Source organism: Aythya ferina, assembly GCF_964211825.1.
Source record: "Aythya ferina genome assembly, chromosome: 4".
NCBI lineage: Eukaryota > Metazoa > Chordata > Aves > Anseriformes > Anatidae > Aythya > Aythya ferina.
The window spans coordinates 6,478,416-6,766,773 of record NC_140300.1 but is presented as its reverse complement, the minus strand read 5'-3'; the positions used below and the strand labels follow the sequence as shown (position 1 = coordinate 6,766,773).

Here is a 288,358-nt window from a genome sequence, read left to right as displayed (position 1 = left end):
GTCCCAGTGCCTGACCACCTCTGGGTGCAGAACTTTTCCCTACCACCCAGCCTGACCCTCCCCTGTCCCAGCCCCATGCCATTCCCTCGGGTCCTGTCGCTGTCCCCAGAGAGCAGAGCTCAGCACCTGCCCCTCTGCTCCCCTTGTGAGGGAGCTGCAGGCTGCCATGAGGACTCCCCTTGGCCTGCTCTGCTCTGGGTTGAAAACACCAAGAGAGAGAATCATAGAATCATAGAATCATAGAATATCCTGAGTTGGAAGGGACCCTTAAGGATCATCAAGTCCAACTCTTGACACCGCACAGGTCTACCCAAAAGTTCAGACCATGTGCCTAAGTTCACAGTCCAATCTCTTCTTAAATTCAGACAGGCTCGGTGCAGTGACCACTTCCCTGGGGAGCCTGTTCCAGTGTGCAACCACCCTCTCTGTGAAGAACCCCCTCCTGACGTCCAGCCTAAATTTCCCCTGCCTCAGCTTAACCCCGTTCCCGCGGGTCCTGTCACTAGTGTTAATGGAGAAAAGGTCTCCTGCCTCTTGACAACCCCTTACGAGGAAGTTGTAGACTGTGATGAGGTCTCCCCTCAGCCTCCTCTTCTCCAGGCTGAACAGGCCCAGTGACCTCAGCCGTTCCTCGTACGTCTTCCCCTCAAGGCCTTTCACCATCTTCGTAGCCCTCCTCTGGACACTTTCCAACAGTTTCATGTCCTTTTTATACTGTGGTGCCCAGAACTGCACACAGTACTCGAGGTGAGGCCGCACCAGCGCAGAGTAGAGCGGGACAATCACCTCCCTTGACCTACTAGCGATGCCGTGCTTGATGCACCCCAGGATACGATTGGCCCTCCTGGCTGCCAGGGCACACTGCTGGCTCATATTCAACTTGCTGTCTACCACGACCCCCAGATCCCTCTCTTCTAGGCTGCTCTCCAGCGTCTCATCGCCCAGTCTGTACATGCAGCCAGGGTTTCCCCGTCCCAGGTGCAGGACCCGGCACTTGCTCTTATTGAACTTCATGCGGTTGGTGATCGCCCAGCTCTCCAACCTGTCCAGATCCCTCTGCAAGGCCTTTACGCCCTCATTTGAGTCCACAACTCCTCCAAGTTTGGTGTCATCAGCAAACTTGCTCAAAATACCCTCTATTCCTACATCCAGATCGTTTATAAAAATATTGAAAAGTACCGGCCCTAAAATGGAGCCTTGAGGGACCCCACTGGTGACCGCCCGCCAGCCTGACGCAGCTCCATTTACCATAACCCTTTGGGCCCTGCCCGTTAGCCAATTGCTCACCCATCGTATGATGTTTTTATTTAGCTGTATGGTGGACATTTTGTCCAGTAGGATCCTATGGGAAACCGTGTCAAAAGCCTTGCTGAAGTCCAAAAAAATCACATCAGCTGGTTTCCCTTGGTCCACCATACGGGTGATCTTATCATAAAAGGAAATCAGGTTAGTTAGGCAGGACCTACCCTTCACAAACCCATGCTGGCTGGAGAGAATTGTGAACAACCTGGGTTATGAGTAGGTTTTAGTATTTTGATGATCCACTTTGCCTTTGCACTGTGAAATCACCACAGGCCTGTATCGCAGTGAACATTGCTTCATAACTTGCCCGTTCACACTCCAAGTTGAAGTTGTATCTGTACAAATACTGGTAGACTTTTTAGATTTTTTCTTCCTCAACTTCCAGTATCACAAGTGAATTCTTCCACTGAATAGATATCAAAGAAGTTGTGGTTTTCTTCACAAAGAAAGTGATATAAGAATGAGAATTTGTTCGGCTCTTCATCATAATACAATGGAAAGCTGAAGTCAGGTTAGTGAATTACCTCAAAATAGAAAGCTTTCTTTTTGCTCTTTGAAACACTTTACAATTACCTTTTGCTGTAATTTACCTGTAAAATTACCTTTGCCTGTAATTTGAGACTCATGTTCACTCACCTACTCACTTACCATGACAAGGCACAGCTAAATACCTTTCTGAACAGAAACACAAAAATGCATTTCACTAAAAGGGAGAGGGTGAATGAGGCCAAGGTCATCACACAGGGTTGGGAACAGCTGTATCCTGCTCTTCAGGCTTTGACCTTGGACCCACCTTTTAACAAAGAGCTCAGAAAAACTTCCTTGAACGCTACATGTGATCTTAAGCTGATGTGGGAGAAACATAATAGACAGATTTCCTTCAAACAGATATGGAAAACCCCACTAGATCCTCTATAAGAGTTTTGGTCAGTGATACTTCAGAGGTAAATTTCCATCAAGGTATCTTAAGACTATCCAGTGAAAATGGGTCACATTCAGGATGGTTTCTGCAAGGTTGGTGCTCTAAGACTACCATCTGATGGTGCCTTCAGCCTGTTTACACATAAATAAATGAGCAAATATAGCGAGGTTGATGACAGAGGGTGATATGTGGTTCAGTTGTCTCTGTTTTTTGTGCCGGCGGTATTGCTGTCACATGCTCTATAGTCTAAATGGAGTGTAAAAAAATCTATTTACATTTAAAAATCCATCACCTCGACACTTTGGCAGATGGCTTCGGAGGCTGCCTTTTATATCGTGCTTCTTAAAACTTGTCAGATGCTGCTTCTTCTGTTTCAACCCTCTCCCCGTCCCATTCACTATCATTAACATCATAGCTAAATTGCCAGACATATAAATGCTATTTTCCATTAAGGTTGCCATGTTACCAAATAAGTACAAGTTTGAAGGAGGAATATGAATTTAATTCCTGAATACCAGTGAGACAGATGTTTCTGTTGCGAGGAATTATCACTAAGGGCTTCTTTTCTCTTACTCAAAAAAACAGTGGTGTTTCTAGCATTTTTCTGTAATTGTTAGGTATCTGTTTGCTCTGTATATTCTTTGTGTTAAAAGTTTTACACATTAGGAATTATGTCATTTTTCTGCTTTGGCTCATTGTTTAATAGAGGGGAAAAAAAAAAAAAAAAAAAAAAAAAAAAAAAAAAAAGCTTGCTTGCCAATGACTGCCCATAATTTCTTAAATAAATAATTTAATTTCTTAAGTAAACTCTTCTCTGATGAAAAAGGGGCAAAAAGTCTTTTGAATCCAAAATATTAGATGACCTCAGGTCTCTGTAGCTGGAGGAGTCGACAAAGTCTATTCAGCTAGCAGATGTAGGCATCTGCGCCAGGGGAGCTGAATCACTTGCTGTGCCCTTTCGGCTGTGCCAGCGGCAGCTCTGCCTGGCCTGAGATGTTGATTCACACATGGATGCCTACGTTAAACACCTAAGTTAGGTGTCTTAATCCATGAACTGAATCCCAGCCTGGTGAAATTATTTGGTTACTTCAGTAAAGGGGCTTTTGCAGAGCTGAGACGACCGCATAGGACTGGTGAAGGGGACAAGGGACGTCCTGGAGGCCTGCGCCTTTCTGGGGTGGCAGCTGGAGACCAGCTGGGCAGTGCAAGAGCATCTCAAGTGACGCAAATGCCGATGTTTTGGTGGTGGAGCAGAGTGCCAGGTGTCTACTGTCAGTGGGAAAAATTACCCTCTGGAGATGCCTGTCTCCGTTGCGTATCATTGGAGTCTAGATGGCCAGCTTAGATTAGACTTCCAGCTTTTAGCTGGTGAAATGAATCTCACTTTATGAAAAATTGGAGTGCTAATGGCTCATATGTGCAATTTATATTTGCATTGTAGAGACACTTAGCAGCCTAGCCAAGATAACTCCATTTTACTGAGGCCTCCACAAATAAAAAATGAGTGTTTTCTTTGTCTAAACAAAAGCTTTAATACATTTTTATATGCACAGGCACACTCAAGAGAAGCAAGGAATGACTGTAGTCTTCATCCTACAAATTCAGAACTGAAACAGAGAGGAGTGACAAGATTTGCCTAGAGTGGCTTAGAAAAATAAGGACAGGAGCAAGAACTTCGCCTGGCTTCCCTGTCCTTAGTTTCATGTCTTAATCACAAAAACGTTTTTCTTTTCTCCAAGCAACAGAATACTTAAAACAAAATCTGTATATGAATCCTTTCTGAGAAAATGCCTGTTCTCTGCAAACCAGATTCAATTACACAGTAGGCTTCTAAAAATAGATGTGTAATAAAAGAACCTTTTATTTTATTGGGCTTATATGTAACATGGAAAATACAAAATTGTGTATAAGTTACATGTTTCAGAGATTTGTTTTCAACTGAATGGTTTAAGTTTAATAAAGAAGAGTCTGACCACATCACACATGTACAGTGTCATAAGCAAGCAGTAACTAACCTCTCAGGGTATGCCTAGAAGGTTTTTTGTTTGTTTGTTTGTTTGTTTTTGTTTTGTTTTGTTTTGTTTTGTTTTGTTTTTGATGATGATGAAAACAAGTACTTGGCTTTATTTTGACAGGGTGCAGTGCACAGAAAAAACACAACTCTGAAAAATATTTGCACAATGCACGGGCACCTTGAAAAACTGTTGGATTAGTGTCTGTTTATTGCAGCAGATCATCAGGATCTCTTCCTTGAGGTACTTATGAGTTTTTTGGGTGCTTTTTGCCTCAGTGTATTTGAATTGCTTGTGATATTCCCAGACATCACAACACCCATCACCTTAATCCTACAGGCTCCTCTCTGCTAGAGTCTGAGTCTGATTGCATAGCTCTTTATCAAAGGGCACAGAATTTAATGGATTTTATAGGACTTTGCCCAAAATCTGGGAAATGAGTAAAGAAACATACTGTGGGAAGACATGTGATAAAGAAAACAGTACCTGGTTTAGTCTGGATTTTTTTCCAAGTCTGGAATTGACTGTAACAAACCTTAACCCTAAGGTTTTGTGAACTCTGGTTTGAAGTTCACCAAAGTCAATGTCAAAAGACCATTGGCTTTTTTCAGTCCAGTTTCTTGCCCCAGAACTCTCAATTGAATAATTTTCTGGTACTATTTATTGTTCTGTGTATGATCTGATATCTGTGTTGCATGTGCATGTGTGGGCAGCCCAAAGCTACCCTGTCCTTTCTTAGTGACAAAATGCATTGCAAACGTATTCGTGTTGTTTTGCTTTTTATCACCTCATTGTCTCTCTTCCCTTGATTGCTTTTCTTCTTTCTCCTTTCCCCTGCTGTTTTGAAAATTGCAGAGAATTGCTGAATTTCTCTAAAAAGGCAAGAGCGTTGAGGAATCTTTGTTCTAAGAAGATATAATATTCTATAGTGCAAGAGACCCTAACGTGCCCTGTTTTAAAATACTGGCACGGACTGCTAAAGGGATCTTTCAATATATCCTGGCATGCAGTAGATGCTTAGCACTCATTTCCTCTCATGAATCTAAGTATCAAACCCAGATGATGAAAGTTTAATCCTTTGGCACAGGTACTGCACATTGCATCTTTCAACACAATGGAGCCCATTTTCTACAGAGAAGAGGCAGTGAAAAATGCCTTGCACAGGACTTCAGTACAGGTTCTTGGGTGGAAAACAGGAGAGGTTAGAAAAGGTGTAATTTCTGCAAATTACGTTCCATCTCCAAGATACACATCTTGCAGGCCAAAACATTGCTTAGTGAAAGAAGTAGAGTGCCTCAAAGCCATCTGCAGTATTTCTTAAAACTTCACTTCCCTGATGGATAACAGATGGAGAAGGAAATTTATAAGGAAAAGATTAGAGCAACTCTGCTTATAAACAGAAGTACTAATCACTCTGCCTTTGCCCCGGAGACCAGATTTAATCTGAGGTTTTAACTTAATGCAACTGTCTTGTTTCTACTGCCAACTGAAAACGTTCAAATGCTCTCATGAAAAGAGATACCTTGAGAAGATACAAAGCTAAACATTGCTTGGCAATCAATGATCCAGCATTTAATTGATAATTCCACTCAACATAACATGGTGAAATAACCTGACCAGGTGATTTGCGCACTCAACATTTGTCATCTCCTGGTGTTTAAGACTATTTGCCCAGTATCTCTCCATCATAATTGTGTTGTATCAATAGTGCCCTCACTTTGTAGCCTCACCTGATGATTTTACTCAGAAACCTCTGAAACGTTGGAAACAAAAGTGAGACCATGCCTCTGGATATGTCGGAAACAAGGCACGGAACAGTGGATTTATTGCAGGAGGGGTCTTTAGTAAAAAAAAAAAAAAAACAAAAAAAACTCTGCACTGCTGTGCAGGGAGTAGCATGTGGAAATCAAGGGTCTGTGATCTCATGAGGCTCCTCTGGCAATAGTCTTTGCTGAGAACTGTGGTGGAACAAGGGCAGCTCATGTCCCAGCACATGGCAGGATGTGCAATGCTCAGTTAAGCTTTGCATCCTAGCACTAGTCCTCTCAACATAAGCTATTAGGTAGCAGATTTTCCACTGTCTGGTTTCTACTTCTATACCCCAGTTTTTGTGCAGTGTTCTGGAGTGCTGGATAAAAGAACAGAGACAGCACAATTAGACATATGATGAGAATTGATTTTTCAATTTGCTGCCTGAAGTGGAAATTAAAAAGGAAAATTGTCCCAGTTTGACCTGAAATGAAAGCATATTAATTTTGTCATGGAAAAGAAACCAACACTATTTCTGCTGTACCCCTGCTAAAACAAAGTTAGCTCCAGACTAAACAGAAGAATTCCTTTCAGAATGGAAAGCTTTGTTTTGCTCCTTGTTCCTGGTAGCTTTTTAAGTGTACAGTAGCTCTATACCTAAACACAACTTCACAGCCAAAAACTGAAATAGTCCATCTTGAGAAAAAACATAGCTGTGATATTTTCTCCTGGCCCCTCTCTCTCTTGACATGCTTCAGAGAGCTGGCCTGAGTTCACTACTTCATTATAGAAGAGGGTTTATAGAACAAATAGAGAGGCATCTACCTTTTGAAAGATGCTGAAGCCTTGTCCTTCTTTTAGTATTTTTGATGGCTCATTCAGATGTCTTGTTGGCTTCTCAGCTTCTGTGAAGTCTGTTCCTAAGTACCTAATTTTCCCTTTATGTGATATGGGAAATCCATGGCACCTAAGCACATGGTGCCTAAAAATTAGAAACTGTAACACAGGTTGGCAACACCTGAGTTTGTTGATAAGCTCTGAATAATCAAATGCTTGTTAAAACAGCTTATCTAAACTTCAGGCATTTTGTGATGAATAAGCATGAGGTTCACCTTTGCTGATTAGGAGAATGAATAGAGTTGAGGAACGTTATATTATAGATAAGCTGGGGCAATTTGTGAACCATACATTTAAGAAACCTGAACCTTTCTTTTCCCCCTAGAAACGATATTCCTGATCAAAATAAAAGGAATCTGTGCAATCTCTGGTCATTCCGTCAATGAATAATGATATACTCTCCTTTTGTTTTTTTCTTTTTTCTTTTTTTTTTTTTTCCTTATTTTAGTGAAGAAACAAGAGTTTAGGGATCATCAAGGGCTCTCTGAGAGTGTGGTCATTTCAGACTGTTCAATCTTTAGGCTAGACTCAAGCTAGACCAGACTGGAACTAGAAAGAATAGAAACAAAATTCCCCGTGTCATGCAAACCAGTGTCCAGGTACAAGATGCAACAGAGGAACAGAGTGCAACATAAGCCTGAACTATCTCCTTCTAGATAACAAGTTTTACATACATATTATGTGGAAAAACTAATGAATAAGCACCGGTGAGACTGCATCTTATTTCAGCTCTTGAGAAAATAACTCCAAGACTCAAACTTAAGGGAAAGCAGACACCGGTAGTTCTGTTGCTCACGGTTACTTTAAGTAAGATTTGGAACAAATTAATATTTTTTTGCCTATTTGTGCTTTATTGAGTGCACTATCCACTGTTGCCAACAAACCTTAACAGTTTATCTGTTTGCTTGCTTTTTAAATGACAGTTTCAGAATAGACTGGGAAGTCTCTAAAAGCCAAAGGGCAGGGAAAACAGATTAAATCTCCATGTTATAAATCCATGAGATCTAGGTTGGAGGTCTGCATAGATTAATGGAGATGTGTTCCCCCCTTGGAAGCAGGAAACTAATAAGTACACCCTTGAGACCTTTCTCTCTGGAAAAAAAATGATACAATTTTAGTAAGCTAATTTATTAATAGTAAGTGCATATCCCACTGCTAAGGATCTCAAACATCTCTTTATCAAGTATGTATCCACATCCAATGAAGGGAACCTTTGAGGCTTTTCCTTTTTGGAAGAATGGAAACATATGTATAAATATCTGAATAAAATATTGCCTTTCTAGACATGAAAAAAAAAAAAAAAGAAAAAAATCCCAACAAAACCCAAGTATGTCTTTGATAGTCGTGTTTACACAGAGCCTGAACACTAGTAGTTTTGTAAGAGAGATTTTCTTTTTCTGGACTTTTTCTGGCTTGCACATTTTCTCCTTTTATGAAGTGTGTTTCTTTTAGACATCCTGGCCTCGTAAAAGTGGCTTATTTAGAACAGACCTGGCCGTCTGGGACCACTTTTCTATAGGCTAAGCTTAACTTATTAAGTATTGTTGTCCAAAGACAAACAAAGAGGTTCCTAATGTGTTTTTGGCCTATTTGGTGTATTTCCTATTCTGTGAGCAATAGAGAGAGAGAAAGGAGGAAATAAAAATGGAATGAGTTGTCTGGAATTCTCCTGCTTTAAGATGAGCTAAGTTGAGTCTGTGGAGGTGTTCAGCTTCATTTGCCCACTGAGGGGGAAGAAAGGAAAGGGGAAGTAGCATATTTTCACGTGTCTGCCCAAAAACATCTTGCTTGTGTATACAGAAAGGGTGAGATTTCCACAGGTGCTGTGGCACATTTACCTTAAGAGCTATTTCCAGCATCCGGAGCAGTAATAGCTGTTTGAAAGAGAGTGCTGGAACCGGGATGTCACTCATCTTCTCAGCAACAAAACAAATTTTCTTCTTGGCTGCAGTAACACTCGGAGGGCACAGAAAGGTAATTGCCACCGGAGCTTAAATTACGGTTACCTGGTATTTTTTAATTTTTATTTTTTAAAGGGAAAAGTCATTTCTCACTGCTATGTGTTGCTTTTGATCACCTTGTGCTCTCTACAAAATTAACTGCAGAGATTTCAGCCCAAATAGCCAAGGGAGCTCTGACGTGTGTTTTCTGGCAATATCTGGTGGCTGCTGCTAAGGCCACAAGCAGGGCTCAGGACCAATCACATCAGCTCACCTCATTCTCTCCATCTTTGCAAGGCAATATTTTATTGATCTTTCTCAATGAACAGACACTGTTTCAGACATTGTTATCATCTGGAAACACAGATATTGGTATTAGAAAGTATCCTGCATCTGATAAAGGCTCTAAGAGAAGTTACTAGAGGTGACTCGATATACACAGGTAATCTGCTTCTTGTGAAAATTTTCTCCTCTCCTGAATTAGTCAGAAGTCACTTAGCTAGGAACAGTGAGGTTTTACAGCTTTTTTTTTTTTTTTTGGATATTGCTAAAAAAATGGGCCTGGCTGTTTTTTTTCAGGACACCATCCAGATTTTTCATCTCCTAACTTTATACGATGGACTACTGGTCTTAGAGGTGCTGAAGTCAATTACAATACACACTACTGGCATGTGGGACACTGCAGAAGTGTAAAGTCGTATATATTTACGAGGCTACCTGGGTTCAGGCACTGTGTAGTTACTCAAGTGTCAGAATCCTGTTCAGATCTGGTCTGAACTGTATTTCTGCCTGGATCTTATCTAGCTATCAGACATAAAACTCCTTCATTTTTGCTGAGACCTCTGTGCTTCTTGCTGCTCTCCCACATTCCCTGGGAGCATTTCCCAGCTGTTCAGAAACAAGGTACCACTTCCTGCTAAACTGACCTTGGTAAAAAATATCTTCTGAGAAAAATGAGCTGCTCAGCCCCAACGAGCCCCCTTGTCTGAAACTTTATTGCACTTAGGAAGTGGCAAGATTTTGGAAGGAAAGGGTCTTTTGCTGGTGTGTGGTTGCAGCTTAATGTGCTACGTCTGAAATAAAACACCGAGGGAAGATTTCTTTCCATTGTCTCGTTGTGGAGGATGGGCATTTGAAAAAGCTAAAGACAATACTGAGATTAGGCTGCTGTTGTTTCAGCTCAGTGGCAGACGTTGAAGCTTTGGCTGGAAGCCCATCGACAGGACCAGATGTTTTAGTCTTGCGCTTCCTTTGCAATGGGAAATAATGAAAACTGAGCCCTGCAAATGAAATGGGACTTTGCTGATTTAATTTGTTTGTTGTGTCATTGTGATTCATATCATCGGAAAATCTCTCTTCCATGGGTTGAGACCAGCACAGCAGGAGCTCGTAAGGGAGCTGTTAATGGGGTTTCACAAGGTGCTCTCCCATTTTATTTTCACTTCTCATGTGTCATCTTTAGTAGCTCACTACCTTGAGAGACCTGCAGGAATTCATCAATTTTCCACAGGCAGGTGCTTTCTGAGAGTGCATTTCTCATGCTGAGTGAGATATGACCCTTTCCCTTTTTACAAACCTGTCCACAGGAGCTCATGGAGAACTTGAATTCAAACTCAAGCACATTGCTGAGAGAAGCTGATCACCTCCCCAGAGTGCTGCCCCATGTCTGACATGGAGCATCACTGGGCACCTGGATCTTGCTTCACACATTTTAGCTTTCTCCTACCTGGCTTTCCAAAGGCACCTTGCCTTAGGGCATCTTCTCTACACCATGCAGAGACACGTGCCTTCAGGAGTGATTCAAAACATTTGAGGGGGAAATCTTTTGGAAGCTTCAATCTCCATGTTGGCTGTGAAAGAGGGTGGGCAGCTTCCAAGCATCTCCATGAAGACAGTTCTCAACAAAATAGGAGCCAAAATAGGAGCGATCCTTTTTTTTTTTTTTTTTTTTTTTTTTCCCTGTTTTTCCCTGCTTTTCCCCGCATCTGGATGTAAATAGCTTGCTTTATCCTGCAGACTGTGCTCTAGTACACTGGGTATTTCCATAAAGTGACTAACAGACTTCTCAGTAGGATGAGAAGTTACACGCAGTAGGCTTAATGTCTTTCTCTTCAAATGCTGACAAACATAAAGGTGCTAAAGGTAGTTGAAAATAGCGTTGGCTGTACAAAAATGTCAAAGTAAAATCCCCACATTTTCCCTCAGAACAGCATTTATAGGTTGTTGTGACATATTGAGCATTGCTGCAATAAAACTTGGAAGGACCTGTCATGACCACCTTGTTTGATATGTCTAAACTATTTTTTTTCCAGAGGCTTCAGCACTGGAATAGATCCACAGTGAGAGCATCAATGATGACACTTCCATCAGCCTGAGGCTGTCTGTGACCCACAAAAGTCCTCAACAAACTCAGAAATTCATCAGAAAATTCTCATACATCCTAGAGTAACAATGACAAAAGACAGATTTGGTGCCATCATAAATAAATAAAAGGTAAGATAAAAAACAAACAAACAAACAAAAACTGATGACACAGGACAAGAGAAAAAAAATCATATTAAAACTTCATTTTTAGTGTCAGTCAAGGGAATATCTTTTAAAAACCATCATTGGAAACAAGATATAATAATATATATATGGTTTTCTCGCTGAGAAAGACAACTTATTGTTTCTTTCTTTCTTTCTTTTTTTTTTTTTTTGCTTTGTTTATTTTAATGACACATATGTAGTTTTACATTTATTTCACTATGTGTTAAAAAAGTTTTAAATGAAGCATATTTTTTAGAAAGCCAAAACTTTATAGATTGTACTATCAGAACAGAATAAAAAATTGCAGCACTTCACTGTTAAACATAGTTGGAAACATGTATCTACTTAACAGAGTTGAATAATATCCTAAAAATATGCTTCAGAATATCCAAAATACTAAAATCTCAAAATAGAGGCAATAAAACGTAACAGATTTGAAAGAGGGAAAATGCTGAAAATGAAAACCAGAAATGAAAGTCTACAATAACAATATATGACTATCCACAAAGCCAAGCTCTGGCAAATATTAACCAGTTTGCTGTAGCAGGCTGCCACTTCTGATCCTAAGCTTGGTAGCTTAGACAAGTTATTGGAAGGTATGCTCTGATTAGGGTCTGTTTTATGGTAGATGTGAATAACAGGATTTTTAGCTCAGTTCCTGTAAAACTTCTGCTGACTTCAGTAGCCGCAGAGTTCAGAACAGGGGCTTCTGAAAATCCCACACAAAGGGTTTTGTGCCTGTGCCTCCTAGGTTACAACTGATATTTTGAAGCAGAGGATGCTGAAAACAAACAGAATCAGAGAGGGTTTGGAGTTCCCCTGTTCTGCATGTGGCAGGGAAGCGGGTTCCATTAAATTAGAGCAAATAGTCCTTAGGGTTAAAGAACACAGGATGCAAATTCTTCCATTAACTGTGTTTATGGAAGTGTATTATAAGAGTGTAAATGTGCATGATGATTATACTCCCCTTTCTGTTTGCTTGCTTTCCTAAACACTCATGCATGCCTGGATTTTGCTTCTCAGAGATCCTGAATCTCTGTGAAGTCCCATTATGTCCAATGAGAAATACCATGGTTGAAGGGGTTTTTGCTCCAGAGTGTCAACACAAGGGCCCTTAGCTGGAAGCAATTTGTGGCCAACGGCATAATAAAAATAAATTAATAATAGATATCAGCACAGAGGGCGGTAAACAGCATTGTTCATTTCATGGGGCATTTGGGGAAAGCTGTGAAAGGAGGGTAGAGAGGAGAGACTGATTAATCAGCCTTGCTGTCGCATATTTTAAGGCAAGAAGTTATTGTTCCTCCTCTGCACTTTGATATGACTGAGCCACTAACTTCTACACACAGCCATATGCTGTGTGTAGAATTGTTTGTATGAGGCCATCAGCATCTGATGGACACTTCAGAAGATGGGAACCCACCGTTTCCTTTGGCATTTTTTTTTCTCAAACTCTCCCACTCTGCTAGACAGTCGTGCCATATTTCTTGTTAGGATGTCTTTGTCTTTAATTCAGTCTTTTTTCTGCTATTTTAAGAAATCTTTTGATACCTGATATATACTGTCTTTGAAGAAAAAGTATAGTCTTTTTGACACTGAAATCATATCTCCGCTTGATGTTTTTGAGCACTTTAGAAGAGCAAATGCCTGAAATTTCTCTGTAAGGCAAATTTTCGCAGTTCTCCAACCATCAAGAACTGTTTGTGGCTTTGTGCTCTGAATTTCTGTGAATCTAATACTGAAAATGTGCATAAAGCGTGGCGGTATACCTCATATAATATTGGTCTTTTATACATACAGACACATACATGAACTAATTGAAAAATAGCAAACTAAGTCACAGCATGTGGTAAGGACATAAAGAAAAAAGGTACAGCTTTGTACCTATAAAAGCTTACAAATTAATTCTCTAGCCATAGAAGACATTTTTTCTTCCATCTAAATCTAGTAGAACTGGAGAAAAAAGCATGGAACACTGTTCTTTGTTACAGCAATGAAAAAAAAATTAAAAAAAAAAAAAAAAGAAGATTGTCACATTCTTTTCCGTCAACAGTTTAGGTACGTTTATGACTTGCATCTTTCCACTCTTCTTCTCCCCAAGCAATTTATTTAAATGACATTTTGGCAGCTTGTGGTATAATCAAACATTTTATTCAAATGTCTGACAAACAGTTGGGAGAAAATGTGCCATTGTTAAATATTTTGTATGCTAATGTTTTCCTGAAGAGCTGGGCACCTGCCTGCTGGAGTCCTCTGTGATTCCCAGGAGATGTACACAAAAACAGGAGTCAGACTGCTGATCAAGCAACATTTAAATAACAGAAATAAAATCCTCATTCTTTCTCATCACATTTCAAAGAAATAAAGAAGGCCATAAAACTGTCCTCATCACAGTATGCTAACCCCATGTGTGGGAACATTATGCTTCTTCTTACACTCAGTATGGGTTAGAACATTACTGAAAATTGCAAAGCCATTTACATCCTGTCTGGCAAACAAAATGCTGCATTTTTCTTCTTAATGTAATCTGAAACATTCCGAAACACAGACAAATATAATGGAAACACTGACAAGCCTTTACTCACAGTGTCACTGAGACATCACCAGTGATTTAACTACAACTACAAGCTATTAAGAATGCTGCTTCTAATAATTTCTCATGGCATGGTATCTCTATAACACTACACATGGAGACAGACTGTCCTGTGTAAAATTTTATCCCTACTAAGTGCATGTCAAGATGAAAGGCATTTCTTCTGGGCACCACTGTAAGAGGGGTGTAAACTCCAAGGTTCTTCTGGGCAATCAGAGGAGCAGTGCGATTGAATGACTTTACCTCCATAAAAAGCTTTAATAAGGCAGATATTGGAATACTCTGTCTGTTTCTGGCATCTGAACTTTAGTAAAGAAGTTATCAGACGGGACAGAGGTTGGGGAAAAAAAAAAGATTTCATTGCATCAAAATTTACTTCATGGCCAAATAAAATAATGTGTAATGAGAGATTTATGAAGCAAGTTCTTAGTTTATCGGAAGAAGTCTGAATAAAAAGGTCAAGAGATGACTCAGTTTCAGTCCATATGTAATAACAGAGAGAGAACACAGAGAAAGAACTGAGACCAATGGTCCCTCCATTCTTATGGACAGAGGCATAGTCAAATTGCAGCCAGACACATTTTTAGGGAAGAAAAATTAAACTAAGCCTAGATAAGGACAAGCCATGTTGTCACCATGGAGAGATTTCCCAGAATATTGCTACCTTAGAGGGTTTGCTCCATGCTCTAGGCACAGCCTATGTTTGCTCTGATGTATTGCACATGAGGGAGAACACTTAGAGGGGACTAAGACCTCAGCCATCCTAAAAGTCCTCTCGTTGCCATTGGATATATTTATGTGGAATCAGGACCCATGCTTTTAACACTGACAACCAGATATCACGCACCAAATATAGTGCATATCCATCTTTTTCATGCCTATCAATTATGTAATTGAAGTGAACACTTGCAGAAATATATTAGTTTTATAAATCTGATCCATGCTTCAGTCCACAGAAAAAGACGCTGTCTGTTAGAGACTGCTTTATGAAAACGTGGACGTGTGTGTGTAACTTGGCTGCAAGATCACTAAGGCGTTGATACAATAACCACTATAAATATTTGAAAGGTGTCAACATCAAGGTCTAGATTTTAACCACAGATGCCAGCACAATGTTTCCATTGATTAGCTGTTCTGTAATATAAGCCTGTGTATGGAAAACGTATATTAAAAGGAGTCTTATGTAGATCATGCCAGGATTTCACTTCCCCTGCTTTTGTTGTATCAGTCTGAGCTGACTAAACCCACTGGAAGCTTGCAGATGTTTTTATTGCAAGTTAGAATCAGGAGCTTATTGTAAAAAAGAAAAAATATTCTGGACTGAGAGATACTGAGAAAAGCATCATTATTTGGGTCTGTGATTTCCTGGATAATATTCTCTTTTGATTACCAGGTCAGTAAGCAGCTTTAACAAACGTAAAACTCATTCAGGCTGTTAGTGTTCCTCATACGTGAATACTGAATTGGAGGTTATACTCTGTGGTGAGCTGCTTGCATTGCATAGGTGTGCTCAAACCCCTTCTCAGAAGAACACTGATGAATTAATATGTTTGTTATTATTCATGCATTTAAGCTTGGTTTGTTCCGACAGGCTGTGCACATTTGTAACACACATATGTCCAAAAAGTCACCTGTCACATTTATGGCAGGGGTGGGAGCTGAGATCAGATCTTATGTGTCTGCAGTCTTATGTTCCAGCTTGATAAAGTAGTTGGCACGTGCTAGTTTTATGTTGGAAAAGAGTCCTGTTAACTTCTGTACTGTTAGTCCTGTTAACTTCATGAGGCTAATTCAGTGCGTCTAATACCACATCTAATCAAAATGGATATTCATCTATGTTGTTAATTACTCACACAACTCTTTAGCATTAATAAAAAAGCATTTTCCATGGAAAACAATTTACATGTGCATAATTAACTTAGTTTTTATTATAAAAGATTTGGTCAGAGAAATTTGCATGAGATAAAACTTGGCTAAGATAGGTCTCAGAATGAACACATTTCTAAAAGGATGGTCAGTTACTTGCATATCAGAAGAAACTTATTAAAATATTACAAAAGAATTAAAACATTTGATTTGGATATTTGGAAATGGAGCCTACTGACTTTTTATTTTGATATATTTTTGTATTTTTTAACTTTGCATACAAGTAGCCTTTAAAAATTGAAATCAAATGATTTTATTTTAAAATTGAAATATTTTGGTGAACTAGAAAATATTTGTGATAATCTTAAAAAATTTGGGAGTTTGCTCTGATTTGTGCAGAAGCATGCCTAGCATTTCCAAGCTCCTCCAGAAAGCTGAAGTTCAGTGCTTTTGCTTCCATGCAGCTTTATTACAAAATAACTTAGCAAAGCCCAGAGAGAAGAACCAACACATTTTTCAGTTCAGTTTCTGCTTGAAATAAGCCATGGCTGAAGCTTTTCTAGGTCAATTCAACAAATGTTTAGAATAATGACTATGATTAAAAAAAGAAAAAAAGAAAGAAAAAAAAGGCAAACCAGTTTTTGTTTTAAGCCCCCTCCCTAAAGAAAATCATTAAAAACACTGTAATAATTTTACTGCTATCAGCCAACAATGATCTGCACCTAATGTTATGAAACTTTTTAGGCTGAACTAAGCCCATTCAGCTTCTTTAATCTTTTCAGCATTGAAATTACATCTTTAAAATGAAAATATGAAAGGGCTGGTTGCTTTGGTGGTTTTTGTTTGTTTGCTTGTTAGTTTTGTTTTTCCCTTTTGTCTTCTTTTACAGTAGTTACAGTACCCACAGATTATACCCAACAGAAATAGTGTCCTGGTTTTACATACACAGGAAGTATTCCATATAAGCATTTAATTAGGTTGCTAATAGTCAAAAGGTGGTTAATATTTACCCTGTAGATGACAGGCTTCCTTTGTTCCTGAGACCTTGATGTGAAAATCATTTTGATCCCATTGAAAATAACGGTAGTGATATTTTTTAATGGTAATGGCAGAGAGACAGAATAGAGTAGGTGCCCTTTTATTTAGCCGTGTCTCGCTGGTGAGTAACAGGGTTGCACGTATCAGGGGACTGTGTCGGGCTTATCCTGGACAATGTCAAGTGCTGTAGGAACAGCTGAGGAACCCATGGGATGTGAATGGTGCCTGTGGGTGGATGCAGAACAAGAGCTGCACAGCTGCAAACCTAAAACTCGCTCAGATCAGTAGCAGGCTTTAATTTTACAGTCTCTTTTTTGAAATGTTATTTCTCCATTAGCAAGGAAACCCTTCCCTCAGCTAGCCTCCATGTGATACCAGGTGGTACCACATGAAAGAAAACTCCTTGTAGGTCCCCAGTGGTCTCTGTGTTCTCAGATGCAGGACACAAACAGCTTTTGGCATTTTTATGTGTGCTGTGTGTTCTTGTAGGTTGCTACCCATGGTAGTGCTTCAGCTTCCCATAAAGAGCAGAGCTTCCTGGGCATTGTGCACGTGTTGTAGGAGTGAGAGAGCATTACCATTAGGCACTTCTGCAGCACCTGCACCCAGCAGAGATTTCCTTCAAAACCTGTGAGCTCTCACACTAGTGGGGACCATGGTTCTGGTCCTACCATATCACCAGAGACTATCTTACCCATACCTCTGGGATGCCACACTCCTGTAGCTGTTTATTCAGTGTGACTTTAGGTGCTGCAGAAGCTGTAGATCCTCTGAGATGTGTGAAGGGCTGGTTTTATGTTCTATACTCATATTTAGTCCAAAAGATGGTAGAAGACCTTTCCTACTCAGTAGAGCAATGAGAACAGTGCTCTAGTTGGAATAAAATAGATAAAAGGTGAAAACAGTGCAAATGGGGCACAAGATATGCATGACTTGGATCTGTGACAAAAGGTGACTGGACTCAGTGAAGGACAAATTCCCTTGCAAAATTAGGATTACGAGGTGGACATCTCTTTTACAACTGGCTGCAGGGGTAGAAATCTCTGATGGGTGTTGTTATGGGGCAGTAATGCTGAGGTGATGCCACTTCCAACCATGGCTGAATACAAACCTAAGTGTGGAACTGTCATTCACATGTTTTAAGGACTTGAATACATTAATTCCAGATTTCTTTCTAGATTTTCAAACTTTCTTTCTAAATCTCTGCATACCACAGCAGGTAACTGGAAATGATGATGCCACTCACAGCACAGAACATTTAACATTCACTCTCTCTGCCCTGAGCACATCTGGTAGGCAACCAAGGTTTTATAAACAGAAATACTTTCAGAGCAGATTATTCACCTCTGTCCAAAAAGGAAAGATTAAATGTGTACTTAAAATGCTATTTTTCTGATAGCATTTTTTTTTCTCAGCTTAAACTCCACAGCTAAAGGTGGTATATTCTTTTAATAAGCACGGGACTGGGCAAACTTGTTCCAAGGAGTGATAAATCCTGGCAATAGTTATCATTCCAGGGAAGAAACCCAGACCTTGCTCTACTCCAAAGGAACAGAAATAGCAGAGACACTGGAAAATGGTGTAGGAGAAAATACTTATTGCTGCCTTGGGGGAGAGGGGAAGGTGGCCTCTTAAATCCCTTCCTACACTGTATTTCTGTGACTCATCCAGACCTGCCTTCAATGGGCTGTTGCACTACCACATTGTTAGTTTAACTTCTTTGTATCCTGAATAGCCAGTGGGTTGGTAAAAGAAGTTCTTTGTGCCTTTGGTGGGAGAGAATGGCACGAGGGTTGTTCTTGGATGAGGCCCAGGGTAAGTGTGGGGTGAGGAGGGAGTGAAAAAAAAAATCCCCAGAAAAGGGAAAAGAAAAGTGTCTGTTTCACAAAGCCTGACCTTCAGCAGAACTGCCGTTTCCTGAAGCTGCACAAAATGTACCAAGCAGCAGCATTCACAGGCCTGGCAAAGCTGGAAGGAGCCAGACATCGGCAGTGCCACAGAGCTGGCTTCTCCTCAGCAATCGCAGCATCCCTTGGTCCCAGGGGAAAGCTGATGGGCAGCCAAGCCAATGAGTACCTGATCTTGTCTTTACCTGATCCTGTAGAAGAGCAGCACAGGCTGAGCAGCAGTGCTTGGCTTGGCTTGAACTGGAAGGAGGAGCCACGTGCAATAAGCACTGCCTTTCACACGAGAATCTGAAATGGCAGCATTTCCAGCAGCTGTGTTTGCTTTGAAATGTACTGTAAACAGGCTAGCAAGTTGCTGAATAAATCTTACCCTATCTAAATACTACAGCTCCTGATGAGGTGGAAGAATGGCGAGCCCTTGGAGAGTTGTTTGGACTTTCCTTCTCTGGTAAATTTTCTGTTCTTTGGTGCTTCATGGGTAAACGTGCTGCTGAAGAGAAAGAAATGGGTCAAATTGCTTGGAGTATAGAGAAGATCTGGGGTTATTCCAATAAGAACTGCCAAGTCAGATGGGGACCATCTTTCTGTAACGGCGTCCAAGTGGTAAATAGTCAGGGAGAAGCTTTATCAGTTCAGAATAAAATTATTCTCGCTGCCTCAAGGAACGATGCATTTATTTGGGTCAGTGATGACTCTGCTAATAATGGACAATGTTGGGAAGGAAAGGTGGGAGTGAATGGCTACATGCCATGTTCCAGCAGCCTTTCTTCTGTGCCAACAACAGACAATAGGGGATTTTTATCACCAGCAGTTTTCATGGAAAACTTCAAGGAGTGTATTTTATACAAGATAGAAACAAGTCCTGAAATTTCATAGAAATTGAAAGATTCATGGCTGAAAGTGAACTTGGGTTATAATTACAGGAGAAACATTATCCCCAGAAAGACAATGGAGCTGGCAGCTATGGCATCTTGAGGGCTGTTAGGTTTTTCCTCCTACAGACACTGGGCACAGTAACATGCTAAAGCAAGAATCTGAGTGGAATATTATCAAAAAGATCTCTTCTTTCTTCCTCTGAATGCTTCACAAAAAATGTGTTGCGAGAGGGATGCAGGCCTCAACTACCCACGTGGTTGAAGGTGCTGAACAGTGAGGTCCCACCAGAATGTGTCCACATTCCAGCTCTGACTCAGAAAGAAACAAAACAAAACAAAAAATCACCACACACAAATTCCCAATGACTTACAAGACAAAGCAAACAGAGAATAGCTCAGATGTCTTCCACGTTCTGTGTTTTTTCTTTTAGTGTGAATCCTACATTTTTCCATGGCTCAAAATAATGGTGAACATCTGCTTGGCTAAGATATCTGGGACACTGCAGAAAAGAGGGAAACATCTTGAGAGGCGTCATACTCTACATCAATCATGAATGTAGCGTTGCTATGTTGTGCTTATTTAGTTTATGCCAAACTTCTCACCAAAATCCTCCAGAAATTGAATGGATACACCCAAAATGTGGGAACCTTTCCCAGCTGCCAGGTCTTGGGCTGCACTTACTACAGCCTCACTATGCATTAGGAAGAGACATGGGTGCACACTTGTCTGACCATCTGCCCTGGTTTCCAGATGAGGGTAATATGGATAAGTAGGCAACCCAGCATGGCAAAATGCTGCAGAGCTCACCCTGCCTGCAGCTGAGACACAGCCAAACTCAGCACAGACAGAGACTAGTAAATTGTCTCTGGCACAGAAATGCTAATTGTTATGAGCACCAAAAAAAATGGGGGTATTTGTAAATAACATATGGGAATTTGCCTGGCCCTTCCTCTGCTCCTTTCTCCAATAAAAATAAAAGAGAGTTCTCTCTTCAATTAAAGACTTAATGAGCTGTTTCCTGAGCAGGAAGACTGTATAGATGGATCTTTTGCGTCATGACTTCGGGAGATCTAGACAAAAGAAACTAGATGACAGCAAAATTTATTTTGCTGTTTGTTTTCGAAGTACGTTGAATTGTTAGGACTGCGTTAACGCAACAGTATTGAGTCATTCAGTCAGTTTTGTTGTCTTGGCTTTAGTCTGAACTCTTCTGCAGCTAATAAGTCATATGTCAAGTGGATGGTTTGGCCAAAGCTATTAATGGGTTGAAAAATGTACGAGAAGAAGTAGAGAAGGTGGTCAGTAGTGTGCAGACAAGGGCGCTCCAATGGCACAGGGAAGATTTGAGTGCAGACCTTACTTTCTTCTTGACCATATAACTCTTGCTCTATTGCAACACAGGTTCAACAGAACAGAGAATCCATGATCTCTTTTTCTCTGTCAGCCAGGCTAGTCTGTATCTTGACAACTCTGGAGAAGAGTTGAGAATTTTGGTGAAAAAAAAAATTTTCATAAAGTAAAACATAGCCTCTGCCATGGGTGGAACGCTGAGTTTTTTTCTTAGAGATACTCATTTTAGTGCTTACCCAGAGTTGGTTGACTCCTAAGTCAGAAGAGATCACCCAGACTCAACTCATAGGGAGAGGAGTTCAAACACGTGTGTATGTATTTAACACCTCCTAAGGAACTGCTCTAGGCAGTTCCTTACTCTGTATGTCAGTCTTCTGGGTTTCTAAATGATCAGTGATTGTATTCTGAATTGGTCTGTGAAGCCCCAGTGTTCATTAATGGGGTTTCCATTATCCACATTTGAGTTTCAATACCCCTTTAGTCCACCTGATCTGTGCAAAGTGATGTGAGGATATCTGGTCTCCTCGGGTACTCAGGCAGGGACTCTGAGCTGTGCTTTTGTCCCTGCAAAATGCACTACCTTTGCCTGAACACTGCATTTTAGCTGATATAAGATATATATATATATATATATATATATATATATATATATATACACACACATATATATACATGTATATATATATGTGTATATATTTTAGCCAGATAAGCCAGTCTGGAAACAAACAGCTCAGTATCCTTCATCCTGGCTAGGTCCCCCCACTACTCTACAATTTCACACTAAGGAGACCCAGTGCCAGGGGCTGGGCGAAGCAGATCAGTCTTTGCCCTGACTGCAGTTTCAGGCTGCTCCCACCATTTAGCCCTGCTGGCTGAGCAGCCAAATCATAAATCACATTTTGATGTGGCTTTCATCTCCAAAACACATCATAAACATTAATCTTAACATCCCTGTTAAGTACCAGTAGGTTCAATGGTCAAAATTTAATAACTTGCAGACATTGTATTATCCAAGATAGCAGTTTCCCACTGTGCAAATCTGAAAATAACCCAGCACATAGACAATGATATTTACTGCATCAGTTTTACCTTTTGAGGCAGATCTTGACAAATGTCTTGGGACATGCATCAGTTTGGTGGCAGCATTCAGAATTCTGTCCCAGTCCAGAGTATTAAAACCAGGTACCCAGTTACATGAAAGCTGAACTGGTAAGAAAATAACAACAACAACAACAACAACAAAAAAAAGATACTTATTTTTAACTATGTGGGTAGAATAGATTTTGTTCATGATTTAACTAGCAATAATAATAATAATAATAATAATAATAATAATAAATCCACTGATTTCATGCAGTTTAATACACAGAAAAGCAGTGACTTTTTCATGACTAAAGGAAAGCCATAACAGCAGAGGTCACTCTGGTAAGTGTAGCTGAATGCCAGCGTTCAGGCTGGTTATCCTGTATGGTTGAAGTCTGATTTAAGGCAAATCAGGTCCATGTGCAGCAATGCTCTGTAATGGAGGAGAGACCAGACTTTTCTCTGAAAACAAAATACATTTTGATGCAACATGGAGAAGCCCATCCTGAACAAAAGCTCACAAAAAAAAAAAAAAAGAGGGTTCTAGCACTTGCTGGATTACAAACCATTAGCCAGCTGGATATTGTGCACATCAAGCTAGTCTGCTGCTCTGAAAATATGATTCTTTGATCCCAGTCCTAGCAATACTGTTGGGCCTCTGCTGTACAATGAGCTTGAGGTCAATAAAACATTTTTCAGTTGTGGTGGAAGCATTTAAGCTGGAATTTGTTAAATCGGGGCACAATTCCATGGGTAGAAATTGAACTCTACTTGTGACATTTTCTCTCTTATTGCACTTTAAAATATAAAACCGTGCAGGTTTTTACTTCCATTAAAAACAATTGCCAGATTTAGCATTTTGTTACTTTGAAGTCCTTCTTTTATTCTGTCCCAAAGGGCTTTAACTTTCAGACATGGTTATCCTTAAAAATATATTTAAATGTTGGTTTTGAGACCTTACAAAGGATATGGCATTGGTGAAATTCCGGGTGGAATGACTTTCTCAAGGGCAACAGTCAGGGAACAGCAAAATATCTCCACTTTTCTTCCACCCCCACATTTCCCTTCACTTTTCAGTGTATTTAATTGGTCTTTCTACCTCCTGTACTATGTTTAATGTTGAACTTTAATGTAAGCATTTCTTAGTATTAGTTTCTATTAAAACTTTTAACAGAGGATTCACTCATTCCTAGCAGCAACACCTGTGGCTGCTTCTTTGCAAACATAACCATAATTACTTTTAGAGCAATGTTCCTAAAAAATAGACAAGACAGACAAGCCTTTATGGATCAAAGTGTGATTTGCAGTGGATAAGAACAGTGAAATCACTGTGAGCCCCACAGGAATGTGAAAACTACTCTGCTATCTCTGGATGCTGGTTGATAGCTTTAGGGAGAAGGCTGTTGAGGAAGACTCCTCAGAGCAGCCAGCAGACTTGTTATATCTTTACATCAGATGGAGAGCTGCAGCATTCTCCAATGTAGGAAAAGTGCACAGGGAGAAACAGAAGCAGAGAATCCAAGGGGACTCTACAGACCTTCTACCTTCTTGGTCAGTCACGGGAGAGGCCACAGACATGGCTGTCACTGCAGTAGCCCTGGAATCCATGTGAAAAACATTTATTACTCCAAGGAGATCCACACAGCAGTCTGCCATGTTGTGGCTCTTCCTTTCCCCCCTCCTTGAAAATATGAGGTCTCCAAATCATATTCCAGCTCCTTCTATTTCTTTGGAAGACACAGGACCAAAGCTGAAGACGGTGGCTGATCATCACCTTTCTTGTATTATTCTCCATCTTTGGAGAAGGGCATAATCCACTATTCTGTACTTCTTATAGGTTATCCTGGCCTAGCCCTAATGTTCTTGCTTCTCTTTGGAAGTGTGAATATTGACTGTCATGGAAATGGCCAACCGAAATGCAACTGGAATATATGCGCTTGTGAGCCAAGGCATGTCCTTCTGCATGGCCTGGAAAATATCTAGCACCATTGATGACATGACCATAAAGCCAGTGAGAGGAGACAGGAACTGCCATGCACCTCTGGAGTATTTCACAATGATCAGCTCCAAGCAAAGCCCTCCCTTGCAGAGACCTAAGTGCCTGTGCCCATTGGAAGACAACCTGGTAGGAAACTTAAGTGAAAAATTCCTACCACCGCCTTGCTTTCCATTTGAATTTTCCTGACAGCCCTTAAATCTTTGGGGGAAAGCTGTAAACTTTCTTTAGAATGATTTGTTCAGTGATGCTCAAACCTTAGTGTCTCTTTGCAGAGAGTTATCATTTTCTATGCAGTATTTCTAGGAAAAAAAATATATATAATCACTTCAACACAGGAGAAGAAACATTTATATATGGGTGTAATTTCTCTTTCTTTTAAGATGAAATAAAGTCATAGCAGTATAAAATTTAAAATTATTTTAAATTCCCTCAGGTAACATTTTAGAGGGGAATGACTTTGCCTGTTGCCAGTTCTCAGTTGTGAGATGTCTTTACTGACTTACAGTGTATTAACATATTTTTTGTTCTTTCAGAACTAAAATTTTCCATTAACTGAAACTAACCTCCAATTCAGAGAGCACGAGCTCTGCTGCTCAGGCTTGCCAAATCAAATTTATTTTGTAAACTCAAAAGTCATGTGTAATCTCCTCCTTTATCAAATTTTTCTTTCTCTTTTTCTCTCTCTCAATAAAGCCCTAACAGATAAGCCATACAGGCTTTACATTATTTGTCACGTACAAGGTGACACTTTTAGAACTGTCTCTTTTTCCTAAGAGGTCCTTCAAAGTCCAGACTGTTCTGAGACTTCATGTAAAGTTTACAGCAAAAGTAAATATGCCACTAAATATGCCATACCTGATAGGTCAATGATTTTGGGGGGAACAGAAAGGTCTTGCTCATGGTGTTTTTCTCTTGCTTGAATTCTTGTTCTGAGATATCACAGACCCCAGGGGCCCCATGTGAATGTGAAGCTTCAAGTTTTGCAAACCCATTGTGATACTAAATATGGAAGAAGTGCTAAAGCAAGAGTCAGTTTAAAACTGTGCAGAAGTAATTTAGCAAAGAAGGCTAACATTATTCATACTGTACATTGCACAAAGACCCTTTATGGCCTTCATAGAAGGTGCAATGTCATTATTACCAATATTTTTCTCTTACCTGGGCATCTGCAATGCATCTCTTCTGTGTGCTGTAGACAGTACAAAGGTTTGCTGTGCTGCCAGTTTGCTCACGTCTTTCCTCTGCTGACAAACATCCAGTGCCTTTGGTCTTTTCGAATTGATCCACCACAACTGTGTAATGACTGGACTGAGATTTTCATGCTTAAATAAGGGTTTGAGACATTGAGCAATGTAGAAAATGAGAAGAGTAAGAGATCTGAATGCCAAGGAGTGTACGAGAGACTGAACGAAAGACAGAAGGTGGAGTGCAGATATTTGAGAGGTGAGAGTTCAAAAAAGCATCTGGGAAATAGAACAAAACTTCAGAGTTTTCCACTCGAAATGGATGCTCAAGAAACTACATGGGACATAGTAAGCAGGAAAGAATTCTTTGTTATAGAATTGTTTGATGTGGATGGAGTTGCACCTGAAGACTTGGAAATAGTGGTCTCCCTGTTAAGTACCAGAAGCAGATAAACCCCTGGGAAAGCCAAAGGCTGTTGTACCAAAACAAAGGAGATCACCAGGAACAATCGATGCTCATTAAAGGACATACTGTCATATCAGAACTACATTGCATGACGGGATATCTCCTGCATGTCTCTGAGGTCTGCTATGGTGACCAAAATGTTCTCAGTGTGACCAGTTACTGGTTCAAAAGAAGGCAGAGCTATTGCTCTGCTTTTACCAGGTCTATTTTGGGTGTCCTGCTCCAAATAATATCATAAATTATATAAAATAATACCATTGTGTTAGTCTTTCTTTCTGTCCATGCTGCATTCAATAACCATGCTTACTTAAATAGTTTGTTATGTAGATTGAGTAGATTTGTAGATTTGTTTGTTTGTTTTCTGAAAAATGGTCTCTAAACTTGTTATTAACACCCAGGATACATATTCACAGTATTTTTTTTCACTGTCCAGGAAAAAGTTATATTAAACTGCCCTTTAAGAGTGAAAGAACTAGAGTGAGAGCACTTAAGAACAATTTTATTCAAGAAAATTGACTTTTGCATCTTGCCAAGGGTAATATGTGTGTGTTCAAAAAAAAAGTTCAAATGAGTCTTCTTGACAGCAAATGCAAATGCAGTTATTGTTATGAAGAATTGCACCAGGATTCAGCTGCAACAGTTTAGAGAAATGACAGTGAGTCAGTCTCAAGGAAACCAATTTGAATGAAGTTAGGGTTTTATAGAGCTACACGCTGGTCCTTATCATTCAGGGTATTATACTCAGACAAGGAAATGACAAGCCCTTTCATGTTTTTCTTATAAAAACTCTTGTGTAACAGTTGTGTTGGTTGGGTGACTATCCAAGGAACAGCAACAGTCAAGATTACTCCCCCTCTCTAAGTCATAATTGGTGCAGAAAAACTCCTGGCAACTCTATAAGGTACTTGTGAAAAAAAAAAGAAAAAGATGCCAACCCTAGCATAGTTTGTGTCCATTCTAGATAGTCTCAGCATGCTGAGGAATACAATCAAAATAGCTACCTTACAATACCACTGCTTGTCCCAAGCCTTTGACAAAAGCATAACACAAATGTCCTAAGGAGTACTCAGGGAGGCCATAAATCTTCTAGCAACCAAAAGGGCAAAAGCTCACTTGATCTTGATTTTCATACAGAATACAAAAGTGCTCTCTCATGATCCTTCTGACTTTTTGTATTACTGCCAATCTTTTCGGTGAGAGAAATGAAGAAAATGGTAATGCTAATCTTTCATTGCTGAGTCCTCAATTACCATTATTCACCATCCAGAATGAGTAATATTTTAGACTACTGACAACACTCCCCATCAAAAAGCATTAACTGGCTGTCAAGGAACTCCAAAACCTTCTGATTCACAATTGCCATCTCAGAAAGCATGAAGAAAAGGCTCTGATATATTACCAACCTTTAAATACTTTATAAATTAACACCTTATGGTACCTTGACACGGAGCACTTTATAAATATCTGAGTGAAAAGACAATAGGCAAATTCAGATGGTGTTTCGATTTATTTTTTCTATGGTATTTTCACACCTTTTCAGTAGAGAAGCCACGGACTTCCTAACCTTCAGTTTAAAAATGAAAAATACAGATATAGCAAAGTGCTGGATTTAACCTCTAAGTAAGCATGTGTTAATTTCAATTCCTGAGAGTGAGCTGCATTAAACTGTTCTTGACAGAATTTAATAGGAATTTTGGACATTGTACATTAATAAATAAGTACTACCTTTGTTATTTTAAGTTCAGTGGTTTTCCTTAGTTGAGAAAGCCTGGCTCTCTCACTTGATTTATATGATGCTAGTTAAAAAAAGGTAGTAATGATACGTGTGTTATTCATGTACTTGGAAGTCTCAAAGGATTCTAAATATATCTTGACATGTACGCACATAAATTGTGTCTAAGGTAGACATTTTGGCAAACTGGCTGTGGAATTAATGTTCTTGAGACTTCCAAACACCATTGATCAAAAATACTTTCAAAATTCTCCAGAACTCTGAACTGATTTCTTTTGAACCTGCCTGTGTGGTCAGTGCACCATCTATCAAATTGTCTTCAGCTTAGAGACATGGTTCAGGAACTCAGACTGCATTTTGGTGCAAATTTCCCATCATGAAGGCTTGATTTCGTCATTTTTTGAAATGGAACAGTTAAGCATGAGTCTCTAATGAAGCAATATAAAGAGTGAAACATGAGTGAGTACAGAGCTGTGTTCCAAATGCGCTTGTGTTTATGAGTTTCTTGGTGATGATCCCTTTACACTCAATCTAATGTGTGAAATGCTTCTGCAAACAGCATGTTTACCTTAAACAGTGAGCCACACATTTTCATTGGTGTGGATTTGGAAATATGCTCTTGAGAAAGCTTGGAGAGGCAGAATTGAACCAAGCACTGGGCAGAGAGCAGGATTCTGGTTTTGCTGACCTTTCTGTATATGGTCTTAACTCAGTCCTGTGAATCTTTTTCTACAAATCTCTAATTCCTGTTAATCTTATAGACTCTTCTGGGCACCAAGTGTAATTTTCCTTAGTATGTGTAGTCTGTGTGGTGCTGGCAGCTGTTGTAGCCTTCAGGTACAACTAATTCCAATAAATGTCACTGCATTCTGGTCTATATAGCTAGCCCCAGTGGGGTCCAGGAAGCTGATTTTCCTTAGGAGAAGCACATTTCAGTCAAGTATTTCTTTTTCAGAAAGCATTATTCTGGATGCAGCACTAATAAAACTGGAGTCTGCTCCGTTGCTTACAGTTCAGTTCCTTTCCAGACCAGTCCTCTCCCAGAATATCTCCTTGCCTTCTCTCCAGGTGTGTTGCAAAGGCTTTCCGTACCTACGGCCTTCAGTGCTTTCTGTGGCTGGGCATTTCCAGCCCTTGTAGACTGGTACTGCTGCTCCTGGCTGTTCATCTCAATACCACAGCACACTTCCACTGTAATTTACACATTTAATTATCTTTAATGGGGTTTGCTTTTTAATATTTTAATTTTTTCCTATGAGGCCATTGTAGCTCCCACTCTTCTGGCCAAATCTCATTCAAACTTTGTTGTTGTTGTTGGTGGTGGTGTTTTTTGTTTGTTTGTTTGTTTGTTTTTGTTGTTTGTTTGTTTCCCTTGCCTAATTACCTTTTCAACATGTGGGAACAGTCTTTCCATGTGTCTCTGAAAGATCTCTGTTGTTCCTGCAAAATCTGCTGTCTGGGCTAGACTCCGGGTCATTCATGGATGTAATTTTTTTCAAGTTGAAACAATTTTGGTCTCTGAAATGATAATCTCAGGTTCTGGTAGAAGAAGCCTGAAGTAGTCCTGTGACATCTTTTTGGGTGATCCTACTGCATTCAGAGCCACCTTCCACACTTTGTTCGGCCTGTTCTTCCTCATAGCTCTGCCGACACCAGGCAAAATAACTCTTCTAAAAGTTCTCTGTTTGAATGTGAGGGAAACTTCTTATAAAATAAAAATACCTTCTTCAGCAGAAATGAGCTTTTTTTTTTCTTTTTTCTGTTTTGCTATGTAGAAGGTTCATATAAGATCCAGACTTCTGTGTTTCTTTTAAAGAACCACATATGAGAATTTATGAAGGGCATGAGTTTACACTGCACTGTGGAAAGTACCCTGATATATTTTACTCTCTTTTTGGAGTGCTTTTCTATTCAAAGGAATGGAATATGCTGTTCCCAGTCCTTTTTGGGAGGTTTGATGCACGTAACCAGATGAACTGCTATTGAACCTTACTAATACACGATCAGATTGTTGGTATAGAGGCAAGTGTGGGATTTCCAGATTTACAAAATCTAATAAACCAGCAAAGCACTCTCAATTCAAAGTTTAAAAGGCTCAGGGGGCATCTCCACCATTAGTGTACCTGCATTTCTGAATTTCTTTCAGGGAGCACACATGCTACTGCTTACAGCATGAGGACAGTGTTAATATACGAACAGAAAGGGCTTGGAGTAGAATTTGATTTACTGCAGGGTAAATAAATTTCCCGAGGAGAGCTTATTACTTTACCTGAAAGGAGCTCTTGGCAGTGCCAAGGTCTGTATAACGTTTTCTCTACAATTTATATGTAAAGTCAAAGCCCTGTATAAGCCAAAAACTCCACAGAAAACTGCATGTCAGAAAGTGTTTGGAGAGGTGACTCTGCTCGAGAGCCTCCGTTTTCTTTCTGTAAGAGGAGATTTCTCCCTCCCACTGGGTTTCATAACAAGTATCTTTTTTAACTGACTCATGTTTCTTTGTGCTCAGTCTGTTATTGACAGCCCACTTACTTTTTTATCAGAGAACAGCAGTGAAAAGAGCAAGTTCTGCTCAAAGGTTTTTAAGTACTCCATGTTATTATTTGGGTTTAAAGTAGTAGGCTGCCAGTGGCAGGCTAAATCATCCAATACCTCCCAGATGGGACAAGCTCATTCCTGGGGTAAAATGCTGTCACTTCAAATTGCTGCAGGTCTTCTTCTGGTACATTTTCCCCTCGTTTGGAGGCATTTTCCACTTTTAAGACCAACACAATACAACAGATAGGGTGTCTTACATTTCTAAACAAGAACAGGAATCCTGTGAGGTTCCCCAGGATAAGGTTTCTGTGCTCCGTGCTGAACTGGTCACTGCTGCTTGTTCAACTCAGCTTCTTCCTCAGGTTTCGTTTTCCTCTGTCCAGCTTCTTGGGTAAAAGAGAAGACACTGAAGACACATGATGCTTTGTCTGGCCAGCTGGAAATATACAACAGTATTGGCCACGAAACAAAGAAATTTCATAACAATAACTTCTATCTGGTCCGTTTCCCAAATTTTGTGTTTTTGCCAACTTTCCTCCTTTCTCCTTCTCTCTCTCTCAAACAAATTGAGTTTCATTGTTTCCCTGTTAGCTCAGAAATGCCATGAGCCAAGTTAGAGTCCTCTTGCTTCAGACATGCCAGGGACAGAGCAGTCCATCAGGGCTCAGAGACACCAGCTTCCAGCATCCTCACTACTGTGGGCCCTTCTTCAACAGAGAGTCTGTTGACTGGAAAGCTGGAGCACCACAGCATCTTATTCCTTGCCCTGAGGCATCCTGGGCCTTTCTTATCTGATTTAAGAGGTCTATCTGAGTTATGAGCATGTTAGTCTTTTACGCCTCATAAGCCTTTCTGTGATTCCAAACTCATGTAAGCTGAGAGTCAGCTTGGGCTTTTTGCCTGTTACTTAGGGTCATTTTCCCTCTCCCTTTCCATCCAGCTCTAACCTGTTATCTGGCTAGTTCAGACCAGTGGCAGATCTCAAACAGATTTAGATGAACAGTCTAAATAAAAACACTGCCTTTACAGTGCTTGTGTTGTGTATGACATTCAAAGTGAGATGCTCAGGATAATCTATCTGAACTGGCACATAAAACCCCCAACAAATCTTCTGGAATTTCAGATTAACTGAGATGCTTTCACAAAATCTTTACCTGACACATACCTTCTCTTCTATTTGATATTCCCAAATAGAAGCTGAAGGAGAAAGAACCACCAGTACTCTTTCAGTGGAAGTCTTTTGCCTACATCTGCTTTATTTTTCAAGCTTGTTTTTTCTCCCCTCTCACCCCCCCTTTTTTTTTTCAGCTCTTTGAGTTCTTGTTTCAGTTGTATTTGTAAATTCCAGTTGAAAACGACATCCCCTTTTTTATGGGAATATTTGTGATCCATCATATCCTATTGGTCATCATTATATTAATCCATTATAATGTGCAACCTGGAAATCCCTAAAAACCTGAGAACCAGAATCTATGACAGCAGAGAAGAGAAAGGAGTGTCACTTTACAGGGCTTCTTCTTTTTTTTTTTACACCTTTCCCTTAAATTTATAATATTGGATTTTGTTAAAAAAAGAATACTGTGCTAGAGGAATTGTTAGTTTGCCTTCATGCAGTTTTCTGAAGTTCTTTTTCATGTCAGTCCAAACTGTATTTGCTCTAACAGGGTTTTTCAGTCTGCTCAGACACACTTCATGCTGTCCCCAAAGTCCTGGTCATGTTTCTGTCTTTTCTGGGAAGCTACAGAATTTTGACTTGGTTCCTTTTTAGAGGGCTCCAGTAATTGTATAGATCTTGTTTTAATTATTTTTTGGCCTTTGCTGAGTTCTGTGAGTACCTTCATTATTTGTTCCAGTTTGATTGCAGATATCAGCTCGGCCTTTCTCCCCTGGGATACTTGATTCCTCTGCTGATACTAGCATTTGCCTTCCCTGTAGCCAGAATTCTTGGTGTGCAAGATTGTTTTCACTGGAAGGAGAAATTGGCTACAGGTATTTCTTGAATGCAACCATCTTTACTTATGGTCTCTTCACAGAGACCTGAAGCAATGAGTCAGGAGTCAGAGTTCTTGTGCACAATGCCATGTTTCTTCTCAAGTATTTCTGCCCCTTCTTGGTGTTTTTATTTTATAGGTGCTCTTCCTGGTGTTTTCTGCCTGCCACTGTTTCCTTCTGTCACTTGCACAGACATACAGGTCAAGTGAACCATGTTCAGTTCCCAGCAAAACACCAAAAACAACTTAATTCATAGATAAGCCATGCCATATAAATGAGTGATATGAACTTCTGTTGTTAAACAAAAGAGTAATTTTCTGCTCTCCCATTTATCTTGATTAAAGGCTGCTATCAGGTGCATTGACTTCAGATGGGTTTGGAAATGCCCATGTACCAAAGACACTTCTCTTTGTAGCTGAGGATCTTGCAGTAGAAAAATGAGGTATCTGGGCTCTGTCCCAATAATTCATCCAGGCTTATTGGGTGGCTGATAATGCCTAATGCTTAATAAACCTAATTTTCCCATTCTGAGGTACTGAGATAGTGGTAATAAATTATTAGCTAGTCAAAAAGCTATATATATTTGTGTTTATGAAGCATATTCAGGCTTGTCATTATAATCAGTCTAGAATGGCAAAGCTTATTTAATTGATCAGAATGGTGACAGGCACATTTTATAGGTTATAAGCTCATATGCGTCTTGCATCTGTTGTGTGGTTTTGTGTGTGTGTGTTGTTGTAGTTTGTTTGTTTGTTTGTTTTTGTTTTGTTTGGTTTTGTTTTGTTTTTCCAAATTTTCTTTGAACTGGAGGAGACAGGCTGTAGGCTTTGGAGATGATCTCCACTTTCTAAGCCTGGAAGTCTTCCTCCACTGAGCTTCTGGAAATCAGTTCTGCAATGTTGTTTAATATGGAAGAACTATACCACAGAGTCAGATTTGATGGACTGACCTTTGCATGTCTTTCCCCCTCTGTAGTTAAAAGTTTTGCTCTGTTCTGGATATGTAAATTAACTATGTAGTAGAGGAAGGTGTTAAAACAGTTTGTCTAGGCAATGAGTGAACAACAGTGTCATTAAATGCACACTTGGAAGAATTTAGAAATTTGGAGTCATACCTTTGCGTTAGTGAAAATGGCTGTGTTTGTGAGGTGAGGGCAAAACTAAGAACTAATTAATGGATACTTTTCTAATAGCAGGAGGAATTCTACTGAAGTTCCCACCCATGTGATGACCTGAAGGTCTGGACGGCTGAATGTTCGTCCTTTGCACCCAGAGATTTTGCAGAACTGATATAATGTGACTCCCCACTGGGTCAGTGCTTGCTCTAGTCCCCCAGCCAAGTCCTTGCTGCTGACCTGCTTGTCAGCATGCACACTGCCCTCTGTGCTGTGTCTTTGGGCTCAGCCCAACCTGGGCTGTGGCTGCAACAGCAACTCCCGGCTATGCCTGACTACTGGCCCCAAACAGGCCCTTTGTCACTACAGCAGATATTTTTTCTGCTTTGACCTGGCAGGCCTCCTCTTGATGAATCTCTTTTCTCGACTCTTGTTCGCTCGGTCTAAGCAGGTTATATTTGTTCAGCTTGTGAACAATGGAAGACAATGTTTTGACTCCAGCTCAGTGATGCTCTGGTTCCACATTTAATATCCTGCTTGAGACTCTAAACTCCTCTTCTTTCTCCAATGAACATTTTAGATCTCCTTCCATTTATTTTTTCTTCCATATTTTTGGCTTTATGTCTTTTCCCTGTGTCTGGGTTGTTCTGCTCCACCAAACCATAAACCCTTTCTTTGCGCTCACATTTGTCTTTTGCTTCTTCAAGACCGCAAGCACTCACTCACCCATCCGTTCGGGAGATGGCTCTGAAACATCTTTCTTTCTCCTCCAGAATTTTCTTCAGAAGAAAACTGGCTCTGGTTTGACACTGACCTTTTTCCCCAGGGAAACATGTTTGAATTTCAATCCTTTTTTTTTTTTTCCTTTTTTTTTTTTTTCCCTTTTTTTTTTTTTTTTTCATTCAGTGACGTTTCTCGTGGTAATATGTCCCAAAACACAGACAAGTTTTTCTAATCTGTCTTCCCTAATTGTTCTCAGATATAAATTACGCATCTTAAAACTCACAAGTCATTAGTAATTGAAGGAACTTTTGGCATGTAAAAAATGGTGTTTAAATGCTGAGAGAAATCTGGCAGAACATTACTACCCTACCTTTCCAAGTGTTGCAAGATATTCTTGGCTTATTGCATATTATATAACAGAGCCTTTAAACATGGATTATCTTTAGAAAGAAAGTCAGTGATTATTGTCAAGCTTCAGTGATGTATTAACTGAAGCTGATGAGATGCATTTGTGAAAGGAACCGACCAGAAGTGAGAAGTACCTAGCCTGATTTGGGAATAACAGTGTTCTTTAGGATAAGTAAATAGTACATGTGATCTCACATTTATTGTTCTCTTGGAATTATTTTCTGACTTCAGAATAAACAGAAACTTTGTTTATGTTTTGGCTGTCTGCTTTTCACAGGGCTAACTGAGGACTTCTGCCTTTGTCTGTCAGTATAGCAAAGCAATTGGCCAAAACTGGGGCCATGGTAAGATAAAATATCTTCTGTTTTCGGTTGAAAGGCCTGCCATACAAGCAATTTCTGACTCATGGAGTCACTGTAACTCACAACTCACTCTTACTGGCATCAGGAGAAGACCTACATGAGTGGCAAGGCTAAAGGAGCAGACTTTTTATGCTGTGATTTGCTCTTGTATTTAAATAGAGGCTACCTCTGAACTTTAGATTTTAGCCTCCAAAAAGAATAAATGAATGTGACTTGGATGAAAAGTCTCCTGCTCCCTGTGGGGATATTTGTGCACTGAACTCTGACTTGAAAAAAAAATCTTTTAAAACTAGGAATACTTCGCTTAGTTTCTTGTGTGACTTATCATTAGGTGTTTATGATTTTGGGGAGGTGTAAGTGAGCTTTGTGAATATATAATGATTTGATCTTTGGTGAATATTTAAGATACAGGTTAAATGTGAGTCCAGCCAAAAGTCCCATTTCTTTTATTTTTTTTTCTTTTTTTTTTTTTTTTTTTACTTACCTTAGCTTGCCAAGGAATGCAGTGGATTCTCTATTGCTTATAGTCTTTAAATCAGAATGAATGCCTTTCCGAGAAAGATGCCCTGAGTCAACCACAATTTATTGGAACTGATTTAGGAATTGCTGGGCAGCCTCCTCTGGGCTATGGTCTGCAGATGTCAGAGAAGGTGACTGCAAAGTTTCCATAAGATCTTAAAATCTACAAATATATGATCTTTGAAATACCAGGCTCTTAAAAACGTTTTGCTTTTTCATGAGGGAGGTTTTGAGATCTTTGATGTGCTAATGGTCAGAGTCAGCTGGCTAGATGATAAATCTCAGATGAAAGAACTAGATGGTGAGTTAAGACTTCTTTCTCACCTCTGCCTGGGAGCTATGGCACAACTTAGTAACATCCTTAATAAACAGTATATGTTTATGGGATTGGGCATGAATTTAATTACAGCTCACTGGGAAGCTGTTTTCTTATTTTAGAGAAGACCTCTTCATTTTTCAAAATGTCCTCATGCTTCATGAAGCTGAAATCATACTGGCCTTTCATACTTTCAGAGTTTAGAGTTCTGGGATTATAATGCCATGTCCTTGTTCTGGGTCAGACTGAGCAGAAGACTGGTCTTCTGTCTTCCAGATCTTGGTGAATGAGTGGGGCTAGGGAGTATGGACTGCTCTCCAGAAAAAATCTCATTCTGATTTTGAAATGAAACTATATCCCGCACCCTGAATCTTCCCTGGGGCAAAATGGTCAATGCTTTCTGGTGAAAATGTCACTTCTGACCATTTAGTATTTCTTGGCAAACACCTTGCTCCCCAAGTAATAAAATATTTTGTTGGAAACTATGTGAACAAGTCTATAAGCAACGATCATGAAAAAGGCTACACTTGGGTCATGCTGTGATGCGTTCAGAATCTCAAAAGCTTTGTGGGCCAGCAGAGATAATAAATCATAAGAACTGTGAAGGCCAAGAAGAAAACACTACCCAGTGTAATACAAATTGTTTCTTGTCTTGTAAGTGTTTAGAAGTCTTTAATGGACATATTTACATACTTTTAAATCACAATCGTTCTGTCAGTGCTAGTGCATACACAGAAAGAACAGAAAGAATAAAACTTTTTCTTCTCAAAATCAGATTTATCAAGTGTAAACAAATGTCTTTCCCAGTCTGTCTGAAGCCAGCAGTGCTAAATTTTAACTTTGCAGAAAGTATTTAACATAATGTGTGTAAATATTATGTTAAAGGTTTCATGTCCTGTTTTGAACAGTGGCAAAAAATTTCCTTTCAGCCTTTAGGTTTTCCACTAATTTCTTTCATATTAAATCGGAGCAGGCTAAAAAAACCTGCTGATCAGATCTTTACTGAGCTTTATTGTAATGTAGTTTAAGTGGATGCAGACGGTTGGTTTTTCCTTTTTTTTTTTTTTTTTTTTTTTTTTTTTCACTTCTTTTTTTTTTTCTCCATGTCTGAAATATTATACAGGAGACTGAAGTTCTTGTGGCATTAACATAAGAGTCTCAAAATGGGCCAGAAAATAAATATTGTAAAAAACATGTCATCCAAATCAAATATTGTATGAATAAGGGAAAATGGAGAGTTTACAATTGTGGTTCAAGGTTTTACATGCAAGGTACCTCAAAAGTTAGCTAAATACATTTCAGATGGATGTAAAATGTGGAGGAAAAGTGTTAAGTATATTCCATTGGTGAGATCTCAAGCCCGGCTCAGATAACAACCTTGGAGGTCAAGTTCTCAAGTGGTTACCGATGGGGTGATGGAAATAGGCTCAATTCCTGCTCTTGCTTCAACAACAGCATCCACTTGGCAAAAAGACAGAAGATCTGCTGTAGCCTGCCAAAGCAGGAGTCTTCCCCATGAGCACCTTTCTGATAACCTCCAACCAAAATCTTGGGGGTGCCTGAGGACTGTACTGCAGTAGATGGAGCCTTTGGTTTTCCTTACACTGGGCAAAAGCTTTGGCTACTAACTGTTGGTGCATGGTGCTTAACTATAATTGTGTTAATTATGCTAAATTGCACTGTGCAGTCCCTTCACAATTATGAGGGTTAGCAACAGTATTAAGTGACAAAAATGACATTAATGTAATTGTAGCATTGTCTAGAAAAAGCATGAAAGTAAATACCAGAGTCAGGATTTTGACAGCTACGTGAACTTTGCACTGTGCTCTGCATCACCTGCGTAAATGAATATAATGATAGAATTGTAAGAGGATTTTGTGAGGGCATGATGATGTAGAAAAAAAAATGCAATATAAGTAGAACAGAGGGGGATATTCCCCTCCCTCACCCTGCTGCCACGCTGCTTTTGATGCAGCCCAGGACATGGTTGGCTTTCTGGGCTGCAAGTGCATATTGCTGGCTCATGTTGAGCTTCTCGTTGACCAACACCCCCAGGTCCTTCTCCTCAGCACTGCCTTCAATCCATTCTCCACCCAGCCTGTATTTGTGCTTGGGATTCACTAAATAGTGAAGGCAAACAGTTTTAATCCAGTGGTTTACACCAAAGAGCTTTTGTTGGCTATCAACACATAACTGAAGGGTTTTCAGCTGTTTTTAGTATAACTGTGAAATCTTACCATTACTATCACAGAGCTCGCTGAATTCAATAGTCCAGGACAGCTTTCATGAACAGATTATTTTCAGGGTGTAGTTCTGGTCAGCTCTTTGGCTTTATTTGTTTTGCCTGGAAGCCAGGTACACAGCACTTCAGAATGAAAGTCTCAGAAATGAAAACCCAAGGAGAAATTTGCACAGAAATTCTCGGCTAAAATCCCAAAAATTTTTGCAAGTGTCCAATCCTTGTCTCTGCTAAGATCTTCTTGCTGACTCAGGTACTGCAGGCTGTTTTTTTCTTCCCATGTCCAAAGTAACAGAGCTGCCTATGATGGCTTCTCCATATAGGTGGGCTCTTTGTCTCAAGAAAGATGCAATTCCTCCTTCTTTACCAGAAAGATCAAACTGCAACAGTAACACCAATATGGTAAAGATGTAGATTCCTTACTTGATGCAGTATTTAATATTAATTGATAATTATATTATACTATATTTAATATTAATTGATAATTATATCTATTTTATTATATAATATATTGATTTATTCAATGGTTTAGTTTAAATGGACTATTTTAATAGATAATAATAGATACTGCATTTGTGCAGCAAGCTACGGATGTGGCTGCTCTGCCATCTATTACTTTCCACAGCACTTTTCAAAACCTGCATTGTTTCAATGACTGTAACTGACAATAAAAGTGTAAAAACAGACGTAAGTATGAGCATTGAGGAGCCATAGAAAGATACCAAACCAAGTGCCAGCTTTTATGCTCTACTCCATGAAGGCAAATTAAAAAAAAAATAAAAAAATAAAAAAAAATAAAAAAGGCTGTACATAGATTATTTAAATAGTTGACCATCTTCATCATGAAATAACATCATGAACGAACAGAAACTAGCTTCTTCTGATTGAGTTTTCATGTTAGGGTTCTTTATGGGGTTGTACAGGATCCTCTGCAGCTAGTAAGCTTATTATGGGTATTTTTTAAAAGATGGTTAGGGGTTATGGGTATTAAATAGCATGGCCACATCAATGAATCCAATCTTAAATATTAGTGAAGCATTTATGCTTGTTGTTTTAAAGTGCTGCTAAAATCCAGAGCAAGGCCCTTAATCTTAGCTACTTTATTGACAGTCTCTGACAGTGAAACCGGCTTTGTAGAAGCTAGGATTAATCTATATTATCTCAAAGTAATCAGAACTGTGGAAAAGTATTTTTCCCTTAACCATCTATGGATAAATCAATGCATTCCCCTGTTTGTATTCTCGGGTAAACTACAAATTAGTGCTTTAGGTAAGATAGCTCAGTGTGTGGGATTTTCTGTTGAGTCCTCCTGAATTCTAGTTTGGCTTTCCTCTGGTGAAGTGTGAATGTATATCTCCAAGTAGACAAACTGGACAGACCCTGCTCAGTCTAAAGAACTTAACACTCCTGAAAGGCTTAAGCCTAGGAAATTTATTTTCTAGGAATTAAAAAAAATAATTCCTAGAACATTTTGGATTCCCTTCCAAACTCTAATTAGAATTTTTAATAGCGTGAGGGTTTCCAAGATGTACTGTACCCAGAAGAAGAGGTCTTTCATTTATCAGCTAAATGCCTGCTTTTTGAGCAGGAAAGGGAAAACTCTAGAAAAACAAAGCAATTCTGTTTAACAGGTAGAAAGATGTGGATTTTTTTATTATTATTTTTTTTTAATTAAGAAGCCATGCCTTCTTGCATTTGAAGTCATATCTTGTTGAATATATGGCCAAAGTTCAACACAACGAGTTTGAGTTTGGGTTCTTTTGGTAAATAAAAGCCTATATTCAACAGATGGACCTTCCTTTCATTTCAAATTCAGATCTAAATTCCCTGCAGTGTTTCAGGGTTGTGCATCCAGGGTTATGGCCAATGAGCTGAAAAAGGAAGGAGTTGTATGCAAAGCTCTGGGGTCTGAGATTTCGTGTTGAGGATATTTCTGTCATTTAGAAATCCATCTGTTTATCCCCCCATATCAGACAAAAAACCTACAAAGATCTAGGAAATGTACAGAAAAAGGAATTTCTCTGTTCGTATCTGGGTGTTAGTTTTTTTTTTTTTTTTAAAGAAAGTCTCCTGTCCTCCTGAGCTCATATTGAGTAGTGCTTCTGAAAACACTCAAATAAAACTTTGTAGCGAAAGAATTGCTGTATCAGCCAAAATGATCTATAAAAAAGGTGAGGAATTTTCTGGTGAATAAAATATTGTACTGCAAATATTTGCTTTGCTTTAATCTGGCATTATTCCTGCTCTGAATCTATTGACAGTGTGGAGGGAAAGACAAGTTACCTTTTTGAGCTGTGTCATCTCTATTTCTGATCTAGTTTCTTTACAGAATGCAGCACAGCAGCAATGCCCTGAAAAGTGTCATTTGATACTTTGGTACAAGAGGAACAGTCCTTCAGCTCTGTTTCTTTGCAGAATACCTTTGCTGTGACCACAGATCTCAGTAAGTGCCGCTCATTTCAAGCCAGACAACTCTCTTTGGACCCACCTTTTCTAATCTTTGACACAGGCTTTGAGTGTTCATCACACATGTGAAAATTCTTGTCAATAGATAAATAAATAAAGAGAAAGAGAGAGAGAATTTTCTTGATGAAAAAGTGTTTTATAGTAAAGAACAAATTCCCATAGTACAGCATCGGTATAGCTGCAGAGGGCATATGGATTAAAAGCCTTGCCAAGGCCCCAAACAGGTCTACTTTTTGTATCCCCATGCCTCATACTAGCTACTGTTTTACAACTGTGGGTGTCTGCTGCAGACTGCAGATTGCTCTGGGCTTGTGACACCTTGGTAAGGATTGTGGTTAGCCTCAATATCTCAGCTACTGAGGTGCACTTTGCTTTTTCCTCTGGAAGACACCCTCGGCTAAGCTCTCTCTCCTGCCCTACCACTCTCAAAACTTAAACGGCTCATAAATCATGTTATTTGTTTGCACGAGACACATACATCCCCTGAGAGAATTAGCTGGATTCATAACTCACACCCATGTGGATCTACTGTAATGTCTCTCTTCCTGGAAATTACTCCAGTTTACGCTGCTGCCATAAACCAGAGGTTGGCTATTGTGTTCTTCCCAATCGTCATTTTAATTCCAGCACATATTTTTATATGCTCTGCAGTAAAATTAGAGAAAGAAACATCTGGCATGCAAAATGATTACTGAATAGATGTTGCCCATTGGCCCTGATTTCACACTCAGGATATTTAAAACAAATGTTCTGGTGCTATTGAGGTCCTGACATGTTTGTGTTTAGCTGGTCGGGTCAGCTGAAATTGCCTGTGTTCACAGTGATCCCTGATGAGAGATGCTTTGAGTCACAGATTATTTGGACTATTCTCAGTATGGGGTACAACTCAAAGCTCCTTAGCAGCGTGACTCTCATAACAATGATATAACCCAACAGCAGGTCCCCTGACCTGCCAGCACGCCCGTCACTTGCAGGGAATTTGTGTAACTAAACAAAATATTTGTGAACTAGTGGGAAAACAGGAGTCACCCGTAATGAATCTGTCTTTATTTTAAGGACTGAAAGCACTCTGCAGCCTGTTCTGACTTCCTGATGTATCGTACCTGGGTCTTGTGTGGAAATGGACCACACCTCCAGAGATGCTGACAGTTTTCTTTTCTTCTTGTCCCCTCCTCAGCTGGAAATGAGCACATGCACAGTTTGATTTTTCACCTTTTGTTCCAGAACTGAATTTTAAAGTGGCATGGGGCCTCTCTACTCAGATTTTAATTAAAGTGATGAGCTAGGCAGTAGGGTCCACAGAAGAGACTCACAGCCAGTGCAAATTGGCATTTCTGCCACATCAAGTCAGCAACATATAGTACAGGAAAATGGGAGGGAAAGGAAAAGTGATTGAGGATGTCTTTGTTTGAAGGCTGATATTCTACCAAAATACAAATGTAGGTGACTTCACCAGGAATAAGCATTTTCTGTTGTTGAACCCATTTCTCCTCCATCTCTTTTTCTTTTTCTTCCTCTTCCAGCAACAAACCTTCACAGAAAATCCAGCTTCCCCAAGCAGGACTATTCTTTCCCCTATCCCAACACAGTATAGAAAGTCACTCTTCCCTCTTCCCCCCTCTTAGACCCCTTTGCCCTTGTTAATAAAAATAGGAGTGGGCTGCTGGTATGTTCTGTAGAAAACACTTATCTTTTCCATGCATTCTTCACAAGCTGTATGCAGCTTTGTCTCCAGATAATCCAACTTCTTCACCTCTGCCCTTTGGAGACCACCAAACCCACTCCTAGAGTAGGCTGTATATACTAAATTCTGACTCTATAACACACTTTCACCTGACATCTTATTTTGCCTGCTTTTAATGTCCAGATGGGCCTGGATTTCTGGATAAGAGTGAAAATTTAGGGTGGGTATTTTTTGACATTACTGGAATAATTTCCCCACTCATGGAAAACCGGGCCAGTTTTGGTAGGCTCATAGGAACCTCAACCCAGAAGAAATAACACATTTGGCCTCAGGCAGTCAGGATCACTTTAGTGGATCCGTATTTCACCAGAATATCAAAATTTGGTCAAACTGGTCATTGATTTTTAAGAAAATAGAAGGGAAGAACACTTTCAATCCTGTTGAAATGTGCTATTTTTTAAAATACTGATATTTTGGTTTTGTTTTCATTTCAGAGAAACTGTCCACGGGGGTGTTTAAGGAAAGGTTGGATGTGGTGCTTAGGGACATGGTGTAGTGGGTGATAATGGTGGTAGGGGGATGATTGGACCAGATGATCTTGGCGGTCTTTTGCATCCAACCATAATGATTCTATGATTCTATGAAACTTTTCTTTGGCATTTTAACATTGAGTTGTTTTTCTAACAAAATCAACATACAATCAGATAATATCTGCTCTTGTGTGCTGATTTCTGAGGCTTGCAGGTTTAATCTTAAAAGAAAAGATGCATCTAGATCAGTAGCAATCAGAATTTGTTTCAGCAGATAGCTACACTATGCCAAAAAACTTAGGCAATATTCCTACCTTTTCCCATCATCCAGCTCTATCAGGGGAAAATGGGACTGCAGGGGGTTCAAATAACAAATTAGCATGGATTCATTATGAGTAATTTGACTTCTGAAATGAGATATTTCTGCACAAACAATAGATACAGCTTGAACCCCCTTCTTTCCCACAACTGTCAAACATGCTCGTTTTCATGGAGCCTGAGATAAAATTCAGTTTGACTTCTTGACAAAATCTTTTTGGTATCAAACCAACCAAATGTGGTGTAGATTCTACAAACTGATGATGTGCATGCAAATTCAAACCTGACTGTAAGCCATTGGCACAGTAGGTGAGGCTGAGTAAAACAGAACACATATATTCTGTCAAAGATCTCCAACTCTGTTTTCATTTTGTTTAAATATACTCACAGACCATTTGAATTTATCAAAAAGATGTATGCAAATACTTTTTTATGTCAGTCAGTATGTCAGTAAACTGATGGCAGTTTTTTCTTTCTCCCTGAATTTCTCTTCACCTCCCCTTTTATATCAAGATTTCAAAAGACTTCTTCAGTTTAAACATTTTTATTGAAAAATAACCAGTACTGAAGAAAATATGTTTTTTATGACAATTTGTTCATGTTAACAACTCTTGATGACCTCCGAGTAATCATTTCTAAGTGATCAGTTCTAAGTACAGCATCAAATAGTTTTTTCAGACTGCATACGGGGAAAATAGACATAGTCAAATCAGGACGAGTGGAAAGTATGTATCTAATTCTTCTAATGCCATCACAGTAAAACCAGTCCTTAATAATAACATTACAGCAAGATAATTTTCCTATTCTTTACAGCAGGGCATGAGAGTAAGGCACAGGAAAAGTTGATTGATTCTGAGAAATGTCTGGTTTCTTTACCAGACAAAAAGAAGTCATTGTTACAGAAGTCCAAAAAGAAGAAGCTAGTTGTGTGTCATCCCATTAAGTCTGTCTGTATTAATGAGCAATTAAAGTGTAGTCACATGGATGCAAGCGAACACGATTATTAGGAGTGAAAATTTGCCATGCCCCAGAAGTTTTATTTCAATTCATAAAAGGAGCTGGTTGTTTAATTATGAACATATAGAGGATCAGAGTCAAAATCAGATTCACTATGTATTTTAATTCATGAATCAAGCTTTTGTTTTACCAAAGGAAAGAAAAGTTGTGATTTAATTAGTGACATGAGAGTTGGGCAACCCAATCTCATCAAGACTAATTGCTTTCCAGGAAATGCCGAGTGCCCTGCCCTGTCTCACGCAGCATCTTTTGGAAATGATCACTGTTTTGCAGGACTGAGCTCAGTGTTTAATACAACTGTTGCAAGAAGCTGTCACTGGCTGTGTCAGGGAGGACAAAATGGGGACAGGAGGCCACTATTCATGACATGAGAGTGGTGACTGAGCCTCTCGATGATCCCTCTTGCTCACTGAAACCACAGTTTGCCTTCTCTACCTAATACAAAAAAGAACAAGATGGATTTTATTACAAAGGGAAATTACAGAGGATAACTCCAAACAAACAAGGAAGCTGGGCAGGAATAGGTGAGATCTGGAGAAGGTGGATGATTTCAGGAGGTAATATATCCACTTGGGAGCAGCCACAGAAGGAGGCGTGCAGGGCAACAGAGGGTGCCATTGTGCTAATCATGCAAGCACTGGTGAGGGTGGTTTTCCTCTGTAGGCTCCGAGATCTAGTAGATAAAACAGTCAGGTATATTTATTTATAAATCTCCAAGAAGTTGTGTTTGCGAGGCAGCATTGCTAATGCAAGCAGGAGGGCATTGTGCATGTTTTCTTGTATATATATCTATGTATAAATTAATACACATTTTTGAAGGGGGTGCATAAATGCAGAAAAGCACACTTCCTAGGAGAACTATAGTAAGTGACTTAAGCACACTTTCCTTCCTAGCTTCATTTGCAGTCCATCCACCGATCTGTTGATCTGGCAATCTGCATGCTCCCTGTTAAGCCCTGTCTCTTCCCCACTCCCCAGTGCTTTGGCATTGGAATATTTCCCTACACATCTACTCTGGCTTGTGGTCCAGCAGATCAAAGTACTCAGTCACTGGCAGCATTTGTTTATAGTAAAAAATGCCATAGCTTCATATCCAGATTTAGCCCTCGCTTCTTAGTGCTGTAGAAAAGGGACATTTTTAGATACTCGATGCTCATTCCTAGCTCTCAAGTTATCAGAATTTAAAGTTGTAATGTTCTTATGAACCAAGAGGGCTATTTTTGGTCAGAGGGAAGGCCTGTGACTGACCAAACATATTAAAGCCCATTACTTTATTAGAAGGAGGGTAAAAAAAATAGTCCTAATTAAATATTTTTGAGCTCTCCTAAGCATTCCTAAAATAGCCATTTGTGTAAGGGAAGGGGCATAAGCAGAATGCATGACGAGGAGGCACAGTTTTCGAGGCACTCCTTTAGCTGCCTGCATTATTCATACCACTTGCTATGTGCCCAGCCCAAAGCCCGGCTGATAAAATCCTCTTGCCCCTTCTGCCTTACCCAGAGGTCACAGCCAGGCACTTGTGAACGCAGCAGAAGACACTTGGTGAGTAAAATCACTGATGCCCTTTAAATCACCCTAAAGCAGGCCGGGGTCTTAAAAGCTTAAGAGAAGAAGCTGAGCCGTACAAATGTTGGTGTAAAAGCTCTGTTGTACAAACAGGAGCCGCGTTCCTAAGATGCTGCCACCTTGGATTTCACTAAAAACAACACCCCGCTTGCAACTGCCGAATTATTTAGACTGTGAATTCTCAGGACAGGCAACCTTTATTTTGACTCTTGTGCTTTACAAATCACTTACATGTGGTGAAGCGCTCATCCAGCCAGGCTCAGGGAAAGGTTTCTGCAGACTCAGGAGTCCTGCAGGCTCTAAATCCTCTCTCCCACCAGAGCACAGGCTTAGGTACATGTTGTGTTGTTAAAATGCACTGTCTGTGCATTTCTGCCTGTGTCTGAAAGGTAATATGGACTTAGATCCCATCACCTCTCTGTGGAATAGGAACACCAGCAGTGTCCTAAGTGGAGGACAATGTCATGTTAGGCACTCAGAGGTTGCAGCAATGAGAGCAGCTAAGCTTCTAACTAGCACTGGAGTTTTGTCCCTGGAAGATTTTTCTGAGCAGAAATGTGTGCTTAGGAGACAAAGCTATGTGCTATACAAGTTGTCCTTTCTATATGGTGAGTCTCATCATGGTGAAAAATCCCCCAGTGTTTCAGTGAAAAATGACATGAGTGCCAAAAAAAATAGCTTTTTGTTTTGTTTTGTTTTGTACAGACTGATCTGGAAACATTGGATTCCCCTGAGTTTCACTTTGAAGGTGAAGAGGATCAGGCCTGCAACAAAAATCCCATGAACAGAGAAATAGACTTATTAAATGTGAGATGGCCCAACATATATGCAAGAAGGATCCCATAATGGCAGTAGTTTGGAGGTAGGCCTACAGCTGTTGCTAAAGTGGGTCCCAAAGAAGGCCAAAAAGCTTCCAAACTTGAAGACAGCATATACAGTTTGAACACAAACTAGAAAAAATAACTTCCAAGCAAAGAAAACTCTGTGTGACTAAAGAAGACAAAAAAAAAAAAAAGAAATAGCCAGGTTTCCTCCTTCACTGCCCTTCTTCCTTGGGTCTAGTTGGGTTGCAGATAACCTGAGCCTTTTCTTAGCAGGGCCAGGTGCTGGCCAGTACCTCTGCTCACTGGGAAGTTCTTTTCATCCCCTCTGAGCACTGGCTGTTTGCCATGTCTTACATTGTCACATTGTCACAGCCCACAGCTCCCCACTCCTCCCCAGGTTTCATATCCAGAGCACTTTCTGCTCCCACTGACCTGAAGTTTTTGCAGGGAAGCGTTGATTTTGCCCTCCCTCTCCAACATCCCCCTCGTCCAATCTTTCTGAATGAACATAAGACATAGCTGAGAGCAATCAAATGAAAATAAATAAATAAATAAAATAACACCTGCCACAGGATGTTGTATTAGCAGCATAGGATTTTCAGCAGAGCTTAGCGTATGGCCTGAAGGACGTGGTGAAACTCCCTTCATTACATAAGGAGCAGACCAAACCCTGTGCCAAACACCAGTATGTATATATTTAAGATGAATTTTAGGCCCAAACCATATACTCCTCCAGAACAGGCTCTAAGGGTTGGACAAATGAGAAAGGCTGAGAAGCGTAACCTCCAATATGAAGGAATAACCACACTTTTTCTCCCGATCACCTTGTACAAAACTTGCCCTGGGGCAGGGAATCTGTGAATCCACCTACTGAAATTTGCAGGAGCTGTAGTGATCAGCCAGATTTTTCTTGGGAACAAAGGAAACTCCCGTGTTCAGACTTCAAAAGTTTGTGTCTCATGTTGCCAACCTCGCCTTTCCTGTCCCCTCCTCACCTGCCTTTGATACTCAGCCAGGTATTGTTTGGATGACTTATATACCCACTGCTGTTTCTTTACCATCAAAATGCCATCAGCTACAATGGAACAGCTCTTATTTTACCCAAGCACATTGTGTGTGAAGACTGACAATTTCAGTTTTTTCTCCTTCCAAAAATCCTGTGGGATTTCAGTTTTTTCTCCTTCCAAAAATCCTGTGGCCCGTTGATGCTCCCTGCAATGCTGTGATAGCTCAGAGTCACTATGGTCTTTCTGAGCCAGCAGCAGGGTTTGTAAGTGCAAGAATGAAAGGTGGCATCTTCTGGGAGGTGCACACTTGAATGAGACCTGTCATGCTTTCCCCCTGCAGCTAGAAATTGGTAGAGGTCTGAATTTCCTTGATTTTTCCTTTCTAAGTGTTTACATTCTGCTTTCTCACAACTTGCTGTTTTTATTTCTGTCCTAGGACCAGATTAAACCTTTGAGTTTCTATCCTATGGAAAATTCTGACATTTCAGACCCTGTTTCCACTGTCAGGTAGAACTGAAAGAACATGTATAGAAATTCCAGTAAAAAATGCTGTTGCCCATCACCTGAGACATCCCCTTTTGAATATAGCTGAATGGTTTTTTTCTAGACTGTTTCTTTTTCCCCCTCCTCCTGTCACAATAGAGGAAAGATATATTTTAAGTTTCCTGTAATTTTCTTTGAAAAGTTAATCAAAATTGTCATGTCCCCATGGAAGATTTTTTGTTTGGACAAAACAGTGTTATTCTGACCAAAAAAAATAAAGCCTTTAGCCAGAAGTTATAATCTAGCTCTAGTCTTTTCCTGCTATGATTTCTGCCAAGTTCATGAACTCTCAGAAACATGGAGGAGACCCGCACACCTCTTCTAAAGGTCTTTTTGCCACAGTAAAACCTTTTGCCACAAAAATGTTTTGCTCTGAATGAGGCCAGTCATTGATTTGAGCAGCACTCTGACCTGGTAACAGAAGACTCCGTAGAGAGTCATTCTCAGTTAGAGGCTAGGAAACAGCTGGCTGTGGCCAAGATGCTCAGACTTCCTCACCTACAGGATTACACCTTCACTTGAAACTCTAGCACTTAACTTCTATGCCATGTTCATCTTGTGATCTGGAATACCACAAAAACCTAAACAAAATAGTGCATTATATCTGTAAGAAATGCTATGTAATCAGAGCTGTTTCCCACAAAGAGCTGCTATCATCTATGCTTTTGCACTGTCTTTTCTTTTCTTTTTTTTTTTTTTTTTTTTTTTTTTTTTTTTTTTTTTAATCTCCCAGAGGTGCTCTTGCCCTTATAAGAATCTTTGGTGGAGAAGAGTGGTCAGGAAAAATAAAGGCTATGTCATGAGACAATTGCACAGCACTTCCACCCTTACAGTCTATTTATAATAATATTAAAACAGGATAATATTAAATTGCATGATGAACATGCTAAAACGGCAAAACTGCAAACAAGCATTATTTATCTTTTTTACTGGCATACTGTACCCTGGCACATAATCAGAAATACACCCAGATCTTGATGCCACCCCCTACTAGCACAATGATTTGGCCTTATGACTACTAGAATTGAGAGGGGAACCTTGATCCTGACTAAAAGACAGAAGATCCAGATAAACCTTCTAGGTAAACGGTTTGTCCTCATCTTTTCTAAGGAAGGGCTATTTAGGAAATCATCTATAAGCTACAATCACAAACTTTCTCCAGGACGTGCAGGTTAAATAGTAGACAACTGCCAGCCCTATTTCATGAGATAGCAAACAATGGGCTTAACCTTGATGCATCCATTTATGTGCTCCTCTTGCTGAAAAAGCTGGAGGTGGAGGAGTGGTGAAGTGATACCTGATTATCCACATGTTGTTGTCTGTCCATGCACCAATTGTGTCGTTACCTAGATGCAGCTGAGTAGCCCACTGGCTGGGGTCCCATCCCCACAGACTTTGGTGGAAAAGGCCCCAAATGACCTTAACAGGCCAGGATCAGGTCCTGGTATGTAAGGAACTCTCTTGGTTCTTCCTGTTTCAGGTGTGGGTCCTTGCTAGACACACATAGAAGATACATTTTAATAGTAATTCTCTTTAGATATCAAAACCTGCTTTATAAATTTCTCTAAAACACTTTTTAGCCAATGTACACCATCTCTTTATCTCTATCCAGATGTATTTATATGTACATGCACACATATATCTACATGTGGAATAGGCTCATACACTGTCTGAACAAGGGTGACTTTTATTTTTGTTGGTGCTCAGCCCTAACACAGTAAGAGTTAACCACGCCATTCAAAAATCATCTCTTCATCCAACTTTCTGGCCTACACCAATGCTACGTCACCTTCTGAGCTACGCAGGATGGATGATCAGCCATATCATCGCCGTGCCAGGCCGCAAGGTACAAACCAGCTGCCTGAACAAGAGGTTGCCTGGGGCAGGGGGGTTACTGCTTGCTCTGTGGTATCTGTCAGCATCTTGCCACGAGCTTCCGTTCTATATTTATGAATAGGTACTGAGGCACAGCACACAGGCATTATACATGATCTTCAGCATAAAAAAGGATCATGCCCTTATCAGTTTTCTATAGTAATTTTCTAAATGTCATTGCTCTTACCCAGGTCTCATTCTGCAGAGCCCTGGCATGCTGCTGTCTTGCTAAAGGCAGTCTGTCTTTCCCCTTGCACTCATGTGAGTGTTTGCTCTGTCATGAGATCTTCCGAATGTTGGATGGTTGATAGGCCAGTTAGCTGCCTGAGTAAATATTTTCACTTGCTCTTATTGAATGCTAAAGAAAACATTTCAACTGAAAATAGCTTGAGGTAAGTATCGTTGGTTTTAAATGAGTTTTATAATGCATTCTGCTCATGTTCCTACACTGACTTTTAAAGTGCACCATACAATATTGCAGAGATAACTTTTTCACCACTAGAAGTATTACACTTTAGACATGTCTATTTTTGGAAGGTTATACTATTTTATTTTTATTTTGTGTGTGTGTGTGTGTGTGTGTGTGTGTGTGTGTGTGTGTGTAAAACTAAGGGAAAATATTCTAGCTCAAAAACAGTGATACTGGCAGAGCAATTTGGCAGATTGTCTTAAATGATTGATTGCAGTTACTGTCTACTTTGCTGCAGTCTAAAGAGATTTTTTTATGAAAAAAATATTTTAGTAGACTCTACTAGATGCAGATTGAAGGAGAAAATTTTGAAAAACAAACAGGAGTTTTAAAAATTAGTAATAAAAAGGTAAAATCCTAGTTTGGACTGAGATATTTTTGACATTATTTGATATAAGAACTCAACATGGATCTTTTTGAAATATGGTTTTTATTACCATTTGGATGGAGTGCATTTCCTTTCCTTGATTCAATCATGCAAATATTCCACTTGCAGATAGTCCACACATTAGTACAGCTTCTTTCACACATTACTACATCATAATACAGTTGGCTGCACTTGCTTCAAACAAGTCCACTCTACCCATATGACCTGGCTTTATTATTTCTTGCTCCCATCTGTTTTAAGTTATCTTCCTTGGGCTACGTTTTTCTAAGAGATGCTCTTCAGCTATATGCACAAAGGCTGTTTCTGAGAGAAAAATGTGAACACCAGGGGACTTGTATGCTCTTACTCACATCTATGCAAGGTTCACTGATGTCAGTGGAGCTTACTGCTGTAGATTTTGGCTCTACAGAGTGTGCAAAACCCTGTTTTGTCTGCATAGCCTAAGTTTATATTTCAAAGCCCTAGAGGCCTGATTTGGAAATCCTTGATTCACATGAAAACTTCTGCTGGAGAGCAGCATCTTGCAAGAAGGCATCTTTCATTTTCACTTTCCTATTCACCTCTTTCCCTCCCTGTCTCTCCCAACCAGGTCAGTGAGTACCAACCACATCCTCCAGATCATAAAAGTTAAGCAAAAGCCCTTGCCCCAAGGCTCTGACAACAGGTTGAAAAGTCAAAGCCTAGAGAAGATTTCTACTGACTTCTCCAACCCTTTGTTGAGTCTCTCAACCCTTTGGGAAACCAGGAGAAGCAAACCTGTCCCGCAAGACCTTCTTGTACCATCCAGCCTCACTCACTAGGTGGTCAGACCTTCAAAGTCACTCCCTTGTTAGGAAGTCCATAATATTCTCCTTTCTTGTTCTCTCCTGAAACTCGATGTTCCCAACATAGGGATGCCATTTGACATTACTGATCCCTCCTAAACACCTGCTATCAAATGCATCAAATCTTTTCTTGTCAGCTTGCGTAATGCCCCAGGTCTTTGCAGCATCGAGCAAAACTGATACCACACAGCTGTTGTAGAGTCTTATTTTTTGTTTTGCGGACATGTCACTACCCCATACTTTTGCCCTTGAATTTATTTACATTGATCTTCACCTTCTACAAGTCAAGCTTAAAATGATATTGGCCAAAATCCAGGCAGAGTGGTCCAGAACACTGGGAGTGGAAATAATACAAAAACATGAATGCTGCCATGATTGCAACTGATCTCAAAGAAGAAGGACAAAGCCAGTATTTCTTTTCCTCAGTAAGCCCAAAGTCCTTATTTAATCAAAAGCTTTCATGTTTCTTTCTAAAGAAAATTTCAATGGTTAGTTTTCTTTAAGGTGATCACTGGTGTTTGAACTCACCGAAGAGAAGCCAAAGGGTTTAGTAATTCTTGTTAGTAGTTAGATGTACTGTACTTATGAAACCCCTTAGAAAAAAGGGATAGAAGGCAGGCAGTGGATCTTAAATAACGGATTCAGCATGAAGGATGGGATTTCTTTTTCAGAAGGCAAAAACTGTGACATTACTAAATTTGTGGGTGAAATTATGCACCAAAATTTAAAAAGAAAACAACTTGGAGGGGAAAAAAATGAAAGTAAAAGCTCTGTATGTAATTGTTTTCATTTGTCAAGAGATCAGTAACAGCTTTTATCACAATCCTTTAAACATATTTTGACTCTTTCAAAAATCACATTAACAGTATAAAAGAAAGCAAACCTAGCATTATGCTATTGATTTTTAAATTAACCTTTTCTGAATTGTTAATTCTTCTTTTGACACTTCGTCTATATCAGTGTGGGAGAACAGGAAGACGTGTGTGCATATTTCCACTGACTTTAACACAAAATATGGAAATAAATAAAAATAAAAATAAAAAAAATAAAAATAAAAATAAAAATAAAAATAAAAATAAAAATAAAAAAATATATCTTCTGATGAAAAATACTACAGCTGTATAGGAGGTATTTTTCTTATGCAGAAATTCCAGGAAGCACTTCCACGACATACAATTCAGATTATGGCAGCCCATGTAGAGCACTGCATATTCAGTGAAGATGACATTATGTTGTAAAATAAAGAAAACTTCCTTAAACTTCCTTCCTAGAATTCCAGAAAGGATTTTTTTTTAAGGAAAAAAAAAAAAAAAGTAATATGACCTAGACATAAAAACATACATTAAGCACAGACATATAAAAATATCTAACCTATTCTTCAGTATCAAAGAGAACATTAATAATATGAACGAATGTTTCAAAGCATTTTGAAAAATAATGTTATATAATTACAATTATATTATATTATATTATTGCAATCAGAACAGTATTTCAATAACACATTCTTGAAAATAACAATTGAAAAAAATATAAATATAACATTTTAATTGAATTCTTATAATTATCTATTACCATTGCTAATTATAATATTTTACATAGATTTATTATATAACTGCATGCACTATAAATAATATTATATATTATATGTAAGAATAAACTTTTCAGTTTGTAATGCCAGTTTTCTGGCAGTTAAGGTAAGACTATAATAATTCTGGTGTGTTTTAATTTCATTTCCTGCTTACTAAAAGTCATGGGAACATATAAGTATTCAATATCAAATTGATTCTACCTGTAATTTTGTAATTCATCTCTCTAACCTTTAAATTAGAGCAAGCTCACATTTTGTAAGTATCCTGAAATTTAATTTTTAATTTTTAATTTTTTCCTTTCAAGGGAATAAAGTTAGTATACAAGTAAGGCACAAATCAGTTACTGCATTCAACAGCCAACACATAAACCTTTACTGGGCCTTTTTTTTACATTGCCTCTTCCAAATATTGCTTGTATTATTTTATCTATAAATAAAAATAAAAATAAAAATAAAAATAAAAATACACAATTCAACCCTCAGTGTGTCTCTAGGAATCCCACTTGAGAAGCTATGCCTTAATCTCATAGTAAAAAATAAAAACAAATGTAAGTTGAAAAGAGATCTACTTTGATCTGCAAAACTTCTCTGGAGCAAGGGAAGGAATTTTATTCACAGGAGCTAACACTGGAATTTTTAGTGTTTCTTTCAGATTTTGGTCCTGATGAGAAGAGGAATAGATTCCTTATGACTGTTGAAATAAAGTCTATCAAGCAGGTATCAGAACAGTTCTTGTATTTTCTTGGACTGGCGAACAGTCTTTGCCTTCCACAATTCAAAAAAAAATATTCTTCTGAAGTTTATAACAAAAATAATGTGTCATCAGAATTTGCAAAAATGTGTTCAGATATTTGAGTTGTAACTCAAAATGAGAATCATCTGGTAGAAAAACAGTAATTTTAGTGCAACTAATATAATATGAATAACCACTACCACAACTCTGTTATGCAAATAAGTATGCAGCCTTTCTCTATGAAAAATAAAATTTTTAATACATTTTTAACTGTGACAGGTAATGTGGTATTTCTAAACAAAATGGAACAACACGTATATCATTTCAATACTTACATCCCACTTCAGCTGAATTTGCTTTGAACCCAACAGTAGCATAGTAATGAGAAAACATTTTAAAAGCTTTAAAGCATGTGTTGGTCACTGTACAGAGCTTGTCCTTTTACAGCAAGAGTGACATCAGACAGAGGTGACTTTCACCTGTCTTTTTTTGCCAAGACTGTGTCATATGAACCAAAAAGAGGCCAATTGACAATGTGACTATATGTGTCTGAGGTTATTAATTCCAGGCACTGAGGTGACAAAGTCAGAGCAGCATGGTTATCTGTTTAAAGAGCAGTAAAATGGAAGAAACTAGGAGCTTTAATAAAATGAAATGTGATCTTGCCTGTCTTTAAACTATGAGGACATTTTATTTTATTATTTTATTTTATTTTATTTTATTTTATTTTATTTTATTTTATTTTATTTTATTTTATTTTATTTTATTTTATTTTATTTTATTATTTTATTTTATTTTATTTTATTAATTCAGGGCTATTTGAATGTGACCAAAAGGAGCAGCAGGTCCCTATCCTATCCCAGGTGCAATGACCACCTGCAAACCTCTCTTAGTCAAGAAAGAAGTCCTGGCATCTTACACACCTGAGAAGTAGCTTGGTAGAAAAAGCTGCAGATAAAGGAGGTGAATGCCATCCCAAAAGGTGAGAAAAGGCATGGGACAGTGCAGCACACTGAAGGTGACACAGAGGGTCAGTAAAAATACACCACAGTCTCTGCCCCTGGAGGGAGAATGAGCTGAATTAACTGTTCCACCAGTGAGATGGAGAGGTTGGACCTGAGAAGATGAGATTCCATGAGACAAGAATGGGCAGACCTGACTGTCCATCAGAAAAATACATGTATATATATATATAATAGATTTCTTGCAGAAATGAGTTTGGAAATGCACAGGCATATAGACATTGTGCCCAGGCTGAAAATGTTGATTTAAAATAAAAGAATTATCTCAGAACAGGGAACATGAAGTTGTCCAGCTGAATCGTTTCTCAGAGCACAGCAGGATGGGCAGAGGTCTTAATAACATTTACTTCTTGCTGAAAGACCCATCGGTTATTTGGTCCTGCTATTGCTGGATGAGTTTAAGGATCTTGTGGCATAATACAGCCATGTGTTGATTCCAGCTGGAGTAGTCTGGGGACGCTGTGTGTATCAATTATGTTGTCCTCTATATTTTGCACAAGAAGATGTGCACGTCTAGGGAGGCTACAGAATCATAGAATGGTTTGAGTTGGAAGGGACCATAACTATCTAGTTCCAAACCCCTGCCATGGGCAGGAAACCCCATGACAACCATGATGCCCAAATCCCATTTTTTTTTTTAACTTTTTTTTTTTTCTTCATGGAAACAATAGAATCATTTATGTTAGAGAAGACCCATAAAATCATCGTCCAACCATATGAATATGAATAACACCAGGATATCTCCACTATTTGAAGAAAATGGAACAGAAATTGTCAATGCACAAAAAAATGCCATTGAAATGAAGCAGCTTGGCACACCAGCACTCTCAGCTAGACTGTGGATTAAATTGCATAGGTATACAGAGCTCCAGCTCAGTATGTAAACTCTCCCATAACGCTGTACCCACCAGTGTCCTTTCCCTGTGCCAAAGACGCTTGCAAGGACTGAAGTTTGGCAATTCTCCACCCCAAAATCACAGGGGACTGGGGGTGAAAGAAGAGCAGGAGTTGGCTACTGTCCTGGATGGAGAAAAAGGCTCCAGGATCTGAAGGAGCAGATTCGGTGGTGTTGCTCTTAAATGCAAAAGACAACAGCATCAGCAGGGGGGATGGTGAAGGCAACACGGAGCAATTATGTTCTGTGAGTTTTGCCCTGCAGAGCTTACCCAGATGGACAGACTCATTAACAACAATTAACATCCCATATCCAGGCATAGCTTGTAAAAGTACAAGGGCAATCGCTGCCACAAAGCTGAAGTAACATTTAAAGTCAGTCTTAGTGCATGTCCAAGCCAAACAAACCAGATCTGAGTTTCTGCAGATGCTCAGTAGTCTCGTGTGCTGTTTCTGGGCAACAGGGAGACCGCTACACAAACAGCCTTCCACCAGCTCCAGCGGGGCGAAACTGTGCTTTAGTCAAACCCTTGCTGAATGGTGCCTAATTGCATTCTAGCTCCCTGCTTATTTATGATTTTGCATTAGGTGACCCTGTTTTCAGTGCAGCTTTGCATGGTGAACATCAAAGGGAGGGTCAGGAGTTACTGGAGATTTCTTATCTCGTAGCCAACACGATTTCCTAATCAGCACACATCTGCCTTGCATTTTGTGAATCTTAGCATGTTGAAATCATTGCAGCTCCAAAAAGCTTTTCTGGAGCCTGCTTGGTTGGTATACACTCAGTTTCATGCCCTGGTCCTCCAAATGTTCAAGTACTTGAGTTACTTTGCACATCTGAACAGTCCCATTGACCCAGTGTGAATATCTGAGTGGGTAAGTGTCTGCAAGATCCAGACCCTACATCTGAAGTGAGGCTGAAAAGCATAAGTTGAAAGGTCAGAGAGAAGGAAGGACATGATAAAAACAGACTAAGCAGTGAACAACCTCGGGCTGTGAAATCAGGTGTTACTATTTAACTTCTCATAATAAAACAATAAGGAACTTCTTGTAGCACAGGTAAGATAACAAACTGAGAAATGACAGAAGGAAATACTAGTGTTTAAACAAGGCATGTCATTCTCCTGTGCAGCTCTCGATCACAAAAAGTAATTCATGCTGGAAATTAATCAAAAACGCAACAAGGGAACTATTGTACTTCTTCCTAGCTATGGAAGAATCAGACTTGCATAGGGTGATTATGCAAGGAAAAAGGTACAGCAGCAACCATGGGACAATTCCTCAGCGCAGACTGGAAAATGTTCCCAAATTGTCTGACACTGATTTGAGACTCTGGCTAATATCTACCACAGATTAAAAATGAAAGATCGTAAAAATGATGGTTGGATGGGGGAGAACAGTGGCAGCTGGGAAAAAGTTTACACCCTTTGGGCTGAAATGTATTTTTGGGCAGAGAATTATGTTTTGATATATTTGTACAGCACCCCTGCATCCTATGACTGAGAACTATTATTAAGCCAGGAAAGTCTGGTTAAACAAATATCAATTTTTTTGCAAATAATACCATTAGAGATCCCCATGCTTAGGTGTACCACTGCTCATTCAGGGTTTAAACTGAGTTACTGGGATTAGAGACAGCAAAAAAAGCCCTTCCATTAACCTAGGCAGCCCAATGTGAGACGTAAGCCTGACTTTCTCTTGATTGACTGGTCTCAGTTTTGGCATTGTGCCCTTATCTGAGTAAATGTGACTCACTAGTACACTAGTATTCTACAAAAAGACAGCTTTCGGGCTATGGGGTGATCAGCATTAACTAGTTGACCCATGGTAATCCTTTCCACTTGTCCCCCATTACAGCACGGCAGTAGGGATGAGATATAAATGTGCAACACCAGCAGCAAACCCTGCACAAGTCCCCTATAACTCACACATCCCCAAACTGCAGCATGCTGAATTAAAATAAAATAATTAAAACAAAACAAAACAAAACAACACTTTCTCCCTCACCCCCACACCAATCCGAGTGACTGCTATAATAGTGGCACGGAGGAGTTAATGATGAATGTGCCTTTGTATGGAGTTGGAGGCTTTTTTGTGCCATCGCCGTGTGAGTGCTGTCAGGCTGGGGCTGGTGAGTGCAACCAGAGCCACAGCTCCCAGCAGATGCAGTGGAAACAGAGCTAGATGGCAATGTGGAAAGCAACAGCTTTTCAGTGGGAAAATTGCCTGTTAGTCCGAGCTGAAATGCTTTGCAACAGCTCTCAGATTTTAACAAACACCTGGGGAAGGGCTGGGGAATTTGGGGGGGCCCTTGGACAGCCCCACAAGGTTGGTGCTTGCTGATGGCACTTGCAGTGTGAGGCTGCAAAATAGGACACAAAAAGCTACTTCAGAATCCAAAATATCCCCACGAACAGATGTTGTGCCTAAGCAAAAAGTAGCAAACTGAGCAAGAAACCCACCTCTCCTCTGACACCAGAGATTTACTGACACATTTAAGCATCATGGCCAGAATGCAGTGAGCAAAATTATTATTTTTATTTTTTTCCCCAGAGGAGTCCTTGTCCGCATGAATTCATGGCAGCACCAGGTTTAGGCAAGAAACTGCCAGTTTCTGTGCATTACCATAGATCTTCACAGACTTTGTCAACACGCCCAAATATTGGCAACTTACATGCCATCCCTTCATGTATTTTTACTGCGTGTTTTTCTTTTTAAACATCAGTATATTATTTCTGAAGGACATACTGTCACTTAACTATTTAAAAGCATAACGTACCCCCACATACACATTTCTCTCACATATTCCCACATTGTCTGAGATACTTCTTAGACTACTTAATCTTTCACTTAAACTCTCAATTACTTTATCAACACACTATCTCAGACATGTCTGGGTGTCTGAAATGTACCATTTTAAATTAGGACACCTGAGTGTTGTTTTTCTTTTTTTTTTTTTTTTTTTTTTTTTTTTTTTTTTTTTTTTTTCCCCTTTGAGCTCTCCCACTGCTTTCTGTAAGGTGCTGGGCAACTCACTGTAACTTTTTATACCTCTTTTTCATCTGTTTTGTCTCAAATAATTTCCTTCTCAAAATGTTAGTGTGTGACTAAATTCATTAGCTTCCTTTTGGGTGATGAAATGTAAACTATTATCGCTTATTGAGCCTAGTAATCAAAGATAATTTGAATATAATGTGGCCTCAAAATTAATAGCCCTGAAACAAATAAGAATAACAGACTCTAAGGAAAATTACCAAAATAGGAGCACAGCAGGCTTTCTTTAAATGTGTCTTTAAAAATAAATTGCATATTAATAATCCTATTATTCAATGGGAAAAAAGAGTATCTTTCCATGTTTATGACATACTCTGGAAAAGTCACATTCTTTTTTAATATTACTTCTCACAAATCACTTCGCTTTAATGACAAGATACTGTAGACTTCATCTCACATTTAAATAAATATGTTTATTTCATCCTGGAGAGAGATATTATTTTAATGTTAAGATTATAATTTCTTACAAGCTTGTCATAAAACAACACGAGCTCTGGCAAATGGAAATACATACCATCCCCCCTGGTATGTTTAAAAATTAAGTGTTTAAGCATTTTTTTTGTTTTGTTTTATTTTTTTGTTTTCTTCCAGTACTGAAAAATATTTATTTATTCTGACACAGGAGCAAAGGACAGCGATCAGGGACACTAAAGCTAACTACTGCCTGAAGTCATAAACATCTGGTGGCTATTTTAATTGCATTGTGAACTAACCACAAAATCCTCCACTAAAAGAATAGAAATATTTCCCCTGTGCACTATCGTATTTTAGAATTCCTCTCTTCTGAATCAATGTCAGACATGATTACAGCACAATGAAGCCTGTGTTTTCATGCCTGCATCTTCCTGAAAATGCTCTATAGCCTTATTGCAATTACAGTGTTACTCAAAGAACCGTGTATGCTCGGCAGGGAGGGTTCAGGTTGTTGCCGCAAACACTGACTGAGAGATAAACATCGTGCTTACTGCATGGATATTTTTTTGTAAAGAAAGTAAATATGTTAGTATGTATACAAGATATTAGAAAGCACACATACTCACACAAGCGCTCAACTTCAAATATATACGAATGCATATATACACGTATTTATACAGACATACAGCTATTCATACATATATATGCACATATATACATATAGGATGCATTTAGTAAGTAGTAATACAACCTACCTACATGTGAATAGAAATTGTTGTTAATAAAATACTTGCACGAGTTGTACAGGGACCTTCTAAATGTCTGTGCTTCCTGGGGAGACCAAATGACCTCTTTTTTACAGATACTAAGATCAAAGCTCTTGGTTTAGATACTCCAGCTGTCTCTCCCGTTGGCATTTGACATGCAACCCAGTCCATTTAAAATCAGGGGGCATGTAAACATTTTAACCCTTGGCAGCAGTATCTAAGAAAGATGCTAGCAATAAATGGTCATAACTGCCAGGGCCAAATCACATTTGGTGTCCTTCCTTTGAAGTCCATGCAGTCACTGTACCCTATGGTTTTGACAACAAGCCAAGTCCAAAAAAAGTAGGTAGGCTCCCGAAGCCGGCTGGACATGGATTTTGGGATCCGGAGTGGCTCCTTGCAGCTGAATGCCTGGTTGGCTCCCAGCTTGCTGCAGGCTTGTTGCCCAACGTTGGAAGGTCTTTGAATGCCCACAGCTCAGCTTCGATGCCAGTGACTCCATCACCCCGCCTCAACTGGCAATTTTTGGCCTAAGCACAGGGGCACCATCATCCCTTGTGAGACCTTCTTTGGTGGGTGTGCACATGGGTCACGCATGCTGATGGGATTAGACCTTGCATTTAATACAGTGACAGATATTTTCTTTTTTCTTTCTTTATTTTTTAATCGTTGCCACAGGAGGGTGCGATTTTTCTGCTTAAGTCCCAGTTGGCCAGGTGCCTTGCTCAGAACCAAGTCACGGGTTCAAATCCCTCTTGAGATCCCTCATGTCGCTGAAGGGCAGGAGATGATGGATGTGTGCCCACATGGGGCAATGCCCTTGTCTTTCCTACCAAAGTCAAGCCAGGTCCCTAAGGACAGTCAAGCAAGCACTGTCAAAATAAGCCTGTGGGTGAAAGTCCTCCTTCTGGAGAGGACTTCAGGTCCCCACTGGCAGGTTTATTTCTTTCACACTTTTGGAGGAGAGAGAACAATGGAAAACCAGCACCCTTCTCTCCTCCAGAAACTGAGTCTCTCACTCTTCAGTCTTTGAAGAAACCATGGTGAAGCAACAGAGCCCCATCCCATTTGACTCCTAAGCCTGGTGACCACGGTCTGCAGAAGGGATGAGCAGCATACCCAGATAAATATGTCCCATAGGCTTGTGTGTGGCCTAAATACAGAGAGCCCAGGCACTTGACTTGAGCTTCCACTTCCATTTGAGGTCCACGTGCTTAAATACTTTGCCCTTAAAATGCCAAAGTGCCCCAAATGCCCCATGGCACCTATGCACAAGCCATCTCTGGATGTGACACTGGTTATCAGAGGGGCAGAGCAGATGTATGGCACAGCTGCCTCTTATAGTGCAATGTGGAGAGTGCTTGACACCACTCGATGCATATGTAGAAGAGGAGGGGGGCACTGCAAACCTGGGTGCATCCTTCCCAGAGACACCATCATTGTAAGGCTGCAAAGCCATCTCTGGTGGTGGTCACCAGCTATGGAGTAGGAAACCATGGACATGGCTGAGCTGGAGGGAGATGGTTCCTGGGGAGAGATGTGAGGACCCATTTCCAGCTTGGAGAACAGTTGAAAAGGGCAGAAACAGGCCTGGTGGCAGAACCCTAGGAATTTCCCTTCTCCAACTAGGTATGAGCCCACAAAACAGTTTCAGGCTCTGTACTCCCTTTTCCTGCCACACTCAACTGGGTGCTTGGTGTCTGCAAAAGGCTGAGTTTCAGGCACATTCCCCTCCTTGCTCCTCCTGGACAGCCATTTTCCTCCAGGGCAGCCATTTTGTAGAGGATTTGTCTGCCCATGCCCAGACAGGGAACAGCTTCATGCTATGTATGGGCAAATGTAGCTAAACACAGCCCATTTATGGAGTAATTCCTGAGTCCCAGAGCCCTTAGGGCCAGCTCTTTGCAACCATGCTGCTGTCCTTCCTAATCTTGCCTTCAGTGGGTCCTCCACAGTGGGAGTCATGTGTGGCTCCTCATAGCATGCCCAGTGCCATTCAGGCTGTGCTGTTTCCTCCACTGTTAAACTTACAGGTAATCCAAAATGTTGCTCAGAGATAGCTTAGTAATATTTAATATATATCAATTTCAATAAACTTACAACCCTTTGAATGTTTAAGGGCAGTAGCAGGCACTGTCAACTGCAAATAAAGTTTTTATTGGCATTGTAAGCACTGAAAAATGTATTAGCATTCAACATCTATTGTCAATAATTGTGCAAGTATTTTACACCAACAAAGTGTAACATGATCTAGGGAAGTCTAGGGAAGTCATTGAAAGGGAAAATTATAAAATAATGCTAACTTCTGTTCCTCCCCCCCCCATTATTCTTACAGAACTGCACCTATTACTTTGTCTTGCTAAATGTGTCCCTTCTATATAAGTTCCCACTAACTCATAATTTACTGTCTTAATATTCTTTTAAAAGTTATGCTTGTAAAAAAATAATATATATATATATGAAATAATATGACTACACCATTTCAGAGTTCACAAAATATGGTATGATTTGGTTGTTGTTAACTGACTGTAATTGTATCACTGCATTTATTTCCACTTTCAGATGATATTACAGAAAATTAGCATGCAAGGATTTCCTAATAGTATGAACGTAGGTGGAAATATTAAAACAAACCTTATCCTGACTTTCTGTAATTAATGCAGAGTTGTCCACAAATGGCTGTAGTCAATAAATTCAAGAAATCAGCATAACTTCTGTGAAATTGGTGCTGCTCAAGAATTGCTACCTAACCAGAAAGACTGAAACCTGGATTCCAAGCGTACCAATCCTGCACTTTGCTATCAATTGCTGATATGGATCACTGGTCACAGCTCTAATTGACTGATTACACAAAAGCACTTTGCAAAATCAAGACTAAGCCTCTGCAAAGTATGAGCTGCAGTTCCTAGTGACTGGCTCCAACAGAGCTTCAAAGTTTGCATAGAGCCACCAAAATTGAATTTGCTGACTTAAAAGCAAAACTTGGGGGATTTGCTCTGGACATTTACAGAGACTGAAGGAATAATGAATAGAACTGGAACAGCCAGATGAAACAGTGATTGCCAGGGTATAAATTGAGCAGCAGCAGTATTTAAAAATGTGTTTTGTGTCTGGCTTGAAGTGAAAAAAGGATTTAGATCAGAACTGATGTTAAGGTTGGAAGATCAGCTTTTGATTTGCCGATAGCAAAAGTTAGATGAATTTGGGGAAAATATGATAGCACAAACTAGCATGCCTCTGAAATATGATTTCACTGATGGGGCTGTGAGCTTGTTTTCCTTTTACCTATTTCAAAACTAATTAAATTAACTGGTACCGTGTCTACCTATTTACACTGTAATCTCAAATCTAATTCTGCACATGGCCTTGAGACATCTTTTCGTCTGTTGCCTTGAAAACAGGAAGAAAAGCAGAGACAGAGAAAGGAAAGCATAATCAAAATGCCTGGTAGTAACTAAAGATCTGAATATCAAACTGCTTCGTTGTCAGAATTATTTAGAAACAAGCCATCTCACTTGCAGTGAGCATTATGATCTCACGTGGCAAACAGTGGAATATCAGATCAGGAGAGCAGAATTTATGTAACAAATTAGTCAAATCAAACATAATAAGATTTTGTGTTCTCTTTCTGCAGCACCACATTATCAATTTCACGAAATCTAGAGTATGTTTAAAAAGACCTTCACAGTTTTCATGGACATTTCAGCAGCCCAAGAACAGAAGCCATTATAACAGTGCAACCTAATAAATTATACCAAACTAGTGGGGTTTTGTTCTTCATTTGAAATTCAGAGAGGAGATAAATGAGTTAAAATAAGAAGGAGGAAAATTACCTTCCTGTAAATCTTTGCCGATTTCTAGTTTATGGAAAAAGACAAATGTAATTTGGGACAGCAGATTTGTATTAAAAAGTGACCCTTTACAACTGGAATGTCCATAATGGGTGGCAGTTGAAAGATCTGTTTTATAACCCTGTCACTTCTTTAACAGCCTTGCATGCAATAATTTCTGCATTCAATTTCCTGTACATGTGTACGACAGCTTGCCCAAGGGAATTGGGTTCCCCTACAGACCTCCTTCTTTTTCTGAGCATTTGTGATTTCTAGCTGCTGGAGGAGGAGGGAAAAAAAGGCCCATAAAAAACAACACTTACTGTATTTACAAAGCGGTGAAGAAGTTTGCATTCTTTGCTTCTAGTGAAATGGAAAAGGTCATGGCCTGATCCCAACAGGCTGAGCCACAGCTCTGCCCTCTGAAGGGCAGGCTCTTCTCGCCGGGACAGCCAAGCTGCCTCTCCTGGCAGCTGTCGGGTCGGGATGCAAAATGCAGAATTCCCCTTTCCCCTTTCATCCCTTCTATTTGGCAAAGATGCCTGGGAAAGGGAAAGGGTTAATCCCAGCTTGCAGCTAGTGGAGATAGTCCTGAGATGGCTACGACAAGGGGTGGTAAAGATGTCATCCGGTTTTAATATTAATCATCTTTACAGTAGTCCTGGGCTGTCATGGCATACACTGTTTAACTCACAATTTATTATTTGGCATGGGAAATCATAAGGAAATCCTTTACTTAACAATGAAAAGTGCTTTCAGCCCATTTGATAGCTGACACTTCCTTGTCTATTGTTGTTGGGTTTGATGCAGGAATGGCTGGAGGGAATTGGTAGTCCAGGCTATGCCCAGAGGACTGCCCAGACAACTGATTAATCTTCTCTGGCTGTGTAATTCATTTAGAGTAATAAAAATAAACCAGCTATTGAACTACATACGGAAATTTTACACGCTTGGTTATCTCTGCTAACTAATGCTCCAGGCTTTTAGGGCTGGCTTTGGGCAGATAAGGAGCCTCATTGCTTTCAGGAAAACCCATTTATGCCCAGCGCTGGCATAAATGAGCATCAGCCTCACCATTGTCGGGGCTTTGAAGGGACGTGTCATGCAGCCCTTGTGGAGCTTAGGTCATCTGTCTTGTGGTGCATGAGAGTACTCCCACCCCACCTCTGGCAGTCATTCCAGTTTGTGAACGTAGGTCATCTATATTTAAAGTATGCCCATGTATATAGCTCCATATCTATACTCATTACATCTGTAATATTTACCAGCCTTGAGTGTTACACTGGTGTTAAGGCTTTGAACTAAGACCAGATCTGGTTTTGGTTTTGTAGCAGACATCTTCCCTGTTTTTGGCATAGTGATGTGCTTCTTGAGCTGTTTAACACCCCTTTGCCATTTTGGTGGTGAGGAAGTTCTCTGGAAAACCTAAGTATTGCACTGCAAAGGACTCGCAGGTGTATTTGGAGCACAGATGGTGGTAATAGTTCCAGAAAATTAAATCAACTTTTTTATTTGTTAGTTTGTTTGCTTCGCTGTTTCTTTCAACAAACAGTAACCACATTAGAAATCATTTGGCCAGGCAATGCTGCTTGCTGCACCCAAATATAATAAGAAATGCAACAAAGCAGTCAAGATATTAATCATTTTTTCCAATTCCTTTAAAAACACCTAGTGATGTGGCAAAATAAACTCTCATTTGGATAATTTTTGTTGACACAGTAGCGCACATCGCCTAGAGAGGCTGCCACCTTTGATTTGTTTCATCCAGCAATGAGCTAAATGGGCCTTAGCTCTCTGGCGATATCATCAGCAAGAGCATTAGCATGGCTGCCGTGCCATTTATCTACTTTGCTTCATGACATGTCCTTCATCCTGCTGTCACAACTGATATTTCTGCAGCTGGAGACACTGAGCGTAGCAGCCCAAAGCAGGTACACCCACAGCAAGAAGGAACTGGGAAGCAAAGGGTTGGACTGGGAAGCACGGAGGTAGACTTAGTGATCCCTGTGGATCCTTTCCAGCCTGGGATATATTGTGGTTCTGTAAAAGCACATTCTAAAAGGATAAAGAGGCTCCAGGCATTTCTGTGGGACCAGAGCACGAACCCAGCATGTCTGACAGCTGTAAAACCACACGAGACTCCTCTAGCTGGCTAATGCCCATTAGCTGCCTTCATTAGTACTCAAAGTCTTGGAACTCAGGGCATCATCCTCAACACTGCAAATCGTGTGTTTGACAACTGAACCATGCAGATGTTATGGCCGCCTCCTGAGTGCCTGAAATGTCATTTTGCTTTGCCCACTGTGTGATACATGCATGGCACCAGGCACATCATGCACCCAGAGGGACTTGGGACAGGGAGAATGACTTTGTGTCCTTCTTGGTGGCATGGCATCCCACCTTGTGAGTTGCCACCATGGAACAGGGCAAGAACAACCTGGCTCTTGGTGGTGGTGGTGGTGGTGGAAATGTTGCAAGAAGGAAGGGATGAAGGGAGGGAGGGAGGGAAGGAGGAAAAGGAAGAAAGGAAAAGGAAAAAAGGAGAGAGAAAAAGAAATAAAGAAGGGAGGAAGGAAGGGAGGAAGGGAGGAAGGGAGGAAGGGAGGGAGGGAGGGAGGAAGGAAGGAAGGGAGGAAGGAAGGGAGGAAGATAGGAAGGGAGGGAGGGAGGGAGGGAGGAAGGAAAAGAAAAAAGAAAGAAAAAGAAAGAAAGAAAGAAAGAAAGAAAGAAAGAAAGAAAGAAAGAAAGAAAGAAAGAAAGAAAGAAAGAAAGAAAGAAAGAAAGAAAGAAAGAAAGAAAGGAAGGAAGGAAGGAAGGAAGGAAGGAAGGAAGGAAGGAAGGAAGGAAGGAAGGAAGGAAGGAAGGAAGGAAGGAAGGAAGGAAGGAAGGAAGGAAGGAAGGAAGGAAGGAAGGAAGGAAGGAAGGAGAAAGAAAGAAAAGAAAAGAAAGAAAAGAAAGAAAAAGAAAAAAAGAGAAAGAAAAGGAAAAAAATCTTTATATATATATATGTATTACTTTTTTAATCTGGAGCCTGAGATCTACAAATATATAGAGGACTCTATGTCCTGTTTAGGAAATCAGTAGGGATTAAAATGCCTGAGTAAGTGACAGGCACTAAATACCTTTGTGCTCCTAGGTCTAAAAAGTTACTGATACAAGGGATTGCCAGCACACCTATTCTGGGAAATTATTTATTCAGTTATTCTGAATTGTTACATTTTATTTTGGTTCTGGATACACCAGAACAGATGGCCTGCCCTTACCACAATAAATTAAACACTAATGTGCTTTGGAAAGTGATAGGGAGGGATGATGGGGGCTTTAGCAGAGCTGAGTTTTCTTCATATTCATTCCCAAACTCTTTATATGTCTGCAGGCAAATCATCTTATTACCTTGAGTCTTTATTGCCTATGTGAAAAGTACAAAAAAAAAATAAATAATAATTCTTTCTCTGTAGTTCTGTGCTTTTCTACATTTTCTCTGTGCAAATACGATGTGTGGCAATATTAATGTGACTCCAATATTAGATGGCGATTCTAACACCATTACAATAGTAACTGTAGCCAACTCACATTAAACCACCATATATTTGATGTAGCAGCGACAGTTTCGGTTGAATTAGGCTAGAGAGAAATTTATCCAAGAGTCTTTAGCAGTAGTTTAAACATGAATGCCCTTTTCATGTAAAGCGATAGTTGGGAGGATTAAGATTGGGAGGTTAATCTTTCCTAACGGCTAACTCATTGTTTTCTCACAATTCCAAAATTCTTTGGTAAGAGACATGGTCTGGACAGCTCACCATTAACAATTTTGGAATGGAAAGTTAACCGCAAAACAGTCAGAGCTGGATATCTTGCAAAACTCCCTCAAATACTGATTTCCTTCTGAGTCTTTCTTCTAGAGATGCCAGATACATTCCTATCCATGTCCAACAACTCTGTTTTCTGAAAAAGGAACGCTTACGCATACACACATATCCGCGCAGAGACACACACACACACTCAAAAGAGACAAAATCCCTGCCAAAGAACACGTATGCTGGAAAATATATTGATTAAGTAACATGTTTTCTTATCATCGGCTAAGAAAGCTTACCCTTTGTAAGACAGGGCACTGCTCATAGGGGAGGCTAACTTCAAAGTTAATGTTAATTAATTAGTTGGAAATCTTTAATGGTTTTATGTTTGTTTGTTTGTTTGTTTGTTTGTTTGAGATGGGACATTATCCTGGCAGATATTTGGGACAGAAAGGAATCATGCTGGTCTACCACCCCAGGAGGAGCAAGGCTTTCTGTCAGACAGCTGGTGGAAAGGAACAAGGGAAGATGCCATGAATAATTTTTCACTTAAACCCCAATGTCTGGAATTCAAAATGAGATTTCTCGGCGCTATTCTAATACATACCTGGTATAAATCCACTTCGAACTTCCAATTGAAAATGCAGCTACATAACCAGCTAATGAAAGCTTTTGCTTCCGACAGACTTCTTCCTGGTCTGTCTGAAACAAGGCTGCAGTGTGGCGTCTGTTGGGTATGCTGTCGGTCTGCATTCCCTTTGGGGCACTTTTGTTATGGGCTCATCGTTTGGTGGTGGCATGGCCACAGCCTCAGAGTGAACCTTCTTCAGCAGGGATTCAAGCATATTCCCAGGCAAATGTAGACGGGTCTGGGTTTTTTAGGTACATCCTTCAAATAATGAAGGGCCCAATGGCTTCAGGGCATCTTGTGCCCAGGGGCAACCCAGAACAGAGGATGCTGCTCACACGTTCACGCAATCAGTTCAAACCATACGCAGAATGCAGTTATGGAGAGGATTTACAAAACAGCTTTGTATTCGGCCAAACCTGCTCCCATGGTGATATCTGAGTGGTACATGCACATAAACGGAGCAAAGCTAGGCCAGCGAAGAGCGTTTTGGGGAGCTGCCAGAGTACACAGTTGTGGGATGACATTTCTCAGTCACACCCCGAATTCTTATATTCTCCCATCCTGGTAGAAGTGAAAGTCCTGTTACTTGGAAATTATTAGTTGTGCTTCCAGTTCTTAAACAATTACTAAAGAGAGCTGTCTCGGGTTATTTATGGCACAGCTGCAATCAGAAAAATGGCCATAAAAGTGCCATTGGGGATAACTGGTTCGGCCTCTCTTCATTAGCAGCTTTCTTCGCTCTATTTACAAACCAGGGGCGTTGTCAGCCTCACAAGCTCAAGCCAGGGAGATGAGATTTAAATGGGGTCATTTCTGGCTCAATAATCATTAGTAGTACTGAACTTTTTCAAGATAAAGTGTGCTCCATCTGGGTACTGATTTTTGTCAGTCAGACAAGAGCTTCCATCACATAAATTCTTTAAGGCCAACACTGCCAGCATTTATTTTTTTAAAGTATCTTACGGAAAAAGGCCTCAGAGCCATATTATATCAGAATTAAATGTTATTTTTGAATTAATATGTTCCTGAATCAGTTAAGCAATTTTGGCCAACCCCAAGCATTACTGTCGTTAATAAATAAATAAATAAATAACTTCAATTTACTGGCTAATTCATGCAGGACACCTTTAGATGAAGCAGTGACCAGATGTCCTCTGAGACTAGTGGAGAAAGAGAGAAAACACAGGAGAGAAAAATATCTGAATATTCAACTAGGAAATCCAGATTTGGAGGGGAAAGGATTCTGTGCCATACAATTTTGGTTATTGTGAGTTTGGGACTGAATAGTATCATTATTTTTTATAGTGCTATAAAACAAAAAACTCTTTTTAAGGAATCCAGTTCTAGCTGTCCCTTTTGGGTAATCAAGTCCAAGCGTGCTCTGTGCAGGATATAATTAGCTTGATGCACAAGCTAGTGAAGTAAATGGACTTTTAATGATGCTCACAGTGTGCAAAAGAAAAGTAGCCAATACAAAAAAAAAAAAAAAAAAGGCATTAAAACTGGAAGTCAAATAAAATTTCGTCTTGCTAATGACTTTTTGGCTTGATTTCTCATTTCACCTCTGGATGTTTTTTTCTTGCTTTTTTCCTCCCACTCCCTTTGGTTGAATTATTCTTCATAGTTTCCAGGGACACAAACCTGTTGCAGGCACATACTTCCTTGACTATCTGATCTTCCCACCCTATCACAAGCAGCATCTCCTATGTTTCTTCACCAGAAACAGCCTTATGATTCCTTCTCATACCCATTGCCATGCCCCCAAGGGCTGGCTGGTGAGGTTGCTCCTGCGCGGAGCAGTGTTCAGACTGAGTGATGGTCAAGAGATCTCTGATCTCCCTCCACTCACTGTGCAGGAAAGTTTTTTGATTTTCTGTCTTGCTTTTCTTTTGCAAGTTGAAAGACTCCTCTGGATCCCCCTGCCTTCTACTTCTGACTCCTTCTTTTCACTAAAGAGCAAGGTCAGACCTGAACTTCAAGACCCCTTTGCTTAGGAGCTGTCATTTTTGGAGGAGCTTGTCTGGCTTGAAATGACTTTGGTTCTAATTTAGAAAGCACAAGTCTCACACTAACCACGCACATCCAGTGGATGTTTATATTCAAAGGCCACCCTTCCTCCACAATGTACAGAAAAAGGGAAATGAATCACAAAACACAACTTCTATGAGCTGGACAGACTGCAAGAGTCGCCCCATCTTGGATCAAAGGAACTTTTGGCTCTGAGTCCTGGATCCATCTGAACTGGTGGCAACCTTCCCACTGACTCCAGTGGCACTGAATTTGTCCCTTGGACGTTTATGTTGTTAAATGGAGCTAAAAGTTCCTGGGCAAGCCAGAAGAAGTGTCCCCACCAGCCCACAGGGTCATGGGGTCTGACTCTCACTTACTCAAACATGCAAAACAACACCATCAAAAGCTCATAAACAGCGGCTAAGGCTGGAGGTTAAAAGAAATATCTGCATGCCTCACAGAAATCCAAAAGCAGTTGTGCAACTGCAAACCCATTAAGGCATGAGTCAGCCTGGCATTTGGAGGGAAAATGCATCCCATGGTGGACAGATACAGTGGGTAGATGGACCACATGGCCCACTGCCATCCTCAAGTGTTGCTATTTTAGGTCCCTTATAATGCATTATTTGCAAAAGTACCCTTTCTAACTGACTGTTGTGCTGTGAGGTGGGGTGTAACTTCCCTGCAGGTTGGGTTTCTGCCCCGGACCTCATTATTTGTCCTGTTTTGCTCTCAGTTTTCCATTTTCCTTTCCTATGACTCCACTCCCATTTTTCTTAATGCTGACCTTTCTGAGCTGCCTTGTCCTCCCTGATCACACCTCCTAAATCCCAATGTTTGCAGTTACTCCCTTGCTCGTAGTAGTAGAAAAGTACTTTGTTCGGGATCCTTCTGTCCCATTAAACAGAGGATTTATGGAACTCTGTTTAAGTGTGGCTTTCTTCTCACCCACTCCCAGACTCCAGGTCTTCTTCAGCTCTATGTCAATATTGGTGTTTGGTTATTTGTATTATTAGTAGTAACTGGTCTGATATGTGCCTATATTTATGTGTTTGTTTGTTTGTTTGTTTATTTCCAGTTCAATCACTGCTCTCACCTACCCAGTTTGCTGAACATTTCCTTTGCTTACCTAAGTAACATCATTGTTAAATGCTCTTTTCCTTAATACACTGAAGGAATATCAGTGTATTAAATGAGGCCACTGATGCTTTGAATGCAGTTTTTGGCTGGTCACCTTCTACTAACAGGTGAAGGCGGCATCCTATTACTTACCTAGTGCGGCAGCTGTAACCTCCCTGCAGGCTGTGACAACATCTACAGCAGTCAGCATCAGTATGTGGGAAAAGTACAATTTCGGCTCTAAAATTTTACACACTGTTGTTATGAACTGTGAAACTATGGCAGCTTTCCATCCAGAAACAGCTGGGCTTGCGTGTGGGTGAAGTAAGCGCTGTATTTTACATCTATGCTTGTCTTATCTACCATAAGGTAAGGATTTCTGGAAAGTGGATCAGTTGTTGCATGTTGCTGTCCTCACAATAACAGTGTCTTAGAAAACCATGAAATTATCACAAGTATCCCATCATCCATTTGCTTGTAGATTTTCAAACGTAGCTTGGCATTTCTCCTTGGAAAATTTGAGTTCTGCTAGGTGAATGAGCCATTCGGTTGTTAAAATATTCCCTTTTTACAGAGCATGATTGAATGTGCCTTGGATGCCAATCAGCGTGAAGAGAAAGAACAGACAAAACCCTAGGAGTGTAAAGAAGCTCCTTAGCTGCCATCCCCTTCCCTGCTCCCCTTAGGCAGTCAGCCTGGTGGGGAGCTGGTTTTTGTCTCCTAGCAGAAGTACTTGGGCATATGTGGTGCAAGACTAGAGAGAAGCAGTTTCCATCAGAAGCAAGTTGCTTCTCACCTAAGAGCACGACTGAACTCAGCAGAGACAGAAATGAAAAATGAAAGGTTAATATTCTGGCTCCGAGGCCCTTCTGGCAGACTAGAGATTGTCTTTGGATGTGTCACGAAAAGCTTTCAAGACGGACCCCAGAGCCAAACATTTCTGAAGTGACTAGCAGTTTTGGGAAACTCGGCTGTGACGTGCCCAGCTTGAGAAAGAGAAATCTGAATGCTCACCTTGTGAGAAATCAAGCCCCTGTGCAGGGCTGGGAGGAGGTAACTCAAACCCCACATCCAGTAACTCCCCACATACAAAAGCATTGAGTGAATTCTTCTCAAAATTGCCTTGTTTCATCCCAGTGAGACATTCCTGCAAGAAGATTCTCATTTCAACACGAATGCTTTGACCACATCAGTGTTTGAGATTTTTTTTTTTTGCATTTCTGTTACTGAGGTCTAATGCCTTCAGCAAAATTGCTTACCATGGAAAATCAGTAGTTTTGTCACTTATATTATTTACACTGAGTTTTCTCATGGTGAGAGCTTAGATGTCCTCCTGCTGCTTCAGAAAGACCTGGTGGATCACAGCTAGGGGAGGACACAGTCTGCTTGAATTCAAGTTCATTGGGCAGATCTCAAAGTTGGCTCCACATGGAAAAGACAATCCTCTTCTCCCCACAGGGCAAAGGAGTTGTCCATTGCAATCAGTGGGGTAAAAATAGCATAACTAGAGGAAAGCCTGTCCCAAAGAATCAGCCTTTTAAGGCTACATTTTGATTTCATGTACACTAGCTTGGACCTGGAGTATGTTGGAGATAACAGATCTGCAGCTTCAAATTTGTATTTAAATGTAAAAGCGGATCCTAGCAGTAGGGAAGACAAACTGATAAAGGAAATTATCAGCAAATTAAATGCATTGCAGTGAAGTTAAGTACTTAACTCAGCCAAGAATCCTCTGCTACTATAAGGTCTTCAAGGCTTGTCCAACTCATATATAGGGGTGAGAACATGCAGCTAAAATATAGGGGACTGAACCTCAGATTTGAAAACAATATTTCTCCTCCAGCTCATCCCTCCCTGTCTACCCTTACTTGATGGAAGGCTAACTGCCTACAGAAAGTGAAACACTTTGTTAGGGGTGCATCACAGCAATGGCTTAAATGCTCACTGACCTTGCAAACAGCCTGAACTCCTGAACTGATAGCCCAGCTTTCAGATGAGATGGTGGCAAGGTTCTCCACAAGTCCATGAGTCACTCAGCTGACCTCAAGAGGCCATAGCCCTACCTGTCCTTTCCAATGTATCTCAGCTCTGCCAGGACTTGGCAGGTTTGCTTATACTTTCTGGCAGAAATTTAGGCACCTGCTGTGTCAGGTGGCAGCTGACATGAGTGCGGAGCACCTCAGCCGAGCCTGTGTGCTGAACTCAGGCACATAATCATCTGGCCACGTCCCCAAGCCCTTTCTGGAATTTAGTCCCTTCGTTTCCCTGAAATGCTGCTCTGAGTTCAGACTTTCAAAGAGACATAGCTCAGGTTCAGATGATGACAAACCAGGGAGTTCCTGCTGCAGCACCTCTTCTCCAAGCACCTCGGTCCAGAGTTATCTGGCGTGCTGATGTGCAAGATGCACACCTCAGACTCTTCGTGATCTGCACAGCATTGTACAAGTTAATTATATCTGTTTCATGGAAGAGCAGCCCTTCCAGCAGCTCACCCAGACAGGGGTAGCTGCATTTGTCAGTTAAGGGGAAATTTTGATTATTGAGTCCATGTGGATGGACTGGGGCAATAGTGACCCAGCTGCTGCAGTAACCCACAGCTCCAGACTTTGGCTGCATCCCACTTCTACTACAGTCTCAACACTCAGCCTTCTCAGGCCTTTTTTCACCCCCAGACATTGGCAGCAGAGCAATGGAAAACAGAAAATGTTTAACATGTAGGAGTGTTTACTCTTGTCATGACACAATTTGGGATTTTCCATTAAAGCTTGAAAAACAAACCCTAAACATAATTTATTAGGAAAATAGTAGCTATGAGGTAAACTTATGTCAACGAATGCCAAGAGGTCAAACAGACGACACATGATATTTTGGTTGAATATTCTGTGTGTTACTAGAAGCAGTGCGAAAGCTGGCTCACGAAGTATTTGCTGGAGCGTTATGGTGGCTGGGGAATAGGGCAAGTCCAGAAAGTTCCTGAAAGCAAAGCCTTATTCTGCTTTGCTGCGACAGAGCCTTTTTCTTCAAGCACTAAACCCAAGTGCTCCAGATGCCAAGGTTGGCATGTGGCAGGGGATGCCAGCACCCCTGTGGCCACATTGCCCACAGGAGCCAGAGGATGCAGGGCAGGATAGTCGAAATACATATCAACCTCAATGATCACAAATCTATATGATGCATCTCACCCATTTTTAGAAGTCTAACCTCATTTTTAACTCCATGTACTGTGAGTTTAAGAAGAGTTTTGCATGAGATGAGATTAATGATGAATATCACAAAATTATATCATGACTTTATTTAGGCAGTGGCTGGAGACTAGGTAAATCCTACATTGTCAGAGCTCCTGCATTCTTGGGTTACAAACTTGGGTTACCAAAATGCTGACTTTATCCATCTTCAGGATGCCTTGGCACCATCTGAATATAAATATTGAATACAACATCACAGGTAACAAAATTTTTTTCAACATATTCCAGTAACTCTGCAAAATTAGCATTTATTTTGTGTTGCTTTTCTGCATATTGTTTTGGTGAACTCTAATAACGCTATTTCCATGTGTGCACTTGTAGAAATTATTCACCCTGGTTTGCACTGCAGGACACAGTGTTTGCAGATGGTGAGTTATACTGCTCTAAGAAAGGTAAAATTTACTGAAGTTCCAGGAGGGGAGTTAGGGGAAGTCGGCAGCCAAGCCAAGCAGGGCAGATTATAATAATCATTAGGACACCTCGAAGGAGTAATGACTTAAGCATTGCATAGATCTATTTTGCAGAGATGCAATACACTCCAAGATGTTTTTTTCCTCTCAGAAAATAATGCAAACACTCCCATAGACATGCTGTTCATATACTAAGGTTTGAAACCCAGTGATTCAGAGGAATTCACATACCACAACGAGGTGTGTTAGTTTTCATGGCTGGGATAACCACACCGTGGTGGGCATATCCCAGTAGGTCAATGGTACACTGTGGTGTGGCCCCTTGGAAGATGCTGAGATGTAATTCCAAGTTTTGCTGCATATTCCTCATATGAGCACCAAATCCACACAATTTTGGGGACTTAATTTGCAATGATGAAAAAAAAAATGAAAATACATAAGAGCAGAGAATGAGAAAGGTGGAAAAGACAACGTTTCAGATAATGGAAAATGCTTCTAGATGTGTCTTTGTGACCTTGGAGGGAGGGTAAAGCCACAAAGTATGTTCCCATGGGCAAAGCCATAGCCAGAAGACCGGGTGTCCAGACCATGGGCCATGTCATGACAGCTGTCTGTGGGAAACGCTCCAATGTGACAGATAATCCCAACCGCTTTGATGTACCTCACACCCTATTGTGGGTACGAACAAGCATTTGCCTACAATTGTTGAGATGAAATAAAGACATCCCCGAGCTCACTCTGTGGTGACTAGTTTGTGCAGCCATGCCCTAAATCTTAAATCATGAAGCTCAAATCGCTTTGAAAAATAGGAGTTTGGTTAATATACAGCTAATGCAACAATTTGTGATACTTAAAAATGCCCAGTAAGATTTCAAAATTGAATCCTTTTAGGATCACAGAGTCTTTGAGGATCCAAACTCCAAAAGAATCCAAGTGTCTGAGGTGTAAAATTTAGGTCTGCTGAGTCCTTCAGCTATAACCCCAAAGTTTCCCCTAAATATTTTGACTTGTATTGGTCACTAGATTTCCTTTCTTGTCCCTGAAACACATCAGGGACAAACACCACTCTCAGAGTGATCTCCCACTCAGACCAGCTGGGATGTAAAGGTACAGCCAGCTTCCCCTGATACACCAGTGACTGAAGAAAAACCTTTTACAAGAGGAGGAAAGAGGAGAAATCCTGGGCGTTGGTCATGTTTGACACGTATATACGTTATAGAGATTGAGGTGTAAGGACGCTTTGGATGGGAAATTGAGATGCTTTAGCCACTGGGCATCACTGCCCGAAGTTTCAGGAGGTAGCAAGATGGCAAACACAGAAATGTATTTAACCTTTTCTTGGGGTTAATTAAGGTGGCTCCCCATGTTTTGACTGGTTCACATCCTTTCTTAACTCATCTGAGAAGCACATAATCCACAGATCATAGATCCAAAGTCCTCTCTAACAGCTAACCCTCTAAGGCAGGTTCTTCAGTGTATGATCTTTTTCAGTCAGTTTATAAATTATTCATTCTAGCTCTGAGCCTTTAAACTCTCTTAAAATGCAATAATTAAACTCAGGGAAAAATCATAGTTCTTCCTTGTAAAGAGCTGCATCCACAGCTCTGTTACACCAGAGCATCTTTCTTTGAGATATTAAGGGCTTGGATGAAGCATTCATCAGTAGTGGAATCTGAAACACAGACCTTAGGTACTTGCCAGAAAGATTCAATTTTAAGTATAGGGCATTTAGAGCTTTAAAATGTAAATTTTGAACCACTAGATCTGATACGGAACAGTGTGGAGCCATAGGGCTGAGATGAATGGGATGACAGAATCTGATGCAGGGAGTGCAGAGCTTCTAGCAGAGCCCAAACCCTGTCTTGGGCACAGTGGTCAGAGCTGGCCAGTGTGTAGAGGCATTCCTAACACAATCCTAGAGTGGATCCCAACAACAAGACAAGTAGAGGTCAACGCACTTCCCTACCCTGCTGTTCTTTGATGCTGGCCCCCCCTCCATTCACCCACACAACCCCTTGATGTGAATGGGTCAAGACTCACTCTCCATATGGGGCAGTGAGTGCTATTTTTAATTTTTGAAAGTTAAACCAGCTCTGAAGCTGGATTAGTGATGGCAGATCCCCCTAAACTATAGGCACGTAAACTGAGGGTGGACAGCTGCTGCGACGTTCCTGGATGGGAATCTAACCCTTAAACACACTAGATGCACATACATGGCTTCTTGGCTGCCCCATTTATGCCCATCTGTTACGATGGCACAGTGCCTGCTTAGAAGTTGGTCAGATCTTTGCCCTTGGGTAATACACCAGGCAATGATGGATATATAAGGACACCCTGCAGACAGTGGCAAGAGATCTCTTCCCCAGGAAGCGCCTTCTCCTACTCTGCCTGAACAATGCAGTTTGGTGCAGTGATGCCTCCTTGTGCTCCAGGCACACCTGTTTCATTACTGGTCCAGTAATAAGTAGGCAAGCTGAAGAGAAGAAAAGGAGCTTTTGGACTTCATGGAAAGTTCTGGCTGTCAACAATGAGCCAGGTTGTATTACAGAGCATTCCTGAAATACATGCAGTCACCAATGGGGACATCAACATGACAGTTCCACCCACTGCCACCATGCAAAATGGGCAACAGGACCAGGGGACAAATCATATTTCAAAGGACTGCATGCATCTGAGTCCAAGATACCACTTGTACATTTGCCTCAAGAAGAGAGGGACGTAACTCTACCTGGTCTTCAGCAGAGTACATGATGCCCTTTCACAAGGGAGCATGACGATATTAATAACTATGTCAGGTGGAAAGCCAGTGACTTTCTGCTGTTCTTTTAAGAAACGTGCATCTCACTTTGCATCAAGTGGGGAAAATACCCTTAAAGTCAATATTAAGAATTTTATGGGCTTCTTCTTTCCCCTCAACCCAATGATTTTGACTTGCAGAAGGAAAGACCTTGAGTCTATAGGACAAGTAATGTTTGGTTTGATACAGAATAGGGCATGCAATGATCTGCCTTTGTATTTACAATAACACTTAGAGAACTCAGATAAAATTGAAGCCCTAGTCACTCTTCAGGACAGCTTCTTTTCCTGGAATCATAAAATATAAGGTGGATTAAGGCAAAAGGGGAGAATATTATATTATATTATATTATATTATATTATATTATATTATATTATATCATATCATATCATATCATATCATATCATATCATATCATATATATAATATATATATTATATATAATATTATATATATTAACTACTGAGGATTTGATAAAATTACTTATTTGTGTTCACATAGGAAATTTTTCAGAAAGTCCCTCTAAATGCCTTGCTCACAGTTTATAAGCTAAGTCGTCCAAAGATAGAATTGCCTCAAGTGCCCTTGCAGCCGTGCAGGTTGGTGACAGTGCCTCTTTTGCTGCCCTTCTCACTAAATATTTTCCAAGGTTCTACTTTCAAGGTTCTACTTCAGGCTGATTTATTAAAACCAGCAGAAGCCTGAGGAAAACAAAACTGCTTTGATGCCATCTTAGAAGCTGCTGTCAGGGGAAAGATCCCCCAAGATCCGGGATCCCAACTCAAGAGAGCAGAAGTGCACTTGACTCAGTGCATGGTACCAATGAAGATGTGACAGTTCTTTCCCCCTTCTTTATTCTCCCTTTTTTTCTTTATAACTCTGCACCTATTTCTATACTGTCCACAAAGCAGTGTGAGCGCTGGTGCCCAAATAAGCGCTGAAGGTCAGTGTGCCAATGCAAGTGCACTCCCAGTCCACCACCTTGTGGACAGGCGGCTGGCAGCCCTTCAGAGACCATTCTCTCATGATGATATATGTGTCCCCAAGGGTAGGTCTCGGAAGGGTATCTGAACCTCTAGATCCCACTGAAATCCTATAGCCTCCTTGTTCCTTGGGCCTCCATATACACTGGGAATAGCAGGAAATCTCTAGCTTAAGAGAATGCTATAAGAGAGATACTAATGTAATTACAGCCGCTTACTCATTTCAGGTGGACAGATTTCATGTATTACCTGTGATGGCCCTTCTTATTGTCCAAACCAGCCTTCAGTATACATATGTTTTGCTGCAACACGCTGGCTCATATCCCATCCATAACAGAGGGCCTTCCACTGACTGATACTTAGAGTGTGCTTTGTGACTCTCTGGCGAAACCTCTACATTCAGACCCTGGGTTAAGATAATGTTTTAACCAAAGAGAAAGTCCACACTTCTTGCACTACCAGCAGTGAGAAGCACTTGGTGTGAATGTCCATCTCCTTGGGAGTGACCTGGTGCTGAGTGCTGGCCCACTGATCTCGCAGTCTGGCCCAGCCCCAGCAGCCAGGAGTGGACAATGTATGCAGTTTCTGACCGTAAGCCATTCCTCTCACTCTAATTAAGTCTGACAAGCCCAGTTTCTACTTTCACATTGAGCTCACATGCTCCCATATGAGAAAATTTTATTCCAGCTGCCATTGTATAATCAGAAGCATTATAGTTTTTATTCTTTCTTGCCAGACGGTGTTTTTTTCTCTAATTGGATCCATAAGAATGCCCTTACTTCTGAGATGAGACAGACTTTTGCCAAGACTAATATCTGCAGAGAGGAGTTAACCTCATTTATACCTTACCAAGTCATGTTTTTAATCCAGCCAAAGGATTTTATCACTGGATGATTGATATGGAGTAGAAGCCACCCAAATAACCTAATAAGTCTAAGATCCTAGAAGATCTTCCTTCAGCCTTGTGCCTGCTGGCAGCATTTTTCATGATACCCACCCTCAGAGATGACCTACAAACACCAGTAGATGTGCACCTTGCTGAAGAAACAGCTAGAGACATGCATTTTGTACATAGTCTGGCAGGATGAACGTTAAATTTTAGCTGGGGTTAGACTGGATACTTAGGTACCCAGAAAACCACCCCTAACATTGGCAAAACATGTTTTCAGGTGTTGAAATGCTGCCAGGTTGTTCACAATAGACTTATCCCAGCTCTTTGGTCTTCCGGTGTCCTTAGGCACAATAAATATTCATGCTGAGGACCCATCCTTGCCTATGATAGCTCCTCTCCATCTGTCTGGATCACTGTGAAACTCATATTGTGAGGTGAACTGGCTTGTTCACATTGCATGTCCAAACACCTGAAGGTCCAAGTGCCAGTGCGAGTCATGTCCCTGGAGAATTCAGACAGACAGCAGCCAAGCCAGGGCTGGAAGATCTCAGTTTTACACCCAGTTCCAATGGGATTTAGTTATGCATCCTATTCATTTTTTGTGGAGCAAGATCCAGAGCACAGATACTTCTTTTTTTTTTCAAAAGTAAACGCCTCCTGCTCATTAAATTATATTTCTGTTGGCAACTGAGGGCCTTTGACCTCTGTGAGCAGCGTGTTCTTTCCAGCAGTAAGTTTATATATAGACTGGCCAGTTCATTACCACACAGAGGATCACTTCTTTGTTAAGATTAGACAGTGCCTGAGCATGGCTAAAAATGAAAGCAGAAAGGCAACTTGCCCTTTGCAGGCAGGAAGTCATGGAAGTGGGCTTCAGCTCTGTGTGAAGTCACTGAGCTGCTGCTCCTGAAGGTTGCGTGAACCAGAAAAGGCACGATACAAAGCTGCAATGTGATGCTGCCAGGTAAGTGCTGGGGCTGGAATCACTCCTGAACCAAAGCCTCACAGAAACAAAGTCTAAGGACTGCTAAAGTTGTATGAATCATTTTTTATTTTTTTTTAATAAAAAATAAAAAATAAAAATAAATACCAAAAAGCTTGGTGAAGCAAAGCTTGGTGAACTAGCATAGGTTTGAGAAACTCTATCCTATAGAACCCTTGAATGTAACTACCCCAAAACTTCAGGCAGGGTCTAGGAATGATGCAGAAGGAAAGGGGAGTAAGCACAGGGATATGTCCAGGATGTCTGCCTTACACAATACCTTCCAGAAGAAAGGCCAAGATTTCTAACTTCTTGGATGTACTCACCCAAAAACTTGCCAAAGCTTTTCATTCTCTGTGCTGCTAACAGGAATAAGGTAATGGTAACGGGAGGTGAAATTCAATTAGGTGGAACAAAAGGAACCTTTTATGGATTTTCCATCATAAATCCTTTACACTGATTTTTTTTTTTTGGTGGGGGGAGATGGGGAGAAACATGCTGTTTAAAGAAATGAGGCATAACATATAAACCAGTATTGGTGATTAAATAAACATAAATCAGTACTTAGTGAAAAGTTGGTGCAAATGCAATCACAGCACACTATGTCATTGTCCTTTTGCCAGGAAGACTGCTTAAAAATAATGGCTAAAAAACTACTCTTATTTAGGCATCATCTAGGCACGGATGCCAAATGGCATCTGGGATTTTAAACCACAGTCTATATGTAATGCATTAAGTTCAGTGAATCTCAAGCCAGGGACCACTTCCATTCTTTAGACCCTCCACACTTAAAATTTGTGCTGACTTACATCATACCTGCCCCAGTATGGTGAGGCATAAAGGCATAAATCTGGCATAAATCTGTGTGTTTGTCCACTGATACTGAGGGGATTGATTTAGGTTCTACTTACAGCGGGAGGCCCAAGAAAGCTGTGTAGCATAGCCAAAGGCAGTGTGGGCTGTGTAGAGGCTTTGGGGCTTCTGGTATTAGACAGCTTTCTGCTCTCCCCTTCAATAGGCCCTTCATGGGATTAAGAAGATAAAACTATTAACTCCCAAATCCTACGATCCAGTTTTATGTTCCTCCAGAGGCAATTACTCTCCTCAAGAAATCTTTGTTAAAGTCACAGAATCCATGCCATCTTCTAGTGCCCTCATGGCCTTTGGGGCCAAGAGTTTCCAATCCACTAACAGTCAAAAAAATTGTTCACTACTCAGCACCTTTTGCACCACAGGGTCTGCCCAGTCCCCTGGCACTCTGATCAGCTGTATGAACACTGGATCTGTTTCTTCAGATGATGGATCAGCCACAGCCATGGCTCCTAACAACTCTGCAGAAGTGGTGAGGGAGGTGGTAAAGGTAATGGAGGCATCAGCAATGGTGAAGGTGCCAGTGCCAGCTCCATCACCACTATCTGCTCCTCTGCAAGACTTGAAGGGTCAGGTAGAACTAGAGCTTCCAGTAATCTCTCAGTGTCATTGGCACCTATCAAAACATTCAACAGCTTCAGCAGGAAACAATAAGACATTTGGAGCTCAGTGAGGAAAAGCCCTGGTGAGTTTTTAATGATTCAAACTGGATCGTTTGGTGGAGGCAAGTGTTAATGCCAGACACAGATCGCATGCATACATAATTCACCACTACATGCGTGGCACCTAAGGCCAGCAAGGACCATTCTGAGCAAGAGGAAATGGCTGGTGCCCTCAGCCCACCAGCCACACATGGCTGGTGGCTATAACACTATATATATATTACAATATATAACCATGTAACAATATATATTTTTGCTATAACAACTTAAAATAGGGCATCCCAAAGCCAGAAGGACTCACTTCAGTTAACTCTGGTGTCCCATAAAAGCTGCGTCTTGGATGGAAGCACCAAGGTGCATACCAATCCTTGGATGTAATAGCATCAGATTTTCCCTCTTGAAGATCCATTTTGCTGGAGATAGCCCATAGCTCTTATCTGCTAACTTTCAGATCCAAGACCCAAGTCAAGAATCTCTGTGCTTGGAGTGGTACAAAACCTCCATAGAGTCACTGCTACTGGGCCTATGAAGATGTCTAGCATGAAGGCCAGTGCCTTGAAGATGCGAGGAGGAAAAGCTCTCTATACTCTGCATGACAACCCTCATCTCCTTGAAGAGAAAAAAGAATAGGTCCCACACTGATTGTGTAGCTTCAGTTTCTCTTCCCTGATGTAACTAATATCGCAAAGTCTGTCTTGTAGGGTCAAAATCGCTTAGGCAGAGCAGTCTTTTTACATAGAAATAACGCTTGTGTTTTATTACAGAAAATCAAACCCATGGCCACCAAAAGAAGGGAACCACATATTTTGTGTGTCCCCCAGGAGCCCACACCAGCCCAGGCCTTGGATGGAGAGGATGTGGGCACACCAGTCGCCCATCATCAGGCAGCATTTACTGGTCCTGCCCACAGACACAGACATGTTGGTCACACATACGCAAGAACTCAGAGAATAGCCCATGTCAGAAGTGTACAATTTAAAACCCAGACAGTTACATTCTTGGAAACATTCATCCCCAAGTCAAACCGAGAAAAAAATATATATTCAAAATACCAACAATACCAACAACAGGCACATCACTCTCCTACAGCTCCAGGGTTGCAGCATGGCAAAACACAGAAGGAGGCATAGGAAGGGCAGGATCCACAACTGCAGCCCTAATAGTTACTCTGCGGGTGGCTTGAGGGTCCTTGGGTTCAAACAGGAGAAGCTACAGCCCTACAACCGGAATGGTCCTAAGCCACCAACACATCACCCAGAAAGCTGCAAGGCTGATTTTGTACAAGACACTGTCTTGCTCTGAGTGAAATCAGTACCAAGGCTTCTCCTTACTCTGGCTGGATTAAAGGTTCATGCAGACCTGAGTTCAGTCTTGCATCAGTGTGCCTACAGTGTTCAGTTGTCTACGCAGGAGCACACCAGTGTTGGTGCACTGGTAGCACAGTGAGCCCATAACATGGTTTTGTGTCTGTGCATTCATGTATTCACAGATTTTACATGTGTAAATAACATGTTTTTAAACATGATGATGGAAGCAAGTTATGCATCTTTAAGAAGGTAGGGACTTCCTATGGGGAAATGATATTTCTTCATCTTTGGGAAGTGTGAACAAAAGAGTGGTAGTTTTAATTAATGTTCTTTTTTTTTTTTTTTTTTTTTTTTTTTGCAAGGGTCATTATTTGCAATTTCAAGAATAGAGATCTTCAAAAACATCAGATTCAACCTGTTATTTAATCTGGCCTTTCTTTGAATCTCTCCTTTCTTTGTAGACATGTCCACTAGTCCTTAACCTGATTTATGTGATTGGTCAATTGTGAGTTAATGAAGGGGATAAAATGTTTTCTGGAATGCTGGGATAATCGACAAATAGCAATGACCAGTAACTGGACCATGGCCAAGACAGGAACTTAATCCCCTGAAGTCCAAGGGTATTGTGAAGTTGCACTGAAGTGGGAACTGAAAGAAACCAGTTACATCATTCCGTTTGTTTCCTTAGATTGGGACAAATGCACTCACTCCAGTAAGCATATTTGAAGACTAATTATACAAGGAGAAAACAAGATAGGATGGAATTTCTCTACTTTGGGGCATATGTGATTTCAAGTGCAGTTTAAGGGTTTAATCCTCTTCTTTTCTAGCAATTTTTTACTGTTTGATGCAGTCAGTGTGTGTTATTTCTTCCAGAGGTCACACACTCTCGCCCCCTACCTCTGCTTTCCTTAATGATGTGGAGCAGCTCTCTAGCCCTCTGTCAAACATTTTGCCTGAATTCTCAGTGGCAACACAAGAGCTGAATGGTTCAGCTGCAAGGATTAAAGAGGTGGGTTTAAAATGTATGTATGTCCTTCAAGTGTAAAATTTAAATGAGAAAACAGAGACACTCTCTTGCTCTGCTTTGGATTTCTTGTAAAGGTCAGAATTCATCACTGCTGGAGTCCCACTGGAGTTAAGCAGTTTTGTCAAGGAAGAACTTGGGGCTATTCAGTGTAGCCAAGGCTTCTCCGCCTGGATCCCTCTGGTTTCAAACACACACCTCAAGAGATGTGGTAGGAGATGACGGGGACAGAGGATTTTCAGGTTGCTGGTACACAATCATTGAACATAAAAATTAAAACTATTCACAGGAGGTCTTGGTCAATGCTCATGATTTCAGCATCTAGACAGGGACAGAAGTACAGCACCTGTGAGACTGCCAAGAAATGAGCTATCACACCTTTGGTGGAGGGAAAAAGGTGGGCTATGGGCAATACACCAGTGATTAAGGACTAGGGCATTCTTAAATATCCCCTCTGACTGTGGTAGGTACCACCAGCACCAAGATGTTTCCCAGCAGTAGAGGAATGACAACCCAATTTGCCTCATGCCTCCAATTTTGGTGAGCTAGGCTTGATTCCCAACGTGCTACATGATATATGCGAGTACAAAGAGGTTCACCAGCTCAGTCCTTGTCCTAAGGCTTTGCAACGTATCTCTCAGAAAGGCATTTTTGGTGATACTGCAGGATGCCCCGTCTCCTAATCAACACCTAGATTCTTAGTAATGTTTTATTCCTCACATACACATCTTCTTCCCAGATCTTAAACATTGCTGAAATGAAAGCAAAACAAAACAAAAAATCAAACAAACTGAAGTGCCAGAGCTTCTCTTCATGGACTTCCAATATAACACCCTCCCATGTATATTTGTGCTGCTTAGACTCACTCTTCCTTCAATTAGTGGTTAATCTTTTTACCATTTAAAGGATATTTTTCCAACAAGAGGCCCCAGAGAGACAATGTTGCACATGCAGGTGGACTGTGAATTCACCAGGGAGAGGGTTGAGGTTTATTTGCCTCATTTGCACCTCAGACAGTGGGGTCCTGATTTCACTGCTATGCCTAGTTTGTGTAATTGATGGGCAAATAATTGAGCAGCTTAAAATGGCTGAGAAGGCCCAGGAGAAGGTTCAAATGGAGCCTTTGCTTTTCTTACAAGAGCTGTTGGGATCTGTCATGATGTGAGTTTTGAAGGGAGCAAAAGATGGTGTTTGCAGTAATGAGATTTCCAGGCCTAGAGGCCCACGGGGAATAATGAAGAAGAGAATGAAGTGAGACATGAAGAGTGAGGAGAGATTAATTAGTCACAAGAAACATCCTCTTGGTGCTCTGAAATAAGACAAAAAACTCTCTGATTCATGAGAACTGTGTTAATAGCCCATGGAGACTCACTAGACTGGCCAGCGCTGGGATCTCCACTAGAGAGTAGGCCCGGCTCTGGTGGGGTCCTGCTGCTCCTTGGCTGTTCGGACACCAACCCGAATTCACAGACTCCTTCACTACCTGGCCTTGTCTCTGATGGAGTCACATTCCTCTCCCACCTCCGCCTGGCTCCCCCACTTTATACCACTAGGCCTGCTCCATGCGTTGCTTCTGCAACTTCGCCTCTTCATTAACAGTTTAGCAAGCTAATTGCTGTCCTCCTGTGAACTGGCTGGGTTGGCCAGGCAGCTGCATCTCTCTCGTGTAGAGGAATTTGTTGATTAAAACAATTAGCTCATCCAGTTTGACCTTATCAGCTGAAGTTTCCTTTGCTGCTGATGAGCAGCACATGTCAGTAGGCCTGGAGCTCTTCACAGCAACATGGAGCTCATCAGCAAAACGAGGGGCTGGGTGAGCAGATGGGCTCTGGTGGTACAAATTCCTTCCTGCCAAGAGCTCAGGAGAGAGATGTAGAGGAAAAAAAAGTAATCAGCAGCACAGAAAACATTGCTGGGTCCTGTTTATGAAAAAATTCAGCAATAAGTGGCTTTGGATGACGAGGTTGTTCCAGAGAAAGACTGAAAAAACGATGTTGGCAGTGGGAGGTATGGGAACTTAAGGGAGAAGAGCCGATATTTAGCTATAATTTGCTTGTGGTAACCAACTAACCAGCCAAAAAAACTTACGAGGCATTTCCACAGTAATTCTTATGAAGTTGTTTTCATGAGGTTTGTGTCTGATGTAGTAAAGATATCTACCAATACATTGCATACATTCAGGAGAGCAGTGATTGCTCTGTTTCAGAGGTTTCAGATGAAGCTTTTGTTATTACTCACCTTTTCAACCCTGTGAACAAAAACAGATCTGATTAGGTTACAGCCCAAGGTGCTGAACCTCATCTCCACACCTGTCAAGCAAAGAAAAGACTTGGAGGAAAGGTCTAGAATGGCATTATTATTCATTTCCCCTTGTCCTTAATTGCCATATTCAAGTGTGGATGTTAATTTGAACCGGGTTTAAGTCAGGATGACAACTTATTTTAAGGACAATGAAATACAGCAGTCCCTCAACTAGTATCCACAATAGGTCAGCTCAAGGCCTGATTCACCTCTCTCAGGTTTCTTAAAACCCTCCCATTTGAAACACAGTCCGTTGCAGTGCTTACTTACCCAATGAGTTAGAATGCTTTCCTTGGTGTTCAGCAAGTCCAAATCACAGAATCACAGAATTTCTAGGTTGGAAGAGACCTCAAGATCATCGAGTCCAACCTCTGACCTAACGCTAGCAGTCCCCACTAAACCATATCCCTAAGCTCTACATCTCTTTTATTTGACAATGATTTTTCACCTTTCTCTCCTGCAGTTTGAATCTAGCGTGTCTGGAGTACCCAGTGCTTCTGCTGTAGTGCCTGGAGCTGGACAAAGCAGTCCACATGGCTTGGATACGCCTCTCTCAATTAAAACCATAAACTAGAACTGCCAAGTGCTGACTTCAGTAACATGTCTATTAATAGTGTCTGTTATCAGGGAAATGGGAAGAATGGCAGACAGATAGAGGGGGGAAAAACAGTATCGAATTAGACATTTATCTGAAAATATGCTTCAACTTAACCACAAAATATAGTCCGATAACCTACAGAGTTATGGTTATGTAGGTGATAAGCCTCCCCTTAATTTTTGCACAGGAAACTGTGTTTCAGATTAACTTTTCAGAAGGGATAACAGAAGTGATTCACTCCCGCAAGCACAAAACCCCACGCTGGTGTGTTTATGCATTGCCATGGGCAAAGCGCCTTCTAGGCACTGAAGATTGATCCCTTCTCCAAGCATTGTGCAAATCAAAGGCTGTTTTTGTTGCCTGCTGGAGTATAGCAGCTCTGATTATTAAATTTGTAACAAAATCTCAGGTAACATAAATATTTGGATACAACAATCCAGAGGGATTAAACAAATACAGAGCCAAACTCTTGCAGGATTTCCCGTGTTGTTATTCAACCTGCACGTTTTAGAGATAGGAAAACCAAACTGTGCAGGGCTGTGATTGTTCCCAAAGACTAAATACCCACACATATGGGACTAGATTCACAGGAAGGATTTAAGGATCAGTATTAGACTCTGTTCCTAAATCCTAATTAGTCAATTCCTAAAGATGATAGTTCACAGAACCCAGCACTCTGAGCAAGGCTCTGCCTAGTACCAGTTTCTCTATAAAAAAAAAGAAAAGAAAAAAAAAAAAAAAGCTTAGTGGCAGAAATTTCATGTGGGATTAACAACTGGAGATATTTTTCTTAAATCTAAGGACTAAGTCAGGCCAGCCATTCCTCTTCCTTCCCTCAGAAACTCTAGAGATGGGGTATCCTTTGCAGAGTTCTCCTGCCCCAAATATTATCCTACACATCTTTGACAGGAGAGACCCAGCACTTCCTGCACTGGGAACTATCTGGGGACTGTTTTATAAGTTGGGTCATTGGTCTTTTAAGTGTAAAGGGTTTTTATGCAGAAGGGATGGGGCTTTGCTGTGGTGGGGACAGTGCAAGAAGAGGGGACAGGCTTTCTCCAGTAGCCCATGGGGCTCCGGCATGATTTTCCTTTCCATGGTCTGAAGAAAACCTAAAGGTCAGTTCAGAGTGGGAAGAGACAGCTTGATGTGGTGAGCCACTGGGCTTGTAAACAATGAACCCTATTTTGGATGGAAAAGCTTCAGTTCCAGCTCTAGAAACATGCTAGCACCAGGGGACAGCCCAAGTTATAATTGAATCTCTTTGTGCTATTGCTCCTTTGGCCTTCCTAAGCTGAGGCAAGCTACATCTGATTTCTTTGGCATCATCTAGCATGTGTACTGCCAGCATGTTGCCCTCAGTGCCTTATGTAAGCCCAACTGGCCACTTCAGTGACCTCTTGTTCCTTCTATACATGGAACATATTTTGATGATTTTATAACTCCTTAAATAAGGTTTCTTTTATTCTCATCTGAATGCCCCATTAACTTGGTTTTGGGTCCTGTCCCAGTCTCCAGAATACCTGATGCTTTATAGTTTGTATATACCAGACTGCTTGCTGCTCCAGGCTGTGACAGAAGGTGTCTGGTTCATACAGTTCTCCCTTTAGATGTCAGATTGCTTAATCCATTTTCCCATCATCACTTTAAAAAATAAGTAAATGAACGGGGAAAAAAAAGCACAAGCAGCTTTCCGTCTACATTCTCACTGCAAAAGCTGCCCGTTAACTCATTTGTATTTTCTTTTTGGCTAGCAAAAGCAAAAAGTTCCCCTTGCTGTTCAGTTCAGCTTGTCCAGCCCAGGTAAATGGACAGATTTTGCAACAAGAAAGCTCAGCGTGGGTCGTTTCAGCACACATTCAAGGGGCTGATGAGTGAGGCACAGGACTATTGAGATGAGGATCTCTGAAGCAGAGCAGGAAACTGGCACAAGAAATGCCACATTTCCCAGAAACTGATTTGTCAGGAGGCGACCTGCTTGCAGGAACACTGGAGAGGGAATAATCTCCAGATGTAGCATTTTAAAAAATACTCTTCAACTTGCCATAATCTGCTCTCTCTCTCTTGTATTTTTTTATTTTAGTTTTTTTTTTTTTTCAGATGAATAATTTATTTTTATTCTAAAGCACCTTTGGTTTGAAATTTCAGTGCACTAAATGTTGCAAAAGTTTTTTGTTATCATTAGGTATCAGAACTGGAACAAATTGCTCCCATATGCTTCAGATTAAAGATTTCACTTGAATCAATCTGAAATTGCAGGGGGAGAGTATGGTGTGTAGAGTTTTACTTGTTGTATTTATTACAGGAAGGGAAGAAAAGAAAAAGCCCTGAAACGTCTCACAGGATGGGGAATGAGTTTTCTACTCACTTGTGGAAGCCAACTCCTCCAGGCAGAACTGCTCTCACAACAGCCCAGCCCTGGTGAAGGTTTCTTACATCAACAGATGGAGAGAAAATGCTCCTATCTCAAATACACACTGGCCATGGAGGGTATAATGAAAGATGGAGGCAGATTAGGCCAAAGGTGTCGATGCTTTCTCTCATTCTCAACTCAGCTTTCTCCTTTTCCTCAGTATTAACCCGTTTCATTGTACATCTCCCGTTTAGTATTAAGTGAGCAAGTTGTGCATTTGTATTAAATGATGGCAATTGACCCCAAACTTCCCCTGCTTTTTAAACTCTTGTGGTTGCTTTTGACTTCTCTGTCCCTCCCATTTATTCCTTGAACTTCACCTCTCAAAGGTCTCTCAAATCCTGAAACAGCCCCTTGTGTCTCCCTTGCCTGCAGATTTTCCAGCTGAAGCATCCCAGACTACAGCACACTGGCTATTTTTTCGAAAAGCCTTCCAGCAGGAAGCTTCAAGTGTTTCCCCCTGCTCTCCCTCCTCTTCTACTCACCCCATTTTTATTATTATTATTTTTTATTTTTCTTTACAGTTTGAACTCTGGGATGTATCATCTCTGCAGCCAGTATATTATCCAGGATTTCAGTACATATGCATTCAGCAGCATGCGGGTTCCTATCAATTTATTTGCTGTGCTCTACAGCCTTTCTCCTCCACAGCAGTTGGGGAAAAAACAGAGCTTTCAGCAGCAAAATAAATAAATAAATAAATAAATAGAAACAAGATGAGGATCCCCAGCTCCCTCACTGGTTTTCCTCTCTTGCAGTGATGGGAAAGGCTGGTGGGAGCCCTGTGTATGGCAGAGCCATGCTGCAAACAGTACTGGGGATGAGTGAACCATGGAGAGGTTTGGGAGCAGGTCAGAGAAGCCTCTGCAAATCTGTCTGGATTTATGAAGGTTATTACTATTATTTTCTTTATATATATATATCGTGTAGAAAGATCTCGGTGCCCCCCTGCACTGGTGGGAAGAGCTGATGATGGGGTCATGGAAGGGCTGGGGAGGGGAATTGGCATGCTGTGTTTTGTGAAGGCTTCAGATGGGAGCTTCACCCAAGGCATCCCATTGGGGCTGCATTAGGCAGAAATATGTTAGCTAAGCTCAAATCACTAAATGTGGAGGCTAGATGGACCAGAATGTGGGGACACTGCTTCCTCCCTCATGGGGTATGAGAGATGGCTGGTTTGGACCAGAAACAAAGGACAGTGTGGAATGGCGAGGACCACATACCTTAACATAATCTCCCAGGTAAGTGTAACACCAGAGTTTTCACAGGATGTCTCCATTTAGAAAGAAGAAAAGTAGAGAATTGTAATCAATCTATCTCTACATGGGATCTCTACTGATGTTCTGACGTTTAAAATAATAACCTGTAATCCCAAGTGAGGAAAAAATTACAGTAGGTGTGCTACTGCCTGAATGAAGCTATTTTTTTGCCAAAAAAAAATGAGTGGTGAAGTAGATGTAAACTTTTAAAGAAATCCCCAGCAGAAGCCCCATACATTTTTGAGTGTGTTATTTAATTATCTGATGGGATCTGTGTTGCTATGGGAACCCGATGAACTTGGAGAGGCACAGAAAAACGAGGCCCTTCCATTTGGGACTGCGATGTCTTTGGTCCCAAGCACTTTGCAATGTATTGTAATTATTTAAATGCCGATATCATGCCAAGACATGACAAATCATGCTTTTCTCATATTAACAGAGAGGGCTGGAACATGTGAATATATGTACAGGAGTCTGTAATGAAACTGCCATTATGGGGCCCTTGTGTGCTTGCAACCTTATTTCATTGACTTAAGAATACTCACTTTTCTTAATGTTCGTTTAATGTGTTTATTTAAATATATTTAATAGCCTATGGAGTCCATTTCCATTTACTGTAGGAGTTTTTTAAAGTGTTTTATTGGCACTGCTGCAGAAGATAACCATGAAAAACATCAGTAATGATAACATATTGAAAGGGTCTGAAGAATGCGTGTTCAAGCTGCAAGAGGGCAACCTTCAGTTTTGTATAGAAAAGGAGTGAAGGAAGAAAACTGGGGGGACATATTAAAATACAGCAACCAGCCAGGAAAGTTACAAATTACTCTATGTATCAAAAGGGAAAGAGTGAAGAAAACCAGCTGCTTTTTTTTTCTTTTCTTTTTCTTTTTCTTTTTCTTTTTCTTTTTCTTTTTCTTTTTCTTTTTCTTTTTCTTTTTCTTTTTCTTTTTCTTTTTCTTTTTCTTTTTCTTTTTCTTTTTCTTTTTCTTTTTCTTTTTCTTTTTCTTTTTCTTTTTCTTTTTCTTTCTCTTTTTCTTTTTCTTTCTCTTTCTCTTTTTCTTTCTCTTTTTCTCTTTTTCTTCTTTTTCTTTTTCTTTTTCTTTTTCTTTTTCTTTTTCTTTTTCTTTTTCTTTTTCTTTTTCTTTTTCTTTTTCTTTCTCTTTCTCTTTCTCTTTCTCTTTCTCTTTCTCTTTTTCTTTTTCTTTTTCTTTTTCTTTTTCTTTTTCTTTTTCTTTTTCTTTTTCTTTTTCTTTTTCTTTTTCTTTTTCTTCTTCTTCTTTTCTTCTCTTTCTCTTTTTCCTTCTCTTTCTCTTTCTCTTTCTCTTTCTCTTTCTCTTTCTCTTTCTCTTTCTCTTTCTCTTTCTCTTTCTCTTTCTCTTTCTCTTTCTCTTTCTCTTTCTCTTTCTCTTTCTCTTTCTCTTTCTCTTTCTCTTTCTCTTTCTCTTTCTCTTTCTCTTTCTCTTTCTCTTTCTCTTTCTCTTTCTTTTCTCCCAGATATGGGATATATCTAGTATATATATAATAGATATCTAGTTTTTGGGGAAAAAAATAAATAATAGAAGATATTGTTCTCTGCAATGCTTGTTCACCATTTGACCTCAGTACTATTGCATTCATGCCTGTAAAACATCCCAGCCTCATGGAGAAGACTGGAGAGCTCTCAAGAAACCCGATGACCTGGTGGTTAGGACACTTGTTGGTATGAAGAAAAGGAAGGTTTGGTGCCCCGTGGTCTCAGCAAGAGCCTCCTTCTTCCTAGAGGAATACAGTAGCATGCTAGCAGCTGCCACTACCAAAAGTAAAAGAAGGCAGCAGCTGTCCTGGCCACACTCCTGTGAGCCTTGGGTGGCCGTGGTGTGGCTGGCTGGCTGAGGCTGCGACCGAGCTGAGGTGGGAGATCACCCCCTGGGTTTACCATCACGGGCTCCTCTGGTCATTCTGAGGACTGAAGATAAGCACCTAGGGAAATTTCAGGCTAAGATGCTACAAGTCCCACAGTTACTCCACATTTCTTGGTTGGTATACAAGAAAATGCTTGCGTGATGGCCTAGGGGAGGGGAGACATCAGAGGAGGCTAAAAGCCTTGAAGCAGAGGCACCGAGAAATTGAGAATCCACCCATAAATTGCAGGAATGGCAAGGAGATTTTGCACTTACTCCTGCTGTATTTCAGTAGTGCAGGCCCTGTTATTCCCGCTGGAGAGGCTGCACATTAGAAAAGTAGATTCTGGTGGAAAGGGACACAATGATCTCTTCGGAAGGATCCCAGCTGCCTTTCCCTGTTCAGTGTCACTCATACGGCCGGGCCCGGGGAGCCAGTGCTCATGCATGTAAAATCACTCTTTTTAATTTTCTGTTTCTGTAACATGACCTATTACTATACTACATCTTCATGAGGCAGAGCTGTCTGGAGAACATCTGTTGCAGTCCCAGCTGTTCGGGTACTTCCTCTGTCTGGTGTTTCAGCCCCGATCTGTGCAGATCACTGGCAGTATCACATCCCCCAGTTCCTCCTACAAAGCCTGTTTTCTCTGTTCTCACAAGGAGAGTTGTGGGGAAGAGTCTTTGTATGGTTAAATATGGGCTGGATGCTTTATTCTCACCAAATCAGCACCAGTAAGGTCACTGTGGATTGACTCATACCAGACAGACAGTAAAAACCATCCCAGTGTTTATTCCCTTTGGAGCCTGTATAATTAAAGCTGCCCACCTGCTCCTGAATTTTGCTGTCATTTTTTGATGCTATGGGCAATGTGATACTCAGTTATTATCATAAACTATGTTAAGCTCTACCCACTACGGGGTTTATGACAACAGTCCCTGAGAAAACTGTAATCCTCTGTGCTCGAGTATATCTCCTTGTTATAATGCTTATGATTCTTGGCTTGAGATGATGGCAGATGATGGGCCATGAAAGACTTCCAAATATGGGTCCTGGTAAGTTGCTCTTTCCTTCGTTTGGCTACATTTAATTAAGCCATTTTCAGCCAATCTCTCCAAGGCTTTCAGCACAGCCATCATTTCTGTTCTGGGATGCATGGCTGAGATGTGATAGCCTGCCCCAGGGCACTAGTGCTCCTCTTCTCTCCAAAGCCATCCCATCCTGCCCACATCTTCCAAGGGTTTGGTTGAATTAGGGTGGCTGCAAGCTTGGAGGTTTCATCCAAACAGCTCTAATGCTGCTTCACCCCAGACTCTGGAAGCAAACCACTTGACTCCTTGTCCTGCCCTGCCTACAACTCTTGGTTTCATCCCCACACAATCACAAGCATCATCATGCTGAGCTGAGGGTGCCCAGTAAATCAGGACAGTTTGGGACAGCTTCCAGGGCTTTGGCTGGAAACTTTGCAGGGGCAGGGGTGTACAGAGCCCATCTCCCACATATTGAGTGGGAGCATCACACAAAAGGGTGACAATTCATCCATGTGCATTTCAAAAGGTAGCACTGCTTAGATTTTGAGAGAAGGGTTGTAGAGAAGAGTGCTACAGGCTGTGGATCCCATGCAGACACATAGAATTTGGGTATTTCTGCTATCTGATGTTTCCTCCTGGAAAAATGGGCATTTTTGACTATTTCTCCTTACACACTGAACAAGCACTGCCAGGGAAGAAGACCAAAATGTGTCTGCAAAGCTCAACACCGAAGTTGCTACATTAATAAATAAATAAATAAATAAATAAGTCTAGTTTCTGAGCTCCAAATACTGTTTATACTCCAAATACTTACAGTATTACAAATACAGCCATGGGACAGCTAAATGTTTGACAGTCTTGGAAACAATAAAACAGATTTCCATATCATCCAACTCTGGTGACACAAATATGAAAGCAACAATCATAAGAAGCTCACTGAAACTTTGTGACTGAAAACAGCAGAAATATGTTCCGTCCCTGCAAACATTCTTTTCTGAGTGTTTCTCAGAGAAGTGTTTCTTCTTCTGGAAAATTAAAAAGACATAAAGAACAAATCCTTATAATATTTATAATAAATTTTTAAAGATAGTACAAACTGAAGATTTTGGAAATTGAACTTCTTGGTGAACATTTTATTTTATTTTATTTTATTTTATTTTATTTTATTTTATTTTATTTTATTTTATTTTATTTTATTTTATTTTATTTTATTCTGAATAACCAAACATCCAAAATTTCATATCACACGGTTACAAAGCATTCACATCTGATACAGTTTTCACTAAACTTGTGCCTCCTGCTACGATCTCAACGATGAAAAACTATCAAGATTAACAATTCAAACATGTTTCCTAGACAGTCTGGTCATCCATAATTGTTGGAAGCAGCCATTTCTCTTCGTTGCCAAAATATTGTCTATCATTTGTTGCCTGATACTCCTGGAGGGACTTATCAGTGTTTATTAAACAATTTAAATCTGCTTCATAAAGTTTCCATTTAATGCTAGTTGAAATGTGAATTATTTATCATGTTTTTTTTTTTTTTTTTTTTTTTTTTTTTACTTTTTTCCAGCTTTATGAAGGATAACACATGGGCTTTGATAAAAACTTTTGACTGCTGGAAGTGCATGAGCTGGGAACACACGTAACTAACTTTCTGTAGCAGCTGCAGGACAAAGGTTCAACATTGATACTTCTTGCAGGCCTCCTCCAAGATGGTGCAAAACAAAGTTTCCCCTCATATTTCTTTTGCACATGTTTATCCAGGAAAAAAAAAAAAAAAAAAAGTAATTTTTCAGTGCTGATGACAGCAGTTGTCAGAAAGCTGTTAACTTTGTAAGATAAATGAATTATTCTCCCCAAAAGTCCAGCATACAAATTCCTGGTGACTTCTATGAGGCCAAGTTCAACCCAAACCACTCTGATGGCTTCACCTGGTGGCTGGGGGGAACAGTTCCACTTTTCATCCATGGCTTTTAGACCATGTTTTGGGAAAAATAAGGATAAATCAGGGCGCTGCATGGAATAACAAACTAGCTGTACCTTTTGTTGAGTGAGAACTGAGCTCAGCACTGGTGTACAGCCACTCCACTATATTCACTCTGTCACCAGCTCAGATTTCGGAACTAGTTCATCTTTGTCTTGCTTTGCTTGAAGCTCTGAGAGACAGCAGATGCCCTGTGATTTCCCTGTGTCAAAGAAGCACTAATGAGATAATGAGAAATGGCCTTGGACAGACATTAATTTGGAAATTTTGTGTGAATCTAAGTCCAAAGCTCTGCTCTTACTGCTTAAATAAACTCTTTGTTTCTCTGTATTTCAATGTCTCTTCTGCATGGAGAGTGGTTATTACTGTGATTCATGGGGATGTAGTGAAAACAAGTAAGCAGTAGTGGCCAGAGCATAGATACTCTGGAAATGATGAGATGTAAACCACAGTATCTTCTAAAATTACTGATCAAGCAGGATTTCCTTGATTTTAGCTTCCATTCTGACCTCTTTTTGTCTATGCAATCTTCTGCCTTCTTGTTTTGTAGGTGCCTGTTCCAGCCAAGATGGCAAATCAGTTTAAATGCTGCAGGGACTGGCGCTTTAAATGCTAACCGCAGAGCCGTGTTTGCACAGAGGCCCCTGCATCACTGTCAAGGAACCAAAAAGCAAGTGCAAACAGAGTTGTGCTGACTTTATGGCCCCTTACAAATCTTTTCTGGCATATGGGAGTATTACGTCTTAACACACCAAAACGAGAGGGAAACGTTTTATCACTTCTCTCTGCTATCGTCCCGGACCTGTCCTCACACGCAGCCTCTATTGTGCACGCACATTTGGAAGAGGCTTTCAGATAAACATCAAAATGCGTCTCTTCTGATGTCAAGCAGGAGAGCTCTTTGCTCTCATTGAACCATGACAGAGGGCAGCTTATGTTCCTGGCAGCGCGGGGCCGGGGCCGGCACACTGCGGCAGGAGCAGTGCGATGAAAGCTGGGGCTTGTACCAGCAGGCAATCCCACCCGGCAGCCTCTCCCCATGGATTCCCTCCCTTTGTTTCCTATTCATGGGCAAGAAAGGTTTGGGAGAGCACCAACCTCCCAGGCTCTGAGACTGAGTAGCATGAAGAAAGTCACGATTATTTGCTTAGGTCTCTACCAAACTTGGGAAATTTTAATGTGTATGGGCCCTTTACCAATCTGCAGTGTATTTCTGTCATTTTCCAACTCTCTGTTTTGTACCAAAACCCAGATTTATCCTTTTGTTTCATGGTACCTGGATAACAAATCTAGCTTAGCTTGTTGTCTTCAGTGGAACAGTAATCACCTTTGGGGGTCTTAATCTCCACCCAAAAGCCAAACCAACTTTGGGAAGTGCCAGTTTTTCTGCCTTATTTAAGGAAACTCATGATTAATCTGTCTCTAACTTCACTATCCCATTTAAGTAGGATGAACCCAGGCCTGAAAACACATCCTTACTCCACTTTGAGATCCAGGCAAAGCAAGAACATGACCTGGTGCTTAGGGACAGGTTTTAGTGGGTGACATTGGTAGTAGGGTGATGGTTGGACCAGATGATCTTGAAGGTCTTTTCCAACCTTAATTATTCTTTGATTCCATATTTCATATTAAAGGAGTTCACCAGTGTAGTGCTGTAAAGAAATGTCCTGTTATATGGGAACCGAGCTGTGGTTTGTCCTGGGTCTGTGGGCAGGTGAAGGTGACAGCATGCAACAGCAACGCTGCCACTCTTATTTTAACCATAGTCTTTCATTTTATCTGCTTCTTTTATTTTACTTGTCCTTCTTTATCATTCACAACTCCTCTTTTCACATTCACCTCCTGTCTTAAGCAGGATGAGTCAAAACATTAATATTGAAATAACACAGCCTTAAATACTTACTGAGGACTATTTAGGATCCCAGCTCCCACTGGTTTCAGGATCTGGGCCTCCATCCTTATCTCTCTGATTAAATTATTAGCTTTAAAATCCTTCACCATTTTCAACCTGATAATAAAGCACAGGAAAACATGGCTGCAAGATTCATGAATATTTATTTTTTCAACAGCAAAGGAGCAAGTTTACCTAACAGCTTTGCTAACTGATTGTCTGCAGAACAAGGAAGTTATGGCCATGTTAACGCAAGCAGTAGTAGTTTATTGTTTTAGTAGACACTTCTTTTTCCTTCCCTTTGAATAAACACACCGTAGGGTCTGGGAGGACGTGTGCCAAGAGCATTACTGAGAGCAGCAACAGCCGAACAAAGCGCGGCAAAAGCACAATCCTAATCATAACAGAGCAAGCAAGTATTGTTACAAATGTTCCCTTTAGTATGGAAATGAGCCAGGGGTAATAAAAACACCATAAAAATGTCAAAATGACTGATCACCATGAAGCACTGGCCTTTTTATAACCAAAACTTGTAATGAACTTTAAAAAATGCCTGTGTTACGAGAAATGCCATTTTTACTTAACTTTATTGTTCGACTTATCCTCACTTCGCTGCGCAGTTAAATGACTGCAGAAGAGAACGACTTCAGAAGGCCATCAGTAAAGATCTGATTGAGATTAAATGGCATTCAAGCATGATGGTGGACTCTGGATGGAAACAAACTGTTAACCAGGGCATTAACATTAGCACTGCTACTGCCTCTTTATGAGAATATGGGGCATATTTAGGTACTAATTGTTTGAACAGCAGCAATAAAACATAATGTTTAATGACATACAAATGAAGAGCTGTGTAACTCATGTAATTCCATCAGAAAATGCTCAGAAACAGCAGCTTGACTCTTTAATTACTCAGATCAAAGAAAAAAAGGCATTTTGAAGTCAGCTCTAAAGTGTTATTTATTACTCCTCTCACCAAAGCATAGATTGGCTTGGATAGAAATAGAACTGCAGACTGGATTTGGTTAACTAAAATGGAAAAATGAAAGAATATTCATTACTTTGCTGATGTCCATGTATATTGTGGAATACATTAAATCCTAATTATAACAGACTGACAGAAGTGAAAAGAGAAAAGGAAGAAGTGTAAAAGTTAAGTTACAAATTACTTACTTACAAAAGCAAGGAACAAATAGAGGTCATTGTACCATGTATTGCTCTCATTGATCAGAAGCTGGTGAGCACACACAAAGCTGCCTGGGCTAAAAAAAAAAAAACATAAAGTGGACATTCTCTTTCCTCCAGACTCCACACAAATATATGTGTGCCACTTAATAGTCAAAGCACTAGTAGTATTTTAAAAATTAAAAATGGTTTAATTCTCAACTACAATAACCTTTTTTTTTTTTATTATTGTTTTTTTGGCATTTATAATAAACTTTTGTAACCTACAAAACTTAGCCCAAGAAACACTTTTCTGGTAAGACAGGGTAAATAGAAAGCCTGAAATACCTACAGATTCCTAATTAGTGGCATTTTCTCCCAGGTCCCCAGTGCTGAATCAACCTGGCCAACAGCCTGGGCGCATCCCAGCACATTTGGTTGGCAGACCCTAGCTGTTGTCAAGCTGGTACCTTCCTGACTCATTCACGTAGGTGCTCTTTTTGTGGCCTGGCATGCATCGAGACCAGGTGTGCATAGGGGACCTGCAGGGTTCACTATGGCCAAACCCCACAACCCAAGGTGTGAGCCCACACATATCCAAAAGAGCACCAGGACAGCACTGTGTCCACACCAGGGAGAGAGCAGAGCAGGATCCTGCTCCCTCACATGTACAGCATATAAGGGATTGAAGACACTTAAACCACCAACAAGTTTAAGCAAGTCAGCAGGCCATTAACCACATGTGTTTACATTTATATGCACATGTAAATCCTTCATGACACTAACTGCAGCAAATCCAGCAAGATTTTCCAGAACGCTGATAGCATGGAGGAGTGGGATGTGTGTACACACAGGGCTCTGCTGCTGTTTACACAAGGGGTTATTTGCAGACACAGTAAACACAGAATCACAGAATTTTCTAGGTTGGAAGAGACCTCAAGGTCATCGAGTCCAACCTCCAACCTAACGCTAACAGCCCTCCACTAAACCATATCCCTAAGCTCTACATCTAAGCGTCTTTTGAAGACTTCCAGGGATGGTGACTCCACCACTTCCCTGGGCAGCCTGTTCCAATGCCTCACAACCCTTTCTGTAAAGAAGTTCTTCCTAACATCTAACCTAAAACTCCCCTGGCTCAACTTAAACCCATTCCCCCTCGTCCTGTCACCAGGCACGTGGGAGAACAGGCCAACCCCCACCTCTCTACAGCCTCCTTTAAGGTATCTGTAAAGAGCAATAAGGTCACCCCTGAGCCTCCTCTTCTCCAGGCTGAACAAGCCCAGCTCCCTCAGCCGCTCCTCGTAGGACTTGTTCTCCAGGCCCCTCACCAGCTTCGTCGCCCTTCTCTGCACCCGCTCAAGCACCTCCATGTCCTTCTTGTAGCGAGGGGCCCAAAACTGAACACAGTACTCGAGGTGCGGCCTCACCAGAGCTGAGTACAGGGGGACGATCACCTCCCTAGCCCTGCTGGTCACGCTGTTCCTAATACAAGCCAGGATGCCGTTGGCCTTCTTGGCCACCTGAGCACACTGCTGGCTCATATTCAGCCGACTGTCCACCATCACTCCCAGGTCCTTCTCTGCCTGGCAGCTTTCCAACCATTCCTCTCCCAGCCTGTAGCTCTGCTTGGGGTTATTGCGCCCCAGGTGCAGGACCCGGCACTTGGCCTTGTTAAACTTCATGCAGTTGACCTCAGCCCATCGGTCCAGCCTATCCAGATCCTCCTGCAGAGCTTTCCTACCCTCAAGCAGATCGACACACGCACCTAACTTGGTGTCATCTGCGAACTTACTGAGGGTGCACTCGATGCCCTCGTCCAGATCATCGATGAAGATATTAAAGAGGACCGGCCCCAGCACCGAGCCCTGGGGGACGCCACTAGTGACTGGCCTCCAACTGGACTTGGCTCCATTCACAAACGTCGATGCACAACTCCGTTTTATATAAATAACGCCATTACTTCAGTAATAAGCCAGAAAATGCTGAGACAGCACACTCGGAGCCCAGAAGTAAGCAGAGCTGTAAGGAGCAGAGCTGGCTGTGCAGCCCAGGCCCACGTGCCAGGCAGTGCTGTCAGGCCTGCACTGCACACGTGTGGTTACTGCTCTCACCAGCCCCTGCCCGGCCTGGAGCAGGGACCCAAACTTTCATCTCCTTGCTTCAGCCCAGCTACGTGTCTTCAGGGCCAGAAGGGACCACTGGATGAGCCCACGTGGCCCAGATGTATCCCTTCGGCCTAATGATGTTCCCAATGCCTTGCACCTGACATAAGCACCCACAAAGCACCCCACCTTGATTTGTTGCTTGTGAGAGGTGCAGTCTCTATCCCTTCCCTTGATAGCTCCTTCCAAAATGTGTGCATTTCCCATTTAAATGTGCCTGGCTTCTTGCTCTGGCCATTAACTCCTGTCACGTCTTTCTCTGCCAATAGGCCCGCCAAAACAATGATGTAAGTTTTACAATGTCTCCATGCCTCTAATTGATTTCCCAATGGATGCTGTGGTGTTTATTTATTTATTTATTTTCAGCTGGCATCTGCAAGAGCTGGAATGGGTGTTCTGTGTGGAATAATCACTGACCTCAGGGCATTTGGAGGCCTGGGCACGCAATGTACACCAGATTGGCAGAGGTAATGCCTAGACAGCAAAGCCATGAAAAATTCCCCATCAGCCTTTGACCATCTCCCAGTTTATGCCCACTGCTACGTCTCGCAGGGGCTTTATTCCATTATTTCAAACCTCTGAAGAGTTTTAGACAGTCACACAGAAGTGGAGCTGACAGAGAAATATTTCCTCTTTCCCAGCATGTGTGTACCATTTCCTCACCGGGCGGTTTGGGTCCAAGGTCCAGGTCAGGCCAAGATGAAGCTTGGGTGAGGGCCAGCTGAACTTGAAAGTGTTACAGCTTGGACATTTGCTGCCTCTGAGAGAGTAGTGAGGCACCCACACATTCACCCCAAATGGCTGGAAGTGCTGAGCTTCATCCTGAAATCCCTGCTCTGCCCTGGACACTGCATTTCTCCCATCAAGTCCAGCAACCCCAAATTTTCATCTTCATAATTGCAGTTTGGCTCTTGTTGCATCTATGGTGTTTGGCTATGGAGGTGAAGAGATCAAAAATAGTCTTTATTCACTAAAAAACTAGAGAACTTTTCCAAACCACTCTAAAAAGTCTGTTCTGGATTCATAGCACCTACACAAATCATCAGATCAAGTCATGGTGCAAAAATAGTCCTGCAGTACTGTGTGCTTCATCATGCCAGCATATATTCCTCCTGTGCACACATGTGCACGTGCACACACTCACACACAGACATGCCACCACCCCTTCCCTCAAAAAATGTTAAATTTATACAGTGCTATCACCTAGGAACATACTTTTTTCTAGCTTTTATTGCACAGCACAGCCATACGAATGCTGTGCCATCCCATCTGTTTTTGATGTCTTCAGTTACTGTATTTGCCACTGTTTGAAAATCACATCACTTTTTATTTGTAAATGTCTGATAAAGGTTTTCAGTTTAAAAGGGCTAACAGTACAGGGATTGTCCATACAAAGTTTAAAAATGCCACACACAAACCGACATGTAAGGCCATGTTTGATCTGTAATGCAAATAAAGTAAACAGAGATGGAGAGCTTTAAGCCTAAAATTCCTTTGATCTTTGAAGCCCCGTGGCTTTAAAAGTACAACTGCCTTCTGTATCACAGCCTGGCATGTACATCTATATGCCTATACGTATACAAGTACCTATGCATAAAATAAAAAACTGTGTTCAAAATAGGATCAGTAGTTAATAGCAAGACTATGGTTTTCTGTAAATGCCCTGTGTTCATGAGCAAAGATGAATTCAAATCTTGTCCCACTGATGAAAAAAAAATTCAGACATGAGCAGGACCTGGCAGAATTTATTTAGGCTAAGGAAGACTTTGCAATACATGCAAGGCACAATCAAGCCCTAAAAAGAAATGGCATGCAGTAGGCATGGGACAGAGTAACTCGTAAGAGCACTTATGGGTGTTCCTTAGAGGTGAAATAATTCCTTGAAACACAAAACCCACCCAGGCCCAGCAAGCCAGCGCAAGACCCAGACAATATATACAATACATGTGCAAATTGAGACCTCTATAGCATCTCACCCCAGAGCTGCCTTCTGAGTGCAGTGGCTTTGCTGCAGCTGTGTTCAGACCTTGCATTGTCCATGCTGGGGGGCTTACTGATAGGTTCCCTCTCTGTTAACGTTGCTAGAGATTTGTGTTTAAAGGCTGGAGCTTTTACGGGCAGGAGGAAGCCTTTCACTTCTTCCACCTGAGCCATCTGGCAATATGCGAAGTGTTGATTTCATGATACAACACTACTGAGTGCCTGGAGTACAGGGGTAGAAGGCACCAGTGGAGAGCATAATGCTCAGTGTGGAAGACTGTGCCGTGTGGGAAATGCAGGATTGTTTCTTTTAGCCCACTCACTCTCTCTCTGAGGGTCAGTGATATAGCTGCCATTTGAAAAAAAGGTCATAAGACCATCTCTTAGGGTTTGCATAGAGCTGAAGCATATGAAACCAATTATGCACCTCCTCCTTTGAAGCTGGTATCAGTACTGCTATCACAGCATGAACCACGTGTCCTCTGGCTGCAGCACAGACACAGATAGCTGAGAAAGGACCACGGGCTTCCAGGTGAATCCTGTCATCTGCCAGGCTCCTAACACTGCTGAGATGTGTGGTAGTTTGGTGCCTACCACAGTGCAAGAAGTAGCTTCCCATAGGCGTGAGTTATGAGATGTAGCCCTTAATCTCTCATGGGAATAGCCACGTGTTGCCTTCTTAAAATAAGGTGACACAATTAGTGTATAGAGGCTTTTTGGCTTTTTCCATGAAATTACTCAATAAAATATAGCCATTAAGAACACTGCCTACATCATGCCTTATATTCAAGCTGAGCCCTCAGTGCTCATATTTAAGCCTCCCTGAGGCTGCAGGGATGTATGCAGAGATACCAAGGATCTGAACTTAACTGTTAGAGGCTTCTAAAATTTGTGTTAACAAAGTTTAACTGAACCCTCCTGCTTCCACTATATATATACATATGTATATATATAGATATAGGTTGTGTAGTTATAATCTCTACAGAAAAACCATTTTGCTATCAGTGGGCAGGGACAGGGCCACCGACCTGGGTGGCTAAGGCAAAAAGGGGATTTTTTGGAGCAGCGTGTGTTGGTGAAGGAAAACGGGAGCATTTGTGCTTTGCTGAATGAGGGCCCCATCTCACAGTGCTACGGCTGAGCAAACAGGGAGCTGTTTGGTTTGCTGATGATCCAAACAAACCGGCAGAAAAATCACTGCAGGTCAACCCAGAGCAAATAATTTTGGAAGCATTCAGAGAAAAAGAAAAGCCTAAAGCACTGTTTTGTTTCAGGTTAAATGAAGTGTTTCACTTTAAACTGGAGCAGCTGGTTTGCTGAAGATTTCTCTTTTGCAGAACAGGCCTGAGAAGGAAGTAATTTCAAACTTAAAAATTGGCACGTCTCAATTCTTTTTTTCTTCCCCGTGAAACGACAATTGAACAGCAAACATTTGCTGTGATACTGAACCTGCCTTGTCTGAAGAAAATCATGGCCACTACAGGGTTAGCTGCCTCTCTCCACTTGAAGCAGAAAGGTTTGCATCTTCCTTCTTGAGGGAAGCAGCTGCCCGCGCGCTCCCCTTGCTGCACCCAGCTCACCCTCGCTGGTTCCTCTAGCCTATCAGCAGCATTTACAAATGAAGGGTTTCACCCCCGTGGCATGTTTTCCCCTCCCAGGCACCCTGAGGCTGAAGCTCATTTTACAGGCTCACAAATTACAACGTTTGATTTACAAAATTTTCTTTTGAAAAGAAAAACCCCTGCAGGTTTGTGGTTAAAAAAAAAAAAAAACAAAAAACAAAAAACAAATGTAACCTCTCCCCCACTCCCCAACATGCCCTGCCCCAAAAAAGAAAAAAAAAATAAATCATTTTTTTTTTAAAAGCATAGTGAAACAGATTTCCATGTGAGCAGAGATCTTTGCTACTGGAGATGACAAGGGGTCCATGGGAAGTGATATGGGCACTGCACACCCTCACAATCAGAATATAAATGATGGAAAATGCAAATTTCTAATGGAAATGGTGGCACTGGCAGTACCTGAGGTGATGCTAGGAGGGTACATGTAGCTGGTGTGAGCAAGCATACAGATAGATGACCTCCAAGTTAGGAGAAATATGGTTGGTTACATGCTACATTGAGTGTTTTCTGAGCATGGCATCTATAGAACCTGAAAAAAAAAACACTTTATTTTCTTTGATCAAAAATATGTATAGAAATGCCTGTTTTGAGGAAAATATCATACATTTTTTTTTCTTGTTTAACAAAATAAATTAAATATACATGACTTTGTTTAAACTCTATATAGAATTACAAAGGTTTTATATTTGTAATTGGATTCATTTCCAGTCCATATAGGTATTTAATACGGTCCTTATTTACTCTCTTTTCTTTCTGTTTTTACTGTAGTTTGAACTGAAATGTAGTTGTATCATTTCCAGACTGTTATCTGTGGGGAGGGGGCAACCACACACAACCTAGGTGAATATTTCTCAAATGCAATTTTTCCTACAAGATTATTATTTCATTCTCTTTTTTTTTTTCTTTCTCCTTTTTCTAATGTTTATATGTATTTTGCATTGATGTAGATAATCCAGTAGCTTGTCACTGTAAGCCATCAGAGAAGGACAGTGTGTTTTGCTTTCTTCGCCATCAGCAGTTCAATTATTATTATTATTAATTATTATTATTTCTTAAATATAAATATAAAGGTGTTCTGTACAATGTTCCTCTTTCTTTCCTTCCTTCCTTTCTTCCTTCCTTCCTTTTTCCTGGCAGTGGCACTGAGTCCTAGGACCGGGGCAGTGAGGTTTGCTCGGCAGAACCCTCCATGAGAAATGTGATTTGCATAAATCAAACCAAGCAGCTCGGTTAGCATTGCAGACGAAACACTGCACTTGAGAAACATTCGACATTTCACGTTGTGAACAGAAATTAGCTTTTCCAGACTCTCGTGTTATTTTTTTTTCCCCTGGAAGAGGTGAATTGGTCATGTCTCCTCATGCTTTGGCACTAAACCTCAGGTACTTTAGCGCTTGAGTCACTCGGATGGAAAAGGCTTTCCCTTGTGCTCCTGAGTGGGACAGGTCTGGGGGCTTCCCACCAAAACAAGTGATGTGCAGCAGCCAGGGGAACGGGGCTGCCCAGCTGGAAAAGCGCCATGGTAGCCTTTTCTTGCTCCTTTTAGCTACACCAGGAAGGAGGTGGTGGTTCACATCCCTGCATCCTGTCTTACTTGCCGCCACCTTGAGTAAAAAATCCAGGAAGGCTCCACTGCTGGAGATGGCTGCCTAGCTGCTGAGATTTGGAGTTCCTTCATTATTCCTTGGCTACATCCTGATTGCAATAATAAAAAAAAAAATCTCTTTTCTCTCTCTGTCTTTCTCTATTATATATATATTTATATAGATAGATATAGATATATACACATATATATATACACACATACACACACGCATATACAATTATATATATATGTATATATATATTTAAAATTATATATATAATCTTTTCTGTCTGCTTTGCCTATTGCTGGCAGTGTGAGCTGACTCAGAGCAGTCTCTTCTGAGGTACCAGGCGGAAAAGCCCAAACGAGCTACTGTACACGGCCACCCTCTTAGCACTGGTACTGAATGTGCTGGTGCTGATGGACTTTGCCTTCCACGTGCGAGTGAGTGTGGGTGTGGATGTCCGTGTAAATCTTTGGGTACATTTTGGATGCCATGGCTGGGGCGAGTGCAGGCCCTTGGGACAGTAAATGCTGCTGCTGGGCGACGTATTCCTCGTAGTTTATGGACGAGATGCAGTCTTTGTCAGGGACCTGGGAGACGCAGATCCTGTCCCGGGGCTGCGGCCGGTGCACGGGGGCAGCAGCTGGTGGGGAGCAGGGTTTCTTCTTGGTCTGGCAAAGCCACAGGAGGATTGTCCCGAAGATGAAGACAGCTCCGGCGGGGATGCCGATAATCACGGGCCAGGGAAGGCTGCTGGCCGAGGAGGGGGGCACAGGTGCACTTGGAGGCTTGGGATCTGGACATCATGGCAGGGAAGAGACAGAAAGAGTTAATTAAATGCAGGCAAAGTAAATTCGTAACAGATGTCACACTTGGGCTGGCTTTTGTACAGGCTGTCTGGCAACCCTGCCAGACCAAGTAACAAGGGAGAAATCAAGCCAGCACATGAAGTTTGGTAACTGTTTTGCTTTTCAGTGCTCCTGGAAGGACCAGCAACTCATTTTCTCTGGTTTAGGGGTCAGAAAGGAGGCCTTTGGGGGATTTTTCAACTTTCTTATCCAAGTTTTAATGGATGCACTAGAGCCAGCCCAAGAATTTCCTAACACCTTCACTCTGCGATGGAGTGGGCTTCAGTGCCCAGACTGGAGGACACAGCACAGCACATGTCAGCAATTCCTCCATGTCAGCAGCCCAGGAAGCATGACTGGCTTACACAGAGCCACAGCACATTGTCCACTCGTCTTTACCAGGCGTAGCTGTGTCTGCGTGGGCTTTAGACACTCTCTAGTATTCTTGTCTAGTGCTACTGGAGCTACTCAGCACTGCTGTGACAGGGTAGGCAGCACAAATGTGGTGATTTGGAGGGGCTGTATTGAGTTTTTGGTGTGGCTGGGAGAAAGGTTGAAAAACACAGGTGAGCTGGTGTCCTCTCCTTGGTGTCCAAGCAATGGGGAGCTGAAATTTCATATGATATTAAAGCACGTGTCCAACTCTCAATCCCAAATGGGCTCCACCTCCCCCAGCTTCTTTAGAGCTGCCACTGGCTTTCCAAGAACAGAAAATTCAGTTAACAGAGCAGATAAGATGCTTCAGAAAGCATCCTTCACACCTGCCTTCTCCCTGCCCACTGTGCTGTTGGCAGCCTGTACATCCCTCAGTAGCCGCTCCTGTTCCTCAGCCTGATTTATAGGCTCCAAATAGTCCTAGGGTAGGATCCTAGCTATCAAAGTCCCTGTGTAGATATTTACCAGCTGGTGTTTCCAAAAGGCCTGAAAAATACCTAGGTGCAGAGTTCAGCTTGCAGGATAGCACTCAGAAACACTGAGGCTATCCAAACAGCCCAGCACGTTGTTTTCAAACATATATATCATTTAACTTTCAAGCCAAACTTCTTTAAGACCCTAATGTCTTTTTCTCTCTTTGACAAATAATCCTATGGGTAGTTTGAAATATTAAATGTATATGGTGTGGTCTCTCTGAAGTCAGGAGGATGTATACTGCTGACCTCCAGAGACAAACTTTCACCCATCAACACTGGAAATGACAAAACAGTTTAGGCTGGGAAGGGACTCTGGAGGTCATCTGGTTCAGCCCCTTGTTCAAAGGAAGACAGGATCAGGGAACTGCCCCATCAGCTGACCACAAAAACAACAGTCTTCGTGCTGCTTGGCAAAAATCCTCTGCTGGGCTGACACAAAAGTGTTTTGATATTCATGCATGCTGTTTTTCTGAGCTGTCTGTGTCAAATCTGATCGATTTACAAGCAAAATGGTGTTTTTCTAACTCATGGCCTTGCAACCACATCTTTCCTTCAGAGGGCAAGCTGGGTTCTCCTTTTTCGTCACTGCCAATAACAACAGGCCTTCGGGCACTGGTTCTGGTACGAGGCCTCATTGTAGTCGTACTTAAATCAATGGAAAGTCTCCCACTGATTTCATGGGAGCTGGATCGGATTTTCATAGTTTGGAAACTCCCAGAGGCTTTGAGTTATATCCCACCCATGCAGCATTGTCCTTCAGTAAAAAAAAAAAAAAAAAAAAGCAAAAAAAAAAAAATCTGAAGCTTTCTAGCTGGAGTTTAGTCTTAAATCTAAGTGATACAGAAGAAGAGGCTAAGGAGCAGTCAGACTTTCCTTTTACTTGGCAACCTGCTGCTGGTGTCTAAATTCATGTTGTTAACTCTTGACCGCAACCAAGACATGGAGTGTGGCAATCAGAGGGCAGAAGTAGCCATGCTGCCTTAGTTATAAGAGTCAATAGCATTTTCCCCACCACCTACACAGAAAGCCAGTTTCATCAGCTTAGGAGAGTTAATGGTGTCTCTCCAGTATCTTAACCAGAGACACCCCATTAGATCTGACAGCTAAAATGTTCTGATATTGGCTCCAGCTCCTGCACTGTCTTAGCTGTGCTGGCCTTGCATGGGTGACGAAAAGGGAGGAAAAAGCAGAAAGATGGATTTTTGTTATAAAGCTGGTGGTTCTAAAGCTAGAGTCACATGTCCAAATGAGGCAGAAGGAGATGCCCTTTTCAATGAAAAATATTTATCAAGGCAGACTTGCACGCTTAGGAAGCAAAGGAGTAAATGATAAAATGAGAATGGTGTGTCCGAAACACACACAATACAGACTCATTTGGACACAGCCACCAGCTCTGGGGCCTGGGGGGAGCAGGAAGCAGCTGTGAGTTTGGTACAATGGTCCTCAGGAGATCATTGGGTAAGAATTTAACTAATCGATCATTCTCTCTTTCACACTCATTCTTTTCCTTTCCTTGTGACCGGGACAGTTTTTATTCTTCTCTCACTTTATGGTCCCACATTATTGTTTTCTCTTACCAGTAAAGCAGTACAAATAAGAGCCAGAGAAAGGAGAAATGTCAGGGAATGGGGCTGCAAACCGTGCTGCTATTCCATTCCCCTCTCACCTCCTGCACCCTGTCGATGAAGCCTGCAACTGCAGTATGATTTCCTGGCACCTGTTTCATGCAGGAGCACATCCTTCATTTTATTTCACTTTGCTGGAATCATTGTACCCAAGGGAGGGAGAAGAGGAACCATCAGCATGAGAGATTAAGCAGGGGCAGATTTAAATCAGTGCTAATTTAGTCCCTGATTTTAGTCCCTGATTTTAGCTATGTTACTCCCCCAATTTGCTAATTCTTTCTAAACCTGGACTAGCCTCCATCAGCACAGCATCACAAAAGCCCATGGAGCACAATGGGCACCAGCAGTTGGGAATAATGCCATGACGTAGGCTATTGGTTCGGACTAGGGAAATAAAAGTATAACTCACCTGGCAGAACTGTGAGGAAAGCACTGCGAAAACTGTAGCCCATGGTGTTTGCCCCTAAGCAAATGTACATCCCCGCGTCCTCCTCCTTGGCTCGAGTAATCATCAGTTTGTTCAGGTAGGAACCATCGGGGCGGGACCAGACCTCCCCAGTGGGCAGCACAACAAATTTCTGTCCTCCAACATCGATGGTGGAGTTGTACTTGCTCTCTGTGCCGTACTCCACCCTCTTCAGCCACTGGATGACGGGTTTGACATCGCTGCGGACTTTGCACTGGAAGGATGTGGTCCCGCCATAGTCTACCGTGGTGTTGACGGGGTGCGTCCCTGTCAGGATGGGCTTGGACCTCGTCCTCTCTGCACAGAAACACAGGGAGATCCATGGAAAAAGGTGCTTGCCAGTCTGATTAACACAGGTCAGACCATGGAGACACCTGGACCTTCTGCTCCTTGGTAAGAGGTGCAAATCCAACTCCAACTGCTGAATTTCCCCAGCCCCTTGTTGTACTCTGCAGCTATGAGATGACAAAAGGGGCCACCCATCCTTGTACTCCCACTAATCCATGTCTCAGGAACCACATCCCAGAATAATGATGCACCTTGATAGGGCATTAAAAAGGCTGCAGAGGTCTTTCTTGAGTCTTCACCAGAGAAAGATAAATGGCCTGAAACAAGCCAAAAAGGTCAAAACTGATTTCAGGATCAAATCTGAGTGATACTACAAGTCTGAATGTGAGGTCAAGAGGTGCTGGGCACAGCCTGGAGCCCAGGAGGTTCCCTCTGAGCACCAGGCAGCCCTGCTGGGCTGGCCAGGGATGGAGCCTGGCAGGAGCTGCCCAGAGCCTGTGGGGTCTCCTCCAGAATCTCCAGATGCTTCTGGAGATCTCCAGAAGCTGCCTGGACATGGTGCTGGGCACCCTGCTCTGGGCCCTGCTGCAGCAGAGGGGTGGGACAGGATGACCTCCAGAGCTTCCTGCCAACCTCAGCCATTCTGTGGTTCTGTGTCTTTTATCAGTGTATCTGGTAGGGTGTAATTTACAGGTGCATACAACAGAACCTTGTGCATTCCATGTGTAAGGAAGAAATTCTTCATTCAGAGGGTGGTGAGGCACTGGAACAGGCTGCCCAGAGAAGCTGTGGATGCCTGGGAGGTGTCAAAGGCCAGGCTGGATGGGGCTTTGGGCAACCTGGTCTGGTGGGAGGTGTCCCTGCCCATGGCAGAGGGGTGGAATTAGATGGGCTTTACAGTCCTTGCCAACTCAAACAATTCTATGATTTTATGATTTCTCAGACACAACCTCAGTTTTTTAGTTCAGATTATTTGCAAGTATGTGGCTACCCCAGTTTGGGTAAGCCATGTTCCTTCTCCTTTTGGTCTTTCCAAATATCCCCTAAAGATGAAAAAAAATGGATGGGGAAAGGGCCCTTCCTTCACAGACTGTTTAGTGACAGTGAGGGCTGTGGATATTGTCACTTCTGTGCTTTTGGAGTCTCTCAGGAGCTATCTGTCACCTTTCCCGCTGGGCCTGGCAGATGCCCATGGGGATCAAACTGTCCTGGAAGTCATCTGATGCCATGTCATCCTCACCTACCTGCTTTTATTATTCCTTTCTGCAGCCTAATGTCCATGTACTCATTGTGGAGTAACTTATTTGTGGAGCAATAGGCCAGAGTCATTTCTTTTCTAGACAATAATAAAATCTTCCATTTCTCACACAAATTTTGCCTCAGGTCTCAGTTGATGAAGGAAACAAGATGGTAGGGAAGGAAATCAGACGCAAGGGTTCACAAGACCATGCTTTCCAACATGACTGTAAGTCTTAGGTTGTGTCAACTCCACATAAATCCAAAAGAAAAATGTATCCCTCATCCTGAGGAATGTTAGGATCTGTTTTAGTGCTAGCATCAGAGAAATCAGTCAGTTTCCAGACAAGGAGGTACTGCAAACCTCTGTCCTAGGCACAGAGAGGAATTATGGTATCACGGTGGGTGGTAACTGCTGGCAATCATCAACCACTTTTGACGGCAAACGCTGTTGGACTGAGCATGTAACACAACAGCTCCCACCAGCACAGACAAGAGGAAGGAACAATGGGCCCTCTTTCAAAAACTCAGGGTACTCAGGGTACTGTCAACAGTGAGGGCTCTAAAGATGTGCTTGGGGGAAACAAAAAATACCACCATGATCTCTGCGGGCTGTGCCTAGGGACTACAAGCAGGAGTCACAGCTGGGGAGACAGACTCTGATAAGTGGGACAGGCTTAGGAGTGGAGGCTTAAGGAGGAAAAAAAAAAAAAAGGAAGTGGAGTAAAACCTGAAATGCTCCACAGAATGATGTTAAAAATAGAAAGATGTCTGAAAACTGCTTAATGCCCTTATCTGCCTGACTCTGGTTCCAGCTTTGGTTACTGTTTTCACTCCTAGCCAGAAAAAGCTAATGAAAACAAAGGTTACATACATCTTTAAGTTGATAAAAACCAAGATAAACAAGGACACAGAAAGGGGTTTGTTCCTGGTGCTGTCTGGTTTTGATGAAGTGAAAATGCCACAGCTGCCATTAGGATGGGGCTTGATTCATTTCCCTGTCTCTGCTCCTGGTTTTAGTGTAAACACATGTTTTTACTGTCTCCACACAGCTGCATCTTTATCAAATCCAGATGTCCAGCAGGTTTGTGCCTTCAGAGCCCAACAGAGCTCCCCACATGTGCTTTTAATTCCTGTTATTCTAGAGAAGGGACTTATCAGAGAGCAGATCTTTACCTTTAAGAATAGTCTTTCACCCTGGGATAAACTTTCTCATGCTAAAACTCATGCACAGACAGACAAACAACATGCTTTCCATGTGGCTGGAAATAGCCCTCCACGCTCCTGCTGGAGGATTAATGAGGGATATTTAATCTTCCCCCACTCAGCTCATCTTCTCCTTTTTCTTGAGCTGGCTGTTCCATAATCATTTTGATGGTAACTTATGATGATGTCACAGACAAAGCATGATGATTTAAGAGTAAGAGTTCTTCTCTGGAAGACTTAGGTAGGCTTTGAGTATAATTATCTTCAGTAATAATTAGAGAAACAGGAAATTAGGGACCAAAAATCAGAATAGCTAGACAGTAAGAAGAGCAATTTACTCTACCTCACCACAAAGCAGGGTAATCCTCCAGAGCTTATCTTCTAAGGACTGAATCTAAAGATACATACAGGACTCTAGTGGGATTTTAAACTCTTTTTAATATCTCATTTGAAGCCACCTGAACTATCAGATGTCTAAATGCTTTTAAAAACCTGGCCCTAAAGCCTTGTTTGGTTAATCGATCTAGTCATAAGATTTCTGCTAATTCTTTTCAGAGACTTTTCTAATGAAGTGGGCCTCTTATTACAGATATCTAGCCTAATTTTTCAGTTGATCAGTTTCACCCTACTACCCCTCTGAAAAAGTAGTCAGGGCCATCCTAAACGTTTCCACCTTTCTCTGTGGCACTCTATGAAGGGCCTTCTCAGTAAGTACTCATTTCGTCCTTTATTCTAGAGCTTCAAAAAATTTTTCACTGTTGATTTCTGCTGATATTTCTAACGCATCCCCATGTCTGCATCCAGCTGTCAGCACTGCATCCTTGCAACCACACTCTTTATTCAGCCAGCCCCTTTCCACGAGCTCCCTTCCCACCTTTGCACCCCAGGCTGCACTTACGGATTACTTCAACTTTGTATGTTGCGTTGATTTCTCCAACTTTGTTAAACACTCGGCAGGTGTATTTCCCACTGTCCTCTGGCTTCAGGTTCTTCAGGTTCAGAGTCCACTTCTTCTTCTTGTTCTCCCCTATCTCCTGGGGTGTGAGGGGCTTATTGTCCTTCAGCCATGTTATGTCAGGCCGTGGGTTCCCGCTGGCCACGCACTTCAGGCGGATGGAGCTGCCGACAGGACGGGCGATCACTCTCCGTCTCATCTTGGCAGGCTGCGTGAACCTGGGCTGGGCTGCAAAAGGCAAGGACAATTGACTGTGGTGAGCCAAGGACCTATAAAGGAGAATACTTCTATCAGGTGCTATGCCAAATTTGCTTGAGAAGCACTTGGCAGCACCACACATGCCAGTGTGTCACCATACCTCATATTCTAGCTCAAACCAAGTTACGTAGCACCCTTCAGTCAGATGCAGTTGAACATCTAGTGGACTGCAAGGAGCACCACGTTAGCTTTTTGCATAGTACAACCCTGGAATTCCTCCATGTCCATAAAGCAACTGAGTGAGTCACATCTCACAAAATAATACCAAAATCACGCTAGTGCAGCTGAAGGCAAAACGCAGCCCCATAATCACATTGTAATTGTTACCATATTCCATGCCACAAATGCAAGCCCTTAGCCAAGACCAAAGGAGAAAACTCAGATTCCTGTTGGGCTGACCATTGTCTCAATCTTTTGCTTGTCACTTGAAGCTTCATTTTCTGAAGATGTGTTTTGCTCACTGGCTTTAATGGAACTTCTATTCAAAATGTAACAAAGTCTTAGAAGTGAGCCAGACTTTTAAACTTTGATCTAAACTAAAATGTATGAGATTCACTCAACATTAATTTTTAAAGCATTCATGTTGAAAGGCACAAAGAAGTAAGTAAACAAATGGAAAGATCCAATAAAACAAAACTTGAGTTTGTGATTAGAAGACACCCCCATGCCTGTCCATCCCCAAAACTGAGAAGCTGAAGCAATACTTGCTGGTGGAGAAAACCACAGGTTAAGATAAAGTTACCTTCATTTAGCAAGGAAAACACCAATATTTCTAGCAGCAGTGACAAGAACACTAGAAAATTGTGAGGTCCCCATTTGGCAAAATCTAAAAAAAAAGTCAAAAGTTTTACTCCCAACTGCACCTAACTTTAATTCAGATTATGTAAGAATTCCTGGGAGAAAAGAGATGACATCTTTATGCTCTGGTAGTGTTAGTAATATTGGAGAATATCTTCCTATAAAGTTATGAGTTGGTCTAATTAATCAATAGAAAGAAAATATTCTTTACAAAAGGTTTTAAGACAGTTAAAACAACAGTATATGATTAATTGCAAGGCAAAAGTTTCTCTAATAGTATCATGGAAGGAACAATTCAAAAGAATTTACAGATTTCCTAAAGTTACCTTAGTTATGCAATGTCAGTACAGGGGCACTTCTAACCACAGTCTCCTGCTGAGATTAACACCTCTTCTGAGTGCCACCTGGCACTCTCTGTCTGCTTCCAAAATACTCCTGCCTAATTCACCTCTCTTCTTTCTTATTTTAACAAAGCCAGTCTCTCCTGAGTCCATTTGGCAGCTCTATAACACATTTCTCTCACTGTTTTTGTATCCTGCTTTTGCTTACTATAATCTTTCTTTTCAGCCCCAAAGGGTGGTGACCCTGCATTTCCCTACTCCCTGGTAAATCCTCCCAAATCCTTTGCTTGTGAAATTAAAAAAATAGCTGACAACTGGCCTGCTCTGTGCCATATTGGTTTGGATTATGCCCATCAGCCACTGATATTCACCTACAGCACTTGCAGATCCACAGCCTCAGTCGCACGTGACACACCAAAACAAGCTGGGAAAGTTATGCTACAGGTATCATGGAAGTTTGCTACAGGACAGGACAGCAGGACTCCCTATTACAGAGCCAGCCCTGCTGACCAAGGCCAAGCCAGGAGCTTCGGGATGTGCATTATGGTGGAGTTTTGCTTGATTTAAAGAGGCTGTTCTGCAGTTTCCCCCCTCCACACACCCGAGAATTGCAGCCGTTGCCTCTGAGGTCTGTGAACGTAACCCCTGGTGGTCTCACCCCGCTGCAGCCTTGACCCAAGTCCCTCCCTCTTGGAAGAAGACACCCTTTGGCATACCCCTCTCCCCGAGTCCCTTTCCGTAGGAGAAGCCATCTGCCTCCACAGCCTTCTCTTGCCCCCTTTGGCTGTCGTTTTGGGTCCCAGCCATTTCATGTTATTTCAAACTCTTGCTCAGAAATGCTTTGCTCTCCGTGCAGAGGCTTTCATGTGTAATCTAATGAACTGGAGCAACTCCGGCACTGCGAGTCCTTGCCATGACAGCTGAGCAGCAAGTGTGACATACTAACCCACTCCACAGCTCGCCGGGCCTACACGCCTGGGTATTCCCTTGAGGATCTGCTGCAGGAGGAGGCCCCTGCCCAGCAAAAACAATCACCCTCCCAGAGAGACAATTAACCCCATCAGGGCTGCACATTATGAGCATTGATACGCTGATGTTTAAGTCCGAGCCGAGGGAGATGTGTTGATAGGGGCTGTCAGTGGAGAAACAGAGTGAATGTCTGCAAGGCGCAAAGGAGGGGTTAGGAACCAGCCAGGAAATGGATCTAAATGGTTATTCTGTAATATGGCAATAATTTACTCTGAGACCAGGGACTGCAGGCCAGGTAGATCCCTGCAGGATAGGATTCTTGGCCTGGGATTAACATACTAAAGAGCTGGTTGAAATAGGACAGTCCCTTATATTGTTCATGTTGAGCAGAGTCGAGGGAGTGACTCCAAAATGAGGCCTTCCCTTATCTCTTCCCTGCTTCCACAGCAATATTTCAGAAGGACATGGTCTCCCTGCTCAATAGCACTCCAAAACAGAAACTCTATCTTTTCTCCCCAAAAGCAGGCCTGTAACTTTTTTTTTTTTTTCTCACACTGTCACTCCCACGAATCTGAAGCTTTGCATTCACTTCTCATGCAGTGTTGCCCAGATACACACCAAGCTGCAGGTAAAGCTAAACTCCTTGGGCTCTTTTTGTCTTTCTTCTTCTGTTTAGAGAAGGTTAAGCGATTATGTGTTCTCAAAAGCTACTCCAGGCTGCATGCAATACACTGAAACCAGATCCCATTTAAACAGTCCTGAATGTTTCCTTGACAAAAGCCTGAATTGGACAAGTTTAAAAAGGCCTGTTAACAAAAAAGGAGAACGAGACACACGCACATATACAAGAGAAAAAGAGACCCAGCAAGCACAAAGGAGAAAGAGGGAGAAGCAGCACTGTGAGGGAGACAGAAAAAGTCTCCTTTGAGTTGGTGCTAGTAAATGTCTGTCCCCAAATCTGTACCATTTACAGAAGTTTTGCTTGTTGGAGTGCCAGAGAAGGCCATTACAAAGTGCCTCTGTGTTATTTATACTTTGGTTTCTTGTTCTCCTCCACATCACTTGGCGTTTGCTTCATAAACATGAACTGCACATTTGTACAGTATAAATTATGCCACATGCAAGAGCAAGGGAAAACACAAGTAGATGGGGACAAAGACACAGTGTTGTGTATGGGTTTCTTGCTGAAATCTGTTTACCATGAAGGTTCAAGCTAATGAGAACGAAATGAAGCAGAAGGTTGTCAGCACAAAGACCTGTGAAGGAGTTTAGTGGTCTCCTCTCTCCGTAGATCACAGAATCACAGAATCATAGAATCACAGAATTTTCTAGGTTGGAAGAGACCTCAAGGTCATCGAGTCCAACCTCTGACCTAACGCTAACAGTCCCCACTAAACCATTTCCCTAAGCTCTACATCTAAACGTCTTTTAAAGACCTCCAGGGATGGTGACTCCACCACTTCCCTGGGCAGCCTGTTCCAGTGCCTCACAACCCTTTCAGTGAAGAAGTTCTTCCTAACATCTAACCTAAAACTCCCCTGGCTCAACTTAAGCCCATTCCCCCTCGTCCTGTCACCAGGCACGTGGGAGAACAGACCAACCCCCACCTCGCTACAGCCTCCCTTGAGGTACCCATAGAGAGCGATAATGTCGCCCCTGAGCCTCCTCTTCTCCAGGCTGAACAAGCCCAGCTCCCTCAGCCGCTCCTCGTAGGACTTGTTCTCCAGGCCCCTCACCAGCTTCGTCGCCCTTCTCTGCACCCGCTCAAGCACCTCCACGTCCTTCTTGTAGCGAGGGGCCCAAAACTGAACACAGTACTCGAGGTGCGGCCTCACCAGAGCTGAGTACAGGGGGACGATCACCTCCCTAGCCCTGCTGGTCACACCGTTCCTGATACAAGCCATGTATGTAAGATGACACCTTGAGGTGCATGGATTAGTCCCAGAGGCTCCTGTCAGATATTGCTCATACAAAGCAAAAAAACAATTTAAGTGGTTAACTAAAACATGTAGTCTGCTGTGATCTGCCATGATTACCACCACATAGCAATGGTCAATACCACTTCAGGCTTTCCTAATACTTACCAAAAAAAAAAAAAATCCATGGTATTATTAAGTACTGAAACACTTTCTAATCTTTTGAATAAGAGCTCGATGGAATGGGTGTATATAACTTTCCCTGCTCTTGTGGGGAAGGTCCTTTCCCTGATAATTTCATTCCATGATGGTAGCTGGAAAGCAGAGTGGGACTATCATCATGCTTTTCCTCTCCCACTTCTCTAGGGTCCAGGACTCTGCAAACACAAACTTCTCTGTCATCCATTCTCTTCCTGAGATCCCCAGATACACCCTTAAGACAGCACTTTAAAAACCTGGGCAAGGACAGCACAGGGATCAACACAATCTACTATGAGGACATGCTTGCCTATGAATTTTAGTAATACATACATCTTTTATTGCAGCGTTTTTGTGGTATTGATCTGTCATCCACCAGTTCTCCTAGCTGCACATCTATCATGACTTTCAGTATCTATTCCTATCTCCACCACGGTAATGAAGGATAGAGAGATGGCAACTTTTCTTGTGGGCTAATGAATCCCTTCTGATGGCCTCATGATTAGGAGTTTACCTAAGTCATCCTTTCTCTAGCTCTAAAACATTATTATCCTTTTCCAGAATGAGCGGAGGTTACCTTCCTCTCTCAGAGCAAACTCAGGCTCAGATGAATCTGTGATTCAAGGCTATTATGGCACTGCCTCCTTTAGCTTTGGACTGGACTACACTGCAGCACACCACGTCCTTTGTTTGCCAACTCCTGAAGGAAACTGGCCCCGGTTCAAGTGGTGGGGACTCATCTGGTGACAGCTTGACAGGTTCCACCCTTACCATTGCTATGAGGTTACTCACTTGCCACGAACGTGGGAGAAAGCCGTCTCTGTGTTATAAAATTCAAAGGAGGGATGAACTGCGGGAGCAAAATGGAAATGCTGTACTTCATCCCTTGGGGTCATAAACTCACATCACGCTCCTGTCAGTAATGGCCAAAAGCTGTTTGGCATCAGTCTGACAACTTATTGTCCTTCAAGGAGTGCTTGGGCCAAACTTTGGATCTGTGAGTCTTGCAGTGATTCACAACCTGTTCCAAGAGAGATTTTAGCAGTTCCCCAAAGCTCCGCAACAGCATCAAAATCCTATGTTTGAACAGTCTGGGATTTAGAGAAGTTCATGCAGGTGTCTAAAAGAGAGGGTAGTTTTCAAAAATACTCAGCTTTGGCCTAATGCTAATTCTGATGAAGTGAAGTCAGACCTCCCATTTGCCCTCAGTGGGAGCGGTGTTATGCTGGCACTGAAGACTTTTGGAAATATTGCTGTAAAAGTCAATATACCTTTTACAGAGAGTCTATGAAAGCTGTAATAGCTGCACATGCGAAGGAAAGTCACTGCCCAGAAAAACAAATTCAAAGAAGAACCATGCTGGGGTATAAGGCAGGGGGCTCTAGAGCAGATGATGGGCTGTATTTCGCCGAAGGACGCTTGGATGGGATCCATTCACACCAACATTCAGCTGAGACTCTGTTTATTATTTGAGCATCTGTAAGGAGAACTCATTCCAATTGCTCTGCCTTTTCCTTTCCTTCTGTGACTGAGAAATGTGCTGGGTGAACAGCAACCGAAGCAGGAACCAAGGTAAAATATACACTGCTCCTTACCCCATTGCTTTCCAGAGTGATCTTCATATTCTCCATTCGAACCTTCAGGTACCTGGCTGTTCTTTCCTGAGCTGGTGTCATCTGCAAAGGAAATGAAAAAGATGTTAGGAAGGTCTCCAGCAATGCAGCAGTGTGCTAACAGGAGTTTGTATTTCCTCTTGGAGGCACCACGCAGCTGAAAGGCACTCAACATACATTTGGCATTCACGTCCTGGCACTTACAGCATGGCCAGTTTAATGAACAATTTAGTTGCTGCTTTACGAGCTTTTCGGCAGGCTACCAAAGCAATGGGAGATTAATCAATGTTTCCATTAATAGCTGACAAAAGCCTCTTTGTTTATGTTTACAGGTTGCTGTTCCCTAGGAGGAGCTGATCTGTTGTACTTTCTATGCAAATAATGGTATAAATCAAAATTACAGCTAATTAAACCTGGGAGGTGGGGAAGACTTATGCGATCAGTCACACAGAGCACAAGGCAAGGAATTAGGGCCACTAATTTGCCTTTCAGCTTCCCCACAAAATCAGGAGAGCAAGCAGGTCTGCTGGGGGTCAGATAAGCCCTCAAGGGACACTGAATGGCATGGCAAAGCAATACAGAGTAGAAAAGCTTTTTTTTTTTTTTTTTTTCTTTTAATTAAGGCCACCCATCCACCTTTACCAATGACACATCTCTCTGTCCCTAATCACTCCAGTTATCTATACTGCAATCACGGAGCAGCATCAAAGTTTCCACGCTGTGCCCTATATCACTAGCAGAAGTAGACATTACCAAAAGGTAGACATCACCAAAAGATAGACATCAGCCCCTCCTCCAGCAGCCTCCGCCTCCGATTTCTGCTGTGCTTTGACCACCTAAAAGGTCTCCACAAGGGCTGAGGGAATCAGAGACTGCCCTGAACCTCCTTCTGCAACCCATGGGGTGCTAGTGCTGGTGGCCTCACACCTCCACAGAACCAGAACGAGGACGAAAAGCTTTTTCCTCCTCCAAAACAGCCCCACTTTTACAGCACAAGTGCTCAGCTCTCCTAGCAATGCCACACACCCGGAGGGAAGCCCACCTGAGGGACACCCAGAAGCTATGGGTGATATTATAGCAAAATATGGCCCTACCGAGGCTGCTCCTGCACTCCGCAGGCCGCAGTGGGCAGCCCCACATGGAGGTGAAGTTCTTCATCAAGTGCTTCTCAGCTCCTGAAGTGCATCGAAGTGCCTAAAGTGTGTGAGATGAAGCCAGGCCTAAACTCGTATTTCAGCCCTGTGAGAGCAGCTTGATTTTCAGAGAGGGGTCAGGTGAAGGCAGGGAACAGGTCTACCTCAGTAAGGAACTACGAGAAGGTGTAAAACCAACCATGACAAGCAAAGATACCTGAACTAAGTAATGAATCCTTCCAATACTCAGCTTCTAAAACCAATAAGACAAAAGGTCATGAGCAAATGAGAGGAACAAGCTCCATTTTTTGTTTGTTTTGTGTGTGTGTGTGTGTGCAAAATGTGCAAATAGTTGAGCTGCTCTTTTCATTTGCTTTAGATGATGGGTTGTGCTTAAATAGAGTTTAGTGTGTAAAATTCTGCACAGGTTTTGTGAGAGAAGACCATGGATTTAACTCCATCCTCACCCCAGTTTCCACTACTTTGGAAAATCATCTCGTCCCTTCAACGTGGGGCATTTTGTGCCGCCACATGCTCCACTCTCGTTTGCTGCTGTCTCTTAAGCAGAGAGGCTGCAATGCCATCTGGGTTTGTCCCCCCTCACCCCTGGCAGATTTTTTTCTCTTCTCCTTGCAGCGACTTCGGCACAGTTCCCCCAGAGGTATGTGCAGCTGTCATTTCGAGGGGGAAAGCAAGCTTTCAGGGCAGCAGCACGCCGTGCCCTTGCTCTGGCAACTCCTTCCAGCCGACCAGCCCTTCCCACCTCCCTCACCCTGTGTCTGTCACTGGAAGCCCGGAGGATTTCCCAGGCCAGTTCCCAGCCCGAGTATCAGAGCAGCAGGGGGAAACGCAGCCAGGCTCAGCACACAGCACCTCCTGCACAGCGCCGCGAGGGCAAATGCACTGTGCAGGCTGTGCCGGGGCTGGCCTGCAGCCCGACTGACGGAGGAGGCTCGTAACCCATGTGCTGCGTTCTGCAAATATAATTTTACAGCCTTGGCAAACCAAATGGAGGGAATACAAATATACCCATTATATATGATGGCTTGCATATGACATATCGTCTCCTTTAAGTCAAAATACTGAGTTGATTATCTTCTGGTGCTTGTACAACTTTTCACTTAAGTATCGGTAGGGCTACAAACGAAATCCTGGATGCCCTCTGACAGAGAACTTAGCAAATCCCTCAGCACAATTAGAAAAATGCATCGGGTAATGGAGAAGAAAGGAAAACTGTGGTTGGAGACATAGGATTCCTGCCCATTGTTAAGCTGCTGAATATCTTAAAAGCGGCTAAGACATTTAAGTGGCGATGTTCTGTCAATTATATCTTAATCCTACCCAGGGTGATGTACAAAGGGCGGTGTAGCCTCCCTTGCCTCCTGCCTCATGTTAGAGTATGTCAGCCCATGTGCGCTCCTCCTGCCTGTACACAGGGACCGACTGGCATCCCCAACACCTCTTGACACGCTGCCAAGCTTTTGATGTGAGTAAAATTGCTCTGATTCTTTTTGATCCTTTGAAGATGCCTCTTTGGTTGTTATCCTGCCAAATCCCAAACCTGCGGAGTAACCTACCAAACCCAGTGAAAATCATTTTGGAGGAAGAGATCAGGACAGCTAATGCCACCATGCTGAGCCTATGAAATAAATAATTTGGCAGCGGAGCAAGATTTAAATAAGTAACTGCACGCATTTAGGCATGTTGTTTTAGATCCACTGGAACCAGTTTCATGTTTGTTAGGAATGCGGTAACGTTAACAACAAAACACAGCAGAAGTCTCAGGGAGGGGTGGTGGAAATGTTGTAAACATGGAAACTTGTGTTGAGCAAAACTACTGCTTCCCATACCCAGAGGTGTGCACTGGGTGAGGGGATGCTGCAGACATCTCCGTTTCAGCTGCAAGAAGCAGTGAGCTGGGCTCCTACCTTGAGAAAAGAAATCCAGAAACTGGATGCAACTCAGCAAAGCTCATCTGGGGAGGATTCCCTGAAGCACAGGAATCTCAGGCCAAGCTTAAAAGTGTGAGCGAGCCAGGAGAATAGCCAGTAATATAACAATAAAGCATTAACCTGGGATGTGAGCGACCCAGGGTCAAGTCCCTCTTCTGCTGCATTCAGAGGGATTTGAACCTCCTCCCTTGCACCTTGGGTGAGCATTTTAAGTTCTGAAGTGCAGTAACAGAGAGCCAAAAAAAGAGCTTATTATTATATAAAATGGAACAGCACAGCAAGAGATAGGTATCCCAGGAACACCCTCAGGATGAAGAGGCCTGTTTAATTCAGATATCACCAAAATTTGACTTTCACCTGCTACAATCATATTGAAAGTTATACTGTGGCTGCATGGGAAGCATCTGCCAAAATTTTATAGAAGTTCAGAGGTGTCTGGTCTGGCCCGAACCTGAAGCCTGAAGCAAGCTCTGAATTATACCAATGAGGAAGAGCAACAAGGTCTGAAAGATCTGGTTAATACCACCTGATCTGAAGGCCTGCTGCTTGTATTTCACCCCAGCCTTTGCAAATGCAACTGGCCTGGCAATATTCTTCTTAGACAGAGGGTGCACCTGAGAAAATGAGCTACACTCAGATATGTATGACTGGCATATAAAATGATGGGTTTGTAGCAGAAATCACAGGAGTCTTAGCTATATTCAAAAATGACCTAATAAGCCGATTGCTTACTCATTCTCTTGTCACCTCCCACTGAGGCAGCCGGGTCAGGGTGATAAGTACATACAAAAAAAATCAGCCAGCAGCCAAAGGGCAGCAGGGACCAGCTACACAGCACTGCCAGCTTTGCTGCCAGCAAATTACCGCAAGAGGCAGTGCTAAGGAGGATGAGCTGCTGAAGTTTCCTACGAGCTCCCTTTTCTGTGACCTATATTGGAAGGTCATCCTGTACTGGACTTCTTGGACACTATCACAAGCTTAGGAGAGCAGCCAGTTGGAAGACGAAGTGGAAAACCTGCCTTGAAAAATAATCACTGACTAATTTTATGTCACGAGTATCTGGGGGTAGGAAAACACGCTCTGTGTACATGATTTAGGTGTCCTCACCGCACTACTTGGTTCCATGGTGTTACAAAGCACACTGGTTGGTCAAGAAACCTGAAGTGGAAGACTCCCATATGATGTCAGGTGATATATTCGGGGACAAGGGACAAACCTATGTAACCCCTTTCCCCTCCGTATACCTCACTGGCCATATGAGATGGGGTCAGGATGGATCCAGAGGCACCAGCTGTTTGTTCAGGAATGCCACCCTGGTGGTGTGACCTGCAGAGAGGTGGTTGCTGCCCCTCTTTTGCTTCGGGATCTTGTTCCAAGCTGGCTCCTAGGCTGAGATCCCGTACATCAGATATTGATGAAGGCTTGGGAAGTGTAGGGTTGGGTGGTATGGGGAGTCATGGGCTTGTTTTTGCCTGAGACCTGGCACGTCTGAGCATACGAGGCCCTGATTATCAGTGCTGATGTCATGGGCCAAATTGCCCTTTCACACCCCAGAAAACATGACGGTCCACACGTATTGCCTGCTGTGTGTCCTGTTGGTCAGCTCCTTGTCCCAAAGCAGGCTGGGTTTCTCCAGAAAGAGATTTCAGTCTGTAACTCCATCACCTAACAAAGGGGATCTGAAGGGACAAAGAGCGCCATATAAGCAGGGTATAGTTTCTGTTTATTACCATAGCAGAACCATTCCATTCCCTATTAAAAGTTAAAACAAATGGAAAATTCTGCATAACAGTCCGACTCTGAGAGAAACTGATGGGAAATATTCACAGACTGTTACCGAGCCAGGATCAAATTTTATTTACCCACAGACTTTCTGTGGAGGCTTCGTGTTTTAACCAAATGGGCATGACTTGTTTTCAGGCCAACACCAGGTTCTTAGAAGCCATCCCCAAGTCAAAACAACGTCCCCATTTACGAAGCAAAAAATCTAACCATAATGTTTCTCTATGATTCACAAAGTTGCTTTAATTTGTTATAATGCAAGGCCAGTCCCTGCTCTGACTTGATGGGACCAGCTTTGGAGCCTTTGATGTCAGAGGCCTTGAAAGCCCCATTTCACAGATGAGCCAGCTTTGCATAAATAAACAAAGTGACCTCTGAACTGGAGCCTGAGACCTGAGCACACTTCAAAGCACTGGGGGAGGCGATGGGGGGGCAGCGGGGAATGAAGCGATCAGCATGCATCATTAAGGCAGCCCCCCGCTCCACGCTGCCGCCGAACAAGGGGTGTAAATAAAAGGAGGGAGGCAAGCGAGGAGGGAGTGAAATGAGGGGGAAAGTGATGTAATCCAGTCAGGCTTGAACAATTATAATGAGGCCTTCTCCCATGGATGAATGAAAGGGACCTCTCTGAACTCCAGCTTTAAGAGCCAACTCTCGCGCTTGCCCAGATGCATCATGTCTGCACATCATATTTGCACCCCGGTGTCCTTTGCTGCTGCAGAGGTCCAGTGAGCAGCAAATCTGAAATTCCTTGGCAGAGGTGGGTCTTGGGCCTTCCCATGAGCTAAATCAGAATTTGTTCTGCTGACCTTAACCATAAAATGGAGGGGTGGGTATAGGCCAGTAGGTGTTTGGACTTGTTTTCCTGTAGCCCTGATGGTGCAGCAGGCAGAAGACAAACTTACAAGAAAGTACGTACAGTCTGAAAAAGTCAGCCTCTACAGTTTATCTCAGATAAATTCAGGATTTCCTGTAATAATAATGTAATAAAAGGGAAGCACAAGGGAAAAATCATTCTGTACTTGTTTTAGCAGCTCTTCTGCTATCCCAACTTGTTCAGTTGATGCCCAGATGAATGGTCCAGGAGGTATGTATGTAGACAGGCAGTAACAACTTTATCACAGGGTTTGTGGGGATTAAGGCACTTGCTTTCCCCAGATCTCCTTAATGCGGATTAACGCTCCAGGTTTCACTTAGAATTTCAGCGGGTATTAACCCCCAGCGGCCAGGAAAATGCATCCCAACCTACTGGCTAGCGTATGATTTCCATCTGAAAGCTAACTCTGTCAGCTGCCAGGATTTTATTGCTGGTCTTGTTAGCTTTGTGATATCTGGGGGGGGTTCTGAAGGACCTTGATCCAGGCATGTGCTTGAGAATCTCTCTCTCTCTTTGTTTTTGTGTTATTGAATAACAGTTCTTATCATTTGTGACTGTAAAGAAGAACTCTACACAAACATACCCTAAAGACTTGGAAGAATGGGAACAAAACACTGATTTTTGAGATCTTATGATATTTTCAGCCTGTTTCATGGTTTTCTGAGGCCTGGATTATGGCTTTAGGACTCTTGGCACTGGTGATCCATAGATCAATTCAAGGTTGATTTGAAATCATGAAAAAGATGTAAAGTTTGTATCTTGAGTAATTCTGAATTTCCTCCTGTCACTGAGGTATAATTTAGCAAGCCTTCTCTCTGAACCCTCCTTTATGCCAAAGTCAGATGGGAAAAGACTCCACTGAATCCATCCCACTAATACAAACCTGGTATAAATCTTAGATGTCATTCTGAATGTTTTTCATAGTTCCTCCAGCAACCCTTGATCTCTTGCTTGCCACTCCTTAACCTGCCTGCTATATTAACAGTGCTATCCACTGTATTAACAATGCTGATGCCATGGAAAGGCAGAAAATGTGCTTAGAATTTATTTGGAAGGGCACAGTGAAAGCAAATGGATCAGGAATATTTAGAGGGATGAAAAAAAATCTCCTGGAGAAAACCCCTTTCCTTGGGCCTTGCCAAACAAAACCCCTCAAGATGAAAAAGAAGAAATCCACTCAGAGGAACACATAGCCAAGGAACACTCTAGTTGTGTTGGTTTTTATTTTAAACCTAAAAGGTTACTGGCAGAGAATTTGGCTCTGTAGTGGGCACTGAAGACTTTACTCCTATTGCCTTTGGTGCCAGTTGGACCAGAAATAACCAGAACTATTGATACTAGAATTTCCTGAATATTTATACATAGACAGTTTGTGTTAGTGGCTTTTTTGGTATTTTCAGCTCTGGCTATTTTCATGAGAATTTCCATGTAAAAAATGTTACGGATTTTACTCCGGCCCCAGTACTGGGAGTCTTTCTATAAGCATGATGGTTTGCAAAGGGAACCTTGTCAGCCCACTTGCCTCATGAAACACAGGAGGGGCACCACAAGCACTACAGTCATGGTCAGTGAATGAAGAAACCCAACTTCTGTCCCTTCTTTCGTCCCATATTTTTATGTTAAAATAATAAGGGATGGGCCCATCATCCTTCAGTTGTAGATGACAAAGTTCTACATTTTTGTTCATTACTGCATCCCACATCTCAATGCATAGGTGAACAAATACTGGGAGCAAGTACTTTAAGACCAATGAAGACATAACTCCCTTCTGCAGAATAAAAGGGTGGACTTGAGGCAGCATAGACATATCAGAGCCGATTTATTTTATGGGTTGACACCAATATAGCTGCAAGAGAACAGTGGTGTGCTGTTCTGCTTCTCTGGACAGTTTTAGCAGCCCATAGAGAATCCAGCACTGCTGTGCAAAAGCTGCTATCAGCACCTGAGCTAACTCTTTTACCACCAATTCCTTTTTCACACAGCAATCCTCTGCTGGGAGCGCGATGTAGACACACTCCTAGTCTGTAATGTCACAGACCACTAAAGCATGCTGTGGTTTATAGCCTATGCTTGGTTAAAAAACTTTGATTTGGAAAAGGATCACATATTTCCTTAGAGAAGTAAGGTGGAGTGATGGAACTTCAGAAAACTGGGCTATTTAAAGCATATATAAAGGGATTAATATACAAATAACAAGATATAGAATGAGACTGTTTAAATTTCAATGTATGTGAGCTTCTCAAGAGGGGAATCTGTTAGACTATATCACCTAGGAGAAGCAGAAGTTGTATTACCCTCAATCTTTGGAACATTTCAAATCATAATAGTCTACCTATGGCTGAGAGATTTTACAAATCCATTTGCCAAAGTTGGCTCATGTGGGTCCCAAAGCAAATGGTAGCAACTTCTCCACTGTTTCTGTGATTATGGTATAACTGTATGACCAAGAATGAAAATGCTCAACAGAAAAGGATGATCATGAGTAAGAAGTCCTTGAACACGTTCTCCTCTCCTCCACCCCAGAAAAACAAACAAACAAACAAACAAAAAAACAACAAACCAAAAGGGAACCCTCCCTAGTGGCTATATTTATACAGTGGAACTTTGGAGATCTTCCAAGCTCCTGACTCCATGAAGATGAGACCTGGGTGAGATCTGGGCATACCGTGCTCATCTTTCTCCTCTTCTCTGTCCCCACATCTCCTCTGGATCTGGGTCAGGTCTGCACCTCCTTTACAGCTAGTTCTCCCTCTTCTTCCCCAGCCACTTCCCATAAAGCTGTGGAGGAAGAAGCCTTCCCGAAGTTTGGGTTCTTCCCTTGCTCCTTGTGGTCTATCGTTACCCGTGGAGCTCACAAAGTCATCAGAGACACATTCTCAGCCCTGGAACATCTGCACGTAGGGATGCTCCATCTACTGCTGTAACCACAAAAAGAACCACAAGGAGAGATGGCTGGAGCTGTTTGCTGAACCACTGCAATTCCCCGACCTACCATTATCACAATTACATTACAAAGGCAATCACAGGCCTTCCGCCACGCCGACTCCTCCAGACCTCCCGCCTGCATCCAGGTCTCCATTCCACAGGAGGCAAGAAAACAATTCTTCCTTCTCTGTTGTTGTTGTTGAGGTTACTTTTTTTATCAGCAGGCTACATCGCACACAGACAGCAGTCCCCAGAGCTCGGCACCACAGGCACCAGTCTGCGGTTACACTCCCCATCTACTGCTGGTGAGGATGAAAAGGCACAGAAATCAGAGAACAAGACAAGTGGTTAGGCTTCTGCCTTGTCCCCAGCATTTTTGGGGCATGAAATAGTAGCACCAAAGACAGCAATTACCAATCTGCTCTTCCAGCCCTTTAACAAACTGAGAATATCTTCCAGTATTTCTTAATTGTTTAATTGTACCATGTATCAAGGATTTCTTAGAAACAGGTTCCCGTTATATCAGACATCGCTCACACACAGCATGAAAGACAGTTCCTGTTTAGAGAGTTTTCTGTCTTTTAGAGAGTTTTCTGTCTAGATGGTGCAGGAATGGAGTGGATGCCCCATGAGGTTCCTCAAGAAACATCTTTTTCAGCATCTACCCATTTTGGCCTGCAAGGCAAATGATGGAGGTCTCTCATCCCTTTATAGAGTTGAGAAGCAAAGTCTCATTTACAACACCAATCAACCTAATATCTGCATTTATAACAATTTTATTGAAATTATTTATTGTAATGTATCATTTCTTACTTATACAACAGTTTACCTACAGTTTTTAAATAGTCCCTACTTTAGAAACCTAACTCTAGTGCCCAAGTTAGGAGAAAGAATGAGAAGAAGGTCAGGTTGACATCTACCTCTCCTCCCTGACTGCAAAGGGATGACAGAGGGGGCCTCAGCCACGCACAGTGGGTGCCAAAAGCGAGGTGGTATGAACGCTCCACCCAAGAACATAGGCCAAAATTCCATCTTCAACAATCCTAAATTGCTTAGGGTTGGGGGAGGGAGGCATGCCACTGAAAGGACTAATGGAAGGTTAATGATAAGAAGAAGATTACAGCAGAGCCGAGGATAAACTGATAAGACCTGGCGCTCAGCTTTCTATTTTAACCACTATGCAGCTGCTGTTCCTCACATAAAGTTATATCTCTATCACCCCCCTTCCAAGTAGCACTGATCGATGTCCATTATTTCCTTCATTCAGATGTGTAGGAACATCACTGATATGTGTTCAATCTCCCTGAACTTTCATGTAGTCAAAATAGCCAGCTGAAAGAAATTTCCAGAGGGGTCAGAAGGAAAGAGGAGTCAGACATGTCAGTGATTGAGTACCAGAAGTATTTTTGGATGGCATTCATAATCAAACAAAAATAATCAATTGTACAGTCCTGACCCTTCCAAACACTGAGTTAATTCCTCAGTGTGGAATTACCCAATCCATCATGATGAACTGGGAATTGCAATACTGGATGTTACAGATAGGAATGTGGATCCAGCTGTTTCTTCAACACCATTACGAAAATTATTTAAACATTCCTTATGGGCTTGCATATTTCACAGTCTTCTGGTAGAAAGGGAAAAATATGTCTTATGGAAGAAGATTAAACATCCTATGCAGCATGGCAATTATCAAATGAAGCTAAGCCTCAGAGAGAACTGCTGGATAACATCTTTAATGGGAAAAGTGAGTCCCCTGTCAGTCTCCTTGAGGCAGAAACTCACACCTCATTAAGATCCATCAGCAGCGTACTATGTTTTAACATTGATTTCAATAATCATACCTGTATAAGGTAAAAGTGCTATGAAATCAATGGAGGATGACAGTTTTCAATCAGACTTTAAAGAACATATAGACATTGCAGTGTCTAAGGTGTAAGTTTGATTCATTTAAGGCAGAAAATGGTGTTAAGGAATCCTTTGTGTCAGATTTCAGAAGTAAAGAGAACTCCAATTTCAGAAAACAGTCCACACGTGTAATAAGCAGGATTTCAAAAATGATGTCATTGCAACCATCAGCAGCCAGAAACCTATGACAATATACTCAAATATCCTGATAAATGAACTCTATAAAGGACAGGTAAATTACTAAGATAGGAAGCACAGAAAAGACATTTCAAAGGGAAGAGAGGAAAAACAAATTTCCATTAACTTTGTTGTTGTTGTTGTTGTTCAACTTAGATTTATCTTTGATTAGCAAACTGACGTATAGCAGTGGAATAGCAAAATGGCAGTGGTGTAACCTCTGATTTTCACACAAACTCTCTCAACACTGTACTTCACAGCATGATGAGAATCTAAAGATAAAAAAGTGTGATTTTTGGTCTGATCATGAAAGATACAATGTAGACAGATATTTGACATTCTCCCCATACAGTGTCAAATCCATAATTTTATCAGCGGAGTGCCATACACCTTCTACATAACGTTCAACGAGTGCTCCATACATCTCTGGGTCATTGTCAGACTAAGAATAGCAAGTAGCAAAATGTGACCACTTTCACAATTCTGTCCAAGAACAACTCCGGACAAGTGGCAATTTTGCTGGCTCCCAAAACAAACGGAATACTTGGCACCTTACCTAACGTGAGGATTACAGTATATTACACTGGATAATATGGGCCTGTGTCTCGCCAAAATTAAACTTAACCTAATTACAAGGAGTAAATTATAGCTTTCCATGTGGGGTAAAACACAAATTGTAAAAATGGTTGCTCCACAATTAACTATATATTTGCAATGCTGTCATTACAAATTTCTAAAACATACTTCAAAACAATGACTAGTGTAGTAGAGTCATTCCTGTGGGATGGAATTAAATTCCTTTGTGTTTCTGTGTGCTTTTTTGTTGTTAGTTTTTGGTTGTTTTTTTGAATCCCTGTCCGAGCACAGGACCAGCAGTGTATGAGAACGATGACCAGAGCAGGACCAGAAAGAACCAGAGACAGCAGCTATGTAACAAAACAAGTGAAAGGCAGGATTTTTTCAGTTGATTTTTTCAGATTCAAGGCTTTTGGGTGCTCAGCTGCAGAGTTACTGCATATTTTGGAGAGTGAGGGTGCAGCAGTCAGAACTCATACAGAGACACAACGCACCCCTTGTTAGCACACTTCATGCCTTGGACCTATTTAAGGGCCTTACTGAGATAAAGAAAAAGTGCCAGAGAATCTGCATTGGCAAATCTATTTTGCAGGAGGGTGACAAGGACATGAAGACCATACAAACACATTGAGAAGACAGACTAGGTCTGCAATCTGAACCCAGTGGTTATGAATGAACCGAAGCTGGCTAGCACCTAACCAGAGTTAGCTGTCACCTATGACCTTGCCTTGACGATCCACAAACAACTTTTTTCCAAGAAGTATTTTACCACCTTTGATATTTAGAAGCTAAAGCAGGTGCAGTTTATTAGCTTTCTACATGAGTTACCCCATAAGGACTGATCCTGGAGGGCAGTGGAAGCCACAGTATGCACCGAGGGTGCAAATGGGAACGTTTAATTCCTCCATTCAAAATACAAATAATATATCTCAGCATTAGCTGTGGGGAAAATATTTATTTTTTCAGTATTAAACAACGCTTTCTCCAAAACCTCTAAATACTTACTTTTATGAGCACTGCTTTTACACACCTTATTTTTCACTGCAATAATGTATACTGTTATTAACATACTCATATGAATATTACATAGTGAATGTGTCCCACACGCTGCTGGCTATTTTAAACAACAGATGTGAGAGGGATTTAAATGCCAATTTTAAAACTGTGCAGTTGATTAAAATCCTGTGAGCCATTCATAGATTGCCAGATATTCTATTTACATGTATTCCTCCTATGTAAAATACTTCAGGGAATACTCTAGACCCTGGCATATGGTATAGAATGATGATAACCGATGTTGGAGATGCCACACAGACAACAGGCAATATTATCCGGTTACATCTGTGTGTAAAATGCTTTGAGATTTTTTGATGGAAGGAGTTACGAATGTGTAAGGCTGAGATGCTACATTTATGTCCCTCTAAATCATGCTCAGAGATAACAAGCAGCTAAAGCCCCATCAATACAAAAACAAGCACTTTTACAAATGCGTTTCATTGCATCCATGTGCTGTTATTCTCTAGGGCAATTATGACTTGCGGGTGAACCTTGAAAGATTGCAGAGGATCAGCTTAAAAGGAGGACTACAATGCCAAAAAGCATCGAAGCCTTGGAAATGGAAACCTTGTGAGAATAGCCTGCGTGAAGTCAGATCGCAGTGCACTCAGGGCTTACTCTTCACTTCTTCTAGCACCAGGGAAACCCCCATTCATGCCACAAATCTGACTGACTCCAACTTCTGCATCTGCAGCCTCACAAATCCCACGGGCCCGAAACTCCCACGCTCTACAGCACAGGCCCTGCCTGACAGATTACATGCAAATGTTACAAATACATCATAGATTATCGCGGAGGAATGTTTGCAGCGCTGCATTCAGGAGAAAAGGTTCAGCAAGATCCCTCAGTGAAGTCCCCGTGGTTATACACCCCAAACGAGGAGCTCCATCATGTGAAAACATTCCTAATCATTCCTTCTGTTTTCATTAAAAATATTCAATTTCCTACTTCTGGGGTGCCTTTTTGCTTTAACAAGCATAGTTTTTTTTGTGTCTCGTCTTCTGGAAAGACTGTGCCACTGTAGCCCATTATTGCTACTTACACTGAAGTCGTTTAAACGACCCAGGCAGCTACATCCAAAATCAGCAATTGGCAAGCCATAATCTCATACCAACAAGATTAACGTGACACCTGAGATGTGTTTTCTTTCGAGACATAGGAGTCTGAATGGCTGAACGTGTCAGAAACTCATGAAAAAAACAGTCACTCTGCTTCAGAAATGTATATGCAGTTGATTCTGTAGTGCTCGTAAGTGACCTTCGGCAATTTTTTTCTTGACAAACAGCCAACTAAAATTAAGTCAAATTGTAATAGGCCAATCATTTGAAATCACAGAAAGAAAAAAAAAAAAAAAAAAAAAAAAGAGTTGCTTTTTTACTATTTGAAATACCTCATTCTGGCCCAGAAATAATTAGGGGCGGATAAATTATCTGGTCTGCGATTTTCTCTGGCATATTATTTTACTCATGCCTTTCTTCTTCCTCTGCAGGGGGTGCTTGTGGTCATATTGTTCTTTTATTTATGACTCACAGCCTTTTCAGTGGCAGCACGCACACCAAAGCGCAGGCACAGAGAGGGAATGCAAATTCCTGGCGAAGTAACCAAGAAGAGAAAAATGTCCCAGACCATGCCAAATCTTTACAAGAACAGCAGTTAAACAGAAAACTATACCCTTCAAAAACAAAACCTGTGAAACAACAGCGCTTAATTAGAATGTCATGATTTGTATATTTATAAGGTTTAAATATAAGACCTGGTTCCCTATTGAGGTCTAATTGGTTCTTTTGAAATTCCCCTATAAACCAGTGCTCATTTTATCCAGCCAATGCATTCCCCTATTTATTTTGCTTGATGGTGACTTGCTTCCACTTTGAATTGGTCGCTCCCAGGACCGCTCTCTGGCTCAGCTTTCAAGCTGATTTCTCTGACAAGCTGGCAGCAATAAAATAATTCATTCCAGAGGCTGAGAGAATCACCCACAGCATATACTGTGAGTATCGTCTGGCAGCAGTACAGAGGCCGACGCAATGGGAAGCCTGGGGTAAACCCTGCCCTGGGACACATGAATGCTGTGGGGAGGAGGAAAGGCTGCCGTGATTTGACCAAGAATAAAGGCAGCATCATGGCACTGGGATGGGAGAAACGCAGGAGAGGGGATCCTCCAAAGGAGACTCACTGAAAGAAGCAACCAGAGGGAGGAATGTATGGAATAAAACCGTGTTTTCTAAGAGAAGAAGCGAGCCCTTGTGATGAACCCATGATGTGGGAAGCGCTGCAGTGTGGTAGTTCAGCCTCTGGTTTGTAAATCCACGACTGTTTCTGGAGAAGGACAAACCAAGCTGCAGTAGCCATGCTTTCAATATAGGTTTGTCTGTACTTCTGATGGAAATGCCGGGGATCCACAAACTGAGAAGAAGCAGAAAAAAATCCTTGCGATAAACATGATGTAGGAAGTCTTATAACTAAGAAACCCTGAAAAAGATGAGACAGAGCTCCACTCCTGCTCAGAAAGAAAGACAAACTCCTTGCAACCAAATGGGAGTATGGGTTTTTGGGCCGCATCTGTGGCTGGGGTTTCTATAAGAAATAAAAGGCTCAAGTTACTGCATCTCCCTGCTGAAGTCACTGGATCTCGGAGCGCTCAAGGCGATCAGGACTTTCCCGTACCAGCATGACGTGTAACGAACTGGCCCAATATCTCACTGCACAATCACCAGCCTGTTGCAAGGAAACCTGATTACATATCCCCGTGTACTTCCAAACCAACCACATCTGGGTAGAGATTAGTCACTGTTTTTACAGCAAACTCCTGCACTCAGATCTGCTGTCTGATGCATTTCCGAAGGCTACAGACCTCACTATCCATATACCCTGAAACTAGCATTAGTGACAGCCCCGTCAGACTCCCATGCAGGGAGAGGCAAGCCGGGGTGATTTGGCAGGGCCCCGTTGAGATAACACAGCAGGGAAGCAAGGAACACAAGCTCAGCAGGGCTTAGCTGTGCTGGCTTTGCTCTTGGAGCACTCAAAAATTATACAGTTGGAAAATGGTATCAGCTTCCACATGAATCTTCCTTAATTTGACTTCTGGCTGGTGTAACCATAATTTCTCGCCATTTCGAATTGGAAGAACCCTCTTCTGCAAGACTTATGCACAGTGGGAGCCGGCCCTCCTGCATCACCCAGTGTGTTCAGCTCGGCTGGCAGATTTCCACTGACACCACTGAAACCTGCCCATCATCATCCCAGCCTGATGTGCAGGCAGCCTAGTCAAGGCCACCTGCAGTCAGAAGGACTCTCTGGAGACGCTTTCTAGAAGGGGATGCATCAGGTTGTCCTTGAACATGAGCCAGCAGTGTGCCCAGGTGGCCAAGAAGGCCAATGGCATCCTTATATCAGAAACAGCGTGTCCCACAGGACCAGGGAGGTGCTCGTCTCCCTGTACTCTGCTCTGGTGAGGCCGCACCTCAGTGCTGTGCTCAGCTTTGGGCCCCTCAGTACCAGAAAGACATCAAGGCCCTGGAGCATGTCCAGAGCAGGGCTACGGAGATGGTGAAGGGCCTGGGACACAAGTCCTGTGAGGAACAGCTGTGGGAGCTGGGGTTTAGTCTGGAGAAGAGGAGGCTCAAGGCAGACCTTATTGCTCTCTGCAACTGACTGAAAGGAGGTTGTAGGGAGCTGGGGGTCAGCCTCTTCTCACAGGTAACCAGTGATAGGACTAGAGGGAATGGCCTCAAGTTGTGCCAGGGAAGGTTCAGGTTGGAAATGAGGAGACATTTCTGTCAGAAAGAGCAGTCAGGTGTTGGGATGGGTTGCCCAGGGAGGTGGTGGCATCACCGTCCCTGGGGGTGTTCAAGGAAAGGTTGGGCCTGGTGCCTGGGGACATGGTTTGGTGGTGACAGTGGTGGTAGGGGGGTGGTTGGACCAGGTGGTCTTGAAGGTCTCGTCCAACCTTAATGATTCTATGATTCACAAGCGAGAAGCAGTGCAGCCACACTGCCAGGACACCAGAGATGCAAAACAGGCTTCGTAACATGGCATTCATTTGCAAAGCCCCAAACTGAAAACTTTTCATTACATTGCCATGGTGAGGTTGGCAGAATTTTGGGTTAAGTTTTAAATGAAGCAGAAAATTGCTTCTATTTTATTTCTCTGTGTTATTCAAGTGACTAGATATTCCAAATGAAAACTGCATTGGAAACTTCCCAGAAACCGAGGTGTGGCATTAATTTTGTATAAAGCAGAGCAGAAGGCAGAACGCTATCTCCTTTCTATGGCATAAGTGGTTAGTTGGTGCCCAGCAGTCTTAAGAAGATTAAATATCACCTTAATTTCAGAAGCTTTGTGCTCTGGCTATAAAACTGCTACAACTGCAATAATAATACATCTGCTTGTAAAACTCCAATGTTTGGTTTGGATTAACACCACTGCTACTTTATTCCACAGGGAGAGAAGTGCAGTGGGTCTTAAGTGTTATCTTCTCCAGACAAGAGGGGTTAATTATGCATTATTCATTGCAGTTGTGGTTTTGCCTGTTCAGTGGACAAATGAAAAAAACGTTTTCTGCTTTATAAACAATGGGTTAATCTTATCAGGGAAAAAAAAAAAAAAAAGAAAGAAATTCTAAAAGCAGATCATTTCTCTCCATTAGCCTTTAAAAAAAGCATAACAGAGTGAGAAAGGACTTTTTTGCTACTGATTTAAAAAAATAAAAGTTAAAAATCTGATTTGGAGACAATAAAGCACACCCATCTCCAAGGTAAACACACCATATGATCTTTGTGCAGGAGCCATCTCTCAGAGGAAACTTTCAGGGAGCTGTTAGCTCAAAAGCATGGAAACCCCTTCCCATTTTCCTTCCTCACTCTTGAAGAGGAAAAGCGGTGCAGACATCAAGCTCTAGCCATGCTCCAGGCTCTCCTCCACCGCCGGGGTCACCTTCCCTGCCGATGGCCCCGGACCTCATCTGTGAAACCAGGACCAAGGGGTTCCCACCAACTGGGAGTAACATGAGGATAAATGCGGGCAGTTTGTGAGCCTCTCTTGTAGGAGCACAGACGCAGATAGACAGGCATGTTGTTTTAGTCAGTGTGTATAACTCACTTAAATTTACCATGCAGTTTCAACTTGCAATCCCATATTTCCTGTTCTAATCTCATATACAATGTGGGTTTTGTACTGTTAAACGGCTTCTCTGTGGTTGCTGCACAGCAATGGGCAAATTGATTCCTATAGGAAAGGCCAGGCTCTGCTTTCAGATGCAGACGCCATTTCTACTGGTCTGAAATGGGAGTTGCTGGTGTGTTCGAGAGCTGTTATTAATCACAGAAGCATTACCCAACCGTCTACAACCAGTTGCACAATAGGTTCCCACTACAAGGAGCTAGTAATAACTAAGAGCAATGTTGGGATGCTTTCAGAGGAAAGGCTAAATGCAAGCTCTTTTAACAATTTGTACAGCATAACAACAACCTTATACAACCACAGGCCTGATCAAAGTGCACTAAAGCCAATTAAAATGTTTCATTGGTTTCAAAGAATAATGAAGAGAGGACTTTAATGCTTAGGGATAGACGTGAAGAACGCTGAAAGACCCGAGAACCTGAAACTGTTCTCTAATGGCTTCTCCCTGAAGGGCTTAAGTGTTCTCCATCATGTAAGAAAGGATTACATGAACAAGGTCGAAACAATGCCATGGGAGAGGGGGTGGAGGTGGGGGAATACAATAATAATAAAAAAAAAATAGTGGAAAGCACAAACTGTAGAAGGTCTCAGTAAAAGGAACAATACAAATTACTTAGGAAAAAAGGCCTGGATAAAATTACCACCTTCACCCTTCAAAGTTTCTGCCTGAAACCAAATCTAAATCACACCTAAACTGTGCAGGGGTATTGCTGAATGGGAGGATGCAATACCTGGTTAGCAGCAGCAATGCAGAGAGATGCAAAACCATCTGTTCAGTTACAAGTTGCCTTAGGACAACATATGTTATGTAGGTTGTTTATGTGAGTTCTTTGATATCTGATTTGATCTACTTCTTGTTGTTTTTGTTTGTTAGTTTTTGTGTGTGCATGTGTGAGCTTAACAAGTAGTAATCCTTATGATAAAACCTGATCTGTATTCACAGTCAGTGGCCCCAGTTATTACAACTTTTGCTTTAAAAGGGAACTATGTTTTCAAAAAACATTATTCCTTGTCTGCGCACAGCAGATAAGCAGACATCGGTTTGTGCTTCTGCAGGGATAAACTTCCAACATCCCCGACCAAATCAGACAGGACATGAGTGAATTCCCATGTGCCTCTAGGAGAGGAAATACCCCACATGTGGGAAACTCTACCTGGCCCTACATGGTTTTTGCTGTTCTTAGGGTTTCTTAAAACAAGTTACTCATCTTTGCCACTGCCAAAAAGCCTATTTGGCAACAAATGACTCCTGACGGAATGGTGGACATTGTGAAGACACCCCAGCATGGGAGATTCATGGGATAAAAAGGGAAATGATCCTGCAATAGAGGCAAAGAGGTGAAGTTCCAGTGGGAACAGATCAAATGGTGTTTGATTGGAACTGGGCAGGCATCACAAATATGTTGAAACCCTTTAGTTTGCAAGATAAACTTTCTCAGAAAGGTGAGGATATACTTGTTTAGATGGCCTTGTTCTGTGCAAGAAAAAGGAATGGATAACAAGTATAAAATTTTCCACCTTCCCCATTTCCCTAAGGTGAAAGATAAGTCGAAGGCTTGCCTTTTCCATCATAATCACTGCATTTCGCTGTGGGTCTTGGCTGCTGGAGTTTTTAATCATGTATCCTCAAGATCTGAGAGCAGGAACTGTTTATTAAAATGGCAGCAGCTATGAGTGAACACAGTGGACAAGCACAGCCCAGGAGGCAGGGGAAAGCTGGCTTTTATGTCATACATTACTGCTTTTGAACAAGGAAAACATAACTGGCAATAAATTACAATGAAAAGAAACAAGCTGATCAAATATGCAGCACTGAAAAAATTGTTGTTAAAGGAAACCGATTTAACCAGCCGCAGGTAGTGCATAATGACACATTTGAGCTTTGCCCTGTGAAAAGTAAAGGAGATGCTCTTGGAAAATGAGCTAAATGCCTCATAACTTACAGAACATAAAAGCAGAGACACCTGTAGTGCAAAGGCACAGCTGAGAACATTTTCAGTCTTATTAATACCAAGGGAAAAAAAAAAAAAAAGAAGAAAAAAAAAAAGAAAAAAAAGGCTTCTTTTTCTTATGTTTTAACTGTTGCATATTCAGCATGGGAGGCAGGTATCTCCCATCTTTGCTCCAGCCTGGCCAAGCAGGGCAGTCCAGAGCCAAGGAGGTGCTCAGAGGAAAGTGGAGCATCACTGAGAAATCAGCTACAGATCAAGAAGCCCCACAGGCTTGCCTTAAATCCACGGGGATAATCTAGCAGGTCTGAAGACTCTGATTCATGGCTTAGGCAAGGTAAGATTAGACAGGGCTGACAGAAGCCAAAACCTAGCAGAAGAAAGCAAAAGGAACCAAAAGCCAGGGCAGCTGCTCTGGAGGAGAGACTGTCGTATTGGCTGACTGCAAAAACTGTCCCTTTCTCCAGAAATTGCTTGCAAAAAACCCTCTAACATTGTAGAATGAATTGTTCTCCACTACTGCAGAATGTATTGGCACTGTGAAGTTCAAGGCAACCCTTCCCCCAGCAACCCTTTCCTATTACTAATTTCTCACCTTTCAAGAAGTCCTGCCCAGACCCAGATAACCCAGGGGTCTGGGAAAACTCAAGTTTACCTAAAAATGGGGCCGGTCAGACATGACTGCTTGGATCAGACCCGGAGCACAAACAGCAATTATCTGCAGCTGCCTGCCTTTAAAGCACCTATTGCCGTTTTCCTCCCCAGAGCTATGCGCGTGGTGGGCTTCATCCGCACAAGTGTCTAATAGCCACAGCATGCAGCGGGCTGCGGGAGAAAAACGGAAGGATTACACTACAAATGGCTCTGTAGCCTTCAAAAGCCTTCACTATGTTAATAGCTTTTAAAGTGCCATTTCGGAGCACCTGGGCCAGCTGCTCGCAGCTCCACTTCCATCTAAGCCCCTCGCTGCCCATCTCCCAACCCCACGGGCCAAGGTGAGGAGGGCTTGTGGCTGCCTACTCAGTGCTAAAATTTATTGGTTAGGCAAGAGGAGAGAGGACACAGGATTCTCCTTCGGTTTCTTGTGCACATTCTCCTCTACAGCTGCTGAACGTAACTTTAGCAAACATCAAGGAGAACAGGAGGCTTTACTGAATTAAAATATTTAACATACTGGCTAGTCATCGTTCCCTTTGAAACCAATACCCATCTGGGATTTGACTTCACGAAGACTGCGACAGTCTTTCCATACCATGTCCCAAAAAAGTTCAGAAGGGAAGCACATTGTTGTATACTTTATGTGGGCCCACAGAAAGATTGGGCTGGAGCGCCTATGCACACAAAAGCTTTTTATCTCCGGGGACCTAACCTTTGATAACTGTCATTGCAAGCATTTTATTTCGCTCACTTAAGTAGCGCTATCAATAACTGCCTCTTGCTCTAAAGACAAACGTGCTCTGCTTTTCCAAGCAAAGGAAAACAAATTAAAGACTCAAAAAACCCATCAGTTGTTCACTTCAGCAATTTGATCACTATCTTTTTTTTTTTTTTTGGCCAGAAGACCCTTCAGGCCAGATAATAGTCGCTCACTGCCTGCAACGCTGCACTTCGGTCCACAGCATGTGTATTTTTTGAGAGCTTCAGTGAAATATGAGCGAGAGGCACAGATTAGAATCTGGCCTGGAATTATGGTTTGAACTCTGCAAAAGCGGATACAGCGGGTCAAATTCTCCTCTCAGTTACACCAGAGTATCATTCCAGCAAAGAACAGAAAATCCGTGTTTTCAGCCCTCATTTTTTTTAGCTTATTTACACAACCCAGAATGATGGGGGGGCTTTTAGAAGGATTAAAATCATTTGTACGAAATCCGTGGCAAGCTTCGTGTATGCAGCTCACTTGCGCATCAGCTGAATGCTTGAGTGCAGGATAAAAAAGCGTCATTTGGGAGAAGGTAGAGAGGTCTTACTGCTTGCAACAGGTCTCGGTGGCAATCCCTGGAGTCTGGCTGAGCCTAGAGGATGCGCATTAAAGCATCTCTCCAGGCAGCACACAGCTCAACAGGGGTGATTTTACCCAAATACTCCAGATTCCTGGGTTACTCTGATTGTACGGTAAGACACGCAGACCTTCACACCACCATGGCTAGACAGATGCTGCTCCTCATGATACCTGGTCTAATCGCATCTGTCATCACTCCATTACACTGAAGACAGCGGTGGAGGTATATCCAGAAAACAGCAAGAAGAATTTGACATTTACCATTAAATGGGCAGAAGGGACATTAAGCACAGCAGTAAAGAATAAAGGACAAAGGTATCCTGTGCAATGCAGCCCGGGGAGCACTGGTGGGGGAGAAATGTGTGGCATTTGTGATGTGCTCGGAACAAAAGCAGCACGGGGAGCCCCAGACGTGTGTATACGGGCGGGTGCAACGATGCGAGTGGGAACAGGAACGGGGCATGTGCACCGCTAGTGCTATTGCACTGGAATTATACAGGAGACAGCATTTGCTGGCCCTGCTCCTCTGCTTGCTTACGGTGGAGAAACATCAGGGATGAATTTCATCCTGTGATTCTAAGCAGCTGGCCAAAACAATAAAACTGCAATCTGTAAGCGTGCTCAGACTTTCTTTTTCCAAAGGTAATAACTTCCCCTTACGTACACACATGCACATTGTTCAGAAATATTAGCCATTTCTCCTCCGCTCCAGCTCTGGTAAGTCAGGTAATTGAAGCTTCAAAGGAGAATCACGGTTTAATGGAGCTGTGCTTGCCAAAGAAGACAAAGGACTTTCATTAGATTTTTTCCAGCTTATTTACATGACTTATCATTTTATAAATTCAACTTCCTTCCAAAGTTGATAATGAGGTGCCTTGAAAAAAAAGAAAGAAAGAAAGAAAGAAAGAAATGGAACGGTTTATTTTGTCACAAGACAAGTGATTAGTTTTGTGATAGAGTATGTCTGGTGTTAAGTTCAAAAACAATGGAAGCAATAGTCTTTAGGCAAAACACATAACCGCTTCTGATAACAGTCTACCAGGAAAAGTGGCATTTTTTCAGAATTCTGCATAATAGCATTGACAAATACCTTCCAGGAGCATCTGTCATGGTTAATTTCTGCTCTAAGATCTAAAACCAGGGGTGGCTTTTCAATTAGATGTTATTCATAACTTTTTTGCATTTAATTTCTTTTGCCTGAATAGAGAACAGACATTTCCGTGACAGGAAAATAGCTATTAACATACTAGATTAAAATGTTTCCATGCATTTCAGCCCTTGTCATTCTTATTTGGTCACAAATATATCCAATTTCTCCACTGTGGAGTCTTCATAAAATCACAGGCATGGTGATAATTTCCTGAACTGGTCTCTGAAGTGTGGTGATGAGCTTTGTGGATATCAAGATTATAGTAAAGGAAAAACCGAAAGAGAGCAATTGGGTGATTTGGAATAATGACAGAATTACTTACTAGGTAAAAAGTGATCCAAAAAAACGGGAAGGGTGATTTGAACTGATTCAGTGACTGGGACGCATGGAGGAGACTTACCCAAAGCAACAGAAGGGGACAGATGATCAGAAAACGGATGGAGCAAAGCATCCCACTCTGGAGGGAGTCAGGTTCATCCCTTTAACTACACCTTTATGGTTTGCATAAAACTCTAACAAAAACTCGCCTAGGGCACCTGACAAACAAATTTTTAGGGCCTGCCCATGTGGATTTATCCTAAATAGCTATCTCACTTCAATCATGTTTTAGCTGATCTAAATTCACTTGACAAGCACACGGTTTTGCCCCCAAGAATCCCGTTTCTCAATTTTTTTCAGTACATACACACCAAATTAAATGCTCATATGTTCGAGTTCACTCGAAAAAAAATTTCCATGTCATGAAATGAAAACAGCATTAAAGCAAAACTATGTGTGCAGTAATTAAACAAAAATAAAAAGTGCTAGCATACTCGAGTAGACAACCTAAAAATAGTTTCCAAGGAGATTCTCGAGATTTCAGAAACTAAAAGCTGTCATAATAACAGCATGTTGCAATAGCAAATATTGCTGTAAAAAGTTCTGAACCTTGTGTGTGTGAACTAAAAGAAACTAAAGCAAGAATTTTTACAAGTCGCTTGACTCAATATTATGGTACATTAACCTTGATTTTTATTGCCGCTTAGCATTTTTGCTTTTGGACAAGACCAAAACCCAGAAATACCACTGAACACACAAATGGGGGTAGGGAAGAGAGAAACGGGAGGATCTGGCTTTGTAATCACTGCAAAAAAATGCAGCATGAGTTCTGTGCTAAAACCCGAGTGGGCTGTCATTTTATCTAACTGATTAGCTTCATCCGTAATTAAAAAGCAACTTTTCTCCCTGTGGGCTATGAATCAAAATCTGCGTCTGCAAACAGTGCGGGAGGGACGGCCGGGGATGGGACACGGGCTCAGGTCCAGGGCTCAGCTCAGCCCCGCTCCATCACGACGAGGCTCCAGGAGGAGAGTAACTTGCCAAAAGAGCCATTTAACTGACCACCTCTAATTCACTGCAATATCACGTGTCTGCAAAACCCGCTTGCTAAAAATAAAAGGGGTAGCTGCTCTGCTAGCTTTCCCTGATGGGAAAGGCAGATGTTGCTTCTCCCCACCACAGTTTTATCCTGTTTACCCGCCCCCCTCCTGCTCCACGGCTCATCCTGCGGTAAGGTGCTGGAAGGCAGAGCTGCTGATTGCCAGTACGAACCTCGTGCTCATGCTTACAGTGCCTCGTACCAGCAGCCCTTGCTTGGAAAACAGATTGGAAAATGTCAAGAAGCGCACTCCAGCCATGCCAGTGGGAACCCATGAGAGCTCTGAATTAACCTTGGCCAAAAAGGAAGTGAAAAGGGAAACAGAGAAAACAAGTGAAGATAGCATTCCCGATAATGTGCTCGCTTTATGTGCCTAAACCCTGTCTGCAGATAGAAACAGGCGACTCGGCTGCTAAACAAATGCTCGAGCCAAGAATTTGGCACCTACGTTTCTAACCACAGGCCACGGCGAAGCAAATCTTTGCTGCCCTTTGCAGACTGGGAAAGGTCATTTCCCCAAAAAACAGAGCTCCAGGGTGTTGGGACGGGCCAGGAGACCCCAGAAGCACAGGGAGCATGACAGAGCAGCAGCAGCTCACCTCATACTCTCTGTAGGGCAACCAAGCCCTTCTGCAGCCTTCCAGGTGTGATTAAAAGCTGCTTGTGTTGGACACAACAAAATGCCGGTGGTGCAGCCAACCTAGCTTTTCCGGGCTTCCTCTCATCTCTCATCAGGGCCTCACAATCTCATGATTATCCCAGACTCATCCCATTTCGTAGGTTCAAGCTCTGCCAGCACAGCACGGATGCCCTTTCCCACCTGGTGTTTGCATCCCTCCCTGATTCAACACACCTTCACAATGGCCATGCCTGCAAACCAAATGTCAGCGCGTTACCGTGGGACTTTTGCAAAACAAATATTTGAGCTGTGATTTCTCCTCGTAACAAAGAGCTCCCGCACTGAGCTGCGAATGCTGTTCCTCTACACCACGTAAAATTGTGAAAAAAAAACAGGTAGACACGTTTCGGAGGAGCCAAACAGATTAGGGCAAACGAGCTGGCAGCCAAAACTGAGAGGAAACACCGTAAAAAAAAAAAAAAAAAAAAAAAAGAGCCCAGATTTCTTTAGTCAATCTGACATGCGAGTTGTTCAGCTGTGGCTCATCTCTAGTGGAAATGCAGCATACGCTGAGTATTTCAGTGATGTGGTGAATGCAGTTAGCACAGAAATGCAAGCCCTGAGGAACACATGGCTGGTTTTACAGGAGGTACAACACAGACTCCTCTCAAACAGGCTCCCTCGTCACCAGCCCACCTCCATCCGTCCCGATATTTTTTAAAAAAGCCTAAAGCTTCTAATGTTCAGCCATATATCCCTTAATTCATAGGGGTGTGCACACCGGTGTGCCTTTACTGACCAGGAAATGAAAAGAGGGTATGAACACACATGTGAAAATAAGTGAGGGTTGTAACTTGATGATTTTATTTTTTGCTTCTAATGGGAGATATTTTTTATATTCCTCGATTGTTGCTCTTTCATTAAGCTAAATGATTCGGATGCCTTTGTATATGCAGGCTGGCATGGGGAGGCAGTGAGACCGGACCTCCAGGCCCACCAAAACTCCCACTGCTCCAGGGGAAATAACTCTGAGAGCATCTGTGCTTGGAGCTGGCTCCAGAATAATTATTTTGCTGTAATCCCCTTGACAATACCCTTATTCCCAAGCTCTCTTTCCAGATGAGGAATGAGCGGTGAGCTCAGGCCCCTGGAAAGCGAAGCCTGCACTCCAGAATTGGTGCCTAACAGTGAATTTAGGCCACAAAAAAAAAAAAACTTTCCAGAATCTCCAAGTGTTTGTACGAGCAAAGCAAACCAGGCTCCCTGGACAGGTCTCTCTCTGTGCCAGTTAAACCTGCATTAATTCTGCATTCAGCCGCACTCCCTGAGAAGAACAAGAACTATTTTGGTTGCCAGAGGAATGTTCCATAGGAACAGCAGGAGGCGAGCCCCAGAGCCCTGAGCCTGCTGGCTGGGCTGGCCGATGCTCAAGAGAGGTTCCTGTTCAGGATGGAGGGAGTTTTACCTGCACACTAACTTGGTCTGAGGCAAATATTGATACCCGAAAAAAAAAAAATACAAATAAATACATAAATAAAAATAAAGCCTCCCTGCCTCCAGAGAAGGAGCATTTGGAAAGGGAGGGAAGTTCAAAAGCGCCTAGCGAAGGGAAACATTTCTATGGAGAAACTCCTCCTTGAGGGCAAATTAGTAGTGGAAAAAAGAAAAAAAAAAAAAAATCAAAGCTCTGGAGGCTTTTATGCAACAGTAGCCAAAACCCTGAAAGAAAACATTGTTAAAGGTTTGTATTTTCTCTTTTCTTTGGGGGACTGTTTCTTCTGGAGTGGCCTACATTCTCAGGCCTGAATGCTCCCAAATTAATTGCCTGGCGTCCCCTTCCCTCCCCCCAGCCCCTTTTCTTTCACTCCCTTCAGCTTAGCCCCAACCCAGCGAAGTCCTCGCGGGGCCATAATGAGCTGGCAGGATGATAAAGAGAGGCTGGGCTGGAGGGGGAGCGAAAGCCCGCTAATAAGGACAGGATCCCCTACTTACGCCGTGCCCCACCGCGGGGAAGCCATTAAAGACCCGCAGAATGGAAGAGAAAAGGAAGAAAGTTCTTAGGGGGAGACCTCCCCTCCCGGCCCTCTCCAGCACTCGTTGAGAACAGAGCCCTCGACATGGCTAATCCCCCCGCCACTTAATGAACTACAAGCTTCCCTTTCACTCGGACAAAAGTTTCTTTCCTTTCTCGGGCCTAATCGCAGGCAAATGGTCCCCCCACCACGATGCCTGTTAAAAACCCATTCCCTTTTTTGAGGCGGCAAGGCAGGAGGAATGCCACTGGCAAGAATAGGTACCCTTGAAGCCAGCTCCTTCTGCGCTTCTGGGAGATAAGTGGGAGATGACATTGGAGCTATAATGGAAAAAATATTTTCACAAGGCAGCATCTGTTGTTTCAGTGGATGCAGCCCCATTTTTGTTCCAGAATGCTTCTGTGCATCTGTCTATATCTTTTCTGTCAGTGAAACAATTACCTCCCGCCCTCCCTCTCTCCCCTGCTCGCACACATATATTATTGGTAGGAATGTTGTATGGCTGCACAATAAAGCTGCCACAGCCTGGGCCGAGTTTCGTACAGACAGCAACTTGCTGCAAGAGATATTTATCGGTTTGATTCAGGATGAAATACAAGGCATGACTTTTACAGTTTCTCCATAATGCTTCACAACGTGTGGGATGAGCTCAAATATTGCCAGTTAGATACAGAAAAATGAAGGTATGCTATCTAATTGAGTATATAAAAAAAAAAAAATAAGCATACAAATTTGATTTAGGTACATTATTTCAGGATAATAAAGAGGCAAAGCATTCGCAGTTCTCACTTCTGCTCAGCGACAACGAAAACAGGCTGGTTATCCCCGTGCTTAACATCTGAAGTATGGTATCGTTTCGTCTTGGATGACTTTTTAGATGAGTATCTAAGCTGGTTTCCCCAGGTTTGTAAAATACGTCAGTATCAGACCCGGGAATGCACCAGGTCTTCTGAGCCTCCCCCCAGAGCTATGTCTTCTGTCTCACACTCATGTTTGACAAAAAGATGTATGGACTTGAAAGGAAGTAGGCAATGTTTGATCATCTAATCTGAACTCCCATCTGGTCAGTGCTCCTGTATTTGGCAAAAACATTTTCCAGGAAGGCTTCCAGAAATAAGCTGAAGACATCAAAAGGTGGAAAATCCATCCTTTCCCTTGGTAGTTCATCCTGAGGGTTTTTCACCTCCACTGCCTGGCTAGTTTCTAACTTGCTTTTGTCCAGACTCACCTTTTAGGTCTCTTATCACCTTATGACTTTCTTTTGATAAATTAAGACCTGTTTGAAATCCTGTACCTTGCTTCCATAAAGTACTTGTACACTGCAATTAAGTCACCTCTTAATCTTCTCATTGATAAGGTTTACAGCTGGAGTTATTTAAGCGTCTTCCTTTAAGTCCCTACCTTTCTCCTGTTGACATTTTTGCAGTTTTTCACGGTAAGTCAATGTGCTTTTTAATGCATGGGTGGTTTGGATTGCGTGCAGCATCCTGCTGCCTCACCAGTGCTGCTCACATGGGAAAATGACTTCCTACTCCTTACAAACAAAACAGGCCTTTTGCACTAATTTTCTGTGCCTGGACTGAAAGAGAAAGCAGACTTCAACTTGTTTGCAAGAACAGATTTAGTGACTGGACTTGACTGGAAGAGAAGGGAGAAGGAACCCTCCCCCCCCCGCCCCAATCTATCCCAGGACAGAGCCTTTGGACACAGGCTTCTCTCATGCTCCCATTATAAAGAAATGCTGGAGTTTGAGTCCAGACTGGGAGCATGTCTCCATCATGTCTCCATCGACTTCATATCCAGTCACTTTGTATTTTGAAAGGGGAGAGAAAAATCTGCCTACGGATTAAACGAGCAGCTGTTGAGCAATTAAGACCAAATGCTCACAACAACAACAAAAAAATCCATCAATGAGCAGGTCCAATAAGACCTAAAGCGTGTCTCTGGGGCATCACACACACAAAGTTTCCTCTCCTATTACAAATTGTCACAGCAATAGTAAATGCTGTTTCCAAATGGGTCCCTGTGTAGATGCTCAAGAGTTCTGGGTATGTCATAGCAGCCTACAAAGCCTGCCTGGTTAATGACAGACACATTTTTCCCTGCAGGACTCCCAGCAGCTCTTGCTCCTGTTCTGCTTTCCTGCCACAATTTTTCTGCCTGCACTCTGGATGTTCAATCCAACAAATGCCAAGGCCGTGGAAGAGATGACAAGCAGCAACACCAGCATGATGGAAGCTGTGCAGAGTGACCTAACACTGCTGTGTGCTGTGCAGGAGACAGAAGCTGAAATCTGCTGGTGAGAATAGCAGCTCTGTGGCTTTGAGCCCACCTTGAGCAACCACATTTATCTAAAACAAGGGTGATGACACACATTTGGACCACCGAGGCTTTAAACAGAACCAGTAGCAGCTACACAGAATCAGGAAAATGCATTTTTGACGGGAGAGGTCTCTTCTAAAGGCCATTTCCCACTACTACACCACTGAATTATGGCGCTCCAGGGAGAGGCTCTCCACGCTGAAGTGGCATGGCCCCCCCGATATCAGAGTTACTCCGGGCTTTTGCAAAAGCAGCACGGAGCTTATCATCACCGACTTACAGCAGGGTTCACACCGCAGCCTAAGTGAATCTTTGCCAATGCCTGTAAAGCACCTAGGACGTGAGAAGTGACAAGTATTAGTACTTTCAACCAAGCATTTCTGACTCTCCGGAGCAGGCTCAGTTTCAAAGGGCTGGATTCAGTTCTTATTTCTCTCAAGATTGTCTGTCCATCAGTATTTGCAGGGTCAAGCATGGGAGGAGGGGACTTCTACCCAGCAAATCAAGCAGCTACAAAACAAAAGGAATCCCATTCAATTATTCCCAGCAAGCGGATTAAGCAATGAAAGCGACATATGAGTCCTTTGTGTGGTATTTTTGCAATTATGTTCATTTTTCCTACATTACTAATATGCTACTAGAAACCAGACACCATGACCAATAATGCAAAAACAAGACAAAAGAATGGAGCCAAGATGGGGAAGAAACAGAGTGGAAAATGCAAACCAGTAAACTATTCCTCTTAGCAAATGCTAAGCATCAGCGAGGGCACACTATAGCTGGGCTCCAGGCTCACACAGCAGTGAACTGGGAGCAAAGCAGCAGATGGCGGTGCAGCAGATCACAAAGTGACACCAACTGCCTGTCTGGAGAGCTTTGCTTGGGGTTACAGACTTGAAAGTAGAGCAAAAACCCATAGCAAGAGGCATCAAAATGTAGGGATCCTTGAAAGAGGAAGGGCCCGGGCTTGACGGAGATTTAATCTGCCCATGTGGGTTCTACCCTGGCAGTGTCGGGGAAAGCAGACAGCAAGGTTTTGTGAATGTGTTACTAGAAAAAGTAACTGGATCGTGTTACTGTTGTGAATCGGTGCAGCTGCACTGGCACAAGCAGATCCCAGCCCAAACGTGCTCGCTGAGATTCTGTCTTCAGAGACCAGGCAAGAACTGGTGAGGGCAATCAGCTTGTGGTGTGTTCACAAAAAAAGTGAGAAGAGAGGGAAAACAACAACAACAAACATGGTTTTATATGTCCTAGAAGGATACACTAAAAACACGTTGCTGGGTGATTTTTTAAGACCACTTACATACTCCAACCAAGGAGGGCTGGAGCAGCTCTGCAGGTCTTGTAGTTTTTCTTTGCTCTTTCACAGAGCCTGGTGTCAGTGTGCTGAACTCTCCACATAACTCTTGGTTTCTGGACAAGGGGATTGAATGCACTGAGATGTCTAGTTCAGAAGCATACCTGTGGTGGGAGAGTTTCAAGCACATCAAAGTGCTTATACAGCGCTCCCTTCAGAGAAGACCAGTGATTAATTCTTCTTTACCTATCTATCCCCACTGTCGTCCATGGGTAATGGCACACTTCAGCACTTCTTTAGTGTGGAATAAATGTGTCCAACAAACTATTTCATTCAGAGTTCACTTTTGAACCATAGATTCACATTCCCTCTCCCATTCTACAGAAGAACCCACTCTCAGCAAACTGCGTTCACTGACGATGATTACAGCTTCTGCTGATCAGGCATCTCTCGAGATGAGAAATGCAGCTGGATAGAGTGCAGGGCTTTGTTTGCTACCTTCACACCACATAATGTTATTAACAAGCTGGGGAATTTGGAACAGCCAACTAAATAAATGTCACAGAGCTTGGTTTAAGCTTCCTTGATTCACAAGGTCATACTCATACTAAATGTTTCTCAACTAAATTTTTGATAACTAGCAGCAGCTCCTGGTGTATCAGTGCATCTCTAACCACGAGATGACAAACACCACAACTAAGCATGAACCAAAGAGGGCAAAGGAGCTGACTTCAAACTTTACCACATATAGCCTTCCCCGTATGTATGGCCAGAGATATTTTCCAGAGCAGAAGTTAGATGAAAGCTTGGGAGGAGATCTACCATAGCAGGATGGGCAAATGTGCCTGTATGCATATATTTATCACTGCGGTTCTCCCAGCCACTCAAAGTGCCTTCTGCAGAGGGATACAGTTTCTTTACTGGGTGATGTCCAAGCATCAACTTCTGTCGTTGGCTTTAACTCATGAAACATTCTGACAATAAACTGCAGCGAGCCGCATACCACATCCCTCGTTCCGAACCCGTGTGTGTTTGCACACACATTTTTGAAAGCACATTTTCCTTGATGAGCCTGTAACTCGACTCATTGGGTTAGAGCAGTGTGCGGTGAACGGGTTGGGAGAGCCCTTCACGGTATCATTCACATGGCCAAAGATCTGAAGCAAATCTACTAAACGCATTATGTTATTCCAGATATTTAGCTGTGGAAACAAGATCAGGACCTGGCTTATGATCACAAGAAGAATGTCCCTTATGACCTTTGTCTTTCAAGAGTGAGGGGAAAAAACTGCCACTTGAACACATATAAGGTTTACAGATATAGATTTCAACCTGGACCAAAGAGGACCTAATGAGTGGGGCAAATGTTCAATCAAAGCAAAAAAGTATTCTACAGCAGGTCAGATCTGGAGCTCCAGTTGTCGGTCCCACCAAATGTTGGTGTCTTTCTATTCCAACATCCTCCAATCAAAGCAACACAGGACTTCCATTCTCTCATGGGAACACAAAGCTCCAAGTAGCCTTGCAGTTTTACTGTAAAGTATCTACATGCGTATACTTTATGATTGCACCCACGCCTCAGCATGAACCCACTCAGCTTATGGGAATGTACCTTTGTAATAAACTATTTTTAAAAAGGAGTGAAAAAGGGAATGTCTTCCCATAAATGCTGCCCTGAACTCTTGAAGGAAACAGTCCCAACTGAGGTAGCTGTCCCTATCGCAGAGGGAGACTATAAGGAGGAGAATTAAAGGTTGGACGTGGTGCTTAGGGACATGATTTAGTGGGTGACATTGGTAGTAAGGGGATGTTGTGACCAGATGATCTTGGAGGGCTTTTCCAACCTTAGTGATTCTGTGATTCTAAGTACCAGCTTAGCTCATCACTAACTCTCTAAAGCCAGGTTTGCCATGAACAAAACCATTTCCCCTTAGCCCAGGTGCTCAGAAATCTGGCGTTTTCACATTGTGTTTCTCGAACAAAGTAGATTTTCCTGGGAAATAAGCAAAGCACACAGGTTGCCCTGCTAGGGCTTTTTCTGAGGAGACCAGGAACATGAACAGCACAATGTGCCATCGCTCACTGTCCCATGTGAGAGGGTCAGATCCTGCTGGCCATGCTACTGGCACACACCAGGAGCCCTGGGAAGGGAGCAGTCAGGGTTTGTTGCCACCTCCAGGAGGAACAAGCCCTGGTTAGACTGGCCAAGGCAAACGCTGGCCTGCCCTCCCACCTACCGCAAAGGTCAGTGCCGGAGGGGCCAAGCCAAGGGCTGGCTGTCATGTGCTGAAGCCCTGCCATTCCCCAGCGCAGACGAGGCTCTGCTTTTCCGATACGCAGCCACGTCCAGGCCTGGCAGCCACTCCTTTTGTTGGCGATGCCAGGACTTTCGCCTTGGCTTGGCTTCTCCCATTTGGATGGGAGTCACTTCTGGCGGCAGACAGGCCGACGCCTGACGAGGGCTGCCCTGCAGGCAGGATGCGACCCCTCGGCATTGACCAAGGCCTCCTTTTTCCCTCGCCTTGGGCAAGCCCGTGGTGCACAGAGCTGCTGAACCTGGCCCTTGCTGCTCAGCAGATGGAGGCATAAACTGTGGTTGCTCCATCCGCTGCAGAGAGCTCAAGTCTATAAAACAGCAGAGCTGGCAAAGTTTCTCTTAAAGCCGGTGCTGTTTGTAACGAAGGCAAAAGAAATCTGTTAAACTAAAACCCCAATTTATAATGGGCTTTTTACATCAAAAGGGAATTTAGTGGCTTTGTTGCTTTCATAGCAATAATAAAAAAAAGAATCGCTTCTCGGGAGACACAAATTAAATATTTGTCTTCTTTCCTGGCAGAAAGGGTGAGGTTTCTCTCATCTGCTGCACAAGTCATTTGTGTGCGTTCCCCTCGTGTAACACTACCCCTGGCTGCCATCAAAGCAGTGTGTGGGTAGAGTTTAATTGCTGCCCCTACTTGCTCTGCCTTAGCAGACAGGTCTTCCTTCGGAGATGGATTTTACCGTCAAATCCCTCTTTTCAATGCCACACCCACCGCACAAGATCACAAAGAAAAGGGATTGTTTGAACACAAAACCACAACTGTTTGATCACAGCAGAGCTATCACGTATAGATACTGCAGATTCTTTCAAATCTCCAGGTATTTATGTAAGAAATAGTTAATCACTGTTCCATGTCTTAAAGACATATTATACCCTCTTCCCTAAAGTTGAATTAAACTTAGCAAATGAAAATGGCACTTATATATGTAATATCTAAAAACATGTTTCTATTCCCTTTTCTACACACTAGAGTTCTGCCTAATATTAACCCAAGCCAAAAGCCAGGATCTACATATCAGGTTGTGAAAATATGTGGATCCATCAGAATTAAGGCCAGCCTCAAGCAAGATAACGTGAAGATACCCTGAAGCAAAAGAATTAAGGACCCCTTCTCCATTTGAACCAGACACAAATTCTAGCAGAGTCCTTCTTTCAGGTTAAACGGTTTTCTAGAACACCAGCATCTATTATTTCTAATGCAAACACTATGCAAATCTATAAGATTATTGTACCAAAGAAAAAAAAAAAAAAAAGGAAAATGGAACAATCTAGGATGAAAACATGCAAAATAACTTGAAATAAGTAAGCTCATAGCTATAGCCCAGTGACCCAATAAGGATGTATCTTAGAAGTTTGCTAGAACAACTAACACAGAGAGAGCTCTTGAGACAACTTCGAGCATGGAACAAACTGAAGAGCACAGAAAAATGCAGAATTTCAGCTTTATGGAAAATTTTGACATTTCAACATTTGTTTTATTTCCTGTGTCTGTATAAATTTTTCACACCTTTCAATATCTGTCCAGTGGACAAAATGTCAAGCTGATTCATTTTCATGTTGTCTGATCAAAACAAAACATTCTAATATTCTCATAAATTAAACACCCTATTGAGATGCATTGAAACGACCTGAAATGCTACATTTTCTCCTATTTTGCCATAATTCTCTTACTTTTGCGTATTGACTTATGGGAGCTGTAGTCCTTGGCCATACCTCATTTTCTATTAGGTGTGCAGAATGATTCTTGGGATGGATCAAACAAGTTTGGACAAGACATACATGTATTATATTACTAAAATAGCTCATGGGAAAGACTGGAGTATAGCAGTGAGAAGGTGCTTGCTGCATTAATAGAAGTAACTTAATACCAAATTGACTCAAAACAAAGTAAGTAGAGTCAGATTCAATAAAAGAAAATATTTTAATTTGAATCATACATGCTCAAATAAAATTTATTTGAGATTTTCCCAACAGAATAACTGATATTTTTGGCATAATCAGATGTTTTCTGAATTAATGCTTTTTTAATTTTATGGAAATTCCACTTTCCATTAGAAAATGTCTCAGGGAAAAAGCTCCCAAACAGCTCTCAGAAACTTTGTGGGGCAGCAATACCGTTCTGTTCGTTGCACACTAGCTAGTACAATAGGCTCCCAGTTTGTGACAGTGCTCTTGTCTTCCCTTGTTACCAATACCTTTAAATCCTACAAGAAATACCGTCCCATTGCCTTGTTTCATAACAGCTGTTTTGGTTTCCCGTGGCATATTTCTTTCATCTCCAAGACATAAGTCAGTTTGACATTCATGAAGTTTCTTGTATTGCCATATAAAGAACTTGTCCTTGGATCAGGAAAGGCGCTGGCAAGGTTTCCAAACCCTGGCAAAACTCTTCTGAGCGTGGCTCAGAATTTGCTTTGAAAACACCCAGAAGAGAAGCCTCACACTGATTTCTTGCACTTCACCCACACACCACCAAATAGGTCTCCTGTGGCTGACAACCCACAGGTGGGCACGTTTCATACTAGTCTTCATTTTCATGGCACACACCTACTCCTCCAGGCAAGAGAAGTTATTTTCTGGGCCTGGGGGAAAGTATTTGACAGTAACCGATCAGGACGAATGGCTGCTGTGTGCCTCTCCGAGCCAGTAAAACATGGGAACGTGCCATCCAGAACTCGTACTACCACAGCTCAAAGCACATTAGGAAAACAGCCTGATCAATAAATCCTCAATGAAAGCACTATCACATTGCCCTGTTATCACGTGAGTGGAAACAACAAATGTGTCACTCCGGCAATTGTTTGATGTGAAACCATGTGGAACACCTCATTTGGAGGGCGGCCCGGTCGGCCTCTCTGAAACCGATCCCCCGCACGCCATGTTCGCGAACGCCAGAGCGTGAAACCCAACCTTGCATCTGCGCCGTTGCAGTCTCGTTTTGTGCCCGCTACGTGTCAGCGTCTGTTTTTATTTTCTGGCACCTTGAGCAAGTGTTAGTGACTCTAAATAATAAGTGACATACAGGCACTTTGCTGGGAACAAGCACCTGGACTGGAGCACGGCATTCATTAAACCCCGACGCATTCGCCCGCCACGCTCTTTTCAGTACTTTTCTTTCTCTCCTGTGCCACATGATTACTCATGTGCCTACTGGCGATGTGAGAAATGGAAAATATAGCATGCCCCACTGGCCTAACAACTGGGTCATGATTCTAGCAAAACTCTCCTCCTCTACGGTCCCTTTTATCCTTGTTGCACAGCACACTTAATAACACCACAGGCACACCTTGGTTGGTTTCCTCATTATGGAAGATTAGGCACTTATTTTTCTTTGCTGTGTTAAAACCAGGGATGCCATCCAGAGGTGCAGCCAAACTGAAATGGTAATTATGTTTTGTTTTAGATGGGAAAACAAATCTCAGATGTAACGGCAGCTCTACAGCTTTGTAACTTGCAAAAAGTGATGAGTGTTTGATACACATCTTCCATGAAGTTGAGCTTGAAGGTACAGAACAGAGTGTGCACCACGATGGTTTTGAGGTTTGTTAGTTCTCTCCTATCTTGTGAAACAACTCTTCACTTATCAGCACACTATGACTAGGGAAGGAAAGTAGAATGGATACTAGTTCCTCATTTTACCAACTTAAGGAGGTGAATTAACATGGAAATTTGTAGTCCTGTAGAAAATGGAACAAACGTGCTTTCTGAGCTTGACTGCTCTAGCCTATGGCATCCTCAGCTTCTAGTGCAAGACAGACAAACTAAAGGTCAAACTCTTCCTGAAGGAAGAACCCGACTTGGCTTTCACATTTAGCTTCAGACCCCAATTCCTGTATCTGATGAGTCGGTAGAAAAAGATGGAAGAAGATGCGTGTTGAGTAACTTGTGGATGAGCAGGAAGTTGCCAACAGCCATCATCCCCTAAAGATTTGTTGAATGAAGCATCCAATATTCTCCAAAGATGAATGTGTGTCTGAAAGGGTGTAGGGAGTATAATCGCTGTGCCATACTGCACTGGGTAATGCAAGATAACCTTTCCAGACCATGTGAAGAAGAAAGAGAGATTTATAATTGTAACTTTTACCTACAACAAATCCAACCCAACGAGCTCAGTCTAGGACAATTATGAGGCTTTTTCACAGAGTATCTACTTTCCTTGGCAGACCATCCATTTCCCTTAGCAAAGACAATGACTAAGCCTCTAGCCATAATGTGCTGATTTTCTTTTTCTGTTGTTGCTTCTTGTTTGTTTGTTTGTTTTAAAAGCTTTCCAGGGATTATTTGGAGTATTTATTCAAGTAAATGGAATATTTAGTTTATTCCCCATGCAGCAAGTAAACTTCCCATTGGTCAAAAACTGTCCTGGCTAAAGTGGTGTGTGAAACTAATACTAAAACATTAAGAAAAAGCATTTACATATACACATGTATATATATATATACATGTGCATATATATATATAAATATATATATGTTCTCTGAAAAACAGGGAGAAGATTGATGACAAAAAATGTTATTAGTCTTTAAAAAACACAGCCTGCAATAAAACTCAAGCTGAAAAAGTGAAATGCCAGGGACTCATAGAGCCAAAACCAATAAAGCAGCATTTAAAAATCCATTTCCAGTTAGGATAAGCCTCTTTGTGGATGGGGAAGGAAAAACCATCAGTGGTAGAACAGACAGAAGAAAAAGAAGCTTGTGGAGATTGTATATACTGAGAAAAGAGATGGCTGTTGGAGCGTAAACTACACCCTCCACTGAATAGGTAACCATTCATCAAAGTGCAGGTCAATGCATCCAAACGCAGAGATTTCAGCATGACCAGCTCAACCTGAACTCTCAAGCAAAATCTGTGATGAAAAAAAGCTAATGCATTATTTGGATCTAAGAGGAATATTATATAGAAGTGGATAGGTACCATGCCTGTATGCATAATAGTATATGATGAGATAGCATTCTGGGTCAACTCGATGCCATGGCTCAAAAACTAAATGGAAATAATGTAAAAAAGAAGGTACAAAAGTGGGCTCAAAGTAATTAAGACACCAGGAGAAAACATTTGTAGGTGTTTAGGTCCTCAACACATCCTAATAGTTAGAAAGAAGGCTAAGTGAAAGATACTACTACATAAGCAACACATAAAAGTAGGGCCTCTAAAATCTTAATGAATGAGGGAAATGTAAGCCCATTGCTGGGGCTGGAAGTCAGCAAGTGGCAAAGGAGAATTTGCCACGGTATAATTTTTTATGTTTCATTTGACAGCATCTTCAAAGCCTTGAATAAACAACTTTCCAACCCTTTCCTTGGATCATCCCTACTTTGCCACCACTATTTCCCTACCTGTAGCTAAAATTTCTCCTTTCCATTTTCAAAGCTGTGAATTCTTGGGCTCCTTTAACACATTCTTCTTCTTCACTGCTTTTAGCCTTAAAAACAGTAGTTCCAGGTCTTTTTTCTTCTTATCATAACATCCACTTGTTGGTTACAGAATACTGTGAGCCAGGATGGCAGTTTGATTAATGCTTCTTCTATTGCCATTGAGAAAAGCATCTTCATAAACCATGTTCACTGCTATCAGCAACCACTGCAGTCAGACTAGGTGAACCTAGCCACAAGAGTTCAAAACCCTAACAGTCCAAGCAGTTTGCTATTTTCTATGCAAAGCAGCCATAAAGTTGACTGCCAGCTGTTTTGAGCTCCTACATGAATAAAACATCTACTTCCTAATATTGGTTTTATGCCAATAGAGAATACCTGGATTCCAATAACCAACTTGTATGGAGGCACAGCATCAATTTCCAGCCTTCTCAGTACTTCACTTCAGTATGTTTCCAGCACCTGAACTACAAAACCCCCAGAAAATTTTTCATAGTTTCCTAATCCTGTCATTTTTCATCAACTTTAATTTTGGCAGGTAGCAAAGTTTCTCCCTACTTTATAAAAAAAAAAAAAAACAAATATGTCACAATTTTCCAAACATAAGAAACCGATGTAACATAGGTAGCAATTGTGATGACATTTGGGATTATCCTATAATCCAGTTTCAATTTGCCAGCTGGAGAGTGGAGAAAAAGTGGTCTGAAACCTGTGAAGACATTTGTTTTTGGAGACTTAGCAGGTAAATAAAAGGCAGCGTAGGCCAATGACAGCAAACATGTTGTACAATGTGTGGTATGCTGGACCCAGATCTTTATACGTGTCCTTTGTGTGCTTACTCTCATATAAACAGTTACAGCAAAACAGAAATATGTGCTGTCTGTGCAAGATGGACCGGAATTCTGTCCTTGCTCACGCTTGATCTTTTCACACAGAAGTCAGCAGGATCAGCCAAAAGAAGAGGAGTTCTCAAGACAGAAGGTATTTAACAACAATAACAGAAAAAAAAAAAAAAAAACTAAAAAATTTGATCGCAAAGGAAGAAAGGTCATGCAGAACAGAGTATGCATCTTTGTATTCCTTGTATTGTATGTGACTATTTGTATTGTGTGTGACTAGCTCTTGTCCACTAACTTAATCAGGAAGACATATTTTAGAGAGTGACAAGTAAGAATGAATACAGTCAGTCTTGTTTTCACCGCAGGACACAGAGCTGGGGTTTGGATGTCTTTTTGAAACATTCATTTGCCAGGCAGCATGGGAGCCTGAGGGCAGAAGGCTTCAAAAAAGAAAAAAAAATACATATACATCCCCAAAGTCATCTAAAATATAGGGCTACACTGTCAGTTAATGTAAATGAATGTAACTCCACTAACGAGACGGAGTGTCTAGAGTATAAACCAGAGGAGGATCTGTCCATGACAAACTGAGATTGTGCCCTTGGTCACATCTGATGTACTCACAAAAATATGCATGCCTTCTGGGGCAAATTTTGCTATCTGCTCAAGTTTGTTTGGGGAGTATGTGCAGCTATGTCTGCTGGGAGACCCAGGAGGGGCAGAGGGAGAGCTCTGGCATAGAAAGCACTACATCATTAGGCATCTCGATGAGAAAATCCCATCCGCTGTTTCACAGAAGACAATTAACCCCCCCCAGAGCTCTTCTGGTCCAGACGATCAATCCAGGGCCATGTATTCACCATTCTTATAGCAAAACTGATAGAGCTGTTCTTCTCCAAACGCTGTGTTGGCACAGAATAGGAGCAACTTTGCTGAAATAACCATCACAGCCCGCTTACTACGCAGCTGAGCTGCCTGCAAGGGGAACGCGGTTAGAATTAAGAGAGAATTTATCTGTCACGAGTGGCAATGTGCCCCAGTTCCGAGCAAATTCCTCGTCATTTACGCGTGCAGCTCTGTGAGGTTTTAACCTTAGCGGAGTCGCTGGTAAGTCAATAGTAACAGAAGGGGTGGGGGAAGGATGATTTATTTTTCCTTCTTGCTGCTGCAGAGCAACTGCATATTTTCCTTGTCAACAGCTGTGGTTCATATACACTGCAGAGATAGATGGAAAGGAGAAAAAAAAAAAAAAACACCACCCCAATAAACAAGCTGTAGGACTCTGAGGAATTGTTATTACATGCTAAGCATGCCAATATAATGCTCCTCAGTCTCCTCTCTAGGTCACCAGAGATTCCGGCGTCCTTTGTCCAAAACAGTTGCTCTTTCCCTGGAGGCTGTGCAAGCCCTCATCTTTCTGCCAAACCCCAGCAGAGGTTTTAACCAAGGCAGGGTGAACAAGTCCCCCTCGTACACCTATCTGAAGTGCCTCTGCTCTTCACACCGAATTACCACAAGCCTGCCTACCCTCTTTGTATCTTTCTTTCCATGCTTCTCTTCTGCTGCCTTGCACGTGACTGCTCGTGTCTGTAATCCCTTCCCAGTCCCACTTCTCTAATGCCTTCAGCACGCTCCTGCTGGGAGGCTTCACTGATGCTAGAGCCTATAGGGACAACTAATCTTGACACTGGCAGGCAGTGATGCTCCTGCACGCTTTTTACCTTCTCCTTACATAGCATCTTGCTCATGGTTTACCACCCTGGACGCTCCAAGACGATGAACCATGCTCTCTTTTAGCAGAAAGGCTCACAGCCAAAGAGAGCAGAGCTGCTCTGGCTGTCCCAGCCACCTCTCTGTCACGGTGAATAATATTTCAGCCTGCCCCAGCAGCAAATTAAACATGGGGATCTAAATTCCTGCAAATGGGATAGCTCAGGAATGCCCAGTTTTGGTTAGCACAGCCCAGCTGATGAGGGGTAGCTCATTAAAGAGCTACCAGCATAATTCATCAAAAGCCTGGGGTTTTAGGTTGCTTGAATTCAGCTTTTACAGCACTAGCACCTTAGTGGCATGAAAAGGCACGTGCACTCAGACTCAGCCCCCTGCTTCAGCTTTTTCCTGGCTACGACAGCAAGTATCGTCAGCTGTCCATGAACACAAAACACAAGTGTTGACCTGAACCTTCACCCACCATCTGAGCTGAACTAAAAATGTATTCCAAGGGGGAGGAAGTCCTTACCTTACTCTAAAAACTGTCCTGAAGTGTTTTGGCGCTTTCCACAGAAGCCAATGTCACAGGTTCGTGACAGATGCTGTTTGTTGAAATGTTGATTAACGTTTCTGTTAGTCATACAGAATATGTTAATCACATGTTAAACTCAGGTCCCCACTGTATGCAGCAGCCTCTCAAAAAGCGTTCAGCCTCCTGAAACACCAAGTCATTTTTCCAGGTTTACGTGCAAAAAAACATGCAAAAATATTCCCAGGGAGACTGTGACAACTGTAAATGGGCCACACAGGCCACCACCACCTGAATGGCCTATGGCCAAATGCACCTACTGCAATGCAAAAATGTCCACCTACATTCAACAAAGATTTCTTCAGAATGGCTGAAGTTGGGAAGGAGAAGAAATTTAGGTTAATTATTTAGATCTCCAATGAAATCCAAGTAAACATATTTATTGATGGAGTTTTGAGCTTAATTTTGTCCATGGAGGAGCTCAGCAAAAGTTGAGGTCAGTAGAAAGAACACGGTATTTCATTATTTTCATCAAAAAATGAGTGTATGTTTTTAGGGGAAAAATAATAGTGTATCTGAGCTTCTCACAGGAATCACGGTATCCAAGTTTCTCAGTTTGAGATCTCATTTCATGCATGTAATACCGGCTGCATAAATGGCTCTTGGAGAAAATCATGTTACAAATACAAACGTATCAGGAACAGATGCGGTCCTGCAGCAAACCATCTGTTCTCAGGTAGAAAAGGAAGCGCACAGAGCACCCATGACGATTTTAATGCTCATTTTCATAAATATATATAAAATAGAAAACCATCAGTGATAGTCACAGAGGTGCTGCAGCCAGGCTGAAACCTGACTGTGAACTGAGCACTGTGGAGAAGCGAGCTGGCATCTCCACAAGGCAGGTTGGATAAACACTGATTGACACTCGACTCCTTCCAAATCACCTTCAGGAGGTGCACAAAACCAACAGCTCTCTGCACCCACTTGCCTTCCACTCCCGCTCCCTGGAGAAGCACACTGCAGGACCGGAGTCGGATACTGGCAGCCGCACGGAGGAGAACAAAGCACAAAACATCTCGCTCTCAGGGGCAAGGCGTTGAGCTATGCCTACGTGTCTGGAGACAGCTCCTTTCCTGCCTGGCTTTCACAATGCCAACTTCTCCTCTGTCATGCAGCACACCTTACACACGGAACCCAGGATCTGCTTTCATTCACAAAGATCACCCATGCAGCCTGCCTGATGTGTGCCTGGGAGGAAATCTTTCACTCAGTGGGTTTTGTGAGGGCTATCTTCCAGATTGCCCAGCAAATAAATGGCCTGATCCAAAGGGCATTCAAGCCAGCAGAAGGGCTCCTAATTTCCATAGGCTCTGGCTCCTCTGGACAGCAAGGAACTGTAGCCTTCAAAATAAGACTCCAGGCCAAAAATAGGGTTGAGCATATGACAAGATTCTCACCCCAAGCCCGCTCTCATCACCCACCTGCTTCTACAGGTCACGGCTTTGTAGCCACAGGATGATGTTTACCCCCTGGTCCTGTTGACATGGGTCAGAGTTCAAGGAAGCCCAGTAAATCATGAGGCTAAATAGGGCAGGGCCAGAGCCGGGCAGAGAGGAGAGGGGAGGTAATGAGAGCAGCACCTCTTTGAAGAGGAACAAATGTGAATGTTTACAGTCCCCCTGGTGCATTCTCCCTCCACTGAAAACATGTTCAGGCGCTGGGTGGATAATCTGCCTTCTGAGAAGCTGTGCTGAATGGCAAGAATCCCTATTCACTCAACAACATCTTAGTTGATGCTTTAGTTTACCCTGTAAAAATCCTAGTAGCGTGGAAGGCAGCCAATGCATTAGTCCTGTATTTCTGCATGCATTGTACCGAAGAGTCCACAGACTGAGTTTTGTATCCTCAGAAGGCTGGTGAAATCAGATGTGGTGCCAGCAGAGTGGGATTCTGTTGAAAAGGAGCAAAAACCAATTAAAAAAAAAAAAAAAAAAGCCAACCAGCAAACAAGACAGGGCATGTTTCTGCACCAAACCACATTTAACAGTTTAACAATCCTGCACAAATCTTCATCATTTATCGTTAATCTGAAGGCAACATTTTTTTGCCCAGCAGAGTATGTGACCCAGCTCCTCAGTACTACAACATTTCTGGGTTTCGTGTGCTGTCCAAAAGATCTCAGAGATATTCCTGCTGCCCATGATTACTGCCAAGGGCATCAGCTCTCCACTCCGTCACTCACTGATTTCCTCTGCCTCATTAAGGCTCCAGGAGTGTCTAATGAGAGAATTTAATTAAAAGTGAGCACAAGCTGATTATGAGGCCTCATGATCCTTGTGATCATCTGTTTGCTGATCAGTAAATGGTAAACGCGAGGGACCGAGGGGGAAAGCACAGGACAAAATGAGTGGAGGAACAGTCAGAAGGGAGAGTTAACATCCAGGTGTGGGACATTGGCTCAGCAAAACCAAATCCATACCAAGGTCCATGGAGCAAGAGTGGTCGTTGTGTTAGATATGCTTGACCTTTCTTCCTTCTTAAAACAGTTTCAGAAACATCTGAAAAGCATTTGCAGGATGGGACAGTCCTGTGAATGGGGACAGGCTTCTAGAGGGAAGTGTGATCTGTCTGCCGTGCTCCATCCACTTAGCAAACATAATCCAGGCTGTCTTCAGCACAGCCTCTTCACTGATGCCTCATCTATGCTGGAAACATTATACTTGCACAGCTTTATTGCCAGCCCCTCCCTTGCTCAAACAGACACAGCAGATAATAATACGGACAAAACCCTGCTATTGCTAGTAAAACTGATGTACTCCAGCTGAGCAGCTGGTCCGAGGCTTCATTTTCTCTACAAGAAAGTCCCAGCAGAGATTCCCACAAAGAAAGGGAACGCCAGGTAAAGGGAACATTCATTCGGCTTCCCGGATGCAGCCTTGGTTGATACCATTTTTATTACAAGGCTGTTTCTGTGAAAAACAGGATATTTACCATGTGGACAGCCAGCCTCCCATTCCTGTAGCTTAGAGTGAAACCTCCAGTTTGACTTCAGCCTTTTTAAGCCACAAATATTGCTCCTGATCAAGCGTCTTCGTAAACTGCAAAAGTAGCCACTGCATTTTGCAGCAGTGGCCTAACTATGGTCACACAACTCCCAGCACACAGAAGCCAAAGGGCTCCTCTCTGGAGGCAACCACAGAAAAGCCTGTGGGATCACACTGGCCTGGTACAGTTGATGTTGTAAAAGTCAAAAGAGATCACCAAAAAACTCTATGGTGACCGCCTACCTAACACACGGCATGATATATTGCCTATAATCTTCACTGAAAACCCAAAAGTCTTTAGTTACACAAAATTTCCAATTTTCAAGCAGCTACGTTGAACACAACAGTGAAGGCCCATCCACTGGCTCATTTTCCAGGCGCTGCTGAAGAAGAGGGTTAATTGCCATATCCTTGGCTGCAAGCAAACCGCAACAAATAAATCTTGAGAGGTTCCTGCCAACCCCTGCTAAAGAAAAAAAATTTCTGGCTTCCAGTCTGGCAAGGAATGGCCCTTGCCATGTGAGAAAGACACAGGAGACAGACACTGAAACCACTGCACTTGCTGGCTCAGAAATAAGACAAAGGGCCTCCATTTTGTTGATATAGTCTACTCAACTGGACTATAAAGAAGGCTAATATGAATTATTCTGTGGTAGTAAGAATGTTTTTTAATTTTTCCTCAATTACTTTTCCGTTGCCTGTGAATTTTAACAAGGTAGGATCACAGTCATTGCAATGACAGCTGTTTTCATTATTTAATTCATAGAATTATAGAATCACAGAATGGCTTGGGTTGGAAGGGACCTTAAAGATCATCTAATTTCAGTCCCCCTGCCATGGGCAGGGACACCTCCCACCAGCCCAGGTTGCCCAAAGCCCCATCCGGTCTGGCCTTGAACACCTCCAGGGATGGGGCACCCACAGCTCCTCTGGGCAGCCTGTTCAGTGTCCCACAATAGCCACCACAGCTCCACAGATACCACTCAGGCTGCCCACTCAGGTCCAGCATCTGGCCACATTGCATCCCCATAAAAAGCAAGACATAAAATATGGGTGAAACTCACAGGCCAAGAGAACATGGACAAGGTGACATGGATATGCAAACTAGCCTTACATCAGGTCTGTATTCTTTGAACCATTGTTATTATTTTCTTGTTAGGTAACGAAACATGAGATTCAGTGGTATCAGCCATCCTTCCCGGCGCCTGCCCAGCCACACAAGTGATAAGCAACAAAACCCACAGTGCTGCTTTTAACAGGGGAACATGCACAAATCCCTCCTCTGGCTACCTGGCACAATACACTTCAGTCTTATCAGCGCCGGAGAAAAGCATCATGTTAGCAAAATATATTTGTTAGCACAATGTTCAACACCATTTTGTCCTTGTGAACAATGACTATCACTTTTAAAAACACATTAAGCGATCTCAGATATTTCGCAGAAACCCAACTTGGTTACCTGCTAATACCTTTAACTGTGTCTTGGCCCAAGCCCTCTGGGAAGATGAAATCAAGGACAAGCTTATCTCTCTATCCACAAATGACAGAACTATCTTTACTTTTATATATATATATATATATATATATATATATGTATTTTAAGAGTTGCTTGTGATATTTACTTGCAGAATTCTCTGATTCCTTGCATTCTGAGCTGCTGCAGGTATTTTTGACTACCCTCAATTGAGCATCCAGCATCCAGTGCTCCCCTCTCTGCAGAGGATGAAGTCCACCAGCTGCAGCATTTCAGACGACTTTCCTAACACCATACCATGATGCAACGTCTCCTGCTCAGAAATTACTCAGAAATTCCCCACTTACAAAAACAGGACACAGGAAGAGGATTTTTAGGACACCCAGGACAGGCTGGCATAACCACAGCTCTGCCAAATGTATGTGTCCCTCCATGGACATGGTAATGCTCTTGCACGGTGAAGTGATGCAACCTGCCATGTTCCAAATAAGCACCAGCTGCAATTTTCTCCATATTTTGCAAATTACACGTGGCTCTCAAGAGCTTGGCAAATTGTCAACGCAGCCCCTAGTCTGGTGCAATTTAAGTGTCCACAGTCCAAATGGTATAAAAGGAAACAGTTACAAAAAGTCTGAAATAAAGGATGATGTTGGGCTGATTGCTTTCTAAACATTTCTTAAAATCCTGGGGGTGCCTCCTGTAGACATCTACTTTCAGGCAAAACTTTAAAGGCCTGCCATCACTTTCCAGAGAAGCTAGCTTAAAAGCTATATTTAGAAGATCTTGTCAAACAAAGTTTCCTTTAAATCAGGCTGCTTAGTCCTACCCAGAAAAGGATGTCATTTTATACTCGTTTGCTTAACTTTTAGCTATTTCCACACATATACATTTTTGAAAAGAGAGAGATGACTGGGCTACCTCCTAAACTTAAATGAAACCGTCATTAAAAGCTTGCAGAGAAAATGCCAGCTTTGTGCTTCATAAAAACCAACGTAGTATTTTCCTGGCACCATGCAAATGACTGATTCAATGGTTGTTATCTTTGCAAAATACTCAAATTAAGAAATTCTTTGTTGGCTGGCAATTACCGAAAACTTTTGGGCAGAACCCAGCTTATGTGATTTGAGCACTGCTTAGCATCTCTCATGAGAAAGGCTTAGGATGTGTTTTCTTCTTCTGCAGGAATGCAATGAAGTAAAACCTGAAAGTATGAGGAAAGAAACAAGTGAACAGAGCAGCTAAGTTATGACTAGCTTCAAGCGTCTTCAACCATCAAACTTTAATGGGATGTCTTGGGGATGAATTAGATAATCTATTTCTGTAAGTCTTCTCCAGCTCTTACATCTATGACTCATCCCTCTTTGGGGCAAAATGTAAAGCCAGTGCGCTGATCATTCATCATCATTAAAAATCTCATTGTATTTTTGAAAAAAGTTGTTTGTTCTGGGCAAAATTCAAATTTGCGTAACTACTGTATACCCAGTTACCTAAAAAGCTCCCTTCAGTTTCAGTCAGAGTGGCATTATTCTATAGTATCTTCTTAACAAAGGCAAAAGTCTTTGTTCTTTACTTTCGTGAAGGTTGTGCAGCCACTTGCACTTATCCAACATAGAGGCAGAGCACTGTTCTGATGGCCCATTTCGAAGGACAGCATGTAAGACCCCATCTGAGGAAAAAAATCCTCAGTGACAGTACAGCAAAAATACAGATACTGATAATTTCATAGTGTAATTTTGTAGCACAAAGTCCAGTACAGATTGCAAGCTCAAAGGCTCCTCAAAAAAAAAAATAAAAAAAAATTTAAAAAATAGAAAAAAAGCAAATCTTTAGAGAACAGAAGTTCTACTTCATTTATTGTAACAATGCTATGAATGCTGTATAATTCTAACACCAAACTTATTTTGACCAGGGGATCAAAAAGATTTATGGCACCTCCAGTATACTGAAACATTCTTGTTTGAGACCCCTTTGGGTCATTAATTTAACAACTAAAATGTGGTAACCCCCATGCCTGTAAAATAAATTTGGACAAGAAATACATATATGTGTGTATATGTATATAAACTAAAGTGGAAAGCATTGACCATAGTCAGGGTTTAGGTTAGATCGTAGATCCTTCTGGGTTGTTAAGAGATTGAATCATCCACATTTGAGCCAGTATGTGTGCGTGGAAGCACCTTGGTCCCAGGTCTTCTCTTCACACTGAAACATTATAGCCTGTTTTAATTTTTTTTATAAGCATGGCTAACACAATACCTACCATATGTGTTGGGTAAGTTTCTTGTTGTACCAACAGGTCTTATAGCTGTAAGTAGGACCTAACCCAACAGTTCTCTGTCATGTATCTGAGTTGTCAACAGTAGAAAAACAAAGCCAAATCAAAAGGCATTATTGAATTCATTATAGTGTGTCCACCTCAAACTAGCAGGATGAAATCCAACATGAAAATATTTAAGTCCCATACCAGTAACTCAGAAAAGCCCTCCATGCAGAGAAATGATGTCTATTAATAAGTTTTGGAGAAGGACAGACCTCTGATTCTGGCTCTGGGACTTGTGGCACAGGGGCTCAGTTTCCAGTTCCTGTACAAACTTCCTTTGGGAACTGGGACAAGGGCTGTCACTCATCATTTGTCTGTGTAATTGACTTTGCCTGTAAGATCATAGGGGTGAGATACATTTCTTACTACATGTTAGAAAAATGCCCAGCACAACGTGGCTTTGCTTTCCATTTGCACTTCTGAAAATTATCATATAAATACAAAATAACTCCAATCTATTGAAAACTGCTTGGGATAAAGAACTAAAAAATAGCCTGAGGGGGACGGGGGACAAAATAATAGTAATAATAATAATTAAAAAAAAAAATGCTTCTTGCAAAATATGATGCAAAACAGGAATGGAAAGAATGATGTCCAAACAAAGACCTGTCCTGGGGTGAACAAGACAGAGCTCATAGCTGGGTATGGGCTGGGTATGGGCTGGGTATGGGCTCTTCCAGGATCTGGAAAATGGGTGTTGCTGCCTCAATATTCAGTACAGTGGGATGGGAGCAACACTGAATCCATGCTGTGCTGCTCATCTGTTCCCATATATGCCTTCAATTGCTCTGGGATGCTGCTGGGGGCTCTGGCAGCAGCTCTTGCTCTGCCCTCCACAGTAGGGCACCTTGATGCAGCAACCACATCTTCCAGCCTCAGCAAAAGTCTATTGCAGCACTCATCTCACCACCTAGGGGACAATTTACCTGGTGGTGTCCCCCTTGCTACTAGCCACCATTGGAGTGGCAAGAAAAGACATGGAGAAGACACAGCATAGTGCCTGTTCTCCCACGGTAGGAATTTTGGATCCTGGAACATACATGCAGGATTTTCCCTCAGACAGAAAGCAGAAGGATTTATAATCTGAGGAATGAAATTCAGCCTTGGCACCGTCCCAGGCAATTGGACAACTCAGACTAGACTGAAGCCCCAGGGACTGCAAGGCAGCATCCTGCTTTTTGGCAACATGCTAGATTTTGGCTGTCCCAACATCACACTGCAAATTAAAGATCCGTAAAAGTCTCCACTTTATAAACCTCTATCCCATGCCATATAAAAATGTACATGGCAGAGAGAGGTAAGTGGAGTGGGAAGGGGGAGAACTAAGGAAATCAAACGCTGTGTGCCCAATGGACGTAAGCACTCAATATTGACCTCAATTTGAAACTTTTTTTCCTTTTCAGTCCTATCAAATCACCTTCCCAATCATATGCACTCACTCTTTGTCCCCAGGGACACGAGCACAGTTAGCAAAACATCTGCTTGAGGAAAAGCAAAGCGGTGCTGGTGTGACATGAGCTGCTGAAGAAGCACCTGACTGGGATGTGCCACCGAAGGGATGACTCCAAAAATCACTAATATCTCTCCTTCTGTCTTTTGATTGAGCCACTCTGTGCTAACCTTTTGGCTCACCAGAACTCACTTTTCACTTTAATTCCTAAAATAAGGTAATTACGATAAAAACCTGTGCTCAGCTGTTTTTGTCTCAGCCTGAGATCTGCCCCTTGAAGTGAAAGCACTACTTTCTCAGCTTCTATTAAATGATTTTTGCAGAGGAAATTGTTTTAGCAGGAGCTACGCAAATGCTGAATCTTTTGCAAGCTGTGAAGATCCACAGGAACTGAAGAGCTTTTCTCCCATGACTGTTCCATTGTTTTGCACAAGGAAGGACGAACAAGAGGTCAAAAGCAATGCAGGAACAGGAGCCTTTGGCCAACTTTGCCTACTGAGGTCTAGGAAGTCCCACGAGGAATTTGCTCTGCATTGCACAGAACAATATGGTCCAAAACTCCTGCCCCACCTCCTCAACAGTGGCACAGGGGCTGTACAGCATGCAAAAACTGCCTTAAACTATTCCATCCTGTGCTCTGGCTAAAGCATTAAACCAGGTTTCCTTCCATTCCTTAAAGCTCATTGAAAAAAAGAGCACCAAGCTCTCTGCAAAGACAATATCCAGAAGTGGGTCTTTGACTTCTCTCACATCCAGGACAGGCAGACGCAGAAATAAGCTACCGCGTCTCGAGGATTACACAGAGAAATTACAAGGAAAATGCTTAAAAACAGTCTTTTGTAATTTCAGAGTGACTCACCACTAAAAACGAGCTGAGGCCTTATTTGAAAACTTAGTAAAGAACGGCAGAGGATTGCTGTCGGAGTGCTATTGAATAACAGGGGGAAACAATTCCAGATGTAATGGGGATGGAAAGGAAGAGGGTGCCTCACGCTCCTTCGCAGTTGCATCTTCAGAGGACTCTTCTGCTCCAGCTGAGATTTCCCCCTCTGTGGCCCAACAGCAGAGGTCTGCAGTGCCTGACACACTGCAAAGACGAAGCCCACAACAAATAATAGGGCTTTTGTTTCAAACCAGCTCCAATTCCCATGGTTTCATTTGAGATCCTTCTCCCCCTTTACAGATTCTATGTTTTGCTGAGTTTTCCTTATAATAAAGTGTCAGCCAGCGAAGAATTGGCAGCAATTGTGGGACAATTGCTTCTCCTCATCTCCCTCTTGAAGGAAAAAAATAAAAATAAAAAAGGAATTTAAACAGACAGCTTGAATGAAGCAGTGAGGCTTTAACTGTAACTGCACATTTTCAGGGAGCGTGAAGCTGTAAAGTGGAAGGCTTGGGGAAATGGAGAGGCAGCACACCTCAATATCTAGGTTCACCATGCCACTTGAAGCAGGATTTAAGGGCTGAGCCATATTGCAGGGCTCTTAGTGACTTCTGCAGTCAAACAACAGCAGCGTGAGTTCGCCCATAGGTGTGCAGGAAGGGTTGGTGGACCCAGGAGACCTGGGATTTTGGAGACCTGGGATTTTTGAGACCCAGGAGTTTGGAGACCCAAAGGCATCCTAAGTGGGGCTGCTAACTCCTAACAGAGCTCGCAGCCTGCTGATGGCTCCTCGATGTCAAACTATAAAACGTGAAGAGAACTGTGAAGCCTTGGAGTGAGCCGGGCAGGGAGCTCTGTTTTCTTCCTGGCATGGTCCTCCAAGAAAGGAAAAACTCCCTTTCCACTGCCTTTCTAGGCAGACCTAGGCTAGCTGCCACAGAGACAAGCACAAACAAAGCATAGATAAATTGTCTTTAATGAACAAAAGGTGGTCCAAGACATGCATTTGCTGCTGGCTCTTTCAGGAACTGGGGTTTGCTACAAGTGGACTCAAACAGCAAACGATTTTTCTCTTTTATTTGAGATCAGAAAATGGGTGCTGCTCTCGGGAAGTTTCTAATGCAGTCCTGAGTGCCACAAAACTGCAGCTCTTCCTAATCCCAAACCCTGAGGACTCCCGAGACAGCCAGGAGGCTGGGGAAAAATTGATGCAGGAACTTTTCCTACCTTAAACTTTATGGGCATGAACTTGGATCCCTCCTAGCCTCTCACACATGGGTCCCTGGGACCAACAGCCTGGCTATTCCTTTCCATCTTCCCTAATGCCATTACACCTGGTGAAACCCCACGAGTCCCGGGAAATGGCTTTGCCATTGCTCTGCATGAATCCACTGGCTGTGCGCAGGAACGAGAGCTCAGCCCGGAGACATAAACCCAAATATACAGCCGTGGACGGTATGCTGAAAACCAACCCGGCACAGAGAGCTGCTTTTATGGGCAGGATTTGTTTTTCCAAATGGGATTTATTTAAAGGAAAATTGAATGGTTATAAAGAGCTCGCTCTAACAATAACACAGAAAATGAATCCAGTGTTTGCTGCCGGCTCTGCTCCACAGTATGATCCAGACGGAGAAAACTCCTCCAGCGGGGCCTGGCAGCAGGCAGCCGGCCCTGCAGAGCCTTGTGGGGATGCGCCTGGGTGCAGCTGGGACTCGCTGGTGCCTGAAGCTAAGGCAGGAATTTCACTGCGTGGGGTTTGCAATGCCCACGTGAGGAAGGGAGGATGGGAGCAGCCCCGTTTCGATAACCCGTATCACCTGCGTAGCCAGCTCTCGGAGACAAAAGAGGGCTTCTCCTTCCAGGAGGTTGTTGGTGCTCTCATTCCCCATTTCACCATCTCCATCGACAGGGCAGGGGCCCCTTCAGTGCAAACATCGTTTATATTCCCTTGCTGCTCCTGCCAGCTGTATAAACTGCCTCTGTAAGCCTTGCTTCAATTTTACTGGCATCTGGGCACTAACCTATGGGTACCGTGGAAGTATGCATCAATAAAAACCTGAAACTTTAGGTTTCTTCATTAACTGTCCTGCCCCACTGAGCTCCTTAAAGCACTTGGGGCCTTCACACTGTACAACTGACCTTCTCTGTCTGCTTTTCCAAGTGCAGCACAAAGTGTTGCAGCATCCCGTGCCCTGTTTGCCTCCTCCAGTGTGTGTCCCAACAGGCTGATACACCCAAACACCTAATTGCAGTTTATCTGACCATCTGAAGAATGGAAACACAAATAATTAGCTGTAACCATTAATATTTCCATTGCTATTTACTTCAGATCTACTAAATCTACTTCAGAGATTTCTCTTCTTCTACTAATTAGAGAGACCATTAGATGTCATTAATCTGGGGCACATCAAAGATCTTTCTTCCCCAATTAGGCAATGGGCTTCACTTTGTCCTGCCCAGGACACCGAGCCGTGCCCTGTGGCACAGATATTTTCAAGTCACAGAGCTGAGCGGGTGGGGGGACAGTTTTTACAGCTCTTACTGGAAACCTATTAAGGTCACGGTGTTGAGAAAGAGCACAGTATGGCCTTCATATTTGAAGCTTTGGAAATATCAACCCCAGATTTATAAGATTATTTATTCTGGAAGCTGGCTAGCAGGCAGTTGCCAGGGTAGAGGGAACCAAGGGACCAGCTGGCCTATTAATCCTGACATATTCCCTTGCCCACAGTCTGCCCATAGCTTTCCAGCCTGCTCCGTAGTTAGCAGATAATCCATTACACCAAGAGGTCCCGATGAAACCCCCCAGGCTCTGGTTTTAATCCAAATTAGCTCCCATCTCCTCATCCCACTGCTTTAAAGATATCCTAAAGGATATCACATTTCAACAGCAGTTCCAAAGGTACCTCAAAAGTAGATTTCTTCTGTACAAATTAGCCATGCTGACATCCCAAGCTCCATCTTGTCATCAAAAACATGCTTACCTGATTCCCTCCTGGGTTGTTCGAGGATTAATTCACTCAAAATTGTACAGCACCTTGAACAGGTGAGCCACTTGTGCAAGGGCTAAGTTTTAGTAGGGTTTAGGAAGCAATAGTGAAAATGAAGTGGGGTGTGTGAATTATGCAACACAAACTGTGGCCCATTTGCTAAGAAATCCAGCGTTACCCAGCGCTAAGGAAACCCTGTCAAATAGCTGCCAGTGTTAAAAAGAGGAATTTCCCTTACTTAACCTTTTGAGGAACAAGAGGTTAACAGAAAAGGTAAATTGTAAATCTTACCAGTTTAGAAAGTGGGGCCTTTTCAACAGCGTTTTCAAGAAAATCTACTCCCAGAGTGTTCCCGGAATTAAAATGGAAAACCTGACACCTTTAACAATTTCCTGCCACTGTATAACTGTCAGCATTGCATGGATTTTATCAAGCCAAAAGTTAGGAAACCTTTGCATTCACATGTTTTTGGGCTGTTTTTACACAGTTTTCTTTCCTCTTCAACCTCAAGATTCCTGGCCGAGGAGTCCTGGGAAAGGCAGCCTCGTGTTGCCTTTCCACTGATTCTTCTTTATCCCCATGAAATACCAAAAAGGATCTGAAGAGGAGAGCTGTGGACGACTCCTGTGGTCCAAAGTAGCTCAGATTTGGTGCCCTTCATGTCAGGACAGAAGGCACAACTTCTACATTGCTGCTGAAGGAGCAAACAACATCGATGTGGCTTCTGCTTGCCATACAACTTAATCCAGATGCTGTAACCAAAATCTGAGCCCCATGGAGATGAACACTCTGGGATTACATGAGTGGCATATGCAAGACCCAGGTAGGAGAGCAATACCCAGTGGCATCTGGTAGCTAAATGCCAGAACCAGGAATAAAATCCAGTTTTCCCAACTCCTTGCATTGTAGCCAGTCTGTAGTAGCACCTGCTCCAGGGTGAAGAAGGAATTTGGCTTGGCAACCTGGGCTGAGAGTAATACAGGCAGGGAGGACTGCGGTGAAATTATGGTCTTGCTCGTTTCATACCACACATGGATGGACACAGCTTTTATTATCTTATCAACCTGGATACACTTTTTTAGAAATCGCAGCTTCTCTCTTGGTATCTCACTCATATGCAATTGGAAGTCAACTTAGCATCACCAAGATCACAATAAACATTTAGAGTCACCAGAACGGAAAAAGGTCTGAAATTTTACTGCTTCACCCTGTTTATTAGACAAAAAGTGCTGGCTTTCTTCTTCAGAGCCGTTCTAGAGCAGAGCAGCCCATTTTAATCACTGTGCGGGCATTCACATGCCCACATCTCACTCTGAGGTGCCCTGTTCAAATGCTTAAACACAACATTATAAACACAACCCCAAAAGCACCCAAGAAACAAGTGCATCACTAGAAGAGCAAAAGAGCTACAGGAAAGGAGCCTACGTGGGAAGATGCAACTACAACTGCAGAAAACACTTCTACGGTGCCGATAATTATTTTAAAGCCATCCTCGCCAAAATATGTATTTTTTTTTTTTTTTTTAACAGAAGGAGCATTCGAGCCAGGAGAAGGCATTCAGTTCAGCTGTCCGCTCCCAGCCCTGCGAAACCACAGGGCGCTCTCTGTGCTCCCACCTCCGCCGCGCCGGGGAATGACATCAGCTCTGCTCGGGGCCGGCGGGCCAACACAAATAACTCTTACTGACCAAGAGCGCTATTGCAAGGAATATTTTTGGAACCGTGCTCCGCATTCCTCCGAGTCCCCCGCTTCCTAGTCCAAACATATCATGGCCTAAAAATTCCTCGCATTTTCTATGCAGTGTTTCCTTTGGGCTCGCACAATGGGGCAGTTCTTCTGCTCAGCAGTGCTAGTGTTCGGGAAAGGGAAGGGAAAAAAAAAAAAAAAAAAAAAAAAGGCTGAAGCACCAAATATCCCTACAGGCAACCGCAGGGGCTGCGGTGTTATTTTTAGGTCAGAAAAATGATGCAGGAGGCAACGGAGTTACCTCAGATTTACCTTCCAGTGGCCTTTGCTGAACAAAGGGCTAAAGAAGTTGGTTGTTGCATCCACGTGGCGGTAACGGGGGCTCACCTATGCTTGTGGCAAGGACCCAGCTGGTAAATCCATGGGTTTGGGCATGGAGCGAGGAGGAAAGGAGGATGCAGCATCTCCCTCTGAGAGGTAACACAGCCTGAAGCCTCCTCTCTGTGCTCGGCTGCCAAAGGGGCACAGCAACAGAGGCAGATTCTTGGTTGTGTGAAGGTTGTGCACCAGCAGCTATGTTGTTCCCAAAAGAGCACCAGCTCTCCTGACAGCGCACTGATCCCCTCCACCACCATGTCTTACACCACGTCATTCTGAGCACTTCCTTCCTAACAAACAAACCATTTTGGCAAAATGTGTTCACCTAAAAACATTCCAGCCTAAGTCAAGCAAAGAACAGAGCCCTTATTCCTTCTTCACTGTGCATTTCTGCCATTTCTTTTTCTTCCTCCATTGGAATAAAGCCGATTTCCCTAGGATCAAGGTCAAAGTCACGGCTGACCTAGCAAGGAGAAGCTGTGTGCACCGAAATGGTAACTCCATTCCCTGCCTGCTCCGTCCCTGGCACAACTATTTACCCATTCTTGTTGTGAATTTCTGTGTCAACAGCGACATAGGCTAGTAGACAATATGTGCTTTACTGGCCAATACCTTGTTTCTTTTTTTAGCTGCCCAGATAAGAAAAACAATACAGAGAGGAAAGTAATAGCGGACATAAAGAGGCCACTTACACCACTGATGTTCTGCACAAGGCTTAGAAACTCCCATTACCTTTTTGTGCCTCCTCCAGTCCTTGATCAACTTTATCTGTTTAGATTGTGAAGTCTGAGACTCGTTTTCTGCTGTTTCCCACTCCCGGTTGGGCCTTGAAGCAGAACTTTATTAGAATTTATAACATTTTTAAAGGTGTCTGGATTCACTGCACATCTACAAACAAACAAACCAGTCACCACAAAACTGTTTTCAAACAGAGGGAGAGCAAACAATGTTCACTCTTCGGGGTGTTGTGATCAAGGGACGAGGAATGGGCTGGGGAAATCAGTATTTAGGTGGAACTAATTAGTAACGACGAAAAGCTAAATGACAAACGTAACCCACAGCCCCCTGGTGGGATGTTCTAAAATGGCTGTCCGCGTCTAAAACGTTTCAAGGACGTTCATTATCTGCTGGGTTGAGCGCTCTCACAGCTCAGATAAATCGGCATTTTGAGCCACGGCATTCAGCCTGGTGCCCTGCGGAAAAACTCCCCAGTTCGTAACATCCAGCGATACAGAAGCACACAAAACGCGATATCTTTTATTAAGCTAATAAAAATCAGAACGTATACTGTATAAGTTTTATAGACCACAAAGGTCTATCTTCTGTAGGAGGAAATTGGTACTTCAGTCTACTGTTGGCGTCGTAACAGAGAAAAAATATTTATCATCTGCTTTGGAAAACCTACTGGATAAAAGTCACCAGCAAAGCAAAATAACGTATCTGTAAGCTTACCTGAATCCTTCCTCTCTGTGGAGCTTTTCCATGGTATGGTTTCAACTTGCTTGATTAATGCATGTGCAGCCACAAGGGGAAAAAGGCCAACAAGCAGGAAAATACTTCTGCCTCTTCGAGTCTACCCCAAGCAGGCAACTCTATAGGATCAGAAAGCAAAGCCCCAGGGCCACAGGGGCATCACTTGCAGCTCTTGTGCATTGCTGGGATGCACCACGCACAGGGTCGCCGTCTCCCTCCTGCTCTGAGGGGGCTTTCAGAGGGCAAAGTCCTGCCAAGTGAGATATTCCCATGTCACTGAGAGCTCTAGTAGATCAAGAACAGCACTCACAGCTGTGTTGCTCCTTGCTGAACCAAGAATGGGAGAGCGGAAACCCAAATGTCTCTTGAAAGCCACCTGGCTGCCTCCCAGGAGCTATGTCCCAAGCCGAGAAGATACATATGGATTCAGCTTCTCCACTCACTGGAGAAAGGCAGGATGTGAAAACAGGGGAAGGAAGAAAACAAAAAGCAAAATGCAATTTTCCCAAAGTTGTTGGGCTTTTATAAAGCTGAATGACTTGGTATGAGGTAGGAGTGAAAAGATGTTCTCTGCTGGGGAAGAAGGACTTTTTGAGTGTCAGACCTGATGGAAGAAGCTGAATACTAGGGTCAAAATAAAGACACAGACCATGGCTCTGAGCAGAAGCTGGGAACTACAGAAGAGAGCCCAGGAGAGGCGAGCTGGAGACCCTAGGAGGCACTAAAGGAGATTTTGGAGATCACCTCAGGGCTGGGAGGATCCCTGCATCTGCAATAAGTTTATGTCTCAATACAGTTCCTCTGTGGAGCAGAAAATGACTGCTTCCAAGGTGTTTCTGCAAAATCCACGTCTGCATGCTTGAGGGCAAGGTTGGATGTCCCAGGTGAAATCAGACACTTCAATAAATTCTCTGGAGTTTCAGAAAGTTCCCAAAGACCCTAAACCTCATCCAGTTCCTATGAGATCAGAAGCAAGAACGATGTCCTGTGCACAGGATTTTAGTGTACAAATGTGCAAATGGATTTTAGTGTACCTTAATGGAAAGCACCTCTAAAAGCAGTTATAGCTTCCCACAAAGGAGAACATTTTCCCCTTGGGTGTTTGGGTGTAGAGTGCCTATCTACATGCAAACACCTCTCCTCACCTTCCTTTCAATGATCCAGAACTGAGCAGCTTCAGAGAGGAGACATGATGGTTGTACAAATAAAACCACCCAGGGACCACTTGCTGGCACAGACGCCAAGTGGCACAGCTCAGCTCATATCCACAGATTTAACTTCACATAATTCCTGAAAACAGACCAATATGCCTCTTAGAAACAGTTCCTGGCCCCATTGTTTCTAATATTACAGAGAAGGTGACCTGAAAAGCCACTCAGGAGGCTGCAATCTACCATCACGTTTTTGCTCCTCCAGTGACCAAGGAGGACAGAGACTACAAGGCAATGCAAGCAGGAGTAAAAGCCAAAAGGTTGTTTTTACTTCCCCATGATGACGGTTAGGCTGGATTGCACAAAGCAATCTGATTCTTGCCAGGGTAAGCAAAGTGTTCTTGGCCCCAAAAAAAAACATCCCCCAGGGCTTTCTGTCTCACCCACCATGGACATGCATGGCACTGACCACTCTCCTCTCCAGCCAAGCCTGTTGCAAGGGAAGATGGACGGGTGTTTGCTCCAACTGGCTTCCACCTACAGAACTTCGGACTTAGTCCCAAAAACATCAGCTGTTGTTCTCTGCTTCTAACGAATGAACAAACAGAATCCTTCCCTGGATTTGGAGAAGGGAGTGAGACTGCAGTAACCCTGGCAGGTTTGAGGGAAATGGGAAGAAAAGAGAGAAACTCTATTGAGATAAAGTTCCTCAATAGTATAGCAAAGCCAGGGGTCTTTTACAGGCTGTATATAGACAGTACTTTTAGGTGGTTGGGTTATTCTTTCTGGAGACCCAAAAATGTCTGCCTCAAGGATAGAAGCTGTGAGGCTTTACAAATGTTCAGTCTTGAAAAAGAATATTAGCAAAGATTCAGTCTTATTCATTAAAAACTTCTCCAAAGGGTACAGGTAACTGGAAGAAATTAAACCAACACACAAACAACAGAGTTATGAAGTATAGACAGTGCTCTGACCCTCTTCACCTTTCTGAATTTTTCTTTCTCTCTTAATACTCCAAAGAAAGCCCAGGCAGCCCACCTGTGAACGAAAGCTGATAACTCACTTCAGTGCTCTCTACTTCCACAGACAATTTCATGGATCTCCAGCAAGGAGAGGTCTCCTAAACCTCAGGAAAACCACATAAAAGATCTATCAGAACAATAGCTAAGCCCTGAGTGACAGAAAACCTCCAAAAGTGCTGTCTGCCCAACTCGTCTCCTGCTGGAGTCAGTAGGACTTAATTACAGAACTCAGCCTCCTCCAACAGCAAGTTGAAGCCTGGTGCAAACACGACGCTCCCTGAAAGTTATCTCTATTATTGGGGGTTAAACACTGCTTAAGCCTTGAAAAGTTCCCCTTAACTGGCACAGGTGAGTCACAGAAACATCTCAGATGCCAGCCAGTGTGGACCCTACATGATCGCCAAAGGCTCCTCATGGTGCTTTGCACCCAAAAAGAGGTTTGTACCCAAAAAGAGAAGAACAGAGCTCTCTGTGCCTAGGTCTCAGCCTCCACAGCAATCATATCCTCATGGTTGTGGATGCCTTCAGTAGAGTTTCACCCTCTCCTACAGCAGTTTCTGAACAGTTAACCCAAAATGCACTGAGAGTGTTCAATTCATGAAAATTTGGTCTCGGAGGCTTTTGCTGGAGAGATCTGTGAGCACAGACTAGTTGCTCATAAATGTGCACGGATGGCTGTATGACTGCCACTGAACACAGACTACAGATCCAGACATCACTTTTAATGCAGTGACATGGAAAACTCTAGCTTAGAAAACAGCAAAATTTGTGCTACAGGTACAGTTGTGAAGCTTGACCTTTCCAAAAACCCAGGGAATATGTGGTGGAAGAAATGGGTATATACATACACATGTATGTAGAGATAGGCACATATATACCAGGTATACCAGCAAGTATCTTGCTCATGTGTTGGGTGGGGTCTGGGAGCTAAAAATGGGACACAAAAGGAAGGGGAAGGATTGAGAGGAGAACAGTAAATATACAAAAATAAATAAGTATTCTAACACTGTTCAAGTTGAAATGTTAATTCCCCAGCACTTCTAGGTTGTGTAAATTTTGTTTTAAATCTTCAAGGGAAATTTGCCTACCTATGCTGAAGTATTCAATCCAAGGCAGTTGTTCATTAGCTCAGGGGGAGCGAAAAAACCCTTCCGAGGGCACATTCACGGGGTCCAAAGATGAGGTTCTGCTACCAGCCACTAAGCCATCCTGCCCTCTCTTCATAGAGAGGGAGCCTCAGGACCAGCGTAGCACAGGTTAGCAAGATGAGGATCCCATCCCGACAGTCTAGTCGAAAAAACAGCCTGTGTCTTCAGCCCAGCTCTAGTCCTTGTTTCGGTGCTAAAAGATGGAACAAATAGATCTGGCTCATGACTTTGACATTTGCTCTGGTATCATCATCAGCTCTATCTGATAGGATGACACTACTTAGATTGTGGTAGCCAGAGGAAATCCAATGCTAAGGAAATGGACATTCATTTAATGTTTATCTAGGATCTGCTCCACCAATGAATTCCAGATGTTGGCTTTAATTGTCGCATTCTGGTATGTTTAAGCAGCAGGAGTTCGTAAGGCTGATTTGTAAATCAATCTGGCAGACTCATACTGAATCCCATCTCTGCCAGCTTTTCTAAGTAAGATGCTCTTAAAACATTAAGTACTTAACGTGTCTGCAATACAAAAGGAAGGAAAGATTTTTATGAAATCCCTCCCCTGATGTTCTTCTCCTTTTGCTCCTTCTCCCCTTCATTTCCTCCCTGTGGGACTGCAACACAAGCTACTCCCCTTGGTTGAGTGCAATGAATTTTAGCAGTCCTAAAGCTGAAGAGGGTGACTCCCTGCAACAGGGTATAAGGGTGCCTCCCTGCAGCATGGGCTGAGCACCCTGCTCCTGACTCACATGCATTCTTTCCGTGTAATTCCACTGATTTCCCACCACGACCAACGGCAACTGCATGCATGGACTACATCCAGTGATAGGGCTCCTGATATTTGAGCTCAGAGTTCTCTTAAAGCAGAAAAAAAAAAAGAAAAGAAGAAGAAAAAAAAAAAGATTACTGTAATCTTGGAACTGTCTCAGGCCCCACCTCCCTTGTTCCTATTAATTTGTATTTAGCTGTTACAGAGGTCACAGCTCATATCCAGAGGTGGTACAGAAATGCCTTTCACATTCTGAATCCCAAAGCATTGTCCAGGCTCTGAGTTAGGCACTAGCAAGCCTTGCAGTGGTTTTGTGCTCACTGTGAGTTCACCCAACAGCAGAATGTGTTGTGCTGGTGTTAGAGGGATTGCTTATTGCGACAGCTAGGTTACTGGTCAGACTTTGCTTACAAGAGAGCAAACTATCTTTAAAAACAGCTTCAGCTTAAGTACTATTTCCCTAATGGTCAGGGCAGCCACTATAGTTTCTCAAAATTGCTTTAGAAATCCATTCCCTCAATCTCCTTTTAAAACACCTGTTCCTGAGAAGCATCTCAGTATTCAACACACGTGAACCCGACTTACATTTTCCCAAGGAATGTGTGCTCAGTACACACATTTTTCAAAAGGTGTCACTGGATGGGTAGGTAGGGTTTCAAAACCTTTCAGCACTGGCAATACTCATCCCAAGGAAGTTCATGGGAATACTTCAAAAGGCATTGACTCAGACTCGGCTGAGTAATTTTGAAAACCTCCCCTTTATCTTCCAGCTTTGCTGGCCCCAGAGATAAATCGCTTTAAGTTCAGTTAAACATCCTCCTTTAAAAGTACAGGCTTCTAAATGGGGTCCTTCTCTCTTAAGAGCACAAAACCCATTTCACTCGTGGCCTGAGTCGTGCCACACTTGAAGAGACGTTTGCTTTACACACTGAGCAGGGACCAAAGCATCAGCAAAGAACCGGCTGTATCATCTCAGCTTACCAGTGGTCTGCACTTGAGGCTGGAGGAGAAATCCCACTTCCCCACAATCCCAAATGGGCAGGATGCAGTGAGCAGGCTTGGAAATACCTTCTACATCCATAGGACCATGTCTAAGCAAGGCACAAAAGCAGCACCACCCCCAAAAAGTTAAATCACTGCTGGTGTGAAAAAAAAAAAAAAGCTCCAGAGAGGTAGCTGTCTGTAAGACAAGCAATAAAATACTGCAAAAACAGGCTGCAGCAAAAATAACAGGAAAAATGTGCAGACAACTTGTTGGGTTTTATTCCCTATGTCTGAAACCATTTCTGCGGTCCGCAGCACATGAGCAAAGACGAACAGATTTGGCCCCAAACACAGAGGAGTGCTTTCTCCAAATACCAGACGGAAAGGATCCAGTGAATGTTTTAATCAATTTGCCCTTCAGGACATGCCACCGTGGCCTTGTAGGAGCAGGGACGCTTTCACAGGACCAGCAAGATTCCCTCCCTCGCTGCAGATGCTGAAGGATGGCAAAAACGTCACTGGTGAGCAGCCGGGTGTGCAGCCTGTCCTCCTGCAAAATGTGGCACTCGAGCACAAGAAGAGCCAAAAATTCCTGAGAAGAGCTATGACAGGTCAAACAAACAAATAGCAATAACCACACAGAAAGCGTAACCTTGGTGTTTGAGGTTTAACAGTTTAATTTATAGCTGAATGTGTCCGTGACCCAGGTTTTGCCTAGAACAAGGGTAAAACGTATCCAAATCATTCCTGGCAGAGGGACAAGAGATGCACTTGGGTGCAGAGGGTACTGAGGGTGTCAGGTGGTCAAATTCCTTTCTGATGCAATTCCACTGGTCTACCCCCAAAAAACCACTGCCCTTTGGTCTGTTTATCATGGCAAGGTTTCAAGGGCCCATCACAAAATTATCTGTAATTTCTCTGTAATTACCCAAGGATGGAGTGCCCAGGGAATAATCTCTGTTTTCTGAAGGTCGCAGAGACACGTTTTGAAAATGGGCACGATTACAGCTTCTCAGACACCTCCCTGCACACTCCCAAAACCATCCCAGAGGCAAAGGGCTTGTGGAGTCCCCACAGATGATGCCAAAAGATCCACTAATGTGTGTGGGAGACGGCTCAGATCTCAGGAGCACATGGCTCACATCGGCACCGGAGCAGCACACCCAGCACCTCGCTGCAGTTTCAAGCCAGAGGCACAGATCAGCTCCTCACAATTCACCCACAATAAATAGTATTCACTTCCCACAAGTAGAGGCTGCTGCATCTTCCAAACCTCCTTGAAGGAAAGGGATTAAGGAAACCACACTCAAACCAAAGCGGCTGAGAGACCCTGGCTGGAACAAGCTGCTCTGCGCTGAATTTCCCCAACTTTCTCTTGGGTTGGAGCATTTCTCCTGCCAAAGCACACATGAAGGCTACCAGGAGAAGCTGAAGTGGGCTCGCAGTTGTCAGGAGACACTGCAAACACAGCACAAACACTGGGCTTCTCCTCTGCCACAAGATTCCTGGGATTGCTCTGGAGAGAGGAGCAGGCAGGTCTGGGAATCCCACCCATGTCTGCAGTGGGTCCAGCTCCCTTCCCAAAATCCCTGCCAGCAAATGAGGAGGACTGCCACCAGCTCTTCTCTCTCCTGCCAGCTGCATGTTCAATGCAGGTGAGACGGAGACCCTTGGTTACTTCAGCAGATAGGTCATTATAATTTATTCTAGCTGAAAAAAAAAAATCAATATGCCAACCCATATGGCTTCTCTTTAAGAGGCGGAACACCTAATACAGGACTTACAAAAACTCAACTGAGAATCTGGTGGTGGTGTTTTTTTCCAAATCAAAATGATTTTGTGATGGAGGATTCAATCCCAAATGTTTCAAAGGCCTGTGTTGCCAGTCAAGCAGAAAACTAAATCAACTCAACAGCTGTAGTGACTTGACAACATTTTTCAGGGAAACAATGAACTGGAAGTAAAACAAAAATGGTAATAAAAGTCCTATTTGGACTCCTATTTTGGAATCCAAAAGTCATTTGGATTGTGTGATGAACTCAGATTTAATGAGTTGGTTGGCATAAAGAGATCAGAAGACCATTCAAATTCTGCATTTCTTGCCCTATAAGCTTTGTAGTGTGTCTGTAAGAAAACTGTATACATAAGCAGGAACACGTGTATGTGTATCAACATGAATGGAAAGAAGAAAAAAAGAAAGACATCAACTGCCTTTGTCGCACTGGATCATTGCAATGGAAAATAAAGCTATTTGGTTCCTTTTAATTTACATAAAACATTTTCTGTACAGGGCTGTTTATAATTTAGCTCGTGATTAAACAAGAGCATTGTTCTTACTGCTTGTCTCCCTATTGTTCTGCCACTTGCCGTAATTTAAAGCAACGCAAGAGAAATCACAGACAGATGCATTGTGCAGAGGACAGATGTGTTGACCCACAGGGTGCTTTAACAGCTAAGCTTGTAAGAACAATGTTCATGTTCTTCGCTTTTTCTGAACTTGAAAAGAAAGTTCTCTTTACAACACTAATTTGAGAGCTGCAAAATACATTATGAGAGTAGAAAGTGAAGGGATAAATTCTCTGGTATCTGATTTCTTTCACTGCTTGGAGGGGCTTTACTTCTCCCCTCTTTTCCTTGGCTTCAGTGAGAGCAGCAGGTTCCACCTCGTCAGCGAGACCAGAGTAAAACTGACATTTTATGAGTGGAACCAGTCCAAGACTGGTGGCTTATGCTCTTAACATCCTGACATCTCAACCTCCGAGAGCAGCAGCGGCGCTGCTTCCAGTGGCTGCAGAACACCTTAAAAAGCAGCACAAACTGACAATGAAAATAAACTACGGTTGCTGCACTGCTGGAGTCTGGCAGCCCTTAACAAATAAAGCGGCGTCTGGGTGTTAAAATACATAAATCTGTCATCATTACCAGGCTAAGGGGTCGTCATCCTATTCACAAAATAAAAGAACTGTGCATAATCAGTAGGGCAGGGAGTTCAGAACAAAGTACGCCTTTTACAAACTCTCAACTGCTGATAGATGGATGTTTGCAAGGGACTTAATGTCTTTAACAGGGTACATTCAAGAAGGAGTGTAGGTTTCAGAACTCCTGGGATTAGTGTTTTTTTTTTCTCTTCTTTTCCAAATTTATTGCCAGAAGTGTATAATGTAAACACGTGGGTCTTCTAACTGTGAAACCCATGTTATTATAAAGTACGAAGAATTAAAGCATTCTAGCACAATGATATTATTCATCAAGCACAACACAGAATATGTTCTCTCACCAAAAAAAAAAAAAAAAAAAGATTTAAAAATAGGTTTATACACAAACTGCCAGAAGGTTTTCTTTTCTTTTTCTTCATCTTTTTCTTCATGTAGATGCCAAAGACAGCACAGGAAAGGTAGAGAACCAGATCCTACAGGAATGTAAAAATACACCTCCTCTACAGGCATACATTTTAACAGGCAAAGTATCTACATGTATAGATCAAGAAGCAGCATGTGAGCAATCAATGGTGTGTGTGTGCATGCATTTACACATAAAGAGGGAGTCTCCAAAATCAACAGTCAAGTCACACCTTATAAACTTGCCCAATTTCTGCTGTTCCTTCTATAATAAATATTACGCACTGTGCCTTAATTTACAAGCGTGCTTTTGGTACATTTCTCTGTTAACTGATATTAAAGGACTGAAATTTGGCTATAAACCATTATCTGTGGTATTTACTGGGCAAACTGAGGACAGCAGAGCTGTATGACACCCCGCGAGCAAATGGGGCACAGCGCTCTTTGGCAGGGACCTCCTGGAGACACTGTGCCCAAAAAGCTCGACCAGCTTCAGTGTGCTCAGTGTGGCCATGTGAAATCCAGCCTGGGGCAAGAAGAAGGAAAACAGGTGCCAAGGAAACACTGGCAAGAAAATGGAAGGAGAGTTATAGAAAATTTAACAGAAAGATCCTGCTGCTGGGGTTTGATGGTCATGTGGGATGGTAGGTGAGATGGCAGGTATCTCAGAACTGTTGATGACCACTCTGTCTGTCAAGCCTGTATTTAGCCTGATTGCCTCTCATTTCTTGGGGCACCCCTAATTAATTAAAAGACCCTCAACTAAAGATCTGCAGTCACAGCAGACTTTGGCTGGTAATTTAGACCACCTTTTGCAGGCCTGCTCTCTACACACATTCACATCACCTCCTCGGACCTGAGACTGCTGTGGCTTTTGGACCAGCAGATGTGGACAGATCAGCAGCTGTGCACATCACCATTGCTCTGGCAACACGGGCTGAAATTCTGCCCATTAGCTCTATGGAAAATTATAACAAAGACAGTTCTGATTAATAAAATCAGAGGCAAAAGCTGTTTTCAGCCTCAGACTTACTGACCAAAAAAATCCAACACATATGCCACAACCTTGTTGGGATCAGAGGCGGATTCTATTAATATCATTTAACAGAAGGAAGCCATAAACTGCTCACATCAAACATACTTTTTTATGTCAGCCCGCCTGCCATTGTGTATTGCTTTCATTCCCAAACAATATTTGTGTGGCAAGCAGAGCTGCAGCTTGATACTTGCACGGGTGTAGCAGCAGCTACACACTCCAAAGCATCTGCAAAGGACTGTGGGCTAACTGCATCCATATGTCCTGCACGCCTCAGATTTACACTGCCTGCAGCTCTGGTCTGCCACAGTCTACCACAGGATGGAGTATGGGGGGAAATTATATATACATACATATATGTATGAATTTCATGCTTACATTCGTGGAAAAAAATCTTTTCATTTCCTTTAAATTGTGAACAGGTGTTGTCACCTTCTTAACTTGACTTCTATGTTACAGCTTCACGAAGGGAAAAAGAAATCTACCCGAAACAGTGAGGCTTTTGTTAGCCAGAACATGATGTATTGATAAGCATACTGTAAAGTTTGTTATAAAATCAAATGAAACTAATAAAACCCAACAAAGATCTTGTAAAATCTGTGGACATTATACTGCATTAGCGCTGAGCTACGTTATAGATCTGGACATGGAAGAAACAAGACAGCTGCCCGGTTCTGATGTTTTTCAGCCTTTCACACCCGTTCACTGAGAGCCATTGGTTAAAACTCTTGATGATACGTTTTTGATCAGTCATTTCCAGGATGATAACAGCTAACACTGGCATTCACATCATCACCTCTTTCTGGAGAAAGATTTTTCAAGAACAAGTTATTACGGGCTGCAGTGACCTCAATCTAAGTGTAGAACTCATCAAAATGACTAAAATTAATGAAAATGTTTATTTTTCCAGCCATCCAGAAATAGTCATCCTTTAATTTTAGAGTTTTTCTCTCTCCTCCTTTCCTCTCCCAGGACAGTGGACACTTTCCAGGACTAAACGTGCTGCACATTGGGACAGGGAGCTTGTTAAACTCTAAGTGGGATTCCTCAAACGAGGAGGAAATGAAGCACCACTGAAATTCAGGGGATGGGAACACCTAAGTGCTTTTAGATGACTTTTAACATCCAGAGCTGTGTGCTTGTGCTGTCCCCGCACAACACCAGGCTCGGTCAGGGTGTGTGTCTTCACGCCTCAGCTAATAAACACTCAGAAGGAAGAGCCCTCGCTTGGGTGAGACAACCATTAGTCAACCATGAGTCACTTCCACTGGAAAAGGAGCTTCACTTCCAACCGAAAACTTTTTAGCTACGAATTTGCACCGAAACATGTAAATACTCATGTTTTACGTGCCGAACATTTCATACTCCTCTAGTCAATGGGTCACCCAGCACCACAACCTGCATCTGCACTGCGGGCCTGCCGTGCCCCCGCACCGCGCGCTGGCCAGAAGGCCTCGTGCAGTCACTGCGACTGGTAGGCCTCAAGTAGTAAATTAAGGCTCCCCTTTTCTCCTCGGCTCCCAAAGGCCAAAAACAATCTGAGCTTTAATTAGCAACATAACCATTACTAAGCATCAGCGACTATGGCCAGATCCTCATCTGGTGTTAATCAGGCTGCGTATGCACAGGAGGCCACCAACGTAGATCCAGCTGCCGGATTGGGGCCTTAACAAATTAAACATGAGAACTTTGTTACTGTTTATTGTCACAAGGAATTCTTCATTTCCATATAACAACTGACTAATCATCATTAGTCATGATTATATGCCCTGTGATTGTGTTAACGGTCCCACGCTGGATGGGCTGCCTTTCACACTTGGTGCTAAGGTAAATGTGCTAAAGCAGGATTGCTCGCTCCATACCATGCCTAGCTCAAACCACCTTGTTCTCAAATGCAAATACTGCACTTTTTTTTTTTTTTTTTTAAGTGTTGACTCATTTCAGTTTTTGCTTAGCATTAGCAGTCCCTCGGTGCACACATTGCTGACTCAATGTTGATTCACATCTTCTTGCTGAGCACATTTCTCTCTGGTCCCCGGAGTTTATTAAGACGCCAAAATCCAAACATAAATGAATTTGTCATGCTTTTCCAAGATGGCTGGTGGCACCTGACTCTAGGCTACAAATGTTTTCTCAGCTTTTGCAGTATAAATGAGTTCTGAGACACGGATTGATGACTTCATTGGAGAGCTGTAATGCAAACCATATTTTACTGTACTTGACTTTTTTTTCACTCAGTATTTTCTACTACTATGAGCAGGAAAAAAAAGCACATTAGAATAAATATTCCTTCAGACATTGCCATGAGTTTTTTCAGGATACTTACGCTGACTGTTAAGAAAAAGGTTATTTTAATGCAAATTTTTCACACATGCCTGTTATCCAAAAGAGCTGTCTCTGGACAAGTTGTAAAAAGCATAAAATAGCAGCTGGCTCAGCAGGAAAAAGCTACTTTAAAGATAAATCTTCTGATGTCAGGGAAGATTCTCACGGCAATCAACTGCAGCAGACAGACAGCAGACATTTAAGAATAAATTTGATTTGTTTGAAAACAAGATGTAGTTCAATTTCTGAACAACCCATGTGAGTGTGGTTCAGGACAAGCTGCTCTGCCTCCTGCTCTATGCATCAGGATTTTACTGATGGCTTGGCCACTCAGAGGGCCAGGCAGCAGAAAAAGAGGTATGAACTGAATGGTGATGGATTTTTCCCCCAAATCTTCCTCCAAATAAACCCAGAAAAGAGAAAAAGCAAATGTGACAGTCAGAGATACAGGACAGAAAGAAAAACACTGGAGCAGCTGTTCCTTGAACTTAAGTGTTGATCTTCTGGGATGGTGTGCTGAGATGATCTCAAGCAGTCTACAAACATCAAGTGAAGCAAGAAACCTACAGAGCAGAGACAATCCCAACTCTGCTCTTGCTACTGCTTCCTATTTCCTTTGCTACAGAAGGTAATAAGAAACATGCATGCAGATGCAAAAATAAATAAAGTCTGATCTTTCATCACTTGGTTTAGCAGTTGATGCAAGATGAAGTATTTACTGGTAGCACCTGTAGCAATAGCCCTGTGTGTTGCAACGCTGGCACACCTCGCACGATTTCACCCAGAACATTTCTGCAAGTGAAAAACCTTCTGTGTTGTGTATTAGTGAAAGAGGTTATTATGCCACAGCATAAATAGTCCTTCCTTGCTAATAGTCCTTCCTACAGCTGTTCATCGACGAATTTCCCTTCAGAAAATGGCCAGACTTCTGGAACAAGTGATACTGTTATTGCAGAAAGGGATGGTGGTGGAGGTTGTCCAGCACTTCCTTGGTTTGGGTTATTTATAAGTTTCACCTACTTGGGTTAAGACTCCCCAGGGAGGTCCTGGTGGTTGCAGCATTCAATGTCTCCATCTGCCTCCAGCACCCACATGTCTGGGCACTGATGGGGGGAAAGCCACCTGAGTTGGCTGGCAAAGCATGGGACCCAGCAGATGACACACACATGGCATTGGGACAAAACATGCCCCATTCAGTGTACAAGGTGGACAGTTTTCAAATAACGAGGAGACATTCAACACTCTGCTTCTTCCTTAGGCTTCCCTTTATAGCATACTGCCAAGGAACTTGTATTGTGCAGTAAAGAAACTGCATGTTTCAACCAAGCATCTAAAAACAAAATAAAGCTACTTTTCACACCTGGAGATTACAAACCAGCTCTTCTGAATTGATTCAGCTGGAAGAAAAAAAACAACAAAACAACCACCCTTCAGTGGACAATCAAAGGTAAGATTTCATGGGCATCACTGTACAAGCAACTTTTTGGGGGACGTACAACACATTTCTTTTGATGAGCCTGCAGATAATTCTCTGCAATAAGGAACTATTGTACTTAATAACTGTAATGCAGATTTAATACTGATTAAAGAGGAGTTCCTTTTCCAGCATCTGTAAATCTGTCTGCAGTTTAATTGGCATCCCAAATTTTGTGGTAAGCCACAAAAACTATTAAGGCTGGCTAGGAGAGGAAATTGTAGTTTTGACTTATATTGGTTATCTGCTTTTACTGGCTTACATTTCACGCAGGGGTGCATTAGAGCAGGATTCCTTGGATCTTTGGGATCTGGGTCCTGCTGTCTGAGAGGATGGAGAAAAAAGCAGTGCAGAAATCAATTGGTACCATCTGGGTTGGCAAAACCTTTGTCTGAGAAGAAAGATAAAAACCCCAAAATAAGAGAGGACTCCCTTCCAACAGAGCAGCAGGAAGATGATAAATTAGGAAGAAAAGACTTTACGAAGAGTTGTGGAGGAGGAATAGGGTGAGACTTAAGAAGCTTAGTCTCAACTCTGAGCCACAGCTCATATTTTCTGTGGTCTTGGATTAATCACTCGATCTCTCTTTGCCTTAGTTACCATCTGTAAAATCCCCGTAATCCGTCTCATCCACACTTGCAGACTGAACGTCCTCCAGCCAAACATCATGTAGGTATGTCTACCAGATGGGTAAAGGCCGACCCAAGTTTGCTCTGCTCATGCGCTGAGCTGGCTGGTTGCAAGCAAGATTTGGCACGGAAGCCACAAAGAGGCATTAGCAGAGGCTTAAACACAAATTATTACATCTCACAGAGACCAGACATAGACAGAGGAGCTCCCCTCTGTCACATCTGCTGGCACCCATTGATATTGGTGGATCCTCTGACCTATATATGTTGGTTTTTTTACGTCTCAGATTTTTGTTGTCTCTCTGTAGTACTTTAATAGAATATAAAGACTAATATGAGTTTAGATTAATAGGAGTTATACTGCACTGAATGCAGGCAGAGAGGTTTAATGCTGCTGAATTTTAATCTCTGCTCTCTGTAGAGCCTTGGTTAAACCTTCACCATATCCTGCTACAGTTTACATATAATTTAAGGGTGATAGTTCCTCATTTGCCAGTGGTGTGGCAGAGCTCAGTTCACAGCATGTAGCCTAACAACAAAACCTTTCAATAAGCTACTGTATGGATAACAGATATTACTGCTTAAACTCCCAGAATGTTCTCATGCCAAACTAGATTTTATTTTTTCAAGTCCCAGTGTTTAATGAATCATCTGATTCTACTCTGGATTTAATATCTTAACCACCTTGCCGGAGTCTGACACCTGCGTGGTTTATACTTGTTAGGTGTCGGCAGTAAAGCAGAATAAGAGGGCTTTTTCTCCTTTGAAGGAGTGGGAGAATGAGAGGCCATATGGTTCAAAAGGCTACTGTGCCTAATGAAGTTTGTGCTTTCCGGAGCACAAAAAAAACAGTTCCATCAATTTGATCTTCATCCTCAAAACCGACATGCGGTTGGTTTTAAAACACTGCCTCCTTCTCAAAAACCAACAAAGGACCTTTCTTGACCGAAAGCATTTTCACCAAGACGAACGCGAGCATCTGGTCAATGCATTAAATGCTTGGACTCTTTGAAAGAATAAAGTCGTCCATACCTTGTGTTTACTTGCAGACCTTGGAAAGAAAGACACTAGGGGAACATTTGTTTTCAGGGGAAATTCTTCTAATGAAAAGAAATCTTTTTGAAAAATTACGCGAACACATCTGTACCAGTGGAGACAAGGGACAGAAGTAATCCATCAAAAATGCTCCAAGCAACAAGAACCACACTGCGAGACAAGGCAGCAAGGTGCAAAAAGGGTAAGAAATAATGTCTTTAGCCAGCATTACAATAAGGACGCGTGGAGACGAACGATAACTCAGCCCATACGTCTGCCACACATTTAGTTTAAAGTTAGCCTTTTCTTGGCAGTTGGTGATCGATATTTATTTGCATAGGGCTCAATCTCACACCCACAGAGGCTGGTGGGAGCTTACCATTTCCTTCCATAGCTTCCTGATGAGGCTCCAAATAACCAGTGTTTGTGCTCAGGGCTTTTCAGTGCCAAATATAATGAACGCTATTGTTCTTGACACAATTTAATTTGATAATCCAATTTCCCTGAGCAACTGAACTGCAGTTTTTGCCTCAGTCTTTCCTGAATGCTAGTCAGCTTTTACCCTGCGCCTCCCTGCTTTGCCCTCTCATTTGTTTCTGTCGTGCTCCCAAGAACAGTCAGGGCCTTTTTTGACTCACAGATGCTGTGATGCCACTTTGCCTTGGAGTAACAACAGCTAGTTTGGACCCTGAGCCTAACAGAAGACACGGGATGACATGGATTAAGGACTCTGGCTACCTCTGTGTACAGCAAAATCTTAAGCATGGCTGAAACAGCTCCTGTAGCATTCCCTTCTCCACACCAAACAGTCTAGAAGCCATGCCCAAAGGGAGTCTGCACAGACATCTGTTTTCATAGACTATTTCCACTTCACCATTTCTGCACAGCGGAGCAAAGAAGGAAGAATGCACACGGGAAGGAAGGAAGTGTATGAGGAAAACCACACCACAAATGGCATGTAAGCTACAAGCTGGCTTTGGCGGCTTTATATCACTGATGCTCCAGGAGCTGTAAAGCAAGAGGGTTCCCTCACCTAGGCATCTCTTTCCTGATAAGACATTTACGTTCTGGTGTCTCTCTCATACAGGCTCTGCAGCAAAGTGCATTCTCCAAGAATCACCCTGTTATCGGGTGATAATCCTCCATCAAGCAGTGCCAAGTGTTTGCTACATGCTCTGAGTCCACAGCAGCCCTCCTACTGTGAAGGGGAAGAAGAAGTAGAAAAAAAAAAAAACAGGCCAAGTGCCAACCAGCAGGCAGCTGGATGCAGCCCTGAACTGCATCCTCACTTTTACTCTGTGAGCAGAAACAGGACTTTGTCGGTCAGATACTGGCATGCTGACTGGACAATAGCATGAGCAATATACCTGACTTCCCCCCTCTTTGTATCCTTTCCCTTTGCTCCAGAATCCCCTAGCACATCAAATTTCCCAAGTCTTTCTCCTCACAGAGACAAAGAGCAATGAACACATTTCTGTGGCAGCCACAGCAGAGGAATCTCCAATTATCCAGAGAATTTTCTTTGGGGGACTTTAGGAATGTTCAGCTCAACAGGTCACTCCAAAATCCCATCACCAGGCAAAGGAAGTCCTTGGAGGCCAGTCAAAAGCACAACTGGAGAACGCAATCACCAAGTTGGCATCCAAAACTTTTAATCTTGTCTCCATCAAGTGCTTTTCTCAGCAGCTGAGCATCCCCGAGTAACCTACCAGCTCTGAACCTTGCTTCAACCTAAATATTACTGTTCCTGAAGATACCATGTTTTGCAAAAGCTCAGTACATGCTGAGCTGTACCAGCTGTACCTTTTTTTTTATGGGTACCTTAACATTTGTTTTGAGAACTATCCTGTTCCAACGGCAAACATAAAGATCAGCGTGACCTCTCCTTATCACACAGCCTTTCCTGTGTGGAATTCACTGTGATCTGGACCCCAGTGGCTATTGCATCATTTCTGTTTATTTGTAACCTTTGGCACCGCGCAATCTTATCTGCCTGTAGCCGGCTGCAGCCGAAGATGTGCAGCACCACCGCCAGCTCTGGCAGTCCTCAAATACTAGAAAGGGCCAGCTAAGAGCGGAGGTCAGTAAATAATTAGCAGAGCAAACCTGCAGTCACTGAGAGCTACACAGAAATCAGCTAGCCCTCTCCTCCCTCCGGAGCAGGTGAGGCTGGGCGTTCCTCCAGCCCTACTCACCGATCACGATGAGGGTGTAGTTCACATTGGTGCTGCCGAAGCCATTCGTGGCTTTGCAAATGTAGGTTCCCGCGTCCTCGCTCTCCACCTCCTTGATTTTCAGCCCCTGCTGAAGGATTCGGAACCTCGTCCAGCCGCTGTGGATCGTGCGCCCGTCCTTCATCCACATGGTGAGAGGCGGAGGGTCGCCCTCCACCGGGCACAGGAGCTTGATGGTCCTCCCTAGCCTCACGGACTGGCGGTGGATCACTTTATCGGAAATCCTTGGGGGGCCTAAGAAAGAACAGAGAGAGGAAGAGTCGTTAGCATTTTTGCTAATGATATGGCATTGATTTAAAGACCAATCATCAGTCAAGCCACTGCACATTGGCTGCTGCACAGAGATACAGGGGTAACAGGTGGCAGGGACTGTTGCAGGTTGTAGAAACAGGGACACAGGTTGTAGGAGATTTTTGGTGCTTCCCAAAAATCTCTTACAAAGCCAAAAATGCAGGTGATTACAGAGGGATACATCAACAGAGATACTGGTTTGTGTGAGACCTGGGGCTACAGCTTTCCCAGCGGCAGCAGCTCACGCTAATCCACAGCTCTCACCCACCAGCCTGGTTCTGATCCTCCTTTCCTTTCCCAGAACACCCACGTTTTCCTACAGTAAGAAGGAATCCTGTACACAAACTGTATTGGGTAAAACAACTGGAGTGATTTTAAACTTAACACCGATCCTAAAGGCAAAAGTTGTAACAGTGCAGGTACTTAAAACAAAACACTGCCTCCCCCCCTCAAAAAAAAAAAAAAAAAGAAAAAGTTATAATCCTTTCATGTAGTATGTACAGTAATTCCCTTTAATAGTCACCAGATGGGCTCTATCTGAGACCCGTAAGCCTGCAGTTGTCGGACATAAAGTGTTCATTGGGTAACGCTTCACCGAAGGGCACAGCATAGCTGCTAGCATTGCTTATAGTCCAAATGAGGATATTTTGATAAATTGCCTCGGCAGCCCTGCTGACTCGGCCTGATGGCCGAATGTTTGCTCTTTGCAAAAGGTGATCATTTCATGCAAAACAGAGCGTCCCTGGAATGCCATGGAGTGAACCTGCTGTTTGCCGTGAGGTAACAGGACACACTTGGACAAGCCAACACACACACACAAAAAAATAAAGTGATAAAAACAGCAGGAATGGTCCCGTAGCTGAATTCAACCTGAAAATGTCCTCCCAAGGCTCCAAAAAGTTGAAGCAGAGTCTCTTCTTCCTGCATCTGCATTTTCCTTAATCAGTCCATTGCACAAGTTCCCCACTCGGACTGCAATAGCAGTGCTTTTCCCAGAACACCATCTTAATGGGTGTGATAATGAGGGCCCTGCTCTTGCATAAGGACAAAATGTTTTGCTAAGGATTGCTGATGCTAAGTTGCACCCAAACCCACAAGATGTTTGTGGGATTTGAAACCGCTCCTTCGTGTTTTATTTCTATTTCTAGTGTTTTGCAGGACAGGACCCACACGGAATATTCTACAAAGCTCATATTTGCGCTTATGACTAATTCCCATTATTTCAGTGTCTGCCTGAATTTTCTCCAGCGTGACTAAGGCAGCACGTACGGTCCAGCTCACAGATGACTGCAGAGCTGCTGTCGCAGTTGCTCGTGTTGAATAGCACCCATGGATTTCGCAGCTTTGCTGGTGAGCAAAAGTGCTGCTCAAGCTGAGGAAAGAGTCATGAACTAGCTCGAAACCCATTCATTAGTTTAACTAAGAGGCTGATTAAGGCAACAGGGCTTAGTTTAGACACACACACGTTCTAGTGAGCTGCTAAAGTCCCAACATGGGGATCTCGAAAGCAATTATTCTGAAATAGTCAGTCCCAAGGAAAGATCACACCCATTCCAGCACACCTTCTGCTGGCACCCATGGGGCACAGTCTCGGAGGTGATGGTGCCCTCCCATACTCCAAGGGAACTGGCACAACACCAAGAGAAACCCTGCCCAGCCAGGGCTTTCTAAGCATGGGAAATCACGCTCCTGATACCAGTGTAGTGTGGGAGATCTCCAAACAGCTCTGTGGATGGAGGAGATAATCCCGAAATCCTTTGAATGCTGATCTGACACAAGCCCTGCTGCCGAATCTTTTAAAGAGGAGATCCACTCATCAGGAGGGATTGTGTCTGCTGGCTTTGATGAAGCGGAGTTCAGTGATGCTGGATGAGGATTCAGCCCAAATGCTGCTACATTTCCTCACCTGGTGCAGCATCTTACTCAATGTAAAGCAGCCGAAGTGTCCAAACAAGTCCAAGCTTTGCTGAAATTCTGGGTCGTCCCCTGGAAAGGTCCTTTCTGACTTAGAGCCCTACCAAAGCAAGTCACGCCTTACGAGCAGCTTCCTTACAATCTACTTGCAAGCCAGGATACTGCCCTGTGCACATTCAAACTGCAAAAGCAGACCTATAATTAGTGCCACGGAAAAATGCTTGGTGCGGGGCGAGCAGGGACAGCGTGGAGAGAGCGCCCTCCTCCCAGCCCGGGAACTTGCCGCAGCTCCTTGAAAACCCCTTTCCTTCCGACATTCAGGTTGACTCCTGCTGAATTTTGAGACCTGGAGGAATCGGATAGTTTCCCAGTCACGTCATGAGCCCCGTTGGGGCGGGCTGCACAAGCGGCTCTCCCCATGGCACCGGAGTCGCCTCTGGATCTGTCACATGGTTGGGTCAGCGATAAGCTTGGTCCTCCTAAATGCCATTTTCCTTTGATTGACCTTTCATTCTGAGGAATTGCTGGATCGCTCTCTGTCACAGGATCTACTCGCAGACCTCCATGACATTTAGGAAAGGGTGCGTTTCTCAGAGCCTTTCTGCCTCAAAAGACAAACGCCTGTGGGGTCCTCCGCAGCCCCTTCCCCCTTCGCTAGCCCCTCCGGTGCCTTGCTCAGGATGAAGAATAAAAAATTCTCCACACATTTTTTCCTGCTGGGAACTTTTCAGAATTTTCTGCACTTTCCAATACAGTGCAAGCCCAGGACGTAGATGCTAAAACCTCACTTCTGCTCACCGGCGCTGTAAATATTCCTATTTTATTACCCATTATCCCTGTATCAGTAACTTTCCATGTCAGCACTACCCTCTGTCTGCAATCAGTGCCTTCGCACGTGCCAGAGGCTTCAGGGCCCCTGGCAAGCCCACGATAGCCAGACCTCCTGGAGGTGGTTCCAGCAGAATCAAATGTTGATACCATCACGGTCTCTATGTCTCTCTTTCTAATGCACAGGCATCTCCTGGGTCCTATTTCACTACATATCTGTGCAGCCCTGCCTTGGGACTGCACCAGGGACGGATGAAAGCTTTTCAAGTCAAGACACCCTCTGGCACACCTCGCCGCTCTTTGCTGGCAGTATTTCGAGGGAAAGGGAAGTGTATTTTGCAGAAAGGCTCCTCTGCAGCACCCCCTGTGCTGTATGACGTCCCATGGAAATCCCTCAGCATGCAGGCAGAAAAGTTTGCCCCCTCTGAGTCTGTGCATTACACTGCCCGGATCCTCCTTGAACCTAATTTCTGGGGTTGCTCTATGGCAGCTCCACCTTCTGCTAAATGAAGTGGGTAAAAAGATGTAGCAGGAAGATGCTGAGCACCGCACCACGGGCCCTGAAGGGAGCTCCCCACCTGGCAGAGCTGCCCCATGACGTGCCAGGGGGTTGCCAATAGCTGCCAGCTCTCCCGTGGCGTTGATTTGGGGACGTTCCTCGGAGGCTGCCTCGTGCGGGGCTGGGACACACGTGTGCTCACAGCTGAGCGCGGTGGCATGGCAGCAGAGCCCAGGGAGCAGCTCGGGGCCTTCCAGGCTGGATGCATTTCTACAGCTGCTCTGAGAGGCCAAGTCCCAGGAAAGCACCTGCTGCTTCACCTACAGCTGCCAGCGAGGTAAAAACTGGCTGAGCCCCGGGTGCTGCCGACTTCCCATCCCTTTTTGCTGCTGGTTTCTGCCCCGCACTCAAAAGCTGACTTACAAAGAGGAGGCAATTACCCCTCAGGCAGCCAGGGTCACAGTTTCAGCCATCCTAGACCCCAGATTTGGACTGTACAGAAGCAAAGGTGTATTTTGGGATTGATCCCCTATCGCTACATGCAGTAGTGCTGGTTCCACCTTGTTTGTGGGTTGTGCATTAGGGCACAACAAGGGCTGGATAGCAACGTTGTAAGGGGGGACTGTTTCAAAACCTGAAATCATGTTGTTAAACCATATTATTAAAATCTGCAATGCAGACATCTACAACACAGATTTTTTAATGCCAATATATACATTTTTTTCTAGTTCAGTCCCTCTATCCCTACTCTTAGCTATTTAGGGGATCCAATTGCCATGTCCCAGGGCCCACGGGTAAAGGCACAGCACTGGGTCCCTTCAAGACTGAGCAGAAGAGAGCAGTGCTTGTGGGTCCTGGTTGGAAAACCTGGGAAAAGAGTTCCTACTCCATACCCCCCTCACTTCTTAGCCACTGGGCAGTGCTTTTTGAAAAATCTGCTTGTGTAAGCGCTGAGAATCTGCAACCTCTGATGCTCCTGGAGACAGAGAGAACTTCAGGCAGCACTTTGCCATGGGATATGGGAGAAGAGGCCACAACCAAGCCCCCAGGTAGGTATTTCACTAAAATCGCTGCTACAGATTTTTGTACATTTTTATAGTCGGCAGGGAGAGAAAACAACCCCTGTTTCTTGTTCGTTGCAATTTTCCATTATGCAGAGGCAGCTTGCTATGGCTCCAGGGCGCCGCTGAGAAACACCCTCTAAGCCAAGCCCCACTGGAGAGGGCGAGCTGACTTCAGAGCCTGCGAGAACAGAAGGAGCTAGTGCAATAAATTAAGCCCTACCTCGACACGAACCCAGCAGGGGCTGGTTTCCTTCAGTCCCCCTTGTCCTCAGCCCAGCAGTTCGGCAGAATCATTTCTTAATATTTTGGCTGAGGGGGAAGGGTGGGGTTTGACATCCGTGGATGTGACTTGGGAAGAAGTGACAGGAATGCAGCTGCCTCCCCCTGCGCCTGGTTGTTATTCTTTCTCCAAATACAACCTAAATATAACTTTGCCCCATACCATTCAAATCATTTTAGTTACTAGAAGGGATCATGCCTGGAGTTCCAAGGGCCAGGGTGCAATCAGGCTTAAAATATAATTTAAACAATCCAGATCCTACATTTTCCACCAAGTTGTTTTCCTGCTTTTAGTTTCCCCATCTGCAAATGCATATAACTACACCCAGAAAGAAACCAACAACCCCAGCCAGATGCCAAGTTTTCTGTTCAGGATCATATAAGCTCAGTCAAACATTAACAAGGAAATGCTGTGATCACCTCATTTGTTTTAAATATTTCTGCTCATATACATGCAGACAAGTGTGCAGATTTATTTGCCTCATTTACGAATACAAGCAACTGGAATCTCCATTCTGTTCCATTATATAAAAGACAGATCCTACACCTGTCTTACTGAACAGCTGGGCAATTTTCAATTTATATCCTGCGATTCTGCTAGCCACTATCCTATACCATGGAAAAGCCCCACTTGCTGCTCTGCTGCTGACGCTGCTGTCCAAGCATTCCTGCTCTTCCTCCCCCCAGCGCCTTGGAGGGGTTGGTGGTTCCCACTTCTCAGCAAAAGGGGCTGCGTAAAACCCAAAAGAGCCTCTCTGCTTTAGCATGTAGCTATTTCCGGGAAGCAGCAAAAACAATTTCTAGAAGTGTATTTAAAACACAACGGTGGAATAGACCGGAGCTTCCTGTCCACATTTCTCACAGTCAAAAACACACACACATGTAATTATATTTTCCTGGACTGCATCGCAAAGTTCATGCACTCGTTCGACTCATACATGCAGTAAACATGATTTATAGCTCTGTGTGAAAAGCCTCTAGATATATGGTGTTTTGATAGTGACTCGAACCTCGCGCTATAATTTAGTAACACCTAGCAGTGAAAGCTAAATGATTTCCCACTCCACATTCCTAACTTTCCATGAACCCCTTTTACTGCTAACCTGGGGAGGAGATACTGCTCCTACAATTGTTTGGACTTAGCCTTGTTACTCCTTGAACTAAACTGCACACTGGCTTCAAGCTTCACATATGGTGAACACACCAGCACTGACCCATGTCCTATGAGACCATTTGCCATGATACAGTTCAAAGTGAACTTTATTAACACATTAAACATAATTACAAAGAGGAAATTCCAAGGAAGGTCAACCAGCCCGGACAGTTTCTTGGAATGGAAAGTAATTTATAATATCCACATACTGTATTGTAAAGTTTATAAAGAAGTCAAATAAGTTTTAAGGGCCCCATGGGTTATGTATATTTTATTATTTAATACCAAACACATTCACTTTCCATGAAGATAAGATTTCTTTTGAAGTGCTGTGTTAGCAAATTAGCGAAGTCATTTACCATGAAGCACCCAAACAACCCACCAATGCACGCAAGGAATTGACATCAGGGACCGTGGTACCACAGACAACGCGTGTCCTACGCGGAGGATAGAGCAAAACACTGAAATCTTTCATTATGACAGTGAGATGAAGGGGTTGGACCACGGCTGCTAAGCAAAGCACTCATTTGGTGTGAGCCCGATCTCTTACATCAGCGCTTGATGCAACATTTGGCCTCCGCTGCACTCATCACTGTCAAAGCCGATCCCCCAAAGCCCTTAGTGCAAGGGTGGCTCGCACCAAAGTCGACTTCTGTCACCTCTCCCACGCTTCAGAATTAACATGGATGGTCGGAAAGGACCATCTAGGAGCCAAGTTTTAAGCTTGCTTCCTGAGTTGGTCAATTTGGGGAATCCAGTGCCAGAAAGCTGGGCTGGACAACTCTGCTCGGAGCAGGAGTTTAACCCATTCGACAGTAATTCTACCACCTCTGCAAGAACAGCATGAGGATTGTACACTTTTACCCTCTTTGCACATCATTATTACCTTTATTCACATTGCCATCCAAGTTGTAAGCTGGGTCGAGGCCTCACTACACCCTGGGGGCTGGACAAACACCTACCAAAAAGCAAGTCCCAGGGGAAAGGTTTACAAGCAACCATGGCAAGAGTTTTAATTAACATGAGTAGGTGTTCCTCAAAGGCGTGTGTTGGCGTTCTGCACACACTGGGAAGCCAGTACCCAGAGAGTAGAACTGATAAAAATGTTTTTTTGACAGAGATAAAAGGATGAATGCTTTGCCCGTGTATACCAATAATTATTGCAATAAGCAGTTCAAAGGAAGGGTGAATCCCAACACCTTTCTGTATTTTCAAAACAAAACCGTCTGCATTTCCAAAAGGCATGTGGTAGCCAAGGAAAGGGGTCAGCGTAGGGTAACTGGGCCACATGCTTTGGTATGTGACATAAAGAGATCAGATTAGATGAGCTAATGGGTCCCTCTTGGCTTGAAAACATAGGCGCCCACAGACAAAAACAATGCTTATCAAAAACAATCAGGAGATTAAAGAAAAAAAAAACAGCATCTCTGCAGAACAAAGCCTCTTAGAGAGGAACACAAAAACACCACAAGTATTTGCTGACCGACCCTGATGAATGGTCAGGCTCAGCTTTGGGAATAGAGGACTGCTCCCAAGAGCGAGGTCTAAGCTTGGGCTGCACGGCTGAGCCCAGCAACATGATGGAGAAAACAGCTTTGCAGATCCGTTTTATGGCAAGTAAAGTGGCATATTTGCTCTTTCCTCCCTACCTCTGTGGCAGGAGCTGCTTTCCTGGAGAAATGGATATTTATTGATAGCACAAGAACTGCTTGCCATATTTTTACATCAGTAATAACTGGCCCCTTGGGTGAAGGCTGCCAGTAAATTTCCTACTCTAGACGGTCCAAAAATAAGAAAAAATAGAATATTTGGGAACATGTTCCATTTAATTAAGTGCCCTGCATACACATTTCACTGAGATTTAATAAAATAGTTATTGTATGTTAAACAATTGGCACTTGATTATTGCATAGATTTATTATAGTTCAACAACAGTAGATGAGATACGTATCTCTTACATGGGTTTTAAATCCTTTGAGCATATGTTTTCAATAATCAGTTGGTATTTATTTAACATGAAATTACCATCTTATTAAATTAAATGTGCACGGGTGACATTCAATTTCAAGTGTTGCTGAATATTTTTTCAGCAGCAAAAAATAGTAACCTTATCCCTTAGGTTTTGAGGTAGCAAACGCAGAGGAGAGTTAGGATTACTTCAAATTACTTTTGAAGAAACAGGCTTCACATGTTAGAAGTTTTCTCTTCTAGCGTGGAAGAAAAGATATTATTTATAGTTTCTTAAGTGCTGCCAGTGGGCTTAGCCTGGGCCAAAAGAAAGGACTAATATTTTTACTCGGAGGCTGAAATTGTATTGACGGTGCGCTCCAGGTATGCAGTACCAGAAAACTTTCTGTGAAAGTATGACAAGCTGTGTCAGTGCTCATACCCCCACAATTTATTTCTTTCATTCCCACTCAAGAAGGCAAGCCCATCTGAATAATGACATTCTTAATTTGCCTTTTCTGAAAAAAAAATATAAAAAATAATAATAAAAAAAAATATTAAACATGTTTTTAAGTTTCCGAAATGAAAAAGCTTTTTTTTAGCCTCCTGTTTCCAGGCAGGACAACCCCCCTGATACTGGAAGTAAGGCAGACGTCTTCTGGGTTGAGTGAGGCAGCAGGATCCTGAACCCAGGTGAAAATCCTGCCCAATAGCCCCAACCTGCTCTCCCCGAACCGAACCCAGACCCCCAGAGCCTCCACCACAAACTGCTGCCAGCACAAGGCGTTTGTTTGCTTCCCATACTCTCTGGGAAACAATCCAGTCAGGCAGCCCTGAATTAGCTTCTGGGGTTAATCTACCCCAAATTCAACATAAATGCTATTGCACTCCTCCCTTCCAACTGCTTCCAACCATGCAAATCCTGCTTCACGAGCCCAGTGCGTTTCCCAGCCAAATCGCCTACCATCTCCAAGACTTTCAGCAAAACAAACCAGACACTCTGCAAAGCTCAGTTTAATTCACATATTTTGTAACAAAACTCCCCTTCAAGCAACCAGTTGCAATCATGCTCCAAAACCCAGGGCTTCAAACAAAGTCATTTACTACGGAGCCTACAAAACAATCTGTTCCCTTTTTTTTTTGTCCCGTTCTTTGTCCCCTTGCTGTCACACAGCACCCATATTCACCTATCCTTTTTATTTGAACAGCTCCTCAAAAATAGGATGCCCAGGTTCACGTTTGCTGACACAGATTCCCCTTGAGCTTTGGTAGTCAATATTTAACCCAGGCTAAGCACAGTGCAAGGTTTAATAAGTAATTAGCCATTTCCCTTATAGACAGATGTTTGTGTGAGAGCCTTACAAGCAGGAAATTGTAAGTGTCATTGTTTATGTCTGCAGGGAAACAGAAACCACGATGGTTGACTCCGTGCCATATTCGGGAATGATGTGAGCAACAATCTGCAAATAGCAGGTTTGTCTTCCTGCTAGTCCGCAGTGGCGAGTCCTTGGCCATGCACTGACACAGGGGCCTTATTCATTTGTATACAAAAATTTGTTTTTCCTTAAAATATTCTTTAAAATCTTTAAAAAAAAATAATCTCAAAGGGATGAAATTGAAGAAGAAATGATACTCCTCCTCCCAGTGCTGGTACCCATCAGCCGTTCCTAATAGCCATGGTGGAAAAGACAAACTAAAGACTCAGATTAAAAAAAATAATAATAATAATAAATAAAAAGGTCTTGAACACGAACTGTGAACAGGAGACCGTGCCAAAACATCCACAAGCCGCTTGCTGTTGGGAAATCAGTGGCAGTGCCCTACATGGTGAGGCTGCTCTCAGCCCACAGTTTGCTCTGTCCTCATCAGTGGGGGCTTCTAAGTTTGGCCACCACAAAATCGCGGTAACAACTGTTTGTTGGTGACCACAAAGAGATAAACACCGTGGTATTTAAAAACTGAAGATATTTTTGGAGGCTTCTCTAAAACAGAAAGCACTTCTAGCTCAATGGCTGCAGAGCAGACAGGATGGGAGTGCTTTGCAGAAAAGGTTTTCTGTCATAAACTGAATTTCTTGTCAAGAACCAAGATTTTGCCCAGATTTGTCTTTTAATATTTGCTTTTTCAGCTTGATAAAACATTTGCTTTTGAGTTTTGGTGAATTGCAATGAAACTTATATGAACATAAGTCTGAATTTTGAAAGTGTACTGATTAGTGATCTTTTTTCAGTGGATTACTGTATCAGTAAAATAGGAAAAGTTTTGATTTGGGACAAGAATAAATGAATTAAAATACATTAAAAATAGAAAGGGTGGAAATATATATAAATATGTATATATAAATAAACTTGTCTTACTCCAAAAGTAAACTGAGAAAACCCCCACCTTGCTCCAGAAGAAAAAAGCAAACCAAAGCTGACATTCCACCATCTTCTAAGACGACACCAATTTGAAATTCTGCCTTTTACCATTCCTAGTTCCTCTCCAGATTGTACCCTCCTCATAAGGGCCTACATAAGTGTGCCTACATCCATATTATAGTTTGGAACGGCAGTGCATATTAAAGTGAACTTTTCCACCATTCCCACCAAGTATACCTTGGCTCATGTCACAGAGCAGTTTTGAAGCACAGACTGAATTGCTTTCGTATGAAATTAAAATGCAAGATGTTCATACGGCCATGTAGTCCATAGGACCAGTCCAGGGCTACTTTGAAGTGACACAGCCCTCTGAAAATGGGGTGTCAGGTGCTGAGCACCAGATGCTTTGCTTTACTGATCCCATCTTAACAATTCTCAGCATTTGCTAACGCAGACAGCAGCATTTGCTAGCTGGTAAAACAAGGGTTCCTGGTAAAACAAAAGCAGAAGCTGTGCTCTTGGGTTTCCATTAATGAGAGCTCAGTCTACATGACCAGACTGGAGCTAATCCAGGATAAACTCCCTAAATGCCTGGAGTGTGAACATCACCTCTTCAGCACCAAATATTTCATTTTCAAGATCTGCTCCTGCTGTGCCATTCTGCGAGCTAACGTAGTCGTGCCTGCACATCTCTTCCAGGAGGGGAAAAGACTTAAATGGAATTTAAAAAGAAAGTGTTCACGTAGGTTGATTCAGTACAAACACACACTTAAACTCAAGAGATGCCAAGTGTCCCACATACGAAAACAAGGAGTCCATCAATGATTTTTTATAGCATTCACATCTGGTTCCTGCTCCAGACACTGAGGCACACGCTTGCTGTTAAAACTCAGTTTATCTCAGCACAGACATGGTTTGGGCGTAGGAGTGGCAGGTGCTTTTCTGGACAGCTGCAGGGCTGTTCAGCTTCAGACAAAATCAGTGCATTTCACTTGGCGTGCCTGAAACTCTGCTGCACCTTGCCACTCAAAAGCTGCTTTACATCATTGGGACAAAGGTGCTTTTCCTACACACCAGTGTGACACATCACAGGATGAGCAGCTTTACCAAAACAGCACCTAACAGTGGGTATATTCTGCCTAAATCAAAATGCTAAAACTAAAAATTTGGCATACAAACCCATTGAAATTCCCCATGCTACCCGCAGGATTTGGAAATAGATTTCCTTTGCAGAACATCCCATATGGCTAACCTGTTATCTCTATAAATCCGCATGAGTAGAAAGATGCTGCTAATTATTATCTGCTATCCAATTAAGTGCCAATGCCATGTTATTAGCTCAGCCCATGTCTGTCAGTGCTTTCCTCAGGCTGCCCCAACGTCAGCAGCTCCTGCGCGTGCGGGAGTTTTGCCGACATCGATTGCTCTGCAACGCAAATTACACGTAGCGCTGGCGGGCTGCGCGCTGGCACGTAACGCCGCATCCATCAGGTAGATAGAGCTGGGCTGGAATATCAATCAGCGAGCGCTCCAATTACCTCACAGTCTGGTAATGTCGGGTCCCCACTGCCCTCCCGCAAGCGTGCGCGGGGGAGAAGCCTGGAGAGGCTAGGAGCTATCTGGGAAAAGCTGTGCATGGAGAAATAAGTCTCAGAGCTGCACGATCCCCCTTCGTGCCCGTGTGTGTGCTGACACGCACATTGCATCAGCTGTCGGCAGGAATTGCCACAGTCCTTCCTAGCTGATGCACATCAGAGCAAAGTTCCCATTCAGGGGAAGATTTCTGACTCTCTCTGTTCACAGAAACACAAATTTTGGCTGTTCCAACGACTTGGATTTGCTCTTGAGGGAGGCCACCTGGGAAATCACTGCTGTGCTATGTGCTGACACCTCTACGTAAGGAGTCAGAGGAGGGGGTCAAAGCCCAAGGTCAGACAAAACAGGACCCCTTGCCCTACCTGGAGGAATCAGCACTTTCCTAAACAGTTGCGAATCTTCTCATCTGCACTGCATGTAAATTTCAATCCCTTCCCAGTGGCTGTGCCATGGTAATCTCCAATCTGATTACGGCGAAACCCCGTTGGAAAACTCGATGATAAAAGACGGATATGTGTAAAATTGATTTGCTGTATTGAACAGTGCCGCACAACCGTTCAGATCAAAGAACCTCAAGCAAATACCGACAAATAAAGGGTTGTTTAAAATGTTTTTTATCTCATAATGGCTTTGACTATCTGACAAAAGACAAAATTCCCTTTTGAAGGGAGAACCAGGGCTCTGTTTTATGGACTAAGGAAGAACAGGCAGCGTAAAGCAGTTCGTCATCTAAGGCTATGCCATAAAGTGAGAGGGCAAAATAGGCTCACAGATTACCTGCAGGACCTCAGACTGAGCCAGTGGTCTCAGCTTTTCCTCCAGAAGGCACAGCAGGAGCAATGCAAGCAAGGAGTGGTTGGCTGACACATTTGGCATTTGGTATTTATCGTGATAAGAAGCAATAATCATTCATAGGGCTGAGCAAAATGCCCCAACTTTTGGTCCTGAGCTCTGGGCTGAAATGGGCCAAGCAACAGAGGTGGCAGCTCTGGCCCACCAGGAACAGCCTGAGCTCCGTGACTGCTAAATGCAGTGGTTCTTAGCTTTAAAAACAGTGGGAAATTGATAACACTTATAAAAATAACATATTTTGGCATGATCTCACTCTCATATCATTTTTCTGCAGTGAGTAGAAAGGAAGCCAAAGCCTCCTTCATGTAACCCACCAAAAGACAGAGAGAAATATTAAATGAAATGTGAGCAGAGGCCAAACTAACTCCTGTGTTTCATCCATTGAGGGGAATTTGCCAGCATTTATAATTTTATTTTTTAAATCTCGTGTGATATTAGGTCCTTGTTTCTTACTGCCTCTTTTCTGAGGGCATAATTACGAAGGAGAATCTCCTGTTTATTTGAACATGAAAGGAAATTTGTGACCTTTGTTATTGTGAGAATCACTAAATGCTCTAAAAACAGGAAGCAAATAAATAAAATCCAATTTGTTGCAACATTCAGGATATTTAAGCCCCAGTACTGGTTTTCTGGGGTCTGACCCAGAAGTGTTGAACACGCAGGATTAGTAACGTGAGTGTTTCCCACGGATGCATCCCATGCGATTTATTTAAGCATCTTTATGACATGCATAAAAAAAAAAAAATCACTGGTTATGGGATCCAATAGCTGTAGGACCTAATATAGCTTATGCTCCACTCAATATAGATGAAATTATAAGCAGGTGCCTCTCCTAGGGAAACTGGTGTGCTACAGCCAACAGGAAGCTGGCCCACGTCCCCAGATGTTTGCCATTATGGGAAGCGGGGAGAAAGAGGGACGTTAGGGTCAATAAAACCATGTTGCAGCACCTACAATCCAAGAGGGACTCCAGTAGCTCAGTTCTGCCATTGATAAAAGTTTTACAAGACCTCTGCTCCAAACAGCCTTGAAATCAAAGGTCTATTTACTTAGCCTTTGCTTGCCGGGCTTTAGGATAGCACAGGGAAGATCAAAGCAGAGGCCTCATTTAACACGTCCAAGTACACAACCAGCAAGTCTGTTTATGTTGGATTCCTACATGCTGAGTGTGCCGCTGTCTGTCAACGCTTCAGGCTCATTTTCGGCAATATTGGGTGAGGGGGGAAAATATTCAGAAGCGCCCCACAGATTTTGGTCCTGCTGAAACAGAAGTGGAAGTCAGAACAGGGACTTTCGCTGTGACTGCTGAGGTCAAAAATGAACTCCTTGAAGGAAAAAAGAAGTAAACCTATGGTCTCTGCTACACCACTAAAATGCGTCTACAGTCTGCGTGAAGAACTGTAACATTTCCATTTATGTATTCTCTTGTTTTTTACTGGTGGATTTTGGAAGGAATCTCCTTCCAGAAGAGATCTCCTTCTCACTGTCATATCAACAGGACCAACCCTTAAAAACAGAGACGAGTAGGAGGAAAGACAGGCTAATGGTTAAGATACTACCTTCAGTCTTTGAACCATCAGATCTCTGGGGTCACACAGGGCACTGAAGTGTCTGCAATTACACACAGGGACATCTCCCACCCCTGAGGTGACGTGACGATAACCACCAGATTGCAGACACCTTGTAATGAGGGGGGTGAAGACAGATACCTAGATGGACACATGGGTTTCTGTCAAAATCTCACCAAAGAGTCTTCGCAGCCTGGCAGGGGTGTGTTTTCCCTACCAGGACACCACAGCCTGCTTTGCTCTACCTTATCGCACTGCCTCTGGTCAAAACCCTCATCTACACTCCCAAACTGCTCCTTCCCCCACCTCCTGGCTCCGATATCCAAGCCCTTCATACACTTGTAGACAGTTATTGTCCCCTCAGGTGTCACTTAGCCAAGCTATACACATATTTACAAGCAGCTCTTTTAATCTTCTCCCATAAATCAGTCCCTCCAGTTGTCTGATCACATCATCCGGGCCTGTCTCTCTCTGTCCGGACGAAAACCTGCCTGTCTCCCTGACATCTTGTGGATGTCGAGCTGTCAGCTCAAGCTCAGAGCTCTTAATCTTCCTCCCCATCCCCACCTCCCTCTTTAATTGCTGCAGACGCCGCTCCTGTCCCGGCTGTTGCTCAGGCCCATGGCCTGGCTGTTGGCTTTCCCTCGGCTCTCCCTCTGGCGGTTTGCATCCCAGACCATGTGCCATGGTGGCTTTGTACCTCACTGATAAGCCCCAGCCTTGGATCTCCATCTGCTCGCTCAGTTTGCATCCAGGCTCCTGTCACATTTCATCAGGACTCTTCTGCTCCAGCCTTGACGAAGGACACTTGTCTCATCTGTACTTGTGTTTTCTAGGTACTGCTCTGGCTACACAGTCACAGCATCACAGAATTGTCGGGGTTGGAAGGGACCTCCAGGGATCATCAGGTCAAACCTCCCTGACAAAGCAGGTTCCCTAGAGCAGGCTGCCCAGGTAGGCGTCCAGACGGGCCTTGAGTATCTCCAGAGAAGGAGACCCCACAACCTCCCTGGGCAGCCTGTCCCAGCGCTCCGTCACCCTCACCGTGAAGAAGTTCTTTTGCGTGTTGGTGTGGAACTGCCTGGGCTCCATTTTGTGGTCATTGCCCCTTGTCCTGTCCCCACAAACCACCAAAAAGAGGTTGGCCAAATCCCTCTGTCTCCCACACCTCAGGTATTTGTAAACATTGATAGGATCCCCTCTCAGTCTTCTCTTCTCAAGGCTGAACAGATGCAGGTCTCTCAGCCTCTCCTCACAGGGGAGATGCCCCAGGCCCCGTAGAAGCTGGGCCTGACACCTTCTGTTTTTTGTGTCTCCTCCTTGTGCTTTGCACCTCTCCATCCTCCTGCTGTCATCCTTCACCTCGTACCCCCAGGCGGCTCTTCGGGCATGGCCTGTGTTCAGACGACCCAGTGGGACAAGGCCCTGAGCACAGCAGTGACACACATAAATCACGCTAATCACCACAAGTTCACTAGCACCTCTCTGCTGATTATCCTCGTTTCTGCATCCACAGCATTAAAGTATAATTGCGTTTTAACAAGCTTCATTAGCACATCGCCTGAGTCAAGCTTAACACAGTCCAAGCACCCAAGGAAACCTCACGGTGCTTCTCTTCTGCTCAATATAATTTTCAAGGCTTCTGTAACCTGATTTGTTAGGAATAACCTCAGGGCTGCAAAGCTTTTCTTCTGCCATCCAGCAATTAAGGAATAATTTGTCACGGAGCAAGTCAAGCTGCGGGGCAGGAAAGCCCTGTGCAATACAATGAGGCTGTGTAAACCATAGCCCTCGGTGCAGGGGCGAAGCAAGCATCCCTCCCCTCCTCCTTCTTTAGCCAGGAGCCTGTGCTCAGCAGCAGTCCCTGTAAAAGCTGCCATCTCCCAAGTAATTCAGCTCCTCAGCTGTAGGCAGAGAAATGCCTGGATGCATCCTGCCAGCGTGCACTAGCTGTGGCTCTGCCCCTCATGCACATTTTTGGATGCTGAGCAGAAAGGTAAAGATAAAGATGCCAAACTGTAACATTGGCATGAGCTTTACAGTGGAATAGGATTAAAAACTTAATTGCAAAGCTTTTTTTTAGGAACTTTTATGAAGCTCCAAAGGATAACTGAAAACCCATCATTTTTATTTATTTATTTTTTGGAAGCTATGCTACGAGAAAGGTTACTTTCTTAAAAATAAGAAAGAATAAGCAAAGCTAGGTGATGAGTTCACAACACTCCAGATGCCTTGGACTGCCTGAATTTGCATACACTGCCATCCACAGCACCAGATGCCCCTGGCGTGTGGCATAGCACTGCAGGATCAGGATGTGCTCCTGGGCAGTGACTCCCAAGCAGGGACACACTGCAAACAACCCATCAGCTGATGGTTCAGCAATGGTTTGTGTAGCCACAGGCAGATACACACACATAAAATCTCATATTAGAAAGGAGGAAGAATAGACCGCTCTTATTTCTGCAGAGCTCAGCGAGTATTCCTGTCTGGCTAAACCTCTGCTAGCTTTAAAGTCGTTTAAAACTTTCTCCAGTTAAGTCAGTGACATAAAAGTCAAACACTTTCCCAAGCATTCCTGGAAAGATGCTTCCTGTTTCGTTGAGGGAGAGAGGGTATTTTTAAATAAAAACCGATCCGACTGCGCTCGCTGTGTACTAAGCCCAGTCACAAAACCAGAAGTGGTTTTGCAGATGGAGGTTGTTACCTGATTTTTTTTTCCTTAACATCCACAGTAGCCAGATTAAGGAACTGCTAGCAAAATTCAGTCACTGTTTCCAAAACCGTAAGTAGGAACAGTATGGCAGTAATAGAAAGCTATAGGGTATCAGCTGCTAAGGGGCCCCAAACAGCTGTCTGTGAAAGCAGAAAACATGGGGTTAACAGCTCCCAGTTCTTTTATATTTTCCCTTTAGCACTTGCCGACAACTGAGGGCTGGCATGGAAATCATTGATCACTGCTGGAAATTCTGTGAGAAAGAGACAGTCTGATCTTGTGAAGTGTGGGTAATTCTCAATTGCCATTAATTTAAAGGGAGATCAAAGATGCCCAGCATTTTGTAGGATATTCTAAATTTCTGAACAGATAGGCTCGCAACTCCCTACAAAAAAGGGTTCTCCTCCAGCAAACCCCTCTCATGTCTCTATTCATCCACACTTTGTAATTTTTCAGCTTACGCACATAAAGAAGAAAAAAAAAAAGCTGATGTTACAATAGTACATTCTTCAGGAATATGTACTTCTCTCATCCTACTACCATTATTTTAACTTTCAGAGGTAGAGGAAAAACTTCACCCATCCCCACCTTAACCAGACAAATAAGGCATTCAGCTCGTCTGAATTTAAATTTTTATTGGAGCTGATCCAGCAACCAGAGCACATTGCTAGAAGCCAAGGTCCTGCTTCCTTCAATACACCTCCTTCTTTCTAACTCCCTGCTTTTGTGCTGCTTTGGTAATCTCAATCTGTGGTCAGGGACAGGATAAAATTTCAGCTATTTCCCCCCTATAACTGCACAGAACAGGGCTTGCTCTTAAATCAAAAGGTACCCTAAACCTCTGGTTAAGTACTTAACTACAGGCAAATCTTTGAAATCATCATGGGCTTTTTTTTTTTTTTTTTTCTTAGATATAGCTCTGAAAACCACAAAAGTAAACCGAGTTCTCAACAATATCAAAGGTATTCAGAGAAAACTGGGGGAGAGGGGGCACATAGCGTGGTTCCACAGTGCTTTTTTGCCCCCATCCTCTGAAATAGATGGCAATACCAGTCCTCATCGAGAATGTGAAATTTCCTCCCTTATCCTCTAGGGCACGAGAAAATATTGTTAACTTTTCTGGAAGTGTTAGGAGCAGAGAGCAACAGGAGTCCAAGCAGAAGTCACATTTCTGTCATTGCCTTGGTAAATGACCTCTACCTTTCTGCACAGGATGGTGTGGGCTCCCACATATATTCTACAAATGTTTATATTTTCTTCTCTCTCTGTTTTTCCTTCTTTTTTTTTCCCCTCCATTCCCTCTCCTCTACACAAATAGTAATTCAAGAACCACGAGCAACCCATTGCTTGGCTTCAGGTCTCTCGCATGGGCTAAAGTTACCTCCAATTCTCCAGCACGGTTTGGGAAATTTATTTATATTCTGTGTTCTGGAGATAGACCTCGTGTCTTGCCAAGGGCTCGCATGGGTCTTACAAAAGGAACACTGACAAATATTTATGGAACCTAAAGTGAAACTCAAGACACTGTTAAAATAAAGTTTGCCTTAGTTTTTTTTTTATTTTCCTGAAGAATTGACCTGGCTTTCTTGGCAGAAAGACTAATCCACATGCTATTGGTATCTTAACAGCTCATAAGAACCACATGCTTCAAATAAAGCCATTACTATCAGACACGCTGAGTGGTTCAATTAAACAAATATGAAAATAGACGCTTCATCCCGCTTTAACTAAGTGGGATCACTTCCCTCCTGAATCCCGACTGACAATGGAAATGATACAGTATTTACTGAGAGGTTTTTTATCCCAGGGGATCCCGGAGGATTATGTGGACCCCGCTCCACACACTCCCAAGATGCTGCCCCTGCCAGGGAGGAACCCACGAGCTGCCTCGCGGCCCCGAGTGACGGCACACGGCAGCTTGGACGGAGGAGCAGAAAGGAATTTCACTCTCAGCTGAAACTATAGAAGGGAATTTAGGCAGGCGGAATGGAGTTTGTTTAGACTGGAGCGCATCCAGCACAGAGGAGGTATAGCGCTCCAGTGGTTTAAATGTAAAAGTTAAGGCAAAACTATAAAAAAGTTCTGGCTTAAACTATCCAAAAACCAAAATTTAGAGAAGAAAATGGCATACCACTGAAGATGAACAGTTTCATTCTGCATCTGTGCATAGGAAACTCTCCAGAAGATGCTCTTGCATGCTATTCCCTTCAGGAATACAACGATCAGTGCTAACAACACTTTGCACAGCTGCCCGTGAACGTGAGGATGACACAGGATGCTCGGTGAATTAAAGGCTTCAAAATGCTTTGACCTGTCATCGCACACAACTCACAGAGAAGAAAATGTGTCTACCTACATCAAACACAGGACCACATTGACTACTGCCAGGATCCCTGCTGGCATCTCTGCCCCGTTCCACATTAGTGATGCGACAAATATAACTCAGACCAGGGTGCAGAGACAGAATGACTTGCCCAAGGCTCTCCTGTGAGTTTAGATCCCCAGTGCTCTACCTGTGACAACCCAAAGATGTTACCTCCACTCCAGGACATGTTCCCTTCCCGTGAAAGCTCTGCCACGCATGAGGAGCTCAGCAAGCCCTGGGGTTTTCAAGTATTTTGCTAATAGGTGGCCAAGAAAGGGGCAGCGAGAGGCTTCTGTGGAGGAAGGCAAAGGAAACCACTGATTTGTGGAGTAGCATCGTGGCAGATAATGGTGAGGCAGGGAAAATCCATCATTTTAATGTGCTAGGGGGAACAGTGACATGACACAAAGTCATGAGGGGATGCACCAAATATCAACTGCAACACCAGGGGTTGCAGCAAGGACTCAGGCTATCTCAGCACGAAGAGTTCAGCATGTGGCTGTGCTTACCTAGACATGTCCAAAAGACCTCTCAATGCATGTTCAATTGTTGTGTTTGTGTTTTCTTTTTCTCCCACAAGTTTTACATCTGCTCTCCTCTTAAAACGACAGTGGTGTTTCTTCCGATTCCCAGTGACCCATCTCTGGAGAGAGCCAGTCCTGTCAGCATTGCAGCAAATATCCCCCCAGTGCATAAGTGTGGAAAGAAACACAACCGCGAAAGCTTTCTACCTGGCCCAAAACCAGGAGTTGGCAAAAGCCTCTCTACAGAACAATTAACCAAAAACACTGATCCTGTAATGCTTCTTTCTCTCTCTCTTTTTTTTTTTTTTTTTTTTTTTCAGTCCATTTAGCCTAAGTAGAACAATCAAGCCTCTTCTGGCAGGATATTACATTTTCAATATGTAACCACTTAAAGGAAGAGGACAGATATTGCAGAATTGTGTCCCAGGAGAAGAAATTATACAAGTGAAAGGGATTTCTTGGGAGTGACTGTTTTAAAACAATATGAATCTGCTTTTTTTTTTCCTTCTTTTTCTTGCAGGACTGGAGGACAAACCTTTCTTTCACTAGGAAGCAGTTGTTCACACACCTAATCCTCTGTGATGTCAATAAAACCCCTCAGGCAGATAATCACCTACCAGCAGGAGGAAGAGGCTGACACTCCAGGTACAGCCCTGCTTTTGCCTTGGAGGCAAAGGGAATGGGAAAGAGGGAAAGGAGAACACGAAGCCTTCAGAGATGAGCAAAAAGGAAGAAGCTGTGTAAGGTAGAAAATTTTCAGTAGCTCTAAAATATGCCAAGAGCTAATCCCATTTTCCTATTTATATGCATTTTAGGGAGGGTTCAGTAGTCACAGAACTCGCACCGCTGACAGCAGGGAAGGAAAAGTGTCCACACAGAGACTGTGCATCTCCCTGCTGTGCCAGGGCAAACTGTCCTCTGATGGGGTGTAAGGGGGGTTCAGCTCAGTTTGGGGACTCACGGCTGCTGCTGACACACCTTTGGTGTTACTGCTCAAGCACGGTGACCCATGTGGCAAAATACCACTGCACAGCCTGGCCAGGCGCTCCTGCTAATCCCCCCGCTAAGCCCCCCAAGCACTGTGAGCCTGACAAGCTGCTGCTGCCCTGAAAATAAGGGTAACTCGCTGGGAATGGAGGGGAGGGGGAAAGGGCAAGGGAAAAGGGTGCGTTTAGTATCGCAGCAAATGACCGAAGACATTAAAAACTTTGAAATCTATTTTTCTAAATCAAAAAAAAAAAAAGATTTTTGGGTAAAATTTAGCTGCTTATAGTTGGTTCTTCTGTATATATATATACATATACACATGAACTGCACACATAAAGCACATACACCTATACACACACAACCTACATGTGAAAACGCATGCATTTTATCACACAGCTCCTGAAGATCAGGACACAACATCATCCACATACACAAAATACATGCACGTGTATTGCTATGTATTTGATGAGGTGCAATTGGGATTGCATTGCATGAATGAGACATACGATGCTGCTCCACAGCCACGGGGCTCTCTGTATGTTGAAATGCATGGCTGTGCTGCCACATGCAGAGCCTACAAACTGCAGCAGCACGACATCTTCCCACACTCAGAGAATTATTATGGTCTTGTCCGCACTGCAAAAACTGGCCCCATACTTAAAAAAAAAAAAAAAAAAAAAAAAAAAAAAAAAAAAGTGCTGTTCAGCCAGTAGCAGCATCAGCAGTGCTCTAATGCAAGACTGTACTCAGCTGTTTTTCCATAGTAGATCATATAACTCTGCTTAGAGCAGGATTAGAAAACACACTGGGAAAAACTCCCACACCCTGCCACCACCCCTCCTAACAATGGGCTAATCGCCGCAGTCGCAAGGGGGAAATGGCTTTCCAGGCCCTGGAGATTTCTCTGCAATTTCAAAAGGAATTTTTTTCTCCAAAAAGGGGTAACAAGTAACGATGAGAAGTAAGAACCTCACGGTTTTCTCAAAATACTAGTCTAAGAACATTTTCCTATCTGATCAAATGTTATGTATCAGAAGTTTGGGAGTGTTTCATTTCAGTCCTGGCAGTTTCTATTTGTTTTTAACCTTACAGTAAACAGATTTGGTAAATTTGGCTTTTTGGTAAAAAGTAACCTAAATCACAGATCAAAACCAAACTATTTCAAATCAGAAAATGACGTTTTTCATCTGAAGAAAATGAACTGCAATCACAACCTCCCTGGGTGAGAGCCCATTTTATTCCTACCATTCTTCATTCGTACAACAATTAGTCTGTCCCGATCCAAGACGAAGTCCCCCAGGCACAGTTGTGAAACAGATGATAATAGCAGTGGGGCTGTCAGTTGTTGGATTTTTTTTTTTTTTCAATGGACCTGATGAGTGACTGAAATCAAAGTTTTCCTCAAAGTTTCAGTTATGATAAACCAGCGCTTTTCACCCCAAGAAATGTTATCTCCAAAAATTCTCAGTGGTGATACAGGACCATACTGAATTTTGCAGCAGCTCATGGGTGTTATGCTATTCCAAGGTGCTGCTGCACAGCCCACAGCTACTCTTCTTAAACATAGACTGCATAAGATTGCATGCACACTAGTCTTTCAAACAACAACAAAAAAGTAATTCCTTCCCCTACATGGCAATGCCATTGAAAGATGAAATGAATTGAATTCTTTCAGGCGCAGGGGCAATGAGCCATAGCACAGAGCAGCACAGTAGCTCCCCATGTCAGCAAGCACGGAGGAAACGCAGTGAGACCTCGTGCCAGATGCACCTTATCGCTTCACTCGCATGCAGCGACAGACAAACACATCGGGAATGGCACCCCTTCCCTCTGGTATGCTCCTATCTCTCAATTCCCTGCCAGGGGAAGTGAAACGCTTGCAAAGTGACCTGCAGCCTGCGAGCATCTGGGAGGCTGCGCTGTGCAGCGAGCTATCTGGCATGGCCTTCAAGATCTTCCATTCCTCTGCACAAATTACTCCGGTCATTCAGATAAAAGCAGAGGGAAATGAAGAAGCACTTGTGTCTGGAATTCCCTGAATTTCATTACCAACCACCAAGGGCTTACCCAGGGCCAAGCTGTGTGGTTACGAGCACAGCCACGCTTTCATTTCAGGCTGATAAAGGTCCATTCATTGCCACCAGTGAGCCTTGAGGGGTGCGATACGAGTGCAAGGAGGAGCAAGAACACGGCCCCCACGGTGACACTGGATTGAACTCCTACAAATGGGGTGGCTGCCACAGCATCCCTGCTCTGATGTGTGCTGCCACGGTACTTCTGCTGCTCTTAGAGTGCTTAACCTATGTCAACTGCCTTCTGAGCCATCCGCTTCAAGACCTGATAGTGACAGACTTGTAATTCGGTTTGGGAAGGTGTGAGACCCAGCGCCTGCCCTGCCTTACCATCCCCCTGCCATAACCATCCACTTCCCTGCTGCTGGGTTATGTCAGCCCAAAAGCTTCCCTGGGGAGAAAAGTAACAGCTGGTTCTCTCCAAATCATCTCACTCAATTAAACAAAAAATTGCAGTCTGTGTTTGCACACTTTTATTGTTGACAAGGCACAAGGAGGGTGAGAAGCAACCTCACCCTCCCTCTGCTGTGCTGACTCTGTGGGATTCCTGGCAAAAGTCATCCAAACAAGAAGGTGCCACTTGTAGCCCATCATTTCTCCAAGGAAAGCCAGGGTTATAAGTGTTAGTGTCTATACAAAACTCTCCAAGATGCCGATTGTGCTCTTTTCATCCCGAGTTTTATTATATTTAGTATGTTTTCATCAAGTCCCAGTTTCTGAAGTCATGGGTTAACACAAAAGGATGAGCTTCAGGGAATTTTTTAGCTGTTGTGGTGATGAGCTTGTGGAAATCTTGACAGTTTGAACCCTCAGCCAGAAAACAAGTAATGAGCATCCAAATAGTAATTTTAAAAGACCTTACAATGCCCTCGTGAGTGCTGAAGACTGAGTCATGGTTCTGGGAAGTGCAACATTACATCTTTATCATCTGCTGCAGGACTTTACCAGGATGAAATCAGAGGTTTTCTGTAACAATTCTGCACTTCTGTCTCTTCAGTAAAGGGGGTGGTAGCAGAAGATGCCTGCCTGTTAAACTGGCATTAAATTAATAGAATTACAAGTGCTTAACAGCTTTCAAGGATCAGGGCCAGGCAACACATTTGGGTGTTTAAGCATTGATTTAAGCATCTGTCATCAAACATGTGCATTTGAATGCTTAGGACCTGACTTCTTAGTGTTATTTCTTCCCAATAAAGTAGATCTAAATCTAAATCTATACCTCACTGCAGCATCACGAGGTTATTCTGGTGCCTGTCAAGGAACCTGAAATTGAATGAGATGTGAAATATCCATGTGATAACTTAGTAGGGAAAGCTCTAGAAGGAAATTTTCTGCTGGGGATAGGCCCCAGTAATGGAAGGAGGGCAGGGGAGGCCTGGTGGATGTTTCTCAGCAATTCCTAGGCAGGCCCACGGGTCCTTCATTCTGGGATGACCCCAAAAACAATTTCCCAATGGCCACAAAGCAAAACATAGTATGTGCCTAGGAACATGGCAGGGGTTTACCTTGCTCTCAGCCTTTTCACACGGTGTATTTGCAGAGCCCAGGCTCTGGAAGCCCCAAGAAATGGGCGCACCTCTGTCATTCTCCAGAAAAGTCAGCTCAGCGACCCCCAGGCCCATCAGCTTTTATCCAGGACCTTACACGTTTTGTTACACCCCTGTAACACTGTGCCACACAAAAGCTCCCTTCTCTTGGAACAGAGCCCTCGACTCTGCACACACTCAACCTGGTCCTGCCAAGGCCCAATACACAGAACTTCCCCTATACTTTGTTATTTATTAACTAAAAGCCATATATTTTCTCCTAAATATGCTGCTCCTTCACACAGACCACGGGGCTGTTCAGCTGCTTGCCAAGCAGACCTCTCAAACACACGGTGTTAAAGCTAAAAGGGCCCTTGTAATTGTGCAGTGTTGTGAGGAGAAACGTTTCTTCCCTGTTATACCTTGTACCCCTGGGTACAGCTGTGGTCCGAGGGCCACAAAGCAGCTTTGCTGCCACTACCCCAACATGTGGGGAGCAGGTATGTTCCTCAGAGGACAATCTGATAGCCTGGATGTGGCAGGGGACAGCTTGCCCCTCTCATTCAATGGCCATGACAGGACAGGGTGCTCGGCCTGGGCCCATCACATTGGTCTTGGGATCCTGCAGAAGACAGCGCACTCTGCTCCGCTGCCCCAGCTCTCAGGTGTAAAACCACTGCAGAAGTGCCACAGGGCCTGGGGCTAAAAGATGAAGGGACTCCTGCTCCTCAGCCAGCCAGCCCACGACTTCCATTCCCCTGCTCTTACTGTGGTACACACGTACGCAGCTGCTCTTAAGGTATCGACAGCCATGGCGAGGCTCAAAGCTGCCGGATTCACACTACAGTAGCCTGGTGCAAACCCAAAATGAACAGATTTCTAAAAGGTTTCCTACCTCTACACAATTCAAGTTCCATGCCCGACAGATATAAAATGCTGAAATTACCACGTGAGGCTCTGTGAAGCCCGTTGTGCAAGAGGTTGCATGGGATTCCAGCGCAGCAATTTTCCAGCTGCCTGTGTTTCAGTCAGAAGATGCCAACTTGAAGAAAAGTGCAAATTCGGGGTGAAAGTATATCAAAATTGCATCTCTAAAAGACTTTTTAGGTTCAGGATGGAAAATTATGTTTCCCAGAAGAGCAGCAGCCTAGATAACAGAAATCTCAGCCCAAGCCCTGTTATAAATCAGTGAGAACAGAACTTTCACATTTTCTCACAGCTCTGGTGCATGCACAGATTCCCCTCTATAGCCTTTCTCTCTCTGGCCTGAGGAATACTGACTTTGTAATAATTAAGAGATTCAAGAAGCAAAGCAGAGACACCTTGAACAGGCTAGGTTGGCACATACTTCTGTCCCTTTTGGTCATTTTCCTTGCACAAATACCACCTACATACAAAATACAATGGAAAACCCAAAAACCCTGTTTATGATAAGAGAATCCAAATGATCCCTTTTGCTTTTTACATCCAAGAAATATGTTTCTGGCTTCCAAAATGCTTTGACATAAAACAGCATAAATAAAGCAAAGCACATTAAAACTCATTCCAGGTTGATTTTTATTGATTGATTGATTCGACGTGAAGAGAAATGAGGTTGTTCAGGCCTGTGGTTTAAGCCAATGGTTGCCTGTAAAAAGCCATACTCACTCTTCCCTGCTCCCAAGTAGTTTTTATTGAGCAATTGGAAGATGTTATTTTCAAAGCCGGGACTCGAGTTGGTTAATCGTTGATTAATCGTTACACCTCTTTTCTTTCAACAAAAAACAGCTAAAGGTTTGCAGGAAGGAGCCTCGGGGCTGCAACAGATGTCATGAGCCACTTCCTACAAATTAGAAAAGGAAAGTAACCCCCTCAGGTTAATTACGGGGAGAGGCCACACACGGAGCCGCGTAACGAGCCTGTGGGACAGAGAGAAGGCAACTGCTTCATATTGGATTTCAAGAGACAGAGCATGAAATCTCTCGTGCTGACTACAGGCTTTTACGCTGCAAGAGCAATGCCTCCTCCTCTGGGGAGGCTACAGGCCGTCCCGAGGGGCTGGTAGAAGAACAAGGAAGGCTACGAATACCCTCTGAGGATGGCTCTGAGTGCAGCCGTCTCCCCAGTGGATGGCCACGGCAGCTTTACACCTGCCTGGCTATTTACACAGGTGCAAGGTAGTTGGAAAGCCACGGCCTGAAGAAAAAAAGACAGGGACTTGGCTGACCTGGATGTTGTTGTTTTCCCGGTGGGATGAATAGTCCAAAGTCCTTTCATCTTTCTCTGCCTCATTTCCCCATCTGTCTAATGGAGGTGGTGCTATTCATCTTACTTTTTTTTTTTTTTTTTTTTTTTTTTTTAATAAAGTGGTTAGATTTCCACTAAAGGAAATCAGTCCTAGATAGCATCACCACCAGACCTCTGGTTAGAAGTTCTGACTTCTTTCCCTCTCCTCCCTTTCTCTCCCATCACCCCTTCCCCAGCAGGTTGGTCCAGCCTTGGCTGCAGGCCCACGTATCATCAAACTCTTTCCTTAGGGGCCAGGTCGCCTTAAAAGACACAAACGCTCACTTACAGAAAATTGGTGTAGCTAAGCCATTGCAACTCAGCTATGAACCTTAGCTGAAGGATCAGCCCCACGTTTCCTTCATCGTACACATACATCCATGGTCAGGTTAGCACGACCTGACAACAAACCCAGCAACAGAGAAAATAACCCAGAGCAAGCCAGCCAGCGGGCCCACAAGACTTATCTTGGTGAGGGGGAAATAGCTTTGTGTGTACTTAAAATATGATTTGCAGGGGTTAAGCGACAATGGATCCACAAACAAGGAGAATCCTGGCAAAAGCCAGGGTAGAGCTTCACCCTAAAGTCATCACTGACAGCAGAGAAGAGCTCTGTGGGATCTGGGCCAGGTTGCACAGGCACAGCTGAACTCCTACTGCCAGGATGGCCACACATAGCTCATCCTGAAGAAGTAGGGATAAGTAACTGCATGCGTTAGTGGTCTCGCACAGTGGCCAGGAGGAATGGAAAAGGCCAAGATTTTCAGTCCAAAAGGAATAGTTGGGTGACATTCTATCTTGTGGGGAGAAAAAAAAAAAAAAAAAAGAAAGAAAAAAAAAGTTAAACATTCTGGGTTTGCTCCAATGCATAATTTATTTTTTTTTTTTATTTTTTTTTGCAGAACAGTATTTTATTTATTTTTTAAATCTCAAAAAAAAGCAACTGGAGATAGATCTGCCAGCCTTCGGAGAGCCACAGTCACAGCCTCCTCCTGTAACATCTTCTCAGCTGTGTACACACCACTTCTAACACTCTGGGCACTTCTGGTGACATTGCACTCAGAGAGAGGCCAAGCATCTATTTACTAGTAGAAAGGTCTGAATTGGTTCAAACTTGTCATACGGCATGAGTGGTGCAAAATAACACAGCTCCCTTGCTGACACAAGCACCAAGCAGTGCTTGTGGCAGTGGACTTTCATCAACACCTATCGCTTTCAGTTTTACAGGAGGATATTCACAGATACACTAAAAATGAGTAGCTGTCAAAAATACCTAATGAATATTAAATTCCCTTCATTTTTATTACACTCATAGACAAACAAGTAATCTCCAGACTTGAACTGCCAATTTTCATCTCATCTAACTTCCCACATCTTCCAAAAAAAAAAGTTCACCAAATCAACAGATGAGAGGCTAAATAAAGCTGGTTTTCTTGACCAGGGTTAGTTGAGATGTTTCTGAGTTAATTTGCCTGCCTCCCAGGCACCTTCTCAATACTTAGAGGCACCCGTTTGTCATCACTGATGGCTCATCCTTGCAAGATGGAGTGACCCAACCTACATGGCAGGAGTGCTCATGCCTGTGAACTTGACATGCATCTACTGAGGAGAAAAAAGCCCGTGGCCTCCATATGTCCAGCTGAGCACCAAGACTGCTCAAAAATTACAAGGAGACACGTTGCTGAGCTCTGATTGCCCTGTCCCAATGATGCAGGATAGGACCAAGCTGAGCTACAAGAACATGGCATGGTAGGTCTTCATAAAAACGTCCCTACAGCTGGGCTACATGAGTGGGTTCGGTTTCTTGTGGCAGATATGAAAGTCACGCACAGTCCAGCTGGGGACTTATCAGTGTCCTCTTCAGTGCAAAGGGACAGCAAGGCAGCCTGGCAAACTGAAAGAGTGCAAGTCTTGTTTATACATATACCCAATTTTCTTGGGCTCAAAGGATTTCTCTTTCAACAAATAACAGGATTGGAGGCTTTTAGGAAGCTCCCACAGGCTCGTAAGTGGAGTCTAGCCCTCAGTGCAGCCAGTAGGTTAAAAAAAAAATCCAACTTAAACACAGCTATCGTGATTTGCACCAGCTGAGGATCTCTCACCCAGACTGTACGGGGAACACGCCCAGGCTGCCTGCCAGCACCCTTGGCTTGGCTGCCGTAGGAGCGACGGGCAGGTATGCGTGACCACTCACCATCAGATTTCTCCACAATGACAAGCTTTGAAGTCAGAGCACTTTGCTCTCCTTGCCCGAACCGTTTTCGCTCGAAACAATCACTATTTAGACGGGAACCTCGCTAAAGTCATTTCAGATTTCTTTCCAACTCCTCTGTCAGTGATGAAATGTAGTTAAATCACAAAAACAGAGAGACCTGCCTGCTCCATTGCTCCTATTCAGCGCAGGCTGGATATCCCAACCGCCCCCACTATTTGTCAGCACTGCAAGAGAAGACACCAGCTGAAAACCTAGAAAGAGTAGGACTGAGCAAATGCCTCTTTTGGCTGAAAATCTCGTTAAGCTGCTCACTGCGAAACCTGCTAAAAAGCTCCTCGTAGCCAGCGGGGCTGCTGGAGGCTAGAAACGTGATTTGTGGCCCTCGTCCTGCCCATTCAGAGCAAAAGATAACACCTGCGGGAAGCAGGCGAAAGGTTAAAACCTGGTACCTCTGTGTTTTCCTAAGTGCCGAGCTTGGCACCAGAACAGAGGCTGGGAACAATAGCAGGAGCACTGCGCGTGTTTTCTTTTCCCTTAAAGTAACATTTTTGCTGCAGTGTCATCTTTCTGCTCAGCCAAGCAGGCGCTCTGGGTCAAATCAGCTGCGTGAGCCGTCAGCAGATTTTTCTGGCCCTTTCAAAAGATCTTCAGGCATTGTATTAAGAAGCCAAATCGGTGAAAAAACAGGGGGGAAAAAAAAAAAATCGCAGACTGCCCACACGTTTTACCGGTCAGGCGCTCACATGACTGTGAAATAATCAGCATTCTTTTGGTGAAATGTAGCAGCTTTAAGCCAGCAGTCTGGCTTCAGTCTCTGGAAAAGAGTGTGCTTTCTCGAAAAAGCTAAAACCAGGGTATTACAGCCTGACAGCTTCAAAATTCCTCAGACCTCCCTTAGGAATCGCTCACAAAAGAGCAGGCTGTTCCCCAGGGCTGGGTGTCAGGGTAACAGCCCCTCTGATGGAAAACCTTAAGGGAAGGCATACTTCCATTTATACAATCTTTTATGCTCCAGCTAAATGGCTTGTTTATAATTGTTGGGTTTAGGTGAGAAGAGGCTTCACCTCTCCTCTCAGCTCCTATAATGCAGCAGTGAGGGATTTGGGGCCTGGTGGGTCACTTCCCGAATGGAGGAGGGAGAAGCATAATTTCCTAGAGTTTTCCACGTTTTCACATGAAGGCAAGCATCCTCCAGCAGACGTGGACACCAACAACATGGGCACAGTCCCACTTTCACAACCTTTACTTCAAATCATACCCATTTCTACCCATACACCAGCACAGCAGAGAGAGAAGAGGCTCTGAACAAACTTCACCACTGTTTGCTGGGGCTGCCATAAGAGAAACAACATTAAAACCAAAAACAACAACAAAAAAAACACCCTTTTAATACAAAATTTCTTCACAGGCTGTTCCTATCCCAAGCAGAAGAAATTGCAGAGTTCCACATGGGACTTCTAACAGCTACCACGAGTCTCTGTGGTTAGGGTGAGAATCATCAGGTTGTTAAAACTGAAGATGACAGAAGTTAAATTGCTCGTAATTGTGCCTAGCAGAACTGTTTGGGCTAAGGTTTCGCATGCTTGGGACATGTAATTACATTTTTATGGGGAACTGTAATTTTATGAGAAAAATGGTATGAGAGCTTCTGATTAGAGATTGTATCACGTGGCATATGCATACAGATGCTGAATTAAGCCAGAAGAGGATGTTTTCTTCGATTCTTTGTTTTGCAACTTTAATAATTTAATGTCATTTTATCTATATCCATTTAATAAATGGATAAATTAACGCTGATTCCTAGTAGTTGTGAAGAAGAGGAGCTGAACTAGTCATTGCTATGCTTTAAATAACAGGTGATGGCCTGAATTCCTGTTTGTACAGTAGTAAAACGGTGGCCTTCAAGCTCACGCCTTCCCTGCTGACTCTTCTCATGTTAACTTCCTCCTGTCTGCACTGCACTGCAAGAAAGAGCAAATCGTTTCCAAAACGAGACAGAAGCCTGAAATGCAAATCAGAGGAGGAAGCAGTCAGAAAGGGGTCTGCATACAGATTCGGGAGGTTATCGGGTCTTTTACCTGACCGGTAATCAATCTGGGTGCCTGATCAGCTTCAGGGGATGGACCCAAGAGGAGCACAAAGGCTCTTTATTCCCTCTGCTCACGCTGTGACTCGGCTATAAAGCCTAACCTGCTGGGAAGGGCAAGGTGGAGCTGGACATAGGGCCTATCAGGTAACGTTAATGTTCAGCCAAGATACGGACCTTGTGTTTGAACGAGACAGACAGACTTTGAAGAACATAATCTGAGTTGCCAATAATGGCTGGAGTGAAAGAACCTTGCTCTGGTTACCTTATAGGATGGGCTGGTAAAGCACAAACGGATTCTTATCAAGATGTTGGGTTTGTGTTTTTTTTTTAAAATCACTGATTCACATGGTAATCGCTGAGAGTACAAAACGCAAGGTCTTCAAAGGGAGGTAACATGAGGAGAGTATAGATTTACCCAGTTCATGTTAGGGTTGCACGCTTTTGTACTGTGTGACTGTTTTTTTTATACATATAAACCCTCCTGTACTCGATGGGACTAATCCTACCCACTTCTTTTCAGCTTCCCTCCAATTCCAGTTGGACGCAGGCTCGCCAGCAGCGGTGAAAAGCAGCAGCTCTCCTGGGGTGCTGTGTTTCTTCGATTGACCTTAGCTCTGTTTACCCTTGCTACAAAAGTTTAGGTCAACATCTGCTAAATAAACTGGAGTGCTGGGTCGATGGGGACAGGGAGGGGGAGTTAAAAACAAATGGGATTGTTCTGAAACAAGAGAGTAGCTAAAGGAGCTCGAGGGAGATTGTGGTGGGTCAGAAAATTGACCCAATTCCCACTGAAATCTATAGAAAGCCTCTGGCATCTCCCATCCAGTTTTGAAGTTGGCAGAATATACCTGACTAAAGGTAGTGTTACCAATTCAGATTGAACCATTCTCCAAAATCTTCAGCCAAGCCACACTGCTGTTTCTTTTTTTTTTTTTTTTTTTTTTGTCTTCATTTATAGCACACTGAAAATACTCATACTTCTTCACCCATATATGCAGCAGTGGCTTAGCTCATACAGCATGTTTAATGGGGACAGCAGCTTATGTTTAGGACAGCAGCATCTGTCTGCCCTACCAGCTGAATTCAAGTTAAACAACCAGCTGCAAGCATGGGGGCTGGAGGGGTGCTTCTGAAGCCGACAGTGAGTTCACCCCAATTCACTGGGGAAAGCCAGAAACACCAAATGGGATGGCACACACTTCTTCTGCCTCCAGACATCCAGGAGGAAGCTGCAAGTCTTGGGAGGGTGTTAGTCCTGTAAGGATGATGTTCCTTAACAGTGATCCCAGCCTCACTCCGGAGTCTCCAGCGTAGACAACATGTACCAGAAATCCTGCACTTATCTTTGGTTTTCAGAGGATGCTTCAGCTGTGTGGGCTGATGTATGGCTTTGTTTTAGCAGCTATGCTCACACTAGGAAACCACTGACTGCATAGCATACCATCATACACCAGTAAAGCAGTCCTTAAATAACCGTATGTTCAGTATTCAGCATATGCCTTTAAAGCATCAGGATTAGCATCCCTTAAAAAAGAACAGGGTAACATGAGAGCAGATATTCCCATTATCAACATATCTACATATTTTTTAATCCCAACCAGCACGTGCCCCTGGTGTTATCTCATGGCAGTATGTTCCAGAGCTTATCTAGAATAACTTTTGCTTTTCATCACCTTCAAAGTTCCCTGAATATTTCCTTGTTTGTCTGTCAGGATGCCTTTTGGCGTACTGGACAGCTCTGTTCATGTTCAAGAATCTGAAAAAGGGACAGAGCCCAGCTGATTCAAAGAGACTGTCTAGAAAAAAAGACAAATGAGGCCTTCCTTGATAGCAAGCCGCCTGATACTCTTTCATACAAAGCAATACTGAGACTGGCACCGTGTCATCTGAGGTGAGCACAAGCCCATGTGTACAATCGCAGTATTATGTAGGGCTTTGGGGCAAATATTGAAGCCTGGACCAATCAAAAGTAGGTAAGTAGCCCCAAAAAAATCATTAAAAACCAACGTTGATTAATCAAAGATGCCAACTAACTGGGAATCTGCCTTTGATATGAAAAGCAATTTTCTAGACACAAAAAGGTGATGCTGGAACAAGGCTCCATTGTCTCCTGCCAACCCCACTGAGAAATGGAAACAAAACCGAACTCATCTCCTCCGAAAGCATCTCGCTGAGCCATGCTGAAACTATCAATGGGCAGGAGGAGACAGGGGCAGGTAATGGCAAAGATGGAAGGGATTCCTCTCAGGTTAGTCAAGTAGACTCCCGATGCTTCAAGATTTAAGCTGTAATTTGTTAAGTCCAAGAACAGTAACCATACATGTTGTGTATGTATCAATCCCATCTTGGGATATTTAAGGGTTAAGTAGTCCTTACAAAGCATTTTCTTTACTGACGGTAAAGACTTAGAAATATATTACTAATAAAATCAATAACAATTACAAAAGAAACTCTAACAGTATCCATCACAGTGGGAACCCCCTGGATTCTGTTTGTAGTGAAAAGCAGCAAAATAGTAACCTAAGCCTGCTCGGTTCACCTTTAAAAGAAGAAAATTAGGAGAAGCAGGGAGTTGAAATCTGTGTCACTTGATAGCTCCTGGCAAACTCTTCTTGGCTTTATGGTTATGCTTCTAAATCCTCTCAATTTAATGGCATAGGTTTCCCTATTTTTAGATCACAACTTAAGGCAGCTCTACTTTTTTTCCCCATGTTACTTTTTAACCAGATCCTGGTCATTAAACTTAGCAGCACAGGAGCAAGAGCGTCCTTTCAAAAAGAAAAAAAAAAAAAAAAAAGCATTGATGCACAAATAACTGCATGGCTAGAGAAAGGAAATCGCTCCCAGGGGCTGACAGACCTCTTAAGTTTCCACTTCGCTGGCCCACGAGGCTGGTCTGGTGCTGGGACTCCCGAGCCCCCGGAGGTGCCAGGGCGCTTGGCGGCTGGCGGAGAAGCTGCCTTGGCACAAGTCCCCCATCGAGGGCAGGTCACCAGCAGGTCTGCATCGAGCTCCATACCGCCTCGGTTGGATTATAATCAAATAATCCCCAGTTTAGTGTAATAATCAGGGTGAGGATTGCACCCTGCTGCTTCTTCCCTGCCCGGCTACGGTTGGGCTGGGGGGGAGCTTTGCACCGGGAGGGCACGCCGTCCTCCAGATTGTTTTGAAACAACAAGAAAAAAGCTTATCGTAATCCTCCTGGCAATTAGAGCCCTGGCTGGCTGTAAAGTGTAATGCATTTATCAAAACCTCCTTTGAAGGCGCTGAGGGAAGTGAATTTGAAGCTGTCGGGGACTACAGGAGTAAGAGAGCTCAGCTGCTGCCGGGGAGCCTGAACTGGGGCGAGGGGGCAGAGGGAGGAGGGAGAATTCCCTTGTCTGGGACGTGCACATTTTCCATCAGCCTGTTTGTACAAGGATAAATAAAACGTTATCTTGCTGAGTGTATCTTTCGAAAGCTCGGCAGATTACAGCTGGCATGCTTCGGGGGCTCTTCCTGCAAGGTTCGCCAAAATGTTAGCCACCCTGGAGCCATAAATCATCCCAAACCAGGCTGCTTCTCCCCTCCTCCCCATCAATGTGAGAAAAACCCAAGCCGTTTAAATTTAAAAAGAGAGAGAGAGGGGAAAAGTTGCCACTTTTTTTTTTTTTTTTTTTTTACAACATGCATCAGCCGTGTTTTCCTGGAGGTGATTCATACACAGCAGAATGGTGAAGGGGATCATCTCCCCTTGCCACACAACGAGGCCCTGGTCCAGCAGCATCAGGTGAGATTACAAGGGTGCAGTCTTGTAAAAAACATCTAAAGAAGTAGTCCTACAGACCTCTGGACATTGCTTTCCCTCTCCCTCTCGGCTGCAGGTCATTTCTTTAGAGGACAGGGGAAAGAACATGGCTCATGATGCTTGCACTCCCCTCTTCTGCTTAAATTGACCTGAGCAACCTGCAGGGAGCAGGACCCCTGCATCTCCTCCCTGCACGGGGTGGGATTTCTCTTTGCCCATTACAGAGGCACAGTCCCACTCCCCCTCCCAAGACAGCTTCTCTCCTCCACCAAATTTTCTTAATCGAAAACCACTGAACATCGCCTTACATATTTTTTTTAAATCATTCCCAAATCCTTTTCGGGATTCCTGCTGAGATCCCAGGCTGCGTTCTGCCCTGGAGTAGCTCAGCACAGTTACGTAGCTGGGCTGCTGATTTCCATCTACTAGAGGTCTCCCCCCCCATAGCCAGCTTCACTCCCTGCGCTCACTTGTGCACAAACCTTGTCTAAAAACCTCCTGGTGAAACCTCGCAGTGCATCCTCCCCTGCACGGGGCTATCCTTGGGATTTAAGGAATGCAGGCATTACATTGCTATGAAAAGGGGCACTGTACTGCATTTACACAGGGAGGTAGCGGGGATGAGAGCCAGGGTGTAGTAGCCTTACATCTGTGACAACGTTACAGGGGTGACAACAGCAAAAAACTTTGATCAGTCCCGGAGTACAAACGCAGGTTTATATTCTTGCCATCTGGCAGAGTATCATGTTAAGAGCCGTGCAGACAACAGTGGCTGCTGCTACCCAGTGTACTATATACCAATAAAAGCTGAATGGCTCTACAATAAAGCAGACTTTTGAAATAGCTGTGAAAAGAAAATCTAGGCCACTAAGTGCTGTTAGAAACAATGTCCTTATATTTTTTTTTCCCTTCCCTGGCCATTCTCCTCTGTCTTGCTACTGCTCTTGGGATTCTTCTTCCCTCCCTTTTCCCAGCCCCGGTGGCTGCCCAGAAAGCTATCAAGTGAAATGCTGAAGTTAAACTAAAGGGTGAGTTCCTTTAACAAGCATTAAATAACCGTCAGAAGGGGCAGACGGGCAGCTGCCTTCACAGCTGAGACCAATCCCCCTCCATAAATGGTGACGTGCAGCATCCCCATGAATGGGGGAGTAAATGCAGCCTCCACTTTCCTGCCTTTGCTTCCCTTACTCAGTGCAAAGGGATAAGAGTCCCAGGGGGTGATCCAGAGACCCATGGATAAAATCCTGGGCTAGTATAACTAGTATCATTTTCCATTTCTCCAGAACTTCTCCAGCACGAGTATCTCCAGTCACCCTCTGGACAAATGCCCATAGCAGCTACAAACTCCCAAATGTGCTCAAGCCACCACTGCTCAGTGGGCATCCGTCTCAAATGCAGAAATTTTAGCTCAAATTCATGTTCTACCCTGCACTTTCCACAGAATAAGAGCACATTTGCTCTGACACATGCAGTAGTGCATTACACGGGGTTATTTGGGCATCCCACTGATGAGATTCAGAAGGAGGGATGAACCCTCATTTCACTCATGAGTTCACCATAGCTCGAAGATATTTCCAAAGCTAGAAGCAAAGTTTTCATGCTGGTGAAAACACCATTGCCAATGGCACATCATCTGAGGGTCCCCAAGAAATCCCTTCCCTCTTTTTGGAATATGTATTTCCCATTAAAAGGATTAAGAACATTAGCCAGCAGCTAGATGGAAGAAAAATATAGCCTGGGAGTTAGATCTCATTGTTACTACCTTTTCCTATCAGGAAACACAAATGGTCTCAGAAGGGAAGCAATGGAAACCCTCATTTGAAACAACTGACCAGGTTGCTGGACTAGACAGCCCTGACCTGGCAGGAAGACCCAACAGCCCTATTCTTCCTCTTTGGCATCTGTGATCCTACAATTGCCCATCCATTGCAACAAATCCTTCAGCTCCTCTGTCAGATTTCTTTTTTTTTTTTTTTTTTTTATGGGCTTAATTCTCAAAGGAACTCATTGCCCTGCATTCAGGCCGGCTTTTCATCTTCAGTCACAACTCTGAGCTTTCCAAACCCGCTCAGTGCCCAGGAGGCTATCTTCGGAAAGCCCCAGATGAGGTGGCATTACTTTGCCAAGACTCTGAAGTACTATGGATATATTTGATGGATGCCCGACTCTTCAACAGGAGGAAATGTCTGCATGATGTTCTTATGGATGTTCACACTCTCAAAAGAGCTAGATACTATTTTCCCAAAGTAACTTGACCCATTTAAAGAACTTGTCCGGGAAAGCCAGTTGAGTATCTCTGACATCTGCATTACCACAGACGCTCTGGTATTAACCATCCCCTTTATCTCACTATATTTCTGTTGATAGCTGAACTATGCAGTGCAGTGGTTCTGGCATCCCAGCAATGGCTAGTTATCAGGAGCAGGAAAGCACGAGGTCTGGGAACTCACTGAAAACATTCAGAGGCGATACGTGAGGGACTGGGAGAGATTAGGCAGAGTTTGCTGGGGCTCCAGGAATTCCTGTAATTCAGGAGTTACATGGTGAGATTTTCTTTTTTTTGTGTGGGACAGCAGCGAGCAGGAAGATGGAGTTTTTATTTCTCTTTAAAGTTATTTTCCCAAAGCCTTCATATATATATAGCTTCTGCTTTTTCTCCTGTTGCAACCAGCTGGGGTACCCAGGGCAAGTCTTCAGAGTAACAACACTCGTGTCAACTGGAGAGGCTCACCTGGGATCTCAGTTCACCAGGAACTAGATTTTGGTGTCTGACTGACAACATCCATAGCTGCCACCCTAGCAATTCACCACTTAGGGCGAATTAGCATGAGCTAATTAGTTTCAGGCAGAGAACACTCAAAAAAAAAAAATCCAAGTGTGTAAGATCAGCCATCCTAGGTTTTATTTAACTTTTTTTTTTTTTTTAAATCTGCTGCTGAAACAGATCCCAGAAAGATGATGTAAGACACCTAAACCAGACAGATGCTGTAGATACACAGTCAAGTGTTCAAACTCACTAAAATGCTTAAAGATGTGACTTCAACCCTGAATGTTTCTGATGTAACAGGCATCTAAGATGTCGAGGTTTCACGGACGATGCTAATTATCCTAATAGCTCATCTTTTCCCACACGCTTCCATACCTAGGTTCTTGATTTGCCTGGGGAAACAACCAAGGCAACACCAAAGGGATCCAGCAGAAAACAGATGTGCCAACAACGAGGTCTTGCAAGAGCTGTGGCTACGATCATTTACGGGCTCCTGCCCGGTCATGGGGCAGCTGTGAAAACAAGGCTGCTGGGAAAGCACCAAGTGAAGCCGGGGTGGAAATGCCAACACAACCCCGAAGCCCCAGCAGCCAGTCTCAGACACAGACACTACAGTGGGAGCTTTCTCGCATTGTTGTTGTTTTTCCCCGAAATAGCCTGTTAGATAAAGACAGCCAGCGATTAGCTAAGTGCCATCTCCCCTGATAGGCGTTCGCCCATTATCTGCTCCTGACACCTAATATCTAATTGCACTGAGACATCCCAGCAGGACAGCCTGTTCTAAGAAGGACTGAATAGACTGACTGTGGGAAGGGGAAAAAAATAATAAAAGAGCTTGCTGGCACATCCAAGAAATTAAAAGGCTGCACTCCAGCAGGGTTAGGATGTCAGCATGGGGATTTCAACAGCAAGAGTGCAAAAGGTTAGTTCTAGGAAAGGTTGGCTACCTCTCAGAAGCACATCCAGGTCCAAGCTATTGGGTCTGGTAAGGTTTCCTGCCTGCAAAAATAATCATGCGCTCTCTGACGATGAGGCCTGGGCTCTTCTCTCCTTCCTTTCTGTTTGTAACACATCACTCCAAGGACACCAGTGAGATCAGAGGCTCTCTGTGCCTCGGGGACAGCCCCTGCATTGCCATGCTTAAAATCTGCATGGAGTAAACAACAGGGGAGAGGAAGGGTTATCAATCTCAAGGGCGTTATTATTGCTGTCTCAGTTTGGGGGGGGGTTCATTATTTTTTTAAACATGATAACTTCACTGATCCTATTTACCAAGCAACCTGATCAGCACAGCTGGCAGGGCAGCACAGCATGGCACAGGAACAGGTGACTGAAAAAAAATGCCTGAAGTGCACAGAGCAACACAGGGAACCTTTGTCAAAGGCCAACTTCCCCAGGCTTCATCATGGAAGCATGAGATCCACGTGTCTGCCTTCCATCTGGTAACTGATGAGGCATCTCCAGCGGTGCGAGAGCTGCAAACCAAACCTTGTAGGTTTTGGGACTGACACAAGTCATCCTGCCCCTGAATGCAGGGCTGCATCCACCATAAACATGGCGTTGCTTCAGTGTTTGTTGTAAGCTAAACAGAAAGGTATCAACTGTTTGGAAGCCTCACACTGTCCATGTAGGAGGGAGGAAAATCATGAATCCTTAAACAGAAGTAAAGGAAAATTATGGAGTCTACCACTGCTGACAACTTTTGGCTATAAGATTTGTCTTCTACCTTGTCTTCACTCATAAAAAAGCACTTCTGGGTTATGATCTGCAGATGTATGCAAAATACCAGGAACAAGGCAGAGGTTTGTGGATTATGCTGTTGTGCTTTGTGACTTGCACATCAATGAAGCAGCAGCTGTGATGCATCCATGACAGTCATCACAGCATAAGGAACTCATGGACCCCCAAAACTGACACAGCTCTCCATCCTATGTCACACACGTCACATTCTCCTGAATACTACTTACCTGGTGCATGGTATAACATGCAGCGCTCAGGGACATTGCTTTAATTGGCTTTGAAATCAGCCTGGAAGTATCCCAGTTATCCAATGTTGGAAATGTTCATGATGCATTAGATTGTTTTTCTGCCAAATACCAATGCAACCATTTTACAGCCCTAAACCTACTCTGAGCCCTCTAGTCTAAGCAGAAGCAGCAGTGCTCAAGTCTGGGAACAGGCTTGGTTTGCTCAGGTTTTAGGATTTGAGACAATCTTTGGCTGCAGATGTAATTATGCTGCAGAACTCATTTCCATAATACTGCAATCTTCCAGACTGCTCTGATCGGATTCATACCACCTGGAGAAGCATAAAAAAGCTCCCAAACCCCACCACACACTGTCCTAACACCACTGCTGTTCTCCTGATCACCATGCTAAATGCAACCAAACAGATGTCTCTGGTCATGCAATCCAAATCCAAAACCAAAAACTGTTAAGTGTGGATTAGATTTTCCTCCATAAAATTACATAAAACCTCCACAAAAGCCTTTCCTCCACATAAAAAAAAATAGGATGGAGATATAAGAGATAATGTTCCCATTCAGAGGGACCTCAGTACGTTGGAGAAATGGGAAAACTGAAATCTCACGAAGTTCAACAAGGGAAAGGGACAAGTCCTGCACCTGGGGAAGAATAACTCCATGCATGAGGACAGGTTGGAGATATTCAAAACAAGACTGGACATGAGCAACCTCATGAACTATATAAATACTATGTAATAGTGATTTGAACCTGGAGCTTCACATCCCATCCAGCAACCTGACCTCAAGATGAGGAAGACCACATTGTCTTGTTCTTCCTCTTGCTTCTCCCTTTGGATCTCCCTGATTAAGTTTTCATTAAACTTATACCTCTTCCCAAGTATATGGGTTTCAACACAAGTGCAAAAAACAATTTCAGGAAAGCTTCATTTCCCAAATACGTTCCCATCAACACTAACAATGACTTAACTTTCTCTGTGTATACACAACACAAGTCCAGCTGCAACGTGTGTTGTGTAAACCTGGTACAGTTCTGCTGAAGTCAGCAGATGTGGTCCAGATTTACACTGCTTTCTTGGAATGAGAAATTTTGCTTTCTATTTATAACATACTTCCTTGCTAAAGAAATAGCCTTATAATGGAATTCATTTTTTTCAGTAAATGCTTTAGAAAAAGAAACAAAAAAGTCCATCAATTACCAAAAAAACTTCCTATGCAAGAGCAAAGATAGCATGTAGGCCAAGTTTTGTTGTTACACTGACACAAAGCTGGAGTTGTCCTGATCTTGTCATTAACATGACTGCATATTCACTCTAATTTAAACAGACAGCAGAAATATGTTCTCATGCAAGTAATACATAAGTCTGCCAGGAATCGGTGAGACTTTAGCTCAATTCAACAGTTAAGCATACCAACAGACAAGTATTGATGATAAATAAAGATAATGAATGAGAAACTTGTGCTTAGCAGCCTAAGCAATTAATAACTAGAGAAAGACAGGCAGACAGACATATGAAATCCGTCAGCACATGGAAAGGATCCATTAATTGCTTTGCATGCAACTTGTTAAAGTGGACCGCTTTTTTCATATTGTTTTTCAGAAAGGCAAACTTGTCAGGGCATTTATAATGATGGTGCTGAGCCACGGCAGAAGCTCCCTCCTGAGCAGGGCAATGCCATACCCACCAGGCATGGCTCAGGTGGGAACCAGGGCACCAACAGCACTCCCAATATTCAGATTTTCCTCCCATTAGGCAGGTGACTTTCCTGTTGACTTACCTCCCTTTTCTTTAATGTCTCCAGAGCAGATCTTTCCAACATAAGTCCCATTCATTTTTAATCTCTCCCTCTATTTAACTTGTCAAGGCTCTAACAAATGAGGAGAGCACTCTTGGCTGAAGGTTTTCCTCTGATCTGCTTGGTCCAAATAGGTACACGGAAGCAGCTATACACTTCAAATGACACAGCTCATGTCTCAGAGGACACGAGACTTCAGCCAGCAGTGGGGCTTAGAGGCACCCAAGGGGAACACTAGACCCACCACCATATCCCCTTATGTTGAAATAAATAGATATGCTCCAGCACCCACCTTAGCCTTGCTTGCATGTCCCAGGTAACCCTCAGGATGGGTAAAAAACAAGTGAGGGAACTTCCAGAAGGTGAAAGTGGGTGAAATGAATTAAAATTCATTTCAAAGACTGCAGGAGGCTGGCATGCAGTGCTTACCATGATCTACTCAAGGTCTGGAAAGGACCATTTTCGGCAATCATTCCAACTTATTTTTCAGGACCAGGGACTAACCCCACTTCCATGAGCCCAGGGGTGCTTCCTTGAGGCCTCACAGAGTAGTGCAGCTTCTGCTGGAGTGATGGGGCAAATACAGCAAACACCCTTTAAATGAAAGAGTAGGACACCTGACAAGCCAAATAGGCAGAAAGCACTGGAAAAGAATGCTTTAACATCTGTCTTTCAGAAATCCTGCTTTCATTTGACATCCCGTTTGCCCTGAAAGCCTCGCTTTTGTCATCACTCACGGACCTGGTGCCAGCTCACATTGTCACCAAGACCTTCCGTCCTCTCCCTCCTGTCACACATAACCCTTAACTGTAAGCACTGGCCCTCCAGATGGACACCAGGCCTGTGGGCCACCTCAGGAGCTCCCTGCTGCCGTACCTTACCCATCACGTTGTGCCATACCCGCCACCTCACGTCCTACCCGCCATGTCGCGCCTCACCCACCAACCCACCCAACCTCATGGCGGCCATGCCCAAACCTCAGCAGAAAGGCTGAAACACAGACTCTTCTCTGCCAATTTTCTTCCCCCCACCTCCATGCCAGAAGGCATTTATCTGAAAAAAAAAAGTCACCTTTAAAGACAAAACACAGGCAGGGGCTATTCACAACACCTGGGCGATGGGAAGAGGAGGGCTGCAGTCCTGGCAGCCTTTCCATCCATGCGCTATCTCAAACTCGGCTCCCTCAGTCCCTACACAAGCATGGCTTCCCTCTTGACTTGCTATTTAAAAACTCTCCCAAGACTGGGATGCAGCAGTTTCAGATTAACAGGCTGGGGCTGTGAGCAGGAGGGTGGTGTCTCTCCTCAGCTCTGTCATCATCTGCAGCTGAGCACCAGGCTTCTCCTCGGCAGAGCTGCCAGGGCCTCCATGTTGGACTGGCCTGTTTATTTACTTGTATCTTTGTCTTATTTTTTTGATTTAAGGAGGGACATTTCCAAAAACAGGTTAGAAGCTTTGATTCTTAGGGAGAGAAGATTCAGTCACGGGTATACATTATACAAATTTTAGGTTTTATTGCATTTACACATCCACTGTGAGCTCACTTTACCAGAATAGCTCTTTATCTGCAGACACGGCTTGCTGACCTGGGCTGAACACGGAGCCCACATCAAGGCAGACAGCACTACACCATGATTATTTGGCATTTTGTTTTGAGTAGGATTTCAGAAATTTCAAAATCCAGCTCGACATCAAGTGGCAACAAAACGCAAAGTGTGAAAATTGTCTTAAAAGTAAACCCGTATTTTAAAGAGGATTGTTTGGGTCTGTAGATCAGCAAAGCCCACACTACTCTGTGAGGCACTTTCATTTTAATGGGATGGGACTGCTTTTTCTGATGGAAAACAGTTTCTTTCCCAGATTATTTTTTTTCTATATATATCAGAGCTAATGTAATACATGGAAAAGAGAGAGAGCATTTTTTCATTTTGCAGCAATCATTTACAGTGATGCAAAACGGGCTGAAGTGCTGTCATGCTAGCACAGTAGGGTTTTACATCACAAACATCATGGCAGCTTCCCAAGGTCCTGATCAGGTCAGAGCCCTGATCAAACGAGGTGTGGGGCAAATGAGAGAGCACATCCAAATGGAGCAATAGGGCAGAAAGCAGGAGGATGAACAGGGCTATGAAACAAATTGCAGCAGGCGGACTGCAGAGGCAGGAATACAGCCCCCACAGGCAGCACACACCTCCCCTCCTGCAACTTTGTACAACCCTAAGTGGTCAGACACTTGAAAATCAGACTCACTGTACAGGGGAATTTGGCTTTGGGGCACACTGGTCCAGACATACATGCCGGGGGCCTCCTCTTTACAGCTCACAGCTGCTGTCTCGCTTCTGTGGCAAACAGACCAAACAGCTCTATTGAAAGATGGTGACATCATTTAATACCTTGGCTTGTTTTAGTGCACCTGGCCAAGAAACATTGCAGATATTTTCTGTTGATTCGGGATGTAGGAGAAGAGTCCAGCGCTCTCAGGATTTAGCTGTACCGCAGGAGGAGAAGCCTGGGGAGACTGCGGTGGGATAGAGGAAAAGAAATATCCAGCGAGAGGAAGAAAAATAAGCAATTGCAAGAGGATTGACAGTAGAGGAGCCTCAGTGATAAAACCCAGGCACAAAACACAAACATCCAGAAGCAACTCGAAAAAGAAAAAGAGAAAAAAAGCAAACAAACACAGGAACATGGACAGACATTTATGTCATCCTTGCGCAAGCACAAGGGAGCTCTATGCAGATGGGGTAACCACTAAAGGCTGTAGCCATCGGAAGGGCTGAAGTGACAATTTCCGAAGCCAATAGATGGGAAGAGCTTTAATTACAGCAGGCACAATCTCTCAGCGTTTTGTAGGACCAGCTTAGTATTTCATAAGGTCATGCTGCACCCTACAAGCCATGGGGTGACACACTACTTTCAACGTGCCCAGCGATGACAGCACAGCGATGAGATGGCATCACCTCTCAGGTGATGCTATTTACCTGATTTACCTAATGCTTGGTGAGTCTTCAGTGCACAATATTTTGTCGCCACCCTTTTTAAACCCCATCAGGCAGCAACTCATCCACACCATCCTCGAAGAGCAGTCGAGCATCTACACACCTGGCATCCTCCACGTCCCACCAGCACTCACCCAGTAGCACAAGGACCACGAGTGAGCAGATGCCTCCCCTCTGATGGCTTGACCATGGCCTGGCAGAGGGCTTGCAAGTGCCTGGTTTGGAGGGCATCAGCGGGGCCACCCTCTCCAAGCAGCGCAGCCATGCACACGGCTCATGCGTTTACAGGCGACCATTTCGGCTCTCTAATTGCTGAAAGCAGTTTTTTAGGGGCCGACGTTAAAAGGGAACCACATGATTACAGAGGGCTTGCGGACAGCCACAGGCAGGCCCACCAGAGCTGAAACTGTGGGCTCCCTGAACAGTAGACGGAAATTCCTCGGGAACCTCAAGCCCATTACCAGGCGCTGACTCCTTTGTGTCCCTTCAGATTCAGATGAAGAGAGCAGGCATTAAATCCAGAGCAGATCTGTGGTTTAGGACTCCAGTTAACAAGGGAGGCTTTGCCTTGCTTATTTTTACATTCCAGTCGTACATAAACGAAGAATATAATCTGCTTTTGAGGATTTAAAATGTGTGACTCTTGCTGTCACTGTTAAGGTGCTTAGCCAGTGCCATCAGCCTCTGTTCACTGGGTCTGACGTGCTAAGTCATTTTTTTGTTTTTTGTTTTTTTCTTTTTCTTTTTTTCCCTGATGATTTAGAAATGGAGGGAGCACTACAGAAGGGAAAATTGAGGTTGCTTTTGAAGAATTGCTTACTATTAGGGAAGGGAGGGAAACGTTTCTGGTTCAGATTAACTGGGGTGGATTATGACAGAGGAGACCTTTCTCTACGAGCCCTCGCATTTCATCAGCACATGAATGCTTTGCTGGTGCACTGTCCAGCCCAGTTCTGACCATTAAAGCAATGGCATTTTCAGCACTGTTTCCCTCGAGAGGCTGCCCCATAAGCTCAAATGTCTGGAGCTATTTACACTGTCTATCTTTACCCTCCTATGTAGCTAGTGGACAGAGTAGACACAACTCAGAGTCCTCAGTTAGACACCTAAATTAGGTGCCTACAGTTAGTTGATACCCCCACTTTATCACGCACTCCCTTTCGCGTCATTTTTGGACTGTCAGACTGGTGCTAACAAACCTGAGCACCCACAAAACTAAGCGTCTCTCTTTTTAGGATTATATTACCCCAGGAACAAACTGGTGGCTACAGCTCAGCTGGCTGTTGGCAGTCAGTTTGGGCAGATTACAAAAGGTTCATCTACTTCGTTGTGCTTTTGTGCACATTAAGAGAAACTACGGATGAAATGCTGGACCAGCCTCCTGCGCTCCACCACCTGTCCAGAGAGGCAGTTCCTTGCATTCAGGGTTTGATTTGCGGTGAGAAGGGGAGGAGGAGAGGAAAGCCTCTCCCCAAATGTATACGGCACCTGTACAAGTGGTCAGCTTGCCTCGGGCAGTCTCGCTTTGACACACTGCACACTGGATTTGGGCTGCGAAACGCTGTGCTGCGACCTGTCTGTGGAAGGAACAGCCACCGTAAAAGACAGAGGGGGGAGGTCCAGGTTTCCTGCAAAACGTAACCAGCAGGAATTAAAATGTAAGAGAAACACCCTCCGGGGGGCTTCACAGAAGCTATAAACCCAAGCAACTGTTTTGCCAGGTGTTACGGTGCAGCGCCTGCTGTTAACGGGGCTCTCTGCTGGCACCTCGCCTGTCTCATCCTCCCAGTGCCCTGAGCCCACCGGGTGGGCAATGCTGAGCGGGGCCAGGCGGGGAAGTTATTAGCCAGAGATGCTCGGCAAAGGCTGAACCCGCGACGGGCTTTGAGCGGCTGAATGAAGTGCTGTCATTTCCCAGCTGGGAGCGGGAAAGAGCACGGCGCCGCTTCCTGATGCTGTTATTTTATTTTGCAGCAGCTTCCCCTTCCCGCTGTCTGAATGTCACAGATTACTTCACCGCTGTGCGAGGCTTGGGGCGGGGGGAGCAGAGGGGGAAGAGAAAAGTCTGGCCAGAGCTTCCCGAGCTGCTGGCATCCCCAATGCCCCAGCTGCCGCACAGAAAGCACAGGCTGGAAGGGACGGGTGGCAAATTCACTTTTTTTGGGGAAGCAGGAGCCAGGCACAGGTTGTTAACCCACTCACCGAGGTCTGCAAACACCCAAGGATCCTGCTCATGCTCCCATCTCTTTAACCCCTGTGCACTGCAGCTCGCGATGTCACGCTGGCTCAGGAAATATAAGCCCCGGGGCTGCTTTTCGGAGCCTGTCAGCAGCGCTCTTTTGTCAAGCAGAGGCCTTCCTGTCAAGTGATACAAAGTGCTCGCTCTCCTTTGCCCCTTGGGAGCTGCACATGCTTCCTCCCGCAGCAGCCCCAGCCTTTGTCAGCCCAAGGGAACCGGGCAGCTGGCAGGACGCCCGCGTGTCTGGCAGGAGAGCGCGCTGCGCGGCCCCGCACATCACCCCCGAGCGCGTGCAAGGGGCCTGGGAAGGGGAGGCAGAGAGGAATTTGGGGGACCGGGGTGGAGAATGGCCTAGGCCAGCAGTCGGGATGAATGGCAAGGATATGAATATTGCTTCAGAGCAAAGCAGCTGGGCTAATGGTGCTCAGAGCTGCTCAGAGCTGGTGCCCCTGCGCTAGGGCCTGACCTACTGCATGGCTGCTGGGAGCCCGCACACCGAAATGGAAAAGGCGGCAGCAAGGACTCCATCCACAGGCATTATATGCTGATTTCTCGCCCTCTCCAACCCATCTGGCTTCAAACTAGAGGCAATGAGAGAAACGAAGGGTCTACTTGATCAAGTCAGAACAAGTGCTGCAGCCACGTGATTTCGTATAGCCTAATCTACAGAAAGCTCCTTTCCGCAGTGGGAGGAAGCTGGCTGACTGAAGCACTCAGAGAACTAACACAAATAACTAAGAATAAGAAACAAAAGACCCGTGGCATGATTTCATAATGATGCTACAGTTACAGCAGCAAGAACATCAAGTTCTCCAGTGTATGGGAGAAGCCCCTTTCACCAGAACATCCTTGTATTTGTTTCTCTCTGTCACTGCACTTGGCCAAAGCCCTGTTTTCAGGAGCTGGCTCCGTATCTGTAAATCTACACACTTAGATTTGTATCTTCAAGGTTGTTCACACAAAATTAACTAGGATAAATTCAGTTCTTCCCCTGTATCAATAACCTTCTGAGTGAAGGGCCATGGGAGGGAGAGCTGAGAGCAGCAGTTTGAGCTGGGGTGACCCTAACACCACCTTCCAACTCTGCCACATCTGCTGGATCTCAACTCTATTTTCCTTGCTGCTTAATTTACTGAAAGCTCTTACCTGTGCCTTGGACACATAAAAAAGGGACATGGGTGCCAAACTCCTCTGTTGAGCATTGAGACCTACCCACTGGAAGGCGTAATACAGAGCTTATCACCCATTCATTTCAGCAGGGCTGTTCCCTCAATAAGGTAGCATGCAGTGTGAGCATGGTCAATGCGGCCACATAATTTCAAACACAAGCCAAGAAGCCAGGTACCATCTATTTTTTCTCACCCTAAAGTGCCAAACAACACTTTTACATTCAAAGTTCTGGCACAAAGATGCGTGCTGCAATGCCTGCACACAAGTTCAGAGGGTAAGCTGAGGTTTCTAAAATCATCCTTTGTATTAAAACAAAAAGAAGGTGCCAAAGAAGCATTCTACACAGGTTTGTTCACTCTGAAAGAGATGCAAAGTGCTTTCTTCACAACGCAAACACTGGAAGGATAATAAAATGGCAGAGATTGGGGCAGCATGGTGTTTCATGGCAACAGTGTCTTGTTTGCGTGTTCCCTACATAATTGTCATATCAGAAACATTTTGTAAAAGTTTTGTGTCAGAAGTGATTAAATTTACTGCATAAGTGTATGAGAACACACTGATATCACAGCATAAAAAGCAAAAAGTCAGGCTTGGGAACAAAATTAGTTTCTGAAGAAAGGCTCCTCCTCTGATTGCAAGGAAGGTCCTGAATCAGATTCTTCTCCAAGTAGTCTTTCCTTTTACTTCAACAGTTGAAAAGATGATTAATATTAATAGACAAAACCATTAGAAGATCCCATGGCTCACGTGCATCACAGCACCAAGACAAGAGGACCACAACAGTAGCCTGGAGCTCTCTTTCTTTTGCACAAAACTTCTAGCCATCTAGAGGCTCTACAGGAGAGTCAGTACAAGTCCTACCCGTATCAACCTCTTGGTGAGTTCTATCATACTGGGCACAGAGTGACGGATCCATTGACATACCAGTGCTTTGCAGAGAAAGGCTGAACTTCCAGCCCATTTTTAACCCATCTAGCCTCATCCCGCATCAACGAGAGACAACCACAAGAGGAAAAAAGTGAAGGCTGAAAGAACCAGTGTTAGGCATGCAGTGACACTGCCAGCACTGGGCTGAAGAACAGCAAACATTTGGTAGTGCCCACCACTGCTTTGCAGTAATTGAGGTGAAGAGGTAATCACCATCACACAGCCCCATGGCTTCAAGAAGCATTTAAGCAGACAGGTTGCATTAAACCCCATGTCAACATGCAGCCTCCGGCTTAGATGTTGGGATTGAACGCGTGTAACTCTCCACTAATCTCTGGGGTGACGGGGAAAACACTATCCCCACATCCCTCAAGGCACAAAGAAAATCTTCTAGTTCTCACTTCTTCTTTTCCACCCCTCTTAAAGTGATGGCATTCCTCACCAGCTGTAATCAGCATGCATGCTCTCCCAAAGTGCCATTTAATACCCTCGCACAAAACTGCAGCGTGACTCCCTTTGGGTTCTTATGTGCAGTAATTGCAAGACACAGCAGCCCTGGTCTGCCAGGCTCCAAGAGGCTTTCTGCAAGGACACCGACTCAATCCCCCCCTTTCCACAGACTCACAGCTACGCGTCTGAGAGATGGACAGCATTTCTCTCTGTTGCATCCACCCCCACCTCCACTTAATTTCATGCTTGGGCTGTGACTGCACTAACAGGGCATATCTAGTTTCTCCCTCGTATGCTGATTAAACCGACATGGTGCTTTGCACAGTCTTTCACGGACTCCTTATCTCAGTAACAAGAGGGAGGAAAAAGCACAAGGACAACTCTGAGCAAAGCAACACCGTCTCCCTTTCTGGCACTGGCAGAAGTCTCGCTGGGAAATGGTGTGCAGGCTGTCAGGAAGCTGGGAGAGAAAAGCTACGACAGCTCAGGAGCTCATTAGGGAAGGACAGTACCTGGAAATTCTGGAGATCTATTTAACAACAATGTTTTGCAAACTTTTCTCTCTATTTTTCAACCGTATCACTTTGAGGAGTTGGGTGGAAACCAGAGGCTTGGTGAGGCTCTGCACAAAGGTTTTCAGAAGCAGTCTTTGCTTCTGAGAGCTCAGCAAAATATGCTCGAGACTGGGCATTGTGCTGCCTTGCCAAACCTCATGTTCAAGAAAATCAGGGTCATGGCTGCAGAAGCAAGGCACTAAAGCCACAGCTGAATTCTGCTACTTTACATCAGTCCAAAACTCATTAGATCAGTTTTAACAGAATGATCGTTCCTAATACTGCATGTTTTTGTCTGCCAAGCTTTGGGGTTGTTGAATTTATCAAGCCTATGGGCCTTTTCTAGAAACCTTTTTTGTTCTAGGACTAAAAAGTAAAATAAAAAAAAATACTTTAAAAATGAATTGGGGATTTTCATGTAGTTCTCATTCTTTTTTTTTTTTTTTTTTGAAATGGCCATAGAAGAAGGAAATCCTCTAAGGCCCACAAGTAGTAGAAAGGGAACAGCCTCCACACCAGGATATATCAGTGGCAGCACCATTGGTAGATGTAGGGATGAGAGACAGCTCTCCTGACTTTAGGGCCTTGAGACAGCCTAAACATAGGATGTCTGGGGCAGTCCCAGGTCACCCATATGGGGCTGGCAATTAGGACACTGAACCTGTGAGATGCCCATATTCTTCTAGAGTAACAGGGCCTTGAGTAAGAGCCCCTGCGTACCATGTATCTGTGTTTGGGAAAACAAATCAATCGGTGCTTAGATTCCTGATGATGCACTTCAATTCCCCTTCAGCTCCCTGTAACACAAGTACAGAGGGGCTCTGTTCATCTCGTGGTAAAGCAGACACTTCAAGCAGGTCTCCTAACACACAGCCCACCACTCACTCTCCGCAGACTCCATTTGACAGGCTCCTCAGATGGCAGTACAGCCATGAGTGCAGGGACTGTAAAATAAGGATGGCTGCAAATCAAAGTTTTAAATCAATCCCAAGATCACAAGTTCCAAGAGACTTCTAGGAAATGTAAAGACATTAACTTGCCTTTCTCTCCTGCCTGCTTCTTGCACTCTAGCCAGGTACAAAACTGCTTTGGTACCATAACACAGACAGTTCACTCCTAATGGGCTTGTGAAGCATTCACAGCTCCTTTCAGCTCACACTAAAACCATCAGACACCTTTACAAGTTCCTTGGTTTCTCAGAGAAGCCAGCACAGCATCTCTAGAGCAGAATATCAGAGCACAATACAAGGATAAAATGCAGACTTTGTTTCCAACTCACAGGTTAGAGCCCTTGCTTTAGAGAACCTCCAAACCCATCACAAACATATTTGCTGCCTCCAAATCCCCTTTCCACAACCCTTGCAAAGATGGCAGCAGCTAAGAGTGGAGTGAGGGGAGCTGCTTTCAGGATCTGATTGATTACCTGTGATACACCTCATTGATACAAAGAGACGGGCTCAGACCTCAGCTTTCCTGGCACTTCATTTGCTTGTCACGCAAAATTAAGTTTGAGACAGGCTTGTTCTACTCACATATAACTACAGTTTACATGTGTGCAGCCTATTTCAGGAGGAAATACCTTTGTTTGACTTGTTGGTCTTTTTTTATTATTACTTTTTGATGGGACCAGAGAATTGCAGCTGATAGCACTATTGAATGGAACTAGGCCAGGTGGGTTATCGTTCCAGATAGCCAGTCTGCTGGAAAGTGCTTTTACACACACACACATACACACACAAACTGTTTGGCTGGGCTGGTTAAAACACTGCAACACTTATTGCTCCTTGAGGCTTATGAGTTCACTTCTAGGCTCCGGGCCAGCTTGGAAATCACATAACCCACACGAGCAGCAAGGTTGTAAGGAGATGTTTGTCAAGAAAAAAGATAGTTCCTGAGTGCCGTTCCCTGCAGGACATATCTCAGCAACCCTGAAACCAAGATAGTAACTAGTCAACACTTCAGGGACTATCCTTGGTGAGGTCAGCCAAGAAATGACTGCCCACCACCATGACTGAGAGGGTTACCATGCCGGGGAGAAAGGAGAAAGCTCCTTCTAGGCCTGCCTCTTTTCTGCAGAGAAGTACAGAAATTTTGAGTCATCGCTCCAGCACTTATGTCAAGTGAAAGGGCCAAAGAGACAAAAAAAGGCCATAAGTTATTTTAGGAAAGACAGCTTATTATGGGTAGGTGCCTTCCAAGGACCTCCCTGCAAACACGGGTACAAGGGGCAGGAAAAGGATGCCAAGTAGTCAGAGCACAGCATGCTCAATATACGTGGAATAATAGTGCATGACACTACATGGCCCAGAGGACACCTCATTTACAGACATGCCTCTGAAGACTGCAAACCACTATGGGTCTCTTTCACCCACACAAGACAGGCAGCCAGCAAGGTGGAGAAATGCCTTTAAAAGCTTAGCATCTTTCCATATAGCAAGATCCTTTCTGCAAATCCTGGCAGGGAGTCATGCTGGCCCTTCTCAAACCCATCCCAGGTTTCCCATACCCTGACCATTGTCTTTTGTTTTAATTTTTGCTGTTTAGAGGTAGCTCGTTATTTGGGGAGAGCAAGGGGTTATGTTTTTTTTCCAATTAAATTGTGGCAGTGGTGTGCAGAGAAGCACAGCACTTCCCCTCTCTCTCTCACCGGGTAAGCTGCAGCACAAAAGCTTGGGGCTGATCTCACATCCTCTTCAACAATTAGAAGTCAAGGCCAGCAGCACAGTCAAAACTTGACACGCTCTTTAGAGAACAAAGGTCACAGGATTGAAGTCTTCACTCGCCACTTTGGCTAAAGCAGCATGAAACATCCTCTTCAAAACCTAAGGCAGTTGAATCTTTATCAGGTGATGATGGCTTTTTGGAGAATAAAGACGACTGACCTCTGTGCCTTCCCTCCTACTGTTCCACACGAAACCTTCAAGCCACATAATTAGGACAAATCATTTTCCAATAAGTGTTCCTGCCCCATGATGGCCTCATCAGACACCAGGTCCAGAGATGGTGCTCCCGATGGCCATGATAGCAGCTCGGCCAACTCTGGCTGTGATGGCTGAAGCAAGCCAGAAGCCAGACTGCCACAGGCTAAGGTTGTTTCTGGCTCCCTGAGGAGCTATGAGGGCTGAGGTGGTCATTGCAGACCCACAGATGTGACCTCCACACAGCTGTAGGCCACCACTGCCTGGCCAGGGGACAGTGGGCTGGAGAGGACAACAGCTGGGCAGGAAATGAGCCAAATAAATGCTACATTAGAAACCCCTGCGCTCCCAACGCTTTTGCATAAATAGCATTTTTGGAAGATTAAACAAAACAAAAAGTCATTACATGGTTAATTAATTAATTTCACAGCCACGCTCATAAAGCTGACAGAAGTCCTAAGTGCAGCCGCAGGCAGGCCGTGTCCAAGCCTGACAGCACCAACACCCTCCCAAGAAATGAGGCTTCCCTAAATAATCTGGTTTTGGCTAATTTAAAATTAATCCTCAGAGCACACTGCTTGGTCAGCCCAGGAGTCTCCCTCAAGAAAGCGTCCCAAAATCAGACACGTGGCACAGAAGTCAGACGTCTTCTTGTGCATCACACCAGGCTAGGCCTAACATCCAAGTGAGGCCCTGGGGATCCTTCCTTCCTTTTGCCCTTTCCGAATGCTCCCTGCTCTGTCCAGCACACTGAAAACCTCATCTGAGAGCCCTCCCAATTCAAAGGTAGCCTCCAACTTCTGGACACTTTGTGTGAGCGGCGAACAAGGCCTAACATGGTCCCAACTCCCCCTTTGCTGCTCAAGGGAGGAATGACCTGTGAGGAGAACCTACAATGGCAGGGTGAAATTACCTTGGGGTTCAAAGGATTTGCCTTACTCCCTCCTTCCCACAGTCTTGGACAGATGCTGGAAGTGAAGTACAAAAACTGACTGCATTTCCCCCCTTTGTTGGTTTGTTTCCAGCATAGCTCATCCCAGCACAAAGCCTTCCTAACATTTTCCCAGCAGCCAGGGAAAACCCTCACAAAAAGGGTAAGTTTCAGGAGCTGTTTCCTCCCACCCATTCGAAGAGAAAGTGACGTTTTCCTATAATTAGCCCAACAAAAATAGAAAGCACAAAGCACCATACACAAAGCACACCTCCCATTTCCACTAAGAACTCCAAGACCTAAACCAGAGTTTTTCCAAACTTCGGCTCAAATCGCAAAGACCAAACAACCCCTACCACCACCACCACCAGGAGGGCACTTGGATTCATCTATGAACCCAGAGAGATAGATCTAAGCCTAAAGCAGGCATAGTTTGTGCTCTGCTCAAATACGTTTCTAGTTTGTGACATCTGTGAGTATAGGAACTCTCATGACAGGAGCCAGAGGACAGGAGAGCAGAAATAGGGTACGAGGAACTCCAACTCCAAACAAAGCTAAAGCAAAAATCAAACTGACACCTTCCTCTCCTCAGAACGTGATCACTCCCTAGGTATTGATGTGGTAAGAAGGAAGATTCAGGCCATTAATCCAGCAGAAACGTTTCGTTGCATTAGTTTTCATTTATATTATGAGCCCTATTGGCCCAGTGCAGCCAAAGGAGCATAAGAAGGCAGCCGGCAGCCAGGAACGGGAAAGGATGTGGAGAGAAAAGGGCCTCCAGAAAGAAACTCACTCGAAAATATGATTTTTATATGAAACAGCTTCTGCTGACAAATAGTTCTTTGTCCCAGTGCAAAGAGCACACTTCAGGCAAGAGCTGCTAAGGAAGAATTTCCCTTATGTGACTCCCTGCTCAATAGAGCAGGGAAGCTGTGCTTCTGTGCTGCAGAAGCTAGTACTGCCTCCATGTGCCCTACCTGGTCAAAGACAAAACAGGTCTTGAAATAAAAAAGTACTCCATTTCACGTAATGATCTGTTCTCCTTTTGCTGAGCCGAAGTCAAAATCTTCATCCAGTACCACTGAAGCCAGTGGAGCTGTGCTGCTGCGGCCCACGCACAACCACTCTATACCTTGGCCTCCAGTGTTAACTGAGGCCCAGAAAGCAACACCTTTCATAAAACACAAGGCAGCTTTGATCAGGTTACCGTAATTGTTACCTTAGATACTAGCATGTGATTCTGTTGAAAGGGAAAGGGAAAGGGAAAGGGAAAGGGAAAGGGAAAGGGAAAGGGAAAGGGAAAGGGAAAGGGAAAGGGAAAGGGAAAGGGAAAGGGAAAGGGAAAGGGAAAGGGAAAGGGAAAGGGAAAGGGAAAGGGAAAGGGAAAGGGAAAGGGAAAGGGAAAGGGAAAGGGAAAGGGAAAGGGGAAAGGAAAGGGGAAAGGAAACAGGAACAGGAAAAGAAAAGAAAAAGAAAAAGAAAAAGAAAAAGAAAAAGAAAAAGAAAAAGAAAAAGAAAAAGAAAAAGAAAAAGAAAAAGAAAAAGAAAAAGAAAAAGAAAAAGAAAAAGAAAAAGAAAAAGAAAAAAAGAACAAAAAAAAAGTGAGGGGGAATCCCAATTTTTTTTTTCCAGTTTTCTCCCATGGGATGCTGAAGAAATTCTAACAGATGGATGGATAGAGTAGAATAAATTGTATTTGATCTCTGGAATGAATTCACTTAATAGTCCCATTATCTTCTGTCGAAGATTATCCCTAGAAATCCAGCATCCAGGTTTATCAGAAATTAATTACCTATATTTAAAAAAAAAAAAATAAATCCCACCTCTTCTAAAAAACTAGTGATTAAAAATATAAAATTGATAAAGAAGTCATAATGGATGAACACACACATGCAATCACTCTGCTACTTACTAACCACAGCCCCTAATAAGAGATAATGGAAGCTGCTTTCAAATGAAACGTCTAAATGGGTCTAGAGCTTGTTTTCTCCAAACTCAGCCAGGCATTACTGCTGCCACAGCCACTTTCAATCAAGCTTTTACTGCAAAGCAAAACAAAGGAAGAAGTTAAATCCATGGGAGATTTCCAATGAATACTTAAAAATCTTTTCATGGGACAGAGTGAGGGAACTCTGTACCAGCAATGACCTCAGAAATCTGGTGAGTTCACTACATTGCAGACTGTTCCCTCTCTCTGCTAGATTTTAATTAGCTAATTCAAGGCTTTGTATGGAGGAGGAAAGAGTACTGCTTAAGCAGCAGAAAGTTCAGCTAAATTTGCTGTGTGCTTGGAATTTAATACATGAATACCAGGATCCTTTAGGGAATTGTTATTTTACACAGTTAAAGGTAGACATGTGGACACTTGAAGCTTTTCAAAGGAACACGTACACAGAGTGCCCATATATGCAGCCACAGCAGCTGTTCTTTTATCAAGTATACATTTGGATTCGTGTGCCATGCGTACACCTTCTGACGTGATGGGGATGCATGCATGGGGAGAGGTGCCACTGCATCGTACGTACGTACGTGTGCATGCTTGTTGTGTAGACACACAACACACACCAGAGGCATTTTCTCTGTCTGCCTGTTTTCCTTCTATAAGCTCTTTTCATTCATCTGAGGAACAAAGCCAGTGGTTGAAAGATTCGGCGAAAGTGCCTTGTTATGCAGAAGAAAGAGATACTTTAACTCAGCTGTCAATAAGTTTTGCCCATTTACATGTGTGCGGAACACTTTGAATAAATTACGTTTCCAGGATTTAGCTCCACGGCACCAGCCTAACAAAAGCAGACTTACAGCCCTTGGTGAGGGGAGGGGGAGTGGGGGAAATGCATTTTGCACGAGATAAAATCCCTTCCAGGACCACAAGGGAAAAATGAGTTGGTGTTTTAACTTGAAGAGCGTGGCTTTTCCATCACTTTCAGTTTATTTTCAGACATTTTGTGCTTTAAAAAGCTGGGCTTGCTTGTGGAGAGTTCCATGTATGGTCTCTGTGGAGGTGGAGATCAGATGATTCTGCCTGTTTAACTACAGACCCAAAAACTGTAAAAATGGTGGTGGAACCATGGGATGCAACTGATGTCCAGTGGAGATTTGCCCCTTGGGGTGCAGATACATGAGGCTAATAGCTCAGGCAGGTTCCCCACAAAAACGGCATCTGAAAATGTTCCCAACTGGCAGTCCCTGCAGTGCTTCATTTTCAGCAGGTTCAGATGGCCAGCCAAAATGAGTGAAACACAACACAATTCCTTCCTCCTTGAAGGCAGTGAATCCAAACATAAATTCCTGACCTCTCTGATACAAAAACAAATACACTGAAGGTGATAGAAAAGGGAACCACCAACATCCCAGCTTCATGTTTAGTATTAATGGAAATGTGCAGAACCTTTCTTCACTGCTTGAAACAGAGGAGTGACTCATTCCCTTTGCAGCAGCCACCTTCAGCTGCTGCCAGCATAAGAAACAACACAAAAAAATCCATCTCAATTAAGTGAGGTCTCTGCCCCCAGCATCCACCAGTGAGAGGGGCTTGACAAATGATATGGGAAAACTTCTGAAAAATTTCTCATCATCCAACACAGCCTCTCTACAATTACCCCCCCTAAGCCAGGCAAAACCACTGGCAGGAGTGTGCCGATTGCAATGCTCTTAATCTTATCTGCAGAAGAGGATCCAGGGCATCAGCTTCACTGATGGGTCCAGGAAGATGAGCTGTAATCAAGCATTTCTCCTCATGAATAACAGACAAGGAATGTCTTTGCTTGGCCAGCAGTAGCCTACAAAAATTAACAAAACATTGTAAAATCCCCCTTGGAAGCAGGGAAGAGCTAGCAGAGGATGCGATTGCTGTCTTATCTCCTTCAGTACAGACACTGATGAAGCAAGGCTGACACACAGGCAGCCTGTTCCTCAAGCTGGCCTAACCAAATCTATGAGGTCAAATGCAGACACCGTGTATGCATAGAACAGGTCTGTCATGCTGGATTGCCATAATGAAGCTCTCTGCCCCTTAAAATGTGTTTTTCTATTAAGAGAGCTGCAGTAGTTACTGATTTTCTTAAAGCTTCAGCTGCTACAGCATTGAAGCAATGTGAAAGTTGCAATCAAAATAAATAAATAAATAAATATAAATCTGAATGTGTAGCAGAAATAGTCAAAGAACCACAAACCACTTCAGGTACAAATCCAAGACTAAGCAGCCCCGGTGTGGGACTTGACCCATCACTCCGGAAGGCACCAAGTGGGCCGTGTTGACTTTTTACTAGAAGATACCCCTGAAAAAGAAAAGCAAATGTTTGCAAATTCGTTTTCATGCCAGCTGGGCCTGGTGATTCCCAAGCAAACCCCATGTTCCGGCACGGTTAGCAGACAGTAGTGCACTTGCCAGGAATAATTGCTAATATTGGGATGGCTGTTCCTAAGTAAGTAAAAGCACTTTCAAGTGTGTGCGTGCATGCACATTTGCCATGGCACTTCTCAGAGATCTGACAACACGTAGCAAAGGGTCAACAGTTCTCTCTGGAAAGCTGTGTTGATATCTGCTGCCAGATAACGCACCCTGCAGTCAAAGAGACTTGCTTATTTTCTGGGCTTGTTATCAGTTGTTATTGTAAGTAAGCAGTACTATGTCAAATGCCCCTTCGTTTTGACCTTACCATGGGCAGGACCCACTAAGATCTCCTGGAATGTGCAATAATCATTAATACTGTCTCCTTGGCAGCGCTCATAAATCATACAGCTCAACATCTTTTAACAAAGCAATAAAACTTTGCCAAAGACACACCAATAAACTGCACACACAAGAACTCTTTCAGCCCCAGCCTCTTCCTTCACTTTCCAAAAACGCAGACCAGCAGTGATGGCATTGGCTCTCGTCCTCTAATCCCCAAATCCCCAATTACACTGAGGGAGCTGAAGATAACACAGATTTAGGACCTGGAAGGAGGCTTCTTCCAGAGGCAGAAGAAAGGTGTTAAATCAACAATCCTGGGTAATGGATTCATTTACCATGACACTTCTCCATGTGCAGACAGACAGAGAGCATAATGTCTGTGAACCTCTGGCCTCCTGCGTAAGCCCCTTAGAGAGGGGTTTGGTGGTACCTGAGCCTTATGCAGAGCTGAATTTCATGCCAGAAGGAAAAACGTTGCCTGTGTAAGGAAATGGGCTTGTGTTATTAATACTTCTAACACTCACTGCAGTCTGAGAGTGAATTTATGGTTTATTGGTTTTAAATTAGCTTTTCCCCTTCCACTCCAAAGAAGCCATTCCTGATTTCCATCATTACTTTCTCAGAAAGAGACCTTGTCAAGGCTGCTTCACCTCTAGCTTCAGACATATGCGGTGGAGGCACCTGAAGGCTGCTTTGCCTCCCTTTATAGCCACTGAGGAGGAAAAGGTGCTTTCAGGGCGTGACGCATCTCTTCCTAATGCAGGTAAATAAATTGGACTCAACAACCCCTACTCGTGCCCCCACTGATGGCAATGGGGACGAGGAGTTCCCCCAACATTAAGGAAAGTGACTTACATGAATATTAGGGGCAAGGAATGATAATTGCTTGGCTCAAAATAAAAAAAAAAAACTCGGTGTGGACATGCTTGTGAATTACCCAGAGGCTTTAATTATGGGCACTGCATACAGATAGATGAGCAGTAACCACATAGAGCACCACCATTAACTCTCTCAGGAACCTGAGTATGTCCAGGACTCAGCTCTCAGATTCACCTAAATTTAGGTGTCTAACTCCCACTGCAGTCAGCAGGGTCTACGCTCAATGCCTTACAAACACCTCCATGGACTATGAGCAATCCACTCCATCACAGCTGGGCAGCAAATAACTCAAAGACCTGCAGATGTGGGAGGATCAGTCCTACCCAAGCAGAAGCACAGGGAGAACGCCAAGTATATGTCAAACCTGCACCCTTGGGTTCACTGGGGCTGTGCTGGTGTCCCCACAGGCTACTGGCCACTCGAGACAGGAGCCAGTGCAGGCAGCAGTTCCCAGAAACACTTTTTCCTGCTGACTAAATCCTCAGCCCAAACCTTTCCCTTTTGCTCCGAGTCTTTGAAAACACTAGCAAAACCTTTCCCGTTAATCTTTCTTCATCTTGCTAAAACAACACAGACTGTCTGTCTCCAGGGAAGGCTGTCACAGGATATGGGGGAGGAATCTATCATTTGTAATGCACGGAAATATAACTTACATATATCAAAGGCATTTTCTGTAAAAACAAATACGCAGCAGAGATTGGGAGGCCAAACCCCCATTGCCTTCAAGCTACCGTGCTTAGCAATCGTGTGAGCAACAGCCTGAGCAAACCCAATTAACTTGATTTGTAGATTGCACAGATTAGCAATTGTGTTCCAATCGCAAATCCCACGAGGAGCCCCTTTGCTTATATTTCTGCACAGCTCCTCATTCATTACACTAATACTGAAGGGCACCTATCTAAATCCCTTAAATTTACGTCCTGCCAGGTGCGCATCCAACAGTACTTTCTGACCAAGAACTCTGGAAAACTCTGCAAATTTTAATCCTGAAAAATCTCCAGTATCTGCAGCAGGTATGTAAGCAGAAACCTTGACTTACGGCTGAACTGAGGCACCGAGAGGCTCAATTTAGATGTGAAGGCAGAAAGTTTGCATTAGAACTGAACTGTCTCGAGATTTCTGCTGGGCTCCACGCTTCAGCCACCAGCCTCATCAGGGCTCCAGCACCCTCCAACAGGCCTGATCCAAATTTAACACCCCATGTCTGCTCAGATCCAAAAGTGAGCTCATTGGCATGGTAACAGCCCAAACAAGGGGCATAGAAAAAATAATATTTACTCTGAAAAGTGAAAAGTGCAGCAGGATCCATTCCTGGTGTAGAAATTATTCCTTCAGCTCTACAAACAGTTATTTCTCAGTTAAAAATTTCCCGATGTAGAAGAACACATTAAATTTTGCATGAGATTCTGGTAATAATTGTTTTAAAACCAGAGATGCCTCCCCAAAATGAAGAGTTTTGTGAAGCTGGAAAAAAAAACACAGTGGCGACAGAGGAGTAGAGCAAACCTTTATTTTTTTTTGTACTACATCAACTAAAGAAACATGTTCTGCTCGTTAAAATAAAAAATAAAAATAAAAAAAGCAAGATGTCTGATGAATAGCTCTACTGATATTGACTGCATTTCTATATTTCTAAAAACATGAGCACTTCATAAATACACTGAAATATTCTGTCATCACCAGACAGAATGTGCCAGTTTTCTATAAATATAGACATCTGGCGGTGGTTTCTTCTACTGTTATACATTTCTGGTGTGAAGAACACTACTTTGTGAGCAAACACATGTTTGAAATTAATTTCATATGCGACAGGTTACATTAAAGAGCTGGAGAGATTTGCTGGGCAGAAGCGCAGAACAAAAACACTGTGTTCCCACACTGCTCTGACCCTTTGCATGAGGTTGCCTGCACGATACTATAGGCATAAAGCCTGTCCCTCCAAGCACTGCTGTGAAGCTTAACGAAGGCATGCCCGCAAATTGCACTGAAACTTGAAAACGGGACTTGTTTGGCATCATAACTCCAACTGCAGTGAAACACCAGTGAGAAAACAACGTATATTAAATATCAGCCAATAACAGCATGTTTTGTGCAAACCACCCGAGAGCTCCGAACAGGCTGTGCCATTAATTATTCAGGGATTTTTTTCTTTTTTTTTTTTTTTTTTTTTGGTGGGATTTCCAGCCAGATCTCTGTCCTCATGTGCCACATGATGAAACCATCTGCAAAGTTGCATCAGGCAGTGGGCAAGCAGGGGATGCTGCGGGGTCACAGCACAGAGATGAGGATGGGGGGACACCCTATGTCACTAAAGGATTGCTCAGGCCAAAACCAGGCCATTGCCATCAACAGGTAAATCAATTTTGGCTGGAAGAGTTTCCTTTCTGTTTAACATAAGCCAAATATAAACATTCTCTTGCAGGTTAACAAAAGCCAGCAGCCCGAGCAGGGACAATGCATTGGGAAAAGGGGAGCCGGAGCAGGGGGAAAACTAAAAAGCCAATCAATCACAAGCTACATTTCCTACACCGTGACACATCTTTGCCAGAGATTGGGCAAAGGGTGACTCTGTGCTGCTTCTCAACCCCTTTAAACGCTGGCTAGGGGGAATATTTCCAGCTGGGATGATCACAAGAGCAAAGGCCAAGGCCTTCCTCAGTACCCATCTGCCCTGCTCCCTTCAGTAAACACTGCTAATTCACCAGCTCCATTAGCACTCTATTTTTTTCCTTTTCCTTTTTTTCTTTCTTTCTTTCTTTTTTTAAACTCCAAAACCACCCTAAAAGCACTTTGGGACTAAACACAAAGAGAAAGGAAGGGGGAACCCACCAAACCCAAAGTCTCCAGACAGCTCTCAGCATGCGTCGATTACTTGCTAAGAAATCCAAATAAAGACAAACCCAAGAAGCCTCAATGGCTTGCGTTATCTTTGCAGGCTGGCTGCTGCCTTATCAGCTCCGACAGAAACCGGCATTTAAGAAAAATTCAGTAGCCTTTGGGTGGAAGCCGGTTCCTAAGAAAACATGCAGCCGAATTGCTGGAAGTCGGCTGAAGAGGAGAGGGGGAGCGGGTAAGGGACGGCCTGAAAGCCTCCCTCATCGTCTCGCCATTCTCTGTCAGGAAACACGTTGCATAATTTGTAGTTATTTTTTCATAATTCACTCCTCACGCTTCACACCCACTGCGCAGGCCAAGAGCTACAAGGGCAAACAATGACTCAAGATGCTGCTTGCTCGCATTTCGCCGAGGTTGGGAGAGATGGAGCCCGTGCAAACCCCCTCACCTCTCAGCACCGGGTTTCAAAGATCTACCAAGAGCATCCTAACTGGAGAAAAACAGATGACAAACTCCACACTGGTGTTAGCTATCGCTGTCCTGCTGGGGAAGGAAGAGGATTTTCCCCAACCTTTGCTTGTATGACACTCATTATAGGATAAACTCTGTGTAGAAGAATTTGAATGCTAAAGGATTGTGTTTTTCTCTGCCCGCTGAGCCACCCCAAGCAGAGGTCCTGCTTGCTTACACATGTAACTAACCACATATGGATTTTGGCAGCCACCCCACATAGGAGCTGGGCTTTCCCTCAGAGGGGTGTGAGGGTCCTGCTCTTTAAAAAGTTATAAAATAGTTATAAAACACCTTTGTGTGACGTTAATTGACGGGCAGAACGAACTAGGAAGACATGAGCTGTTTCAAGGCCAAGGGCTGCTTTTCAGCCTCTCATTTGTAATGTGACAGAGGGAACAGCTGGGGGGAGGTTGTCTGCCTGTTGTCAACCCTGGAGGGAAGGACAGACAGACGGACGCTCCCCAGGGAGCTGCCCTGCCATTATAAACGCCTCCGGTACAGGGTGAGCAGCTTTCTACCTCTGACCTGAACTTTTCCCCTCTGGAGAGCTCTCACAAATCTTCCTCAACAGCTAGCAAAAACTGAAGTGACACATCTGGGCCCCCAAACTGGTCTTTTGGTTGGTTGGTTGGATTTTTTTTTGCTTGTTTCTTTTTTTTCCATCCGCTCTTTTCCAAGATAGCCCTGTGGGGAAGGTAGAGAGATGTAGTAACGGGAACTGCAAATGTGGAGGGTGCCCACATGGCCGTGCTGATGCCCTCATCAACAGCAGCTCGGGGGTACGGCCTGCCCCTGGCACCCAAAAATCATAAAGCAGGCTCCAAAATAACAGGATTGGTTTAGAGAAGTCATGCAAAATTTGCTTTTTCTTATTTCCCTCCTGGCGTAAAACCCTGCACATACACACAACTCAGATTTTCTATCCATCCTCCAGAACCTAGTAGGACTAAAACCTTGCAGGTTAGTTTTACCTTTTTTTTTCTCCTGAACATGAAAGTTGAGCTTCTTGCCCAATTTCCATGATTCTAGAAAAATTATTATAATAGAAAAGAAATAAACAGTGTCAGTCATCCCAAAATAATTGTTACCACTTCAACCTATGCTTAAGTCCTCCGTATTTCAAATAAGCATCACACTATGTGAAGTGTCCTCTGCAAGCGTTTCTTTGAATACAATGGATTTTCAGGCGCTTACAAGTAAGTATGTGCTTAAACACTCGGTTTAAATGGTGTCTGAGATCAAAAACTTCTGTAGTTAACTTCTGTGGTTACAAAAGTGCATTGAAAGACTTGTTTTTATACTTCCCCTTGCGTGTCTCCAGTATCATGCTACATGAGTTGCAGTGGATTCAAACCAGGATGAATTCAAATAGATGTGTCATACATTATTTTCCTTGTTTTATTTGACTTTAATTACTTCTTAACAGCACTGCTGTTTGAAAATCTTTCTCAATTGAGGGTGTTGGTTATGCCTAGGGCTGCTTGGCCCTTTTCCACCAAAATGCCCTTTCAACAACCACCACAGTCTTTCCAAGCAAAACGAAATCTTTTGGAAGAACCTCTCTTTTTGTGTGTGTGAAAACTTGTCTCTCTCAGCTCTTTCCCCCTCCCCCTGATTTTAAGCTGGCATTTCTTCACATTGCTCTGGAAGGGAACAGAAACCCCTGGTGGGCTCCAGCAGGACACGGAGCAACGCTTAGGAGCAAGTAGACTTTGTTAACACACCTCAAAACACCTTGTGCTATACTTGAATAATCTTGAAATTCATCTTTTGTTGTTGTTGTTGTTTTTTTTGCCGTCCTTTCGAGGACTCTCACTACAGTTTCCATCAAAAATAAACACAGTAAAATGTCCAACTTTATTAAAAGTCAATTAAGTTTGTACCCGGCAGAGAGGGGAAGACCAGAACTGTGATTCCTGGAGGCAAACCATGCTGGGCGTGCAGTGCAAGCTCTTCAGTGCATGCACAAGCTACACCTTTGCACCTGTTTCACCCTGGGAACATGCCCTGGTTTTGGACACAAGTAGAAGTTGCATGGTCTGTACTGTAGGCGCAGTGAGAAATCCTTATCTGGGCAGCGTCTGCTTTGCACGGAGCACTGTAGACAAATACAGGATCTCAACTTTCTCAGGTTTACAAGGGTAAAATAAAACCAACTATTTTATCAGCTGACTAGTGGGTCTGGATTTTGGAGGATCAGAATCAAGCATAAAGCCTCTACACAGAAAACTGATAATAACCGGTGGTTAAGACTGTGGCCATGTGATGGTCATTGTGGGTTCGACAGCCCTTAACACGACACCAGGGCTTTGGTGCACAATTCGGTCTTCCAGGCACTAGCCCCCAATACTAAACAATTGCACCACCTATGAAAACAACTTTGCTTTATGCTGCATCTGTTGCATAAACCAAAGCCTTCATTTGTTTGCTGGCATGCATTCCAAGAGCAATATAAAACATTTTAGATGTTGCAGTACTCCTCCTGCCATAATATCTCTGTCCTGTAGCAAAATACCCTCCGATACATGCCACAGAAAGAAGGGTCTGCTTTGGTTTTAAGGCTGAGATACTTATAGCAGAAAGCTCTTTTCATTGCTTTGGTGTGTTTTGCATCTTCCTTATACACGTTATTGGCTTTATTGTTGGTGGTGGTTTCCTTTTTTTTTTTTCCCCATTTAACACAGTGCATGCATTAGTCTTGCAGAAGTATAAGGGAAAGCACCTGTAAGTACACAAACAAAAAGATCCCTGTCAAGAGGCTATTAAACTTCATTCAGGCTTGTTCCTCTCTGCTGTTACTTCAATTAGTGTCTCACAACCAACCTGTTCCCTTTCAGTTCTGCATTGCACATTTTTTCATTCAACGACTGTCTCACAGGAAGCTCTACGCTGTTTTCCTTCTGGAGAATGAAACCCCAAAGATGTATTTCCAACCTCCTGGCTCAGTGTTTCCCAGATATTTTGAATCAGGGACTGCAGCCAAGATTCACATTTTTCCAGTGATCACTGCACACCCTCGCAGCAGAAAGCCATGACAGTGACACACACACGGACTAACTCCAGAAAAGTTTCTATTGCCCTCATCCTGTCAGTCCATGAGCCACCACTGTGCTCCACAGGCTAGCACAGAACCAGCACTCCTGCCTCTTGCACTGCCCATGAAGATCTAGCAGATTTAAAAGGATATTAATTTAAAAAAAAAAAAAACAGTGCTGTCTTAGGATGATTATAATTTAGTACTGAGTTCTCATCTTCCTGAACAGACCCAAATTTCATCTTCCAACCCAGAGCATCTCCAGCAGCCTTCACGTGGGCACTGTGCCATGCATTAGGTTCTCCCCTCTCTTTATACTGAAAAATAAATAAATGAATGAATAAATAAATAAAAAGAGTAATTGGCAAGTAAAAGGCACAGCTCCTCTGGGGTGCAGGGTCACAGCTCATTGTATTAGATGTGTGTCAGTTATCCGTGGCCAGAATTCACCTGCTGAGCCTCACAGGCCAATGTAAATGCCCCTCCTTCTGAAAAAACCCTAAAAGCATTGTTAACACAGCCCTGCAGCTTTACCTTTTTAGCCTACTGGCTCAGTTCCCTTGAAAAAATGTTTTTGCCTGCAGGGTTTATTTTGCGCAAGTTGTTTTCTCCACCTTATTTTCTGCAGCCGCCTGAGGCTGTGTCAGGAGGCTGAGGTCTGCAGAGGGATAAAGCCAAGGTTGCAGGGGGGATCGTGGCTTCTCATAGACCCACGCCACACCTGGACCAAGGGGAACTCGGTCAGCAGCAGCCCTGGTTGCTTCCCATCTTTGCTGCAGGCCGTGGTTTTGTGGCAAAGCCTCCCAACTGCAGGCAATCCCGCAGGAGGGCCGGGAAACACCGGCAGCATGAACTTGCTATTTCCCAGTTCCCCAGATGGCCCTTCTACATCTGAAGCCAAAAGTCTGTAGAGGAAAGAGGAAGGAAGAAATCCCATTCCCTGAGAGAGCACTCTAGATGTAGAGTCCAAAAGCTGGAATTTCCCACTGCAAAAGGCCCAGAGATGAGCTACCCCCCAGCTGAGCTGAACCAAGAGCAGAAGTCAATGGGGGATAATTACTGCCCACCCAGAATGACCCAAACCACTTCAGAGATGAGATATTTCAGAGATATAATATGCACTTTTTCCAGTGTGATCCACTGAGGCAATTTAACTCACTACACTCTTCCCTGCCTTGGCTCCTGCCAGGACAGGCTGCCCAAAACACCTGACAGCAAGGCCAGAAGAGCTCTCACACTGGCACAACGGAGGTCCAAGGCCGGGAACAGAGCAGCCCAAGGACAGGATGGTAGTGGAGCCAACTTTAATCATCTTCAGCTGCCATGATTTCACACCTGAGAAGCATTTACTGCCAGAATCCAAGCAGCTGTGACTGGGCAGAGGAAGGGCTTCCTATTTGTGCCACTCATGACCCAACTCAGCAGGACAGCAATCAAATGCTTGACCTTTCCCAAAATCACATGAAGCAAATGCTCCACATGACATAGTTCCAGCATTATCTACCCAGCACAGGTGCATGATTGCAATTAGAAGTGCTCAGTTGTACAAAACAGCACCTCCCAACCCAACTCAACCCATCCAAGAACAATCGGAGGCTCATTTACCATCTTTATATCCAAACTCCCCGGCACCATGCCAGCTCAGGAAGCACCCCTTGAATAATTCCCCTTGAAATCATAGAATCATCTAGGTTGGAAAAGACCTTGAAGATCAAGTCCAACCATCAACTTAATTTACAAATTCTCACCAGTAAATCACATCCCTCGGTGCCGCGTCTGCACATCTCTTAAACACCTCCAGGGATGGGGACTCCCCCACTTCCCTGGGCAGCCCATTTCAACGCTTGACCACACTCTCTGTACAGAATTTTTTCCTAATATCCAATATAAAACTCCACTGGTATAACCTGAGACCATTTCCTTACATCCTATTGCTTGTCACCCAAGAAAAGAGCCTGACACCCTCCCCGCTGCAGCCTCCTTCCAGGTAGTTATCGAGAGCAGCGAGGTCTCCCTTCAGCCTTCTCTTTCCCAGACTAAACAAACCTCATGGCCATTACTTGGAAATTAGATTGGAAACCACAACACCTCTGCACGCTGGTAGATCATAAACTTGGCACTTGGTTTGTCCCGAGACCATTTTTCACCCCCACCCCTAAATCAACTTCCGCCGAGAACAATGCTGCCGGTTTGTGTCTACAACAGATTTATTTATTCCCCCTTTCCAGCAGCTCGCTCTGCCTGTGCCTTCGAGAGGCAGTAGCTACTTTAGGCGAAGGGTTCCTTCTGGTTCCTGGGAATAAAAGGCTGCCCTCCATAATCAGGGCATTGTTCTCCCTAAATGGACCCAGACTCTGTAAACACGCTGCTCTGCGCGGCACTGGGAGGGCGACCGCGTGTGTGTGCGTACGTACACGCGGGGAATGTGTCTTGTTCTAAAACCAGTAAATTATGTTAATTCATTTCCTCTGCCCAAACAGGGCTAATAAACTCAGGGAAAGGAGGAGGAAAAAGTAAACAGGAGTCGATTACAAAAAGGTGAGGGGGAGAGGTAACCCAATAACTCCACCAAATGTCTCCTTTGGGAAAGGACACTGAATTCGCAGCTCGGATGTGCTCCATGCAGCCCTCCCTCGGTCCCGGTGGAGGTGTAAAAGCAACTGTAACACTTTCTTTCTTTTTTGATAAGGTTTCAGGGCCAGCATGTTTTCTGAGTTCAATCTTGGCAGCAGGGAATTGGGCCCCCAGAGGTGCCCTGATCCACGGCGAGCACGTCCCCGGGGGCTTTGCTCCGCATGTGATGTGTGTGCTCTGGTGGCTGAGGCCAATAGGAATCGTCAGAGCTTATTTGTAATTTTCTAACAGGAAAATAATTTCACTAAGCAAACGACCATGCTTTGACTCAAAACCCTGATTAACACAGTTTGAAAACAGGGCAGCATACTGTTCTGGGAATTAACTTGCTTGACCCCTAGTCTATAATGGCACTCAAATAATCTGTGAGTCAGACGAAGTTGAAAAACTCTTGGAAGACCACACTGAAAGAATTTACTGGATTTATTGGATTTTCTAGGATAAAAGAAAAATAAGCCTGAAACTCCACTTAGCTAGTCTGTAGTCTGCAGAGAGACAAGTTTCTTCTCCCAACAGTATCTAGAAGAGGAACAACGCCTATGCTGAGCACTGGGTCTCAATCTCCCCCGGAAACTCTCAATAAATTGTAATAAGTATAAAAACATACAGGGTTTTTTTTTGTTGTTTTTTTTTTTTTTGAAGAGTGCCTTGCTGTGTTCTTCCTTGGAATTAGTGGTAAAACATGGAAAAAGCAGACAGATTCCCACCTCTATGGACCTGCAATCCTCATGCCAATAGGAATACTGATGAGCAGAGTATTCACACCACAAACTGCTGCCTGAAATCCTCCAAATCCCCTGGTCTACCCCAATTTGAGCAGGCAAGGAATCAGAACAAAACAAGCAGGCCATGCTCTGGTCTAGACCACTGCCCATGCCTACCTCACTGTTTCTGCAGCCCCTGAGCACTTGCCTCTAACTTCTACCACTTCTTTGTGTCTCTTTTGTATCACAGAAACAATAGATGGGTGCTGAGAACAGTGGCAAACGTTTCCAGATAACAAATCCGGCAATTAGAAATCAACTGTCCAAAGTTTGTTCCCCTGCATATGCAAATGCCCCCATAATAGGTTTACAACTCCTTGTCAATCAGACCTGTCAAGGAAAAGTAAACACCTGTCAGGGGCTGTGATTAAGTTGAAAGCTCCACTTTCATGAGGCCTGAACGAAATTAACCCCACCAACACTGCATTTCTGATTGGTTGCGAACAGCAGGAGGAGGAATGATACCCATCAGCTCTGATCCCTTAATCTAGTTTTATATTAACTCCTGCAGATCACGATGAACCTCGCCTTGGCTTAGTGCCCCACCACCCAGATCTGACACACAACCTGGTCTGACAAGGCCCCAGTGCCCGTTCTCTGGTAGGATTATAAATTTTAATCCTACTCACAGCAACTCAGCCACAACTCACTGAACCTAAAGGGACTGTCACCTTTACAAATCAGAACAATATCTGACCCCAAATGCCAAAATATGAGCAGAGAGACTGATCTCCATACGCTGGTGGAGCTGGCAACTGTCCTTCCAGCTTCCCACTTTAAACAGCCTTAAAATACATTAAGTACCTCCAAACATTACTTGTTCAGCTAAACAAACGCTGTGATTGCCACCAGGATGTTGTGTTAATCTGGAGAATGCGGAAGATTTTGGTTTAACCAGGACAAGAGGATGGCTCATAGCATCCCCTATCACAAAGGTATCCAAACTTTGAAGGACTTTTATATACCAATTTTACCTCAACCAGTCAATGCCAGACAAGCATTCTTCCTTCCACAGAGTCTGCAGTATCCCCGGAGAGATATCCCACAACGTCCAGAGGTCTGTCCTGTTACTCATTAACCTTTCCATCCTTGACATGCAGTTCATACACCTGTAACTTGTCTGATGCTTGTCACTGCTTAACCAGTGTTAACAGATTGGGTTAGCTGAGAACAAAAATAGCTCCCTCAGTTACTCAAACTCACACAGATCTATTAGTTGAGAAGAAAAAGGAGAAAAAGAAAACAGTTCACAGTGCTCCAGGGTCTGTAGCAGCCCAACGCCAGGAGTTTGGCTTGTTTAGCTCTGGCAGGCTGGTGGGGCTGAGTCCCTTCTCCCTCCTTTGGAGTTCATTTGGCCTCACCCCATCCAATTCTGTCTTTAAAAATGGAGATTTAAATCCATAAAAGGCAACAGTAAAATATTGGCAACTATAATGAAAGACCTCCCCTTACAACAGGATGCTGCTGCTCCAAGTCACGTGGGGGTCAAAAATCAATTAAGCATCACACTGTAATGGCAGGGAGGTATCTGGGAGGACATGGATTAAGAGGAAAATAGGGCAGATTTGAAAGAGCTCCATCCCACCATCCTGCGCAGAGCAAGCATGCAGCCTACTGGAGACCCTCTTCCAAGGCTTGGCTTCACTGGGACTCAAGCAGCAGCACCCTAATCCAGGGTAAATTTTCTCCAAGAAGCTTGATAATACATGTACTTAGATTTCTCCCCATGACCTCCTCCAGGTTTTTTGTCCAGAACCTGGTGTCCCAGAGACAGAACTACGACATCCACAGCTGCCACAGGGAGTCAGCACAAAGCCAATACCAAACTCCTACAATCATCAGCTCCTCAGGTATATGAGAGCAAACCCAGCACAGAGAATATGAACTAATTTGCACAACAGGAAATTCTTTAAAAATCTGCATTTCTGCATTTATCTGCTGTTCTTTTGCTTTTATTTAACACACACAAATACTGACAGCTCCTAAAATACCCACCAGAGTCTATACAACCCAAGTGGCATGTAGGTTATGACACTTCTTGCATTACTCACTTCTCAGTCACTTGACAGGATGGCCAAGATTGTGCAAACCTTTCATGAAATAAATTCACCAGACATGAGGAGAAGCGATTTTGGGTCCTGCCAAACCTAGAAGCCACCATTGTCACTGGAGAGAGGCTGAGAATAGAGGTGTAGCAGTCCTGAGAAACATTAACCTTCTCTGGGAAGCCTCTGTTCTCAATTTACATTTTTCTTCCCTTAGCGAAGTTCAAAATTAAGTTTGAACACTTAATGGAAGAAGTAGCCTGGAGTTATTGGCTGAAATTCTTTCTGAAAATTGGAGTGGTTGGGATGAAATAAAAACGTTAGGTTATTCGCGGCACTGCTGGATACCGTGTTTCTCCTGCGATACAATGGGGAGACTGTGTAATCAGGGCAACCAACCAAGCTCCAAGCAGCCCGTGTTTATTTGACTCAGAAGGAAGAAAAAAAAGTTTAAAAAAAAAAAAAAAAAAAGAGAGATGTGAATGGATTCAGCAGCAGACGGCATATATTAACTTGTTAAATAACACTTGGGCCAGTCCACACCCAGCAGCCCTGCCTGCAGAATGGCAGAATGGCCGTCCTTTGGGGATAACCCCCCCGGGCTGACCTGATGGTACAGCAATGAATTTCTAAGTTGCATTCAGCCCCAGCAGCTCCAGTTGCCAGCCACAGCCTGCAGCAGGCAAAATCAACGTGTTTCTGGAATAAAAAAATCCAGCCCGGGCTGTACCGTTGAGCAGGCAAATGGCAGGATCCAAAATATCATACTTGGCCCACAGCTCCTCTTCTGGCATACTTCAGGGATCAGTCCAGTGGTTGACATTACAAATCATCTGTGCAAGTCATCCTTAAGAGATGGATCCAAAGCCCATGGGACTAAGGAGGAGTCACGGCACTAATGCTCACAGGCTTCGAGTCAGGTCCTAACCTGTTGAACCTGGCATGGGCTGCATCTGCTTATCTCATACAACGTTGGGACGGCGGGATCAGACTGCTCGAGCCGACTTTTGCAAGCTTATTTATTTTATTTTAGTACCTCAGCTGCTGCGGACAAGCACCAGGCTCAATAGTCTTGCAGCAGGCAGTGGGTCTTGCAACTTCTGCGTTCATGCTGGCTCTACTCTTAAAAAATTCCCCAATATGAATAAGAGTGTTCATAAAAAACCCTGGTGCAAAGTATTAGGACAGGTTGACACAGCTAAATACATAGTGAGGCACGTTTTTATACAGAAAGGTCCACAGGATGGCTGATTGCGGAGAACAAGAAAAGGAATAGAAATCCAAATTAAATGTCCAAAACAAGAACAAATGCATTTCAGCTTGAGCAGCCCACCAGAAAACACAGGAAGAGGGCAGATGAAAGACAAACTCTTTGAAACAAGACAATATGAGTAGGTTAATGAAAGAAAAGGGAGAAAGGAGCATTTCCACTGACTCCTATAACGTGGGATACAGTTGCACGGACCCTTTGAACAGCATGATTTTACAAGTCACTGCAGACTCAAGAAGGAGTTTCAGGGGAGAGAAAAAAAAAAAAAAAACAAAAAAAAACATAAAGCTGCACTGATTCTACTCCCACTGAATAAATAAATCTATGGCTACAGGGTTTTGTTGTTCTGTTTTTTAATTTCAAGCTAGGCAAAAGAAGACTTCTGCGTTATTATTTTTACACTTCAGTGGAATTTTGTTTCTTATTAAATCTCTTCCAGTAACTAATCCAAAACGCACAGCCAGGCAGTGACCATCTCTATTGCGTTCACCCCATTCTGTACCCACATGCATCGGCATCGCTCCCGGACCATGGCACTATGAGACGGCCGCTCGGAAAGCGATTACCAGACAGTGCGTCGGGAAAGGTTGGCTCCTTCTGCCAAAAAATGGGTTCCTACTTGCTAGCAAGTCTCACTTCTATTTTTATTTATTTTTTGAATGACATTTTTTCCTGAAAGAACCATTTCCCCATCATCGCCTCATGGCATCTGAAAGTTTCTGCCGTGGATAAAAGTCAGAGTTGGGAGCTCAGCCTGTGTTGCGTACGAGTTCATCACAGAAAAGGCGTGTTTTAATTTGCTGTTTGCGTCTTTTAACGAAGGTCAAAGAAGCATATGTACTTTGACAGCGTTGTAAAAACTTCAAAGAAAATCTAAATGCATTTAGTAATTTGCCGAGTTCCGTAATATTCCTAATAAAAATAAATAAATAAAATCAACCCGAAGTTTCCAGTATGACGCACGCTGCATTTTATGTTTAAACTCAGACGCAATTTAAAGAGACCAACAGTCTCGGAAGAAGGGAGGAACCGGGGCTTAAAAAGAAACAAACAAGCAACTAACTAGGATTTTCATATATCGTCATGTGGACTCTGGGTAAAAGTCATGATGACGGCTTATTTGTGAGTGAGTTACCTAACAGCACAATCCAAAAAAAAGAAAAGGCACCAAATTTAACCAGGAGATCCGCAGTGACTTACATAAAATTTGAATCAGACTATAGATGTGAATGTGCTTCTCTTTCACAAGCGAGAAATTACCTAATCGTTATACCTGCTAGCACCCACTGAACAGGAATAAAGGAGCTTTTAAACAGAAGCCAACAGTCATCTCTTTTATATTATCGTTACCTTACCCACATTAACTACCGGTCACTTTTATAAACCACAAAGTTACAGAAGGGAAAATATGAAGAGGAATCGAGAGCTCATCTCCCAAGAAATAATAATAATAAATAAAAGTGCAACTACCACAAACTTTCTAGCACCCTATTCACTTTTCTCCAATACTCTGGCAAGCAAAAATGGCACACAGCACAACTTCTGTCCCAAATCGTTGAATTTTGAGGCAGCTCATACAATAAATTCCCCACAAAGCTGGCACCAACCAGACTTGCAAACCAAGCGGCGCGTAGAAAAGTGCGAGAGCAGAAAGTAATTAAGGTCCTGCTCTTCCCCTCCCTACGCAATGCACCGAAAATGAAATCAACCTCCAATCTAATTAGTTTTCAGCAGAATATCAGTTTACTCTCTACCGGGAGGGTTGTCGCTGCTCTTACCAAAAACTCCCAAACATACCACACGAAGTCTTGCTTAAGCCACGGGCCCAAGCCTGGCACGTCCCAGCATTACCGTGTATGGTAACCGAAGCGAATACGATGGCAACTTGACAGATTTGGAACAAATACTGCATTGCGTGTCACCGAGATAACACAAGCAGGAAAATATCAGATTGTATTACCTGTATCCGACCGGAGGTGTGGACTGGTCGGAGCTACATTGCTGCAGGACGCAGTCATGAAAGGTTAGTGACCCAAGATGGCATTCGTCCCCGCGGAGAGGGGCCAAGGCAGGACGCTGAGGACTTTTGTGCCCCGTATAGGGCTGTCCAGAGAGAAGAGGAATGGAGTGACACGAGGGACGAGACACCGGACCTGCATCATTGTCCCAGGTTGAGGGCTGACGCTACCCGCAGCGGCTGGCAGGAGGGCCTGAAGCTGCCGCCCTGCGCCCGGCTGCCAGCCAGAAGGTATATTCCCCCTCAGAGAGCCACAGCACGCAGGTTTTGGCCTCAAAGAGTGGATTTTGTGCCCGTATAAGCTCTCGTGTTCACCCACAAGGGAAAGAGGGAGGTTGGATGTTTACCAAAATAGCCCCCGAGGAACGCTACTTTGGTACAGGCTCCCTCCAGGAGATCCTTAGCCTGGATTAAGAGTGGTCACTGGGGAATTTATTCCAGATTAACTATTCTGGAAGGGTTAGTCCAGTGTATTTGCAGGTGTAGACGAGCCCCTAGCCAAAGTCTTTAAATTTCAGCCCCTGAAAATGTAGGTTCAGACTTTGCCAGAGCTACCGCGTCCTTCATCCTTGCAGACAGAGCAAGTTCTGCACCTGCACCTCTGAAATCAGCCCTGTTCTCTGCTCTGCGTAGATACTTCGAATATTTTGCCACTTTCTTAACAGTTTATCTTGGTTTCCTAAGAAATACCCCTTCCTGCATTGCTTTGTACCCCAGCAATGGGATGCACTGGGTCACAGGCGTACAAGAAGGGACAGTGCCAGTAGGCACCACTCCGAACCTGGAGGAAAGTGGTGGCGTTGGCCCAATCAGGCTCCAATGCGGGGCCCTTCGCCTTACAAGGCATCCCCTAAATAAAGATATAAAAATACTACAACGTAACATTTAATGAAAGATTGCAGCTGAGCACTCAACTGTCAGGAAATAGCAAGGCTGGAGCGCGTGGGCAACTTAACTCTGCCCCCTTGTGCAAATGCACTTCGGTACAGCCCTTCCCCGACACCAGCCGTCTCCAAACAAATGTCCTAATTCCAGCAAAAGCACATTTTGCCTAATAAAAGTAAAAGAGAAGGGCCAATGCTTTCACACTGAGCCTTCTCAGACACCTTCCTGGCTCGACTGCGAGCCAGCACCTATTTAGCTCAACGACACAGCTCAGGAGACGTTGGCACACTTTGGCCACACACGCACAATTTGCAATCGGGATAGAGATATTAAATGCTCTTTGGCCAAAACAAAGAGCTCTTCTTCCTCCAGGGAAAATCCTCATGACCTCAGGCTGAGATGTGACCAAAAGACCGTCCACAAAACCCAAAACAGGTAGCGTGTACACATCTCCAGCAGCAAACCCACAGCATGATACATCCGGAAAAAATCCACAGGCATGTTAACAACTAGGAACTTTTTTTTATTTTTTTTTTTATGAGAATCTCAATTTATCCCAATGTAAACACCTAATAATCAGTGACACTCAGCAGTCCAAAATAAGGCTGCAGTGTGCCAGAGAGTGTCCCACCTCTGCTCACGTACGAGTTTGATCTTTCATCTATGTCCACCGCTACCAAAAATACTCTCGATATTAAAGAGGCACGCAGCAGGACTTTAACATTAGGGTTGTGTCTTTCTTTTCACCACAATTACACCTTTTTCCTTCTCTTCCTCTCGGTATCGGCAAGTGAGTGAATGACAGTTTTCAGGGGTTTGGCCCTGGCTTTTAAACTCTATTTCATTTTAAATAACCAGGACCATCTCTCCATCCACTTGCGGGATGGATTTTTACAGCTCTGAAAAGAGAGAGTTCAGTTAACCCAATCACTAACGTGATCCTGTTAAAGTTACCTTAAAAAACCCTTTATATAGGAAAAACAATGATGTTCTGCAATTAACGCTGTTAATTTTCTGGCGCTTCATCACAGAACAGCAGCCCACAGTCAATCACATTGCATTTTCCGGAGGCAATAAAAGAATACGAGCAAGACAAGTGCAAACAACATTTAAACAGGGGCTGCCAGGAAAGCAGCCGACACTTCGCTCAGAGCAGAGACAAAAATCTTTTTGTCTTCTCCTGCCCACTTCAGATTTTTTCCGGAACTCCACCAACTTTTCAGGTCTATTGCAACAACCTACATCCATGAGTTCTTCTTAATTCACACACCGTTGCCTACAACTTAAACTGAGTCTCCATTGTAAACCTGGCCTGGAATTTGGGCTCACAGGAGTTTATGCCTATATACTGTTTTCTTTTTCATTCAGCTTCCAGCCGAATCATTTTATAGTGCTTCTGCCTCCATAAAATATTTGCTTGGCAGCCAATGCCAAGATGGAAAAAAAAGCAACGCGCTAACCAAGCCTTGGGTTTTTAGAGTAACGCTGCTCCCCCTCTCACTCCCTGCTTTTATTTTTGGCAAGTTGCAGCCCCAAACGAAGGGCAAGTTTAAATCTTTTAATTCGCAGCCCCGTGGCGCTGCGTGATTTAAAGGTCTTTCAACGATCCAGGCAACCCCGATACTCTTGGGAATTGCAGCTGGAGCGATCTGCATCCTAAAGCCATACACCCATTCTGCTGGAACAATGCAGCCTCTCCTTTGTGACCAGAGCCGGGCTGGCTGGGAGCGTGGTTTCTCATTCAGGCTTTCCAGGGACAGCACCCACCAAGGGACGAGGCAGGAGAAAGCAGAGGAAAACCCAGCACTCCCCCTGCCCCGACTCTGGAGCTTGGGTTAAAGCACCTTCCTGCAAAGAAATGTCTTTTTCGCCCCCACCGCTCCCAGGTCAATGCATTTTGCTGTGCCGCTGGTGGGGTAACCTGTTTATTGAAACCTGATCGACTGCTGGAGAGCGTTAAAATATGCTCTCGCTGTTGGGAACTGTCATTTGTCTGTCACCGAGGAGGTTAATGGACGTGTTTGTTTAGTTTGCTAGTGGGAATATACAGGGCAGAGGCTGGCGGGATTACAGGAGGGGAGAGGTATTTCTGATCCACGGAGGAATGCGGTTGCTTTTCTTTAAAATTGTCCGTGTACTTCTTATAGGCGCACGAGAAAAGCCCCTGCGAGTCCACCTGTGCTTGCGAGACCTCCTACAAACCCCGTGCTCCATCCACAGCCCCGAGCCCCACAGGTACGGAGACCTGCACGTGGGCAGAGGACGAGCCCCGGTGGCAGCGACACTGACGGGGGTCCCCGCAGTCCCCTTACCTCTGGCCGAGTCCGAAAACGCAATTATCCCCGCAAACAGGAGTGCAAGCTGCAAGTCCATGGTGAAAGCCAGACCCCTCTGGGTAGTGCGGGATACCGTCCTCTCAGACCTGGAGGCAGGGGAAGGAAAGCAAAATAATTACGTGTTGGGAGGGGAAACAAACCAACAGCCCGCGACTTTGCAGACTTTTAAAGCCTGTTGCAGAGGCGCGAGGGCAGGAGCAGCGAATGAAACAGCGACCGTACTTGTAATTCATTCCTCAGCGGTCGGCGAGCAAAACTTTGCCCTCCTCTCTGCTCCAGCCTGATATAAATCAAGAACCCACCGCGGCCAGCACGCTGCTCTAAGCTCACAGTTAGGGCATAACTCGCTGATATCCCGCACGGAGCCAGTCCGGAAGGCAAACAAAACGCTAGCGAGTGGCCATAAAACACGATTCCAGGTTGCCAGTTTGCGGAGGAGCCCGGGCGGAGGGGAGGAGGAACCCTTCCTCGCCCACCGGCACCCAGCAAACTTCGTGCGGCTGCCTCGGAGCCCCCAGCCCCGCTCCGTGCACCCCACAACTTCTCCCACCAGCTCTCCTCGTCCCTCTCCTCCTTTTTCTCTTCCCCCCCAAAAAGCCAAGCCAAGCCCCGCTGCTTTCCCTGCCCGCCAGAGGTGCGTCCCACAGCAAAACCACATTAAATTATCCGGATTCTTGAAGATGCCTTCGCGGCCAGACGCGCAAGCGGGGTAGCTCAGGTTTAGGGTAATTACCCCCTCCCAGTGTCCCCCCCCTAATCAAACTCTCACTTTCTAAACAGTGCCTGAATTCCTCCCCCTTGTAAAGTCCCTGCTGGGAACACCCCGTGCCCCCAGGGGACACGCAACCCGCTCAGCATCCACCAAAGCTCCCTCACCACCGGGTTTGGGGTCACCGTGGCACACAAGGGGGGGGGGGGGAACACACACAAATACACACCCCAAGAAAGGGGCTCCCCCTTTTTCCAGGAGGAGGGGGGCTCAGCTTTAAGCCTTCCCCCAGCCGGGATTTGCTACGGGGACGCGGCGGGGGATCGCGGGATGGGGTGGGGGCGATGGCACCAGGTGTGACATGGGTTGTAAGGGGGGGGGGGGTCCGTGTGTGTGTGGGTGGGGACAATTAAGGACTTACCTTAATTACACGGGGCTCTAGCACCGTGCAATGCCGCCCATCCCCGTCGCTTCATGCTCTCCGCGGCCACGGCGCCCGGCGGGGCGCTCCGCCGCCGGCTTCTACCTCATCTCCAAACCCCCCCCCGGCCCCAAAACCGCAGGGGCTGCCTTCGGGGGGGGGGAAAGGCGGGGAAGAAGAGGGTGTCCCCGGTCCCACAGAGCTGGAGGGGGGCTCCTCCGAAATCCCCGCAGCCCCCCGGGGGGGGTTTGCCAGCGGGGAGCCACCGGCGAGGAGCGAAGGGTAAAGGGGAAGTGGGGTGGGAAGGAAAAGGGGTGATGAAGAAAAGGGGGGTCGTAACGCTGCTTGCTTCCCTGGGGGGGGCTGCGAGTAGGGAGGGGGGCAGCGGGACCTGCCAGGGATGCCCGGGGATGCCGTCCCGCGGCCCTCCGAGCCGGAATCCCGTTTAAAGAGCCGGGAGGGGGAAAGGGTTTGAGGGAGGGGGGAGGAAGAGGAGGAGGAGAGAAGGAAAAGGAGGAGGAGGAGGGTGGTTAGGGGCCGGGGGGGGGGTGGCGGAGAGCAAGGAGCCGGGCTCGGGAGCAACTTTCCCTGCAGGGCTTTGTGGCGGTGGGGGCCGAGCCGCCGCGGAGGGCGGTGCGGGGCCGCCCCGCTCCAAACTTCGCACCAATCCCGGGCAGCCCCCGCCCTCCCCGCCGAGCCGCCGCTCCCCTTAACCCTTTTGCGGCGGATGGACCCCCCCCGGACCCCCTCGGACCCCCCCCGGCTCCCCTCATACCCCACTCATGCCCCCCGCTATACCTCCCACCACCCTTTCTCCCCCGCCGCAGAACCCCCCCCTTTCACCGCGCACCCCACAAAGTGTCCCCCCCCCGTAGCCCCACGAAACCGCCTTCCCCTTAGGAAACCCCCCTGGGGACAAGCTGAGCCCCCCCCACAGCCCCCTCGGGGTTTGGGGACACGGGGACGAGGACACGGCATGTCCCAGGGGGGTGACATCCCAAGGGTGGTGGGGCACATCCCACCCTGGCAGCACACGTGCAGCCCCCCTGGGAATGAACCTAAGTTAAACTTGAAGCAATCCGGCTCGAAAATGAAACTGCTGGGGAGTCTTCTCCTTGGGTTAGCCGCTGAAATTATTTATTTTTTACTTTCATACAGCTCAGCTGATGCGTCCCCGCTCATAATCGCTCTCCGCACGGGATAAAACTCAACCCGGCAGAGCTACCAAAGAGACTAAACAAATGCCAAGAGGGAAAAAAAAAAAAAAAAAAAAAAAAAAAAAAAAAACAAGCTGCCTGAATAGCTCCAGTATGTGGAGAGAAACATTGCTGATGTCTTTTATTGGTTCTCCTATTTGATAAGCTCTTATTTCTCTTATTTGATAAGCTCCAGCATGAAGGCCTCCATGAAAATTAAGGGGTCGCAATGCTCAGTACTGGGGAGAACCCCAACACCCAGGCCAAGAAGCAGCTTCCACGTCCACTTTATCTATTTTGTGAAGATTATGAAAGCACACCCTCTGTTATTATTGTTACTGAATGCTTTTACTCAGCAATTCCTGACGACATGAAATCTGGCTATAGCATATCCAAGTGAAAAACATTTAAGACTAAACATATAAACCCCCCACATCCAGAAACAAACAAAGCAGCTGACAATATCTTTTATATATATATATATTCTACATATTTTTATCATCATTTTTATTATTAAAGTTCATTAATTTGAGAAATCCCAGATGGGCTACTCCTCCTATCAGGCAATAACTTCAGCCTTGTTGACTTCAAAGATGGTGTTGACTGAGTCAAACCTTCAGGACCCGACCTACGTGATTGAATTCATGCCATGGACCCTGATAAAGTTGCTTCAAGCTGCACCAGAATGAGAGCTACATCTCAAGGAATGATGTGTAAAACATTTATTTGTGGTGTTTCCTAGTAATTTCACCACAAAGGAGTCAAGGTTTTTGTCCCAAGGACATCACCATCTAATATATGGTCCCAAAACTGTTTACACAACCTTCTGTTCCCATGCAGAGTGAAGCCCGAAGCAGCCTCAGTTTGGGCTCAGAGGATAAATAACCTCTGATGGGCTCTGCTCCTTCCATGCTTGCTTCTTTACTGAAAAATCTCATGTGTGCCTTTGTGGGCTTCAGCACCTCCCAGTCTGTGGGTGTTTCTCCTCCCAGTGCATCGATAAAAGCAGCAAAATGCCTCCTGCAGTCTTGCCCCACTGGGAAGTTCTGGGCAATGGAGCATTACAGAGGCAGCCCACAAGATTTTCTAAAGCATCCAGGTGCCTAAACGCCTTCAGATTCCCCTTAGGCTTCTGTCTTCAAGCACCCAGAAACTTTTCAATAATTTGACTCCACGTGATATTGTAAAAGGATTGAGCAGAGAGTCAGGGAACGGAGCCCACAGCTTCCAAACCCCATGCTAAAATAAGCAGAGAAGCACCCCTCCTGACTCCCAAATGTCTGCACAGTCTTTACATTTTTGCTCAGGACTTTGGGAGTCCCCAAAAGGCAGCCTGAAACCAGGCCATAGACTTCATCCATCTTGTTCACCGTACAGCAGCGTGGAAAGAAATGTAAAACATTGATACAACAAAAATAATTAATATTCCTGCAGCAGCTCCTAGTTTATCAGAAACAAAATCTCATGCTGTTTTCCCAACACTTCTACCTAAATAAGGAAACATGCCGAGCCGTGTTTTTCTGGGCTGGCTGTAATTTGCAGGATGATTGAGTAGTCTGCAAGTCAACAGCCCTGGTTTGCTCCTGCACCCCACAGTCCTGAGACAAGGCTGTGGGAAAACAGCTTTCTGGAGCTGGCAAACAAAACCAAATGCTAAGCAACCAAGAACGTGTCTCCACGTGGCCCGAGAAGTAGCCTAACAGCCCATTTGTATCCCGGTTGTCCCCAAAGCCCCTTTTGAAGAGCATGGCTTTCCAGACTTCGCCTCGCTGTGATGGTCTGGTGAACGTGCATCCCCATAACGACTTCCCTCATCTCTCCAAAAACACAGCTTGGCCTTTTTCCAGCTTTCTTACCTCTTTTCTCCTAGGAGCTGCTCACCTCCATCATCACAGAGCTCCATTTTTTTGGAGCTCTCTGATTTTTTTCCCCATTCTCTCCCTTCTATCTTAGCAGTTTCACCTCTTCTTTTCCCTTACAAATAATTTGGGAGACCCTCCGGGCTGCAATTCCTCACCTGCTGTTCCTGGATCCCTTCACACTGCAGGACAGGTCGATGAAATGGGCCGGGGCCACCGACACCCCTGGGGCTGGCACCGTTGCCTTGCTGGAGCACGAGGCCCCGTGGCACGGGTCCATGGGGCAGCCGGGCGCAGCTGACGAGCACGTGAAGGTGAGGGAAGGGCACGGCCGGGGTTAGGCACATTCCCCGTTCACGCAGCCCTCCTCGGGTTACGGCCAGGCCCCGAGGGCAGCCCAGCTTTGGGGATGGTGGAAAAGGCGAGTAATGGGGTTAGCGGGGTGGATTTCCCCCGTGGATCGCTTCCAATGGGACGCTCGGCGTGTGACATGGCAGCAGCTCTGAAAACATCACAGCTGGGTGGGCGAGGAGCACAACGCGCCCGTTTCCATCTGCACGGAGGAACAAGGTACCACCCCATGCGGGTTAAGGACTTCACAGCTATGAAGCTGCTTTAACCAGGGGATTGTGGAGATCGCCCCAAAATGATGATCCTTCTACTTGGCAGCTCAGATGGGACCCTTCAGGCCCCAGGCACTCGGATGGGTTTTGTCAGAGCCACTGTGCTGACCCACTCAGGTCTATAGATAAAGCTGAAAAGGTGTTTTGTGAAGAAATCAGTGTTTTATGAGAGCCATCACCATCTGCCCTACCCATGGTGAATTAGGTGTAGCTTAAATTTAGGTAATATGCAGAGAGGGGGTATGCACAGATGGAAGGATGGACAGGATATGATATGGCCCTGAAATCTGTATTTTTCCCTTAATAAAAAATGCCACTTCTCTCCACATACACACTTATTTCCTTAAAGTATCCTTTATTCTAAGCAGCGTTTCAAAGAAACTAAATGGCCCATCATATCAATAAAATTCATGGTTATACATGAGACATGAATGCCATGCTCAGGCAGAGAAGAAAAGATGATGAAATGAGGGCTCAAGGTCCCGTTACCAAATGCTGGGTCCTGCACAGGATGCTTGGAGGACCCACGGACCCAGTGCCCTCACATCAAGGCTTCCAAGGATTTTTGGAGGTCTGGGGATTGCTTTGTTCCTGTGGTATGGATGGATTGCCAGGCTCCAGGCAGCATGGTGGAAAGACACGGACATCTGAGCAGGCACATGGGGAGGGGAAAGCATTTCTTTGGGGTGCTTTGAAGGAGCCCAGTGCAGTAAAAATATTTCATTAGCCCACCTCCTTCTGCTCCCTCGGTGTTTTTCACCCTCTGAGATGGGTTTTGAAGTGTATGAATGCCATTGTTGCATCTGACACAAATTGAAGGATGGAGAAGGGCCACCCAGCACCTTACTTTGGGTCTCCAAGAGAGTTTGTAGCTTCAGGGTGAACAAAAGATATTACCTCCCCCAACAAAATGTGCTTGCCTTCCTGCTAATGTCTGCACCACCACCATTCCCACAGCAGGAAAACCACATCCGACGGGCTCTGAGCCCCAGTTCCCCGCTCCCAGAAGGTGCTCAGACATTCAGATGGGGAATCTGGTATTAAAAGCTCAGGGCAGATCACGTTGCCATTCTTCTGAAAGAGCTCTGCTCCGTCTGCTTTCTTCCAATGGATCTCATTCTTCTTTCTCACATCCTTTTGCATCACCTTAAGCAATTTATTTTATGCTCAGTACTTTTTCCACTCTTAAACGTTTCCTTATTCAGTGTTTGGTAGAACTACAAGTAGTTAAAGTTTCCAAATGTTCTCCATAAACACATCCTTCCTCAGGCCCCTTATCCTTTATATCACTCAGCACGGGTTTCTTGGAGTCAGCCTGACACTGATGTATGAAGGATTTGATTTTGCTTTCCTTTTACATCTGGTTAATACAAGAGTAATCCCACTGGAGCCATTGGAGTTGTTGTAAGTGAGAAAAAAAAAAAAAAAAACTGATCAAGCCAACAGGCTCATCTGTGCAGCAACTACGCCGTCCAGGTAGTCTGAGCTGAAGGCTCTGAATATACATCACCAGATATCTCATCTGAGAAGGTGAGCACAGTTTTGAAGGCCTAAATCTCCTCTCACTGCTCCTTCACATCTTCCTCTCGTGCGAGAACTCTGTCTACGTGCATCGATGCTGGGTTCGGGTCCTCCAGATGTAGCAAACATGAAAGGGGAGATGCAAAAAATAACCAGAAATAAATTTTACAGAAGCCCGAGATGAACAGACAGAGAGAAAAACAGAAATGTCAAGTATTAATTGCTGCACAGACGTGAGGAATGTTAAGGGAAACTGTTTGGGGATTTATGTTCAAAAAAAAAAAAAAAAAAAAAAAAAAAAAAAGACAGCTTCCCAAACTATTTCCTTTCAAATCTCTCAGCGTTTTCCATAAATTCCATGTGCATGTGTGGCACTCTCTGATAACATACAAATCTGAACGCATAAACTGTTTTGAAATGTTTGTACAATTTCATCCAAAAATATGACTGCATGTTTGTGCTTTAATTATCAGCAATAGGATATTAGGCAACAGCCACATGCATCGTGTCAGGGGCACTGGGTGAGTTTAGGTGGTACGAGCTCAGCCTGCCCCTTTCTGGCCATGTCTCTGCAATGGGGAGAAACCCCAAATTATTGGGAAAAATAACCTGTAGTGAAGTGGGCTGCAAGTGACAGCACAGCCCCTGCTCTCAGTGGCAGGAGTGTGCAGAGAAATCCACTAAAATCAGTAAAGATATTTCAGATTCATACAGGTGTAACTGGGATCAGAAACCTGATGGTTTCCAGGACAAACATTTTATTTTTTTGCCACTCTTTGCAAAAAAAATAAAGCCTTAGCGGAGGGATGGACACTGTGCTTCAATCAGTGTTGTTTGAAATGTCTTTCATTTATTAACATTCTTGCTGAAGCTGAACATTAGTTCCACTTTATCAGGAATATAATGCAGCTGCATTTTCTGGATGGGAGCACCACCAGAAATATGTTAACTATATAGTCAACAGCTATGCCTTGTTTACTCTTATGCGTAAAGCCATACGGAAACAATCCTCCCAGGAAATCTTTATTTTTTCTCTCTCTCCTTTTATGTATGTAAATAAAAATAAGAGGAGAAGCTGGCCTGGGATGCTGGCTGAGAGTCGGATGGCAGGAGCTTGCTTTTGCTCAGGGTTTGTTGAGAAACTCTCTGATTCCCCCAGGGGCAGACTGGGCTGCTCTGGTACAGCAGAGGTTTTGCAGGGAAGGTGCATCAGTCCCCATTCATCCCTCGGTGCCTTCACCCTAGGATGTTCCTCCTGAAGACCCAGCAAACACACTGTGATGGCTCAGCCCTGGTGTTCCCTCCTGGGGGATCTGCTGGCTCAGAGATGGGTCCCCAGGCGCACAGGGCTTGGAGACCACAACGAGGAGGGCAGCTTCATAATGGGTTTCCGTGAGCTCACGGGGGAACTCTTGGACCTTCAGCTGCTCAGATGTTCACCCTGCTTTGGTGCTGTGCTCATTGCTTCGTCCAGCAGTGCTGGGGTGGAGAGCCACAGGTGGAGATTCACAGGAGGACAAATCCTGATGGACCTGGAGAGTGCTGCCCGCTTGCCCACAGCCTGAAGGAGACAGCTGCAAAATCCACAGCAGTGTGACAAGCTGCAGACAAGAAGGCAGAGCCTCTATCCTGCCCTCCCCAGGCACAGGCAGGGTTAAATATTAACCCCAGGGCTGGGAGACAACCCCTTCAGCCCCCACCGCCTTCCCCACGTAAAGGGAAGAGCAGAGAGCACACTAAGGAGCCCTGGAAATATGTAAGGAGCTGCCAGGATCTGCTGCCAAACACTTTTATCTTTAGACAAAGATATATCTGTTGCTTACTTAACCCAGCCTTTACGAAACTCGCAGCTCTGGGTTTCCAAAATAACAGGAGCAGAGTGGAGCTGGCTGGTGTCCTGCTGAGCAGCAGATGCACACAGGGCAGCGAGAAGGTGACAACGGATCTCACCAGAGAAATGGCTGGAGAGTAAATCATTTGTCAGGGAAATAAATAAGGATTTAACCTCCACAGGCTGGAGAACTTACCTGCTCATGTCCCTGCAAAGTGCAGGTGTCTGTATTCTTAAGAGAGCAATTAGGATGTATGGTTAATAATGAAGAACAAAAAAGCTGCTGCTTGCAGCGTGCAATCCCAAAAGAGCAGAAATGTGCCATGAGTGTGTACCAGGGTGGCCCCAAGGTCACGAGGAAGATGGCAGCGATGAACGGTGCAGCAGCTGCCCTGCTCAGCTCACCAAACTGCCACGCTTTTATTATCACCAAATAAAAGATGCTCCCCATTTTTTATTTTATTTAAAACAGGCGTTTATTCACAGTGTGCACGATGGTGGGGTCCAACAGAGAAATGAATGGCACCCGTGGGGTTTTGGTGTCAAGCTGCGAGGTGAGGGTGTGAGTTTGGGACCTGCCTTGTCCCTCATTTTCAGGTCAATCACTTGGTTTTTTTGGGGGGAGTGTTTTTTTATGGGGGGGAGTGCTTTTTGGGGGGGGCAGTGGTGCTGCAAAAACATTGCAAGTATGGGTTGGTAACAGCAGCTCCCTATTTAGCTATAAAACTCACCATTCACAGTAAATTCCCTTTTTTTATTCTTAATGCTAGAGTTATTATCTGGCAAGAATATAGCCCCTTCCTCTGCCACTCGTGACCCAGGCTGAACCTGTTTGCCCGTGTTATTGTGCTGGTGTAATTCAGTGGAAAAGAGATTGGATTAAACAGGCAGCTCCGGAGGAGTAAATAAAAGGAACATGCTTTAAAGAGTAAATAGACAAGCCCGGGTAGAATAGAATAACTCCTGGCGGTGCTAAATCAAAGGGAAAATAATGCCCTCACTAAAATCTGAACAGGGTTTGTGAGGAAGGGCAGCCCACAAAACTGGATGATCTGTGCATGTGCAGACCCATTCCAAAGAGAAGTGCGGGGACAGCCGGGTTAGCTCCTGGTAATTCCTCAGCGAGTCCAGCCCAAATCTGTTTAGCAGCAGAAATCCTTTTTTTCTCCTCACTGCCAGCCCTGCAGTTCAGCCTGGGCTGGCGGGTCGAGTCCTCGGCTTCACCTCCCTTTCGCCTTTGATGCTGCTCCAGAGAAGTTGAGAGCGTGTCTGAAGGCAGCAGTGGGATTTCGCTAGCACGGGGGATCCTACAGGAGCAGCCAGCAGCTCTCCCTGGCCAGCAGCACCACGTCCCGGGGCAGGAGAGGGCTGGGAAGGTCTGACGCTTTCTGGCAGCCTCAGCAAGTGGATCCCCGCTTTGGGAATGCTTCCCCGATGGCATCAGTCAGCCCAGCTGTAAAGGCAATTGATCCGTCTTGCTCCACGGGCTCTTTTACCCCTAGCAAAAAGCTGTGATGTGGAGCTCACAGCGATCCCGTCCCGCTCTCTGGTGCTCTGCACCCCTCCAGAGAAGGGAGGCACTCGCCTCTCCAGAACCACGGTGAGAAAAAAAGCTTTTGGCAAGCCCAGGGGCTGATCCCAGTTCTGTCTGTACCTGTGTAACCCAAGCAGGGCCCCAGTCTGTCTCCATCCTTCTGCTGTGTGGCCTGCAGAGTTAATAGGGGAAAAAAATTAATAACAACTCTCAACTGAATATATGAGCAGCAAACCTCCGAGTGGGGTAAAGCGTATGTGGAGTCACTTTTCGGAGCTGGCATCCTCCTTTTCACACAATGGCATTAGGTAAAGCACACTGTGAATGACTCTGGGACATTTGTTTCCCATCAGCTGCAGAGGAAATCCCCTGCGCTTGCAAGGTGAGAGTCCTTCCCATGGGAAAGCAGGGTGGTAAGTCTGGAAGCTGAAAACCAAGTTCTCTGCCTCATTTCTGCAGAGAGTCTCATGTCAGAGCTTAAAAGATGAATTGTGGCAATGTGTAAGAGAGCTCAGCTTGCCCATTGGGGATGCATTACCTCTCCTCTGCTAGCAAGGGGATGGGAATCATCATTTCAGTTGAAAACAGAAATACAAGTGTACAAAGACTAAATATAAGAGGTTTTTATATGGACATTTTCCTAACCATAATCCAAATGTCTTCTCTGTAAATCACTTGCTAATAAGGAAAGGATACGAACATGTGAACATTTTGGGATCCTGGATTCAATAAGATGCACAGATCACAGACACAACCATCCCTACTTCAGCCTAGCACATGATGCGAATAAATGGAGAGCAGAAACTCTACATATTGTAAAGTTATACAGTGCAAAAGAATTCTTCAAGGAATACCACATCCTGAGTCTTACACAAGGAAATCCAGACCAGGCATTGTGGAAAAAATTAATACATTTCAGTGTCAGGCAGAATTATGAGGCTGATCAAGCTGAATAATCCAAGGTGCATAATCTCCAGGGTATTTTCCTACAAAGTGGAGTAAGTGTGAGTCTGTCACGCAATCCAGCACCAAGGAGCAGGACTTGGCTTACAGACACAGAAGTCACCTGCAAGAAAAGTTCTCTGGGGCTTCGCTTCAGAAGAGAGACAAAAGCAAAAAGAGAATTAAAAACACAGCTCAGCTCTTCCAAGTCACCGACCATGATGCCTGGTGGGGAGATCCATGCTGGTTAGTGCACTGGGTGCACAGCTCTCCGAATCCCTGTGCAAAGCCACGGGAGCACCCTGCTTTCACCAGCCTTCAGCCCCTTAAAGGCAACCAGTCCCAGAGTCTCTCTGTGTTTACTTCTGGGCAAGATTTTGTCCCAAAGCACATTTTCCTGGCAAAGACGCAGTTCACGCTCATGTTGATGCCATTCCCAAGATACACAACAAGTTGCCTTCTGAGCAGTGCTCCAGGAGAGACTTGGAGGTGGGCTGTTAGGGATTTGAGTGCAGGAAGTAGGTCTGCATGGCTTGAAACCCAGGAGGGCAGGAAAGAGCAGCATCCTCCTGCAGAAACACAAAACTTGGGCCATGAAAAATGGCTTGTCAAGGGAATGTGGAACAGGAGGGCATTTGAGCTTGTGTCTGTGCGTAGAAAATAAGAAGATCCTTCTTCCTTAACCAGAAAAACTTGGTTGCTAGCATCTATGTCCTTGTATAATTACTTTGATTAAACAGATTCATGCTTTACTGAAGACAGAACCCAAGAAGACTCATATGGCATGGATGAAGACATCTTAATTATTAGTGCTTACTTTTGCACAGCTTTCAGAAATGTGCTGGGGCTAAATGGTTAAAACATGTTTTTTGGATCTAAGTTAAGCTTTTGTGTCACCCAAAAGTGACACAAAACTTAAAGTGGAGGAGAGCTTATATTATAACATTTCTGACAGGTCCATCTGAAGACGCAGTGGCACTATGTTATATTAATGAACTCCAACAGCGTGGTTCTCCAACAAGCCTGGGAAGTCTTTTGTTCTTAGGCTAAGCCTTTTGCCATCTAATAAGGGCTTTTTGAACTTTTCTCTTGATCTTCTTCACCAGGGGTTGAGAATGTGAAAATTGACCTTGTCTGTTTTCATCCATCTGATGTTGGCACTCAGAGAAAATGAAACCTTCCTATATCCAACCCAGGGCAGGCTGATTTGCTTCTTCTGTCTTTTTGTTTCCTTCTGGAAGCAGAATTAAAAATGTAAAACCACATTTAGTATGGGTACAACCCTGTGAGAAGGAGAATGCAGGTTCTAAAGCAAGGTGCTCTGGTACTCCCATCCCCTCGAGGTTCCCTTGGTGTCAGCCTCTACATTGATGTTGTGGACTTAATCAGAAGCCAAGGCCCCACTGCACTGTGCAGGAAGGCACATCATGGAGAAGAGTTTTCAGGCATTATTCTGTAGGAATCCATCCAGGGCACAGCTGAGTCTCACCCTGGTTTCCTAATGGGGATAACTGGAATCACTGGGGTCTTGTGCATAAAACAGTGAACCATGCTCTCGGAGCAATTGAACACCGTGGTGTTACAGCCCTGACAAAACTAGAAGCCATGTTGCTTCAGAATTAAACACAAACTTGAATGCTGGCATGGCTCAGATGTTTCTAGGAATAAACCACATACTTCAGCAGTTCAGTTCTGTTTTTCCAATCAACAGAGAACTAAATGTTTTCAATGTTCTTGAAACGATTTAAAGTGTGCAAAAAGCACCCAAATCCTTACTCAGGGAAAGCTGGTAAAAAAAAAAAAAAAAAAAAAAAAAAAAAAAAACAAGGACATTGAGGTGTTTGGAAATGCAAGCTGAAACACCACTGTGTAAAGTTGTGATGTCCGCAGCCTTACATGCGTACAGCTAGGGTCATTTTGGGGTGCATCAGGAAACCCTTACAGCCAATACCCCCGCTCATCAGTTCTTAGGCTTGTGTAAGAAGCTGTTGTCATGTAGATATATAAGGTTGTCATATAGATATATAGTAGGCTGGTCACTCATACATATCTAAGCATGTTAGTACCACTCATAAATTAAATCTCACAGTCTCCTGTTTCACTGATCTCTGAGCAACTCCTTTTCATGGAGAAGCAAGATGCAAGGACCAGTTCAGTCACTTGGCTGAGCTTCCTTGGTCAACTGCAGCTCTGGAGCTCAGATTCCCGGTGCTTCCAAATTAATCCTAGTACTTTTGGACACTTCTCATTAGAAAAAAAATAAAATAATAATAATAAAAGAGCATTGTAAGGTGTAAGAAAAAGCCTGCCTGCAACACACTCCTGCAGGAGACATCTCCAAGCCCCAGAGCACCATCTCTGAAGGGCTTTTGCCGGAGCAGAATTTGCCACCAAGGACATACCCAGCACAGAGCATGTGTAAGCCAGATGTCAGCCCTTGTCCTCTCGCTGCCAGTTCAGATGTCAATCACGTGCAGGCTCCTGATTTATAGCAGGCCATGCCGCCACTCCTGTGAGCTGGAAGTGAGAATGCCTGTGTGAAGCCCCGGATGCCACCTCCGAGCGCGGGATGCATGGTGTGAAAGTGCCTCTTAACAATGCCATCCCTGTAGGTGTAGGGCAAGCGGCTGACACCACCGCCCCCTAACAAGGGGACTTTGCATGAAGAGTAAATGTGAAGCACGTGAGCTAAGGCTGGCAAAATGCTGGTCAGGGATGAGCTGCAGACAGGGAATTTGGCTCAGAGTCCAAGCTTTTCCGAAGGTCAGGAGCACTTGAGCCTGTTGGAGACAGAAGCTCTCACGAAGTCACCGTGGGACACGTCTACTGTGGGTTTCTACTGCTTACATGAGAACATTCCCCTCCCAACAACCTCATCTTCCTCTTCCCCTCCCATGAACCACCCCACTGTCCTCACATGTTCTCATTGCCTCACTTTAGTTGATATCAAGTCTAGGAAAGCTCTACAGATGCTTCTCAGCTTTGCACTTGTAGCCCCACACCCCCGTCAATCTGCAGAATAAAACCACTGTCCTTTTCCTTGCTTTTTGTGGTTTTGTTTTATTTTGTTGTGTTTTGTTTGCTGCTTCATTCCTCCTTTCTGCTTCTCCCTTCCAACCTACCTCCAAGCCTTTGCTTAAGAGGATCCCCTCTAAGCCCAGATGAAAAGGAATCAATAGCTTCATCCCAGTTTGTCCTGAGGATACTCTAGGAGACTACATGTTCATACAGTTTTCTCATACGTGTTTTTTGCTAATCAGTTTGCCCCAGAACTGGTAGGTAAAAGAGAAAGAGATAAACTCTGCCAAGTCTTAATTGTGGGTGAGTAACAGATGTGTGGTTTAGCCCTCTGCAGCTGAACCCTCTGGGTGATGCAGAGACATCCAGCTGAGCTCCATCAGAGGCAGCGTGACACCACTTTGCTTCTTACATCTGATGCTGATCTGGTCAGCACACAGCTATTTGATTTCCAGGGCAAGGTCAAAAGCTTTTGTCAGGATCCATGCACTTATAAGTCCTCTGAGACCCAGAAGTGCTAGGGAAGATAAGGAAAGATGGGTAAGAAGCTCTGCAAACAGTTTCCCAGACCTTCTGGGAGGGCTGATCATCACCCCAGACTGCAGGCATGTCTCCATTGTGTTCCAGTGCATCCCGTAACCTCCTCACTTTCTGTCAATATCCAACTATTCCCTCCCCACACTTTCCCAGATAATGGAAGCATGATTATACGCTGAATATGCCAAAATCTACTTTTGTTTCTTCTTTTCTTATCCACGTCTCCCTCTTAGCTGGTAAGTGCTGCACAACCTCTGTTTTGCCATGTATAGCAGTAGTGTGTGAATAATAAATAACAATGATATGCTTTTAGCTGGAAAATAAACCCCATATGTGTCCTCAAGTCTCTCTTTTCTCTTGAAGAATTCGTGCAGACATTGGTTCCAGAGACAGTTATAATCCTGTTTACTTGTCAATGCTTGGAGTGAGCATGTAATTACAGTTCCACTATAAGATACTTAACATGTAATTCAATGGCAAAGAGCTACCACGTTATTATAGTCTTCTAAGGTTGGATTTATGCCCTGAAACCTAAATTAGTCCCAACAATTTCTGTTCAGAGGAGGATAATTTAATGCAATCATTATCAAGTACACCAAAGAGCAAATTTCACCAAGGCAAGGGACAACACAAGCAAGTAATTATTTTTATTTTTTATTTTTTACCTCTCTTTGCCAACACGGCTTTCCTGGACTTGTATTTTCTAGATAGGCAAAGGGTTTGTTTTGGAGTAAGGTGCAAAAGGGAAATAAAAACTACCAGTGACAATTAAAGAAACTGTAGGAATTAGTTCTGTGTTTGGAGATGGACACAAGACCTCGGGGCACACCCCTTAAGGAGATGGGCAGTGGCATAATTCTGATATCAGTGCAGAGCTAAGAGTTAAAGAAAGTGATAGAGTGTCTGGCCTTACTCGCTTCTTCACCCCCAGTGTTTCTAGGACCTGTTGTTAAGCTGCTGCCTGTCATACCACCATCATCCACAACATTAATTGGGCCCTGCCTTAAAATAATCCATCCTCAGCACCACAATGCTTAGCACTCCTACGGGCCTGTTCATACAAGACTTTCAGAGGGCTTAACAAGTCCCGACTGTTTAAGCAACACAATGTGCCCAAGAATTTAGTCGGGGGCACTACAGGGGTAACCGTTTGCCACAGCAAAGCTACGTGCTTGCCTATGACCACAGCGAAGGCTGCTTGAGGAACAGAGAAAGAAATCTGGCTCCTGTCTGTGTTCATTTTCTTTCTGCCCAATAATTTATTTGGTTATGAGTCTCAGTTTCCTGTATGGAAAGAGAGTGTTGGACTTTCAGTATTCCCCAGGGCATGGTGACACCAATCATGGGACACAGCACACAGGCTGTGAATATCCCACAGCCACAGAGATGCCTGGGGCTGCCTCTCTGTCTCTTGGCAAGGTTCCCCTGCTTGAGCCATCCCCTGACACCTCTTGCTCCTGACTTTAAGGTACCAACAAAGCACGGGCGCTTTTCTTACAACACGTAGCATCCACAGCTGGTGCTGGGAGTCCAGAGGAATCCCTCGAATGTGGGCAGAAAGTCCCCAAAGCTCAGAGGAAGGAAAGCAGAGGAATGCAAGCACGGGGAGCACCTGGAGCTCCAGCACTGCCAGCAAGCCCAGGTGTGCACAGCACAGGCGGGGGGACCGCGGCCGTGAGCTGGCGATGACAGTTCGGGGTCCCTAATACATTAGTTCCTGGGGTCTCGCTTGCATCTGTTGGAGGGTTGGAGATCTGCCGGGGGCCGGAGGGATAATTAGGCAGGTGGGCTGCTGGCTGTCCAGCACGCCTGCCAAATCCAGGCCTGCTGGAAGTGGGTGTAACCCTATGGAAATCATATATGCGATATCCTCACCCATGCACACACATAAACAGATGGGGGAGAGAGGAAAGGCGCACGCACGCCCAGGCCTGGATGCATTTTAGAAGCACAAAAAGACCCCAGAAAGACAGAAGCACGATCTGCAACACACCAGTGTTCACCCGAGGGTCACCATACACCCCTTGGGAAATCTCCGAGCATTTACTATTCCTCTTAGCAACTCTCAGCTCTTACATTTAGGGAGAGCTCTCTGATGGGATTGAAAAGAATAGCCAGGTTCATACAACGGTTACATTGTGCCATCTTCTGGTTAAAGGCTGTGGATTCCCTCTCTCCGAGTCCTGCTTCACTCCAGCACAGAAGGAAAGCCTTTCTTTATGCCTTCAAGAAACGAGATCCAGCAATGCCCCAGCAGCTTGGCTGTCCTGGTGTAACAGCATTACCTGCAGAGATGAGCTGCAATCACAAGACGGTGTTTGCAGGGACCACAGGGATGTAGGAGCTGCCAAACAGAGCCCTGGTCTGCCAAATCTGCTGCTCCAGCCTCCAGGAGACATGATGCTTCAGCATACCTCTCCAGACCCACATCGAGGTGCCCCAACATCCATCTGAGAGCCGTGCAGCTGTGAACCACCTGCAGGTGAGGAAAGTGAAGAAGAAAGTGGGCTCAGCGGGGTCCACAGAGACAAAACACGTTCGTCTCTCTGCTGAGGAGGATCATAAATATCTATAAATGCATGAGGACACATGTTGAGAACAGCTGCCAATTACTCATCTGGATCATGAATATGGGGAACTGGATGTTCCCAACCCACCCTTACGCTGAAAAAAAAAATTAAAAAAAAAATGAATATACACAACTGCAAGGGGATGTGTGATCTTGGAAAGAGCTGATCATGGGGAAATCACTGGTCTGAATGTGCAGGCCCAGACTTGATAAAAAAAAATAAAAATAATGACAAAGCTGACAAGTCTTTTGTCTTCCAGCAGCACACTTTACAATGCATGTTTATTTTAAACCTCACCTGCACCATTGTAGCTCCCTTGATTTTGACAGCAACATCCCTCCAGCTGCCAGGAGCACTTCTCATGAGTAGGTGTTCAAAAGGAGCTAATTGTGCACAAAT

At 43.6% G+C, this 288,358-nt stretch overlaps 1 protein-coding gene and 4 long non-coding RNA genes across 6 annotated transcripts; 2 read left to right on the top strand and 3 right to left on the bottom strand.

Moving 5' to 3' along the window:
- Positions 1 to 86,063: 86,063 nt before the first annotated feature.
- Positions 86,064 to 89,756, top strand: LOC311436625. The gene is made up of 2 exons (XR_014692973.1): positions 86,064 to 86,204; positions 89,402 to 89,756. It is a non-coding gene; the product is annotated as an uncharacterized lncRNA (long non-coding RNA).
- Positions 89,757 to 100,643: 10,887 nt separating this feature from the next.
- LOC311436429 lies at positions 100,644 to 105,458 on the top strand. The gene is made up of 2 exons (XR_014692838.1): positions 100,644 to 101,350; positions 101,525 to 105,458. It is a non-coding gene; the product is annotated as an uncharacterized lncRNA (long non-coding RNA).
- Positions 105,322 to 272,871, bottom strand: FGFRL1 (fibroblast growth factor receptor like 1). Of its 2 annotated transcripts, XM_084518588.1 has the most exons (7): positions 272,329 to 272,871; positions 271,175 to 271,284; positions 193,645 to 193,917; positions 119,685 to 119,765; positions 113,553 to 113,837; positions 109,868 to 110,221; positions 105,322 to 106,870 (listed from the first exon to the last, which is right to left on the bottom strand). In XM_084518588.1, the coding sequence occupies exons 2-7, from the start codon at positions 271,233 to 271,235 to the stop codon at positions 106,461 to 106,463; spliced, it is 1,464 nt and encodes a 487-aa protein (XP_084374714.1). In that variant the 5' UTR covers positions 271,236 to 271,284; positions 272,329 to 272,871; the 3' UTR covers positions 105,322 to 106,460. The 2 variants fall into 2 exon arrangements, with proteins under 2 accessions (XP_084374714.1, XP_084374715.1); XM_084518589.1 differs by lacking the exons at positions 193,645 to 193,917; positions 271,175 to 271,284; positions 272,329 to 272,871 and adding an exon at positions 181,610 to 182,223.
- On the bottom strand, positions 224,021 to 236,439 carry LOC311436428. The gene is made up of 4 exons (XR_014692837.1): positions 236,195 to 236,439; positions 235,553 to 235,717; positions 224,780 to 226,314; positions 224,021 to 224,662 (listed from the first exon to the last, which is right to left on the bottom strand). It is a non-coding gene; the product is annotated as an uncharacterized lncRNA (long non-coding RNA).
- A 10,057-nt stretch (positions 272,872 to 282,928) lies between the features above and the next one.
- Positions 282,929 to 285,079, bottom strand: LOC311436538. Its single transcript, XR_014692921.1, has 3 exons — positions 284,957 to 285,079; positions 284,237 to 284,614; positions 282,929 to 283,068 (listed from the first exon to the last, which is right to left on the bottom strand). It is a non-coding gene; the product is annotated as an uncharacterized lncRNA (long non-coding RNA).
- Between the last annotated feature and the right edge of the window lie 3,279 nt (positions 285,080 to 288,358).

What these genes read in the sequence shown, in the direction of transcription:
- FGFRL1 (XM_084518588.1), bottom strand. Translation starts at nt 271,235, where the DNA reads ATGGACTTGCAGCTTGCACTCCTGTTTGCGGGGATAATTGCGTTTTCG. An exon ending in CTACACCCTCATCGTGATCG is followed by an intron (nt 119,766 to 193,644) that starts GTGAGTAGGGCT and finishes TTTCCTTTGCAG; the next exon opens with ATGACACCAGCTCAGGAAAG. An exon ending in TCACTCTGGAAAGCAATGGG is followed by an intron (nt 113,838 to 119,684) that starts GTAAGGAGCAGT and finishes TGCCTTTTGCAG; the next exon opens with CCCAGCCCAGGTTCACGCAG.